At 37.7% G+C, this 288,358-nt stretch overlaps 12 protein-coding genes and 2 long non-coding RNA genes across 22 annotated transcripts; 8 read left to right on the forward strand and 6 right to left on the reverse strand.

The window, feature by feature from the left end:
• Positions 1 to 5,494: 5,494 nt before the first annotated feature.
• On the forward strand, positions 5,495 to 15,908 carry LOC136267714 (glycerophosphocholine phosphodiesterase GPCPD1-like). The gene is made up of 16 exons (XM_066062865.1): positions 5,495 to 5,507; positions 5,563 to 5,648; positions 6,479 to 6,508; positions 6,627 to 6,737; positions 6,790 to 6,934; positions 6,979 to 7,123; positions 11,019 to 11,073; positions 11,206 to 11,298; positions 11,450 to 11,509; positions 11,567 to 11,609; positions 11,872 to 11,924; positions 12,611 to 12,676; positions 14,588 to 14,721; positions 14,770 to 14,905; positions 15,154 to 15,314; positions 15,734 to 15,908. The coding sequence occupies exons 4-16, from the start codon at positions 6,684 to 6,686 to the stop codon at positions 15,756 to 15,758; spliced, it is 1,170 nt and encodes a 389-aa protein (XP_065918937.1). The 5' UTR covers positions 5,495 to 5,507; positions 5,563 to 5,648; positions 6,479 to 6,508; positions 6,627 to 6,683; the 3' UTR covers positions 15,759 to 15,908.
• Positions 15,909 to 23,386: 7,478 nt separating this feature from the next.
• Positions 23,387 to 31,583, reverse strand: LOC136267429 (uncharacterized). The gene is made up of 6 exons (XM_066062580.1): positions 31,505 to 31,583; positions 29,891 to 30,016; positions 28,959 to 29,015; positions 24,986 to 25,047; positions 24,856 to 24,934; positions 23,387 to 23,661 (listed from the first exon to the last, which is right to left on the reverse strand). Exons 1-6 carry the CDS (start codon positions 31,574 to 31,576, stop codon positions 23,569 to 23,571), a joined length of 489 nt encoding a protein of 162 aa, XP_065918652.1. The 5' UTR covers positions 31,577 to 31,583; the 3' UTR covers positions 23,387 to 23,568.
• Positions 31,584 to 42,646: 11,063 nt separating this feature from the next.
• Positions 42,647 to 53,078, reverse strand: LOC136265614 (glycerophosphocholine phosphodiesterase GPCPD1-like). The gene is made up of 16 exons (XM_066060502.1): positions 53,066 to 53,078; positions 52,925 to 53,010; positions 52,065 to 52,094; positions 51,836 to 51,946; positions 51,639 to 51,783; positions 51,450 to 51,594; positions 47,482 to 47,536; positions 47,257 to 47,349; positions 47,046 to 47,105; positions 46,946 to 46,988; positions 46,631 to 46,683; positions 45,885 to 45,950; positions 43,830 to 43,963; positions 43,646 to 43,781; positions 43,237 to 43,397; positions 42,647 to 42,821 (listed from the first exon to the last, which is right to left on the reverse strand). Exons 4-16 carry the CDS (start codon positions 51,887 to 51,889, stop codon positions 42,797 to 42,799), a joined length of 1,170 nt encoding a protein of 389 aa, XP_065916574.1. The 5' UTR covers positions 51,890 to 51,946; positions 52,065 to 52,094; positions 52,925 to 53,010; positions 53,066 to 53,078; the 3' UTR covers positions 42,647 to 42,796.
• A 2,985-nt stretch (positions 53,079 to 56,063) lies between these two features.
• On the forward strand, positions 56,064 to 57,998 carry LOC136265616 (uncharacterized). Its single transcript, XR_010705625.1, has 3 exons — positions 56,064 to 56,573; positions 56,632 to 56,760; positions 57,927 to 57,998. It is a non-coding gene; the product is annotated as an uncharacterized lncRNA (long non-coding RNA).
• Positions 57,999 to 58,295: 297 nt separating this feature from the next.
• On the forward strand, positions 58,296 to 81,131 carry LOC136265613 (glycerophosphocholine phosphodiesterase GPCPD1-like). Of its 3 annotated transcripts, none has more exons than XM_066060500.1 (15): positions 58,296 to 58,320; positions 71,701 to 71,730; positions 71,849 to 71,959; positions 72,012 to 72,156; positions 72,201 to 72,345; positions 76,233 to 76,287; positions 76,420 to 76,512; positions 76,664 to 76,723; positions 76,781 to 76,823; positions 77,084 to 77,136; positions 77,823 to 77,888; positions 79,815 to 79,948; positions 79,997 to 80,132; positions 80,381 to 80,541; positions 80,957 to 81,131. In XM_066060500.1, the coding sequence occupies exons 3-15, from the start codon at positions 71,906 to 71,908 to the stop codon at positions 80,979 to 80,981; spliced, it is 1,170 nt and encodes a 389-aa protein (XP_065916572.1). In that variant the 5' UTR covers positions 58,296 to 58,320; positions 71,701 to 71,730; positions 71,849 to 71,905; the 3' UTR covers positions 80,982 to 81,131. The 3 variants fall into 3 exon arrangements, with proteins under 3 accessions (XP_065916572.1, XP_065916573.1, XP_065916571.1); XM_066060501.1 differs by lacking the exon at positions 58,296 to 58,320 and adding an exon at positions 65,855 to 66,010; XM_066060499.1 differs by lacking the exon at positions 58,296 to 58,320 and adding an exon at positions 68,182 to 68,467.
• On the reverse strand, positions 65,094 to 67,336 carry LOC136265615 (uncharacterized). The gene is made up of 4 exons (XR_010705624.1): positions 67,240 to 67,336; positions 67,053 to 67,181; positions 65,822 to 65,886; positions 65,094 to 65,771 (listed from the first exon to the last, which is right to left on the reverse strand). It is a non-coding gene; the product is annotated as an uncharacterized lncRNA (long non-coding RNA).
• A 15,387-nt stretch (positions 81,132 to 96,518) lies between the features above and the next one.
• On the forward strand, positions 96,519 to 101,363 carry LOC136266446 (uncharacterized). Its single transcript, XM_066061464.1, has 10 exons — positions 96,519 to 96,703; positions 97,204 to 97,435; positions 97,487 to 97,672; positions 97,733 to 97,852; positions 97,970 to 99,165; positions 99,222 to 99,395; positions 99,450 to 99,638; positions 99,759 to 99,891; positions 99,945 to 100,792; positions 100,851 to 101,363. Exons 2-10 carry the CDS (start codon positions 97,204 to 97,206, stop codon positions 101,346 to 101,348), a joined length of 3,576 nt encoding a protein of 1,191 aa, XP_065917536.1. The 5' UTR covers positions 96,519 to 96,703; the 3' UTR covers positions 101,349 to 101,363.
• Positions 101,364 to 110,419: 9,056 nt separating this feature from the next.
• On the reverse strand, positions 110,420 to 149,234 carry LOC136267653 (uncharacterized). Its single transcript, XM_066062803.1, has 13 exons — positions 148,950 to 149,234; positions 143,707 to 143,826; positions 141,009 to 141,074; positions 140,889 to 140,956; positions 140,614 to 140,701; positions 136,532 to 136,732; positions 135,796 to 135,918; positions 135,643 to 135,702; positions 133,924 to 133,991; positions 115,084 to 115,186; positions 112,467 to 112,691; positions 110,535 to 110,660; positions 110,420 to 110,461 (listed from the first exon to the last, which is right to left on the reverse strand). Exons 2-13 carry the CDS (start codon positions 143,776 to 143,778, stop codon positions 110,420 to 110,422), a joined length of 1,242 nt encoding a protein of 413 aa, XP_065918875.1. The 5' UTR covers positions 143,779 to 143,826; positions 148,950 to 149,234.
• A 9,663-nt stretch (positions 149,235 to 158,897) lies between these two features.
• On the reverse strand, positions 158,898 to 189,280 carry LOC136266357 (uncharacterized). The gene is made up of 16 exons (XM_066061376.1): positions 188,952 to 189,280; positions 187,498 to 187,617; positions 184,213 to 184,278; positions 184,093 to 184,160; positions 183,827 to 183,914; positions 181,405 to 181,605; positions 180,613 to 180,735; positions 180,448 to 180,507; positions 179,298 to 179,365; positions 174,445 to 174,586; positions 171,455 to 171,679; positions 163,677 to 163,802; positions 162,778 to 162,834; positions 160,478 to 160,539; positions 160,348 to 160,426; positions 158,898 to 159,186 (listed from the first exon to the last, which is right to left on the reverse strand). Exons 1-16 carry the CDS (start codon positions 189,204 to 189,206, stop codon positions 159,094 to 159,096), a joined length of 1,833 nt encoding a protein of 610 aa, XP_065917448.1. The 5' UTR covers positions 189,207 to 189,280; the 3' UTR covers positions 158,898 to 159,093.
• Positions 189,281 to 206,308: 17,028 nt separating this feature from the next.
• LOC136267406 (ABC transporter G family member 20-like) lies at positions 206,309 to 231,716 on the forward strand. Its single transcript, XM_066062552.1, has 23 exons — positions 206,309 to 206,503; positions 208,392 to 208,551; positions 208,606 to 208,760; positions 208,824 to 208,931; positions 209,808 to 209,901; positions 210,439 to 210,513; positions 210,934 to 211,041; positions 211,095 to 211,143; positions 212,736 to 212,817; positions 212,868 to 212,977; positions 214,712 to 214,779; positions 214,841 to 214,944; positions 214,995 to 215,092; positions 215,138 to 215,187; positions 215,444 to 215,518; positions 215,574 to 215,644; positions 221,492 to 221,580; positions 221,952 to 222,055; positions 222,107 to 222,167; positions 225,728 to 225,739; positions 228,504 to 228,590; positions 230,483 to 230,587; positions 231,568 to 231,716. The coding sequence occupies exons 1-23, from the start codon at positions 206,397 to 206,399 to the stop codon at positions 231,666 to 231,668; spliced, it is 2,073 nt and encodes a 690-aa protein (XP_065918624.1). The 5' UTR covers positions 206,309 to 206,396; the 3' UTR covers positions 231,669 to 231,716.
• Positions 231,717 to 236,598: 4,882 nt separating this feature from the next.
• On the forward strand, positions 236,599 to 238,155 carry LOC136267410 (uncharacterized). Its single transcript, XM_066062562.1, has 2 exons — positions 236,599 to 237,368; positions 237,474 to 238,155. Exons 1-2 carry the CDS (start codon positions 237,360 to 237,362, stop codon positions 238,020 to 238,022), a joined length of 558 nt encoding a protein of 185 aa, XP_065918634.1. The 5' UTR covers positions 236,599 to 237,359; the 3' UTR covers positions 238,023 to 238,155.
• On the reverse strand, positions 236,952 to 245,036 carry LOC136267408 (conserved oligomeric Golgi complex subunit 2-like). Its single transcript, XM_066062558.1, has 11 exons — positions 244,674 to 245,036; positions 244,523 to 244,605; positions 240,926 to 241,069; positions 240,742 to 240,842; positions 240,051 to 240,165; positions 239,818 to 239,994; positions 239,355 to 239,603; positions 239,164 to 239,303; positions 239,062 to 239,113; positions 238,420 to 238,475; positions 236,952 to 238,364 (listed from the first exon to the last, which is right to left on the reverse strand). The coding sequence occupies exons 5-10, from the start codon at positions 240,093 to 240,095 to the stop codon at positions 238,455 to 238,457; spliced, it is 684 nt and encodes a 227-aa protein (XP_065918630.1). The 5' UTR covers positions 240,096 to 240,165; positions 240,742 to 240,842; positions 240,926 to 241,069; positions 244,523 to 244,605; positions 244,674 to 245,036; the 3' UTR covers positions 236,952 to 238,364; positions 238,420 to 238,454.
• Positions 245,037 to 250,856: 5,820 nt separating this feature from the next.
• On the forward strand, positions 250,857 to 263,870 carry LOC136267407 (ABC transporter G family member 23-like). 5 transcript variants are annotated; one of them, XM_066062554.1, is made up of 12 exons: positions 250,857 to 251,031; positions 257,138 to 257,297; positions 257,353 to 257,507; positions 257,566 to 257,673; positions 259,807 to 259,906; positions 260,634 to 260,708; positions 262,253 to 262,355; positions 262,411 to 262,459; positions 262,934 to 263,015; positions 263,067 to 263,268; positions 263,660 to 263,727; positions 263,789 to 263,854. In XM_066062554.1, exons 1-7 carry the CDS (start codon positions 250,916 to 250,918, stop codon positions 262,352 to 262,354), a joined length of 816 nt encoding a protein of 271 aa, XP_065918626.1. In that variant the 5' UTR covers positions 250,857 to 250,915; the 3' UTR covers position 262,355; positions 262,411 to 262,459; positions 262,934 to 263,015; positions 263,067 to 263,268; positions 263,660 to 263,727; positions 263,789 to 263,854. The 5 variants fall into 5 exon arrangements, with proteins under 5 accessions (XP_065918626.1, XP_065918625.1, XP_065918627.1 ...); XM_066062557.1 differs by adding an exon at positions 254,790 to 254,907 and having other exon boundaries at positions 250,901 to 251,031; positions 263,067 to 263,727; positions 263,789 to 263,870; XM_066062553.1 differs by having other exon boundaries at positions 263,067 to 263,727; positions 263,789 to 263,870.
• A 124-nt stretch (positions 263,871 to 263,994) lies between these two features.
• LOC136267409 (ABC transporter G family member 20-like) lies at positions 263,995 to 277,043 on the forward strand. 3 transcript variants are annotated; one of them, XM_066062561.1, is made up of 11 exons: positions 263,995 to 264,040; positions 264,086 to 264,135; positions 264,274 to 264,377; positions 264,424 to 264,527; positions 267,416 to 267,504; positions 267,869 to 267,972; positions 268,024 to 268,084; positions 268,756 to 268,767; positions 269,576 to 269,662; positions 271,468 to 271,572; positions 276,839 to 277,043. In XM_066062561.1, the coding sequence occupies exons 5-11, from the start codon at positions 267,435 to 267,437 to the stop codon at positions 276,937 to 276,939; spliced, it is 540 nt and encodes a 179-aa protein (XP_065918633.1). In that variant the 5' UTR covers positions 263,995 to 264,040; positions 264,086 to 264,135; positions 264,274 to 264,377; positions 264,424 to 264,527; positions 267,416 to 267,434; the 3' UTR covers positions 276,940 to 277,043. The 3 variants fall into 3 exon arrangements, with proteins under 3 accessions (XP_065918633.1, XP_065918632.1, XP_065918631.1); XM_066062560.1 differs by having other exon boundaries at positions 263,997 to 264,040; positions 264,424 to 264,494; XM_066062559.1 differs by lacking the exons at positions 263,995 to 264,040; positions 264,086 to 264,135; positions 264,274 to 264,377; positions 264,424 to 264,527 and having other exon boundaries at positions 264,534 to 267,504.
• Positions 277,044 to 288,358: the final 11,315 nt, after the last annotated feature.

Genomic DNA, 288,358 nt, shown 5'->3' on the forward strand with positions numbered 1-288,358 from the left:
TGGGGGCATGCCCCCAGACCCCCCTAGTTCCAAAACACCTCTATCCAAGAGATTAGTACCTTGACTTAGTCTCCCCCTTTTATAAATCCTAGATTTGCCCCTGACACGTGTTGGCTAATAAAGGAGAACGAGTCGTTATAATCTCAGTAAAATCAGCACTGCAAACTCGGATTTTTTCCGCGGAATAGAAACATATAAATCGACATAACACACGTACATACTGAAAACTACACCATACTACTACTTATTACCTAACTATATACTTATTACTACCTACGTACTTAACTTAACTAATGTCAAAGTCAGATTTAGGATGATCTCAGTTAACTACAGCAAGCAGCTATACTACGTGCGTTAGTTAATCAGCCGTTATGTCGATATTTAATCGATAAGCTAAGTTGCATAATAGAACATTGTATATCGATATCAGCAGTTATGTCAATATTTGGTCAATAAGCTAATTTGCATATTGGACATTGGATATCCGCACTGAGAAATCGGATACCGGACTTGAGATTTGGGATTTCGAAATTGTTACTTGGCACGACCTCCAGGGCCACCGTAGTCATAATGCTACGGTGGCTCTGGAGATCGCGCCAAGCATAATGATATTGTTAGGCGCAATCTGTGAATTTTCGCTGCGCATTTTATGAATTCATAAAATGCGCAGCAATTTATAAATTGTTGCGCAGTTTGTGAACTACCGTAAGAGCTGCGCATTTTATGAACATCAACTGGATTCTGGTCCATTCAGCGTACCGCCGTTATGATTCAAGTGCATATCATAGCTGCTTTCAGGGAGGAATAACAGGCTTCTTTACCCCCCTGCTATGTGATGTTACTGTATAAATTTTATAAGGCCTTCTGGTATACAGGCTCTGCCTTTACCAAGTACTTTAATCATCATAATAATAATATAAATACTAGCTGAAGGGACATGCATGGATAAATACGCATTCTAGCTACATTGTAGATCTCTCCCTTAAGGTTCCTTTGCGTGCTTGCAGCGTGCTCAAGTTGCAGCTGGCCTGGATAAGGTCTTTTTCAGTTTTGCCCTCTGCATACTACAGCATTTGTAGTAAGTAGCTAGCAGGTTCATCTCGTTTCGTTCAGCTGATATTTATGGGCACATGTACAGTCCAGCCTGCATGTATGTTTTTCTATGGCATTTGTCCAGCACAAACACTGTACATGCATGTTCCACCAGTTATGAAATGTATATCAGCACATAAGGTTTGGTGCATTGTAACTCGTGTCCCAACATCATATCTTTAATGTCCAGTTTACATGGTACATATACTTATAGTTTCACTCTCACATTATCCCATGCATGCAGATGTAACAACACACAGTTACATAATGTCACCTCATACAGCTATTAGTACAAACATATAGTGTTTGGAATCAGGTATGCTGTGTTACACGTGTAGCTAAGTATACTCCAATACATAAGTTACAAAGGCACAGCTCTATTTGATCAATTTTGATGAACAGCAAGACCTAGAAAAGTTATATCCACTTTCATCTTGCCTGGTGTAACCACATGTCTTCGTAGATACCATTCATGGTACCATACCCCTGATGAGCAACTATTGCACCTGACCTATGGAATCCACACACAAATACAAATTTGTTTGCATAACTAGACCTCACCATGTCAGTCATATCATCATCCAAACTAATCATTCCACAAGAATGACAATAGTAATCAAGTGATTCTAAATAAACAAACGTTATCTGATAATAAATTAATGCATGTGCATGACACATCTTAACTCATCAGAATATACAACAGACTATGAAAAAATTCACTGATTTACCAAGAAATCCAACTATTCACCAAGAAGGTTAGAACAATATAGATATATACAAACGTGTATATGTTTACTTAATGGTACAATTGAGTACACAGAATGTGATGATGTATATTGAACTGTTTGCTGAAGCAATTTAATAGGTGTATAATTATAATAATTTTTGTGGCATAGTCTAACTTATTTCAATGCATTTCATTTTAAACAAAGGATAGTTGAGTTTCACTCAGTGGGTAGTCTGCACAAACAGAGTAAGTCAAATAGTCACAGTTAACTGAAAACAGGTGCCATACTTCATGTATTCATCTGGACGTACCCCCAACAATAATTAGGCCACTACACTTTGTTTTCAGCCATGTTCAGCCAGTTACACAGCATTGCATGGGAATTAAGCTCCTCTGGAACCATTCCAGTCACTACAGTAACAGAAAGTACAGATAACTTCTGTTACACGTGTAGAGAAGCCATTACGTGAAGCTATAGCTACCACAAATCAACATCTTCCACTGTCAGCAAAGATACATAAAAGAAGACTCAAGTAGGACCATGATGTTTGCATTATAAGTACTGCGGTATGCCAAATTAAGATACCAAGCAATGTTGAACAGTGAAGAAATCAGGGGGTCTGTTCCAGGTAGTTGTAAAGCGAAGTACCGTGTGAAAATACACACATAGCTATGGGGTCTGGAGGCATGCCCCTACAGATTTCTTCTAAGATCACTTACTGACTGCTCTATTAGAACAAATGACTGTTCTATAAATCTTTTTCCAAACTAATATATCAGAAAATTGATAGGCGGGCTCCATAAATTGATAGCTGGTTGCTATGCCTATGGGGATCACAAAGGTTTGGTCTCTTGCAAAAATATCAGCTAAAATCCAGCCTGACTTGTCCTTCACTACAGCTTGGCATTATTACAAACTTGGGAACTTGATTACCTGTTCAGTATTATAAAATATTGCTATATAATTAACCACCCATCTCCACAATGCCCAGGTCTTATGGCTAATGGCTATAAATTTTTGTGATGCTTGAGAATATGATAGCATACATAATTCACTATACTTCCATACCTCTGTAAGCATTTTCTTGTAGTCTACATGTCCATTTTCAGCTGAATGCACATGCTCTATTACATCATAAAAATTCTCAACTGTTGCAACTAAACGATGGTGGCCTAAGACAGTTTTGTCATTCTCACTCTGTAATTACAGAATTTTGTGAAGGGCAGGCACAAACAAAGCAGGTTTAGTTTCTTACCCTTTGCTTGGCAAGGCAAATGTAGAACACCTTCCTGAACTTCACTGCATGAGCTCTGGGTTAACAAAACAAACCGGCTTCCAGTTTGTTTCAGCAATGAATATCACTTCTTTCCACTCCATTCAAAATGTCTGTTATCTTCTGCACCTTCTCCTCCGTTAAGTTACTGTTTTGCTTTTGGAGGTGTGATTGGGATCAAGATATTTTCCTCCACAGAAGGTCTCTGTGCGTGACCCTTGGCCTTTCCGACGTATCTCCGAGAGCAAGACTCATAGTGATTCGAAACTCACACCTCGCATACACTGCCACGAGGAAATCTCGTGATCCAACACTTGGAACGACAGTAATTCGGCAACCGATACAACTGTAATGTGTCGCATCTCGCGTTGCCCCTTGCCATATGTCAATACGGCAAGTACGACACCTGCGCAATTTATAAATTGTTGCGCGTTTTATGAATTCACAAAATGCGCAACGCATTTGATAGCAATTCATTAAGCGTCCAAGTATTTATGTTGTGACTTTCTTTGCTATAGATGCCGAATCTCCACATTGCAACTGGGGCCAATGGTGGAGATTTGACATGATAGGTTTGCCCCACTATGGGGGCATTTGACATTCAGCTGTGTCAAATCCCCGCTATAGCCCCATATATTTCCTGGCAAGGGGGAGTGGGGCAATACATCGCTAGGTACATAAAACCTCACTGAGCACATGCAGGACATGCTTGTCACTGTAGTCCCATTTTAGCTATTGCAATCATTTTCAACTACAAGCTAAACAATCACAACTTGGGTACATCAAACCAACACTCCTACCTTGGTGTTATATTGGACAACAAACTATCATGGTCTCCACATATTAGTAATATAGCTGCTAAGGCCAATAGAACATTAAACTTCTTGAAACGCAACCTGAGTTGCTGCTCGTCTAACATCAAAGCAACAGCCTACCTTATGATAGTACGACCGTCAATGGAATACGCTTCAGTCATCTGGGACCCATACCACCATAACAATATTCAACAGCTAGAGAAAGTACAGCGTAGGGCAGCTAGATGGGTCCTAAATGATTTCAATCGATTCAGCTCAGTCACAGCTATGTTACAGCATCTTTCTTGGCCAAGCCTTCAGCTGAGACGTAAAATATCCAGATTACAAGCACTTTTTAAAATTATACATCAAGATTATTCACTGTCAATTCCTCCTCATTTTATTTCAATGACAAGATCCACCAGACTATATCACCCACATCGTTTTATTCTACCAAATTCATCTACCTATGCATACCAACAGAGCTTTTTCTCCAGATCAATTAAGGATTGGAACAACTTACCATCTTCCATCATTGAGAGCAACAATATTGACTCTTTTTCAGCGGAACTGCAAACATTGTATGGAACTCAATAATTGTAATCTTTGTAACTACGTAGCTAAATTCATTTTATGATTGCTTTTTTCCTGAGCATATCTGCTGTGCTGCCTGCTCAGTAACAATAATAAAAATTAAAAAAAATCGTCAAACTTGCATTTTACAAAGTATTTGATGAATGCATGTACATTTGACTCTGATGAAATGGGTCATGTAGTGTTGCCTATTAGGTCAGTTTAGTTTTTTATCCCGGGCTAGATGTAATGCCCTTTCCTACCACCCCAGCACAAGAGGCAAACGTGCTGGACAAGAACTGAAAAGCGAGACATCTAAAGGTCCCTAGGGCCCTTTCTTAGGCCCATTTCCGGGGAAGCATCTAGTGATCTAAACAAGAGGGAGCGGCTTCCACGGATGCACATCGTCGCTGACCTCAACAGGGAGAAAGAAAGGGTACAGCGAATCCACGCTAAAGTACTACTGTACGATAAAGCACCACGTTTGGAAAGGAGCTCAGCAAGCCGGCGATAAAATGTGATGGCTTCCCTCCCCATGCCCCCAGTTGTGGCAAATACCAATGGAGTAAAGGATGCAAACTCCACCTCACGGACACAGTCACCATTTAGAACTGGACTACAGTCATTATTGTAATTGTGTTACATGTATTCGGGCAAATCTGAGCACACCAGCAGGGCTGACTGCTCAGTAATAATAATAATCATAATCACCATACTCCCTCTTCTACATCTCATGATGCCTATACACAGATGGTATCGAAACATTGCGGTAGCTTTGTGCGTTTGGGTGAAAAACCCTTACATCGAAAAAGGCACTTTTCCGCCGTCCCCAAAATCCGCGTGCATGAATGTCAGCCCTGGCATCATCTTGGCAGTTAGCTGATCGAGGGGTAAGTTCTTCGCCACTCAGGGATTGAAGTGGTGGCTGAATTGCAACATTAGTACAAACATTTGAAAGTAATTCAGCAGTTGGATCACGCAGGTCATTGTGGCGAACAAAGGTCAAACCACCATGTCGACAGATCATTGCATGATCAGCAGTGAAAGGTGAGCCACTCACACAGTGGCTAGGAGTATTTAATAAAGTCCATCCTTATCGCAGGTGAAGAGCATCCCAGAACTCCTGCTTTGTCAGATGGTAACCCTGGTCTTGCAGTGGTAAAGCCAGAAGCCAAGAAGAGGCTCCAGGTTTACTATTCAGATCAATAGCTCTTTGAAGCTGTGAAGAGAGACCATTTCTGATCTCAAGAGCCCGTTTCTTAGAAGCCTCACGCCGGTGATGGTTATTATTATTATTATTTATCTAATTTGTCAAAATGACAGGGTGGCACCAAAAGTAGTCTGGCACCGCCCGCCCCTTCGCAAAAAGTAAGGGTCTGGTGAAATACAAATACCTAATCATTTCAAAAGGAATTCAATTAGACAGCACACGTAATGCTTGTTACGTCAGATGATTGCACTTCAATTCGAACAAAAGCATTGTGTTGCCAAGGCGATTTCAGTGTGAACGTCATTGGCATGCACTAATTGGCTAGCGCCGAATCTGGGCGCTAGAAATGATTTAGTATCTGTATTTCATCAGACCCTTACTTTATGCGAAGGGGCGGGCGGCGCCAGACTACACCAAAAGGTGAACCTGAGTCTTGATGGATCGAGTATCTGGGGGATGAGCATGTGCTACCTGACTAATAATCAAGTCTTTTAGTGGTGCAGTAATTCGCAGGGAAGCATCAAACTGAGATTCACAGAAAGCTGTAGGGTCATCCATACCGAGCCCACCGAAACGACATGGCAGAGAGAACAACTCACGTTCACCGGTAACGCATGCAACATGTCCACCGGTGAACGTCAGTTTAGTTATTATATGCTGTGTTTAATGAACAGTAACCAAGTAGTGCATAATGTTTTGCAAAATCAAGTATATAAGCATGATGTATAAGCTAAGAATATAATATGAGAGTTAATTATGCTATAATAACATCCTACCTGTATTAATGTGTTTGTTGTTTGTGCTATAGCCTTCTCCACCGAGCAATTTCAAAGCTTGTGTGAGTTGATGTGCTTGTGCGGTATATGTGTATATATAAAGTTGTCAAAGTGTCGTCACATAGAGTAGCCAGTTGTGTTGTTAATATCCTTTCTAATAATCAATATTGTTACTATTAGTTTCTAGACTCAGTAACTGGTCGCTGCCAAGAACTGGACACTAATGTTGGTCACCGGATGTTACTATTACCACAACTATGGATGTTAAGGGTACCAGACTACGAGTGTTATGTGAGTAGTTACTAGTAATAGTGTTAACTTGTTGTGATATGTATTATTACAGAGTTATGAGTTTGAAGTCTGTAGTGACTCCAACAAGGAAGTCGTGGGTAGAGCAAGTGTCCTACCTCAACAATTGAGGAATTTGGAGGGAACTCTTACACTAACTTTACATGATGCTGACCTACGTCCTGTTGGGACTATATCAGGTCAGTAAATTAGGAAAGAAATGATGTGTTACTATATTAAGCAGTGGATTACATCGTGGTGCTGCCCTGTGATTCATTGGCTGACTGGAAAATCAATGACCAATGGAGGGTGTCTAAACTACATCAGTGGGTGGGTCATTCTATGATTATAGGACATCGTGGTAATGGGATGACATTCTGTCTTAATCAGTAAGTGTTTACTATGCTAGACACCATGCACATAGCTTGACCTTCTCACTAGTGGTGTGCGATGTCAGGATTTTCATTTCGATATCGATACGATAATAGGGTAAACATCGAAATTTCGATTCGATTTTCGATAATTTTTAATTGTGTGGGTGGAGTATAATTATTGTAAAGTCACATCGGGAGTACCACAAGGCTCAGTTTTGGGTCCTACCTTGTTCTTACTGTACATAAATGATATAACTGAGGGTATTAGTAGCCAAATGAAACTCTTTGCAGATGATTGCTTAATATACAAAGTTATTCACAGTTCAACAGACCATCAAACACTCCAACAAGACTTGACAATACTGTCAAAGTGGGCAGATAAATGGCAAATGGCTTTTAACATCAGCAAATGTAAGATAATGCAAATTTCTAATCACCATAACAAAAGTTTATTTTCGTATGTAATGAATGGCACCTCACTGGCAGTTACAGAACAACATTTGTATCTTGGAGTAAAGTTACATCACAGACTTTCATGGAAGCCACATATAGATTACATCTGCAATAAGGCAAACAGAGCTGTTGGTTTTTTGCGACGAAATCTTCAGCATTGTCCTAGCCATCTACGTGAGCTAGCATATAAACAATTTGTCTTGCCTATTTTAGAGTATTGTTCCCCAATATGGGATCCATATCACCAAACCAACATAAATCAAGTAGAGATGGTCCAACATAGAGCTGCTCGTTTTGTCACAGGTCAACCATGGAGACGAAATAATAGAGACAGCATCACTAACATCCTTGAAAACTTGCAATGGCCTACACTACAAGAATGTCGCAAATCAGCTAGACTACTATATAAAGTACTACATGATTTATTAATTATACCGAACTGTTATCTCCCATTTAAATCTACTGTATTACGGACCCGACACTCACACAACTTTAAACTAGTACCTTACCAACCAAGAATTGATGTATATAAATATTCCTTCCTCCCAAGAACTGTACCAGAATGGAATAGATTAGATGCTGAGATTATTGAGACTGACTGTGTTGAAGAATTTAAGCAAAAATTAGCCCCTTTTATGTATATAGTTAAGTAACTTATCGTAATTGTATATATTTTTATAGTTTATTATTGTAATTGCACATATGTATATAATTAAGTAACTTGTCGTAATTGTACATACTTATATAGTTAAGTAACTAATTGAAATTGTACACATGTAATTGCACATCAGCATTATACTCCTGGAGGGTCCTGCTGATTAACAATAAATAATAATAGTAATTGCGTGGGCGGCCGATATTTATAAATATGTTTCAAATACAATTTACACTCCAAAACCATTGCATAGAAGCCTAGAAAACTGGTAGACAAGCTTTTTAAGTGGCTAGATTGTACAGAACCAACCTTCATTTCTAGCCTGATCGCACAATCACATACTAAATGCTGTTGATTTATCAAAATATTCTTTAATATTTCGATAATTATCGAAAATTTTCGATTCGAAATCTGCTAAAGTGGTATAGAAATCGATACGATAACGATATTGACAAATTATCGCGATATCGATATTTTTCGATATATCGCACACCACTACTCACGTCCTATACAGGGACAGTATCTGTCAATGAGGTATACCATAGGGGGTTGGACATGCCTTAAGCACCACCTAAATTATTTACCTTAATTGCATAGTTTATTTGCTATTTCACATGACCCTCAATGACAGATACTGTCATTGAGGGACATGTTTATGTATGGCATTGCACCTAACTAAATTGATGCTTGGTGCCATTTTCATGGAGTTCGTGGTGAGTAATGTAGTGGCTGTGGGATCTTCCTAAAGTATTCCAACCTCCTCTACAACTATACCAGCTAATGCAGTGAGTCAAAATCTACTACTGGTGAAAAATAACTGTTATTAGGGTTGATCAATTAATCCTTCTAAAGATCAACTGAGGTGTTATCTTAACCATTGCTGACTAGCTTCCCTACAAATATTATAAGCACAATATTTTCTCATCCAAACGGCTGAAAGCTTTTACTTCATTCCTGTAAACAAATAGGACCTTTATTTGAGACTGGTTTATTTTGGAATAGTCCAGTGGCGCCTGGCATTGTATCATCTGTAAATGCAACTCCATAGCGACTTCAGTGCACTTCAAGATGTAGCATTCTTCGTCACTGTATCCAGATTTGTTTCGACAAAATCATGCTCAATTGTGAACATTGGTTCACAATTTTATCAAGAAGCCATAACATACATTGGTCATTGAAGCCAATAAAATGTACCACAAATTAGATCCAATTATTGGTTTGCTGAATAAGGTAATGTTGGTTACAAATAACTAAATTATGGGCTCCTGATGATACTGTACATATCTGCATGAACATAAACTTGCATGGACTACTTGGTCATGTGATTACTCATAGCTCGCACTTTCATTCCTCAGATGGCTGTAAACTCAGCCTGAAGCAGCAAGGGAAAGAATTAAAACAATCAATAGCCTGGGCCTCAGACCAGTTGTCTATTTTCCAATTGTGCTGGAAGCCTCCAGCTTGTAATCATGGCTTATATTGGTACCTGTAACTATATTATCATACACAACATAATCACTAGGTGTTTCTGGTTTATTTTCTTGAGCATGCACATCACATGTGCTGCACACAATCTACCATTTGTATGGCTTTTAGTTACAATTATTAGGGAGTATTCATTTCATTAACTTTTTGGAGCTTCTGTATATCCTGATTACATTTACTAGTGGTTTATGTCCTCTTACACAAGCAATGGGTTTGGTTATTAATAGGGTTGAAACGATCTTTTTTTTTCTAGAGTTAACCCTCTCACCATCGCAACTACCATATGTAGGGACCCGCCGATTATGCTCATAATTTTACCTATTATGCTATGCTGCACTGCTCAAAAATTCACATAATTATTATGCTTAAATTAATGCTCAATATTTACCTATTATGCTCGATTATGCTTAATGTCCATGTCTTAGTTCATATGCTTTGCTACTAGTTTAACACTGTATAGAAAGAAAAAAATGAGTGGCTGGAACACAAATAATAAATTCTTGCTGCACGCCTGCATGTAAGAGAAAAGATCGATATACTCTAATAGAACAGTCAGTTTGATGATTGTTCTATTAGAGTTACTGACTGCTCTATTAGAGTACATCGATCTTATTTTGCAATTGTCATTTTTCCAGCAAGAATTTACACTATCGTACAAATATTTAACCTATTATGCTGGCATTATGCTCAACGCTTTTAGGTACCTATTATGCTCAAAATTATGCCAGCATTATCGGCGGGTCCCTAGCCATATGCGATTATATAATATTATGGTGGTTTCGATATATAAATGCCTGTAGCATCACATTCTAAACGCTCTGTAACTTCAGTCGTATTGATGTGTACAACATGGCATGTTAAACAAATAATATAATAAACTTAAAATTTGAGGAAGCATGTCATTATGTTGTGCATTATATGATGTGTAAGGTCATTATTTCTGAGGTCATGTACAGCTCAAGGGAAGGATCAGTTCAATACATATACACTATCGGTTAAAGTACAATTCAGTCCATCTATAAAAACACCAATAGTACCCAGTCCAATGGTCACTCCTTATGCCAATGGTGATATGATGAGGTGATGAAATGTTGTAAAATTAACTGATGGAGGAGTAAAACATGGTTGTGGGCCTGGTGGTTGGTACATACCACCATAATCAATTAACTTAGCACTTACTAATGTTGTGAGATTAGATGTTGTATCATTAGTCTCATTTTCCTTCTCCCATTCATATGAGAGCAGTCACAACTAAATGAAGTATAACATAGTTTGTAACACTGCGAGAGGTATCTATTATTTGTTGTGTGTTTTTAGGCCAACGGACACAATAGAGAACACGATAGCTTCTTTTGAGAAAGCCACTGAACTGGTAAGTGTATAAACACTTTATACTGCTGAACTCATCTCAGTATTGTGTTGCATTGTAATTTCATGGCTGACACAGGCATGAAAAGTCTGTCATACTTTCACATGTGTTGCATCACTATCTCTGCTGCTGTAGGGAGCTATTGGTGTAGAGTTTGATGTTCAACTGACTAAGGACCTGGAACCAGTGATTTATCATGACTTAATGATCAGTCTAAATGTTGCTCCAGTGAGTTGTGAGGTGGATGTTCATAAATAATACATGTGATGGACACTTAATCTCATTGTGGAAACTGTCCACAGCTTTGTTATTTGTTGTATGTGACTATTACAGTGTATGAAATAACTTTTTGCTGCAGTTACTGTATAATCCATTACAGGATCACTATTTTGATGTTCTGTTGAAAGATTTGACTTATGACCAGATTAAATCTTTTAAGGTAGAAAAAATGAGAACGCAAAGCTAGATGTTTGTCATTATGTATCATGTTTTTCAGCTTTCCAGCAAAGATAAATCTCGGAGCCCATTATCATCTTCAGGTAAGTGTTAGTTAGTTATGTTATTGTACCACGTCACAAGTGTGATGACGAAATTGTCATCATGCGTTTGAACGTGAAATGTGTGTACTATGTGGAGCAGGTTTTGATGGTTTAGCACCAACCAGTAGCACTCTACCCCCCACCACAGTGCTGTATGGTAGTTATTCCATGGTAAAAGCCTTAATCCACTCCAGCCACCACCAGCCAATACAATAGCTCAGGGTGTGTGTACAATGCTTGTACTGTGTCATACAAACCACAGGAGTTGAGCTGGGTGGACACAGCAAGAATAAAGTGTTTCCACATCTCAGAGAGGTGATGTTGACATGCACTCATCATTGTACCGTAGATCAGAAAACCTCCATTACTAAGGGGCCATTAGAATTTTGGTCGTAGCTAAGTAGGTGAGGACACAGAGAAGCTATTGCTATCCAAAGACATGTGGGTTTTCTGATCAGTGGTAGTTACCTACTTGCTGTATGCCATTTAGCTGGGAATTTTTAAGGGGTTAAAGTCCGATGTTCAACTACAGCTAGCTGACAATATCCAAACCTTTTCTATACATTTAACATGTCCAATTTTCCCCTTTGAAGATTTCTAGCTAAGTGGCAGTTGCGTAAGTTACTCCTATTCTAATTTGGTCGCCTGTGCCATACCAAACTATATATATATATATATATGCTTCTATTGTTAGGTCACATGTATGCATTGTCAGTTTATACAGGTGACCTTATTAGGCAGGTTTATGTACATTCATCGTACAATCTCCAAGGGCTGTTATGAGGTGTGCCTGCATGTGTATACCGGAAGTTATTTCAATAGAAAAATAAATATTTCATTTCTTGAAGGACTATTCTAAACATTGTACCATAAGTTCTATTAAATGACTAAAATATGAGCTACCAGAGTGAAGCATGTTATACAATGCCACTTTATAACATGCGTGATGTGTACCTGTAGATCAGATGGTAAATGACACATCACTGTGTGCTCATGTGTAGGTACTGAAGGAACTTCCAGAGTCCGTTTTCTTCAACGTTGAAGTGAAATATCCCCTCCCTAAGACGGTAAAGTATTTTGTGTATGTACTGCATGTGTGATCATATTTGTGACCCGCTGAGCGAAAACCCGACTTGTTTGCATTTTTCTTGAACTTCATTTAAAGGGAGGGAGACATGGAATTTTAAAATTCTTTTTTTATTTCATTACTGTATTGATTTAATACCCTTGTGTATAGTTGTACATTTTTAAATTTAATTTACTGTATGATTTGTTAATGAAATACACGATCAAAAATGTTTCCGGAGTAATCATACGTCATAACGCGTCATAAGTTGCTGACATCAGAGGGGGAACGCTGCGTGAATGAAGTATACATTCCATGGAAGAATCAGATCTTATTAGTAATTCAGTCACGTATTAGAGTGAAGCAATAGGTATAGAAAGACTTTGTTATGGATACTTCCAAGTCGTCAACGGACTCCTGCTGTACTACTGGCTTGAAATCTCAGTTTGATTGATCATAGATTGATTCCCAAGATATTTCCGATGAATATAGTGACGTTTCCAGTTTGGTCTCTAGCAACGAAATGAGCATTTTCAGCGAAGATACAGACTATCACGAAGATACTGAGGAGATAGCTGGAACCTCTCTTGAACCTTACCAATTGGAGCCAATAGATGCTAACCTCAATGCTAACGCTAGTGATACAGACCAACTGACTGAGGATGAATCATCGTCTGATGAAGAGCTACTTGGGAAATTGCCCAATGATATGAGTTGGTATGACTGTTCTACCACTACTTGTCACCTAATAATACAATTCCTACAGGTATCACTGTGGCAATTGTAAGATGATGCCCACTAAAAGAGAATGTATATGTATATGCAGTAGAGCATGATGTACTATAGAAACAAGAGCATCATGGCATTGGATACGTAGTGGGCCATGAGAGCAACCAAGAAGATGGTCACCAAACTGATCTATGACAGACAAACATGTACAAAGTGGTAACAATGGGAAAAGAGGAACACCCAACCATAAACGGACAGCGATAACAAACTCATGTGGAGAAAAGGCCAAACCCAATGTTGGTTGAGGGATGGCCTTCAGCCAGCCACTGCTGACACCAGAGGAGTGAGCAACAGCACGTAAACGAGCCTGGTCACGGATTGTGGAGGTGTTGAAAATGCTTGCAAATAATTGATCATCAAGGGAAGCCTGTAAGTCATTTTGGGAAGATAAGTTAGAAGGCAAGATGGATAGACTTTGGAAATAGGAGATAGCACAATTTTCACCTGGAAAAAAAAGTCTTCTAACTTTGATGAAGTCGATAGAGCACGATTGCAACTGGCACTGCAGCAATTTGCTAAGGAAAACAACAGTTCTCCTGGTGATATATAGCGCATTGTAGCATTCATCAACAAAAATTATAACAGTTTGGTATCACATGTTCTTCTGAGCATGCGCAGAGTAAATAATGGCTTACCATGCGGTAGCTTAAGAAGGATGCAGGCGGTGGATGAGAAACTAATAATCACCAAATAGGGGCCTTATAGTAACATTTCTAAAGATGTTTTATAGTATTAGTTGTACATAAGAAAATCTTTTAGTTTTAGTTATAGTTTTAGTAATCTTTTCCGATTCTTTTTAGTTTTAGATTTAGTTTTAGTAAAATATTCTGTTGTATTTTATTATAGTTATAGATTTAGTTATAATATGGATTTGCTTTTAGTTATAGTTTTAGTTTTAGTTAACTAATACATATTTGCCTTACTAAAAGTACTTTTATTTTTAGTTATAGTTAACTAAAACAACACTAATTAAAACATGAGTAAAATTATTTATGTAGGACACATTTTTTATCTAATGTATTTCAGTGGCATTTATATAAGAAAAAACAGAAATATGCAAACAAGTTGAGTTTTTGTTCAGTGGGCCACATTTTTGTGTATAGTGACTTATGTATTGTGTTAGGATGGTGAGGAGTGTGACTATTTCCCATACGTCAACCGTAACACAATTGCTGATGTAATCATCTCTACATTATACCAATATGGTTCAAAAAGGAATATGGTGATGTCAACATTTGATCCATCACTTTGTACAATGTGAGAGGTTGATAACATCACTGATTACTAAATGATTAACTCTTTCAGGTTACAATTGAAACAGCCGCAAATTCCAGTCTTCTTCTTAACAGAGAGCAAATCATTGAAGTATCCCTTAGCTGTTGACATAAGGAATCATTCTGCTTGTGATGCAGTTGCTTTTTCAAAGTCACAAAACTTTGCTGTAAGTGTTACTGTGATTGTACAGAACTTCTAAGACCACTTTCATTACTTTGCTAGTATAATACTTTAATCTGTCAAGTCAAGTCAAGTATGTAAAAAATAACCAATAAGGAGACCAATAGCTATGTGTGTGCTTTTAAGAAATGTTCCACTGTGTGTAATTTTACACACTACTGATGTTACTATATGCTATTCCTATACATATGTGCCTGGAGATTATACATTCAGCATTGGTCTATTATGTTACAGGGTATTAGTGTGTGTGTTGATCTGGTGAACAACCTGTCAGAAGTTATCGATTTAATACACAATCATGGACTGTTTGTAATGACATGGGGTGAAAATAACAGTGTGGAGGAATCTGAGTCATGGCAGAACAGCCAAAAAGTGACTGCCATAATGTGTGACAGGTAATGACTAGCTGTGTTGTTGTGTGGTGTGTAGAGAAGTGGTAATGCAGCTAGCTAGGCATGATGTCTTTTCTGTCAGACACATTTCCTATAGAATCTGTGATTCAATTGTTGATAAGATGGCCATGTGGCCATGTTTTTCCTTCTGAAAATACAGAACAAGTAGTTCATTGAAATTCTTGCAACTGTGCCTCAAGGGTTGCACCCTATAGTTACATAGTTAGTTAGTAAGTAATCTACAGAGAGTAAAAGACATCATTATGCTTAACACCTGTAAAACACATTAGTTATCACACACATTGGATAATTAGCAGCCACCTCATTAATAGCATATTCTGTAGGTGGACCTATTAATGCCATTTCACTGTAATTAAAATTATCACTTGTGGTATGTATTACTAACATCATCCCCACTGTAGGATTCCTACACAAATCACAAAATAGTCAGAAGTTGATGAAGACAGCTCAAGCTATGTGAACACATAAACCAGGACATATATAACGTAATTTTTAACCTGTTGCATATATGGCTTTATTCACTTATTTATTTTAATGTATGGTTTAAATGGCTATAAATTTATTTGTACATTTCAAGTCAGTGATCACTATATGTGACTGGATTTTGGAAAAACCATCCAAATTACACATTGGAAGTTTCGAGATAAACTTTAAAGAATTCAAGCCAGCATAACTTTCCAAGCAAGCACATGTATGAAATTCACACAAAAGATGCATCAATCTGTTACCTTTCAGACCACTTCCAGTACTTGCAGCTGCTCACAGAGTTTCCCGCCAAATAAGATAGAAAACCTCAGTAGTTGGACAAGGAGGGTGGGGGTGGGCAAGTGTTAGACCTCAAAATGGCGGCAGACCATGATTGGAGTCCAGAGACGAGATTACATACAGGGATGTACTGGCTCCTTAGTGCCTGATATGTAGCAAAATCCACAGAAAAACATCTGGCCAACAATATCAGGCTGTCCACCAGTAAACCACTGATTATTCTTGCCAAGCCAGGTCCTTCACAAGGCCTAAAACTGCCATTTGAGCTCTGCACACCACCCAGAAAAGACATCTGTTGAAACCAGCCTCGAGTAGTTGAGTGATACTGAGTGTCAAAGCTATTAGTACAATAGTGTAGCTATCCACTGGAGGTGTTAGTTTGGTTTTGCCTGATGTGCAATTTGGATTAGTTTTGTAAAATATGGTCACATATGGTTTGAGTCTAGTATGTTTTAAAATTTGTGCATCATGCTTTTTGGCATCATCAGGAAGAAAAGAACATGCAGACAGTCGAAACAGCAAACTTACTGAGGAAAATAAAGGCTAATATTTTGTGTTGAGGGTGTAGTGGGAACCACATGACATGGATGCACCATATCATACAGTACAATAGTACTGTATAGTAGGGACGATGAAGGTGTGGGCGTGGTCCACGAAGAAAAATCTACACAAAATCATCTTTAGTAATCCTTCACGGCCATTTCACAGTATTGGTCAGGTATAAACAAGCCCAAATGTGTCTTCAGAACTACCCGAAACGTTTCCAACAAGGTGCTACGAAATTTTTTTAAAACATTATTTTAGCAAATTTTCTACTGCCTCACTGCCTGCCTCACTGATGCTTTCAGTCAAGCGTAGCGGAAAACTGGCTACAGCTACAGCCTTGCTTCTTTGGCAGAAACACTTCAAATTTTGTGGAGAAAAAAACTTTCACAATATTAAATACCTACGATGTGTACACTGCTGTCTTACTGTTTTATCTTCTTTATCGTGGCCATTTCTCATGGGTACGGCCTCCATCAAAGCACACACACCACAGCGCCCTAACATATTGGAATAAACGTGTAGCATAATTGTAGCAAGCACGTGATTTTAATGTTGGAATACACCTCGGGATATGCTGCTGCCTGTTCAACATCGCCACTACACACGCAAGGATTAGAAACATCGCCACTACACGCACAAGGATTAGAGTGTTTGCTTTGGCTCGAAGGTGGTTTCTTTTCCGACCAGTTGTATATGGCGCCTAGCTCTCTACAGACTCTATGGGTAGCTTTCCCAGAGCACTTTTCAGGTGTACTACAACTGAAAAACACCGTAGTAGGCCTCATAGGTTCGCGTATCTCATCGTCTAGAAAGTAGGCGTGACCCGTACTTACGCGAACTAAAAGTAAAAGCAGCCCTGAGGCTCTGTTGAGAGAATTAGTGTAGGGTTTCCAAGTCAAAAATAAGGTGCTTCCTTTTGTTGTCTCTGGTGATTATCACACAGACTGACCTTTATGATAAAGCAAACAAGTGCTAATTTATTATTGGATTGCCTGTAGCATTGGGTATCAGCATAAGTTTAACACACAAAACATACAAAAAGTGGTCACGTGGCCAAAAATATCATAATAGTTGAATTGGGCAGCTTATTAGAAAATCATTGTATTTTAGGGTGACCGAAGTCACAATTAGTATGTTTTCTTGCCTTATAATGAAGACTTCTACATCTTGTAGTGCTTTAGCATCCTGTATAGCTGTGATGGGATTGTTGGCCATGTGACCACTTTTTAGGTATTTACAGTTAAAACTGCATTGATATTGAAAACAATAGACAATTTACTAATATATTAGCACTTGTTTGTTTTATCTTAAGGTCAGCCCGCATGAAAATAATTTAAAAGGCTGAGGTATCATCTTATTTTGCAGTGGAAATCCTATATGAAGGGATTTTTGGTCACGTGACCACTTTTTGGATATTTAGCTACATATGCTAAAATTGTGCTGATAGCAACTGCTGCAAACACTCCAATAACAAATTAGCACTTGTTTTCTTTATCTTAAAGGTAAACCTGTGTGAAAATCTCCAGAAACAAGAAAATGAAGCACCTTCCAATTTTGAGTGGAGACCCTAATTAGTGGAAAATAATACTGTAGACACACTATAAAACAGTTGAAAAGATACTTCTGTGGGTAATGTGTTGTTTAAAGTGGTTTGTTAAAAATCCGCATTCTTAGGAACGTTTACTGAGCTGTGTATTTCAAGAATTGCAGAGGGGGATTACTATACGGTTACTCAATAAAAATTTACAAAAAACAGTACACAAACAAGTGTAAGAAAAATTAGGAATTTTCCATATGAGTAGGGACTGCAGCAATACAAAGCACTGAAACAAGCCACTGAGACAAAACGCAACTGAATGATTGCATTTTAATCCCTACTTTATAGCCTGCTATGGTTAAAGTAGGGATTAAAATGCAATCATTCAGTTATGTTTTGTTTCAGCGGCTTGTTTCAATGCTTTTTATTGCTCCAGTCCCTACTCATATGGAAAATTCCTAATTCTTTCTTGCACTTGTTATCAATAGGATTGAGCCAATTATGCTTTGAAACTAGCCTATTATTCTTTTGAGCAGTACTCAAAAATCCAGCCTATTATGCTCTCAAAATCAAGATTATGCTCTAGAGTTGGCTGTTTTATTAGAGTATATCAGCCTTTCCTGACTGCTCTATTAGAGTATCTCGATCTTGTTTCCGCGAAGGGTGGATAATCAGCCAAGAAACAATAAAAATAATAGCATAGCACAATTTCTTGATATGAAATGCAGTACCAAAATGTAGTGTGCTCACGTTTTGCTGCATTTTTGGCGAGCGCATTGCGTATTTGATTTAAAATTTTGAAAATCGTCCTATTATGCTGGCATTTTGCTTGATGCTTTTGCCAGCCTATCCATTGTTTGGCCTTCTTCATTGTAAATGATTAACGATTTAATGTATGTGCAATGCTGGAAGATATTTTTGTTTGTATTAGGCCCCTATTTGGTGATTATTAGTTTCTCATCCACCGCCTGCATCCTTCTTAAGCTACCGCATGGTAAGCCATTATTTACTCTGCGCATGCTCAGAAGAACATGTGATACCAAACTGTTATAATTTTTGTTGATGAATGCTACAATGCGCTATATATCACCAGGAGAACTGTTGTTTTCCTTAGCAAATTGCTGCAGTGCCAGTTGCAATCGTGCTCTATCGACTTCATCAAAGTTAGAAGACTTTTTTTTCCAGGTGAAAATTGTGCTATCTCCTATTTCCAAAGTCTATCCATCTTGCCTTCTAACTTATCTTCCCAAAATGACTTACAGGCTTCCCTTGATGATCAATTATTTGCAAGCATTTTCAACACCTCCACAATCCGTGACCAGGCTCGTTTACGTGCTGTTGCTCACTCCTCTGGTGTCAGCAGTGGCTGGCTGAAGGCCATCCCTTAACCAACATTGGGTTTGGCCTTTTCTCCACATGAGTTTGCTATCGCTGTCCATTTATGGTTGGGTGTTCCTCTTTTCCCATTGTTACCACTTTGTACATGTTTGTCTGTCATAGATCAGTTTGGTGACCATCTTCTTGGTTGCTCTCATGGCCCACTACGTATCCAACGCCATGATGCTCTTGTTTCTATAGTACACCATGCTCTACTGCAAGATCACCCTGGTGTTCTCCGTGAGCAAAGCATTGCCTCTGATCTGGGGACATTTACCATCCTGATTTTACTCTAGGCCGTCCTGCTTACTTTGACCTCTCTGTCAGGTGCACAACTCAACCTTCCTTTATTTCCGCTGCTGCATCTAAGGCTGGGGTAGCTGCTGCTGCCAGTGAGGAGGCTAAGGATGACCATCATTTGGAAACTGTTAATAACCATGGTGGTGAATTTTTTCCCCTGGTTTGCGAGTCGTTTGGTGTTTGGACACCCTTTGCTTTATCAACCTTATCCACGATTTCCGACCGTACCACTGCTAAAAGTGGTATTCCCAGACAGTTTGCAAGGAAGCAATTGCTTCAGCGCTTGTCAGTTACTCTCTGGCGATATAATGCCAAAATGATCCTGAGGCATTATGGCTTATGCCCAGAAGATGGCATAGACTTGTTGAACTAAGTTATTAATTAAGGTTGTTTTGTAGTTAAGGCAGCTAGTTTTGTAGGTAAAGTACTTAGTTTGGTAGTTAAGCTAGTTAGAATTTTGTATTTAATATATTTAATTTTACTTAATCAAAAAAAAAGAAAGAAAAGAACTTCATCAAAGCAGGCTTTCAGTTGACTGTCGAAAAACAGTTGGCGATCACGAAAAGTAGAATCAGCTGGTGAAGGAAATGTTTGTAGTAAGAAAAAAAGACAATTTGGACAAGGTCTGTACATCAGTGTGTTAATATTATAAAACAATGGTATAATGGTAATACCCTCCCGCCCGCATCATAATAATTAGAAAGGCTGGATGAGAAACTAATAATCACCGAATTGGGGCCTAATTGCTAGCCTGTATACTCTTATTGACTTACAAACTTGATGTGTGACCGAATTGTGTTAATTTTATTAACTAAACCAGGTGTACATAAACACCAAAGGGTGTTAAAAAACACCAAGAAGTGTTTCGGCAAAATTGAATTAGTGCAGTGCAAACACCCAAGGGTGTTCCTACTACACCATAACAGTTGTGGGTGTTAGGGATGCGGCGATCATGCCGGCATAATTTCGAGCATAATGGGTATGTGTGGGAATCAGGAATTATGCTAGCACTTTGAGGTGATTATAAAGCTTTAAAAGTAGGAAAATCTGCAGACTGCACATTCCGTTAAAAAAAATCGAGATACTCTAATCTAATCAAAAACAGCCAAGCTGTAAAAAGAGGTGCGGCCCCAAAATAGCCACGGTGAAAGAAGATGTGAAATCCAAGGTGGCGGCCAAGAAATGGCTGTGATGGTAGGTTAATGGTTAAATTTTAATAACGACAATTCAGGTGAATTTGGTGCCAAGACCAAGCGGCACAAAATTCACCTGAATTGTCGTTATTAAAATTTAACCATTAACCTACCATCACAGCCATTTCTTTGCCGCCACCTTGGATTTCACATCTTTTTCACCATGGCCTATTTGGGGGCCCCACCTCTTTTTACAGCTTGGCTGTTTTTGATTAGATATCACTTCTTTTTGTATTTGTATACTGCAAAGCCGGCATATGGCTGGCTTTGGGGCTTTTTTAACCCATGTGTTTTTTTTTACCACAGGAAGAAGAAAAGAACTTAAAGAAGATTTTAATACTTCAATTACTTTTGATTTTATTAGTAATTATACAAATTATATACATATATTTATTACATGCCCATTATTCCCCACAGGATATTTTTTGCAGCTGATCTCTCTACTGGGCGGCTTGAAATGTAGCTGAACTATATACAGGATGGTTTCTTTGTAGCTGAACTCTCTACAAGGTGACCTCTTCTAGCTGGTCTCTCTACAGGGTGATTTGTTTCTAGCCAAACTCTCTACAGGTGATTTGTTTGCAGCTAAACTCTCTACATGATGGTTTCTTTGTAGCTGAACTCTCTATAAGGTGACTTCGCCTAGTTGAACTCTCTACAGGGTGATTTTTTGTAGCTGAACTCTCTACATGGTAGTATTCTCTATAGTACAAACTGGGGCGTAACGAACCAAAGCCGGATATAATAGCTAACCGGTTAGTAAGCATGCATGTGACTGGCACCCCGATGTGGATTATTGGTTACCATATCCAAACATCCTGCATTCCAATATTAATTAGCTTTGTCATTGTTTTTGTTATCGGTACTCGTTACGCATAACTGAGAAGGTTGTGGCTAGATACATACTACGTAATTATAAACCACAACTATGAATACTTTATGACAGGTAGATGTGTAGCCAAGGCATGTACCTCTACAGCAGTACAGCTAAACATGATAGTATTATTGATAAAAGTTGCCTATATATAGAGTCTAGCTACAGATATTCTAATGACTATATACAATGGCGGATCCAGGATGGGGCATTTTGGGCAAATGCCCCCCCCCTTCACCTTGTGGAGGAGCCAGCCACACCTCTGATTAACATAGCTACCAAACTTTATGTCAGGCCAAGAAACTCATGAAAATATGCTTTTACTAGCAATTTATTACAAATTGACCTGAAACCAAAGTCGAAGTAGCTGTAAAATTGTCACCCAGCACCTTCGTGTGTATTAAGCGTCTCTAAAATAATTATCGTGTTGTTTGAGACATTCAGAGCCTTTAAAGACTTCACAACCACCTGAAAAAAAGGCCAAAATGGTAAAAATCAATAGTGAGATACTACTAAGAGGTGTATTATTTGCGAGATTATTTGCTGCTTCAAAATTGCACAACTAGCTAACAAGAGGATCTGCAGCTGGCTCTCCCCAACCACCTACAACTTGGCCTGTTTGTGCCCCTCCCCTTGCCAGATCCTGGATCCGCCCCTGCTATATCTATATGTGTATAATTACAATTACATTCAGGGTTTACAAGCTACAGTTCAAGCCATGTTTCCATCAACTGTGTTAAATAAATACTGGTATTTGCTGCATTGCTATTTAACCTCTAGGAACTTTTGATCGTTTTGCAGATTCTCATCCACTATGAAACAATCACGTGCATGCCTACCTTGTTGCATTTACAATACCAGAAAAACCTGTCTATTCCAGTCACCATGCATTGCACCAAAATTTCCTGATCTTATTAAGCAGGTGGCTGCTTTAAGTAGATCACTTTGTACACAAATGGCACAATGACAGGTGGCCTCATTATGCAGTTAGACAGGTTTCAGTTTCACTCTATTTACTATATACAGCATCCTTTAACTACCAACCAAGTCATCCATCAGACACGTCCTAGAGGTTGCATATGTACATGCACATGTTCACAAAATTTAATGACTTGAAACTGTGGTGAGTGGAGAAATGGAAATTACTTTATTCTTTAATGCAATTACGTACACACTTTGCTGTCTTCACTCAGATCTTCCCTATTGTGGTTGCAAGAAATCAGGACTTACTTCTTCATTCATTGTATGCACTTTTTCATTTAAAATGACAGTTTCTCTTTCTGCAAACAAGTTTCAACAAAAACTACCAAAACCCTCATACACTGCTCATGGTACATGAATGTAGCTGTAACTACTTGTGGAGTTGTAGTGAATTGAATAGTTGTAAACAATGCAGAACCAGTCACAAAAACAAGTACAGGCAACAGAAAAACCAATAATATTTGTATAAATAGCAGTCCAGCTTACTTTTGAATTGAACAAATGACATCTATACAGTTCTTAATAGCATCAAACAACAGTCTTAGCAACTATACACACTACAAAAAGTAATGATTGATATTTAATGTCCCAAAAGAATGAATTCTAAACTACATGCACACACAATAATAGCAAAATTATTATTATTACAACTGAACAGTCTTCTCAGATAATCAGGCTTATCAATAACAAAAGGATGGACACCAACAGAACATTAGCTGTATCTGTGATTGCAGCACAAGTGGCAGCAGCAGCTTGCTATATGGAATATAACAATCGACACAATAAGCAACATGAAAAACCGCTGTATAAATACCCCCATGGAACCACAGACTCCACAGTTATACAGATTCACCCCTGTTAAAGCTATTAATTTTGTTTTGTAATAAGTCCTTTGCTTATTGGTGAACTATTAATTTAGCAAATGAGTTGCTCTTTACTGACATTAAACATGAAAAGGGATTACTGAGACGAGGTTATTTTAGTAAATACAGCAGAGATTTACCATTTCACCAATGAAAATTGATGCAGCCTGCTTAAATGCCTTGCAAGGAGTGGTGACACTCAAGTAATAAGGTTAGCTGGACATAATTGTACCACAAAGCTTGGTCAGTACAGAGTGATTTTTATACACTCTGTGACTACAGTAACTTAGGACCCTATGACGTTTAATTCTTCAATTTCTTAAAAAGGCTGGACAAACACTTATATTATTATTAAATAAAGGCTGAGAAATCAACCCCAGCTGACTATATCTACAGGGATCCAGTCAAGCACTACACGTATAGTTACTCTACTATTTGCCTCACTTAGTTAATTAATATTTTTATGACTATTTGCCTTTGCAGCCCATATTAAGTCAAAATATTTTTATTACAGGTGTGACAATTCATTGTTTTTTGCTTAAATTTGTCATGACCTTATTAATGGAATTCCACTTATTTCTATATGCAATAGTTTTTGGATCCCTTATGTGACTATCAGATTTTATGACGATCAATTTCCAAGGGAAATTTTTCATTAAATTATATTTTGGTATGTCAATTCTTAGTAAGACTTCACTGTATGTCTAGTACCAGCATCTGATGTCACATGCACAAGTGCTGTTGTGTGTCCTAATATGAAATGAAATGAAAAAAGTTTGCCCCTAAGTTTGCCAGGTGGCAACTACTGCAACAGCTTTTGGTGACTTTGTGGCAGTTTAACGCTAAGACGATACTCCGCCAATATCCTCTTTTTCCTCTGAGGACAACTTGGACTTTGGTTAAGTTATACATGCATAGGTAGCTAGTGTTATTGTAGCATAAGTAATTTGCTTTCAGTTGTAGTCTATCAGCTAGTTGCTTCTGTATTGTCTGTTTATCTAGTACTGTAGCACTTCCAAGTTATTCCGTCGAAAATTAGCTTGTGATGCTAATACTATACAGTGATAATTCATAATACATTACTCACCAGTACACATCTTCCAGGATTAGTAACAGAGCAAAATGCATATGCTTGTTCAAGAGTGATAATAATATCTGAACTAGATCTGTAAGAAATTTGTTAATTTTATATACCACCATCAAATGTAACTACTCACAATCCCACATAAGTGAATTCCAAAGAACAACATCCCGTTGCATCTACAATAGCTTGAACAACCTGAAGAGTGAAATGGATTCACTACTAATTACATAGTGACCACCCTTCATGCTAAATAATCTGACAACCATAGCAACTGTTACTAAGCACTAAGCAACAGAAATGCAAAAAAATAACCACTGCAAAAGGCTAAGCAGACTTAGCAACCATTACCTAACAACTATTGCTATGAGAGGTTTACCTTAGCAATGGTTACGTAGCAAATCGTTGCTAAAGCAACCACATTTTGCTATAAAATAGGGTATTTGTCACTATGGCAACATCAGTTGTCAACAGAATTACTCCATACTGTCAGAGTAACATTGCAATTACAAAAGCAACCAAGTAATTGAGACTAATTGCATTCCCTACTATTGGAACTGATGTATGGTGAACTAAATTACTATGTGATTAAAAGAGCAATCACACTACACTTGACTCTAATAGAGCAATCAATAATTATATTCCTCCTAAATTGTTTTGGTTACATACACCTTTGAGAGTTACATATTGTACAGTTTAACAATACTTAACTTGTATTTATACTAGCAAAAATGATGCTTTATTTAAAGGTAATTGATTCATATATTGTGATACAAGCACACAGTGATAGCAATTTTGGAGCTTCACACACTTTACTGATGTATATTGACCAACTATTGACACTGACCAAAAAAATACAAAAAGGTGATAGTGCAAACTGCAAAGTTGAACCATGATCTCTGTATTAGTACACTCTCATTTCTTCCAAACAAAATGATTGTTTCTATGGGTCAGGTTTAGGGTAAGTGTATATATAGTCAGATTCAGTTTTGTTTCGTAGCCATTCTAGTTCTATATCTATATGTATATATTATCATGAGCTCATCAAATCCTATGGACACGGGAGCATGTAACACTGTACACAACCAATACTATGGGAAAAATTCAAACACGGCATCCAGTGTTACTATGTATATAATTGGTTACATCATTCTTACGCACAACAGGGATACACTGAATGGGCTGCTACTCCATCGTCTTATGTGAAGGTAGCAAAGCTGCTTCGATAGGAAGTTTGTCGAGTTGAAGGCAGAGCTTGGAATAGTCAAGCAGAGTAATTTTGCATGATCATTGACTGTAGAAAGACTGTCATGCTAAGCCTGTGCTACTATTCCTCCGTCGTGCTATTGAATTTTGTTTCCATAGCTTCGCTTCATCGCAGTGGAACATGACATACTCGAGCATGTGCCCCCCGCATTATATCCTAATTAGGAATTTTTAAAAGTTACTTATAGTACATGGCAGCCATGTTTGAATTTTTCTGTTTATGGAGTTACATGCTCCCTTGTCCGTATGATTTGATGTGCTCCTGATATTATATAGGTTTATTCTTGGCTAGTTTTGATAAGATATACGCATAATAAGCATAATAATGCCTGTATGTGTCAAGCTATTGGTTAGAGTTGGTCCACCATCACCACCCTCTAACCATAATTCACCTCATATGTACTCACCAAAAATGTATATATTTTTGTATTCATTGATTGCATACAAAATAAATTTCCGCTTAAGCCATGTAAACTTAGCTGTCAGTTTCTCATACACCAATATTCAAAAACAACATTGCAGACATTGCAGATGGACAAAATAATTTTATTCTATAAGACTGAATTAGATAGCTCACATGACTCAGAATACAATTTTCTATTAAGTGAATAGTAAATTTCACATAACTTACATATATAAAACAGTTGTGATATAGTGATAATATAATTTATCAGCTACGATAAATATTTCCGTACACCATCATACACTTTCCTTGATTGAAGCACTATAAGTTGGGGAAGAGGCACAATTTTTTTGTTGTTAAAGTGCATCAGTAACTATAGCTAGGGGGCATGCAATACAACTTCAAAGCAATATCAAAACTTATACGGGTACAAGGAAAATTTGAAATTTTCAGTTGGATTCAGGATCAAGGAATAAAAACGTAGTGAAACAAGAGAGGTTGTTTTCACAATGAACATTAATCCCTAATATAGACTGAAGTATAGGATTAAATGTCCATTAGTATAACTGCAGATATAGGCAACCTCTTTTGTTTCACACTGTTTTGCTCTCGATTTTGCTACTCCCTTGTTTTTATTCTTTGATCCCTAATCTTTCTAATTTTTTCCTTCTATTTGTTTACCTTTTTAATAACATAGCTATGAGTAATGAACCCATGCACATTGCATCAAAAGAAAGAATAACACCAGGCATGCCATAAATTAATTTTGCACCTGGATATGTGCCCAAAAAATCAATTACTGAAGGTACGGCGGTGATTATGTTTCGTCTTCAGCTATGTTCACCCATTACACAGTGATACAGTACAAGAAGTGTCTCTGCAATCACAATGGATTATATGGGCGATGCTACCACTGCAGCCACAGGGAAGCCATGTCATGCTGCCGTGAATTGACACCTTGCATTGTCAGCGAAAAGACCTGAGACACAAAGGAGGACAAAGGCAGGGGCGGATCTAGGATTTGTAAAAGGGGGGGTTAACTCAAGGTACTATTCTCTTGGGTAGAGGTGTGCAAAGCACAATTTCCAGCATGTGAACTAGGGGGTCTGGGGGCATGCCCCCAGGAAAAATTTGAAAAATAGATGCTAAAATACTGCAATTTGGAGATATTTACACATAAAATTCATAATATTTTCTGCCTGTAGATATTTTATATACTGCCTTTAGGTTATAGGTATGGCTCTCTGAAGCATTTTGCTAATGGAAAAGTTTGGGTAGGTACAGACAACCAAGTACATGCTGCACACCTCTCACAATTGCACAACACTGAATAGGTGCATGTTAGAATAATAATGTTGAAAGTGGAAAATTTTGAAATTTGAACAATGCAAGATTGAATCTGAGAGTATTTTTAATGGAAATTGTGTACCTGAATTAAGTATTGCCATACATATTAACTACACAAGTACATGAATGAAGCCCTTTAAACAGACCAATGCACTTCACTGTATTTATAGGTGCAGTGGAAAAATTCCATAACAGAACCAACTACATGTTTCCATTGAATGTTCTATTAGAGTAGTTAGCTGACTGCTCTATTAGAGTATCTTGATCTTGTACACCTCCAATGCTGATCCGGGTCCTTGTTGCATAAACTTTAGCATAAATCCACTGATAATACCTTGGAAAGATGTTTATAAGGTGGTTTTATGAGTATTTGTATTATTAGTGATCATATAATTATGCTAAGACAATATTTCATTATAATACTCAGTATATTGATCAAGTAAGGCCTAAATATGAAGGGGGGGCTTCAGCCCCCAAAGCCCCCCCCCCCTCCGGATCCGCTCCTGAAAGGTAAGTCCATGGTGCATGTGTCATACGTGTACTGCAGTTATGTCTTGGGATGAAGCAATGTTGAAGAGTGAAAAAATCAAGTCCGTAGCATTATGCATTATGTTTGGCTGAAGGAATCAGCTAGTCAGTTAGTAGAAAATTCTGTTAAATAAGAATTTTTAAAATTCCACACAAACTTGTTGGAGTTATTCTGAAGACATATTTGGGTTTGGTTAATACCACCAAGCTGTTTTGAAGAGAAAGAGATGCTATTTTTGAGGTGATATTATAGGACAAGAAAGTTCAAAACTCCGTTATCCCTAATATACAACACTACCACACTGTATATGATACATGATACCAGGCTGTGTTTAGAACTTCAAAAGTTGGGGGGTTCAAGCCCCCTGAGCCCCAGCTTTTCACTGCTGCTTTGGTATTATCAGAAATATTTAAAAACTGTTATTATAGAAAACTAAAGTAGAGTGGTCAGATATCAGAAACTCTATATCAGCTATATACAACATTCAATCAAATAGCTATGTGGCCAGTAGTAAAGCTACATACATTAATATGTTTACACTTATTATAGTCATTAATACCATACCTGTGTGCAGTTACTGCTGCAACTTGGGTTAACAGGATCTATCACAGACTCACAGGCCTAGATGGAAAATAATAATTTCTAAACTCGGAGCTCTACACAAATTACTGCGTACATGACTAACTCTTACTGGCACTGACATTATGCACAGTGCAGTATCAGATCATTAGGGTATAATGCACCACAGGTTGGTTGTTATGCAATGGCTGGTAATCAACCCCATGGGTATTGCTGTCTTTTGAAATGTGGTACAAGCCAGTTATATCGTGCTTACTACTATAGTGTCACTGTTACTACACAATATGTGACCGGGCCTGCGAAAACAGGGCATGTGGGCACATACTACACCCCATCACTCTACAGGTGATATCTTTGTACTGGAAAAGTATATTTCCATTCTGTAACTTGCATCATGATGCCAATTAAAAGCTCACTATGAACTGAAAATTGCAATGCCATAGCATAATGGTACAAAACGTTATGAGTGATGAAAGTGTGAAAAAGTAGGCAAAAATCATGTGCCCACATGCCCTATTATCGCAGGCCCGGTCACATATTATCATATGAATAGTATTCTTGTATAGCTACTCATAATGATGATACAACTAGAACTAACTTGCATCACCAGTAACATGACAAAAGAGGCTAAAGTTTGTCAAACTAGCAATTTGGTGGATACAGGCTTTGTAAATTTATCGCGCATCCAATATTCACAAAAGATAATCGTTTGGTAAATTCCATCCAAATTGTCAAATTCACTAGTCTTTAGCCCAGCCAAACTTTTGTTGCTGATGGTGCTTTATACCAACAAAGCACAAATTTAACTCCAAAACTCATACAGCAATCCATCTGACCAAGCAACCTGTATAATTATGTAAACTTAAATACCGTTGTGACTGGGGTAAACAAAATCCAACCACAACTCAGCCACTCACGTCACCATCTTGGAGAGCTCTGAGGGGAGTATTTGTTGCCAACAAAGCAATACAGCTTCCCATGTCATTTCTGCGACAACCAAAATCTGTGTAGTATCTTATAGCCCGCTGAGGATCATAATCATCCTGTAAGAAATCATTTACTAGCATAATAAAATGCTCCTATGCAGTCTAACAATTGACACATCACACAATTTAATGGCTGCACTTGTTAATTACTATTCCACTAGGGACTTGCAAGCTTGTGAAGGACAGACTCAGCAACTTACACAGACAAAAAACTTAGACTAGGTTGTGACTTGATCCACAGATAGCTTGCAGTCTTGGCAAGTGCCTGAGGAGCCGCACAGCCTGGGATACAGCATTCAACCAGTGCATGCATATACAGATAAATGTGTTTCTTTCTCTTTATTAAGGACTGCATGCGTAAGCATATTACTCCATCATTGTATTCAGAAGTAGAGAAAAGAGTATAGGACAATCTACATGTGCATATGACTATATCCAAGTAGTGAAACAAGATAATATGGTGGTAATACAACATAGCTATGTCGTAAATCCCTACTTTGGCGTGTTGATTTAATTTGTTCAATGCCAAAGTAGGGTTTTGTTTCACAACTTTATTTTTTAAAATAATTACAGTTTGTTTCTTTTGTTATAGTTTAGCTATGATATTCATGTGTGACTGTTCTATTAGAAACATCTGTTGTACCAAGGTGACTGCTTTATTAGAGTATTTTGCTGGTCTTGACTGAACTTCTAGGGAGTAGTAAAATTACATGATCAATCAGTAAGGGGCATGATCATCGTGCCATGTCTTCGCCAGTGACACCAATAATTGTTATAAGTCAGCTAGATCATTAAGGAGTAAGAATTCTCCACAAATAAAGGGCAACCGCCAAATGTGCTGCCAAAAAACATCATAGAAATATGTTACATGACAAAAAGCACCCTTACAGATAAATCTAATATCAAATCTAGTGTTAAATCTAAGAAACCTTGTATATAAGTATCAATATTGATTTTTAAACAAATCGCCATAGCCCAATTTTTGATCTGCCTAGCTTTCTGCATGCCTGACCACAGTCAAAAGTTAGAGGCTAATTGACACATAGTATATACAACCACCATGTTACTGTTCTCACAGTAACAAATTCACAAGCAGCAGGTGCCTTTCGCAGTTCTCCCCTGCGTGCTTTGCCTTCACTATTTACACTAGTTGTCATCTTATGCAATTACAAGGAAACCATATCAAGGTGTTAGTTTTAACACTTTCTTTGCAGGCACATACATAGATACCACAAAATCAGTTGAAGCATTTTAATATGCTACCGTTAGAGGGAGGACATAGTTGCACTTGTAATGATCGGTTGGCTAGATGATCTAGAGCTTCACTGATAATTATTACTAAAACACATGACTACACCACTGTACAGTACTATATGATACTACTAAATCATAAGTAGTATCAGATGAATATTTTAACTAGTTCAACAGAATGAAATGAACTGCTAAGGAAATGCGTCACTATATCAAAGTCACTTCTGACTACTTGTGATATAATTATACAAAATTCCTTCACGTTTTATATATGTAGGGAGGTGTATTACTTACCTTTGTACAAGCTGTAAAATAATTAATCAGACGTTGCCTACATCCTGGGGTTGAGCAAAGTGTACCATACATCTTGTCAACTTCAAACATTCCCTCCTTCCTCTTCTAAACCTTCAAGCTCAAAAATAGACTGCACAGCAGTACCACAACTATCCCCTTGACTAAACAGTGATAAACTAGCAGATTCACAAGGAGAGAGAGGTGGAGCAGTAGGTCCCTACAATAATGAAGTATCTGTTTAACACTTCAAGAGTACCACAATACTCAACTAGAAGACACAACTCTAACATGTTAATATGACAAGCATATTTTACTATTGCACTGTAATGCTTTACATATACTGTCTAAGTATATGAACTTTTATATTACAAGTACCATAAGGAAAAAATAGGAATTTTAAGTTTGATTAGGGATCATAAAAAAGTTGGGAAACAAAGGAGGTCTCCTACAGATTAAATGTTCACTAGTATATCTGCAGGTGTAGTTGTTTCCCTTTTATTTTCTATGATTCCTAATCTCCTAATTTTTCCTTATACTTGATTGTTTACTTTTTTTGTAACAACATTATGACCAGTGAACCGTGCATACTGCATCAAAAGAAAGGATGGTGCCAGAGTTAATGTTTTTGTATGAACACACACCCCAGCTATCAATTACTGACTCAAAAGTGAAGTGGCCATTATGCTTTGCTTTCAGTTATGTTCAGCCCATTACACAGCATTACAAACAAAGAACAGTATCACCTCTGCAATCAATCCAGTCACCACAAAAAATACAGAAGATTCCCATTTACAAATGCAGGAAAGCCATGCATTGCACTACCACAAATCGACACCTTGGGCTGTCAGCAAAAAGAATGGAATGCAAAGGAGGACAAAGGTAAGTCCATGACACATGCATTGCACATGTTGCAGTATGCCATAGGCACATCTCGGGACAAAGTAATGTCGAACAGTGAAAAAATCAAGCGTGTAGCCTTAGCTGCTATTGAGTTATGCTTACTGAAGGCATCAAACAGGCAGGCAGGCAGGCAGGCAGGCAGGCAGGCAGGCAGGCAGGCAGGCAGGCAGGCAGGCAGGCAGGCAGGCAGGCAGGCAGGCAGGCAGGCAGGCAGGCAGGCAGGCAGGCAGGCAGGCAGGCAGGCAGGCAGGCAGGCAGGCAGGCAGGCAGGCAGGCAGGCAGGCAGGCAGGCAGGCAGGCAGGCAGGCAGGCAGGCAGGCAGGCAGGCAGGCAGGCAGGCAGGCAGGCAGGCAGGCAGGCAGGCAGGCAGGCAGGCAGGCAGGCAGGCAGGCAGGCAGGCAGGCAGGCAGGCAGGCAGGCAGGCAGGCAGGCAGGCAGGCAGGCAGGCAGGCAGGCAGGCAGGCAGGCAGGCAGGCAGGCAGGCAGGCAGGCAGGCAGGCAGGCAGGCAGGCAGGCAGGCAGGCAGGCAGGCAGGCAGGCAGGCAGGCAGGCAGGCAGGCAGGCAGGCAGGCAGGCAGGCAGGCAGGCAGGCAGGCAGGCAGGCAGGCAGGCAGGCAGGCAGGCAGGCAGGCAGGCAGGCAGGCAGGCAGGCAGGCAGGCAGGCAGGCAGGCAGGCAGGCAGGCAGGCAGGCAGGCAGGCAGGCAGGCAGGCAGGCAGGCAGGCAGGCAGGCAGGCAGGCAGGCAGGCAGGCAGGCAGGCAGGCAGGCAGGCAGGCAGGCAGGCAGGCAGGCAGGCAGGCAGGCAGGCAGGCAGGCAGGCAGGCAGGCAGGCAGGCAGGCAGGCAGGCAGGCAGGCAGGCAGGCAGGCAGGCAGGCAGGCAGGCAGGCAGGCAGGCAGGCAGGCAGGCAGGCAGGCAGGCAGGCAGGCAGGCAGGCAGGCAGGCAGGCAGGCAGGCAGGCAGGCAGGCAGGCAGGCAGGCAGGCAGGCAGGCAGGCAGGCAGGCAGGCAGGCAGGCAGTTGATTTTGGAAAATCACCCATATGGGTACACATGAAATAATTAGAATTTTTGTGTTTAGTGGGTCGCTAATAAGAGCAGGGCACAGTTTTGAAAATATTTCAAAAACTTTCTTGTAATTTAAGGTATTGAGAATGGCGTAACACCATCAACAAGTAGATTTGCATATAAAGTTTGTGATTTGATTATTAAATATTTTAGGTGTCAAATGTGGGTAATTTTCCAAAATTCTACCATAATTATGTTTCCTTATCACCACCCGCATCAATTTTTAGGTAGCTAGCCACTTCAATTTTTTGATTATTTGATTACAGATCACGTGAATGCACTATTTCATGATAGAGAGATAGCCAAACGTAAAGATAAATGCATTAGCTGTGCATAACACACAGGAGAAGGGCAACTCTGTAATGGGGTGAAATCCCTCCAATTATGTTCAATAGGCTACCTAGGCTTTGCACCTGCAAGATCGAGACTAATAATCAGCTATCACCTTCCGCCCACATCAATTTTTGCTGCGCTAGGTGACGGGAAACAAGCAATAAAATAATGAAGCTAGCTAGGCCTAATAGCTATATATGACTAATGAAAACTCATTTTGCTTTTTTTGTTATCAAATCTGCATTAATGGTCTGTGGGCACTGAACATGTACCCACAGCCAGAGAAAGCATAGCTACATATACATACAAATTACAATATTTAGAAATAATTGTTATATGCACAATAAGTATGAAATAGCTCATAAACAAGTAGCCGTACAGCGGTTTCAACACTTAATTGTTGCAATTTGTGCGAGTGGCTGTGTACGGATGTGTGAATTTGCTGTAGCTATCTGATACAACGGGGGTAGTAGGTACCCGAATCAGGCCCCAGGCTGTTGTAGCTACACACGACGATTTTCATTGGCAGGGGTGGTAGAAGAGTCTAAGAACAGCCAGCACTCACGCATGCGCACAACACAAAATTGCAAGCAGTGCTGAAAGCTGTCGTTCGATTTTGTGAAATCCTTGATGAAATTCGTGAAATCTTGAGAAATTTGTTCAAGATTTTGAAATCCATACCCCTTTTTCATGAGTTAGTGACCCCTCGGCAATACTCCACTACTCTGTCAATGAATCATTGATGTTCACACAATATAGCCTCCTTGAGGTATCTGAATGTTTGCTCCTCACACACTGCACAAAATTCCTTTAGATTCTGCTTAGACTGAGTTGATTCAGCTTGTCACCATACTTGTTTCCTTTGTAGTGTAGCTATACACATACTGATTTATGCCGATTAGGAAGGCTGGGCCTCAGACTGTACACTCTAAAGTCAAAGCAGGTAAAAATAACTCACATACTAGTAAAAACAAGTCATGCATTAAGTTCCCTACTTGATATATCCGAAGACGAACACACTGAGTCAGCTATTCCCACAATTAGTACTTCGTTACTAATGACAACCAACAAGAACCACAATCGATCCTTAAATTCGTTTTATCTTTCTTGGGGTACGTTTGATTACCTGCTGGAAGTGCCACTGATAACTTGTACAGCAATGGTAAGCTGCAAGCTTCAATCTGAGAAAGCATTCCGTTCCGCAGTTTAGTCCATCATTCCGTTCCGTTCCGTTCCGTTCCGTAGAATAGACCCCACCGTCATTGATTCCTTGGTCACGGGGCTTACCCTTGCTCTGGGACTTTACCTGTTCAGACACCCTGGCCCCATCTAATTTATCTACTTCTGTAAGTGGTGCCAGCCGGCTGGCAAACTCTGCAGAGTCAGCTAAGTGCAGAAAGTATTCTTCTCTGATTCCATCATTTCACTTCTCCCCTTTATGTGTTGACACCTTGGGTGCTTGGGGATCATGTGCACGCTCATCAATGAGCTGAAAATCAGTGTATAGCTGGAATAATCTTCATAGAAAGTCCTTGCAGTAGTACAGAAGAATCGGATTACAAACCACTGAGTTATGGTTCGAAAGCCAACTCCGTGTAGTAAATGCGAGATCGAGATACTCTAATAGAACAGTCACCCTAATAGAGCATTCAGCTAATTTATTTACTCCATTATAGAATTCTATTGCATTGCAAGTTATTCTGTAGGGAGTTCAGCTGCAAAAAGTTAATCTTATAGACAGTTCAGCAAGAAGCAAGTCACCTTGTGGATAGTTAAGCAAATATATCACAGTAGAGATTCAGAACATTACAAGTCACACTGAAGAGAGTTCAGCTATAAACAAGTCATGCACTCTGTAGAGAATTCAGCTACAATTAAGTCATTCTCTAGAGAATTCAGCTACACACAAGTCACTGTGGAGAGAGTTCAGCTACAAACAAATTACCCTGTAGAGAGATAGTTACGAACAAAACACTTTGCAGAGAGTTCAGCTACAAACAAATCAACCTTTAGAGCGATCAGCAACAAACAAATAAACTTGTAGAGAGATCAGCTAGAAACAAATCAACCTGCAGAGAGATCAGCTACAAACAAATCAGTTTGTAGAGAGATCAGTTACACACAAATCAACCTGTAGAGAGATAAGCTAGAAACAAATCACCATGTGGAGAGTTAAGCTACAAATATATCACTGTAGAGATTCAGAACATTACAAGTCACACTGAAGAGAGTTCAGCTATAAACAAGTCATGCACCCTGTAGAGAATTCAGCTACAATTAAGTCAGTCTCTAGAGAATTCAGCTACACACAAGTCACTGTGGAGAGAGTTCAGCTACAAACAAATTACCCTGTAGAGAGATCAGCTACAAACAAAACACTTTGCAGAGAGTTCAGCAACAAACAAATCAACTTGTAGAGAGATCAGCTAGAAACAATTCAACCTGCAGAGAGATCAGCTACAAACAAATCAGCTTGTAGAGAGATCAGTTACACACAAATCAACCTGTAGAGAGATAAGCTAGAAACAAATCACCCCGTAGAGAGATCAGCTGGAAGAAGTCACCTTGTAGAGAGTTCAGCTATAAAGAAACCATCATGTAGAGAGTTCAGTTGCAAACAAATCACCCTGTAGAGAGTTCAGCTACAAAAAAATCACCCTGTAGAGAGTTCAATTAGACGAAGTCACCTTATAGAGAGTTCAACTACAAAGAAACCATATGTAGATAGTTCAGCTACAAAGAAACTACCATGTAGAGAGTTCAGCTACAAAAAATCACCCTGTAGAGAGTTCAACTAGGCGAAGTCACCTTATAGAGAGTTCGGCTACAAAGAAACCATCATGTAGAGAGTTTAGCTGCAAACAAATCACCTGTAGAGAGTTTGGCTAGAAACAAATCACCCTGTAGAGAGACCAGCTAGAAGAGGTCACCTTGTAGAGAGTTCAGCTACAAAGAAACCATCCTGTATGTAGTTCAGCTACATTTCAAGCCGCCCAGTAGAGAGATCAGCTGCAAAAAATATCCTGTGGGGAATAATGGGCATGTAATAAATATATGTGACTGGGCCTGCGAAAATAGGGCATGTGGGCACATGATTTTTGCCTACTTTTTCAAACTTTCATCACTCATAACGTTTTGTACCATACTGCTATCACAATGCAATTTTCAGCTCTTAGTAAGCATTTAATTGGCTTAAGGATGCAGGTTACAGAATGCAAATATTCTGTTCCAGTACTGAGATATGACCTGTAAAGTGATGGGATGTAGTTTGTGCCCACATGCCCTGTTTTCGCAGGCCCAGTCACATATGTATATAATTTGTATAATTACTAATAAAATAAAAAATAATTGAAGTATTAAAATCTTCTTTAAGTTCTTTTCTTCTTCCTGTGGTTAAAAAAAAAACAACACATGGGTTAAAAAAGCCCCAAAGCCATCCATATTCCGGCTTTGCAGTATACAAATACAAAAAGAAGTGATATCTAATCAAAAACAGCCAAGCTGTAAAAAGAGGTGGGGCCCCCAAATAGGCCATGGTGAAAAAGATGTGAAATCCAAGGTGGCGGCGAAGAAATGGCTGTGATGGTAGGTTAATGGTTAAATTTTAATAACGACAATTCAGGTGAATTTTGTGCCGCTTGGTCTTGGCACCAGATTCACCTGAATTGTCGTTATTAAAATTTAACCATTAACCTACCATCACAGCCATTTCTTGGCCGCCACCTCACATCTTCTTTCACCGTGGCCTATTTCGGGGCCGCACCTCTTTTTACAGCTTGGCTGTTTTTGATTAGATTAGAGTATCTCGATTTTTTTTAACGGAATGTGCAGTCTGCAGATTTTCCTACTGTTAAAGCTTTATAATCACCTCAAAGTGCTAGCATAATTCCTGATTCCCACACATACCCATTATGCTCGAAATTATGCCGGAATGATCGCCGCATCCCTAACACCCACAACTGTTATGGTGTAGTAGGAACACCCTTGGGTGTTTGCACTGCACTAATTCAATTTTGCCGAAACACTTCTTGGTGTTTTTAACACCATTTGGTGTTTATGTACACCTGGTTTAGTTAATAAAATTAACACAATTCGGTCACACATTAAGTTTGTAAGTCAATAAGAGTATACAGGCTAGCAATTAGGCCCCTATTCGGTGATTATTAGTTTCTCATCCAGCCTTTCTAATTATTATGATGCGGGCGGGAGGGTATTTCCATTATACCATTGTTTTATAATATTAACACACTGATGTACAGACCTTGTCCAAATTGTCTTTTTTTCTTACTACAAACATTTCCTTCACCAGCTGATTCTACTTTTCGTGATCGCCAACTGTTTTTCGACAGTCAACTGAAAGCCTGCTTTGATGAAGATTTTTATTTTTTTTTGATTAAGTAAAATTAAATATATTAAATACAAAATTCTAACTAGCTTAACTACCAAACTAAGTACTTTAACTACAAAACTAGCTACCTTAACTACAAAACAACCTTAATTAATAACTTAGTTCAACAAGTCTATGCCATCTTCTGGGCATAAGCCATAATGCCTCAGGATCATTTTGGCATTATATCGCCAGAGAGTAACTGACAAGCGCTGAAGCAATTGCTTCCTTGCAAACTGTCTGGGAATACCACTTTTAACAGTGGTACGGTCGGCAATCGTGGATAAGGTTGATAAAGCAAAGGGTGTCCAAACACCAAACGACTCGCAAACCAGGGGAAAAATTCACCACCATGGTTATTAACAGTTTCCAAATAATGGTCATCCTTAGCCTCCTCACTGGCAGCAGCAGCTACCCCAGCCTTAGATGCAGCAGCGGAAATAAAGGAAGGTTGAGTTGTGCACCTGACAGAGAGGTCAAAGTAAGCAGGACGGCCTAGAGTAAAATCAGGATGGTAAATGTCCCCAGGACAAGATTGATCAGAGGCAATGCTTTGCTCACGGAGAACACCAGGGTGATCTTGCAGTAGAGCATGGTGTACTATAGAAACAAGAGCATCATGGCGTTGGATACGTAGTGGGCCATGAGAGCAACCAAGAAGATGGTCACCAAACTGATCTATGACAGACAAACATGTACAAAGTGGTAACAATGGGAAAAGAGGAACACCCAACCATAAACGGACAGCGATAGCAAACTCATGTGGAGAAAAGGCCAAACCCAATGTTGGTTAAGGGATGGCCTTCAGCCAGCCACTGCTGACACCAGAGGAGTGAGCAACAGCACGTAAACGAGCCTGGTCACGGATTGTGGAGGTGTTGAAAATGCTTGCAAATAATTGATCATCAAGGGAAGCCTGTAAGTCATTTTGGGAAGATAAGTTGGAAGGCAAGATGGATAGACTTTGGAAATAGGAGATAGCACAATTTTCACCTGGAAAAAAAGTCTTCTAACTTTGATGAAGTCGATAGAGCACGATTGCAACTGGCACTGCAGCAATTTGCTAAGGAAAAAAACAGTTCTCCTGGTGATATATAGCGCATTGTAGCATTCATCAACAAAAATTATAACAGTTTGGTATCACGTGTTCTTCTGAGCATGCGCAGAGTAAATAATGGCTTACCATGCGGTAGCTTAAGAAGGATGCAGGCGGTGGATGAGAAACTAATAATCACCAAATAGGGGCCTAATACAAACAAAAATATCTTCCAGCATTGCACATACATTAAATCGTTAATCATTTACAATGAAGAAGGCCAAACATTGGATAGGCTGGCAAAAGCATCAAGCAAAATGCCAGCATAATAGGATGGTTTTCAAGATTTTAAATCAAATTCGCAATGCGCTCGCCAAAAATGCAGCAAAACGTGAGCACACTACATTTTGGTACTGCATTTCATATCAAGAAATTGTGCTATGCTATTATTTTTATTGTTTCTTGGCTGATTATTCACCCTTCGCGGAAACAAGATCGAGATACTCTAATAGAGCAGTCAGGAAAGGCTGATATACTCTAATAAAACAGCCAACTCTAGAGCATAATCTTGATTTTGAGAGCATAATAGGCTGGATTTTTGAGTACTGCTCAAAAGAATAATAGGCTAGTTTCAAAGCATAATTGGCTCAATCCTATTGATAACAAGTGCAAGAAAGAATTAGGAATTTTCCATATGAGTAGGGACTGGAGCAATAAAAAGCATTGAAACAAGCCGCTGAAACAAAACACAACTGAATGATTGCATTTTAATCCCTGCTTTAACCATAGCAGGCTATAAAGTAGGAATTAAAATGCAATCATTCAGTTGCGTTTTGTCTCAGTGGCTTGTTTCAGTGCTTTGTATTGCTGCAGTCCCTACTCATATGGAAAATTCCTAGTTTTTCTTGCACTTGTTTGTGTACTGTTTTTTGTAAATTTTTATTGAATAACCGTATAGTAATCCCCCTCTGCAATTCTTGAAATACACAGCTCAGTAAACGTTCCTAAGAATGCGGATTTTTAACAAACCACTTTAAACAACACATTACCCACAGAAGTATCTTTTCAACTGTTTTATAGTGTGTCTACAGTATTATTTTCCACTAATTAGGGTCTCCACTCAAAATTGGAAGGTGCTTCATTTTCTTGTTTCTGGAGATTTTCACACAGGTTTACCTTTAAGATAAAGAAAACAAGTGCTAATTTGTTATTGGAGTGTTTGCAGCAGTTGCTATCAGCACAATTTTAGCATATGTAGCTAAATATCCAAAAAGTGGTCACGTGACCAAAAATCCCTTCATATAGGATTTCCACTGCAAAATAAGATGATGCCTCAGCCTTTTAAATTATTTTCATGCGGGCTGACCTTAAGATAAAACAAACAAGTGCTAATATATTAGTAAATTGTCTATTGTTTTCAATATCAATGCAGTTTTAACTGTAAATACCTAAAAAGTGGTCACATGGCCAACAATCCCATCACAGCTATACAGGATGCTAAAGCACTACAAGATGTAGAAGTCTTCATTATAAGGCAAGAAAACATACTAATTGTGACTTCGGTCACCCTAAAATACAATGATTTTCTAATAAGCTGCCCAATTCAACTATTATGATATTTTTGGCCACGTGACCAGTTTTTGTATGTTTTGTGTGTTAAACTTATGCTGATACCCAATGATACAGGCAATCCAATAATAAATTAGCACTTGTTTGCTTTATCATAAAGGTCAGTCTGTGTGATAATCACCAGAGACAACAAAAGGAAGCACCTTATTTTTGACTCGGAAACCCTACACTAATTCTCTCAACAGAGCCTCAGGGCTGCTTTTACTTTTAGTTCGCGTAAGTACGGGTCACGCCTACTTTCTAGACGATGAGATACGCGAGCCTATGAGGCCTACTACGGTGTTTTTCAGTTGTAGTACACCTGAAAAGTGCTCTGGGAAAGCTACCCATAGAGTCTGTAGAGAGGCGCCATATACAACTGGTCGGAAAAGAAACCACCTTCGAGCCAAAGCAAACACTCTAATCCTTGCGCGTGTAGTGGCGATGTTTCTAATCCTTGCGCGTGTAGTGGCGATGTTGAACAGGCAGCAGCATATCCCGAGGTGTATTCCAACATTAAAATCACGTGCTTGCTACAATTATGCTACACGTTTATTCCAATATGTTAGGGCGCTGTGGTGTGTGTGCTTTGATGGAGGCCGTACCCATGAGAAATGGCCACGATAAAGAAGATAAAACAGTAAGACAGCAGTGTACACATCGTAGGTATTTAATATTGTGAAAGTTTTTTTCTCCACAAAATTTGAAGTGTTTCTGCCAAAGAAGCAAGGCTGTAGCTGTAGCCAGTTTTCCGCTACGCTTGACTGAAAGCATCAGTGAGGCAGGCAGTGAGGCAGGCAGTGAGGCAGTAGGAAATTTGCTAAAATAATGTTTTAAAAAAATTTCGTAGCACCTTGTCGGAAGCGTTTCGGGTAGTTCTGAAGACACATTTGGGCTTGTTTATACCTGACCAATACTGTGAAATGGCCGTGAAGGATTACTAAAGATGACTTTGTGTAGATTTTTCTTCGTGGACCACGCCCACACCTTCATCGTCCCTACTATACAGTACTATTGTACTGTATGATATGGTGCATCCATGTCATGTGGTTCCCACTACACCCTCAACACAAAATATTAGCCTTTATTTTCCTCAGTAAGTTTGCTGTTTCGACTGTCTGCATGTTCTTTTCTTCCTGATGATGCCAAAAAGCATGATGCACAAATTTTAAAACATACTAGACTCAAACCATATGTGACCATATTTTACAAAACTAATCCAAATTGCACATCAGGCAAAACCAAACTAACACCTCCAGTGGATAGCTACACTATTGTACTAATAGCTTTGACACTCAGTATCACTCAACTACTCGAGGCTGGTTTCAACAGATGTCTTTTCTGGGTGGTGTGCAGAGCTCAAATGGCAGTTTTAGGCCTTGTGAAGGACCTGGCTTGGCAAGAATAATCAGTGGTTTACTGGTGGACAGCCTGATATTGTTGGCCAGATGTTTTTCTGTGGATTTTGCTACATATCAGGCACTAAGGAGCCAGTACAGCCCTGCATGTAATCTTGTCTCTGGACTCCAATCATGGTCTGCCGCCATTTTGAGGTCTAACACTTGCCCACCCCCACCCTCCTTGTCCAACTACTCAGGTTTTCTATCTTATTTGGCGGGAAACTCTGTGAGCAGCTGCAAGTACTGGAAGTGGTCTGAAAGGTAACAGATTGATGCATCTTTTGTGTGAATTTCATACATGTGCTTGCTTGGAGAGTTATGCTGGCTTGAATTCTTTAAAGTTTATCTCGAAACTTCCAATGTGTAATTTGGATGGTTTTTCCAAAATCCAGTCACATATAGTGATCACTGACTTGAAATGTACAAATAAATTTATAGCCATTTAAACCATACATTAAAATAAATAAGTGAATAAAGCCATATATGCAACAGGTTAAAAATTACGTTATACATGTCCTGGTATATGTGTTCACATAGCTTGAGCTGTCTTCATCAACTTCTGACTATTTTGTGATTTGTGTAGGAATCCTACAGTGGGGATGACGTTAGTAATACATACCACAAGTGATAATTTTAATTACAGTGAAATGGCATTAATAGGTCCACCTACAGAATATGCTATTAATGAGGTGGCTGCTAATTATCCAATGTGTGTGATAACTAATGTGTTTTACAGGTGTTAAGCATAATGATGTCTTTTACTCTCTGTAGATTACTTACTAACTAACTATGTAACTATAGGGTGCAACCCTTGAGGCACAGTTGCAAGAATTTCAATGAACTACTTGTTCTGTATTTTCAGAAGGAAAAACATGGCCACATGGCCATCTTATCAACAATTGAATCACAGATTCTATAGGAAATGTGTCTGACAGAAAAGACATCATGCCTAGCTGCATTACCACTTCTCTACACACCACACAACAACACAGCTAGTCATTACCTGTCACACATTATGGCAGTCACTTTTTGGCTGTTCTGCCATGACTCAGATTCCTCCACACTGTTATTTTCACCCCATGTCATTACAAACAGTCCATGATTGTGTATTAAATCGATAACTTCTGACAGGTTGTTCACCAGATCAACACATACACTAATACCCTGTAACATAATAGACCAATGCTGAATGTATAATCTCCAGGCACATATGTATAAGAATAGCATATAGTAACATCAGTAGTGTGTAAAATTACACACAGTGGAACATTTCTTAAAAGCACACACATAGCTATTGGTCTCCTTATTGGTTGTTTTTTACATACTTGACTTGACTTGACAGATTAAAGTATTATACTAGCAAAGTAATGAAAGTGGTCTTAGAAGCTCTGTACAATCACAGTAACACTTACAGCAAAGTTTTGTGACTTTGAAAAAGCAACTGCATCACAAGCAGAGTGATTCCTTATGTCAACAGCTAAGGGATACTTCAATGATTTGCTCTCCGTTAAGAAGAAGACTGGAATTTGCGGCTGTTTCAATTGTAACCTGAAAGAGTTAATCATTTAGTAATCAGTGATGTTATCAACCTCTCACATTGTACAAAGTGATGGATCAAATGTTGACATCACCATATTCCTTTTTGAACCATATTGGTATAATGTAGAGATGATTACATCAGCAATTGTGTTACGGTTGACGTATGGGAAATAGTCACACTCCTCACCATCCTAACACAATACATAAGTCACTATACACAAAAATGTGGCCCGCTGAACAAAAACTCAACTTGTTCACATATTTCTGTTTTTTCTTATATAAATGCCACTGAAATACATTAGATAAAAAATGTGTCCTACATAAATAATTTTACTCATGTTTTAATTAGTGTTGTTTTAGTTAACTATAACTAAAAATAAAAGTACTTTTAGTAAGGCAAATATGTATTAGTTAACTAAAACTAAATCTATAACTAAAAGCAAATCCATATTATAACTAAATCTATAACTATAATAAAATACAACAGAATATTTTACTAAAACTAAATCTAAAACTAAAAAGAATCGGAAAAGATTACTAAAACTATAACTAAAACTAAAAGATTTTCTTATGTACAACTAATACTATAAAACATCTTTAGAAATGTTACTATAAGGCCCCTATTTGGTGATTATTAGTTTCTCATCCACCGCCTGCATCCTTCTTAAGCTACCGCATGGTAAGCCATTATTTACTCTGCGCATGCTCAGAAGAACACGTGATACCAAACTGTTATAATTTTTGTTGATGAATGCTACAATGCGCTATATGTCACCAGGAGAACTGTTGTTTTCCTTAGCAAATTGCTGCAGTGCCAGTTGCAATCGTGCTCTATCGACTTCATCAAAGTTAGAAGACTTTTTTTTCCAGGTGAAAATTGTGCTATCTCCTATTTCCAAAGTCTATCCATCTTGCCTTCTAACTTATCTTCCCAAAATGACTTACAGGCTTCCCTTGATGATCAATTATTTGCAAGCATTTTCAACACCTCCACAATCCATGACCAGGCTCGTTTACATGCTGTTGCTCACTCCTCTGGTGTCAGCAGTGGCTGGCTGAAGGCCATCCCTCAACCAACATTGGGTTTGGCCTTTTCTCCACATGAGTTTGTTATCGCTGTCCGTTTATGGTTGGGTGTTCCTCTTTTCCCATTGTTACCACTTTGTACATGTTTGTCTGTCATAGATCAGTTTGGTGACCATCTTCTTGGTTGCTCTCATGGCCCACTACGTATCCAACGCCATGATGCTCTTGTTTCTATAGTACATCATGCTCTACTGCATATACATATACATTCTCTTTTAGTGGGCATCATCTTACAATTGCCACAGTGATACCTGTAGGAATTGTATTATTAGGTGACAAGTAGTGGTAGAATAGTCATACCAACTCATATCATTGGGCAATTTCCCAAGTAGCTCTTCATCAGACGATGATTCATCCTCAGTCAGTTGGTCTGTATCACTAGCGTTAGCATTGAGGTTAGCATCTATTGGCTCCAATTGGTAAGGTTCAAGAGAGGTTCCAGCTATCTCCTCAGTATCTTCGTGATAGTCTGTGTCTTCGCTGAAAATGCTCATTTCGTTGCTAGAGACCAAACTGGAAACGTCACTATATTCATCGGAAATATCTTGAGAATCAATCTATGATCAATCAAACTGAGATTTCAAGCCAGTAGTACAGCAGGAGTCCGTTGACGACTTGGAAGTATCCATAACAAAGTCTTTCTATACCTATTACTTCACTCTAATACGTGACTGAATTACTAATAAGATCTGATTCTTCCATGGAATGTATACTTCATTCACGCAGCGTTCCCCCTCTGATTTCAGCAACTTATGACGCGTTATGACGCGTTATAACGTATGATTACTCCGGAAACATTTTTGATCGTGTATTTCATTAACAAATCATACAGTAAATTAAATTTAAAAATGTACAACTATACACAAGGGTATTAAATCAATACAGTAATGAAATAAAAAAAGAATTTTAAAATTCCATGTCTCCCTCCCTTTAAATGAAGTTCAAGAAAAATGCAAACATGTCGGGTTTTCGCTCAGCGGGTCACAAATATGATCACACATACAGTACATACACAAAATACTTTACCGTCTTAGGGAGGGGATATTTCACTTCAACGTTGAAGAAAACGGACTCTGGAAGTTCCTTCAGTACCTACACATGAGCACACAGTGATGTGTCATTAACCATCTGATCTACAGGTACACATCACGCATGTTATAAAGTGGCATTGTATAACATGCTTCACTCTGGTAGCTCATATTTTAGTTATCTAATAGAACTTATGGTACAATGTTTAGAATAGTCCTTCAAGAAATGAAATATTTATTTTTCTATTGAAATAACTTCCGGTATACACATGCAGGCACACCTCATAACAGCCCTTGGAGATTGTACGATGAATGTACATAAACCTGCCTAATAAGGTCACCTGTATAAACTGACAATGCATACATGTGACCTAACAATAGAAGCATATATATATATAGTTTGGTATGGCACAGGCGACCAAATTAGAATAGGAGTAACTTACGCAACTGCCACTTAGCTAGAAATCTTCAAAGGGGAAAATTGGACATGTTAAATGTATAGAAAAGGTTTGGATATTGTCAGCTAGCTGTAGTTGAACATCGGACTTTAACCCCTTAAAAATTCCCAGCTAAATGGCATACAGCAAGTAGGTAACTACCACTGATCAGAAAACCCACATGTCTTTGGATAGCAATAGCTTCTCTGTGTCCTCACCTACTTAGCTACGACCAAAATTCTAATGGCCCCTTAGTAATGGAGGTTTTCTGATCTACGGTACAATGATGAGTGCATGTCAACATCACCTCTCTGAGATGTGGAAACACTTTATTCTTGCTGTGTCCACCCAGCTCAACTCCTGTGGTTTGTATGACACAGTACAAGCATTGTACACACACCCTGAGCTATTGTATTGGCTGGTGGTGGCTGGAGTGGATTAAGGCTTTTACCATGGAATAACTACCATACAGCACTGTGGTGGGGGGTAGAGTGCTACTGGTTGGTGCTAAACCATCAAAACCTGCTCCACATAGTACACACATTTCACGTTCAAACGCATGATGACAATTTCGTCATCACACTTGTGACGTGGTACAATAACATAACTAACTAACACTTACCTGAAGATGATAATGGGCTCCGAGATTTATCTTTGCTGGAAAGCTGAAAAACATGATACATAATGACAAACATCTAGCTTTGCGTTCTCATTTTTTCTACCTTAAAAGATTTAATCTGGTCATAAGTCAAATCTTTCAACAGAACATCAAAATAGTGATCCTGTAATGGATTATACAGTAACTGCAGCAAAAAGTTATTTCATACACTGTAATAGTCACATACAACAAATAACAAAGCTGTGGACAGTTTCCACAATGAGATTAAGTGTCCATCACATGTATTATTTATGAACATCCACCTCACAACTCACTGGAGAAACATTTAGACTGATCATTAAGTCATGATAAATCACTGGTTCCAGGTCCTTAGTCAGTTGAACATCAAACTCTACACCAATAGCTCCCTACAGCAGCAGAGATAGTGATGCAACACATGTGAAAGTATGACAGACTTTTCATGCCTGTGTCAGCCATGAAATTACAATGCAACACAATACTGAGATGAGTTCAGCAGTATAAAGTGTTTATACACTTACCAGTTCAGTGGCTTTCTCAAAAGAAGCTATCGTGTTCTCTATTGTGTCTGTTGGCCTAAAAACACACAACAAATAATAGATACCTCTCGCAGTGTTACAAACTATGTTATACTTCATTTAGTTGTGACTGCTCTCATATGAATGGGAGAAGGAAAATGAGACTAATGATACAACATCTAATCTCACAACATTAGTAAGTGCTAAGTTAATTGATTATGGTGGTATGTACCAACCACCAGGCCCACAACCATGTTTTACTCCTCCATCAGTTAATTTTACAACATTTCATCACCTCATCATATCACCATTGGCATAAGGAGTGACCATTGGACTGGGTACTATTGGTGTTTTTATAGATGGACTGAATTGTACTTTAACCGATAGTGTATATGTATTGAACTGATCCTTCCCTTGAGCTGTACATGACCTCAGAAATAATGACCTTACACATCATATAATGCACAACATAATGACATGCTTCCTCAAATTTTAAGTTTATTATATTATTTGTTTAACATGCCATGTTGTACACATCAATACGACTGAAGTTACAGAGCGTTTAGAATGTGATGCTACAGGCATTTATATATCGAAACCACCATAATATTATATAATCGCATATGGCTAGGGACCCGCCGATAATGCTGGCATAATTTTGAGCATAATAGGTACCTAAAAGCGTTGAGCATAATGCCAGCATAATAGGTTAAATATTTGTACGATAGTGTAAATTCTTGCTGGAAAAATGACAATTGCAAAATAAGATCGATGTACTCTAATAGAGCAGTCAGTAACTCTAATAGAACAATCATCAAACTGACTGTTCTATTAGAGTATATCGATCTTTTCTCTTACATGCAGGCGTGCAGCAAGAATTTATTATTTGTGTTCCAGCCACTCATTTTTTTCTTTCTATACAGTGTTAAACTAGTAGCAAAGCATATGAACTAAGACATGGACATTAAGCATAATCGAGCATAATAGGTAAATATTGAGCATTAATTTAAGCATAATAATTATGTGAATTTTTGAGCAGTGCAGCATAGCATAATAGGTAAAATTATGAGCATAATCGGCGGGTCCCTACATATGGTAGTTGCGATGGTGAGAGGGTTAACTCTAGAAAAAAAAAAGATCGTTTCAACCCTATTAATAACCAAACCCATTGCTTGTGTAAGAGGACATAAACCACTAGTAAATGTAATCAGGATATACAGAAGCTCCAAAAAGTTAATGAAATGAATACTCCCTAATAATTGTAACTAAAAGCCATACAAATGGTAGATTGTGTGCAGCACATGTGATGTGCATGCTCAAGAAAATAAACCAGAAACACCTAGTGATTATGTTGTGTATGATAATATAGTTACAGGTACCAATATAAGCCATGATTACAAGCTGGAGGCTTCCAGCACAATTGGAAAATAGACAACTGGTCTGAGGCCCAGGCTATTGATTGTTTTAATTCTTTCCCTTGCTGCTTCAGGCTGAGTTTACAGCCATCTGAGGAATGAAAGTGCGAGCTATGAGTAATCACATGACCAAGTAGTCCATGCAAGTTTGTGTTCATGCAGATATGTACAGTATCATCAGGAGCCCATAATTTAGTTATTTGTAACCAACATTACCTTATTCAGCAAACCAATAATTGGATCTAATTTGTGGTACATTTTATTGGCTTCAATGACCAATGTATGTTATGGCTTCTTGATAAAATTGTGAACCAATCTTCACAATTGAGCATGATTTTGTCGAAACAAATCTGGATACAGTGACGAAGAATGCTACATCTTGAAGTGCACTGAAGTCGCTATGGAGTTGCATTTACAGATGATACAATGCCAGGCGCCACTGGACTATCCAAAATAAACCAGTCTCAAATAAAGGTCCTATTTGTTTACAGGAATGAAGTAAAAGCTTTCAGCCGTTTGGATGAGAAAATATTGTGCTTATAATATTTGTAGGGAAGCTAGTCAGCAATGGTTAAGATAACACCTCAGTTGATCTTTAGAAGGATTAATTGATCAACCCTAATAACAGTTATTTTTCACCAGTAGTAGATTTTGACTCACTGCATTAGCTGGTATAGTTGTAGAGGAGGTTGGAATACTTTAGGAAGATCCCACAGCCACTACATTACTCACCACGAACTCCATGAAAATGGCACCAAGCATCAATTTAGTTAGGTGCAATGCCATACATAAACATGTCCCTCAATGACAGTATCTGTCATTGAGGGTCATGTGAAATAGCAAATAAACTATGCAATTAAGGTAAATAATTTAGGTGGTGCTTAAGGCATGTCCAACCCCCTATGGTATACCTCATTGACAAATACTGTCCCTGTATAGGACGTGAGTAGTGGTGTGCGATATATCGAAAAATATCGATATCGCGATAATTTGTCAATATCGTTATCGTATCGATTTCTATACCACTTTAGCAGATTTCGAATCGAAAATTTTCGATAATTATCGAAATATTAAAGAATATTTTGATAAATCAACAGCATTTAGTATGTGATTGTGCGATCAGGCTAGAAATGAAGGTTGGTTCTGTACAATCTAGCCACTTAAAAAGCTTGTCTACCAGTTTTCTAGGCTTCTATGCAATGGTTTTGGAGTGTAAATTGTATTTGAAACATATTTATAAATATCGGCCGCCCACGCAATTACTATTATTATTATTTATTATTATTAATTTTATTGTTAATCAGCAGGACCCTCCAGGAGTATAATGCTGATGTGCAATTACATGTGTACAATTTCAATTAGTTACTTAACTATATAAGTATGTACAATTACGACAAGTTACTTAATTATATACATATGTGCAATTACAATAATAAACTATAAAAATATATACAATTACGATAAGTTACTTAACTATATACATAAAAGGGGCTAATTTTTGCTTAAATTCTTCAACACAGTCAGTCTCAATAATCTCAGCATCTAATCTATTCCATTCTGGTACAGTTCTTGGGAGGAAGGAATATTTATACACATCAATTCTTGGTTGGTAAGGTACTAGTTTAAAGTTGTGTGAGTGTCGGGTCCGTAATACAGTAGATTTAAATGGGAGATAACAGTTCGGTATAATTAATAAATCATGTAGTACTTTATATAGTAGTCTAGCTGATTTGCGACATTCTTGTAGTGTAGGCCATTGCAAGTTTTCAAGGATGTTAGTGATGCTGTCTCTATTATTTCGTCTCCATGGTTGACCTGTGACAAAACGAGCAGCTCTATGTTGGACCATCTCTACTTGATTTATGTTGGTTTGGTGATATGGATCCCATATTGGGGAACAATACTCTAAAATAGGCAAGACAAATTGTTTATATGCTAGCTCACGTAGATGGCTAGGACAATGCTGAAGATTTCGTCGCAAAAAACCAACAGCTCTGTTTGCCTTATTGCAGATGTAATCTATATGTGGCTTCCATGAAAGTCTGTGATGTAACTTTACTCCAAGATACAAATGTTGTTCTGTAACTGCCAGTGAGGTGCCATTCATTACATACGAAAATAAACTTTTGTTATGGTGATTAGAAATTTGCATTATCTTACATTTGCTGATGTTAAAAGCCATTTGCCATTTATCTGCCCACTTTGACAGTATTGTCAAGTCTTGTTGGAGTGTTTGATGGTCTGTTGAACTGTGAATAACTTTGTATATTAAGCAATCATCTGCAAAGAGTTTCATTTGGCTACTAATACCCTCAGTTATATCATTTATGTACAGTAAGAACAAGGTAGGACCCAAAACTGAGCCTTGTGGTACTCCCGATGTGACTTTACAATAATTATACTCCACCCACACAATTAAAAATTATCGAAAATCGAATCGAAATTTCGATGTTTACCCTATTATCGTATCGATATCGAAATGAAAATCCTGACATCGCACACCACTAGTGAGAAGGTCAAGCTATGTGCATGGTGTCTAGCATAGTAAACACTTACTGATTAAGACAGAATGTCATCCCATTACCACGATGTCCTATAATCATAGAATGACCCACCCACTGATGTAGTTTAGACACCCTCCATTGGTCATTGATTTTCCAGTCAGCCAATGAATCACAGGGCAGCACCACGATGTAATCCACTGCTTAATATAGTAACACATCATTTCTTTCCTAATTTACTGACCTGATATAGTCCCAACAGGACGTAGGTCAGCATCATGTAAAGTTAGTGTAAGAGTTCCCTCCAAATTCCTCAATTGTTGAGGTAGGACACTTGCTCTACCCACGACTTCCTTGTTGGAGTCACTACAGACTTCAAACTCATAACTCTGTAATAATACATATCACAACAAGTTAACACTATTACTAGTAACTACTCACATAACACTCGTAGTCTGGTACCCTTAACATCCATAGTTGTGGTAATAGTAACATCCGGTGACCAACATTAGTGTCCAGTTCTTGGCAGCGACCAGTTACTGAGTCTAGAAACTAATAGTAACAATATTGATTATTAGAAAGGATATTAACAACACAACTGGCTACTCTATGTGACGACACTTTGACAACTTTATATATACACATATACCGCACAAGCACATCAACTCACACAAGCTTTGAAATTGCTCGGTGGAGAAGGCTATAGCACAAACAACAAACACATTAATACAGGTAGGATGTTATTATAGCATAATTAACTCTCATATTATATTCTTAGCTTATACATCATGCTTATATACTTGATTTTGCAAAACATTATGCACTACTTGGTTACTGTTCATTAAACACAGCATATAATAACTAAACTGACGTTCACCGGTGGACATGTTGCATGCGTTACCGGTGAACGTGAGTTGTTCTCTCTGCCATGTCGTTTCGGTGGGCTCGGTATGGATGACCCTACAGCTTTCTGTGAATCTCAGTTTGATGCTTCCCTGCGAATTACTGCACCACTAAAAGACTTGATTATTAGTCAGGTAGCACATGCTCATCCCCCAGATACTCGATCCATCAAGACTCAGGTTCACCTTTTGGTGTAGTCTGGCGCCGCCCGCCCCTTCGCATAAAGTAAGGGTCTGATGAAATACAGATACTAAATCATTTCTAGCGCCCAGATTCGGCGCTAGCCAATTAATGCATGCCAATGACGTTCACACTGAAATCGCCTTGGCAACACAATGCTTTTGTTCGAATTGAAGTGCAATCATCTGACGTAACAAGCATTACGTGTGCTGTCTAATTGAATTCCTTTTGAAATGATTAGGTATTTGTATTTCACCAGACCCTTACTTTTTGCGAAGGGGCGGGCGGTGCCAGACTACTTTTGGTGCCACCCTGTCATTTTGACAAATTAGATAAGTAATAATAATAATAACCATCACCGGCGTGAGGCTTCTAAGAAACGGGCTCTTGAGATCAGAAATGGTCTCTCTTCACAGCTTCAAAGAGCTATTGATCTGAATAGTAAACCTGGAGCCTCTTCTTGGCTTCTGGCTTTACCACTGCAAGACCAGGGTTACCATCTGACAAAGCAGGAGTTCTGGGATGCTCTTCACCTGCGATAAGGATGGACTTTATTAAATACTCCTAGCCACTGTGTGAGTGGCTCACCTTTCACTGCTGATCATGCAATGATCTGTCGACATGGTGGTTTGACCTTTGTTCGCCACAATGACCTGCGTGATACAACTGCTGAATTACTTTCAAATGTTTGTACTAATGTTGCAATTCAGCCACCACTTCAATCCCTGAGTGGCGAAGAACTTACCCCTCGATCAGCTAACTGCCAAGATGATGCCAGGGCTGACATTCATGCACGCGGATTTTGGGGACGGCGGAAAAGTGCCTTTTTCGATGTAAGGGTTTTTCACCCAAACGCACAAAGCTACCGCAATGTTTCGATACCATCTGTGTATAGGCATCATGAGATGTAGAAGAGGGAGTATGGTGATTATGATTATTATTATTACTGAGCAGTCAGCCCTGCTGGTGTGCTCAGATTTGCCCGAATACATGTAACACAATTACAATAATGAGTGTAGTCCAGTTCTAAATGGTGACTGTGTCCGTGAGGTGGAGTTTGCATCCTTTACTCCATTGGTATTTGCCACAACTGGGGGCATGGGGAGGGAAGCCATCACATTTTATCGCCGGCTTGCTGAGCTCCTTTCCAAACGTGGTGCTTTATCGTACAGTAGTACTTTAGCGTGGATTCGCTGTACCCTTTCTTTCTCCCTGTTGAGGTCAGCGACGATGTGCATCCGTGGAAGCCGCTCCCTCTCGTTTAGATCACTAGATGCTTCCCCGGAAATGGGCCTAAGAAAGGGCGCTAGGGACCTTTAGATGTCTCGCTTTTCAGTTCTTGTCCAGCACGTTTGCCTCTTGTGCTGGGGTGGTAGGAAAGGGCATTACATCTAGCCCGGGATAAAAACTAAACTGACCTAATAGGCAGCACTACATGACCCATTTCATCAGAGTCAAATGTACATGCATTCATCAAATACTTTGTAAAATGCAAGTTTGACGATTTTTATAATTATTATTATTTTACTGAGCAGGCAGCACAGCTGATATGCTCAGGAAAAAAGCAATCATAAAATGAATTTAGCTACGTAGTTACAAAGATTACAGTTATTGAGTTCCATACAATGTTTGCAGTTCCGCTGAAAAAGAGTCAATATTGTTGCTCTCAATGATGAAAGATGGTAAGTTGTTCCAATCCTTAATTGATCTGGAGAAAAAGCTCTGTTGGTATGCATAGGTAGATGAATTTGGTAGAATAAAACGATGTGGGTGATATAGTCTGGTGGATCTTGTCATTGAAATAAAATGAGGAGGAATTGACAGTGAATAATCTTGATGTATAATTTTAAAAAGTGCTTGTAATCTGGATATTTTACGTCTCAGCTGAAGGCTTGGCCAAGAAAGATGCTGTAACATAGCTGTGACTGAGCTGAATCGATTGAAATCATTTAGGACCCATCTAGCTGCCCTACGCTGTACTTTCTCTAGCTGTTGAATATTGTTATGGTGGTATGGGTCCCAGATGACTGAAGCGTATTCCATTGACGGTCGTACTATCGTAAGGTAGGCTGTTGCTTTGATGTTAGACGAGCAGCAACTCAGGTTGCGTTTCAAGAAGTTTAATGTTCTATTGGCCTTAGCAGCTATATTACTAATATGTGGAGACCATGATAGTTTGTTGTCCAATATAACACCAAGGTAGGAGTGTTGGTTTGATGTACCCAAGTTGTGATTGTTTAGCTTGTAGTTGAAAATGATTGCAATAGCTAAAATGGGACTACAGTGACAAGCATGTCCTGCATGTGCTCAGTGAGGTTTTATGTACCTAGCGATGTATTGCCCCACTCCCCCTTGCCAGGAAATATATGGGGCTATAGTGGGGATTTGACACAGCTGAATGTCAAATGCCCCCATAGTGGGGCAAACCTATCATGTCAAATCTCCACCATTGGCCCCAGTTGCAATGTGGAGATTCGGAATCTATAGCAAAGAAAGTCACAACAAAAATACTTGGACGCTTAATGAATTGCTATCAAATGCCCCATAGTGGCGCATGTCAATTCCCCCCGTAAAGCCCCACCTTCGCCGAGGGAGCGGGGCAATACATGATAGGTACATTAAATGTGTGACTCTGTGAGAGCTATTGGCTCGTAAAATGCAGCAACATTTGGACACAGTGTGTTGCATGACTTAACAGAGTTACAACAGCACGTGCAAGTCACGTAGCTACAGTGGTATCTATAAAAGCTGTATTCTCACCAGTGGAAAGTTTTTTCTTCAACACGTATCTTAGCAAAAAAAAAAAAAAAAAGCAAGAACAAATTCGTTTAGCAAGACGCTTCATTTACAGTCATATGCATAACTGACCTTTATGTCGCGTAGAGGCTTAACGCGCACTTGAATAGTGCACTGCGAGGTGTTCTTCACACCAATGATACTGAGTGGTTCCGCTGAGGAGGAGTGAATGAAAAACTGAACTTCATTTTGTGTTCCTAGCCAATCTCTAGTAGTCGTCCTATCAGTATTCATCGTGTATGAGTACCTGTCAACCTGAATAACTGTGAATGCACTACCGGCGCAACGGAGCAAGTCGGTTTTACACTTCAGGTATCGTAAACGATTTAGATGAATTTAAAGATAAACTAGCACACTATTTGTTATAGCACTCATTTGTATGATTATCTGTGTTGTATGCTCTGCATGAGGTTTACACAGTAATAATAATAATATAATAATAATAAGCGGGCGGCTTGGCATGCAAAAACAAGTCTTACAGTTGTCCAGCACGTGCGTTACTCTGTTTTTCTATTGTCTTTTACAGTTATCCAGCACGTGCCTTTATTTGTGCTGGGGGTGTTAGGCAAAGGCAGTCCATCAAGCCCAGGTTTTAAAAAAAGGAAAAATGCTAAAACAAGTAGGCGTTCCCGTGCATGGCTATCGCGTGTTATATTGCAGGTGTTATCATGTGGAGTCTACTAGTAGTCTCGCCGTAGCACATACCCATCCAAACAGCTTATAGCTGTAAAAAAATGCGCGTCCAAGTAAAGCAGAGTTAACTGCGACAAAAAGTAATGATATTGTTAGGCGCAATCTGTGAATTTGCGCGGTTTATAAATTGCGTTGCGCATTTTGTGAATTCATAAAACGCGCAACAATTTATAAATTGCGCAGGTGTCGTACTTGCCGTATTGACATATGGCAAGGGGCAACGCGAGATGCGACACATTACAGTTGTATCGGTTGCCGACCTACTGTCGTTCCAAGTGTTGGATCACGAGATTTCCTCGTGGCAGTGTATGCGAGGTGTGAGTTTCGAATCACTATGAGTCTTGCTCTCGGAGATACGTCGGAAAGGCCAGGGGTCACGCACAGAGACCTTCTGTGGAGGAAAATATCTTGATCCCAATCACACCTCCAAAAGCAAAACAGTAACTTAACGGAGGAGAAGGTGCAGAAGATAACAGACATTTTGAATGGAGTGGAAAGAAGTGATATTCATTGCTGAAACAAACTGGAAGCCGGTTTGTTTTGTTAACCCAGAGCTCATGCAGTGAAGTTCAGGAAGATGTTCTACATTTGCCTTGCCAAGCAAAGGGTAAGAAACTAAACCTGCTTTGTTTGTGCCTGCCCTTCACAAAATTCTGTAATTACAGAATGAGAATGACAAAACTGTCTTAGGCCACCATCGTTTAGTTGCAACAGTTGAGAATTTTTATGATGTAATAGAGCATGTGCATTCAACTGAAAATGGACATGTAGACTACAAGAAAATACTTACAGAGGTATGGAAGTATAGTGAATTATGTATGCTATCATATTCTCAAGCATCGCAAAAATTTATAGCCATTAGCCATAAGACCTGGACATTGTGGAGATGGGTGGTTAATTATATAGCAATATTTTATAATACTGAACAGGTAATCAAGTTCCCAAGTTTGTAATAATGCCAAGCTGTAGTGAAGGACAAGTCAGGCTGGATTTTAGCTGATATTTTTGCAAGAGACCAAACCTTTGTGATCCCCATAGGCATAGCAACCAGCTATCAATTTATGGAGCCCGCCTATCAATTTTCTGATATATTAGTTTGGAAAAAGATTTATAGAACAGTCATTTGTTCTAATAGAGCAGTCAGTAAGTGATCTTAGAAGAAATCTGTAGGGGCATGCCTCCAGACCCCCTAGCTATGTGTGTATTTTCACACGGTACTTCGCTTTACAACTACCTGGAACAGACCCCCTGATTTCTTCACTGTTCAACATTGCTTGGTATCTTAATTTGGCATACCGCAGTACTTATAATGCAAACATCATGGTCCTACTTGAGTCTTCTTTTATGTATCTTTGCTGACAGTGGAAGATGTTGATTTGTGGTAGCTATAGCTTCACGTAATGGCTTCTCTACACGTGTAACAGAAGTTATCTGTATTTTCTGTTACTGTAGTGAACTGGAATGGTTCCAGAGGAGCTTAATTCCCATGCAATGCTGTGTAACTGGCTGAACATGGCTGAAAACAAAGTTTAGTGGCCTAATTATTGTTGGGGGTACGTCCAGATGAATACATGAAGTATGGCACCTGTTTTCAGTTAACTGTGACTATTTGACTTACTCTGTTTGTGCAGACTACCCACTGAGTGAAACTCAACTATCCTTTGTTTAAAATGAAATGCATTGAAATAAGTTAGACTATGCCACAAAAATTATTATAATTATACACCTATTAAATTGCTTCAGCAAACAGTTCAATATACATCATCACATTCTGTGTACTCAATTGTACCATTAAGTAAACATATACACGTTTGTATATATCTATATTGTTCTAACCTTCTTGGTGAATAGTTGGATTTCTTGGTAAATCCGTGAATTTTTTCATAGTCTGTTGTATATTCTGATGAGTTAAGATGTGTCATGCACATGCATTATTAACAGATAACGTTTGTTTATTTAGAATCACTTGATTACTATTGTCATTCTTGTGGAATGATTAGTTTGGATGATGATATGACTGACATGGTGAGGTCTAGTTATGCAAACAAATTTGTATTTGTGTGTGGATTCCATAGGTCAGGTGCAATAGTTGCTCATCAGGGGTATGGTACCATGAATGGTGTCTACGAAGACATGTGGTTACACCAGGCAAGATGAAAGTGGATATAACTTTTCTAGGTCTTGCTGTTCATCAAAATTGATCAAATAGATCTGTGCCTTTGTAACTTATGTATTGGAGTATACTTAGCTACATGTGTAACACAGCATGCCTGATTCCAAACCCACAATCGATGTTAGAAACCTGGCCTTTATAAGTGTTACAGCTGTCTTGTGAGACTCTCCCCACCTATTAGGTGAGTGGTACATAACAGTTATACAACGTGCACTCGTGCTCTGCCTGTATAAACGCACTTGCCTTCGGGCCAAACGGCCCTCAGGCTCGTGCATTTATATCAGGCAGAGCACTCGTGGCCGTTGTATAACTATATAATATACTAAACTGGATCACATCTTTTCTGACTGGGCGTACACAAAGTGTTGTGTGTGGTGGATGCACCTCCACCCCTTGTAATGTTTTAAGTGGTGTCCCACAAGGCTCTGTGCTAGGTCCTCTTCTATTTCTTATATATATTTAATGATATTGTACAGAAATTAAGCTCTATTTGTCGCTTATACGCTGATGACTGCATACTATATAGGAGAATTGACAGTTTTACAGATGTTAGAGCCTTGCAAGATGATCTGCAACTTTTGGAACTATTATTATTATTATTATTATTATTATTATTAGTGATTAGTGTACAGAACTCAAAGTTGAGTGTAATAAAAGTACAAACTAATTATAAAGATTAGTTAAACTGTTCTTGAATTGAAACAAGGATTCTGACATTACCACGACATTTGGTAACTTGTTCCACATACAAATAGTTGATGGAAAAATGAATGTTTATATGAGTCAACCCTGGTAGCTGGCTGAATGAATCTATGAAGATGTCCTCGGGAGATGTTGTTTAAGTTGGAGTAGGTTAGTGGTAAACTATGGGAGAAAGAGTGGAAATGTCTTTCAACATCGATAAATGTATGGTTATATCAATAACTCTTAAACAAACCCCAATACATGTTAATTACACCCTTCATGGAAAACAACTTACTATGGTCGAGTGTGCCAAATACCTGGGGTATCAATTGACTCCAAGCTATCTTTTAACAAGCACGTGGACAATTTGTGCAAAAAGGCAAACTCTGTATTAAGTTTTGTAAGGAGAAATTTTGCGAACTGCTCACGTAAAATCAAAGATCTGTATCTTACATACGTCAAATCCACTTTGGAATATGCAGCTACAGCTTGGGCACCATATAGCAGACAGTCAATTAACAAACTGAAGTCTGTACAAAGACGAGCAGCTCGTTTTGTGATGCATGATTATAACCAAACTAGCAGTGTATCAAACATGCTATTACGTCTTAATTGGAATACCATGGAAACACACTTCAAACATCTAAGACTTCAAATGTTGCACAAAATTATTCATAGCAGCGTGGGTGTCTCACTACCTAGCTATATAACACATAGAACAAGGCATACCATGCCAGGGGAAGTGACCTTAAATTTATACAGTCAGACACAGCTATTGACGCATACAAGTACAGCTTCTTTCCTACATCAATCCGATTATGGAACAATCTATCTATTGATAGGCATTCCAGCCCGATTTTTAAATTTTGGAAAAATGGGCTTTTTATATGCTCAATAAATAGAGTATTGATTGCCGATCTCAGAAATATATAGTTTGTTGGGTTGGAATTAGCTACTTTGGCATGCACAGTGCTTAAAAACTGAAAAAAGGTACATTTTTTCTCCGGGGCTCCCCATACATTTTAAAGGGAAAAATGGCACAATTGAATCAGGAAGCCATCTAGCAATCTGGACTATCTTGAAACTGCAGTTGCTTCTATCTGCAAGTTTGTACATGTAATGAGAGTAACTTCAGATTGTATCAGATCTCAGCTATCTTTGTATACTTTGTGGTGAGCAAATATGTTTCACCTATTGCACACTTCTCAATACAATGGTGTATACCTATAGGCAAGAGGCTATGTCAAGTAAGTAAAAACATAAAATTAACGACTTATAAAGGTAAACAACTAAAGTGGAGGTGCCGCAATGATGCAACAATACCTTAAGGTGGAGTTGTGGTTTCAATTATGGTATTGTTATGCCGACTTTGAAGTGGTTTATACTTTTGAGCTGATGACACAGCCATCAGAAGATTGCTATGGAGCTGAAAATCGCTAACCCGAGCGAAGTAACTACGCACTTTAAAGTAAGCACCAGTGACTACCTTCCACCTGACAGTACGTTTTTTAAAGTTTTAAAGTATTCTACATACATTGCATGGCTTGAAAAGATTACAAAACAACACAAAACTTACTTATATGTAACGCGCACGATAAAACTAAGGTTTTCATGATGATCAACGTGTGGACAAATCCCACAGCGATTCTCATCCTCATTGGAGCTTGGACGACGGAGCAATCCCAAGTTAAATACGAGTTGTTATTTTGTGCCAGGGTTCTATTGGGGAATATACGGAGAATTTTTAAATTAAAATATCTCGGATACTGGATTGCGTACTATTGATACTTTAAATTGTAACAATTTAGATACTTTTAAGGAACATTTAAATAGCACTAGATTGTAACTTAGCCTAAATTATTACTTATTGTAACATACTAACTCACGTGAGTTCTACAATTATTACCTATAATAATAATAATGATAATAATAATTGCTGTTGAGTATGTGAGTGTTTTACTTGAAAGGGTCTGTAATGAAGGTTCCACACACACACCAGAACACTAGCTACAGGTGTCCAGGTTAATCACATGTCGCATGCATGAAATATGCGCTTAGACTTCCTTGATATGTTGTCAAATCCCCTACTAGGGCAGAGTACAATATAAGGGAAAATTATTGCTGGGACAGAATGGCCAATCAAAAGTAAATTTGATTGGCCATTTCTGAAATTGCATGGCCATAAGATAGAGGTATACTATCCTGGTGTGTGAAGCACACCCCGTAGTGCGAAGCACAAGCCTTCAAGGGGAGTTAGAGGGCATGCCACCCCAGGAAATTGTTGGAAAGTGGTCACTTTAAGATTGAATCTGAGACCACTTTCAGCTACTTATCACTGAACTTTAGGCCCCTATTTGGTGATTATTAGTTTCTCATCCACCGCCCGCATCCTTCTTAAGCTAACGCATGGTAAGCCATTATTTGCTCTGTGCATGCTCAGAAGAACACGTGATACCAAACCGTTATAATTTTTTGCTGATGAATGCTACACTGCGCTATATATCGCCAGGAGAACTGTTGTTTTCCTTAACAAATCGCTGCATTGCCAGTTGCAATCGTGTTTTATCAACTTCATCAAAGCAGGCCTTCAGTTGACTGTCGAAAAACAGTTGGCGATCACGAAAAGTAGAATCAGCTGGTGAAGGAAACGTTTGTAGTAAGAAAGAAAGACAATTTGGACAAGGTCTATACATCAGTGTGTTAATATTATAAAATAATGGCATAATGGTAATACCCTCCCGCCCGCATCATAATAATTAGAAAGGCTGGATGAGAAACTAATAATCACCGAATAGGGCCTTATGCACATACATTTTACAGAGAATTAATTGTGTTTATTAGTAATACATGTACAAAATTTGTATTGTTACATACATATTTTACAAAAAAAGAAACTATGAATCAATGTATTGTACAGCCAGTTTGTAAATTTAGTTAAGCTAAATGTTTTGCTACAAGTGGTGTTGAGTCAACACAGATTGAATTATAGCTATCCAACTAGCTATTTCTCTTGTAAATTGCAATAGATCAAAACTTACTCTCGAACCTGCTGTGTGCAGAACACTTATTATTATTACTGTGTAAACCTCACAGAGAGTATATCACACAGATAATGGTACAAATGAGTTCTATAATTACAGAGTGGTGGATGTTGAAACACAACATCAAGCTTGATTTCGTTAATATTGTTCATCACATGGTTTTACAGGTACATGTTGTTTGGAGTTGGCTGACTTCACTTGTTGCTTTGGAAAGTAGCTGCTTCCCTCAGAATTATCTTACCATGCTTGATTCTATAACGTTTTCCTTCCTTGTTAAGATTAGCTAGTTCTGCACGAAGTTGTTTGCTCTTTTGTTGTTCTAGTGGAGTCAAGTCAGGTGTGATGAAAATTTTGGTGACGTGTGATGGGTGCTCTTTGCTTCTCAGGTTCCATCGATTGCGAAGGATGGTGAGTGTTTCTTCTCTAGAAGAGAGTGATACCTTGATTAGCCTGGGTTTATTACCTTGTTTTCCAATACGTATAGCATTAGTGATAGAAGCTGATACACCAATATACTGGTTGAATAAAGTGGTTAGATTCTGGATGTCTTCTTTTTTTCTGGCATGTGCTTCTGTTAAGTTTGACTCGGGAACATTATGTACAATCAGGTTTTGTCTCCTCTTTTCCTTTTCTTTTTCTTCCAATATGATGTCAGCAGTCATCGAAGCAATAGATTTGACAGATAAGGGATGTTTGCTGGAGAGTTGAGTAGAGAGCTCTTGTTTGGGTGGCTGACTACTTACTGTAGAGACATTATCCAAATCTTCTACATCATGGCAGTTTAATTGGTAGGACAGGTCATTTATTGTCTCAGCTAAACTATCAAACCTGTTGGACAAAGTATCCTGTACTGATTTTAATTTGTTTTCAATAGTAGTACAAGCTTCTTTAGTTTTGTCATAGGTGATAAGAGCAGTAGGAAGTTTATTGATACACTCACAACAAAAAAAATACAATGTTTTTGGGAAGGTCGCAAAGGTCAACACTTATCCTTGCACAACTTCGGTGCTGATGTCTTTCACACCACACACACACTAGATAGTCATTGACAATTGGTCTATCACAAGTAATACAAGTATCACAATCGTTGATTGGTGTGGTTTCAGGTGAAGTCAAGTAGTGCTCGCGGTCGCGCCTGATTCCTCTAATTACTGGCATGGCAACAGCAAAAAAAAACTTATCACTTCCTCGTCTCTGGAGTTGAATCGAGTTAAACCATACGTTAAACCAACAAACCAGTCACTTTTTTGGTCAAAGAAGAGAGCGAGTCAGTTGCCAACCACTCCCGTGATCACGTGGCTTTCTCGCTTTTATCACCTGCCTTTATTTTCACTCTACAGCCAGTGCTGCATCTCTGCACATTTTCTAACCACGAAATGGCCATCTTGTACTTAATATCGTACCTCCACTTTGCAAATATTAATTACTTTCTTTTCTTCTCCTGGAAAGCACCACTCGTGTAGTCAGTGTAGTGATCGCTTCTTCACAACATCGACTGTAACCCACAATCGATAATTGGGATAAACACAAGGTGCAGTGCTCTAGCTTACGCATCCACATCGAGTCGCATGCTTCGAAGGGATCAAGACTTCAGGCAGCGATTAAGTAGCTTCGGTAAGGAAACGATACGATAATAATAATAACTATAATAATAGCATGTTATTAAGACTAACGATAAAGAATTATAGTTGTGAAAAATTTGGTCGGCACACATGGCCGACCAACGGCTACATTGATCGGTCAACAGCATCACTTGGTCGGAAAATGGCCGATGGCCGACCGTTATATTGTACTCTGTACTAGGGGGTGGGGATTTGACAACGGATTTTGCTCAAGTAGCGGGGAATTTGACACCATGATTTTTCTAATCTGTATTCCCTTCCCGGAGGTGGGGCATGACATTGACAAGTGTACAGTATAATAGCAAAATTATTATTATCCCCTATAGTGACTAGACTATATAGACATAATAGCTTACAATAATATATGTATGCGGCACCGACTGGCTTACACGAGGGCTTAATTAGCTACACATTCGAGTCACACGGAGACACGAGTTGGCTAATAAAGGAGAACGAGTCGTTATAATCTCAGTAAATCAGCACTGCAAACTCGGATTTTTTCCGCGAAATAGAAACATATAAATGGACATGACACACGTACATACTGAAAACTGCACCATACTACTACTTATTACCTAACTATATACTTATTACTACCTACGTACTTAACTTAACTAATGTCAAAGTCAGATTTAGGATGATCTCAGTTAGCTACAGCAAGCAGCTATACTACGTGCGTTAGTTAATCAGCCGTTATGTCGATATTTAATCGATAAGCTAATTTGCATAATAGAGCATTGTATATCGATATCAGCAGTTATGTCAATATTTGATCAGTAAGCTAATTTGCATATTGGACATTGGATATCCGCACCGAGAAATCGGATATAGGACTTGAGATTTGGGATTTCGAAATTGTCACTTGGCTCGACCTCCAGGGCCACCGTAGCATTATGACATAATGCTACGGTGGCTCTGGAGATCGCGCCAAGCATAATGATATTGTTAGGCGCAATCTGAATTTGCGCAGTTTATAAATTTCGCTGCGCATTTTGTGAATTCATAAAATGCACAACAATTTATAAATTGTTGCGCAGTTTGTGAACTACCGTAAGAGCTGCGCATTTTATGAACATCAACTGGATTCTGGTCCATTCAGCGTACCGCCGTTATGATTCAAGTGCATATCATAGCTGCTTTCAGGGAGGAATAACAGGCTTCTTTACCCCTTTGCTATGTGATGTTACTGTATAAATTTTATAAGGCCTTCTGGTATAATGGCTCTGCCTTTACCAAGTACTTTAATCATCATAATAATAATATATTTACTAGCTGAAGGGACATGCATGGATAAAGACGCATTCTAGCTACATTGCAGATCTCTCCCTTAAGGTTCCTTTGCGTGCTTGCAGCGTGCTCAAGTTGCAGCTGGCCTGGATAAGGTCTTTCTCAGTTTTGCCCTCTGCATACTACAACAGCATTTGTAGTAGCTAGCAGGTTCATCTAGTTTCGTTCAGCTGATATTGATGGGCACATGTACAGTCCAGCCTGCATGTATGTTTTTCTATAGCATTTGTCCTGCACAAACACTGTACATGCATGTTCCACCAGCTATGAAATGTATATCAGCACATAAGGTTTGGTGCATTGTAACTCGTGTCCCAACATCATATTTTTAATGTCCAGTTTACATGGTACATATACTTATAGTTTCACTCTCACATTATCCCATGCATGTAGATGTAACAACACACAGCTACATAATGTCACCTCATACAGCTATTAGTACAAACATATAGTGTTTGGAATCAGGTATGCTGTGTTACACACATAGGCGGCGGAAAGGGGGGGGCTAGGGGGCTAAAGCCCACCCTCAGAATGATATCACACCAAAATTATCTTTCTTGGAGTGGGGCTGAAAACCGTGATAAAGATCGAGATACTCTAATAGAGCAGTCACTATAATAAAGTAGTCAGTGTGTAGCGAGCTATGTAAGGATTTTTATGTAGTTTATCAGCTAGAAATGGTAGCTGGTGAGGTGGAAAGCTCTTGTCAGTTGGTTGTGACCTTTTTTTTTTTGGTCTCACCTTACCAAACTATAGAAATAAGTCTGGGTCAGCCCAGCCCCCCCTCATATCAACTACTTCCTCCACCGCTGGTTACACAGGTAGCTAAGTATACTCCAATACATAAGTTACAAAGGCACAGCTCTATTTGATCAATTTTGATGAACAGCAAGACCTAGAAAAGTTATATCCACTTTCATCTTGCCTGGTGTAACCACATGTCTTCGTAGACACCATTCATGGTACCATACCCCTGATGAGCAACTATTGCACCTGACCTATGGAATCCACACACAAATACAAATTTGTTTGCATAACTAGACCTCACCATGTCAGTCATATCATCATCCAAACTAATCATTCCACAAGAATGACAATAGTAATCAAGTGATTCTAAATAAACAAACGTTATCTGTTAATAATGCATGTGCATGACACATCTTAACTCATCAGAATATACAACAGACTATGAAAAAATTCACGGATTTACCAAGAAATCCAACTATTCACCAAGAAGGTTAGAACAATATAGATATATACAAACGTGTATATGTTTACTTAATGGTACAATTGAGTACACAGAATGTGATGATGTATATTGAACTGTTTGCTGAAGCAATTTAATAGGTGTATAATTATAATAATTTTTGTGGCATAGTCTAACTTATTTCAATGCATTTCATTTTAAACAAAGGATAGTTGAGTTTCACTCAGTGGGTAGTCTGCACAAACAGAGTAAGTCAAATAGTCACAGTTAACTGAAAACAGGTGCCATACTTCATGTATTCATCTGGACGTACCCCCAACAATAATTAGGCCACTAAACTTTGTTTTCAGCCATGTTCAGCCAGTTACACAGCATTGCATGGGAATTAAGCTCCTCTGGAACCATTCCAGTTCACTACAGTAACAGAAAATACAGATAACTTCTGTTACACGTGTAGAGAAGCCATTACGTGAAGCTATAGCTACCACAAATCAACATCTTCCACTGTCAGCAAAGATACATAAAAGAAGACTCAAGTAGGACCATGATGTTTGCATTATAAGTACTGCGGTATGCCAAATTAAGATACCAAGCAATGTTGAACAGTGAAGAAATCAGGGGGTCTGTTCCAGGTAGTTGTAAAGCGAAGTACCGTGTGAAAATACACACATAGCTAGGGGGTCTGGAGGCATGCTCCTACAGATTTCTTCTGAGATCACTTACTGACTGCTCTATTAGAACAAATGATTGTTATATAAATCTTTTTCCAAACTAATATATCAGAAAATTGATAGGCGGGCTCCATAAATTGATAGCTGGTTGCTATGCCTATGGGGATCACAAAGGTTTGGTCTCTTGCAAAAATATCAGCTAAAATCCAGCCTGACTTGTCCTTCACTACAGCTTGGCATTATTACAAACTTGGGAACTTGATTACCTGTTCAGTGTTATAAAATATTGCTATATAATTAACCACCCATCTCCACAATGTCCAGGTCTTATGGCTAATGGCTATAAATTTTTGCGATGCTTGAGAATATGATAGCATACATAATTCACTATACTTCCATACCTCTGTAAGTATTTTCTTGTAGTCTACATGTCCATTTTCAGTTGAATGCACATGCTCTATTACATCATAAAAATTCTCAACTGTTGCAACTAAACGATGGTGGCCTAAGACAGTTTTGTCATTCTCATTCTGTAATTACAGAATTTTGTGAAGGGCAGGCACAAACAAAGCAGGTTTAGTTTCTTACCCTTTGCTTGGCAAGGCAAATGTAGAACATCTTCCTGAACTTCACTGCATGAGCTCTGGGTTAACAAAACAAACCGGCTTCCAGTTTGTTTCAGCAATGAATATCATTTCTTTCCACTCCATTCAAAATGTCTGTTATCTTCTGCACCTTCTCCTCCGTTAAGTTACTGTTTTGCTTTTGGAGGTGTGATTGGGATCAAGATATTTTCCTCCACAGAAGGTCTCTGTGCGTGACCCCTGGCCTTTCCGACGTATCTCCGAGAGCAAGACTCATAGTGATTCGAAACTCACACCTCGCATACACTGCCACGAGGAAATCTCGTGATCCAACACTTGGAACGACAGTAGGTCGGCAACCGATACAACAGTAATGTGTCGCATCTCGCGTTGCCCCTTGCCATATGTCAATACGGCAAGTACGACACCTGCGCAATTTATAAATTGTTGCGCGTTTTATGAATTCACAAAATGCGCAACGCAATTTATAAACCGCGCAAATTCACAGATTGCGCCTAACAATATCATTACTTTTTGTCGCAGTTAACTCTGCTTTACTTGGACGCGCATTTTTTTACAGCTATAAGCTGTTTGGATGGGTATGTGCTACGGCGAGACTACTAGTAGACTCCACATGATAACACCTGCAATATAACACGCGATAGCCATGCGCGGGAACGCCTACTTGTTTTAGCATTTTTCCTTTTTTTAAAACCTGGGCTTGATGGACTGCCCTTGCCTACCACCCCCAGCACAAATAAAGGCACGTGCTGGATAACTGTAAAAGACAATAGAAAAACAGAGTAACGCACGTGCTGGACAACTGTAAGACTTGTTTTTGCATGCCAATCCGCCCGCTTATTATTATTATATTATTATTATTACTGTGTAAACCTCATGCAGAGCATACAACACAGATAATCATACAAATGAGTGCTATAACAAATAGTGTGCTAGTTTATCTTTAAATTCATCTAAATCGTTTACGATACCTGAAGTGTAAAACCGACTTGCTCCGTTGCGCCGGTAGTGCATTCACAGTTATTCAGGTTGACAGGTACTCATACACGATGAATACTGATAGGACGACTACTAGAGATTGGCTAGGAACACAAAATGAAGTTCAGTTTTTCATTCACTCCTCCTCAGCGGAACCACTCAGTATCATTGGTGTGAAGAACACCTCGCAGTGCACTATTCAAGTGCGCGCTAAGCCTCTACGCGACATAAAGGTCAGTTATGCATATGACTGTAAATGAAGCGTCTTGCTAAACGAATTTGTTCTTGCTAAGATACGTGTTGAAGAAAAAACTTTCCACTGGTGAGAATACAGCTTTTATAGATACCACTGTAGTTACGTGACTTGCACGTGCTGTTGTAACTCTGTTAAGTCATGCAACACACTGTGTCCAAGTGTTGCTGCATTTTACGAGCCAATAGCTCTCACAGAGTCACACATTTAATGTACCTATCATGTATTGCCCCGCTCCCTCGGCGAAGGTGGGGCTTTACGGGGGGAATTGACATGCGCCACTATGGGGCATTTGATAGCAATTCATTAAGCGTCCAAGTATGTTTGTTGTGACTTTCTTTGCTATAGATGCCGAATCCCCACATTGCAACTGGGGCCAATGGTGGAGATTTGACATGATAGGTTTGCCCCACTATGGGGGCATTTGACATTCAGCTGTGTCAAATCCCCACTATAGCCCCATATATTTCCTGGCAAGGGGGAGTGGGGCAATACATCGCTAGGTACATAAAACCTCACTGAGCACATGCAGGACATGCTTGTCACTGTAGTCCCATTTTAGCTATTGCAATCATTTTCAACTACAAGCTAAACAATCACAACTTGGGTACATCAAACCAACACTCCTACCTTGGTGTTATATTGGACAACAAACTATCATGGTCTCCACATATTAGTAATATAGCTGCTAAGGCCAATAGAACATTAAACTTCTTGAAACGCAACCTGAGTTGCTGCTCGTCTAACATCAAAGCAACAGCCTACCTTACGATAGTACGACCGTCAATGGAATACGCTTCAGTCATCTGGGACCCATACCACCATAACAATATTCAACAGCTAGAGAAAGTACAGCGTAGGGCAGCTAGATGGGTCCTAAATGATTTCAATCGATTCAGCTCAGTCACAGCTATGTTACAGCATCTTTCTTGGCCAAGCCTTCAGCTGAGACGTAAAATATCCAGATTACAAGCACTTTTTAAAATTATACATCAAGATTATTCACTGTCAATTCCTCCTCATTTTATTTCAATGACAAGATCCACCAGACTATATCACCCACATCGTTTTATTCTACCAAATTCATCTACCTATGCATACCAACAGAGCTTTTTCTCCAGATCAATTAAGGATTGGAACAACTTACCATCTTCCATCATTGAGAGCAACAATATTGACTCTTTTTCAGCGGAACTGCAAACATTGTATGGAACTCAATAACTGTAATCTTTGTAACTACGTAGCTAAATTCATTTTATGATTGCTTTTTTCCTGAGCATATCAGCTGTGCTGCCTGCTCAGTAACAATAATAAAAATTAAAAAAATCGTCAAACTTGCATTTTACAAAGTATTTGATGAATGCATGTACATTTGACTGTGATGAAATGGGTCATGTAGTGCTGCCTATTAGGTCAGTTTAGTTTTTATCCCGGGCTAGATGTAATGCCCTTTCCTACCACCCCAGCACAAGAGGCAAACGTGCTGGACAAGAACTGAAAAGCGAGACATCTAAAGGTCCCTAGGGCCCTTTCTTAGGCCCATTTCCGGGGAAGCATCTAGTGATCTAAACGAGAGGAAGCGGCTTCCACGGATGCACATCGTCGCTGACCTCAACAGGGAGAAAGAAAGGGTACAGCGAATCCACGCTAAAGTACTACTGTACGATAAAGCACCACGTTTGGAAAGGAGCTCAGCAAGCCGGCGATAAAATGTGATGGCTTCCCTCCCCATGCCCCCAGTTGTGGCAAATACCAATGGAGTAAAGGATGCAAACTCCACCTCACGGACACAGTCACCATTTAGAACTGGACTACAGTCATTATTGTAATTGTGTTACATGTATTCGGGCAAATCTGAGCACACCAGCAGGGCTGACTGCTCAGTAATAATAATAATCATAATCACCATACTCCCTCTTCTACATCTCATGATGCCTATACACAGATGGTATCGAAACATTGCGGTAGCTTTGTGCGTTTGGGTGAAAAACCCTTACATCGAAAAAGGCACTTTTCCGCCGTCCCCAAAATCCGCGTGCATGAATGTCAGCCCTGGCATCATCTTGGCAGTTAGCTGATCGAGGGGTAAGTTCTTCGCCACTCAGGGATTGAAGTGGTGGCTGAATTGCAACATTAGTACAAACATTTGAAAGTAATTCAGCAGTTGTATCACGCAGGTCATTGTGGCGAACAAAGGTCAAACCACCATGTCGACAGATCATTGTATGATCAGCAGTGAAAGGTGAGCCACTCACACAGTGGCTAGGAGTATTTAATAAAGTCCATCCTTATCGCAGGTGAAGAGCATCCCAGAACTCCTGCTTTGTCAGATGGTAACCCTGGTCTTGCAGTGGTAAAGCCAGAAGCCAAGAAGAGGCTCCAGGTTTACTATTCAGATCAATAGCTCTTTGAAGCTGTGAAGAGAGACCATTTCTGATCTCAAGAGCCCGTTTCTTAGAAGCCTCACGCCGGTGATGGTTATTATTATTATTATTTATCTAATTTGTCAAAATGACAGGGTGGCACCAAAAGTAGTCTGGCACCGCCCGCCCCTTCGCAAAAAGTAAGGGTCTGGTGAAATACAAATACCTAATCATTTCAAAAGGAATTCAATTAGACAGCACACGTAATGCTTGTTACGTCAGATGATTGCCCTTCAATTCGAACAAAAGCATTGTGTTGCCAAGGCGATTTCAGTGTGAACGTCATTGGCATGCACTAATTGGCTAGCGCCGAATCTGGGCGCTAGAAATGATTTAGTATCTGTATTTCATCAGACCCTTACTTTATGCGAAGGGGCGGGCGGCGCCAGACTACACCAAAAGGTGAACCTGAGTCTTGATGGATCGAGTATCTGGGGGATGAGCATGTGCTACCTGACTAATAATCAAGTCTTTTAGTGGTGCAGTAATTCGCAGGGAAGCATCAAACTGAGATTCACAGAAAGCTGTAGGGTCATCCATACCGAGCCCACCGAAACGACATGGCAGAGAGAACAACTCACGTTCACCGGTAACGCATGCAACATGTCCACCGGTGAACGTCAGTTTAGTTATTATATGCTGTGTTTAATGAACAGTAACCAAGTAGTGCATAATGTTTTGCAAAATCAAGTATATAAGCATGATGTATAAGCTAAGAATATAATATGAGAGTTAATTATGCTATAATAACATCCTACCTGTATTAATGTGTTTGTTGTTTGTGCTATAGCCTTCTCCACCGAGCAATTTCAAAGCTTGTGTGAGTTGATGTGCTTGTGCGGTATATGTGTATATATAAAGTTGTCAAAGTGTCGTCACATAGAGTAGCCAGTTGTGTTGTTAATATCCTTTCTAATAATCAATATTGTTACTATTAGTTTCTAGACTCAGTAACTGGTCGCTGCCAAGAACTGGACACTAATGTTGGTCACCGGATGTTACTATTACCACAACTATGGATGTTAAGGGTACCAGACTACGAGTGTTATGTGAGTAGTTACTAGTAATAGTGTTAACTTGTTGTGATATGTATTATTACAGAGTTATGAGTTTGAAGTCTGTAGTGACTCCAACAAGGAAGTCGTGGGTAGAGCAAGTGTCCTACCTCAACAATTGAGGAATTTGGAGGGAACTCTTACACTAACTTTACATGATGCTGACCTACGTCCTGTTGGGACTATATCAGGTCAGTAAATTAGGAAAGAAATGATGTGTTACTATATTAAGCAGTGGATTACATCGTGGTGCTGCCCTGTGATTCATTGGCTGACTGGAAAATCAATGACCAATGGAGGGTGTCTAAACTACATCAGTGGGTGGGTCATTCTATGATTATAGGACATCGTGGTAATGGGATGACATTCTGTCTTAATCAGTAAGTGTTTACTATGCTAGACACCATGCACATAGCTTGACCTTCTCACTAGTGGTGTGCGATGTCAGGATTTTCATTTCGATATCGATACGATAATAGGGTAAACATCGAAATTTCGATTCGATTTTCGATAATTTTTAATTGTGTGGGTGGAGTATAATTATTGTAAAGTCACATCGGGAGTACCACAAGGCTCAGTTTTGGGTCCTACCTTGTTCTTACTGTACATAAATGATATAACTGAGGGTATTAGTAGCCAAATGAAACTCTTTGCAGATGATTGCTTAATATACAAAGTTATTCACAGTTCAACAGACCATCAAACACTCCAACAAGACTTGACAATACTGTCAAAGTGGGCAGATAAATGGCAAATGGCTTTTAACATCAGCAAATGTAAGATAATGCAAATTTCTAATCACCATAACAAAAGTTTATTTTCGTATGTAATGAATGGCACCTCACTGGCAGTTACAGAACAACATTTGTATCTTGGAGTAAAGTTACATCACAGACTTTCATGGAAGCCACATATAGATTACATCTGCAATAAGGCAAACAGAGCTGTTGGTTTTTTGCGACGAAATCTTCAGCATTGTCCTAGCCATCTACGTGAGCTAGCATATAAACAATTTGTCTTGCCTATTTTAGAGTATTGTTCCCCAATATGGGATCCATATCACCAAACCAACATAAATCAAGTAGAGATGGTCCAACATAGAGCTGCTCGTTTTGTCACAGGTCAACCATGGAGACGAAATAATAGAGACAGCATCACTAACATCCTTGAAAACTTGCAATGGCCTACACTACAAGAATGTCGCAAATCAGCTAGACTACTATATAAAGTACTACATGATTTATTAATTATACCGAACTGTTATCTCCCATTTAAATCTACTGTATTACGGACCCGACACTCACACAACTTTAAACTAGTACCTTACCAACCAAGAATTGATGTATATAAATATTCCTTCCTCCCAAGAACTGTACCAGAATGGAATAGATTAGATGCTGAGATTATTGAGACTGACTGTGTTGAAGAATTTAAGCAAAAATTAGCCCCTTTTATGTATATAGTTAAGTAACTTATCGTAATTGTATATATTTTTATAGTTTATTATTGTAATTGCACATATGTATATAATTAAGTAACTTGTCGTAATTGTACATACTTATATAGTTAAGTAACTAATTGAAATTGTACACATGTAATTGCACATCAGCATTATACTCCTGGAGGGTCCTGCTGATTAACAATAAATAATAATAATAGTAATTGCGTGGGCGGCCGATATTTATAAATATGTTTCAAATACAATTTACACTCCAAAACCATTGCATAGAAGCCTAGAAAACTGGTAGACAAGCTTTTTAAGTGGCTAGATTGTACAGAACCAACCTTCATTTCTAGCCTGATCGCGCAATCACATACTAAATGCTGTTGATTTATCAAAATATTCTTTAATATTTCGATAATTATCGAAAATTTTCGATTCGAAATCTGCTAAAGTGGTATAGAAATCGATACGATAACGATATTGACAAATTATCGCGATATCGATATTTTTCGATATATCGCACACCACTACTCACGTCCTATACAGGGACAGTATCTGTCAATGAGGTATACCATAGGGGGTTGGACATGCCTTAAGCACCACCTAAATTATTTACCTTAATTGCATAGTTTATTTGCTATTTCACATGACCCTCAATGACAGATACTGTCATTGAGGGACATGTTTATGTATGGCATTGCACCTAACTAAATTGATGCTTGGTGCCATTTTCATGGAGTTCGTGGTGAGTAATGTAGTGGCTGTGGGATCTTCCTAAAGTATTCCAACCTCCTCTACAACTATACCAGCTAATGCAGTGAGTCAAAATCTACTACTGGTGAAAAATAACTGTTATTAGGGTTGATCAATTAATCCTTCTAAAGATCAACTGAGGTGTTATCTTAACCATTGCTGACTAGCTTCCCTACAAATATTATAAGCACAATATTTTCTCATCCAAACGGCTGAAAGCTTTTACTTCATTCCTGTAAACAAATAGGACCTTTATTTGAGACTGGTTTATTTTGGATAGTCCAGTGGCGCCTGGCATTGTATCATCTGTAAATGCAACTCCATAGCGACTTCAGTGCACTTCAAGATGTAGCATTCTTCGTCACTGTATCCAGATTTGTTTCGACAAAATCATGCTCAATTGTGAAGATTGGTTCACAATTTTATCAAGAAGCCATAACATACATTGGTCATTGAAGCCAATAAAATGTACCACAAATTAGATCCAATTATTGGTTTGCTGAATAAGGTAATGTTGGTTACAAATAACTAAATTATGGGCTCCTGATGATACTGTACATATCTGCATGAACACAAACTTGCATGGACTACTTGGTCATGTGATTACTCATAGCTCGCACTTTCATTCCTCAGATGGCTGTAAACTCAGCCTGAAGCAGCAAGGGAAAGAATTAAAACAATCAATAGCCTGGGCCTCAGACCAGTTGTCTATTTTCCAATTGTGCTGGAAGCCTCCAGCTTGTAATCATGGCTTATATTGGTACCTGTAACTATATTATCATACACAACATAATCACTAGGTGTTTCTGGTTTATTTTCTTGAGCATGCACATCACATGTGCTGCACACAATCTACCATTTGTATGGCTTTTAGTTACAATTATTAGGGAGTATTCATTTCATTAACTTTTTGGAGCTTCTGTATATCCTGATTACATTTACTAGTGGTTTATGTCCTCTTACACAAGCAATGGGTTTGGTTATTAATAGGGTTGAAACGATCTTTTTTTTTCTAGAGTTAACCCTCTCACCATCGCAACTACCATATGTAGGGACCCGCCGATTATGCTCATAATTTTACCTATTATGCTATGCTGCACTGCTCAAAAATTCACATATTATGCTTAAATTAATGCTCAATATTTACTTATTATGCTCGATTATGCTTAATGTCCATGTCTTAGTTCATATGCTTTGCTACTAGTTTAACACTGTATAGAAAGAAAAAAATGAGTGGCTGGAACACAAATAATAAATTCTTGCTGCACGCCTGCATGTAAGAGAAAAGATCAATATACTCTAATAGAACAGTCAGTTTGATGATTGTTCTATTAGAGTTACTGACTGCTCTATTAGAGTACATTGATCTTATTTTGCAATTGTCATTTTTCCAGCAAGAATTTACACTATCGTACAAATATTTAACCTATTATGCTGGCATTATGCTCAACGCTTTTAGGTACCTATTATGCTCAAAATTATGCCAGCATTATCGGCGGGTCCCTAGCCATATGCGATTATATATGGTGGTTTCGATATATAAATGCCTGTAGCATCACATTCTAAATGCTCTGTAACTTCAGTCGTATTGATGTGTACAACATGGAATGTTAAACAAATAATATAATAAACTTAAAATTTGAGGAAGCATGTCATTATGTTGTGCATTATATGATGTGTAAGGTCAATATTTCTGAGGTCATGTACAGCTCAAGGGAAGGGTCAGTTCAATACATATGCACTAACGGTTAAAGTACAATTCAGTCCATCTATAAAAACACCAATAGTACCCAGTCCAATGGTCACTCCTTATGCCAATGGTGATATGATGAGGTGATGAAATGTTGTAAAATTAACTGATGGAGGAGTAAAACATGGTTGTGGGCCTGGTGGTTGGTACATACCACCATAATCAATTAACTTAGCACTTACTAATGTTGTGAGATTAGATGTTGTATCATTAGTTTCATTTTCTTTCTCCCATTCATATGAGAGCAGTCACAACTAAATGAAGTATAACATAGTTTGTAACACTGCAAGAGGTATCTATTATTTGTTGTGTGTTTTTAGGCCAACGGACACAATAGAGAACACGATAGCTTCTTTTGAGAAAGCCACTGAACTGGTAAGTGTATAAACACTTTATACTGCTGAACTCATCTCAGTATTGTGTTGCATTGTAATTTCATGGCTGACACAGGCATGAAAAGTCTGTCATACTTTCACATGTGTTGCATCACTATCTCTGCTGCTGTAGGGAGCTATTGGTGTAGAGTTTGATGTTCAACTGACTAAGGACCTGGAACCAGTGATTTATCATGACTTAATGATCAGTCTAAATGTTGCTCCAGTGAGTTGTGAGGTGGATGTTCATAAATAATACATGTGATGGACACTTAATCTCATTGTGGAAACTGTCCACAGCTTTGTTATTTGTTGTATGTGACTATTACAGTGTATGAAATAACTTTTTGCTGCAGTTACTGTATAATCCATTACAGGATCACTATTTTGATGTTCTGTTGAAAGATTTGACTTATGACCAGATTAAATCTTTTAAGGTAGAAAAAATGAGAACGCAAAGCTAGATGTTTGTCATTATGTATCATGTTTTTCAGCTTTCCAGCAAAGATAAATCTCGGAGCCCATTATCATCTTCAGGTAAGTGTTAGTTAGTTATGTTATTGTACCACGTCACAAGTGTGATGACGAAATTGTCATCATGCGTTTGAACGTGAAATGTGTGTACTATGTGGAGCAGGTTTTGATGGTTTAGCACCAACCAGTAGCACTCTACCCCCCACCAGTGCTGTATGGTAGCTATTCCATGGTAAAAGCCTTAATCCACTCCAGCCACCACCAGCCAATACAATAGCTCAGGGTGTGTGTACAATGCTTGTACTGTGTCATACAAACCACAGGAGTTGAGCTGGGTGGACACAGCAAGAATAAAGTGTTTCCACATCTCAGAGAGGTGATGTTGACATGCACTCATTATTGTACCGTAGATCAGAAAACCTCCATTACTAAGGGGCCATTAGAATTTTGGTCGTAGCTAAGTAGGTGAGGACACAGAGAAGCTATTGCTATCCAAAGACATGTGGGTTTTCTGATCAGTGGTAGTTACCTACTTGCTGTATGCCATTTAGCTGGGAATTTTTAAGGGGTTAAAGTCCGATGTTCAACTACAGCTAGCTGACAATATCCAAACCTTTTCTATACATTTAACATGTCCAATTTTCCCCTTTGAAGATTTCTAGCTAAGTGGCAGTTGCGTAAGTTACTCCTATTCTAATTTGGTCGCCTGTGCCATACCAAACTATATATATATATATATATGCTTCTATTGTTAGGTCACATGTATGCATTGTCAGTTTATACAGGTGACCTTATTAGGCAGGTTTATGTACATTCATCGTACAATCTCCAAGGGCTGTTATGAGGTGTGCCTGCATGTGTATACCGGAAGTTATTTCAATAGAAAAATAAATATTTCATTTCTTGAAGGACTATTCTAAACATTGTACCATAAGCTCTATTAAATGACTAAAATATGAGCTACCAGAGTGAAGCATGTTATACAATGCCACTTTATAACATGCGTGATGTGTACCTGTAGATCAGATGGTAAATGACACATCACTGTGTGCTCATGTGTAGGTACTGAAGGAACTTCCAGAGTCCGTTTTCTTCAACGTTGAAGTGAAATATCCCCTCCCTAAGACGGTAAAGTATTTTGTGTATGTACTGCATGTGTGATCATATTTGTGACCCGCTGAGCGAAAACCCGACTTGTTTGCATTTTTCTTGAACTTCATTTAAAGGGAGGGAGACATGGAATTTTAAAATTCTTTTTTTTTATTTCATTACTGTATTGATTTAATACCCTTGTGTATAGTTGTACATTTTTAAATTTAATTTACTGTATGATTTGTTAATGAAATACACGATCAAAAATGTTTCCGGAGTAATCATACGTTATAACGCGTCATAACGCGTCATAAGTTGCTGACATCAGAGGGGGAACGCTGCGTGAATGAAGTATACATTCCATGGAAGAATCAGATCTTATTAGTAATTCAGTCACGTATTAGAGTGAAGTAATAGGTATAGAAAGACTTTGTTATGGATACTTCCAAGTCGTCAACGGACTCCTGCTGTACTACTGGCTTGAAATCTCAGTTTGATTGATCATAGATTGATTCCCAAGATATTTCCGATGAATATAGTGACGTTTCCAGTTTGGTCTCTAGCAACGAAATGAGCATTTTCAGCGAAGATACAGACTATCACGAAGATACTGAGGAGATAGCTGGAACCTCTCTTGAACCTTACCAATTGGAGCCAATAGATGCTAACCTCAATGCTAACGCTAGTGATACAGATCAACTGACTGAGGATGAATCATCGTCTGATGAAGAGCTACTTGAGAAATTGCCCAATGATATGAGTTGGTATGACTGTTCTACCACTACTTGTCACCTAATAATACAATTCCTACAGGTATCACTGTGGCAATTGTAAGATGATGCCCACTAAAAGAGAATGTATATGTATATGCAGTAGAGCATGATGTACTATAGAAACAAGAGCATCATGGCGTTGGATACGTAGTGGGCCATGAGAGCAACCAAGAAGATGGTCACCAAACTGATCTATGACAGACAAACATGTACAAAGTGGTAACAATGGGAAAAGAGGAACACCCAACCATAAACGGACAGCGATAACAAACTCATGTGGAGAAAAGGCCAAACCCAATGTTGGTTGAGGGATGGCCTTCAGCCAGCCACTGCTGACACCAGAGGAGTGAGCAACAGCACGTAAACGAGCCTGGTCACGGATTGTGGAGGTGTTGAAAATGCTTGCAAATAATTGATCATCAAGGGAAGCCTGTAAGTCATTTTGGGAAGATAAGTTAGAAGGCAAGATGGATAGACTTTGGAAATAGGAGATAGCACAATTTTCACCTGGAAAAAAAAGTCTTCTAACTTTGATGAAGTCGATAGAGCACGATTGCAACTGGCACTGCAGCAATTTGCTAAGGAAAACAACAGTTCTCCTGGTGATATATAGCGCATTGTAGCGTTCATCAACAAAAATTATAACAGTTTGGTATCACATGTTCTTCTGAGCATGCGCAGAGTAAATAATGGCTTACCATGCGGTAGCTTAAGAAGGATGCAGGCGGTGGATGAGAAACTAATAATCACCAAATAGGGGCCTTATAGTAACATTTCTAAAAATGTTATATATAGTATTAGTTGTACATAAGAAAATCTTTTAGTTTTAGTTATAGTTTTAGTAATCTTTTCCAATTCTTTTTAGTTTTAGATTTAGTTTTAGTAAAATATTCTGTTGTATTTTATTATAGTTATAGATTTAGTTATAATATGGATTTGCTTTTAGTTATAGTTTTAGTTTTAGTTAACTAATACATATTTGCCTTACTAAAAGTACTTTTAGTTTTAGTTATAGTTAACTAAAACAACACTAATTAAAACATGAGTAAAATTATTTATGTAGGACACATTTTTTATCTAATGTATTTCAGTGGCATTTATATAATAAAAAAATAGAAATATGCAAACAAGTTGAGTTTTCGTTCAGCGGGCCACATTTTTGTGTATAGTGACTTATGTATTGTGTTAGGATGGTGAGGAGTGTGACTATTTCCCATACGTCAACCGTAACACAATTGCTGATGTAATCATCTCTACATTATACCAATATGGTTCAAAAAGGAATATGGTGATGTCAACATTTGATCCATCACTTTGTACAATGTGAGAGGTTGATAACATCACTGATTACTAAATGATTAACTCTTTCAGGTTACAATTGAAACAGCCGCAAATTCCAGTCTTCTTCTTAACGGAGAACAAATCATTGAAGTATCCCTTAGCTGTTGACATAAGGAATCATTCTGCTTGTGATGCAGTTGCTTTTTCAAAGTCACAAAACTTTGCTGTAAGTGTTACTGTGATTGTACAGAACTTCTAAGACCACTTTCATTACTTTGCTAGTATAATACTTTAATCTGTCAAGTCAAGTCAAGTATGTAAAAAATAACCAATAAGGAGACCAATAGCTATGTGTGTGCTTTTAAGAAATGTTCAACTGTGTGTAATTTTACACACTACTGATGTTACTATATGCTATTCCTATACATATGTGCCTGGAGATTATACATTCAACATTGGTCTATTATGTTACAGGGTATTAGTGTATGTGTTGATCGGGTGAACAACCTGTCAGAAGTTATCAATTTAATACACAATCATGGACTGTTTGTAATGACATGGGGTGAAAATAACAGTGTGGAGGAATCTGAGTCATGGCAGAACAGCCAAAAAGTGACTGCCATAATGTGTGACAGGTAATGACTAGCTGTGTTGTTGTGTGGTGTGTAGAGAAGTGGTAATGCAGCTAGGCATGATGTCTTTTCTGTCAGACACATTTCCTATAGAATCTGTGATTCAATTGTTGATAAGATGGCCATGTGGCCATGTTTTTCCTTCTGATAATACAGAACAAGTAGTTCATTGAAATTCTTGCAACTGTGCCTCAAGGGTTGCACCCTATAGTTACATAGTTGGTTAGTAAGTAAACTACAGAGAGTAAAAGACATCATTATGCTTAACACCTGTAAAACACATTAGTTATCACACACATTGGATAATTAGCAGCCACCTCATTAATAGCATATTCTGTAGGTGGACCTATTAATGCCATTTCACTGTAATTAAAATTATCACTTGTGGTATGTATTACTAACGTCATCCCCACTGTAGGATTCCTACACAAATCACAAAATAGTGAGAAGTTGATGAAGACAGCTCAAGCTATGTGAACACATAAACCAGGACATGTATAACGTAATTTTTAACCTGTTGCATATATGGCTTTATTCACTTATTTATTTTAATGTATGGTTTAAATGGCTATAAATTTATTTGTACATTTCAAGTCAGTGATCACTATATGTGACTGGATTTTGGAAAAACCATCCAAATTACACATTGAAAGTTTCGAGATAAACTTTAAAGAATTCAAGCCAGCATAACTCTCCAAGGATAGCAAGCACATGTATGAAATTCACACAAAAGATGCATCAATCTGTTACCTTTCAGACCACTTCCAGTACTTGCAGCTGCTCACAGAGTTTCCCGCCAAATAAGATAGAAAACCTGAGCAGTTGGACAAGGAGGGTGGGGGTGGGCAAGCGTTAGACCTCAAAATGGCGGCAGACCATGATTGGAGTCCAGAGACGAGATTACATGCAGGGCTGTACTGGCTCCTTAGTGCCTGATATGTAGCAAAATCCACAGAAAAACGTCTGGCCAACAATATCAGGCTGTCCACCAGTAAACCACTGATTATTCTTGCCAAGCCAGGTCCTTCACAAGGCCTAAAACTGCCATTTGAGGACATCTGTTGAAACCAGCCTCGAGTAGTTGAGTGATACTGAGTGTCAAAGCTATTAGTACAATAGTGTAGCTATCCACTGGAGGTGTTAGTTTGGTTTTGCCTGATGTGCAATTTGGATTAGTTTTGTAAAATCTGGTCACATATGGTTTGAGTCTAGTATGTTTTAAAATTTGTGCATCATGCTTTTTGGCATCATCAGGAAGAAAAGAACATGCAGACAGTCGAAACAGCAAACTTACTGAGGAAAATAAAGGCAAATATTTTGTGTTGAGGGTGTAGTGGGAACCACATGACATGGATGCACCATATCATACAGTACAATAGTACTTTATAGTAGGGACGATGAAGGTGTGGGCGTGGTCCACAAAGAAAAATCACAAAATCATATTTAGTAATCCTTCACGGCCATTTCACAGTATTGGTCAAGTATAAACAAGCCCAAATGTGTCTTCAGAACTACCCGAAACGTTTCCGACAAGGTGCTACGAAATTTTTTTAAAACATTATTTTAGCAAATTTTCTACTGCCTCACTGCCTGCCTCACTGATGCTTTCAGTCAAGCGTAGCGGAAAACTGGCTACAGCTACAGCCTTGCTTCTTTGGCAGAAACACTTCAAATTTTGTGGAGAAAAAAACTTTCACAATATTAAATACCTACGATGTGTACACTGCTGTCTTACTGTTTTATCTTCTTTATCGTGGCCATTTCTCATGGGTACGGCCTCCATCAAAGCACGCACACCACAGCGCCCTAACATATTGGAATAAACGTGTAGCATAATTGTAGCAAGCACGTGATTTTAATGTTGGAATACACCTCGGGATATGCTGCTGCCTGTTCAACATCGCCACTACACGCGCAAGGATTAGAAGCATCGCCACTACACGCGCAAGGATTAGAGTGTTTGCTTTGGCTCGAAGGTGGTTTCTTTTCCAACCGGTTGTATATGGCGCCTCTCTACAGACTCTATGGCTAGCTTTCCCAGAGCACTTTTCAGGTGTACTACAACTGAAAAACACCGTAGTAGGCCTCGTTGGCTCGCGTACCTCATCGTCTAGAAAGTAGGCAAGACCCGTACTTACGCGAACTAAAAGTAAAAGCAGCCCTGAGGCTCTGTTGAGAGAATTAGTGTAGGGTTTCCAAGTCAAAAATAAGAAGGTGCTTCCTTTTGTTGTCTCTGGTGATTTTCACACAGACTGACCTTTATGATAAAGTAAACAAGTGCTAATTTATTATTGGATTGCCTGTAGCATTGGGTATCAGCATAAGTTTACCACACAAAACATACAAAAAGTGGTCACGTGGCCAAAAATATCATAATAGTTGAATTGGGCAGCTTATTAGAAAATCATTGTATTTTAGGGTGACCGAAATCACAATTAGTATGTTTTCTTGCCTTATAATGAAGACTTCTACATCTTGTAGTGCTTTAGCATCCTGTATAGCTGTGATGGGATTGTTGGCCATGTGACCACTTTTTAGGTATTTACAGTTAAAACTGCATTGATATTGAAAACAATAGACAATTTACTAATATATTAGCACTTGTTTGTTTTATCTTAAGGTCAGCCCGCATGAAAATAATTTAAAAGGCTGAGGCATCATCTTATTTTGCAGTGGAAATCCTATATGAAGGGATTTTTGGTCACGTGACCACTTTTTGGATATTTAGCTACATATGCTAAAATTGTGCTGATAGCAACTGCTGCAAACACTCCAATAACAAATTAGCACTTGTTTTCTTTATCTTAAAGGTAAATCTGTGCGAAAATCTCCAGAAACAAGAAAATGGAGCACTTTCCAATTTTGAGTGGAGACCCTAATTAGTGGAAAATAATACTGTAGACACACTATAAAACAGTTGAAAAGATACTTCTGTGGGTAATGTGTTGTTTAAAGTGGTTTGTTAAAAATCCGCATTCTTAGGAACGTTTACTGAGCTGTGTATTTCAAGAATTGTAGAGGGGGATTACTATACGGTTATTCAATAAAAATTTACACAAAAACAGTACACAAACAAGTGCAAGAAAAATTAGGAATTTTCCATATGAGTAGGGACTGCAGCAATACAAAGCACTGAAACAAGCCACTGAGACAAAACGCAACTGAATGATTGCATTTTAATCCCTACTTTATAGCCTGCTATGGTTAAAGTAGGGATTAAAATGCAATCATTCAGTTGTGTTTTGTTTCAGCGGCTTGTTTCAATGCCTTTTATTGCTCCAGTCCCTACTCATATGAAAAATTCCTAATTCTTTCTTGCACTTGTTATCAATAGGATTGAGCCAATTATGCTTTGAAACTAGCCTATTATTCTTTTTAGCAGTACTCAAAAATCCAGCCTATTATGCTCTCAAAATCAAGATTATGCTCTAGAGTTGGCTGTTTTATTAGAGTATATCAGCCTTTCCTGAATGCTCTATTAGAGTATCTCGATCTTGTTTCCGCGAAGGGTGAATAATCAGCCAAGAAACAATAAAAATAATAGCATCGCACAATTTCTTGATATGAAATGCAGTACCAAAGTGTAGTGTGCTCACGTTTTGCTGCATTTTTGGCGAGCGCATTGCGAATTTGATTTAAAATCTTGAAAATCGTCCTATTATGCTGGCATTTTGCTTGATGCTTTTGCCAGCCTATCCATTGTTTGGCCTTCTTCATTGTAAATGATTAACGATTTAATGTATGTGCAATGCTGGAAGATATTTTTGTTTGTATTAGGCCCCTATTTGGTGATTATTAGTTTCTCATCCACCGCCTGCATCCTTCTTAAGCTACCGCATGGTCAGCCATTATTTACTCTGCGCATGCTCAGAAGAACACGTGATACCAAACTGTTATAATTTTTGTTGATGAACGCTACAATGCGCTATATATCACCAGGAGAACTGTTGTTTTCATTAGCAAATTGCTGCAGTGCCAGTTGCAATCCTGCTCTATCGACTTCATCAAAGTTAGAAGACTTTTTTTCCAGGTGAAAATTGTGCTATCTCCTGTTTCCAAAGTCTATCCATCTTGCCTTCTAACTTATCTTCCCAAAATGACTTACAGGCTTCCTTTGATGATCAATTATTTGCAAGCATTTTCAACACCTCCACAATCCGTGACCAGGCTCGTTTACGTGCTGTTGCTCACTCCTCTGGTGTCAGCAGTGGCTGGCTGAAGGCCATCCCTCAACCAACATTGGGTTTGGCCTTTTCTCCACATGAGTTTGTTATCGCTGCCTGTTTATGGTTGGGTGTTCCTCTTTTCCCATTGTTACCACTTTGTACATGTTTGTCTGTCATTAGAGATTTCCAACTAAATTAAATAATTAACATTCCATGCATTCATTGGTATGACAAATATTGTGCTATTTTTCAGGGTCATTTTAGTACAAACCCCACCCCAATTGGTGGTTTCTGTCGAAAGATATAAGCAAAAGAAGTTGACAGTGTGATGATTTTTGTGTACAGAATTTTCAATGCTTTTTATGTATATTGCATGGCACCAAACACAATATTCAAAGTGTCATAAATCTAGATAGGAAACTAATTACGACATGAAATTTTCACCACATATCTATTTTATGAAAAACAGCATATGAACTAGGTAAAACCTCTCAAAAGTGACCACTTCTTTGTAGACTGACCACTCAGAATATTACATGAATAAAGCTAGTGATTCACAAATAAAACTGTGTGTAATGTGTAACACTAAGTATACCCAGGTACCTAATGCATTTTCAGGGATAACTAACTAGAAAAATCAGTATTATTATATAACATGATAAGTAATGGCATCACAAGTCACAATTAACAAATGCTTCGGTAACATGACAATCAGATAACAAAATATTAGACCAATATTATTATTAAAATAGATTTGTTTGGACACTGTTCGACTTTATTCGTCACACTGTAAGCACTAAGGATAATAATTATTATATAACACAATGACATCGCTATACAACAAAGAGAAATTATAAATAGTTTCTGACCAAAATTACAATCACTGAAGCTGCTATAAAATGGATCAAAACAGCAGTAAATACACCAGAATATAACAACAGGTAAGTGTGAAACCATGTAAGGTTGGTATCACATGCCAGTCTCCACTTTTGAAAAGATTATTATTATTATTATTATTGTTACTGAGCAGACAGCACAGCTGATATGCTCAGGAAAAGAAAAGCAATCATAAAATGAATTTAGCTACGTAGTTACAAAGATTACAGTTATTGAGTTCTATACAATGTTTGCAGTTCCGCTGAAAAAGAGTCAATATTGTTGCTCTCAATGATGGAAGATGGTAAGTTGTTCCAATCCTTAATTGATCTGGAGAAAAAGCTCTGTTGGTATGAATAGGTGGATGAGTTTGGTAGAATAAAACGATGTGGGTGATATAGTCTGGTGGATCTTGTCATTGAAATAAAATGAGGAGGAATTGACAGTAAATAATCTTGATGTATAATTTTAAAAAGTGCTTGTAATCTGGATATTTTACGTCTCAGCTGAAGGCTTGGCCAAGAAAGATGCTGTAACATAGCTGTGACTGAGCTGATTCGGTTGAAATCATTTAGGACCCATCTAGCTGCCCTACGCTGTACTTTCTCTAGCTGTTGAATATTGTTATGGTGGTATGGGTCCCAGATGACTGCAGCGTATTCCATTGACGGTCGTACTATCGTAAGGTAGGCTGTTGCTTTGATGTTAGACGAGCAGCAACTCAGATTGCGTTTCAAAAAGTTTAATGTTCTATTGGCCTTAGCAGCTATATTACTAATATGTGGAGACCATGATAGTTTGTTGTCCAATATAACACCAAGGTAGGAGTGTTGGTTTGATGTACCCAAGTTGTGATTGTTTAGTTTGTAGTTGAAAATGATTGGTGATAATGATCTGGTAAACCGCATAATAGTACATTTGGTTACATTGAATCTTAATTGCCACTTAGTTGCCCATTCGTGTAGTTGATCAAGATCATGCTGAAGTTGAATGGCATCCTCCTTGGTGGTGATAATTCTGTAAAGTAAACAGTCATCAGCAAATAACCGTAGTGGCGAATTTACATGTTCTGTTATATCATTAATGTATAGAAGAAACATCAAAGGGCCGAGGACCGTCCCTTGAGGGACTCTTGAGTGAACAGCTATCGAGTCAGAAAAAGTACCGTCCAAAGCTACTTGCTGTGACCTTCTGGTCAGCCAAGTATTGACCCACTGACAGATGTGATCGTTGATACCATAGTGTCTTAATTTAACTAATAGTCTTTGATGTGGGACACTATCAAACGCTTTAGCAAAGTCAAGGAGAATGACATCGGTTTGTTTCTGTTGGTCTAGAGCATGTGACAAGTCTTCTATCAGTGAAATAAGTTGGGTAACACAAGAGTGCTGGGATCTGAAGCCGTGCTGGGTATCAATGAGAATGCTATTAGAGTTTAAATGATTCATTATGGAATGATATATAATATGTTCCATAGTTTTGGAGCATACAGAAGTCAATGATATTGGTCGGTAGTTTGCGGTACTAGTACGGTTTCCTTTCTTGAAAACAGGACATACATTGGCCATGAGCCAATCGGAAGGTAGTATACCTGTGTCTAGTGATTGAGTGAATATAACTTGCAGTATAGGAGATATTTCGTTTGCACAATTCTTCAAGATATATGGATGAATGTTGTCTGGCCCACTGGCTTTGTTGGTATCTAATAGGGATAATTGATGGTGGATACCAGCCACTGAAAATGTAATACTTGGCATAGTAGGCAGAGCATTCACAGGGTTGTTGCAACCATTCATGGAAGGGATATTAGATAAGTTTTCTTTAGTGAAGACTGACTCAAAATAGTTGTTTAATGCATTGGCTTTACTCTTTGTATCTGAGATAGATTCACCATCTACAATTAGGGTGGAGATATTATGGTAGTCCTTACGTTTTGCTCTAATATACTTCCAAAATTGTCTACGATTTCCATTAAATGAGTTGTCAAACATTCTATTAAAATAATTATTGTGTGCTACTTTAATCTTGCTATTTATAAAATAGTTGTTTAATGCATTGGCTTTACTCTTTGTATCTGAGATAGATTCACTATCTACAATTAGGGTGGAGATATTATGGTAGTCCTTACGTTTTGCTCTAATATACTTCCAAAATTGTCTACGATTTCCATTAAATGAGTTGTCAAACATTCTATTAAAATAATTATTGTGTGCTACTTTAATCTTGCTATTTATATTATGCTCAACTTTGAACCTTATTTTGCAATTCCGCGCAAGACAACAAACTGCTCACCTTCAAACTATACTTGCATCGATGCAGAGGGATGCCTTGAAGTCCAGGGTGATTGTAATGCTGAATTCTGAGCAGTGTTAGATGGCGATTTACCTTTAAAAGGGCCATATTTTCGTCGTAATCCAACATCAATCGTCCTCCAATCAAAAAACACACGGAAAAATCGAAATCAGCATATGTGACCAGATTTGCGAAAAGGTACCTTTTACACACACAAAATTTGGCCCATTTTTTGAACTTTGAAGCGTCATAACTTTTTTATCATGACATATAAATTGCCTGATATTTTTCATGAGTGTAGCTACAGTATCTGGCTGTAGTTTGAAACCAACAGCAAGTTAATCAGTGCAAGGACTCAAGTGTTACAACATTTTGTTTGCTGGTATGTAAAATGTGTGGAAAAGGTACCTTTTTGCAAATCCGGTCACATATACAGTTTGCCCAGGAACGCTTTCTTCGTCCTCATCTGCCACAGATTCACGCGGAAACACTCGGAAACTTTCTCTATCACCGGTGCCGTATTCTTCCAATTAGAATTACGTACGGAATTATTTGTATGGGATTCCTATGGGGATTTTTATTTCTCAAACTTTGATTTGACATATTTCAATAAATACCGCATGGATTTTAATCCAGTAAGGTGCATTACGAAGTACGAAGCACTGACTACCATTAACTCGAACGGCAGCTTGTGAAACATTTATTGAAGGTGTGTAATTTAAGTAGCAACAATATGTGTGAAAAATTGGTTGGTTGGAAATCGCTACTGTCATATAGATCAGTTTGGTGACCATCTTCTTGGTTGCTCTCATGGCCCACTACGTATCCAACGCCATGATGCTCTTGTTTCTATAGTACATCATGCTCTACTGCAAGATCACCCTGGTGTTCTCCGTGAGCAAAGCATTGCCTCTGATCAATCTCGTCCTGGGGACATTTACCATCCTGATTTTACTCTAGGCCATCCTGCTTACTTTGACCTCTCTGTCAGATGCACAACTCAGCCTTCCTTCATTTCCGCTGCTGCATCTAAGGCTGCATGGGGTAGCTGCTGCTGCCGGTGAGGAGGCTAAGGATGACCATTATTTGGAAACTGTTATTAACCATGGTGGTGAATTTTTTCCCCTGGTTTGCGAGTCGTTTGGTGTTTGGACACCCTTTGCTTTATCAACCTTATCCACGATTGCCGACCGTACCACTGTTAAAAGTGGTATTCCCAGACAGTTTGCAAGGAAGCAATTGCTTCAGCGCTTGTCAGTTACTCTGTGGCGATATAATGCCAAAATGATCCTGAGGCATTATGGCTTATGCCCAGAAGATGGCATAGACTTGTTGAACTAAGTTATTAATTAAGGTTGTTTTGTAGTTAAGGTAGCTAGTTTTGTAGTTAAAGTACTTAGTTTGGTAGTTAAGCTAGTTAGAATTTTGTATTTAATATATTTAATTTTACTTAATCAAAAAAAAAAACTTAATCAAAGCAGGCTTTCAGTTGACTGTCAAAAAACAGTTGGCGATCACGAAAAGTAGAATCAGCTGGTGAAGGAAATGTTTGTAGTAAGAAAAAAAGACAATTTGGACAAGGTCTGTACATCAGTGTGTTAATATTATAAAATAATGGTATAATGGTAATACCCTCCCGCTCGCATCATAATAATTATAAAGGCTGGATGAGAAACTAATAATCACCGAATAGGGGCCTAATTGCTAGCCTGTATACTCTTATTGACTTACAAACTTAATGTGTGACCGAATTGTGTTAATTTTATTAACTAAACCAGGTGTACATAAACACCAAAGGGTGTTAAAAAACACCAAGAAGTGTTCAAAATTGAATTAGTGCAGTGCAAACACCCAAGGGTGTTCCTACTACACCATAACAGTTGTGGGTGTTAGGGATGCGGCGATCATGCCGGCATAATTTCGAGCATAATGGGTATGTGTGGGAATCAGGAATTATGCTAGCACTTTGAGGTGATTATAAAGCTTTAACAGTAGGAAAATCTGCAGACTGCACATTCCGTTAAAAAAATCGAGATGCTCTAATCTAATCAAAAAACAGCCAAGCTGTAAAAAGAGGTGCGGCCCCGAAATAGGCCACGGTGAAAAAAGATGTGAAATCCAAGGTGGCGGCGAAGAAATGGCTGTGATGGTAGGTTAATGGTTAAATTCTAATAACGACAATTCAGGTGAATTTTGTGCCGCTTGGTCTTGGCACCAAATTCACCTGAATTGTCGTCATTAAAATTTAACCATTAACCTACTATCACAGCCATTTCTTGGCTGCTACCTTGGATTTCACATCTTTTTTCACCGTGGCATATTTCGGGGCCGCACCTCTTTTTACAGCTTGGCTGTTTTTGATTAGATTAGAGTATCTCGATTTTTTTTAACGGAATGTGCAGTCTGCAGATTTTCCTACTGTTACAGCTTGGCTGTTTTGGATTAGATATCACTTCTTTTTGTATTTGTATACTGCAAAGCCGGCATATGGCTGGCTTTGGGGCTTTTTTAACCCATGTGTTTTTTTTTTACCACAGGAAGAAGAAAAGAACTTAAAGAAGATTTTAATACTTCAATTATTTTTGATTTTATTAGTAATTATACAAATTATATACATATATTTATTACATGCCCATTATTCCCCACAGGATATTTTTTGCAGCTGATCTCTCTACTGGGCGGCTTGAAATGTAGCTGAACTATATACAGGATGGTTTCTTTGTAGCTGAACTCTCTACAAGGTGACCTCTTCTAGCTGGTCTCTCTACAGGGTGATTTGTTTCTAGCCAAACTCTCTACAGGTGATTTGTTTGCAGCTAAACTCTCTACATGATGGTTTCTTTGTAGCTGAACTCTCTACATATGGTTTCTTTGTAGTTGAACTCTCTATTAGGTGACTTCGTCTAATTGAACTCTCTACAGGGTGATTTTTTTGTAACTGAACTCTCTACATGGTGGTTTCTTTGTAGCTGAACTCTCTACATATGGTTTCTTTGTAGTTGAACTCTCTACAAGGTAACTTCTTCTAGCTGATCTTACTACTGGGTGATTTGTTTGTAACTGAATTTTCTACAGGGTGATTTGTTTGCAGCTGAACTCTCTACATGGTGGTTTCTGTGTTGCTGAACTCTCTACAAGGTGAATTCTTCTACCTGATCTCTCTACAGGGTAATTTGTTTGTAACTGAACTCTGTACAAGGTGCGTTTTGTAGGTCATCTCACTGCAGGTTGATTTGTTTGTAGCTGATCTCTCTACAGGGTAATTTGTTTGTAGCTGAACTATCTATAAGGTAATTTGTTTGTAGCTGATCTCTCTGCAGGTTGATTTGTTTAAGCTGAACTCTCTACAGGGTGATTTGCTTGTAGCTGAACTCTCTACAGGGTGATTTGCTTGTAGCTGAACTCCTTATAGTTTCTAGCTGATCTCTCTACAGGGTAATTTGTTTGTAGCTGATCTCTCTACAAGTTGATTTGTGTGTAGCTGATCTCTGCAGGTTGATTTGTTTGTAGTCGATCTCTCTACAGGGTAATTTGTTTGTAGCTGAACTCTCTCCACAGTGACTTGTGTGTAGCTGAATTCTCTAGAGAGTGACTTAATTGTAGCTGAATTCTCTACAGGGTGCATGACTTGTTTATAGCTGAACTCTCTTCAGTGTGACTTGTAATGTTCTGAATCTCTACTGTGATATATTTGCTTAACTATCCACAAGGTGACTTGCTTCTTGCTGAACTGTCTATAAGATTAACTTTTTGCAGCTGAACTCCCTACAGAATAACTTGCAATGTAATAGAATTCTATAATGGAATAAATAAATTAGCTTAATGCTCTATTAGGGTGACTGTTCTATTAGAGTATCTCGCATTTGCTACACGGAGTTGGCTTTCGAACCATAACTCAGTGGTTTGTAATCCGATTCTTCTGTACTACTGCAAGGACTTTCTATGAAGATTATTCCAGCTATACACTGATTTTCAGCTCATTGCTCTAAGCGGTTTGCCTAGTAGGCGTGAAAACTAATACTTTTTTTTTTTTTAAAGATACTAAGACAATGATAATATAAATAAACACTTAAACAGTGGGCAGAGAGGCAAACTCTGCCCAGTCCTGGGATGATGGTATTGTTGCCATTACAGAAGCAGCATTGCCACGTTGAACATCAATGGCAACCAGCGGCGGAGGAAGTAGTTGATATGAGGGGGGGCTGGGCTAACCCAGACTTATTTCTATAGTTTGGTAAGGTGAGACCAAAAAAAAAAAAAAAAAAAAGGTCACAACCAACTGACAAGAGCTTTCCACCTCACCAGCTACCATTTCTAGCTGATAAACTACATAAAAATCCTTACATAGCTCGCTACACACTGACTACTTTATTAGAGTGACTGCTCTATTAGAGTGACTGCTCTATTAGAGTATCTCGATCTTTATCACGGTTTTCAGCCCCACTCCAAGAAAGATAATTTCGTTGTGATATCATTCTGTGGGGGGCTTAGCCCCCCTTAGCAGACCGAGGGGGGCTTTAGCCCCCTAGCTCCCCCCTTTCCGCCGCCTATGATGGCAACCTTCTGAATCAAAAATTGGGTGGCCCTATTATCACCAGACTGTTCCATCACCCGGGAACCTATTCGCCTCACTAATGAGCGTGCACATGATCCCCAAGCACCCAAGGTGTCAACACAAAGGGGAGAAGTGAAATGATGGAATCAGAGAAGAATACTTTCTGCACTTAGCTGACTCTGCAGAGTTTGCCAGCCGGCTGGCACCACTTGCAGAAGTAGATAAATTAGATGGGGCCAGGGTGTCTGAACAGGTAAAGTCCCAGAGCAAGGGTAAGCCCCGTGACCAAGGAATCAATGACGGTGGGGTCTATTCTACGGAACGGAACGGAACGGAACGGAATGATGGACTAAACTGCGGAACGGAATGCTTTCTCAGATTGAAGCTTGCAGCTTACCATTGCTGTACAAGTTATCAGTGGCACTTCCAGCAGGTAATCAAACGCACCCCAAGAAAGATAAAACGAATTTAAGGATCGATTGTGGTTCTTGTTGGTTGTCATTAGTAACGAAGTACTAATTGTGGGAATAGCTGACTCAGTGTGTTCATCTTCGGATATATCAAGTAGGGAACTTAATGCATGACTTGTTTTTACTAGTATGTGAGTTATTTTTACCTGCTTTGACTTTAGAGTGTACAGTCTGAGGCCCAGCCTTCCTAATCGGCATAAATCAGTATGTGTATAGCTACACTACAAAGGAAACAAGTATGGTGACAAGCTGAATCAACTCAGTCTAAGCAGAATCTAAAGGAATTTTGTGCAGTGTGTGAGGAGCAAACATTCAGATACTTCAAGGAGGCTATATTGTGTGAACATCAATGATTCTTTGACAGAGTAGTGGACTATTGCCGAGGGGTCACTAACTCACGAAAAAGGGGTACGGATTTCAAAATCTTGAACAAATTTCTCAAGATTTCACAAATTTCATCAAGGATTTCACAAAATCGAATGACAGCTGCAAAATCTGATTTTAAGTTACAGGTTGGTGTAGAGTAACAAGTTCTGAAACACTAAAAAATAATGGGAGAAAGAAATAGAAGTTCATGCAGGAGCAAAGCCTCACGAAATTGAGAATAATTGCGAAGCTATATAAACCAGGAGCAAAGCGAAGACATAACCATCAAAGGAAACCATACAAACCTAGGAGCAACTTGCAGCTGAAGCCTGACCGGGAAACAAGGCCAATCATTTAGGGGAGAAATCCCTCAAAACCTGGAGCAACTGTCGAAGCCCTATATGGTGTGAAACCCCACAAAACCAGGAGCATTTGTATGCTTTAGTTGCTTTTGTAGTTTGTGTGTTGCTAAGTTTATAAAGTGTTGCTAAGTTTTTGTAGTTTGCTCAGTAAATCCGAAGCGGAGCGGAACATCAGATTTCATTCTTACTTTTGTGCAGGAGCAGTTTACACGATTTTGTGCGGCTTCTCACAGCTCCTTGTTTTGTGTGGCTTCTTTCCTACAGCTCCTGGTTTTGTTTTGACTTCCACAACTCGTTTAATACAAATCCGAAGTGGAGCAGAACATAGAATTTCATTCTTACCTTTGAGCAGTTTGGATTCTCTCCTGGTTTTGTGCGGCTTCTTTCCTACAGCTCCTGGTTTTGTTTGGCTTTCACAACTCGCTTAATACAAATCCGAAGCGGAGTGGAACATCGGATTTCATTCTTACCTTTGAGCAGTTTGCATGGATTCTCTCCTGGTTTTGTGCGGCGTATTTCCTACAGCTCCTGGTTTTGTTTGACTTCCACAACTCGCTTAATACAAATCCGAAGCGGAGCGGAACATCGGATTTTGTTCTTACTTTTGTGCAGGAGCAGTTGAGATACGGTACCAGAACGAGTATGTAAGCAGAATCACGATAAGAACATAAGATTTCATATTTCAGGCAGGATTTCATTGAAGGTGTACGAGATTTCGAATCAGTTGGTGACCCCTCGTGTATTCCTCTACTGGGAGCTGCATGACGGCACTCTTATCTCTTCTAATCCTGCACAGCTGTTTTGAAAGTCTAGTATTTCTGACCTACAAGTGCCCTCCATGTATACTTGATCAAAGATACTTTGATCGATGCTAAAACCCAGACCAACGCCTCCCAGAAACGTCTGATATGCGACATAGCAGTTGGTGTCGGCCATTAGCGTAGAATTCGCAGAAATACATTGTACGGACGGCTCCTGTGTCATCTGTCCTCTGGCCACACAAATACAGGTGAGCAAGACAAGAAATACAACAGTTATCATCTTCTTCGACCTCGTAATTTTAGTATTCTCTATAGTACAAACTGGGGCGTAACGAACCAAAGCCGGATATAATAGCTAACCGGTTAGTAAGCATGCATGTGACTGGCACACCGATCTGGATTATTGGTTACCATATCCAAACATCCTGCATTCCAATATTAATTAGCTTTGTCATTGTTTTTGTTATCGGTACTCGTTACGCATAACTGAGAAGGTTGTGGCTAGATACGTACTATGTAATTATAAACCACAACTATGAATACTTTATGACAGGTAGATGTGTAGCCAAGGCATGTACCTCTACAGCAGTACAGCTAAACATGATAGTATTATTGATAAAAGTTGCCTATATATAGAGTCTAGCTACAGATATTCTAATGACTATACAATGGCGGATCCAGGATGGGGCATTTGGGGCAAATGCCCCCCCCCCCCCCCCCTTCACCTTGTGGAGGAGCCAGCCACACCTCTGAACATAGCTACCAAACTTTATGTCAGGCCAAGAAACTCATGAAAATATGCTTTTACTAGCAATTTATTACAAATTCACCTGAAACCAAAGTCGAAGTAGCTGTAAAATTGTCACCCAGCACCTTCGTGTGTATTAAGCGCCTCTAAAATAATTATCTTGTTGTTTGAGACATTCAGAGCCTTTAAAGACTTCACAACCACCTGAAAAAAAAGGCCAAAATGGTAAAAATCAATAGTGAGATACTACTAAGAGGTGTATTATTTGCGAGATTATTTGCTGCTTCAAAATTGCACAACTAGCTAACAAGAGGATCTGCAGCTGGCTCTCCCCAACCACCTACAACTTGGCCTGCTTGTGCCCCTCCCCTTGCCAGATCCTGGATCCACCCCTGCTATATCTATATGTGTATAATTACAATTACATTCAGGGTTTACAAGCTACAGTTCAAGCCATGTTTCCATCAACTGTGTTAAATAAATACTACATGGTATTTGCTGCATTACTATTTAACCTCTAGGAACTTTTGATCATTTTGCAGATTCTCATCCACTATGAAACAATTATGTGCATGCCTACCTTGTTGCATTTACAATACCAGAAAAACCTGTCTATTCCAGTCACCACGCATTGCACCAAAATTTCCTGATCTTATTAAGCAGGTGGCTGCTTTAAGTAGATCACTTTGTACACAAATGGCACAATGACAGGTGTCCTCATTATACAGTTAGACAGGTTTCTCTATTTACTATATACAACATCCTTTAACTACCAACCAAGTAGAGGTGTACCGATAATCGGATCGGCTACAATATCGGCCACCGATATGGCATTTTTTACCAATATCCGTATCGGTACAGAACAGCAGGAGGACCGATATCGCTACCGATATTTATACAGTAGCAATGGTTTGTGCATAAATGGATTGTGCATTGGTTTTCTACGTTATTCATGTGGTTCATTAGTGCCAGTGGCTTATTGTTCACTCTGCAACAAGCGCTACGCTACGAGAAGCCATATAAATGCACACGATTGTAGTGTTCAGTCTTTACAAATGAAGCAGTTATAGAGTACCTTTGTAATAAAAGAAGGGTCACAGGATAACCAAGGAAACTTGCTGTATCAGCTTCCTCACAAGCCATTAGAATGCGGAGTAATGCAGAAATATCCGTTTTAGGCTTCATGGGAGTATACATAAAAATATTTGTGGGTGCCTAATTGTCTGGATTGCACAATAGAAACTCAAGCTGTATACCACCACAGGTACAGTATAGCAATGAATACATGCACATGTTGTACATAGGGTAGGTAATTGTACATTTTCGTGTACTTAAAAAATATCGGATCGACTATCGGTTATCGGCTTCTTTGGTTGCATCATAGATAATATATACCTTACCCGGGATTGGAAACCGGACACACTTCAATACAAAAATCGCGAGCCGTCAGCATTGTAATAATTGACACTTTCGCTTTGATATGTAAGGTTTCACCTCGCCGACGGAAGAAAGGAAAAGAACGGGTAGATAAGCTACTAGTTGTGAACATGAAGAGGATTTACCGTGGTGGTAAGAACAATACTGTTGTATTACTTGCATACAATCGTCAAAATTTTGAACAAATAGCGTTTGACGCGGTTTATGCAAAAAAATGGCTTTTTAGTCGTACCCTCAACTTTTGGGGTTCGTAGAGCAGTGTGGGAGCGATATTTTTCGATGTAAACTACACTGTTTGAAAGCTGAGACATTAGCGGACAAAATCATGCAACTTAAAACCCTTAGTTTTACCGTCTATGCCATCAAATTGCAACGCAACTGCGAAACAAGCGATTTTGAGGTATTAAGTTTTGAGGCCTACAGGTCATTTTCTAAAGGCTACTAACTTTCTTTCTTAAGTATTTCCTGTAATTCATATGTATACAAACAAAATAGGATAGTTTTAAGGCTGCTGACTTGTACTGATGTAGGCGAAATCCTTGAATCTTCAAGTGAATGCAAGTATTTCCTTTTCAGAACTGTTGCTTTATTATTATGCATATAGCTATAGTTTGCACTGGATTTTTTTGCAGATGAATGATAGGAGAGGTCACAGAAAGCTTAGACTTCATAGTAACAAACACTGGCAGCCTAAACCTAAGAGGCTACCAGTTTCAATTCCTTTGAGAGATGTGTCAGTGCTGAAGGTGTCTCTGCCACTGTCATTTCAAGTGTCTCTGCCTTTGTGCTCATTTGTTGATGCACCAGTCAGGTCTTTGGATATTTTGCACAGTAGACTGAAACAGTGTAATGGCATTCCTTCAGGTATAGTGACACAGTGTGTGCAGATGCTTAGCTAAATCGTTCCTTTTACAGGGTGGATTGATACAATCCAAAATGCAGAATTGAGAATATTCCAACTGGGTTATTTTGAGTCTGGCACTGAGGTTTTAAGATCGTTAGCCATTAAGGAAGACTTCTCATGGATTGTGAATTATAAAAGAGAAACTCTGAAGCCCTCATCTGCTCTTTTGAAAGACATTCCGACATCTCTTAATTCAGGTATTGGTTGGATTGCTGTACGATATTAAACATGCAACGGAAATTTTATGTTTCCTGTAGTTTCACATGTATCAAACTTTATCAACATTCTACATACAAGCAAGGTTTGCGAAGGCAACTGTGATGATGCATTCTTGAAGCTCCCAAACATTCAGAATGGCGAACTCAAAGATAATTCAAGTAAGCTGTCCTTTCTGCATACATTTAACTGTATGTAAAGTCAATAGAGCATGACAAGTTTTATGTGTGCATACCTTTGTTGTGTTCACCATACTTTGATGTGAATAACTTTTGTAGGAACCAGCACTGTGGCAGCACTGGACACCGCAAGGACTGGTAGCTTATCCATCTATCATGTTGAGTGTGATATATTGATGAACAGTACAGAAGAGTCCAGGCTGTGCATATGTTGTAAGAAATACAAGAAAACACTATCAGCTATGCTGTCACGTCGCCGAAAAGATCAGAAGACTCATCCCAGCAGTCATACAACTTATGCGAATTTGAGTGCGTCTGAAAAAGATGAGCGCTTGAGAAATCTACACCAGGAGAGCAAAAAAGCAAAGCTTCGTGTTTGTCGATTACAAGAGAAGATTTCAACTGCAGCTACCCAAGACGGTGTAACCTTAAACGTTGATCTGCATGATGATATGAAGGCTATGATGGATGCAACCACAAAGCAAGTACATTCTATGTATCCAGAAGGATCTTTTCAACGCCTTTTTTGGGACCAACAGCAAACAGCATGCTCTATAAAGGACTCTCGGTCAATGAAGTGGCACCCACTAGTCATTAAGTGGAGCTTGTATCTCAGACATTTATCTGGAAAATCATATGAACTACTGCGGAAAACAGGATGCATCAAACTGCCTTCACAAAGAACACTGTGTGATTACACCCACTATACATCAACTACCATCGGCTTCTCTGCAGAAACAGATCGAGAGCTTTACGACATTGCTTTTTTGAGTAACGAGCTTAACAGATATGTCTTCTTAGTCATGGATGAAGTTCATATCAAGACTGACCTTGTATATGATAAACACCAGGGTTCTTTAATTGGCTTTGTCAATCTAGGCAACACTAACAATAAACTGCTTGAATTTGAGAATGCTTTGGGTGAGACACAACATGAACAACAACTCGCAAGTTCAATGTTGGTGCTAATGGTGAGAGGCATTTTTCAGAAGTTGAACTACCCATATGCGCAGTTTGCTTGTAACAACCTCAGTGGAGAGTTGATGTTTGACCCTGTGTGGGAGGCAATATCAAGGCTTGAGAGAATGGGCTTCCGTGTTTTAGGAATTACGTGTGATGGTGCATCACCAAATCGTCGATTGTGGAAACTCCACAATGCCAAAGATGAAATGGTCTACAAAGTACCCAACCCTTTTGCACGAGAGGGACCACGTGACTTGCATTTCATATCTGATCCTCCTCATTTGCTAAAAACGATTAGAAATAGCTGGAACAGTAACAAACGAAAATTATGGGTAAGTTGATAGCTATAGCTGCAATGAGAGTACGTTATTTTTCCTTTTACATTTAGTGCAATGGTAAAGAAATATCATGGGGGCACTTAGAACAACTTTACCTTGATGATACAGGAGGACCACAAGCAGTACCCCAACAAGGAGGAGTTATTAGACAAGTGAAAAAGCTGAAGTACGAGCATGTTTATTTAACGACGTTTTCGAAGATGAGAGTGGATTTAGCTGCACAAGTAAGTTCACAAGAATGTGATTAGCATGCTGTATAATGCATTATACATGTGTAGGCTCTTAGTGAGACAGTGGCTAAGTCGCTTGAAGAGAATTATGGTGAAGAAGTACAGGAAACAGTCAAGTTTGTTAAAATGATCGATAAGTTTTTTGATTGCTTCAACGTATCCAATGCTGTTACTGGATACCACAGCAGGAAATCATTCAAAGATCCCTACACTTCTAAAAAGGATTTTCGTTTGCAAGTATGTTATTGGTATTATTATAATGTATGCATTGGGGTGTGACATTGTTTGTAGACAGTAGACCATTTTAGAGAACTACTTAGTAGATGTTGTACTTTATTGTTTGCTTATGCACTGCAGTGGCTTGAAGAAGAATTTATGCCTTACTTGGAGAACTGGGAGAAAAGTGTCTATGAAAGGGAAGGATTTTCTCCAAAACAAAAGGAAATGATGTTACTACCTAGGGAAACTCGTCTTGGCATCACTGTCACAGGTATTGCATGCAGTAATAATATATCATTTTAATTATCAATTAATCTTTTTTAGTTAAATCATTTGTGGAACTGGTTAAATACATATTCACCATACCAGGAGTTAAAATCTTCTTGAGTGAGAGGCTTTGTCAAGATCCTCTTGAAAATTACTTTGGCTGCCAAAGGCAACGTGGAGGGAGACATGAAAACCCAAATGTCAATGATTTTTGTAAGAATAGTCAGGCACTGAAAGTAATCAATTCTGTTTGTGGAAGCATTTCAAAAGGAAATTGCCGTGGCAAGAAGCAGTCTATAGATATAGAGCAGGAGAGCAGGCCACTTAAGAAACGGTGCAAGGCTAAATGTAGGGACAAATCTTATTCTAAGCTTATAAAGCCACCAAGAGTATTCAAAAGCAAATTGAAGTTACTGGCAGCCAAAAAGGTTAAAAAAAAGTCATTTGCTCCAAGAAAAGAATTGTTTACAGCTTCAAAATATTTGGATATTCCTGTACAGAAAGTTGTTACTGTTGACATGCCTGCCAGTTCAAGCAATAACCCTAACAGTAATGATGTGCCAGCACCAGTACTTAATGAAAAAGCAACATCAGATGTGACAGAAGCCTCCCATGAATCTTGCTCGAATGATCAGGTGAAAAGTCATAAGCATCAGCAAACTTCTGCAGAAGTAGACATTGTTGAAATGGATGAAAAGGATACACTTGCTGGCAGTCACGATAGAAATGATGTGACAGAAATGGACATATCATTTGAGCAGAAGGCCCATTCTACTGATGATGATATGATTAGTGAGGCACTAGGACCAGGACCTGCAGAGGAAGAATTATCAAGGTGTTGTACCATTACTTTAACACGTCATGACTTCTGGACTTTAAAAGATACCGGATGGTTAAATGACCAAGTAAGGCTATTCGTGATGTAGTACTTATTTTTTATGTGTTGCCATTTTCTTTTGCTAGGTGATAAACTGCTACATGAAATTAGTAGCTGAGGCCAACACAGATGTCTACGTATACAGCACATTTTTCTATCCAAAGCTTGTACGTTTTGGTTCCCAGGCAGTGTGCCGGTGGACAAAGGAAACTGATTTATTTAGCAAGAGGTTGTTGTTGGTTCCAGTGCACCTTGGAGCACACTGGTGTTTAGCAAGCATAAGCACAGCTGACCTACAGATTGTTTATTATGACTCGCTGCATGAACCAAATCCAGCATGTTTGGAAGCATTAAAATTATATATTTTAGAGAAATCATCCAACTGTGCCTCTACCACGGAATGGAATTGCTCTACTTTGCAAGGTGTTCCACAACAGACAAATAATTCAGACTGTGGTGTGTTTGTATGCAGAATTGCTCAGTGCCTGGCTAACAAAACTTCTTTCAACTTTAGTCAATGTGATATGGCTAGCATTAGGCGAGAAATGGTATTAGAATTACTTCTGCAAAAGCTGTTGCCTTAAATTCCATTTTTATTAATCAATTAATTAATATTTCGCTTGTATCATTTACTGTGTTGTTGTAATCACAAAATAAAGTTGTGTTATGCATAGCATTGCAAATGTTAATAATATAATATACTATAAGCTGCTATCATACAAGTCTCTACGTAAGCTTTTTGACCGCTGTGTACTCTTTTTTGCTGACTGCTTAAATTTCTCCATCCAAAAGCTCGCATATGAAAATCCACGGATAGTCACATAAAGCTGCACTATTTTCTTAAGAAGTGCACTATGTACCTCCTTCTCACCAATCTCGAAATCTGCAGTGGAAATCAGCCAATAAAATTCAACATCATCACTGGAGATAACTTTTTCAACAATCTCCTCTTTTTTTCCAGCTGCTGGGTTGCTACCAAGTAACATTTTTAGGCATTCTCTCACTTCTTCTTCTATTGCAATAAACAATATAAATGTTGTTTCTTTAACATACCATAGCCCACCTCTATCTAGTGCTAATGTCCATTCTTCAGAACTGCCACATTCACTATGTTCTTCGGGTGTGTCCTTTGTTAAAGCCATCAGGCACAATACCATCTCTTCCTTAAGCTCATGTTTACTGCGTTCGATTTTCTTACGTAAATGTCTACAAACATAGCCGGCAGCATAACGAAGAGCATTGCCTTCGCGTTTTGTTACAGCTGGTGCTGGATCAACCTTGGTTTCAGCTGTACACCCTGTCACATGATCACCAATGTATCCCCTGAACAAAATATCAGTTAAATGCTGATACAGGATAGGTGTAGCAGCCACATTAGCAGAGTCCAAAAAATTTACCCAGTCCTCTCGAAATTTCTCTGAAGAGCGCAACAGAAAAAAATTTCTCCAAAGTTTCTCACGATTGCATGATTTCTTCTTACAAGAGCTCATTGCCTGTTTCAGGTCTTCTGAACAAATGTTGTAAAACAGCTATTGTTGGCAGCATCAAGACACCAGTCTAACAGAATCTGTGCCGCTTTTCTTGCTTCAATTGCTTCTGAGGACATTATTTTAAATGAATCATCATTCAATACGCTTCTGAGTGCTTCCACAAAAGTATCTTTTGCTTTGGGACCTGCATTGAAAGAAAAAGACAGGTATGGTATAGCATAGTAAGGTATATATTATCTATGGGTATAGCTAATGAATGGCTACATCAACATAACTTGCACACAAACAAGGCCAGGCCAGGCACATCAGTGATTGAATGTTTAAGCTGTAAAAATGCCCAAATTCTGCTACCAGCGCTGGTTGTTTATTGTTAGCTATAATGACAACGAACCAGCATCGTCATTTCCATCGGATTCTCCGCTCTTCCGCTTCGAGCTCTTCTTTCTAGCACGAGTTCTTTTACGAGTTCCAGCATTCGCCATTTTATAAAACACGGACTGAATTACGGAATTACGTTACACTAAACTCGCGATACTACAACGCTGAGTGAACTTGTTGATAGGTGTTGATTGCCTCCGTTTCCAATCCCGGGTAAGGTATATATTATCTATGGGTTGCATCATAGATAATATATACCTTACCCGGGATTGGAAACCGGACACACTTCAATACAAAAATCGCGAGCCGTCAGCATTGTAATAATTGACACTTTCGCTTTGATATGTAAGGTTTCACCTCGCCGACGGAAGAAAGGAAAAGAACGGGTAGATAAGCTACTAGTTGTGAACATGAAGAGGATTTACCGTGGTGGTAAGAACAATACTGTTGTATTACTTGCATACAATCGTCAAAATTTTGAACAAATAGCGTTTGACGCGGTTTATGCAAAAAAATGGCTTTTTAGTCGTACCCTCGACTTTTGGGGTTCGTAGAGCAGTGTGGGAGCGATATTTTTCGTATATATTATCTATGGTTGCATCAATATCGGATATCGGTACATGCCAAAAACCCATATCAGTACACCTCTACAACCAAGTCATCCATCAGACACATCCTAGAGGTTGCATACGTACATGCACATGTTCACAGAATTTAATGACTTGAAACTGTGGTGAGTGGAGAAATGGAAATTACTTTATTCTTTAATGCAATTACGTACACACTTTGCTGTCTTCACCCAGATCTTCCCTATTGTGGTTGCAAGAAATCAGGACTTACTTCTTCATTCATTGTATGCACTTTTTCATTTAAAATGACAGTTTCTCTTTCTGCAAACAAGTTTCAACAAAAACTACCAAAACCCTCATACACTGCTCATGGTACATGAATGTAGCTGTAACTACTTGTGGAGTTTTAGTGAATTGAATAGTTGTAAACAATGCAGAACCAGTCACAAAAACAAGTACAGGTAACAGAAAAACCAATAATATTTGTATAAATAGCAGTCCAGCTTATTTTTGAATTGAACAAATGACATCTATACAGTTCTTAATAGCATCAAACAACAGTCTTAGCAACTATACACACTACAAAAAGTAATGATTGATATTTAATGTCCCAAAAGAATGAATTCTAAACTACATGCACACACAATAATAGCAAAATTATTATTACTACAACTGAACAGTCTTCTCAGATAATCAGGCTTATCAATAACAAAAGGATGGACACCAACAGAACATTAGCTGTTTCTGTGATTGCAGCACAAGTGGCAGCAGCAGTTTGCTATATGGAGTATAACAATCAACACAATAAGCAACATGAAAAACCGCTGTATAAATACCCCCATGGAACCACAGTTATACAGATTCACCCCTGTTAAAGCTATTATTTTTGTTTTGTAATAAGTCCTTTGCTTATTGGTGAACTATTAATTTAACAAATGAGTTGCTCTTTACTGACATTAAACATGAAAAGGGGTTGCTGAGACGAGGTTATTTTAGTAAATACAGCAGAGATTTACCATTTCACCAATGAAAATTGATGCAGCCTGCTTAAATACCTTGCAAGGAGCGGTGACACTCAAGTAATAAGGTTAGCTGGACATAATTGTACCACAAACCTTGGTCAATACAGAGTGATTTTTATACACTCTGACTACAGTAACTTAGGACCCTATGACGTTTAATTCTTCAATTTCTTAAAAAGGCTGGACAAACACTTATATTATTATTAAATAAAGGCTGAGAAATCAACCCCAGCATGACTATATCTACAGGGATCCAATCAAGTACTACACGTATAGTTACTCTACTATTTGCCTCACTTAGTCAATTAATATTTTTATGACTATTTGCCTTTGCAGCCCATAAGTCAAAATATTTTTTATTACAGGTGTGACAATCTTTTGCTTAAATTTGTCATGACCTTATTAATGGAATTCCACTTATTTCTATATGCAATAGTTTTTGGATCCCTTATGTGACTATCAGATTTTATGACGATCAATTTCTAAGGGAAATTTTTCATTAAATTATATTTTGGTATGTCGATTCTTAGTAAGACTTCACTGTATGTCTAGTACCAACATCTGATGTCACAGCACAAGTGCTGTTATGTGTCCTAATATGAAATGAAATGAAAAAAGTTTGCCCCTAAGTTTGCCAGGTGGCAACTACTGCAACAGCTTTTGGTGACTTTGTGGCAGTTTAACGCCAAGACGATACTCCGCCAATATCCTCTTTTTCCTCTGAGGACAACTTGGACTTTGGTTAAGTTATACATGCACAGGTAGCTAGTGTTACTGTAGCATAAGTAATTTGCTTTCAGTTGTAGTCTATCAGCTAGTTGCTTCTGTATTGTCTGTTTATCTAGTACTGTAGCACTTCCATATTATTTCATTGAAAATTAGCTTGTGATGCTAATACTATACAGTGATAAATCATAATACATTACTCACCAGTACACATCTTCCAGGATTAGTAACAGAGCAAAATGCATATGCTTGTTCAAGAGTGATAATAATATCTGAACTAGATCTGTAAGAAATTTGTTAATTTTATATACCACCATCAAATGTAACCACTCACAATCCCACATAAGTGAATTCCAAAGAACAACATCCCGTTGCATCTACAACAGCTTGAACAACCTGAAGAGTGAAATGGATTCACTTGTATTTTACTCTAAGAAATTGCTGATTACACAACTATGGATATACTACTGGAAGTAAAATTCCTGTATTTGGTTTCATTTCAGTAAGACAAATAATACTGATCTATTAAGCTCATTTGTTTGTTCATTATTGGCAAACACACTAGGAAACATGCAATTAACTGATAGAACAGTCATTAGCATAGTTAGCAATAAGGCAACTGCTATAGTAAATACTGAAATTGAGATGCCCTATAACAGACCAGTCATCAAAATATAAAACAGCAATCACACTATACTTGATTTGCCAAGTGCAATTTTAACTGTTACGAGTACAATTATTCCCTAATTGCACAAAAAATATGTGTGATTGCCTACTAATTACATAGTGACCACCCTTCATGCTAAATAATCTGACAACCATAGCAACTGTTACTAAGCACTAAGCAACAGAAATGCAAAAAATAACCACTGCAAAAGGCTAAGCAGACTTAGCAACCATTACCTAGCAACTATTGCTATGAGAGGTTTACCTTAGCAATGGTTACCTAGCAAATCGTTGCTAAAGCAACCACATTTTGCTATAAAATAGGGTATCTGTCACTATGGTAACATCAGTTGTCAACAGAATTACTCTATACTGTCAGAGTAACATTGCAATTACAAAAACAAACCAAGCAATTGAGACTAATTGCATTCCCTACTATTGGAACTGATGTATGGTAAACTAGATAACTAGAGCAATCACACTACACTTGACTCTAATAGAGCAATCAATAATTATATTCCTCCTAAATTGTTTTGGTTACATACACCTTTGAGAGTTACATATTGTACAGTTTAACAATACTTAACTTGTATTTATACTAGCAAAAATGATGCTTTATTTAAAGGTATTTGATTCATATATTGTGATACAAGCACGCAGTGATAGCAATTTTGGAGCTTCACACACTTTACTGATGTATATTGACCAACTATTGACACTGACCAAAAAAATACAAAAAGGTGATAGTGCAAACTGCAAAGTTGAACCATGATCTCTGGATTAGTACACTCTCATTTCTTCCAAACAAAATTATTGTTTCTATGGGTCAGGTTTAGGGTAAGTGTATATATAGTCAGATTCAGTTTTGTTTCGTAGCCATTCTAGTTCTATATCTATATGTATATATTATCATGAGCTCATCAAATCCTATGGACACGGGAGCATGTAACACTGTACACAACCAATACTATGGGAAAAATTCAAACACGGCATCCAGTGTTACTATGTATATAATTGGTTACATCATTCTTACGCACAACAGGGATACACTGAATGGGCTGCTACTCCATCGTCTTATGTGAAGGTAGCAAAGCTGCTTCAATAGGAAGATTGTCGAGTTGAAGGTAGAGCTTGGAATAGTCAAGCAGAGTAATTTTGCATGATCATCGACTGTAGAAAGACTGTCATGCTAAGCCTGTGCTACTATTCCTCTGTCGTGCTATTGAACTTTGTTTCCATAGCTTTGCTTCATTGCAGTGGAACATGACATACTCAAGCATGTGCCCCCTGCATTATATCCTAATTAGAAATTTTTTAAAAGTTACTTATAGTACATGGCAGCCATGTTTGAATTTTGCTGTTTATGGAGTTACATGCTCCCTTGTCCGTATGATTTGATGTGCTCCTGATATTATATAGGTTTATTCTTGGCTAGTTTTGATAAGATATAAGCATAATAAGCATAATAATGCCTGTATGTGTCAAGCTATTGGTTAGAGTTGGTCCACCATCACCACCCTCTAACCATAATTCACCTCATATGTACTCACCAAAAATGTATAATATTTTTGTAATCATTGATTGCATACAAAATAAATTTCCGCTTAAGCCATGTAAACTTAGCTGTCAGTTTCTCATACACCAATATTCAAAAACAACATTGCAGACATTGCAGATGGACGAAATAATTTTATTCTATAAGACTGAATTAGATAGCTCACATGACTCAGAATACAATTTTCTTAGTCTGTTTTATTAAGTGAATAGTAAATTTCACATGACTTACATACATAAAACAATTGTGATATGTGACCGGATTTGCAAAAAGGTACCTTTTTCACACACAAAATTTGACCCATTTTTTGAACTTTGATCCTTCATAAATTTTTGATCATGGCATATAATTGCCTAGAATTTTCCATGAGTGTTGCTACAGTATCTGGCTACATTTTGATAGTAAGAGCAAGTTAATCAGCATAAGGAGTGAAGTGTTATATCATTTTGTTTGCTGGTATGTAAAATGTGTGGAAAAGGTACCTTTCGCAAATCCGGTCACATATAGTGATAATATAATTTATCAGCTACGATAAATATTTCCGTACACTATCATACACTTTCCTTGATTGAAACACTATAAGTTGGGGAAGAGGCACAATTTTTTTGTTGTTAAAGTGCATCAGTAACTATAGCTAGGGGGCATGCAATACAACTTCAAAGCAATATCAAAACTTATACGGGTACAAGGAAAATTTGAAATTTTCAGTTGGATTCAGGATCAAAGAATAAAAACGTAGTGAAACAAGAGAGGTTGTTTTCACAATGAACATTAATCCCTAATATAGACTGAAGTATAGGATTAAATGTCCATTAGTATAACTGCAGATATAGGCAACCTCTTTTGTTTCATACTGTTTTGCTCTCGTTTTTGCTACTCCCTTGTTTTTATTCTTTGATCCCTAATCTTTCTAATTTTTCCTTCTATTTGTTTACCTGTTTAATAACATAGTTATGAGTAATGAACCCATGCACATTGCATCAAAAGAAAGAATAACACCAGGCATGCTATAAATTAATTTTGCACCTGGATACGTGCCCCAAAAATCAATTACTGAAAGGTACAGAGGTGATTATGTTTCGTCTTCAGCTATGTTCACCCATTACACAGTGATACAGTACAAGAAGTGTCTCTGCAATCACAACGGATTATATGGGTGATGCTACCACTGCAGCCACAGGGAAGCCATGTCATGCTACCGCGAATTGACACCTTGCATTGTCAGCAAAAAGACCTGAGACACAAAGGAGGACAAAAGCAGGGACGGATCTAGGATTTGTAAAAGGGGGGGGTTAACTCAAGGTACTATTCTCTTGGGTAGAGGTGTGCAAAGCACACTTTCCAGCATGCGAACTAAGGGGGTCTGGGGGCATGCCCCCAGGAAAAATTTGAAAAATAGATGCTAAAATACTGTAATTTGGAGATATTTCCACATAAAATTCATAATATTTTCTGCCTGTAGATATTTTATATACTACCTTTAGGTTATAGGTATGGCTCTCTGAAGCATTTTGCTAATGGAAACGTTTGGGTAGGTACAGACAACCAAGTACATGCTGCACCCCTCTCACAATTGCACAACACTGAATAGGCGCATGTTAGAATAATAATGTTGAAAGTGGAAAATTTTGAAATTTGAATAATGCAAGATTGAATCTGAGAGTATTTTCAATGGAAATTGTGTACCTGAATTAAGTATTGCCATACATATTAACTACACAAGTACATGAATGAAGCCCTTTAAACAGACCAATGCACTTCATTGTATTTATAGGTGCAGTGGAAAAATTCCATAACAGAACCAACTACATGTTTCCATTGAATGTTCTATTAGAGTAGTTAGCTGACTGCTCTATTAGAGTATCTTGATCTTGTACACCTCCAATGCTGATCCGGGTCCTTGTTGTATAAACTTTAGCATAAATCCACTGATAATACCTTGGAAAGATGTTTATAAGGTGGTTTTATGAGTATTTGTATTGTTAGTGATTATATAATTATGCTAAGACAATATTTCATTATAATACTCAGCATATTGATCAAGTAAAGCCTAAATATGAAGGGGGGGGCTTCAGCCCGCAAAGCCCCCCCCCCCCTGGATCCGCGCCCCTGAAAGGTAAGTCCATGGTGCATGTGTCATATGTGTACTGCAGTTATGTCTTGGGATGAAGCAATGGAGTGAAAAAATCAAGCCCGTAGCATTATGCATTATGTTTGGCTGAAGGAATCAGCTTGTCAGTTAGTAGAAAATTCTGTTAAATAAGAATTTTTTTAAATTCCACACAAACTTGTTGGAGTCATTCTGAAGACATATTTGGGTTTGGTTATTACCACCAAGCTGTTTTGAAGAGAAAGAGATTCTATTTTTGAGGTGATATTGTAGGACAAGAAAGTTCAAAACTCCGTTATCCCTAATATACAACACTACCACACTGTATATAATACATGATACCAGGCTGTGTTTAGAACTTCAAAAGTTGGGGGGTTCAAGCCCCCTGAGCCCCAGCTTTTCACTACTGCTTTGGTATTATCAGAAATATTTAAAAACTGTCATTATAGAAAACTAAAGTAGAGTGGTCAGATATCAGAAACTCTATATCAGCTATATACAACATTCAATCAAATAGCTATGTGGCCAGTAGTAAAGCTACATCAATATGGTTACACTTATTATACTCATTAATGTCATACCTGTGTGCAGGTGCTGCTGCAACTTGGGTTAACAGGATCTACCACAGACTCACAGGCCTGGATGGAAATAATAATTTCTAAACTCTGAGCTATACACAAACTGCTGTGTGAAATGATTAACTCTTACTGGCACTGACATTATGCACAGTGCAGTATCAGATCATTAGGGTATAATGCACCACAGGTTGGTTGTTATGCAATGGCTGGTAATCAACCCCATGGGTATTGCTGTCTTTTGAATTGTGGTACAAGCCAGTTATATCGTGCTTACTACTATAGTGTTACTACACAATATTATCATATGAATAGTATTCTTGTATAGCTACTCATAATGATGATACAACTAGAACTAACTTGCATCACCAGTAACATGACAAAAGAGGCTAAAGTTTGTCAAACTAGCAATTTGGTGGATACAGGCTTGGTAAATTTATCGTGCATCCAATATTCACAAAAGATAATCGTTTGGTAAATTTCATCCAAATTGTCAAATTCAATAGTCTTTAGCCCAGCCAAACTTTTGTTGCTGATGGTACTTTATACCAACAAAGCAAAAATTTAACTCCAAAACTCATACAGCAATCCATCTGACCAAGCAACCTGTATAATTATGTAAACTTAAATACCGTTGTGACTGGGGTAAACAAAATCCAACCACAACTCAGCCACTCACGTCACCATCTTGGAGAGCTCTGAGGGGAGTATTTGTTGTCAACAAGGCAATACAGCTTCCCATGTCATTTCTGCGACAACCAAAATCTGTGTAGTATCTTATAGCCTGCTGAGGATCATAATCATCCTGTAAGAAATCATTTACTAGCATAATAAAATGCTCCTATGCAGTCTAACAATTGACACATCACACAATTTAATGGCTGCACTTGTTAATTACTATTCCACTAGGGACCTGCAAGCTTGTGAAGGACAGACTCAGCAACTTACACAGACAAAAAACTTAGACTAGGTTGTGACTTGATCCACAGATAGCTTGCAGTCTTGGCAAGTGCCTGAGGAGCCGCACAGTCTGGGATACAGCATTCAACCAGTGCATGCATATACAGATAAATGTGTTTCTTTCTCTTTATTAAGGACTGCATGTGTAAGCATATTACTCCATCATTGTATTTCAGAAGTAGAGAAAAGAGTAAATAGGACAATCTAAATGTGCATATGACTATATCCAAGTAGTGAAACAAGATAATATGGTGGTAATACAACATAGCTATGTCGGAAATCCCTACTTTGGCGTGTTGATTTAATTTGTTCAATGCCAAAGTAGGGTTTTGTTTCACAACTTTATTTTTTTAAATAATTACAGTTTGTTTCTTTTGTTATAGTTTAGCTATGATATTCATGTGTGACTGTTCTATTAGAAATATCTGTTGTACCAAGGTGACTGCTTTATTAGAGTATTTTGCTGGCTTGACTGAACTTCTAGGGAGTAGTAAAATTACATGATCAATCAGTAAGGGGCATGATCATCGTGCCATGTCTTCACCAGTGACACCAATAATTGTTATAAGTCAGCTAGATCATTAAGGAGTAAGGATTCTCCAGAAATAAAGGGCAACCGCCAAATGTGCTGCCAAAAAGCATCATAGAAATATGTTACATGACAAAAAGCACCCTTACAGATAAGTCTAATATCAAATCTAGTGTTAAATATAAGAAACCTTGTATATAAGTATCAATATTGATTTTTAAACAAATTACCATAGCCCAATTTGTGATCTGCCTAGCTTTCTGCATGCCTGACCACAGTCAAAAGTTAGAGGCTAATTGACACATAGTATATACAACCACCATGTTACTGTTCTATAAATGAGAGACACAACTCTAGCAGTGTGTCACAAGAAGGGAGATGATTGGGCCAGCAGATGCAGTACATGCAACAATATTGCATGTTCATGATCTTCATGCAGCAGATGCAGTCTATCATAGAGTGTGCAGTGTCAATGATATTAGATAAATCTAATATCAAATCTAGGGTTAAATCTAAGAAACCTTGTATATAAGTATCAATATTGATTTTTAAACAAATCGCCATAGCCCAATTTTTGATCTGCCTAGCTTTCTACATGCCTGACCACAGTCAAAAGTTAGAGTATATACAACCACCATGTTACTGTTCTCATAGTAACAAATTCACAAGCAGCAGGTGCCTTTCGCAGTTCTCCCCTGCGTGCTTTGCCTTCACTATTTACACTAGTTGTCATCTTATGCAATTACAAGGAAACCATATCAAGGTGTTAGTTTTAACACTTTCTTTGCAGGCACATACATAGATACCACAAAATCAGTTGAAGCATTTTAATATGCTACCGTTAGAGGGAGGACATAGTTACACTTATAATGATCGGTTGGCTAGATGATCTAGAGCTTCACTGATAATCATCACTAAAGCACATGACTACACCACTGTACAGTACTATATGATACTACTATATCATAAGTAGTATCAGATGAATATTTTAACTAGTTCAACAGAATGAAATGAACTGCTAAGGAAATGCGTCACTATATCAAAGTCACTTTTGACTTACTTGTGATATAATTATACAAAAATCCTTCACGTTTTATATATGTAGGGAGGTGCATTACTTACCTTTGCACAAGCTGTGAAATAATTAATCAGACGTTGCCTACATCCTGGGGTTGAGCAAAGTGTACCATACATCTTGTCAACTTCAGTGAATGAAACATTCCCTCCTTCCTCTTCTAAACCTTCAAGCTCAAAAATAGCCTGCACAGCAGTACCACAACTATCCCCTTGACTAAACAGTGAGAAACTAGCAGATTCACAAGGAGAGAGAGGTGGAGCAGTAGGTCCCTACAATAATGAAGTATCTGTTTAACACTTCAAGAGTACCACAATACTCAACTAGAAGACACAACTCTAGCATGGTAATATGACAAGCATATTTGACTATTGCACTGTAATGCTTTACATATATATACTGTCTAAGTTGACGATCTTTTATATTACAAGTACGCATAAGGAAAAATTAGGAATTTTAAGTTTGATTAGGGATCATAAAAAAGTTGGGAAACAAAGGAGGTCTCCTACAGATTAAATGTTCACTAGTATATCTGCAGGTGCAGTTGTTTCCCTTTTATTTTCTATAATTCCTAATCTCCTAGTTTTTCCTTATACTTGTTTGTTTACTTTTTTTTGTAACAACATTATGACCAGTGAACCGTGCATACTGCATCAAAAGAAAGGATGGTGCCAGAGTTAATGTTTTTGTATGAACACGCACCCCAGCTATCAATTACTGACTCAAATGTGAAGTGGCCATTATGCTTTGCTTTCTGTTATGTTCAGCCCATTACACAGCATTACAAACAAAGAACAGTATCACCTCTGCAATCAATCCAGTCACCACAAAAAATACAGAAGATTCCCATTTACAAATGCAGGAAAGCCATGCATTGCACTACCACAAATCGACACCTTGGGCTGACAGCAAAAAGAATGGAACGCAAAGGAGGACAAAGGTAAGTCCATGACAAATGCATTGTACATATTGTAGTATGCCATAGGCACATCTCGGGACAAAGTAATGTCGAACAGTGAAAAAATCAAGCGTATAGCCTTAGCTGTTATTGAGTTATGCTTACTGAAGGCATCAAACAGGCAGGCAGGCAGGCGGGTGGGTGGGGGGCGGGAGGGTGGGGGGCGGATGGGCGGGCAGGCAGGCAGGCAGGCTTTTCATTTGTAAACGAGAATTGTCTGTATTTTCCATGGTGACTGGATTGATTGCAGAGGCACCTTTGTTTGTAAGACTGTGAAATGGGCTGAAAATAGGTGAAAGCATAATGTAATTGCCACTTCGCTTTCAAGTTGGTAATAGTCCAGTTGCATGTAAGGGAAAGTATTTTAATTGAGCTTTTAATTGCGCTTGTGCAACCACTGGATGCTGTGGTTAGGCATAAAAATGTACAGAAACCATTGGGAAACGGACGACCACGGACACAAAACAAAATCTATTGTCACCTTAAATCTAAAGAAGGTATCCGAGTTTTTTAACCAGCACTGGAAACTACATTGATTTCTACTCCCTGTGATGTTTGTCTGTTGTAAACATGCTAAGCCAATAGCGAGTTATGAGCCAGTAAAGCATAGAATTAGTGATGAAAATGTTTTTCAGAGACAAAATACACAGGCAGCTGCTTGCTTTCGTTGTTTACCACATGCAGGTACAGTACAAGAACAAGTGTTACAATCACCTGGACGATGTGTCTTGGCCTGCTGAGCACGCCGGCTATTAACTTAGTTGGCTGCTATGTTGATTCAGCGCTTTCCTGCGAAGCGATTCACTACAAAGCTTATTGCTAAGATCTGTTGCCATTCTTGAACGATTTTCTAACTCTGAACTTACGAATAGCAGTTGTAAAAAGCCTTGTCTGGTAACTTTTCTAACTTCATGGCCCTATAACTCAGGCATTTTTCATCCTATTTACAACGGATAACCGTGAAACGACAGAGAAATCAATGTAGATTATTCCCATATACAAAAAATAGGAACATACCGTATACTTTGAAAGTAACGGAAGTTTTACTGTAGGTTATCATCGGTTTTCCTAATGGATTCAATACATTTTTATGGGCATCCACGGCATCCAGCGATTGTGCAATGGGCAATTAACACTGATTGCATTCCTAAGGTCTTACATGCAACTGGACTATTGATAGTTGGGCACACCAATTGTCTGTATTTTTCGTGGTAGCTACCTGATTGATTACAGAGGCACTTCCCCTGTTCTTTGTTTGTAGCACACTGTAACGGGCTGACATAGCTGAAAGCGAAGTGTAAGGCCAATGCACTTTCGAGTCAATAATTGATAGCTAGTGTGTGCATTCAGATGAAAACATTAACTCTGGTGCCACTTTTTTCTTTTGATGTGGTATGTGTGGGCTCACCAGTCATAATATTGTTACAAAAAAGTAAACAAACAAGTATAAGAAAAATTTGGAATTTTAAGTTTGATTAGGGATCATAGAAAAAACAGTAGGGAAACAAGGAAGGTTGCCTGCAGATACACTAGTGAACATTTAATCCCTACCTCAGTCTTGGTATAGACTGAATTAGTGATTAAATGTTTATTAGTATATCTGCAGGTGTAGGTGACCTCCCTTGTTTCCCAACTACTTTTTCTATGAACTCTAATTGAACTTAAAATTCCTAATTTTCCTAATATGTTATATATAGTAGTCTAACCTGTGTACAAAACCCTGGTGACTGGACTCCACATAGAGCATACAATGTTACAGTAATTGCTTCAAATACTCCACTGAGATCATCATCATCACCTGGATAATCCCTGCAGAACATGAAATAAGCTTTATTACCACCTTAGTGCTGGAGTAATGTAATTTTAACTGGATCAGACACTTTGCCATTCATCAATATTAAAATGCAAGTATATCTACACTATAGTCAGCTCGCGTTTGCCTGAGCCCTTGTTTTTCATGAATAATTCTTGCTACATGGGCCAGCTTCCCAAACATTTAGTAGTACTGTGAAGCCCTTTAAACACCAGAACTGTTTATCAAAAAAGCGTTTTGATACAAACAAGAACAAGTGAATTATGAGGCTTTAAAAAAAAATCGCATACAATTTAGTAAAGGCAATGCAGGACAAGAAAACATACTTGTTCCAGTACGAAACCATTGGGAGTGAACATGTTCACCTCTTTGATATTACTATATTTGGTGGGGGCTCAGGTGAACGTGAACTGAGGGATTTTCCCATTTACCAGTCAGTTTGATGACCTAACTATATAATTTATCAAGAGTTTACCCTTCTCCATTATTATACTCTTCATAATCAGTGATTTCATGTAACTTATAACTAGCTACACTAGCCATATTTTCAAGCATTATTGTATGACTTATATTACCACCTTCGCACAAACCTTATTGGATTTTCTTCCAATTTGAGGTATGTTCCTGAGCCATTGTTGGCAGATTTTGATAAACCTACTTTTTGCCATTTTTGGCAACTTCAGAAGCTGCCAAAATTGCCAACTTCAGAAGCTGCCAAAATTGGCAACTTCAGAAGCTGCCAAAATTAGCAACTTCAGAAGCTGCCAAAATTGGCACCTTTCAAAGCTGCCAAAACTGGCAACTTCAGAAGCTGCCAAAATTGGCAACTTCAGAAGCTGCCAAAATTGGCACCTTTCAAAGCTGCCAAAACTGGCAACTTCAGAAGCTGCCAAAACTGGCAACTTCAGAAGCTGCCAAAACTGGCAACTTCAGAAGCTGCCAAAACTGGCAACTTCATAAGCTGCCAAAACTGGCAACTTAATAAGCTGCCAAAACTGGCAACTTTTAGAGCTGCTTCAAAAATGTATCACTAGCAGCTCTATGATATTTCCAAAAGTGGCATAAATTCCATGTCCTTTTATAGTTACAAAGGTATTTTTTAATTGTGGGATTGAATTTCAGTTTGGGGTTTCAAAACTGAAAGCTTTTATAGCTACCAAAGTTGGCAAGATTATAAATGTAAGTTTATAAAATATCCAAAATGGGCAAGTTCTGTAATTACCAAAATTTGCAAGTTTCATAATATCCAATGTTAGTAAGTTTATAATTACCAAAATTGGCAAGTTTGAATTTCCAAAATTGGCAAGTTTGAACTTCCAAAATTGGCAAGTTTGAATTTCCAAAATTTGCAAGTTTTAATTTCCAAAATTGGCAAGTTTGAATTTCCAAAATTGGCAAGTTTGAATATCCAAAATTGGCAAGTTTGAATTTCCAAAATTGGCAAGTTTGAATTTCCAAAATTAGCAAGTTTGAACTTCCAAAATTGGCAAGTTTGAATTTCCAAAATTTGCAAGTTTTAATTTCCAAAATTGGCAAGTTTGAATTTCCAAAATTGGCAAGTTTGAATATCCAAAATTGGCAAGTTTGAATTTCCAAAATTGGCAAGTTTGAATTTCCAAAATTGGCAAGTTAGAATTTCCAAGATTCCATTATTGGCATGAAGTAGGTATGTCAAACTTGGCAATAAAAAATATCTTATTCTTGCCAAAAATGGAAACTCAAACCCACAATCAATGGTTACACACAGCACTATATAAGTAAAATCTGATACCTTCCAATTTTGGAATAACTGTTAAGATGCTTGTGAGAGAAATTGCAGCACTTACTGGTTCCATGACAAAGCGGTGTATACTCTCCTTAGCTTGCCAAGGAAAATACGTTGCTCTTTGTTTTGCAATAATTCAGATCCCACATAATGCCAATGTTGGCAATAATGGGGGTCACAAATTATTGCCAAATTTGACAAAAAAATGTCCTGCCAAATTTGGGCTTAAAAGAGCCAGTTTTGGAAGCTCGGTAACTTTTACATTACAGGTTTTTGCAATTGAATTCGTCGCCTTTGCGATTGAATTCGTCCCGTTTGCAATTGAATTCGTCGGTATTGCAATTGAATTAGTCGGTTTTGCAGTTGAATTAGTCGGTTTTGCAATAGAATTCGTCGCGTTTGCATTACAATTAGTCATAAACAAAACGGCTCCAAGAAACCAACCCGTTCATTAAGAGATGAACTATTTATGCCTTGGAGAGTTACACTTGCGACACTAGAAAGTAATTGGAGCTGGTAGTACGCGAAGTTGATAGCTGTCTGACAAGTTAATTAACTTGCTCGCTAGTGACCACACCCATCGAGAATGGCGTAGTAGAGTTTGGAATGTTGCTGGATAGGCTGTAGAGGAAGAATTATTGCCTTATAAAGAGTTGTTTACTACTGTTGTACTTGAACAAGTTCTTGTAGCAGCTGTTACATCATGTTTTCGTGTTTCCTCCAGCTGCCATTCTTGTTACGGATTAATTTAACTGCAAAAGCGACGAATTCAATTGCAAAACCGACGAATTCAATTGCAAACAGGACGAATTCAATTGCAAAGCGACGAACTCAATTGCAAACGGGACGAATTCAATTGCAAAACCGACGAATTCAATTGCAAACAGGACGAATTCAATTGCAAAGCGACGAACTCAATTGCAAATGGGACGAATTCAATTGCAAAACCGACAAATTCAATTGCAAACGGGACGAATTAAATTGCAAAAGCGACGAACTCAATTGCAAACGGGACGAATTCAATCGCAAAGTCGCCGCAAAAACCTGTAATTGTGTTGTTGTCACTACTTTGAAGTTGCATTTCGTAAATTGCCAACAATGGCAAAATAAAATTCTTTACATTGCCAGACTTTGCTTTTAAGGCTGTTCCAACTTTGGCAATAACCCAATAGCTGCAAAATATGGAACCCAATAGATTGACAAAAATGGCAACATGTTGGATCTACATTTGGCAAAATATGGACAATGCTGAATTTGCCAACATCTGGGATAAACCTAATTTTGCCACAATTGGCAAAAGTATGATACTGAATGTTGCCAAAACTGGCAAAAAGCAGGTTTATCAAAACCTGCCAAAATTGGCTGTTGAACATACCTCCCAATTTGGATGATATAAAGAGCATAATACACTACATTTAAATTTATAAAATAAATTTTTTTTTTAAATTAAAAAAATAATATTACAGATTAGTAGTAGCAAGAGTACATAATAATAGAAGAGGGAGGAGAGTGTCTAACTGCTATAGATTCGCTAAACGCACAGCGCTCAGACATTACGCAATCATCTATAGCCACCAAAGGTGACAAACGGCGCTGCCATCTCGATTATAGGCGCTGCCCTCTGAAGTAGGCTTCAGCATTATACTGCTTCAATCAACAGATATTAACAGTCTTCTGTTCACAAAAAGGTATTGATATATGGCTAGCTGTTCTATGGATTGAAGTAGGAGGGTTTGAGCGCTGTGTGTTTGTACAGCCTATATTGAGAGTTAGACACTCTCCTCCCTCTTCTATTATTATGTACTCTTGGTAGTAGTGCAAAGTTACAAGCAATTACAAGTGTGATTTTCTGTCATGTGTGCAGGGCAAACAACTTACAGAATTAAGACTTAGTGTAAAATTGGTCTGCTGATAGGCTAGCCATTGTAGTGCAAACCTTTTGTGATTTGAAATTACTGATAGTATTAGCTAAGGAGATATAGAAATAACCAAACATGTGCTCAATCGAGATACTCTAATAAAACAGTCATAAAGAAATTAAAACCCAAAGCCAGCCTTTGGGGCCATACATATACAGAGTACAAAAAGAAATGAAATCAGCCAAGTTGTGATAAAAGAGTGCAGTCTTCTAAAGCCTGGGTTTAAAAAGTTGTGAAATAAAAGGTGGCAGCTAAGAAATGGCTCCAGTGATATTAATGCTAGTAAGTTTTAATGGATGTGCGCATTATCATACAGCATGATAGTACTGTATCATGAATCACGATAGTGGTTCATAATAGGGATCGGGACAAAAATTTTCAAAACTCTCTAATAGAACGCACGCCAAAAGCAGACTTCCGGGCTTTGGATGTGTTTCAGAAACCTTCCAGACCTTCCTCTGGTGTTGTAATGACTGATCTGGAAGCATAAAACACAAGGGAAGTGGTTTTAGGAGTTTTTAAAAATTTCCAAAATCACCCCAATTTTCCATCTTCTTCATATTTCGCGCGTCTACAACCCACAGGAAGTAGATATCAGCACTAAAAACATATGGCATATTTAAAATCATTCCTACCCAGGTCTGTGTGGTATTAAAATCTTTGCTTTCTAAGGCGATTGCGAGATATAGAGGAAGAGTCATGGCTTTGAGACGCCATTCATCCGTGAAGCCATACAAGCAAAAGTACAGCAGTACTAGTTTTAAAATATGCCATTTGAAGTAACGCACGGGACTAAAACTCATCAAGATGTATTAAACTAAACATTAAACATAAACGCTACTCACTGAAATTTGTTTCTGAACGTTTTAGAGTTCCTCAACTCGCGTCAGTGAAGGGGGTGTGGCCCATAGCCCGTCACTGAAACCGCATTCTGGGCACTTTCCTAAGGGCTGCTACAGCCATTGTCAGTAAAGAATCGACGTAACAAGCCTCGTAAGCTATCAGAAATAGCGTAACCCTTCAAATCGAAAAGGGTGTGTGTCCCCTTTGTACGTGATCGAAAATTAAGGACAGCTCCGAAGCTTTGGGGGAAAGAATTTGCGAAAGAAAATAGTATAGCCTTCCAGTATATGTACCACTATCAGGCCTTATAAGCTAACGGAAATTTAACTCAGAAGGTTGATATTGATGTTCAACGTGGCAATGCTGCTTCTGTAATGGCATCAATTCCATCATCACAGGATTGGGCAGAGTTTGCCTCTCTACCCACTGTTTGAGTGTGAAGACCTTTCCATCTTTAAAAAGAGGGCGTGTCTCCTTCGTACATGATCGAAAGATTGAGAACAGTTGCCTTAAGGATCTGCACGAGAAAAGACTAAATAATAGCTACAGATAGCTACTTTTTACAGATTAGTAGGATTTTCCAGCTATACAATTTCAATGCCTTTGTTGTTGTGGATCAAAGCATCTAACACGTTGGGTGAATGCAGCCTGTGCATGATCATGCCTTTTCAGAGTCTAGCTATAGCTATTCCATAAGACTGTTCATGAGTACGCACTCTAGTTGTAGCTAGTAGACAGATCCTTGAGTATCATGAAGCAAGCCTTCGCATACTATATTACTGCAGTACTATATGTTACTTCAGTACTATATTACTACATGCAGTGCACCAGTGGCGTAGCCAGGAAAAAAAATTTTACCGAGGCAAAGTTTATACATTGAAATAATTGAGAGGGTCAGCTTCTGACTCAACTCAGTGATTCATGCACACTTTCAAGCATGGGTGGTACAGCATTTGCAGATTGACTCTCTGGCTGGTTGGAAGAAATTGTTTCAGAAAACTCTGAGCATTTTCTACATGTCATAAGTAATGCTCCAGCTTACAGTATACCATGCTTCAATTAGTAGACTAGTGTAATTGCACTCAACACAAAAACTGAATTACTCCAGAGATATTTGAGTGATCAAGCCATCATGGACTGTAAGTCATAGTCATGCACACTACTTTTTTCAGTAGTGATCTGATGCAATGTTTAACTCAGAGATTATCTCTTTAATGTGATGCTCAACTGCATCATGTCAAGCTAGAGATGCTCCCTTAAGGAAAATTTTGAAAATAGATGCTTTGAAATGGCATGTGGAGGCTATTTTTATTGTAACTGCTAATGCATGATATGCATGATTAATTGATTAACATAAATGTAAATGATTCAGTGTAATGAGAACAGTGGCTACAATCTGTACTGAATGCTGAATTAGAGTATATTTACGATGACTGCTCTATTAGAGTATTTCGATCTTTTTACAAATTTAAGTAACTGAAAAGTGAATGCCAGACTGTGTCACCATGGGTTCTGGCTCTGCTTAGCACTACAGTTATAGATACTATTGTGTGTGGTACAGTAATGCTGTCTAGTAACGTTTGAGTAGTACCAAAACTCCAGGACTGCTCAGCCTGTTCACTGAGTTGAGCATTTTTTACCGAGGCAGCTGCCTTGGTTGCCTCAATGGTAGCTACGCCACTGGTGCACACACCAGCCATAAAATTGTGTTGTCCATGTGTATGGACATGAAAAAATTTCAGAAACTAGGGGGGTGAATCACTATCCCTATTACTTCTTGTTTACTCAGTTTTTTTTTCAGAATCACAACTTCGATCCCTATTCTACTTGTTTAAATTTACAATTGTTTTGCCACAATACTGCTTAATACATCAATACAAGCCAAGCAGCTTGATTTGTGTACATTGAATTTAAGATTCCTATTTTGGCTTTTTATTTGAACAGTTGAAATAGGAATCTTAAATTCAATGTACACAAATCAAGCTGCTTGGCTTGTATTGATGTATTAAGCAGTATTGTGAATCACCAGCTCTATTACTTCTTGTTTACACAGTTTTTCTGAATCACAACTTCAATCCCTATTCTACTTGTTTATATTTACAATTTTTTACCCCCCTAGTATTAGGGATGATGAAGGTTTGGGCTTTTCTGGCCAAAATATCACCTAAAACCAGCCTCACAATACCCTCATGGCATCTTGGCAGTATTGGTTAGGTATAGTCAAGCCCAAAAGTGCCTTCAGCATGATCTGAAATAATTCCAAAAGTTGCTACGGAAATTTTTAATACTTTTAATTACTGAAATTTTCTGCTGTTTCATACTGTAACTTAACTTAATAATGGATAAGGCTACAGGCTTGATTTTTTCACTGTTCAACATTGCTTCAACAGGATCAGTCATACTGCAGTGCGTATAATGCATGTTTCATGGACTTACCTGTGTCCTCCTTTGTGTCCCATTTTTCTTTGCTGACAGCGAAAGGTGTTGATTCACAGTAGTGTTCATGTGATGGCTTTCCTACGTTAGGTGGGAATAGTTTGAATTTTCCATTGTGACTGATTGATTGCAGATGTCCTTTCCCTAGTGTTTCTTCATTTGTAATGTTGCGTAATGGGCTGAACATAGCTGAAAACGAAGCATAATGGCTACTTTACTATTTCAGTAATTGATATTTGGGGTGTGCATTCAGGCGAAAATGATAAGCCTGGTGCCATTCTTTCCATTCTAATGTGGTATGTGTGAGTTCACCAGTCATAATTATATGTTACAAAACAGTAAACAAACAAGTATAAGGAAAAATTAAGAATCTTAAGTTCGATTAGAATAATAAGTAGTGAAACAAGGGAGGTCACCTACACCTGAAGAATAGCTACTAGTGGACATTTAATCCTAGTTCAATTGTAGGTAGAGACTAAAGTAGGGATTTAATGTTCACTAGTATATCTTCAAGTGTAGGCGACCTCCATTGTTTCACTAATTTTTATTTCTATGGTCCCTAATTGAACTTAAAATTCTTAATTTTTCCTTATAAAAAATTTATTAGCATTAACATCATTGCAGCCATTTGTGGCTGTAACTTTAATGTTTTTCACCCAGGCTTTTGAAGACTGCATCGCTTTTTTTACAGCTTATAGCTGTTCTTTGGTAAAAAAGGATGTGGGCAGGGATGAGAAACAATTAATCAAGTTTGCCTGGTCTAACCCTGCTATCACAGCTGATCACCTCACTTAATTTCTACTTTATAAATGAAAATTCTAACTAAAATCTACTCAATTTAAAAGTTCATAATTTCATAGATCTACCAATGGAAAATCTAGATTGTTCTAGAACATTCTATGTGCGTTCTATTTGAAATCGGAAAAAAATGTGTGCTTTATTAGAGCATACAAAAGTAATCAAATAAACTCTGTAATATATACAATACTATTACAACTTCTCTAGTATTTAATTAACTGTAAATTTTAATGATCTTTTTTTTCTCAGCAGAGCTGTCTACCCAGTTTGATAATAAATAAATAAATAAATAAACAGTATTCCATCAAATCAAAGCCGATGTTATAAACTATTTTGGTACAGATTGGTGGGGTAGTACACCTATTCACAGGGATGAAAATAGCAGTTAGCCATCGGCCAAAATCCGGCCATTTCGCTAGGTTGGCCATCCATTTTATCCATAATACCATACCTGTTTCACTGCCCATACAAAAGTCTCAATAGTAGCAGTGAAATTTATCCCGTATTTCACTGACAGCAGTGAAAAAGTTGTAATTGCAATTTCATTGGCTAGAATTTATGTTAACAATGTAGCGCCAATTAGTGTCGACGCGTGCTTAATACATAGTGACAAATTGCGTACATGGCAACGCTAATGCACAGCATGCGCATATGCAGCGAGTATGGTATTAACTGGGAATAGCATGGGTAGCAGTGAAATTTGGGATAAATACCACTCTTGTTGTATTGGCAATGGTAAATTTCACTCGGCTTCGCCTCGTGAAATTTATCCCCATTTCCAATACAACACTCGTGATATTTATCCCAAATTTCACTGCTACCCATGCTATTACTAGTACCAACCGGCCCAATAGCCGAACAATAAATAACCGGAAGTTAATGCATTATATGAACCATTATTAATGTACACTCGTGTGGTTACGTAAAGTGCTGGGTTGTTATTAATTTAAAACGGCCACCAACATTTTGAGCGATGTTTCAAGTGGTGTTCGCACATCCAGTACTGGCAAGAGGCCTCAAAGCCATTCATAGGCCAGCTTTAGAGTTTGCTTATACCCAAATTTCTACTCATCTACAGAAATAGTGAGGACAGTAGTTACAAGTGTACTGTGTACAATTTATTCAATTGAATTGTAATAATCAAGAACGTGTCTTTATAGCAAATTTCCTTCAGCAGTTTTCAGTGATAAAGCATTCCAAATGGATATGTAATGGCATGAATTAAACAAAATTATTATTTCAACAAATACTTAATGATTCATCACCTTAATAATGCATGTATTATCTGGCCATTTGATTATCCAAACATTCTGTTATCTGAACTGTGGAAATGACTGTTTTATTAGAGTATTTAGATGAAGGTGTACATTCTATTAGAGTATTTGAATGGAGTTCTGTATATAAATGAATAGACGTCTATTATTTGATTATCTGAAGTCACCCAGGGCCCAAAGAGTTTGGGTAATGGAGTGTACTTCTGGTTTGAACCATTCAATAGAATAGTCTTTGGTTACTAAGTTGTATTCATTCGTATTTAGGTACGAGGAAACTGTCATGCCTACAACAATGATGGTTTTATTCTAACCTGAAAATCTGGTAAAAGGTGTAATCACCCTCTGTAACTATTTGCAACAGGTTGTTATTTGGTATTTTGATATCCCTCAAAGTGATGGGCAGATTCCCAAGTAAACAGTTCGTTACAATGTGCAAAGTGTTGATACTGGGTCATTGAGTGAAGTACTGCTGTTGGACAAAGTGTTCAATAAGTAACAAACCATAGGTTCAGCAGTTTTGATTAAAACTCACAGTATACTGGTGTGATTTACATACAACTTAGTGCCCAAGGAGAATGAAGGCTGCTCTATTGAATGGTCGAAATTGGAAACCTGTGCACCGTTGTGATAAGGGAATATATAAGTACTTGCTCCTGATAACTGATGACCCACCGTCAACAATGCCATCACTATAGTAAATAAAATCTCACCACCTTGACTGAGCCTGTGCAAGGTACACTAGCCAGTTATTTCAAAACAGCTACAACAATGCATATTTCACACTTTTCACAAGTGTAACAGGACAATAAACAATATTTTAAGTCAGATAGAGACACTCTGATCAGTTTGCGGTCAATCACCCAAATTGAACACTAATACAAACAATTTCACAACTATAATTCGTTTTATTTTTGTGCAAAAATATCATGATAAATTTTTGTGTAAATTATGATTGTATGATTTAGCTACACAGATATTGTTATACGTGACTGTTCTATTAGAGTACCTTGATCTTTTGCATCACTGGTAGCCATAGATGGCAGAAAGAGGGGGGCTAGGGGGCTGAAGCCCCCCTCGGTCTGCTGAGGTATCATACTGAAATTATCCTTCTTGGGATGGGGCTGAAAACCTTGATAAAGATCGATATACTCTAATAGAATGCTCAAATACCCTAATAGAGCAGTCAAGACTTTCATAAAAATGTGATCCTAAAAGTGGTAAAAAAAGAAAAGAAAGCGTCGCCTGTAGTGGAACTCAAACCAGATACCTCTTACTTTGACAGTTGTTGGCTTACCACTGTACCAATGTTTCCGGGTGACTAAGACTGTTTTGTACTACTTATAAATCCTATTATTATGTTCCTGATTAACTCTGTAGTCAACAAAAACTTTTCCCAAAGAAGTTTTTATTAACTTCAGATAGCCTGTTTAAAATACTTTTGACTAAAAGTTGGTGTTTTAGTTAAAACGCTTCAAATTGTACTTATAAAATTGCTATAAATCAATTTTGGTGAACTTTGTGACATTGTGAAAACTATAATAGCTACAGCTTCTTGGGGGCCAGCCCCCCATACCCACTGTTCTAAAGGCATTAAGTCACACAATTAACGCTCAGAAACTTTCTATAGCTAGTTGCTGATACAAAAAAATTTTTTGTGTGTAAGTTTTTTGAATGTTTAGCATATGAAAATTGAATTACAGCATATAATCAAAGCTATTGTTTGTAAAAACTGAGTATACTGTTGCAACTTGATTTTAAGTCACCAAAAAGAAATGGAGATATTTTTAGGTAATTATAAATCTTAATAATTACTGATGTAGTTAGGTAATGCAGGGTAATTACACAGGAAACAAGGAATCTGTAAATGTTGGCCTTAAGCTTTACATTACACATTTTACTCCTAATGTCATGTACATCGTAACACATATATATACATATATCTAATCCAAAACAGCCAAGCTGTAAAAAAAAGAGTGCGGCCCTGAGAAAGGCTATGGTGAAAAAAGATGCGAAATCCAAGGTGGCGGCCAAGAAATGGCTGTGATGGTAGGTTAATGGTAAAAATTTTAATAACAAAAATTCAGGTAAATTTGGTGCCACTTGGTCTTGGCATAAGATTCACCTGAATTGTCGTTATTAAAATTTTTACCATTAACCTACCATCACAGCCATTTCTTGGCCGCCACCTTGGATTTCACATCTTTTTTCACCATAGCCTTTCTTAGGGCCGCACTCTTTTTTTACAGCTTGGCTGTTTTGGATTAGATTTCACTTCTTTTTGTATTTGTATACCCCAAAGCTGACCTATGGCTGGCTTTAGGGCTTTTTAACCTATCATTTTGTTTCTTTACTACAGGAAGAAGAAAAGATGAAGCAGGGTGATTTCTTTGTAGCCGACCTCTATGCAAGGTGACTCTTCTAGCTGATCTCTCTACCGGATGACTTGGTTGTAGCTGAACTCTCTACAGGGTGATTTGTTTGTAGCTGAACTCTCTACAAGGTAACTTCTTCTAGCTGATCTTTGTACAGGGTGATTTGTTTGTAGCTGAATTCTCTACAGGGCGATTTGTTTGCAGCTAATCTGCTGAACTCTCTACAATGTAACTTCTTCTAGCTGAACTCTCTACGGGTGGCTTGTTTCTAGCTGATCTCTCTACAGGGTAACTTGTTTCTAGCTGAACTCTCTACAGGGTGATTTGTTTGTAGCTGAACTCTCTACAAGGTAACTTTTTCTATAGTAGCTGATCTTTCTACAGGGTGATTCTCTACAGGGCAATTTGTTTGCAGCTGAACTCTCTACATGGTAGTTTCTTTGTAGCTGAACTCTCTACAATGTAACTTCTTCTAGCTGAACTCTCTACAGGGTGATTTGTTTGTAGCTGAACTCTCTACAGGGTGATTTGTTTGTAGCTGAACTCTCTACAAGGTAACTTCTTCTAGCTGATTTTTCTACAGGGTAATTTGCTTGTAGTTGAGTTCTCTACAGGGTGATTTGTTTGCAGCTGAACTCTCTACATGGTAGTTTCTTTGTAGCTGAACTCTCTATAATGTAACTTCTTCTATCTGAACTCTCTACAGGATGACTTGTTTCTAGCTGATCTCTGTACAGGGTGAATTGTTCCTGGCTGAACTCTCTACAGGTGATTTGTTCGCAGCTGAACTCTCTTACATGGTGGTTTCTTTGTAGCTGAACTCTCTACAAAGTAACTTCTTCTAGCTGATCTATCTACAGGATGACTTGTTTCTAACTGAACTCTCTACAGTGTGATCTGTTCATAGCGGAACTTTCTACTGGGTGATTTGTTTGCAGCTAAACTCTTTGCATGATTGTTTCTTTGTAACTGAACTCTCTACAAGGTGACTTCTTCTAGCTGATCTCTCTACAGGATAACTTGTTTCTAACTGAACTCTCTACAGTGTGATCTGTTCATAGCGGAACTTTCTACTGGGTGATTTGTTTGCAGCTAAACTCTTTGCATGATTGTTTCTTTGTAACTGAACTCTCTACAAGGTAACTTCTTCCAGCTGATCTATCTACAGGGCAATTTGTTTGTAGCTGAATTCTCTACAGGGTGATTTATTTGAGCTGAACTCTCTACATGATGGCTTCTTTGTAACTGAACTCTCTATTAGGTACCTTCTTCTAGCTGATCTGACTACAGGGTGACTTGTTGTACCTGAATTCCCTACAGAATAACTTGCAATGTAATATAACTGAGTAAATTATAAATGCAGCTGAATGCTTTATTAGGGTGACTGTTCTGAGAGTATCTCGATCTCGCATTTGCTGCACGTAGTTGCCTTTCGAATCATAACTCAGTGAGTTGTAATCCGATTCTTCTGTATACTACTGCAAGGACTTTCTATGATGATTGTTCCAGCTACATACTGATTTTCAGCTCGTTGCTCTAAGCGGTTTACCTGGTAGACACGAAAACTAATAGTTCTTTTTATTCATAAAAATCGATCGCGTAATTTTGACACAGGTTGGGTTTTGTGTCATATCTCCATGGTCTTTATCCCGATTCCTTTCAAACCACAAAAAGGCACTCCTACGATGGTTGCTCCATCTACATATCAATTGTCAACTGATTCCTCCAAGGGGTTTATCCTGTAGGCATGACAGACCTTCGACCTTATTTTACACAAATAATCGGTCATAACTCCGTGAATGTTCATCGGATTCCTACCAAAGTTGGTACGGAAATCCGCCTTAATGAGCCCTTTAAGCGTGCCAAATGTCAGCCCAATCCGAGGTCGCATCCGTGTTTTATGGCGAATTTTGCGAAGTGTGCGAAATGAAGATGAAGAAGAAAAAAACGAAGAAATTAAAACGAAATTTGGTTCGCTCGTATCTCGGAAATGGCTGGAGCGATTTTCTTCAAATTTGGTATGTAGACTCCCCTAACTGGGCGGCACGTCTCTAGCAATTTTGGTTCCAATCGCATAAGGGATCACAGAGCTACATAGGTGTGAAAATTGCTTTTTCTTTCTTCCTGTTAATATACTCACGGTGTGGCGCGCCGACTTCTTGGGGCTTGATATATATGTAATAGTTATACCACGGGCACTCGTGCTTTGCCTGATATATACACACTTGCACTCGAGCCACAGTAGACCCACCTAATTGGCAAAATCTTTAATTGCTATGCCCTTCTCTTATATAGGGAACCAAGTAAGCTGTGATTGTGGGATTGAATTTTGTCAAACAAACTGTGATTGTGGGATTCAATCTTAATACATCAAACAGTAGTTTGATTTTATTTTTGCTAATTTTAAGAGACTAGTGTTAATTATGTTACTTTAATTGCTACATTTACAAAAGTAAAAAATAAACTACTGTTGATGTATTAAAATTGAATCCCACAATCACATGTTGTTTGGCAGAATTCAATCCCACAATCACAGCTTGCTTGATTTCCTATATAAGAGAAGAGGACAACAGTATAACATCAAAGAAATCTGATTTCTGGATATAGTGTGCACTCCTATTAGGTGTACAATGTCTCAAGTTAACAAGATATCTAATCAAAAACAGCCAAGCTGTAAAAAAAGGAGTGCGGCCCTTGAAAAGGCTATGGTGAAAAAAGATGTGAAATCCAAGGTGGCGGCCAAGAAATGGCTGTGATGGTAGGTTAATGGTAAAAATTTTAATAACGACAATTCAGGTGAATTTGGTGCCGCTTGGTCAATTGGCACAAAATTCACCTGAATTGTCATTATTAAAATTTTTACCATTAACCTACCATCACAGCCATTTCTTGGCCGCCACCTTGGATTTCACATCTTTTTTCACCATAGCCTTTTCAAGGGCCGCACTCCTTTTTTTACAGCTTGGCTGTTTTTGATTAGATTTCACTTCTTTTTGTATTTGTATACCCCAAAGCCAGCCTATGGCCAGCTTTGGGGCTTTTTAACCTATATATTTTTCTTTACCACAAGAAAAAGAAAAAGATGAAGCAGATTTAATAAACACTTTAACTCATTCTGATTTTATCAGTAAATGTACAAATTATATATATAATACATATATCAAGAGTTCATAATATAAAAAGAGAGCATATATTTATTACATGTCAATTAATCTCCACAGGATAATTTGCAGCTGATCTCTCTACTGGGTGATACAGCTCTCTTTGATGTGCTGTATGAGGGTAGCTTGTGTTGGAGGAAAGGGCATCTATTGCTCTACCTTTTGCAAGTGAAGAGCTCCATTCTGGCTTCAATGACATACTCCTTACCACTAGTGTGGTCATACAACAACACAACAACTCATACTAATAAATGCAACCAATTTTCTATAGTTTTTACACTTGGGCAGGCAGTTAAAGTGCTAAATACTGGAGTGACGTCTTCATATGCTTTCCAGGTTTTCCATGCAGTCTTCTTTCCTCTTCCTCCAAAGCTTAACACTGTGTCACAACCAGTAAAGACATGGAACATTGGTAAAACAAGACAATGTTGTGGTCCAAGTACCTTAGCCAACTCATGAATTGCACAATACTGGAAATTCTTACCAGTATCAAATGCAATCCACAATTCTGAAATGTCTAGATGATCAACTGCTGCAATAGCTAGAACTACAACATCAGTGTCAACTGTACGTATCAATACTGTTTTGTATTCTTTTCTTGCTGCATCCTCTAGATGAAGAATGATTCTAGTATCGGCCTCTTCATGTGTGCATGGAGCTAAATCTGAAACATCTGGATGATTTATGCACAGCACTTCAGAATCTTGAGTTGTGATAATTCTTTGTTGGTTTTAATGCAAGCTACACTTAACATGGCAAGAAATAAAAATACTTAATTTTTTGTTGTCATTGATTCGAAGAAATTCCTGCCAATTACCTGGGATTGTGCTAGAATGCTCAACACGCCTCCTTATACCTTTCCCTCTCCTGTTTCAAGCATCTGTTTTCAAGCTGTCTGGCTGGTAAACATCCCAGATGATGTCCAATCTGAGCAAATTCTGAAGTTGCGTTGTGACTTAGGGTATAAGAACACATTTGGTAAAATCATCAAATGTCCTTGCGGTACCAGGTTGCAGCATGGTAACTATAGCTACACCATCAAGAATGCTCACTTGTACTGTGGGTGATAAAAAACAATTATTTACAGAAATGGCTTCTTCTAAACAGTGCAATAAATCTGACTTCTTTCCAGTTCTCAATTTACCCATTTGTGATAGTGGTGGTATATAAGACTGATTTTCATGCTTTAAAAATTCATCCAAATCACCGTTGCATGTTTGAGAGGCTACATACAGTCTAGAAAAAAGAGAACAATCAATTCTAAGAGACTTTAGTTGCAGCTGTGATTTCCCTTTGACTGGAAGTTGGCTGAAGAGTCAGAGGTTGTACCTTTAATAGGATCCACTATTAGTACTTAACTAACCTTTCAGTGACGTACAATTCATACTAGTCATGTCCCGGTATCTCAATACAGCGCGCTGTCTGCCATTGCAGAGTCTACAATGTTTCTGCTATCCAAAACAAGAAGATCATCACTACATTCAGCGAAAGGATTCCCCATTTGCTGTACAAAACACTGTAGACTATGCAGTGGCAGACATAGTGTGCTGTATTGAGACAATGGGAGGTGACTAATATGAATTGTACATAACTGAAAGGTTAGTTAATCAAAATGTACCAATAACAGATCCTATTAAAGGTAACAACAATTATCTTCTTCAATGATTTCACATCTTGTGCAACTACCTGCAGATGTTTCTTCTGTTCATGGTGACAAAAATCTGAACTCTGCGACTTTTGAATAGAACATTCAAATTCGTCAATTAAATGAGCCATTCTGAACCAGATACCATCCATTGATGTAAAGCAGCTGGATTCTCTGTTAAGCCCACTGCACCGCTATCACCTTTTACTGATGCATTATTTTTTTCTCATGAACCTGATCAATAGTGATAGCTGAGAATACCCTCCTGGATTTCCTCACAGCGAAATTGCCTTTCACAAACCCTGCATAGACATCTGGATGGTGCTCTAATAGTGAAACTAAATCACGTAAATGAATTGGTATCCATCTGGCATGGTCTAAAGCGAAAAACCAAAGGAACAATTTTGGTCAAGGCTTCAATGTATAGCTGGAAATCTCCTTCTCGTATTGCTCTTACTTATATAAGTACAAACAATTCCAATTGTAATACAATGTGCCAGAATTGAAAGTGTGGACACATACCAGCTCTACCTATGCACCATTTCTCCAGTGATGACACTATGTCACTGTCCTCTCAAATTCCCTTGCAATAATCACTGAATGAATCCTCCAGAAGAAGGTATAGACTGCTAGCAGTCGCTTGATGTGCTCATGTGGTGCATGTGAGATGGGAAACCCGCAGAAATGATCCGCTGTCCCAGATGTGGAAACTCCAGCCTGAACAAGTGCCTCTGTCCATTCACTGCATTCCAACAGATCACCAAGAATCTTAAAAGCTTAAGATAATTTTCTTTCAGGTAAACCCTCTACAGGGTGACATGTTTCTAGCTGAATTTTCTACAGGGTGACTTGGTTCTATCTGATCATTCTAAAAGGTAATTTGTTTCTAATTGATCCTTCTGTGGGGTGGTAAGTTTTGTAACCTGTCCCATCAGAAATGCACTTAGACTCAACTGGACAATGGAGCACTTCAGATGTATTTTCCTGACACCATATGCATAGGCTCCAATCTGTTTGATTAGAATCTGATGATATGCTAGGTTGTCGAGGATCCACAATCTTATAAATTTTAGCCATTTTATTGTAACTGCAACATTAAAAATACAAAAATTCACTACATGTTAATTATAGTTAATGCACTTTTGTTTGACAGTGATGGATCAAGAAATACAGATAGATATCTTCATAAAAGTCCACATTCTGCTAATTATGTATTATTAGATACAGTATATGCTGTTGTATGATGCACTCACCTTAATGAGTAAAGGAAATATTACATTTTTCAAATATCCCAATGGCAATTAAAATTGATTACTAAGCACATGGTAAACAGCTGCTTGTAATACAAGGAAGCAGCTGCTTATTATTATGCAACAATAATATATTATTAGTGTTTATAAATTTTTTGTATTGATATTAATGATTAAAACTTTTCATATCCACAAAATTTCTGTACCAAAAAAAGGGAAAACCCCTTTTGTCCCCTGTGGTGTTCACCTATCTCCATTAAAGCTAAGAACACACATATTCCACTAAAATTAGCCACTGAATATACTGAAGTTTAGGCTGCTATGTCCGATTAAAAATCCAGATAGCACAAAAAGTAGCCATTTTAAAGCAAGTGCCACACCCACAATAGGACAAATCTTGGATGCCCCTATAGCTAAAAATCTTTCTAAGGACATGTCCTAACACTGTGCCAAATTTCATGTTTTTATCACAAAAGGCACAATTCATGCAAAAATTGTCACAAATCCACTGTACTACATAGCAATTTTCAACTGATTCCTCAAAGTAGTTTACCCTGTAGGCGTGACAGACCTTCGACCTTATTTTACGCAAATAATCGGTCATAACTCCGTGAATGTTCATCGGATTCCTACCAAAGTTGGTACAAAGATCCGCCTTAATGAGCCCTTTAAGTGTGCCAAATTTCACCCCAATCCGAGCACGCATTCGTGTTTTATGGCGGATTTTGCGAAGTGTGCGAAATGAAGAAGTAGAAGAAGAAAAAAACGAAGAAATTAAAACGAAATTTTGTTCGCTCGTATCTCGGAAATGGCTGGAGCGATTTTCTTCAAATTTGGTGTGTAGACTCCCCTTGCTAGCCGGCACCTCTCTAGCAAATTTGGTTCCAATCGGATAAGAGATCACAGAGCTACATAAGTGTGAAAATTGCATTTTCTTTCTTCCTGTTAATATACTCACGGGTGGCACGCCGGCTTCTTGGGCCGCACGACACACTACCGTGTGTCTTGATACGTACTGGTGGCAGTGCGTATATCTCGTTAAGGCAGTGTGTAATGAGATATACGCACTGCCTTAATGAGATATACCCACTGGTAGCAGTGCGTATATCTCATTAACATTTTTGAGTCAGTGCGATACGTGATATATATGCACTGGCTTTCCTTTGATCTGAGGTGTGAAAGTGGTACATATATATATAATAAAATTATGCAAGAAGTTGGAGTCAAACAAGTCTTGTGTTTTGGTTTGTGTTAAATGTTATCAACTTACGCTGTAAAATAGATTCTTGCTCCCTCATTAAAACAGCAACCATAAGATCTCACCAATTCAATAAGGAACTGCATGGGGACATGATTGCATATACAAGTGCAACTAGTCACTGACTTTGGGGAATACCCAGTTTGGCATGATTATGGTCAGAGGTTACATATTTTGTCCTACTGAGTAATACAGGTCATAATTGCAGACAAATAATACCGAAGAGCATAATAGGTAGATTTAGTAGCATAGAAGTTTACGACATAGTGTAAGCAATCATTTATCGGATTGACTCAATTACCAGAAACACATGTTTCAATTATCGGATGGGTGTTTTACTAATAAAAGCTGGTGGAACTCCATGGTACAAAGAAGTGGCATGGTTGACAAAGAGTGTGTGTGTTTATTAGTGGTTATAATTTTACTGATAAAGGAATGGACAAAAGTTAGCAGTTTGTGTAACTTCTGTGCTGTAGATATGGGGCTGTTTCTGGAAGTGACTTTAGCACGGCACTTGCTCTTCATCAGTTTGAGAGCCCATGACAGTCTACTGTTAATTTCTACTTCAGTATTAGTCACCAAACAATAAAGGAAACAAGCCAAGACATGATCAAGGTCAGCACTCACTGAAACTTCCACGGAAAAACACGTACAGCTACTGTCGAACTAGGGAGTTAAACTGGCTTAACTGAAGATGACATGGTGGTTATATTGATGAAAATGTAGTCCAGAATAGTGTACTACCATCTAACCAACTGTTGAGAAACATAGGAACCTAATACTCATCTCCGTGACTGAAGTTCAAGTATGCCACCATGCTTTCTCTACAAATTAGCATCTAGAAACCACCAAGAGATCAAGAACAGAACATAGAGAAGGACTTACAATTGGTTGGGAGCTGGTTGTTCCACTATTAAATACTGTAGAGTCTTTAAATGACCATTGTGTGTTTAATTATCAATGCCAATTTGTGTGCATTTTTGCAAAAAAAAAATTATTATTATTATAATAGCTCATACATTATGCAATCTGACGTGCTGAAATTTTACATGGATGTTGGTTCGACATTTGTAATTTCATAGGATTTTTATCAAAGTTTTTATGCCTGTAGTAGTAGCATTCTAGTTGGTGGTTAGATAGTGTTCTGGTAACTGAAACATGCAAGTGGATGTACATTCCAGTAATTGAGATACGGTTCTGGTAACCAGTCAGTTGTCACTTGTTAGGGGAGGCAGCTATTGACATCAAAATTGGGGCACAGGAAGATGATATCCAGGAGAATACCGGCCATAAATTGTGTTTGAAGAATGTTTGTAGGCGAAGGTATGTTCTGCTGAAATAAAGGTGCAGTAATTGATTGCTTACACTACAAAGAAATGGTTAGATAGATGCACCAACCTAATAAACCAAGACACTGGTGCACTAAATAGTGATTATGAGTTTTATAGGAAAATCCACAAGGCCACAGTACTCTGAAGAATGGCATGTACTACAAAAATGGATCAAGGCGTTGAAAAGGGAGGAGCACATCCATATATATATAATACAGTCTGATGGGGGCCTATAGGAAGGAAACTTCTGAAAAACTTGATGAATCACCTACTAAGTAGAACAGTTTGGAGCAATGAGAGTAAAGTTGTTCAGTGACACAACAACAACAATAACAACAACTAAGCAATGCACATTGTTGGGTATGCACATACTTATAAACAACTGAATTTGTAAACTTACCTGCTTACAAGCATTAGAGCACATTCCAATACCAAGATCAGTAAAACACTGCTGAATAAGCTGTGTATAAATAGAGTAATATTAAATAGTGGCTACATCTACAATATATTGGCATGTATAACTACTGATAAAGCTTTTACACTTAGTACTTACAGGAATGGTTAGAGATAAAGCATCAAAAACACCAGGAAAACCTGCAGAACAATGTCGTCCATTCCGGCGATTGATCACATTTCCAAATTGAACAGTTAATTGTAAGAGTAAACTAATTGTATTCTAAAACATAAACAAATAACGTATCAATTTTACTGCAACTCAATATACATACTGTATGAGCAGAAATTTTGGTATGGAATTAAAATTGGTGATTTGGCAGACACTTACAAAATCGCCAAATTAAAATAGTGTTTCTAATAATCATTTTAACTGATTGAACAGGCGTGATTGACATCAAGCAAGAAGCAATTAAGGTGCTGCGTCTAGATGTACTGAACCTCAGCCTGTGGTTAATCAAACAATTTTATGATTGTCTGCAATATCACAGGTTAAGGTCCTGCTTTTTTGCCGGAAGGAAGCAAATATACATGCTGCAGAGGTTATTATACTTGCATGGAGAATTTTCCCACTCACTTCATTTCCTTTTGCTACACTTGGCTATGGATTGAATAAATCTTCCTCCATGCATTTCACATGAAAGAGTCTCTCCAGTACACAGGCCGAGGTAAGTGTCTATAAAGCAAATGCCAAATATTCTGTTTGCCAAAATTTCTGCTGTATATATTACTGTCTATGTATGGTGATTACTGGCTACTTATTAATTAATCATAATTATTGACTGTTTATTTTAATGCTAAAGTGTTGTATGCATCTTTTCTCTACAAATTCTTACTTCAGAGTCAAAAAATTCACACAATGTTACATAATTTTGAATTCTTTCTGCACAACCAGGAGTTCGTAGTAAAGTAAAAATACTATTGTTGGATAAGCCACCGGCTATCACTAGTCTCCAGGTGGTTGTACAGAGATCATCTGATGAGAACGTTTGTCTAGTAGCCATAGCACATTGGTTAGGTGGTGGAGTAGGACCATCCTGTTAAATATACACTGAGTTGACATGTTTTTCAATTTCTCATACTCTATTTAACTTAGTTGACCACCATCAGCCATGCACAACCCAACACAATTAACAATATAGACAAGACTGTATGCTCATGGTCAAGGTTGCTTGGGCTCAAAACATGCCCTTTCATGTATTGTGGGAAATGAACTTCAAATTTTTTTTGTTTCCTTAATCCTTACCCTTCTAGTGCAAAAGCGATAGAACATAATCCACTGAGTGAAAACCCAACTAGTTTGTATTTTTCATAAATTTCATTTCATGCCTTTTTTATAGTGATGTGCAATATATTGATTATATTGATTATCGTGATATATTAATTTTTATATCGTAATCATGATTAAAAAAATCAATATCGTTATATCGTGATATATGATGGTGTAGCAACTTCATCAGAAAATGATGTTCAAGACAGTATTATTGTCTTTATAACAGACTTACTTGCAGAGGAAAGTGCATGTTAGGGACTATTTTACATGGTTTATACTCAAATACTAGCAATTTATTACCATGACTTCATGCAATTTGTATACCGTGATAATTTATTGTATCGTGATAAAAGAAGGGAGCAATAATCGTGATAGGTGATATACAAAATTTGTCATATTGCACAACACTACTTTTTTGTTGTTTAGAAGGAAAATCAAATGAATTTTCAGCCTCATCTGTTGAGTAAATAGCAATAAACAGCAAGAACAGTAAAATAAATGATTTTGGACAGCATCTGCTGTATACCAATAAACAAAGACTATGGAGTCAGGACTTGTCTCATTGTATAAAATGGTGAATTCACCAAGATAAAATGTATTGCCTTTGGCCTGCATGCTTACAAGTAAAAAAGCCAGCAATACAAGTTATGTAACCAAACACATGTACATGACAAACATTTACTTAATTAGGGTGGCACAGAAATGAGACAATACACTGTACATTGACGGTATGACTCCTGCGGTCACTTAGTATGATGATCATACTTCAAAGTGTGATGTTCGTACTTCTGAAGTATACTGATCATACTAAGTGACCGCAGGAGTCATACCGTCACTATGAACTTCACACTTCTGAATTTACAGTGTATAATTACTCTCCAGTGATATGTGAAAATAAGTTATATCAATTTCAGTCTTGTTTGCTGTTTACTATAGTGGTTAAAACTATTTTTGTAGTACGCAAGTTACATTTTATTACAAAACTAAAAATAAGCAAACCAGTTGGATTTTTCCAGTCAGTGGGTCACATATTGTTGTACAAACGAAATGGGAGCTATCATTATTTTGTACTGTGCCTGACCTCCCCATGCATGCAGTTGAAGTCAGTGGTAGATGAGCTTCACATACTGTTCTCAGTACATAATATTGTTTAACATGCAAAACCCCACTGGAAATGAGACAGTAATGGGGCCATTTACTCTCACAATTTATAGCTTATAGTACGTATGTCTAGTGCTTTGATGTGGTATGTATGGATTTAGTAGCAATAAATCAAGTTACAAAACAGTTGGACATGACTAAAACGTGAAATGGATTAGGAAAACGGACTTGTAAACGGACTGGGAAAACTTATCCCAAAAGTCTATTTATCACAGTTACCCACTCCAAAACAGTATCAGGTGCTGCAGTGACAGTAAATAAACCTCTGAACATTGTCTTGAAACTTGTATAAGCTGATATTAAGCACTGTGCTTAAAACTGCTCATGAACTTCATTCCTTTTGTGTTGAATTAAAAGTGCATTCTTCGTGGCGTGACTGTACAATGCTGTAAAGAAGCCAAGATAACTTGCTGAAGAGATGCTGTTACTAATAGATTTGTGTTCAGGTTAGTTGCTGCAATTAGTTTCGCGGCTGCTTCTCAGTGTAACAGGTGATGGTAGGTGATGAGTAGGCTTCGAAGTCACACCATGGCTGTACTTCAATAAATTTGCACTATGTTAATTACAATTCTAACATGTTTACAGCACTGATATATTGTGACAATTTTGCCTGTGACTACTATCACCCAAGTTTATTAAACCTAGTTTTAAGTGCAGGGCTTGTTGTTGGCTCGAACGTGCTTTAAAATCACAGTTAAAAGCTTTTATAAGACCTTTGTTGTGCATAGTATTGTTTATGGGATGCTATGCTATGAGCTATACTGGTAAATCCATGTTTTAGGCTTATTTGAGCCAGTCCGTTAACAAGTCCATTTTTCCAGTCTGTTCGGTGTTTTAGTCATGTGCAAACAGTTAACTAACAAGTGTAAGTTGTGAACCATACAGCCATGTAGGGACCATTACAATATAAAAAAGCTGAAACAAGGTACGGTGGTCCCTTGATTATCCGGCCATTGATTAACCGAACTTTCGGTTATCCAAACTGTAGCGATGACTGCTCTATTAGAGTATTTTATATAAGGTGTGCGTTCTGTTAGAGTAATTGAACCAGGCTCTGTATATAAATGAATGGGCTTTAATTATCCAAACTTTTTGATTATCTGAACACACCCAGGGCCCAACGAGTTCGGATAATCGAGGGACCATTGTAAGTGGTTTGACATGCAAAATTTAATCCGTGCTTCAGAAAATTGAGTATTTCTTGGACAGGCTAAGCTATAGAACAGATTAGGATGTATGAATAGAATTATGTATCAAAATTCTGATATAAAGCAAGTTTACACCATCCAGTATGTGCTATACGCTAACCATTGGTATAATAAGATAGTATCTGTCACAAGGACTCTGGCCTGGATAGATGTTTACTAGAATTATTGTACAGTTTTAGAAGTAGGGATGCGGGAATTATGCCTGAATAATTTTGGGAATAATGATGGGGTAATAGAATTGAGCATTATTCCAGCATTTTGATGCAGTTTTGGAGCATAATCGGCATAAAAATAAATTAAGATCGAGATACTCTAATAGAACAGTCACTTACTCTAATAGAACGATCAATTACTCTAATAGAACGATCGGTGCGGAATAATTCATTACTAATACTACTGGTAAGTAAGCATCTTGCTAACAAAAAAGCTTTTCTGATGAATTGACACAGCTGGATTTAGTAATTTTTACTGTTTCAAAGTCTTGCTGTACAATTTAATTACTAAAATGAAGAAAAAGTTACAAAAATTAGGAATAATTTTGGGAATAATGAGTATTTTTGGGAATAATAAAAAGCATAATGATAAGGTTTTAAAAGAATTTCGGAATAGAATAATGATGAAAATTTTGAGCATAATTCCCACAAGCCTATTTAGAAGTACATTCAGCATGCAAAGATGCCTTTGTCTATGAGGTCTGGGGTATTCCTTCTTATAAAATTAAAGCTTCCTGTGACCAATTCTGAGCCCATATTAAACAACTAACTGTTCTATTAGAGCATTTAACAAATGACAAATATTTTAAGTAACTCAAGATGTGCCGCAGTAACTCCTATTTTTATAGACTTCTCAGATTATGAAATACTCTGCCAATAATTGATCTTATACCCTCTCCTTCAACACAATTAAACCAAAGTTAAAGAACTATTTATGGGATCATTTTAAAACTAATTTTAATTATTTTTACTTTTCATTTTGTATTCCCCTTGTTGTAATTGTGCTACCTTTGTAATTAATTATTAATCAATTTTATTAAAGTAAGTAAGTAGTTTTTTAGGCTTTTGGCGTTGTCTTCCAGATCACATTTCCAATTGTACTGTCTTTTTTGTACCCCACCATCTATTTGTAATTCTGCATGTGTATCTGTAAAGCAGATCATAGAATCGACAAGGGAATGATGGTGCTTTCATTGCCTCACTAGGTTGCTATTCTAGTGTGCTAAATACATCACAATTATTTAAGCATACAAACACATAAATGCATTCACAGTTTCACATACCATACAAAATGTTGGCACAGGCAAATCACATAATGTGAAGTAATCTCTTACACTGACACCATATTGAACTGGTGACAACTCATCAGGCCTACAAGTAGATAAGAGGAATAATAGATAATATACCATATCTATGACTAATGTGTTAGAGATAGTTTGTGGTTTAATACAGCACTCAATCAATTCATAGCCCCCGTATAAAGTAAACTTCACAATCAAATGAACTACAGATGTATATTATGTACTGTAGTTACACTACATTACTATGTACAACTTACTCTTGTGCCAGCAACCTAATGTATTCAGCATAACAACATCCCCACTGATTGACAAATCGTGTGATGTTCTACATAGTATAATCATGTAGATAAAAGCAGATGGTTAGTGCACTTATGTACCTGCTTACATTCTTCAGAACACATTCCAGTATAAAACCCTCTAATACAATTAGCAACATCCCCAAGCTGCAACAAAGTAAAAACACTGGTAACAAAATAACTCAATTAATTTCTCAATTCAACATAATAATTATGTAGGGAGAGTTAGAGGAAGCAATTAATCTCATCTTTTGCCAATCATTATTGTAATGACAAATCCTTGCATAATGTGTAGGGATGCGGCGATTATGTCGGCATAATTTCAAGCATAATAGTTATGTGTGTGAATCAGGAATTATGCTAGCATTTTGAGGTGATTATAAAGCTTTAACAGAAGGAAAATCTGCAGATTGCACAATTCCGTTAAAAAAGATCGAGATACTCTAATAAAGCAGTCACTGAATATTATTTACTCTAATAAAGCAGTCACATTGAAATGAAATACTCTAATACAGCAACCAGCTAAAGAATTCAAGACTATTTGAAACTTAAACATCAATGAAAATGGCCTGATACAGCAATAAACTGGAATTATTAGCCAATTATGGTGGCATAATTTTGGGAATAATGGGCAATTCTCAAAAGCATAATAGGTGATTTTTTGAGCACTGCTCAAAAGCATAATGCTCAATTTTTGGAGCATAATAGTCTCATGCCTAATAATGTGCCACTCTAAAATGTTGCTTCTGTTTTGAAATCTTTGCATGGTTCTGATCATAACATCAAGAGCTATTATAACTAACTACATAATAGTTCCCTTGATATTTTTATTGAGAAACTTTTCCAGCTTGTTATATTATGGCAAATCTTGTACTGGCCATAGTCAGCCAACTTCAGCACACATTGTATGGGGATACCAGTTCATTACCTCAAAAAATAGTTTTAATGCTCCTGTGCTTTATGGTTTTTAAATGTGTATGTGATTGTTATCGAGTGTTTGACTGCTGTGTGGTGATAGAAATTGTGGTATTGTGATTATGTAATTATAGAACATTATTTAATAGGTCATGTGAACCATGCATGCATGTAATTGGAGAATTGTGTGATACCCACTAAAAGACATTAAATGTTGTATTTCTCTGAATTGTGAATCTAAATTTAATTACTCAAGCAAATCTAAATTCTGATTGTTCTATATATCAGGTTCTACTGGCAGATTATTTTTAGAGCTAGCCAATAGCTGTGGTATACCAACTAAAGCAGTAAGCCACAGAGTTAAATTTTCTATAGCTAGTTTTGAATAACAATTTATGTAAAAATTTTGTATACGAAAATTATATCTTACAACAACAACAACAAAAGCAAATTACAGTAATACATTACAATACATGTTTCATCAATATCTTAGTTTTTCATACTTGTTTAAGCTTTATTCTAGGTTCTGCAGGTATTACATATTGCATATACCTCTACTAACCTTTTAACTGTTTTTGAAAGATGTACATAAAAGTCAGAATTTTTAAGTATCATAACTTTGCGAAACAGATACACAGATATGCAAACCTGACATAATGATCATAGTTACCACAAAATAAGAATAATTACATAAGAATATATAAGATTTCAATAAGGAGTAGGGTTTTAGTATTCAAGTACTCATGAGTGTTAGCTAGTTGTAGTAGCCATATCTATGTGACATGTTTTATACCAGACCATAAGCAGTTTACATCTTTTTGAGTACCAGTAATGATACACACACTGTACCCAGACAAGCAAAAAAGCATTAAATTCCACAAATAAAACTCCACAACTTTCATGGTGTCATCTTGATGACAAAAAACATTATGTAAATAATGGATCATGTGATTTTAATGAGTACAGTTTACCAACCATATCAAGAAAGGCTAATGGAAATTGTAAAATTTGGAAAATACTAAATTTTAACCTTAATTCTTATGAAATATGCATTAAAACAGCCTAAAAACTACTTCATGTCCTTTTTGTAGCTTTAGCTTGGTCCCACTGATCAGCTAAAACATTTTTGAACAGCCATTGTTTCTTTCCCAATAGAAAATACATGTATTTGCATTATATACAAATAAGGCAAAAGTACACCCATTAGAATCCATATAATTTGCCCGACAAACCATACATAAAAACAAAGCTCTTGAATTTCTCTATACAATGGCATCCGAACATTTGTTGTAACACTTTCATAGTGGCAGTTGTTAACAGTTGACTCCACCATAATGTGCACTCCATACAATTTTCTATAGGAGAAATTCGTTACTTCAGTACGCAAACCTCAAAAGTACGGTGGATTGCCCTTACCAAATTCGCTAAATTTGGTCTCATTCAATGAGTTGAATCATACGGATTAAGGATCCAACCGAACAAATAGCTTAACTGGCCATTCTACAAAGATACGTCACAAAACATACGAAAAAACAAGGTTTTTACAATTTCATACCTAGATGCGTAAATTCGTCGTACAAGGCTCTCTGCTCTCTTTTCCATTGGTCACTATACAAAATCTTGCATATCACTCAATGCGCAATTTATCAATGATTCTGGTAAATGCAACCGCATCTCCGTAAACGGATGCATTGTTTGAAAGATGGTGTTATTTTCCGTAATTTTAATTTGTAAAAATTAAATGAAAAAAATTCCACTTAGTCAATGATTAAAATATAGAGAATTCTCATTAACTATACGTACATCATACATGGTATGCACAACTATACTGGCATGCACAACTATACTGGCATGCAAGGCTTACTAGGTAAGTCGAGATGAATCCAAGTAAGCCACTTTCATTAGCAGTTGATACATTCAGACAGGATCCAGCCATTTAATGTGGAATGCATCCAAATGCAATAGATACAACACCATTGTCCACCTGATAGCACAGTATGCAGATTCATATATTATACTGAACAACAAAAAATACCGAGCTACTTTTCAACTTTGCAAATAAGTTGAAGTTAACATGCATGCTGTGGGTGTAGGATATGTACCTGCATATAGTTAATATGAATTAAGTGCAATGACATTATAGATTGGTTATCAAGATATGCAGCTTGTAAATAGTTCAACAAGTTTCAGGCTACGTGAGGTGCCATACCATCGAATGGTCTTGTTGTACAATGTCACATATACAGTGCTTAATGTTAGTTAATTAATCACGCACGCACGCACGCACGCACGCACGCACGCACGCACGCACGCACGCACGCACGCACGCACACACACACACACGCGCGCACACACTGCTGCACACACACACACACTGTGACACACACACACACTGTGACACACACACACACACACACACGCACATGCATGTGCACGCACACGTGCACACATGCATGCATAATTAACTAGCTATTTAAAGTAACTGTTGCATTCCAGTTGTATACACAAGTATATGTCAGTCATTAGATGTCAATCAGTACTAGGCTACTTGCCACAAACAATATCTGAATAATTCCATTTAGCACCAACAACATTAAAGAGGGCGCACTCTATTCCTACATACTATTTAGTATAAGAACATACACAGCCAAATGTTTGTTATTCTGGTCACTGTCTAGCATGGTCACAAAATGTATGCAACCTTTTTAACATCTCAACTGTAGCTATCAATTTACAGATACCATACAGCAGCCATTTAAAATAAGGTTACATGATATCTTGTATAGTCCATTTTCATTAAGGAAATATACAGTGCACTGTTTGGCTTCTTGTATGGCTTTACTGGGGTGCCTTAAATTAACCACGAAAGTCTGTTTTCCATAGGCTCCAATGTATTTTGACATCACCTTGATTAGCTGCTGATTTCGTATACTTTAGTGTGGCAATTAGTGGTATGGATTTTCAGAAGCTTCTGGAACCACTCTATTAATTGATCTTTGTTGAATAGTGCTGTGACCTCTAATGAAGTTAATAAACAGTGATATTGATGACCTGTTAATTATGACATCATTTGTGCACAGGCTTGTCTTGAGGAGTTAAAACAACTAAAATTATAGCTCTTTTGTGAGGTAGACACTTTGTGGTGAAGTTTTAAAATTTCTGACCTTGTAGCCATTAGCAAGTGCTGTATTGCTTCACCATCTAAGTAAACCTACTTTTCACCTGTGGTAGCGTTGATAGTGGTGTTTCCATTAATCTAACTACCAAGGCTTAAAGTAGACATTTCCAACGAAATTACAAATTTTACATTCCTCAAATTCTTTGGTATGGCAAATATGTATTGTGCTATCTGTTAGAATCATTTTAGTGTAAACCGCACCTCAATCAGTGGCTTCTACCAATAGATATAAGCAAAAGAAGTCAGCAGAGCAGTGATTTGCCACTTTAAAAGTACAGAAGATAGTAATTATTATGTAATATGATGACACTGCCATAATAAAGCAAAAAAATAAACTGTCTCTTGACTAGAATTACAGTCATGTAGCTACAACAAAATGGACAGTGCATGGGCATATCAGAACATCACAACAGGTAGCTGTGAAGCCTTACAAGGTAGGTATCACTTGCCAAACACTGCTTTTCAAAAGTTATACATCACCCTGCATGCTACAAAGCAATTCCTCACAACACAACAAACCTCTCACTTTCAAACTATACTTGTATTGATGTGGATCAGGGGCGGATCCAGAGTTTGGAAAGAGGGGGGGCACTTTGCTGAAGTTGAAGAGCAAAAAAAAAAAAAAAAGTCACAGCAATATAATAACTAGTTATCCTTTACCAAATATATTAGCTATATCACGTATGTTATGTAAAATAAAATCCTTATTTATAGCTTCATAGGTAAGCTACACTGTCTCATGAACATTGTGACTGCTTTATTAAAGTAATTGACTGCTCTATTAGAGTATCTCGATCTTGTATGCAATTTCTTGAGGGGGGGCAGGCAGCAGGGGCGGATCCAGAGTTTGGAAAGAGGGGGGGGGGCACCTTGCTGAAAAACAGTTGAAGACCAAAAAAAAAAAAAAAAGGTCACAACAATAATAACTAGTTAGCTATCCTTTACCAAATATATATCACGTCTGTTATGTATATAACTGAATAATAAAATCCTATTTATAGCTTCATAGGTAAGCTACACTGCCTCATGAACATTGTGACTGCTTTATTAGAGTAATTGACTGCTCTATTAGAGTATCTCGATCTTGTATGCAATTTCTTGAAGGGGGGGGGGCATTTGCCCCAAATGCCCCATCCTGGATCCGCCATTGTGGATGGATGTCTTGAATGCCAGGATGGTTGTAATGCAGAATTCTGAAGTGTCCTAGCAGGGACGGATCTAGGATTTATAAAGGGGGGGAGGCTAACTCAAGGTACTAATCTCTTGGGTAGAGGTGTGCAAAGCACACTTCCCAGCATGCGAAGCGTGCTAGAACTAGGGGGGTCTGGGGGCATGCCCCCCCACGAAATTTTTGAAATTAAGATGCTAAAATACTGCAATTTGGAGACATTTCCACATAAAATTCATAATATTTTCTGCCTGTAGATATTTTATATACTGCCTTTAGATTATAGGTATGGATCTCTGAAGCATGTTGTTAATAGAAACGTTTGGGTAGGCACAGACAACCAAGTACATGATGCACCCCTCTCACAATTGCACAACACTGAATAGGTGCATGTTAGAATAAGAATGTTGAAAGTGGAAAATTTTGAAATTTGAACAATACAAGATTGAATCTGAGAGCATTTTCAATGGAAATTGTGTACCTGAATTAAATATTGCCATACATATTAACTATATACACAAGTAGATGAATGAAGCCCATTAAACTGACCAATGCACTTCATTGTATGTATAGGTGCAGGCAGATTTGAAAAAATTCCGCAACAGAACCAACTACATGTTTTCAGTGAATGTTCTATTAGAGTAGTTAGCTGACTGCTCTATTAGAATATCTCGATCTTGTACACCTCCAATGCTGATCCGGGTCCTTGTTGCATAAACCTTAGCATACATCCACTGATAATACCTTGGAAAGATGTTTATAAGGTGGTTTTATGAGTATTTGTATTATTAGTGATCATATAATTATGCTAAGACAAAATTTCATTATAATACTCAGCATATTGATCAAGTAAAGCCTAAATATGAAGGGGGGGCTTCAGCCCCCAAAGCCCCCCTCCCGGATCCGCCCCTACCTAGATGGTGCTATACCCTTGTATAAGACCAATTTTTGTCATTGACCACCACTAAACATCTTTTCATAAAAAAAAACCAATGCCAAATTCAGATTCAGCGTATCTACTTTGCCTAGGATCACTTCTTTCAGCCTTACAGGTCACAGAAACTTGTGGAAAACTCAATAACATTTGACCATAAGTGGTGCCGTAAAATCCCGTGTTTTCCTATACATTACATCGTACAGAATTTTTGTATGGGATCCCATTGGGGAATTTTATTTCTTAAACTTTGATTTCACACACTTCAATAAATACTGGATGCAATTTAATTCAGTAAAGTGCATTACAAAGTACAAAACATTGGCTACTACATACTAGAACAGCAGCTCGTGAAACGTTTGTTGAAAGGGCGTAATTTGATTAGCAAATGTATATGTGAAAAATGGGTAGGTTGGAAATCTACTTAAAGTTTAATTGTTGTAATTGATGTTTTCTTTGTACTATTGTTCTGGAAGGGTTCCTTACTGTTCTAGCCTCTGTCTTCTGTGCTTTCTAGATTACGCGCACAGATGATGTCATATGTGAACAATTATTTCTACTGCTGCATATTTTTGTCATGTATCATGGTATGAACTACCAACATGGACTGTTTTAAAGAGCAGTGTCAAAAGTTTAAAAAGCTTCATAGCAGCCTCCTACACAATCCAGTATGTCTGAGTACCAAGCACAGAAAGAGAAGGCTAAAATACATTGTAGCCAATGGAAAACATGGTTTCGCGGTTAAAAGGAGGCACCCCACAGAAGCCATAAACTTAATTGCACACCTTGGTTGCTTATTGAGAATGGACTATGGCCACTCCAAATAAATTCTCTGTTTCCCGTCCACCACCCGAATCTGGTTACTGCTAGCTCTAAATATTCCATTATTCCGTATTCTTCCATTATTTTCCGGTTATTCTTGCATACTGATATGCTCAGTAAAAACTATCTTGAAACAGTGTCAGCTCACGTGTCAGCAGTGCTATCAAGTCACCACAAACTTCACGTTTGTGTTATTTTTGCAATTTACAAAGGAAGGAACAAGCTTAAGCATGCTTTTATGCAGCCTTTTTGGCTGTACCATGCAAATAATGGCTTGAAAAGCTATAGGGCCCCTAGCTATTTGGTGATTATTAGTTTCTCATCCAGCCTTTCTAATTATTATGATGCGGGCGGGAGGGTATTACCATTATGCCATTATTTTCACACTGATGTACAGACCTTGTCCAAATTGTCTTTCTTTCTTACTACAAACATTTCCTTCTCCAGTTGATTCAGTCTATTTTTCGTGATCGCCAACTGTTTTTCGACAGTCAACTGAAAGCGAAGTCGATAGAACACGATTACAACTGGCACTGCAGCAATTTGCTAAGGAAAACAACAGTTCTCCTGGCGATATATAGCGCATCGTAGCGTTCATCAACAAATAATTATAAGAGTTTGGCATCACGTGTTCTTCTGAGCATGCACAAAGTAAATAATGGCTTACCTTGCGGTAGCTTAAGAAGGATGCGGGCGGTGGATGAGAAACTAATAATCACCGAATAGGGGCCTAATGAAATAATGGAAATGGACCGCCCGCCCGCATGCAAATGGACCGCCCGCCCGCATGCAAATATGCCTCAGTCCATGCAGGACGGGAAACAGAGAATTTATTTGGAGTGGCCTATATTGGTGAGACAATAGTCCCCCCCCCCCCCCATGCATCCTCCAGTTCAGGTCTGCATTTTGAATCTGTACTTTGCACACAACTAAACAGCATGCAAAGCCAAATAACAAGTGGAGAGCCGCTACAATAATAATGACAGCTATATACGACGTTCTTACGTCTTCTATTCCAGCGCAGCTGTTTTGAAAGTCCAGTATTTCTGACCTACAAGTACCCTCCTTGCACACTTGATCGAACGGACTTTGATCAGTATCGACACCTAAACCGACTTCTAACAGAAATCCCAGATATGCTCCATAGCAGTCGGCGTCATTCAGTAAAGTAGCATTTGCTGCACTGCATTGTTCGAATGGCTGCTGCCCGTTACACTGACAAATACAAATAGAGGTGAGTAACGCAAGAATACTAGCAAATATCATTCTCAGCATAGCTAGCTACGCAACTTAACTATATGAGAATAAAACCGCAATTCTGAGAACCTAAACATATCTATGGCCTAAATATAGCCATATAGCGATTGCGCCAATTGACATTCTCACAAGTCACAACAAATTACGTGACACTCATCCAATGAATGAAGTCACGGTTGTTTTTTATCTCTGCTCCTATACTCCACATGACACAATGAATACCAATCACGGTTTCCTTTGCTTGAATGTGTAGCTATCATGTCAGGATCATTGATCAAGTGCAGGGGCGGATCCAGGAGCTGGCAAGGGAAGGGGCACAAACAGGCTAAGTTGTACGTGGTTGGGGAGAGCAAATTCTCTTGTTAATTATCGTATTTTCAGCAATGATCATTCCTTAGTAGGTTGATTTTTGTCATTATGTTCTTCGCAGATGGTTGTGAAGTTCTAAAAGCTGGCTATGCAGGGGCGGATCTAGGATTTATAAAGGGGGGGGGGCTAACTCAAGGTACTAATCTCTTGGGTAGAGGCATGCTGGAACTAGGGGGTCTGGGGGCATGCCCCCCCCAGGAAATTTTTGAAAAATAGATGCTAAAATACTGCAATTTGGAGACATTTCCACATAAAATTCATAATATTTTCTGCCTGTAGATATTTTATATACTGCCTTTAGATTATAGGTATGGCTCTCTGAAGCGTTTTGTTGATGAAAAAGTTTGGGTAGGCACAGACAACCAAGTACATGACGCACCCCTCTCACAATTGCACAACACTGAATAGGTGCATGTTATATATATTATAATTAGAATAATAATGTTGAAAGTGGAAAATTTTGAAATTTGAACAATACAAGATTGAATCTGAGAGCATTTTCAATGGAAATTGTGTACTTAAGTATTGCCATACATATTAACTACACAAGTAGATGAATGAAGCCCTTTAAACAGACCAATGCACTTCATTGTATGTATAGGTACAGACAAATTTGGAAAATTCCATAACAGAACCAACTATATGCTTCCAGTGAATGTTCTATTAGAGTAGTTAGGTGACTGCTCTATTAGAGTATCTCGATCTTGTACACTTCCAATACTGATCCGGGTCCTTGTTGCATAAACTTTAGCATGAATCTACTGATAATACCTTGGAAAGATGTTTATAAGGTGGTTTTATAAGTATTTGTATTATTAGTGATCATATAATTATGCTAAGACAAAATTTTATTATAATACTCAGCATATTGATCAAGTAAAGCCTAAAAGTGAAGGGGGGGGGGGGCTTCAGCCCCCAAAGCCCCCCGCCCCTGCTATGTAAGTCTTAAGCACCAGCCACACGATAATTATTTTTAGAGGCGCTTAGTACGTACGAAGGTGTTTGGTTGACTATTTGACAGTTGTTTTAACTTTAGTTTCAGGTGACTTTGCAATAAACGGTAACAATATGCAGTTTTATATAAACTCATTTTGGTCTGACAATAGTCTCGCGTAGCCAGGCCCTTTTCTTTCTTTTGTGTGGGGGCGGGGGAAGAAAAGGGTCTGGTGAACATAGTATAGCATCGTCGTTGGCCTATCCCTAGATTGTGGGGATTCTACTACGCAGCTTCCGGATTGTTTGTGGGTGCGAATGACGTGTTTTGTTAACCATTGCATCATTTGCGTCCTGTTGCCATAGATATAAAACGTGATCTGCATCATTTGCGTTCTATTACGTCATTCTCATGTTTGTGTATAAATATGTTGTACAGTTGTACTTTTATTAGTAGATCACACACCCAAGAACAGTATTACAAATATGCTATACAAAATTCTAACTAGCTTAACTACCAAACTAAGTACTTTAACTACAAAACTAGCTACCTTAACTACAAAACAACCTTAATTAATAACTTAGTTCGTTCTATTACCATAGCTACTGCTTTTATATCTATGGCAACAGGACGCAAATGGTACAATGGTTAGCAAAACACGTCATTCGCACCCACAAACAATCCGGAAGCTGCGCAGTAGAATCCCCACAATCTCGGGATAGGCCAACGATGATGCTATACTATGTTCACCAGACTCTTTTCTTTCACGAGCCCACACAAAAGAAAGAAAAGGGTCTGGCTACGCGAGACTAGTCTGACAACTATGACAAGGTGTACAGTATTTCTATCAAAAGAAGTAGCTATGGCTCTTTCACTGAGAGGGGGGGGGGTTTGCCCCAAATGCCCCATCCTGGATCCGCCATTGAAGTGTACATGCATAGAGCCAATGAACACTGTTAAAGTTGGGTGTTCTCGAACACCCATGTTGCTGTGTTACCTAAACACCCACACCTGCTTTGGTGTGGTAGGAACATCCTTGGGTGTTTGCACTGCACTAATTCAATTTTGAACACTTCTTGGTGTTTGTTATGTACACCTGGTTTAGTTAATAAAATTATCACAATTTGGTCACACATTAAGTTTGTAAGTCAATAAGAGCATACAGGTTAGCATTTACAAACAAAAATATCTTCCAGCTAGCATTGCACGTACATTAAATCATAAACAATGAAGAAGGCAAAAACAATGAAGAAGGCAAAACAATGGAAGAAATATAGCATGTTACACTACTGATGTATCTCATGCACATGCATAAGATGTACATGCAGTAGATTTGTGTAGGTGCTAATTAGTGAGATGACAGTGTGATGGCATTATCATGTACCTGTACATATACACTGTATTATTTCTTGTGACAACCATGCAGTAATTCACTTCAGAGCCTTTTAAAATGAAACCCACAATCGAAAGTCATGCTTATTGGTTACATTATAAATACAAACTGAAAACCATAAGAGGTAGGAAGAGTTGATGATACTGAATGTATGTATTACTATCACATATCCACGTTTCTTGCATGTTCTTTGTGTCAATGATATGATGAAGTTTGAAATTGTTCGGTGAAAATGTGATTGGCTGTATGACAAACAAAACACTCCATTTTCTTTTAAAATATCTTCTACACCCCGTGGGTGTAATTGAAGTACACTATAGGTGTAACAGAACACCCTTAGAGGAGCTTGGTATAAACGGCAGCTGTAGCACCCTAAAAGGTGTTTTATAAACACCTTTTTTTAACAGTGTAGTTAAACGATCTTACTACAGAGGTGGTCCTTTAGAAATGGCCTCACTGCTCATCATCATGACCTATAATTAGTCCCTCAGTTTATATAATGAAGTACACCGTCATGATAGCTTTTTGAGACTGTCTTATTCATAAGGTTAGCTAGCTAAATATTGTACACGGTTACTAGTGTCGAAGGCATACCTTACTATACCACATCTTGCGGCGCTTATGAGCTCCTGGTATTGTATATGACTTTTTTGAAGGGTAAAGGGTCTGTTGGATTCTCAGTATACATAGACACGTCTTGTGAAGTCATTCCATTGCCCAAAGATAAGAAATGTAGTCTGGCCATGCAAGACTATAATAATATCATTAAAGGTAGCTATCTAGCTATAACCTTGTTAATAAAGCCACTTCATTTTATAGGCCCCAAAATGCTCTATTATGGCCAGGATACATCGAGTTATGACCCCACTCATAATAATTATGTTACGTAGTCTTGTAGGTGTCTCAATTAATCAGGTTATACTGTACGTTCCCACTAAAGCAAACCTCAGTAGATGTTGACTTTGTACACAAAGTAATGAAACCACAGCCACAGCTTTTTTGGGACCTTTATCAAATGGTCATTATAACAAATATGTACTAGTCTCTATACTTTTACAACTGTATCTATTGTTTTTGGGGCCTTATCACCTTTCGTTGTCTGCCCTGTAATGCACATAAATAATTAAAATGATAATAATAATGAGCTGAATATAAATGAAGTTATCCTTACCTGATAAGTACTTGAGGTTTATTTGGAACCTAATTGACATGTTCACTATAATGGGGTGGTCTTATCATAGAGGTGGTCCTTGTAAAGAGGTGAGCATACTAGTATTTAGCCATTTTACAAGTTCAGTTTTCAATTTCCACTGTTTCCAGTTGCCCATTAAGACTATCTCTGTTTCACATATCATCTTAGTAAACCTACGTATAAGGTTTCTTGCTCAAAGATATAACAACAACAACAGCAAGTTGGCATGGCATTACCAAGAATTGAACCTGCAATTACTAGGCTACTGACTCAGTTTAGCTACTCTGAAGAAAGTGCAAAATACTACTGCTATAGTTGCCACAAATATTTATATTGCATGACTACGTGCCACAGATATATCCACATTGACCATGCATGCATGCATTGAGTCTCATTTCTCCTTACAAATTAAGGTTGTTGAATTATACCCTAATTCCTTATATGAACAGTGACTCTGCTTGACTGAATAAGTAGCATCTTTGGTTTAGTGCAAACAAAACAATGTTTCATTTCTTTCCAGCTTAAAAGATATAGCTACAGCTAAGCCATTTTCAAACTACAATTTCTGTGTTTGCCTCAAGTGTCTAACTGGTTAAATTGACATCAAAACTGTGCATCATAAATTTTTTTTTTGGGTGAGTGCATCCTGCATTTCTGACACTGTGTGGCAGGGGATCCTCTTAGCTATGTATAGCCACCTGAGCTATAGTCACCTGAGCCTCCACCAAAAACAGTTACATAAAAGAAGTGAGCATACATGTGTTCACTCCAGTATGCAGTTGAGCTTTACATAAGTACCAGATTGAACATAATGTACACTATAACATAGCTAAATCAGATTATTATCTCAAGCTTGTGACCACCTTTTGCAGTTTTATTACACATGGGTACATAGCTACGTAACTCCAGAAGTTTTGCTAGTTGGTTTTCAGCTCTGAGAAAATTGCAATCATGTGATGTAAAATTCTATTTCTTATTTTATTTTACGCTAGCCATAAAAATCATGACAGTAAAGGAAAAAGTTTGGTAGTGAATAATTTCACTAATAATTTCTGCCACAATTAATACTCACTATTATTATAAATTAGTAACTGTCACTACTTTTGTTTAAGAGCATCATACAGATAGATAGTCAGTAGCTGTTGTGGCAAAAATTAGTTAGTAGCTAGCGACCATAAGCTAAAGCCTTCACTACTTTATTTTTACTATGTATTTATTGCAAAAAATGTGTTTATTAACTAACTACACAATACGATTATTGGCTATCTCTGTCCAGTAGCAGCTTGCTGTGTGTAGTAAAAATAAATGCAGTTGAATGTAATGACACGACAAAACTGGTATCTTCATACACAAAAATAATGTAACTCCATGATCAGCACCACAGTACATATATAGATTGTTTTGTGGGAAATGTATTTGGTAATTAAGTCTTATTGGTGAATTACTAGCACATGGGTTGCTTCTTACTGACATTAGTCATGAAGGAATTGCTGAGCTATGGTAATGTTGGCAAGATTTAATTTAGTGTAGGCAAATAAAGCAGAAAATTTGCAATTACCTAAAGTCTTCCAATTAAACCATGCATAGCTACAGTGTAGTATAAAAATTGCTAGAACACTTCTGCAGTGTCTCACACCTCCTGCAATCACTTGGCTGGGAAACCTTAGAATTCTGCCATACCAATGCTAGACTGTCAGTGTTCTATAAAATGATAAATCAACAAAAATAATACCATATAATTCTTATCTCCGATATTCTAATGTCAGAGGAAGTAATTGTTACAAATTTATTCCATTTCATTGCCACAAAAACACATTTCAGTGCTCCTTTTTCCCCCACACTGTACCCAAATTACCAGACCACATTGTAAATTCATCTTCTATTGATCAATTGAAGTTATATTTATTAAATAACATTTTTTGATTACTATGTAATTTATCGATTTTTACTAATTGCTTTTTGATCTGCACATGTCCTTCAAATTGAAATTGTACAGTAATGGAAAATAATGATAATAATAATAATAACCAAGACCTATGGAAGTATGCATTATTTATGTTATATATATACACATGATTCACACATTTCACTATATAAAATTGTTAACTTGTTAGCACCTTCCAGTGCTACATTGCCTTTCTGCAGCCATCTTTGACATTCTAGGCCAATCAGTAAGGCTAATTAGACTGGACATAATCTTACTAAATAGCATGACAGCCAAAATTATGGCTGAAACATATACGTATTGCAATTCTTTGTGACCAGGCCTGTGAAAATAGGGCATGTGGGCACAAACTATATATACCCCATCACAAAACATCTCATATCTCAATACAGTCGAACCTCTCTAATCCGACACCTGCATAATCCAGAATCCTCTGTAATCCGACCAAAATGTCATTTACCAACACTTTTGTGTAGAAAACAACCTCTGTAATCTGACACCTCTGTACTCTGTAATCCGACACAAAATTTGATTCCCTAGACTTGGAAGTACATTGTTTTCGACCTTTGTTATCCGACAGAGAATAAAAACAGCATTAAAAACAATATCACAGAAAATAATTTTTAAGCAACCAAAGCATCTATTTGGTTGACAATAATGGAAAAAAAGCTGCAACACTTGCAAATTCTAAAATTAATTCATGACTAAAACATTGTATGATCCATTTTACCACATGATTTACTGCATAATTTGATGTAATTCTAGATATTGTACAATGTCGGATTACAAAGGTGACTTGATAATCCAACAACCCCCTTAATCCAGCAAAAATTTAATACTTCCATTGAGCGTCGGATTAGAGAGGTTTGACTGTACTGGATAGAATATTTTTGATCGGTAGCTTGTATTTTAAAGCCAACTAAATGTTAATAAGTGCTAAAAATTTCATGGCCAAGCAAAAATGGAATACAAAGTTATAATACATCAAAGTTTGAAAAAGTAGACAATTTGTTTTGCCCACACGCCCTATTTTCACAGGCCGAATCACATGTTATTTTTAGTCTGCTTTTACCCTTTTTACAGTTAGCTAGCTATAGGCTGTTTTGATCTGTGCCTCCCTCTGTATAAATACGGTGCTTGCAAACGTAGAAACTTTAGCATCTCAAACAATGATTTTCATGAATAGTATGTATACAATTGTTTCACTGCACCCACACCCACAACACATGCATGCAAGCATACATGTATGCAAAGCCTCTGGCAGTTAGAGTGCTCTATCAATAATCCTGTGGTATTGTATGTCCAGAAGGTGTTGGGGAACAGTAATTTAAAACTTGTCATGGATGAGCAAACACAATTAGTGCAGCCTAGTGCTGAGGTTTTTAAATAGAGTAAATCTGAGAATATTAATAATAACCAGTTAGGCTTAATTGTTGACTTAGCAAATCTCAAGTGTGGTATATAAACTAAAGCAGTTCTCGTAACTATAATAGCACAAAAAAGATATGCCAGATCATTCAGTCCATTATCCTCACCCAAGCTAGTAATGCATTGTATCTGCTGCTTGATATAAAGACTAAAATGCTGGTTCCATTCACTTAATAATTAACTAGATAAGGCCACAATAACATACATTTAATTACCAGTTTCTCACCACCTACTCTCATCAATTTTTTGCATCATTGGTATATAGCTGATTGCAACAATTAAACAACTTTTTTTAGTTAGTAAGGCCATGCAGGCGAAACATTTACATTTAGAGGATTTTCAAATATGCATGAGGGCAGGCAGTCATTTTCACCTCTCATTATGAAGAACAAATAGGAAATTTGCTATGGATTTCAAAGACATTACTTAGACATTTAGCTGCACCTAGTACATGAGCCTTATATTCAATAGTCCCAAAAATGATATTCCAGTATACTGCTAATTGTGGTACAACTGTATACACTGTAAGAACAACCTAGTGACAGTCACTACATTTTGTGGCAATTCCCAGTGACTGTCACTACTTTGTCAGTGACCTTCCCTGGGATTTGCCACAAAAAAAAGCAGTGATGGTTACTAGGTTGTTTTTACACATGTGTAATGGCAGCTCTTGACAGATGCTGTAAGGTTTGAAATCAGTCTGATCTTAAATGAAGGCAAATGCAAGTGCACTCCGTGAAGTTACTAATAATCCTGGAATATATTTGTTCATGCACATTATTAGAGCTGTTGGTAGGAGTTTAAAGCCGAGGTCAGAGCTCGTTATGGGATACGATTTGGGGAGATTTCAAGGTGATGTGGATGAAGAATTGATTTGTACTATTTGTGGAGGGGTATTCCAAGAACCGCGTCAAGTCTCCCCGGGTGAACATTGCTTCTGCAACGAGTGCATCCAAGAATGAGTGAAGCATCAACAAAAGTGTCCAGTAGATAGGAACCCCATTACACCTTCCAATCTTGGTCCTACTCCGCGAATACTCCGTAGCCTACTAGCCAGACTGAAAATGTTCTTCCACTAATTCAATATGGCTGTCCTGTTTGGTTGCCTCATTACAATAAGGACCTCAAACTGCTAGAATCTATTCAGAATCGAGCTGCTCGCTGGATTTGTGGCAGTCACTGTAACCCTTCTACATTTACATGGTCACCATCATCAGGATCCTGCCTTTCTCAACTTACTTGGCCTTCCATTTACACACAGCTCATCACCATATCATTGTTATTTTTGTATGACTTGATGCATCACCAAACTTCGATTACTTTTGATGATCACTTTAAATTTAATTGTAACAACACAAGATCTCATTCTAGGACACTTATGACTAAATCATCGGTGATTAATGCATATTGTTACTCTTTTTTTTGTACATATAATTTTCTTGTGGAATAAATTACCAGCTTCTGTATGTAATGTAAATTCACGTAAGGTTTTTTGTTCTGCTGTACTTAATCATTTTGCATGTATATAACTAGACCTCTCAACCTGGAAGCAGACCTGGTCGTGAGAAAGCCAGCCACCAGTACTCCATACAGCTGTGAAGCCTGCCATCTTTGTGATGGGGCTCATGCACATACATTTGTTTTACCAAAAAAATGTTTTAAATGCACAACTAGCTAGCTATGTAGGTGCAATACCGCTGTTTACTGCAGCTTATACTAAGTATCTCTATGCTACAGTGTAGCCTACTAGCTATATGGCAAGAACCTATCTTTGTTCCATCGTTGAGTCACGTGATATCAGTCTTTCAACTCAGTTGATGTACTGGTTCACCAGTGATTCATTGTTGAAATCCCCTATGAGTAAAATCAGTATCCAGCAGTGGATTTAGTGTTCAGTACAGATTTTTTGCACAAGTACACCTCACAACAACCGAAATTAAGCAATAAACATTTGTAATAACACAACTGGTAGGATTTCACCATATTCTTCACCTTCCATATGTGGTGAGTCTTTTCTCAAAGGATTTCACCCTAGATAATGCTCAGTTCATCGAGTTTGACAGCGTAGTGACTCGTGATACAGTCAAAAATACGGGAAACCGCCAAAATTTCCATTTCAAAATACAGAGGCGCCCCACTTTTCTAATTGACCGATCATGTGATACCTGCTACAAAGACGTTTTGGCAAGGAGATTTTGCGTGCGTTAGGAAATTTTATTGAAAATCGATGCACTTAAAATAACAGTTTCTCTTTCTGCAAACAAGTTTTAATTAAAACCACCAAAACCCTCATACACTGCTCATGGTACATAAGTGTAGCTGTAACTACTTGTGGAGTTCCAGTGAATTGAATAGTTGTAAACAATGTAGAACCAGTCACAAAAACAAGTACAGGCCACACTACAACCATTAATACTTGTATAAATAGCAGTCCGGCTTACTTTAGCTAATGAATTGAACAAATGACATCTATACAGTTCCTAATAGCATCAAACAACAGTCTTAGCAACTATACACACTGCAAAAAGTAATGATTGATATTTAATGTCCCAAAAGAATGAATTCTAAAATACATGCACACACAATAATTGCAAAATTATTATTATTACAACTGAACTGTCTTCAGTTAGCTCAGATAATCAGGCTTATCAATAACAAAAGGATGGACACCAACAGAACATTAGCTGTATCTGTGATTGCAGCACCAGTGGCAGCAGCAGCTTGCTATATGAAGTATAACAATCGACACAATAAGCAACATGACAAAACTGCTGTATAAATATATATCCCTATGGAACCACAATTATACAGAACCCCTGTTAAAAGCTATTAATTTTGTTTTATAATAAGTCCTTTTCTTATTGGTGAATTATTAATCTAGCAAATGAATTGCTCTTTACTGACATTAAACATGAAAAAGGGTTGCAGAGACGAGGTTATTTTAGTAAATACAGCAGAGATTTACCATTTCACCAAATGAAAATTGATGCAGCCTGCTTAAATGCCTTGCAAGAAGTGGTAACACTCAAGTAATAAGGTTAGCTGGACATGCATGATTTTACCACAAAGCTTGGTCAGTACAGAGTGATTTTTATACACTCTGTGACTACAGTGACTTAAGATCCTATGACATTTAATTCTTCAATTTCTTTAAAAGGCTGGACAAACACTTATATTATTAAATAAAGGCTGAGAAATCAACCCCAGCATGACTAATCTACAGGGATCCAGTCAAGCACTACACTTATAGTTACTATTATTATTATACCTCACTTAGTTAATTAATATTTTTATGACTTGCTTTTGCAGTCCATAAGTCAAAATATTTTTTTATTACAGGTGTGACAATTCATTGTTTTTTGCTTAAATTTGTCATGACCTTATTAATGGAATTCCACTTATTTCTATATGCAATAGTTTTTGGATCTCTTATGTGACTATCAGACTTTATGATGATCAATTTCCAAGGGCAAATTTTGATTAAATTTTATTTTGGTATGTCAATTCTTAGTAAGACTTCACTGTATGTCTAGTACCAACATCTAACGTCACATGCACAAGTGCTGTTGTGTGTCCTGATATGAAATGAAAAACAGTAAGTTTGCCAGGTGGCAATTACTACAACAACTTTTGGTGACTTTGTGGCAGTTTAATGCCAAGACGATACTCCGCCAACATTCTCTTTCCTCTGAGGACAACTTGGACTTTGATTAAGTTAAGCTAGTGTTGCTGTAGTATAAGTAATTTGCTTTCAGTTGTAGTCTATCAGTTAGTTGCTTCTGTATTGTCTGTTTATCTAGTACTGTAGCACTTCAAAGTTATTCCGTCGAAAATTAGCTTGTGATGCTAATACTATACAGTGATAAATCATAATACATTACTCACCAGTACACATCTTCCGGGATTAGTAACAGAGCAAAATGCATATGCTTGTTCAGGAGTGATAATAATATCTGAACTAGATCTGTAAGAAATTTGTTAATTTTATATACCACCATCAAATGTAACCACTCACAATCCCACATAAGTGAATTCCAAAGAACAACATCCCGTTGCATCTACAGCAGCTTGAACAACCTGAAGAGTGAAATGGATTCACTTGTATTTTACTCTAAGAGACCACTGATTACACAACTATGGATATACTACTGCACAAATGGAAGTAAAAATGCTGTATTTGGTTACATTTCAGTAAGACAAATAATACTGATCTGTTAAGCTCATTTGTTTGTTCATTAATGAAACACACTAGGAAACATGCAATTAATTGATAAAACAGTCATTAGTATAGTTAGCAATGAGGCAACTGCTATAGTAAATACTGAAATTGAGATACCCTATAACAGACCAATCAGAAAATCAAACAGCAATCACACTATTATATATACTTGATTTGCCAAGTGCAATTTTAACTGTTATGAGTACAATTATTCCCTAATGGCACAAAAAATGTGTTTGATTGCCTACTAATCCCATAGTGACCACCCTTCATGCTAATTAATCTGACAACCATAGCAACTGTTACTAAGCACTAAGCAACAGAAATGCAAAAAAATAATCACTGCAAAAGGCTAGACATACTTAGCAACTTTTGCCTAGCAACTATTGCTATGAGAGGTTTACCACTGCTGTTAAAGCAACCAAATTTTTGCTATGAAATAGGGCATCTATCACTATGGTAACATCAGTTGTTAACAGAATTACTCCATACTGTTAGAGTAACATTGCAATTACAAAAACAAACCAAGTAATTGAGACTAATTGCATTCCCTACTATTGGTATGGTAAACTAAATTACTATGTGATTAAAAGAGCAATCACACTACACTTGACTCTAATAGAGCAATCAATAATTATATTCCTCCTAAATTGTTTTGGTTACATACACCTTTGAGAGGTAGTTACATATTGTACAGTTTAACAACACTTAACTTGTATTTATACTAGCAAAAATGATGCTTTATTTAAAGTTAATTGATTCATGTGATACAAGCATGACCCTAAACTTGACCATAGAAACAACAATTTTGTTTGGAAGAAATGAGAGTGTACTAATCCAGAGATCATGGTTCAACTTTTCAGTTTGCACTATCACTATTTTGTATTTTCATGGTCAGTATCAATAGTTGATCAATAGATACATCAGTAAAGTGTGCGAAGTCCAATATTGCTATCACTGAAGTGTAGTCAGATTCAGTTTTGTTTCATAGCCATTCTAGTTTTATGTCTACGTATAATAGGCTAGCAAAAGCATTAAGTATTATGCCAGCATAATAGGATGATTTTCAAGAATTTTAATTAAAACGCACAATGTGAGCTCCAAAAATACTGAACAACATGAACACACTACACATTATTACTGCATGTCATATCAAAAATACCTTGCAGTGTTACTATTTTTCCTTTTTTTTGGCTAATTATTCACACTTTATGGAAATAAGATTGAAATACTCTAATAGAACAGTCAGGAAATCAGATATACTCTAATAACTCGAGCATAATCTTGATTTTGAGAGCACAATTTTGAGCATAATAGACTGGATTTTTGAGCACTGCTCAAAAGCCATAATAGACAATTTTCAAAGCATAATTGGCTCAAACCTAACAGTGATATAAGTAAAGAACAGTACAAGAAGTGTCTCTGCAATCACTATATGATTATATGGGTGATACAACCACTGGGAAGCCATATCATACTACTGCGAATTGACGCCTTGCGTTGTCAGCAAAAAGACCTGGGACAAAAAGGAGGACAAAGGTAAGTCCATGATGCATGTGTTGTACGTACTGCAGTTATGTCTTGGGATGAAGCAATGTTGAACAGTGAAAAAATCAAGCCGTTGCATTATGTTTGGCTTAAGGCATCAGCTAGTCAGTTAGTAGAAAATTCCGTTAAATAAGACTTTTTATAATTCCATAGAAACTTGTTGGAGTCACCCTGAAGGCATTTGTGGGCTTGGCTAATGCCACCAAACTGTTTTGAAGAGAAGGAGATGCTGTTTTTCAGGTGATTTTGAAGGACAAGAAAGTTCAAAACTTCATTATCCCTAATATACAACACTACCACACTGATACCAGGCTGCTTTTAGAACTTCAAAAGTTAGGGGTTTCAAGCCCCCTGAGCCCCAACTTTTCACTACTTCTGCTTTGGTATTATCAGAACTATTTAAAAACTGTTATTATAGAATACTAAAGTAGTGGTCAGATATCAGAAACTCTATATCAGCTATATGCAACATTCAATCAAATAGCTATGTGGCCAGTAGTAAAGTTACATCAATATGTTTACACTTATTATACTCATTAATGCCATACCTGCGTGCAGTTACTGCTGCAACTTGGGTTAACAGGATCTACCACAGACTCACAGGCCTAGATGGAAATAATAATTCCTAAACTCTGAGCTATACACAAACTGCTGTGTGAAATGATTAACTCTTACTGGCACTGACATTATGCACAGTGTAGTATCAGATCATTAGGGTATAATGCATCACAACTGTGGTGGTTGGCTGTTATACAATGGCTGGTAATCAACCCCATGGGTATTGCTGTCTTTTGAAATGTGGTACAAGCCAGTTATATCATGCTTACTACTATAGTGTCACTGTTACCACACAATATTATCATAGTACTCATGTATAGCTACTCATAATAATAAGTATGATGATACAACATGCATCACTGGTGCATGACAAAAGAGGCTAAAGTTTGCAATTCAGTGGATACAGGCTTGGTGAATTTACCATGCATCCAGTATTCACAAAAAAATAATCGTTTGGTAAATTTCCTCCAAACTGTCAACTTTAGCCCAGCCAAACTTTTGTTGTTTATGCTGCTTTATACTGTACCAGCAAAGCAAAATTTAAATTCAAAATTCATACAGCAATCCAACTGACCAAGCAACCTGTATAAAATAATAATGTGACCAGATTTGCGAAAAGGAGTCTTTCACACACATCCATTTTACCAACTTTGACCATCTTTAATAATTTCAGATTGACTTGAAATCTGGTCAGTAGTGAGCACCAACATAGCTTAATGTATGAAAAAAAAAGTTCAGGTTTATATTTGATTTGAACACTGCATGGTCTCCCAAGTTCATAGAATTGGATGTGTGTGGAAGATCCCTTTTTACAAATCTGGTCACTTATGTAGACTTAAATACTGCTGTGACTGGAGTAAACAAAATCATCCACAACTCAGCTACGCACATCACCATCTTGGAGAGCTCTGAGGGGAGTATTAGTTGCCAACAAGGCAAAACAGCTTCCCATGTCATTTCTGCGGCAACCAAAATCTGTGTAGTATCTTATAGCCTGCTGAGGATCATCATCATCCTATAAGAAATCATTTACTAGTATAATAAAATGTTCCTGTGCAGTCTAAAAATTGACACATTTCACAATTTAATAGCTGCACTTGTTAATTTAATGGCTGCACTTGTTAATTATTATTCCACTAGGGACCTGTAAACTTGTGGAGCACAGAGTCAGTAACTTACACAGAAAAAAAACTTATACTTGATCCACAGATAGCTTGCAGTCTTGGCAAGTGCCCGAGGAGTAGGCCTGAGCTTATTATGCTTTTGAGCATTGCTCCAAAATTTACCCTATTATGCTCTAATTATGCCCAGTTGTGTTCCATTATGCTCCAAGTATGCTCATATAAAATTATTGTGTCTTGACTGCTCTATTAGAGTACTTAATGCATCTGTGAACGTTCTATTAGAATATTTTATTATGCGGTGACTGTTCTATTAGAGTATATCGATCTTTAACTAATCTTTTTTTCACAACGTAGCTGTAAATTTGATTTTTACCATGTTTGCACACTATCCCATTCTGCATCATGCACAACAGGCAGAATTTCAGCTTCTCTGATAACCAATGCACAAAGATTTTGCCTATTATGCTGGCATTATGCTGATGCTTTTGGCTACCTATAATGTCCCAAATTATGCTAGAATAATCGGCGCAGGCCTACCGAGGAGCCACACAGCCTGGGATACAGCATTCAACCAGTGCATGCATATACAGAAAAATGTATTTCTTTCTCTTTATAAGAACTGCATGCATAAGCATATCTAATCCAAAACAGCCAAGCTGTAAAAAAAGTGTGCGGCCCTCAAAAAGGCTATGGTGAAAAAAGATGTGAAATCCAAGGTGGCGGCCAAGAAATGGCTGTGATGGTAGGTTAATGGTAAAAATTTTAATAATGTCAATTCAGGTGAATTACTGTGCCGCTTGGTCTTGGCACAAAATTCACCTGAATTGTCATTATTAAAATTTTAACCATTAATCTACTGTGCCGCTTGGTCTTGGCACAAAATTCACCTGAATTGTCATTATTAAAATTTTTACCATTAACCTACCATCACAGCCATTTCTTGGCCGCCACCTTGGATTTCACATCTTTTTTCACCATAGCCTTTTTGAGGGCCGCACACTTTTTTTACAGCTTGGCTGTTTTGGATTGGATTTCATTTCTGTTTGTATTTGTATACCCCAAAGCTGGCCTATGGCCGGCTTTGGGACTTTTTAAACCTTTACCACAGGAAGAAGAAAAGATGAAGTAGATGTACTTTAAATATTTTATCAGTAAATGTACAAATTATATATATATATATAATACATATATTGATTACAGAAATCTCCATGGTGGTTTCTTTGTAACTGAACACTCTACAAGGTGACTTCTTCTAATTGCTCTCTCTACAGGGTGAATTGTTTGTAGCTGAACGATCTACAAGGCAACTTCTTCTAGCTGATCTCTCTACAGGGTGATTTGTTTGTAGCTGAATTCTGTACAGGTGATTTGTTTGCAGCTGAGCTCTTTACAGAATAGTTTCTTTGTAGATGAACTCTCTACAAGGTAACTTCTTCTAACTGATCTTTCTACAGGGCAATTTGTTTGTGGCAGAATTTTATACAGGGTGATTTCTTTGCAGTTGAATTCTCTACATGGTGGTTTCTTTGTAGCTGAACTCTCTACAAGGTAACTTCTTCTAGCTGATCTCCCTACAGGGTGATTTGTTTGTAGCTGAACGATCTACAAGGTAACTTCTTCTAGCTGATCTCTCTACAGGGTGATTTGTTTGTAGCTGAATTCTGTACAGGTGATTTGTTTGCAGCTGAGCTCTTTACAAAATGGTTTCTTTGTAGCTGAACTCTCTACAAGGTAACTTTTCTAGCTGATGTCTCTACAAGGTCACTAGTTTGTAGCTGAACTCTCTACATGGTGGTTTCTTTGTAACTGAACTTTCTACAAGGTGACTTCTTCTAGCTGATCTTTCTACAGGGAGATTTGTTTGTAGCTGAACTCTCCACAGGTGATTTGTTTGAAGCTGAACTCTCTAAATGATGGTTTCTTTGTAGCTGAACTCTCTACAAGGTAACTTCTTCTAGCTGATCTCTCTACAGGGTGATTTGTTTGTAGCTGAATTCTGTATAGGTGATTTGTTTGTAGCTGAGCTCTTTACAGAATGGTTTCTTTGTAGCTGAACTCTCTACAAGGTAACTTCTTCTAGCTGATCTCTCTACAGGGTGATTTGTTTGTAGCTGAATTCTGTATAGGTGATTTGTTTGTAGCTGAGCTCTTTACAGAATGGTTTCTTTGTAGCTGAACTCTCTACAAGGTAACTTCTTCTAGCTGATGTCTTTACAGGGTCACTAGTTTGTAGCTGAATTCTCTACATGGTGGTTTCTTTGTAACTGAACTCTCTACAAGGTAACTTCTTCTAGCTGATCTTTCTACAGGGTGATTTGTTTGTAGCTGAATTCTGTATAGGTGATTTGTTTGCAGCTGAGCTCTTTAAAGAATGATTTCTTTGTAGCTGAACTCTCACCAAGGTAACTTCTTCTAGCTGATGTCTCTACAAGGTCACTAGTTTGTAGCTGAGCTCTCTACATGGTCATTTCTTTGTGATTGAACTCTCTACAAGGTGACTTCTTCTAGCTGATCTTTCTACAGGGTGATTTGTTTGAAGCTGAACTCTCTACAAGGTAACTTCTTCTAGCAGATCTCTCTACAGGGAGATTTGTTTGTAGCTGAACTCTCTACATGATGGTTTCTTTGTAGCTGAACTCTCTACAAGGTAACTTCTTCTAGCTAAGCTCTCTACAGGGAGATTTGTTTGTAGCTGAACTCTCTACATGATGGTTTCTTTGTAGCTGAACTCTCTGCAAGGTAACTTCTTCTATTGATCTCTCTACAGGGCGATTTGTTTGTAACTGAAATCTCCACATGGTGGTTTCTTTGTAGCTGAATTCTTCAAGGTGATTTCTTCTAGTTGAACTATCTCTTTCCATAGTTGCATGAACTCCCTACAAGGTAACTTCTTCTAGCTGATCTCTCTACAGGGTGACTTGTGTGTAGCTGATCTCTATACAGGTTTCTTGTTTCTAACTGATCTCTTGAATTCTCTTCAGGGTGACTGCTCTATTAGGATGACTGCTCTAATTTAGAGTATCTCGATCTCGCACTTGCTGCACCAAGTTGGATTTCATGTTATAACTCCGTGGCTTTAAGTCTGATTCTTCTACACCATTGATGAGCCTTTCTAAGATGATTACTCCATCTGTACAACGATTTTCAAAGCATTACCCCAAGCGGTTTATCTGGTACGCGTGGCAAGCAGTCGTTTTTTATTAGCTAATCTCGATTGCATAATTGTTACACAGTGTTGGTTTTTTCGTTGTATCTTCCTGGTTTTTAGCTCAATTTCTTTCACACCACAAAACGTTTGAGGTTCAATAGTTAACCTATTCACCCACCGATTTTCAGCTTCTTCCCATACGCGGTTTAACCTGTAGGCGTGACAACATATTGGTGTTATTTTTCGTGAATAATCGCTCATAACTCTTTGCTTGTTTATCGTATTCCAGCCAAAGTTGGTACCGAGATGCACCTTTATACCCCCCTTCTGTGTGCCAAATTTCAAGGCAAACGGATATGGCGTTCACATTTTATAGCAGTTTTTGTAAGTGTGCGACAAGAGGAAGAAAAATAAGAAGAAACTGAAAAAACTAAGAAACTAAGCCAATTTTTGAAGTCGCATATCTCGGGAACGCGTGATGCGGTTTCACTCAAATTTGGAATGTGCAGTGCTGAAGTTGGAGGGAGTGTCCACAGCAAACATCGTCTTGTTTCATCAAGGCAGCACAGAGCTACGGAGGTGCGAAAATTGCGTTTTCTTTCTTCCTGTCAATATACTCACGGGTGGTATGCGCCGGCTTCTTGGGCCGCACGACACAGTGTGTCTTGATGCGACAAGAGGAAGAAAAATAAGAAGAAAAAAACGAAGAAATTAAGCCAATTTTTGAAGTCGCATATCTCAGGAACGCGCGATGCGATTTCGCTCAAATTTGGAATGTGGAGTGCTGAAGTTGGAGGGAGTGTCCACAGCAAAAATCGTCTTGTTTCATCAAGGCAACACAGAGCTACGGAGGTGCGAAAATTGCGTTTTCTTTCTTCGTGTCAATATACTCACGGGTGTTACGCGCCGGCTTCTTGGGCCGCACGACACACTACCGTGTGTCTTGATTACTCCCTCATTGTATTTCAGAAGTAGACATAATTAAGAAAAGAGTAAATAGGACAATCTACATGTGCATATGACTATATCCAAGTAGTGAAACAAGATAATACGGTGGTAATACAACATAGGTGTGTTGGAAATCTCTACTTTGGCATGTTGTTTTTAATTTGTTCAATGCCAAAGTAGGGTTTTGTTTCACAACTTCATTTTAAAAATAATTACAGTTTGTTTCTTTTGTTATAGTTTAGCTATGATATTCATGTGTGACTGTTCTATTAGAAATATCTGTTGTACCAGGGTGACTGCTTTATTATATAGTTATACAACGGCCACGAGTGCTCTGCCTGATATAAACGCACGAGCCTGAGGGCCATTAGGCCCGAAGGCAAGTGCGTTTATACAGGCAGAGCACGAGTGCACGTTGTATAACCGTTATGTACCACTCACCTAATAGGTGGGGAGAGTCTCACAAGACAGCTGTAACACTTATAAAGGCCAGGTTTCTAACATCAATTGTGGGTAACCAAGCCGGACGTTGCGATGACGTTCCCCCTGCAGCCACCTGAGATATTGAAAGCTAGTACGCTATGCGTTATATCACTAACCTGCATTCGCTGTTTGACTCTCATCATGTAGTGCTCAGCATGCCAGCGTGATCACCCAGTCGCCATATAGACTAAGCGCCAGACTAATCGCCATAGTGATTCTCTCGAGCGAAAAAAAGCAGCTAAATAGACGGTTTAAGTAAACAAAACCTAACTACTAAACGATACTAGTCTAATTCTTACTATTCACACTGGCTAAACTCGAATTTGGTGGCATGACAAAACTGGTAACCACAATCGAATGTAAAGGTTAGTATTATTTAGAATATATTTGTTTTATTGAGTCATTGTCGAAGTGGACTACAGTTTAATCTGGGCTAAGATGGCACCAGACTAGTAAGGTGTATAAGTACGTTTATATATATGTAGACTAGAGTTGTGGCCACCCGTGTTGGCTTTTTCGATCGCCATTGGCTGCTTGTAAACATTATACGTATTGGTGACGTTATGGCCCACAATCGACCTTTACATGTCAGGCTATAAAAGAATTCGAGTGATCTGTGGAGTGTCTTTCCACCTATTAGGTGAGGTGTCGTAGTGGTCATCGCCACCGGCACTTGTGCTATGCTGCACAAAACCGCAGCCAGTGCAATATCTGTATATTGCACTGCGGTCGGTGCATTATAACTTATAATGCACTCGTTGTGGTCTACAAAACCGCAACCAGTGCGTTACAAGTTATAATGCACTCGCTGCGGTCTGCAGCAGTGCAATATACAAATTATGGCACTGGCGGTGCCTTTGAACTGCCCACGCAGAGTGGTACATTAGAGTATTTTTCTGGTCTTGACTGAGCTTCTAGGGAGTAGTAAAATTGCATGATCAATCAGTAAGGGGCATGATCATCGTTCCATTGCTTCCCCAGTGAGACCAATAATTGTCATAAGTCAACCAGATCATTAAGGAGTAAGGATCCTCCACAAATAAAGGGCAACCGCCAAATGTGCTGCCAAAAAACATCATAGAAATATGTTACATGACAAAAAGCACCCTTACAGATAAATCTAATATCAAATCTAGTGTTAAATATAAGAAACCTTGTATAGAAGTATCAATATTGACAAATTGCCATAGCCCAATATTTTATCTGCCTAGCTGCCTGCATGCCTGTATGACCAGTCAAAAGCTAGAGGCTAATTGATACATAGTATATAAAACCACCATTAGGGATGCCATGACATAGAAATTTTTATGTCACGTGTCATAGAGGTTTATGTCACAACATGTAATATGTCACAACATGTAGTATGTCACAATATAAGCAATTCTTAAAGTTTCACAACTGAAGTTGTTACTTATGAAACTGCATAGCTATTTTGATTCAAACATGCAAAAATATCAACTTAAACATCAGCAATATTAACTATGACATCAACGACAAACATTGCTCATACTTATTTGTCAATTTTTCTCATATTCATTGCATCAAATTTGATCAAAATGAATGGATGTTTATGTCACGACATAAAGAAGCCTATGTCATATCATATCATGGGGCTTTATGTCACGACATGTCATATGTCACGACTATCGTGGCATCCCTAACCACCACGTGACTGTTCTATGTCACAGTAACAAACTCACAAGCAGCAGGTGCCTTTTGCGATTCTTCCTTGCATGCTTTGCCTTCAATATTTACAATAGCTGTCATCTTCCTTATGCAATTGCAAGGAAACCATATTAGGGTGTTAGTTTTAACACTTTCCTTGCAGGCACATGCGTAGATACCGCATAATCATTTAAGGCATTTTAATATGGTGTGATACTTGGCTCGTATCTTTTCCCAACTTTCCTAAATGTCATTACAACACCATTGGTCGTTCCTCATCAAGTAGAGAATATTATTTTCCTTCTGAAAATGAAGCAAACATTATTTCTATGATTACTGAAGAAAAAGACCTGGGTGTTGTAATTGATAAGAACTTGAAATTTACATATTATGTTAATCAAATTGTACTAAAAGCCAATAGTCTGTTAGGAACTATCAAATGTACTTTTGTTTCTATATAGGGATGCTAACACTATAAGGTTATTATATACCACCCTTGTCCGCCCAATCTCGGATTATGCATCAACCATTTGGAATCCTTATCTTATGAAAGACATTCGTAAATTAGAAGCAGTTCAAAGAAGAGCCATGAAACTTACACCTTCCTTGCAAGATGTGTCTTACTCCCAAAGACTCCAAGAACTTAATCTACCCAGTTTACTTTACCGCTGCACTAGAGTGGACCTGATTATGACTTATAAAATTTAGTATCAGAGGATAAAGATTCCTTTTTACCTTAAATACCAATCCTACCCGATCAAATGGACCTAAAAAATTTACAAAAAACGTTTCAACATTCTGTTAGAGGACATAGTTTTTCACAGAGAATCATTAACGATTGGAGCACTTTACCCCCTGATACTGTAATTTACTTATTTTTAAGACTAAATTAGATTGTTTTTGTATGACTGCTGATTTTACTATATTTAGGTAAATAGTTAACGTTGTATGTACTTTCTTATTTGAGATTGGTTTTTAAAAGACTTATATACCAATAATATTGTTAACAATAACAATATTAATAATATGCTACTGTAAGAGGGAATGTGCTACTGTAAGAGGGAGGAAATGGTTGCACTTATAATGATCGGTTGGCTAGATGATCTAGAGTTGCACTAATAATCATCACTAAAGCACATGACTATGCCATTGCACTACACCAAATCATTATTTTCGATAAATATTTTAAACTAGTTCCACAAATAACAGAATGAATTGAACTGCTAATGAAATGCAGTTACTATATCAAAGTCACTTCTGATTATACATTTTGTACATATGGGGAGGTGTATTACTTACCTCTACACAGGCTGTGAAGTAATTAATCAGACGTTGTCTACATCTTGGGGTTGAGCAAAGTGTACCAAACATCTTGTCAACTTCAGTGAATGAAACATTCCCTCCTTCCTCTTCTAAACCTTCAAGCTCAAAAATAGCCTGCACAGCAGTACCACAACTATCTCCTTGACCAAACAGTGATAAACCAGCAGATTCACAAGGAGAGAGAGGTGGAGCAGTAGGTCCCTACAATAATGAAATATCTGTCTAACACTACAAGAGTGCCACAATGCTCAGCTAGAAGATACAACTCTAACATGTTAAAATATGACAAGCTACATTTTACTATTGCACTGTAATGTATTTATACTGTTTTCAAGTCTATGATGTTTTATATTATTCATGCCGGTATTTGTAATGTGTGTGATTCTATCATTATAATGCATTCATTTTTCTGTTGTCTCAAAGTCCAATGGAATTGCTTTTATGCATTAGCAAGTCACCATAAGATGCAATGAAAATCAACTTTGTGCCTATAAACCAACCACATTATAGATTAAGTAGGAGCATCATTTATATTGCAACATGATACAGTACATGATTATGTTGATGTTACAATTTTCTTGATACACACTGTACATCACATACAAAGCTACAAAACTGTTCATGTCATATAGTTATAACACGCTTAGGAGGGATTTGACAGAAATATATGCGCGACTTTCTGAGGGTGCCAAGGGAGAGCGTGTATTTATTTTGGTCATATTCTGACTAATCGTGTTATATCTGGCATATTCTACACTCCAGTAGAAGAAACGATATAGATAGTAAAATCATTCACATATTGATGAATCAGACTCTTTAGTGGTGCCATGCCTATCTACTCACAATTACTGAGTTATCCATGAAGGAGACAAGTGTTCATCAACTATACACTCAGTAGCTAGCTCAGGTAAAAATTGTTGGTTGATTTAGGCACTTGTTATTACAGATTTGTTATGTATTTATGAAGACTGACTGAAATAAGACAAATTTTGAAGGCGTGTATATCCCAATATATGATAGCTGGGCAAATTCGACTCAGAGTTAAATTAGGAATGGGAGATGCCCTACCCTGAGGAAGTTTCCACAGCAGAAACGTTCGAGTTATGAATACATGAAATGTGACTGGATTTTGGAAAAACGATCCAAATCGCACATTAGAAGTTTCAAGATAAACGATTTTAAAGAATTCAAGCCAGCATAACTCTCCAAAGATGGCAAGCACACGTATGAAACTTACACTAAAGATGCATCAATCTGTTACCTTTCAGACCACTTCCAGTACTTGTAGCTGCTTGTAGAGTTTCCTGCCAAATAAGATAAAAAATCTGAGCTGTTGGATGAGCGAAGTAGTATCACGAGTGCTCAAAAAGGAATGGCGGGGTGGGGGGCGACGGGGTGGAGGGGGGAGGGGTGGTAGAGTGGAGGGTGGGGGTGGGGGTGGGGGTGGTGGGGTGGTAGGGTAGGGGGTGGCAGTGGGGTGGAGGGTGGCGGGGCGGTGGGGTGGAGGGTGGCGGGGTGGGCAAGGGTTTGACCTCAAAATGGAGGCAGACCACAATTAGAGTCCAGAGACGAGATTACAGGGCTGTGCTGGCTCCTTAGTGGTTGATATGTAGCAAAATCCACAGAAAAAACATCTGGCCTACATTATCAGGCTGTTCACCAGCAAACCACTGATTCTTGCCAAGCCAGGTCCTTCACAAGGCCTAAAACCGCCATTCGAGCTCTACACCCCCCCAGAAAAGACGTCTGTTGAAACCAGCCTCGAGTAGTTTGAGTAGTACAGAGTGTCAAAACTACTAGTACGGTAGTTTAGCTATCCACTGATGGTGTTAGTTTGATTTTGCCTGATGTGCGATTTGGATTGGTTTTGTAAAATCTGGTCACAAATGGTGTTTTCTTGGTTCCGTAAAATGGGTATGTTGTTTGCCTGCACCAAATGTACTTGGCCGCACGACACACTTGATATAGGCTATTTTCATAATTTTTGCAGTACTCTAATAGAGCACACACTTTTTCTGAGCATTTCAATACAAAGCATATAGAATTACCACTGATATATCATTCTAGTGTACCAAACCAGAACTTTCATTTATAAGGTAGAACTTAAGTGAGGTGAGCAACTGACAGCAATGGCAAAATGGTAAAGAGCTTGGGTATATAGGTGTGGAGGTCCCTGGTTTGAAACCTGGAGACATTTTTTCCGTGAAGTGTTTTGTGCACACATTTTTTTACTGCTCAGTGACTGTTCTATTAGAATATCTCGATTGAGTTTTTATTCACATGTTTGGTTTTGGTTTTGCTTTATATCTCCTTAGCTAATATTCTCAGTACTTTCAAACCAAAAAGAGGTTTGCACTATGATAGTAACTTCATGTACAGACTGATTTTCAAGCTATTCTGTCAAGCGGATTACCCTTTAGGCATGACAACAAATCGTTTTAGCAATTGTCAAAATCATGCATAATTCCGTTGTTGTTTGTTTAATCTGTACAAAAATTGGGTTGCATATGTGTTGCATTATGCTCTTACTGCCCTCCAAATTTGAAGTCAACCAACTTAAGCATGCGCGGGTTATAGCAAGTTGAGTGAAAAGAAGAAAAAGAATCCAGAAAATGAAGAAAAATATGAAGAAAATAAGATGCTCTTATCTCAGTGATGGCTGGGAAGATTCAACTCAAAGTTGAAAAGGAGGTGCCCTACCCAGAAGGAATGTCCACAGCAAAAGTGGTTAATGTCCATTCAGGCACTGTTTGAGCTAAGAATGCAAGAAAACAATGTTTTTTTGGTTCCTGTAAAATACACATTTGCCTGTTGTGCATCCACACTAGTTGTACTTGACCACAAGACACACTATCATGTGTCCTGATATACCACAGTTTGCCGTGGTATATGTGCTATATACTACAGTTCGGTGCTTTTGATCTCCACCATAGGTGTAGTATATATATTATATATGGTAGTCTAACCTGTGTACAAAATCCTGGTGACTGGATCCCACATAGGGCATACAACGTTACAGTAATGGCTTGAAATACTCCACTGAGATCATCATCATCATCATCATCATCATCATCATCTTCATCATCATCATCATCATCTGGATACTCCCTGCAGAATATGAAATAAATTTAATTATCACCTTGGTGCTGGAGTAATCAAAATGCAATGTACTTGAGCAAGCGTACATATCTACACTATAGTCAGTTCGCGTTCACCTGAGCCCTCGTTTTTTTGTTAATAACTCTAGTTACATGTACCACCTGCTCAAACATTTAGTAGCACTGTGAAGCCCTTTAAATACCCAAAACTGTTTATCAAAAAAGCACTTTGATACAAGCCCAGTTATGAGGCTTTAAAAATGTTTAACGTATGCTTGTTCCAGTACAAAACCATTCACCTCTTTGATATTACTATATTTGGTGGGCCCATTTATCAGGTAAGTTTGATGACCTAAATATAATTTTATCAAGAGTTTACCATTCTCCATTATACGCTCGTAGTTTTCTGTAACTTACAACTAGCTACTAGCCATATTTTTCAAGCATTGATTGTATGGTTTACCTCCTTCACACAAACTTTATTGGATTCTCTGATGGTATATATAAAAAGCATAATACACTGCATTTAAATTTAGTAGTAGTGTGAAGTTACAAGCAATTACAAGTGTGTTTTTTTGTCGTGTCACGACTTACAGAAATAAGACTTAGTGTAAAATTGGTCTGCTAGGCTAACTATTGTAGTGTAAACCTTTTGTGATTTGAAAATACTGATAGTAATAGCTAAGGAGATTTAAAATAGCCAAAATTGAGACAATTTAATAAAACAGTCACATAGAAGTTTTAAAAAAAATTGCATGAAAATGCCAAAAACTTCGAACTAGGGATTTCAACTCCTACATGCCCTAACTTTACCCTTTGCCACTCAACCACTGCTGTCAGTTGCTCATCTCATTTAATTTCTACCTTATAGATGAAAGTTCTAGTTTACAACACTAGAATATAAAATTTTATAAGATCTATCAACTGGAACATTCTATGTGTATTATATTAGCAGTGCTCAGAAAAAATGTGCGATCTATTAGAGTACTACATACAAAGATTAAGTCAAATAAAATAGACTACATGTCAAACATACATAACAATCACTCAATCGAGATACTCTAATAGAGCAGTTGGCAGTAGTGCAAATCTGTGTGATTTATTGCCATGCCTACCAGCTAAACTGTTCATGCAAACTAGATGAATTTTCTTGCACTTATAAACTGTCAAGGCAATGGAAATCTGTTTAGAAATATCAATAAGTATAACTTATGTCTTCAATAATTATTATTGGTAGATAAGAAGCAATGCGGGTAAAAAAAACCCAAAGCCAGCCTTTGGGGGCCATAGAGAGTACAAAAAAACAAAAAGAAATGAGTTCCACACACAAAAAATAACAGTCAAGTTGTGATAAAAGGGTGCAGTCTTTTCTAAACCCTGGGTGAACAAAGTTGTGAAATCAAAGGTAGCAGCCAAGAAATGACAGCAATGATATTAATGATAATAAATTGTAATGGCTATGTGCTAATTTTGAGCATAATGGCCCTAAAAACCAGCCTCATAATACGTTACTGGCATCTTGACAGTATTGGCTAGGTATAGCCAAGTCCAAAATTATCTCCAAAAAGTTGCTATGAAATTTTTAGTGGAATTTTCTACTGACTGACTGACTGACTGCCTGACTGACTGCTTGACTGACTGCTTGACTGATGCCTTCAGACAAGCACAACTTGAAAATGGCTAAGGCTACAGGTTTGATTTTTTCACTGTTTGACGTCGCTTTGGCCCGACTTGTGCATTTTGGTATACTGCAGTACATGCAATGCATATGCTTCATGGACTTACCTGTGTCCTCATTTGTGTCCCATTTATCTTTGCTGACAACGCAAAGTACAGTGTCGTGTGATGGCTTTCCTACGTTTGACAGGAATTTTCCAACCTTTTGGTTGTGACTGATTGATTGCAGAGTCCTTCTCCTACGTTTGCAACACTGCGTAATGGGCTGAACATAGCTGAAAATGAAGCATAATGGCCACTTTGCTATTTCAATAGTTGATATTTGGGTGCACCATTCTTTCCATTCTAATGCAGTATGTGTGGGTTCACCAGTCATAATAATGTTACAAAAAGCAAACAAACACATATAAGAAAAATTAAGAATTTTAAATTTGATTAGGGATAGTGAGGTCGCCCACACCTGAAGATATAGCTACTAGTGGACATTTAATCTCTACTTAATTATTGTAGGTATAGACTGAAGTAGGGATTTAATGTCCACTAGTATATCTTCAGGTGTAGGTGACCTCCCTTGTTTCACTACTTTTTATTTCTATGATCCCTAATCGAACTAAAAATTCTTACTTTTCCCTTTAAAACTTGTTAACATTAAAATCATTACAGCCATTTGTGGCTGCAACCTTAATTTTTCCCCCAAGCTTTTTTGAAGGCTGCATTGCTTTTTTACAGCTTGGCTGTTTTTTTTACATAGATTTTACTTCTTCTTGAAGTTTATGTGGCCCCAAAGCCATTCATAGGCCAGCTTTAGGGTATGCTTGCACCCAAATTTCTACTCATCTACAGACAAAGTGAGGACAGAAGTTACAATTGTACTGTATTGTACAATTGAACTGTAAGCCAACAATGCGTCTTTATAACAAATTTCCTTCAGCAGGTTTCAGTGATAAGCACTGGATATGATATGGCATGAATTAAAACATAATAATATTATTATTTCAAGAAATACTTATAATTCCTCACCTCAATAATACATGTACAGTAATCCCTCTATTATCCAGCCATCAATTATCCAAACATTCTGTTGTCTGAATTGTGTAAATGACTATTCTATTAGAGTATTTTGATGAAGGTGTATGTTCTATTAGAGTATTTGAATGGAGTTCTGTATATAAATAAATGGGCTTCTATTATCCAAACTCTTCGATTATCTGAAGTCACCCAGGGCCCAATGAGTTCAGATAATGGAGGGAGTACTGTACTTCTAGTTTGAACCATTCAATAGAATAGTCTTTGTTTACCAGTTGTAAATAAATTCATTCATCTTGTGTTATGAGAAAACCGTCATGCCTACAACAATGATGGTTTTATTCTAACCTGAAAAACGGGTAAAAAAGTTTAATCACCCTCTGTAACAGGTTATTAATCAGTATTTGGGTATCATGTGATAGGCTGATTCCCAGTTCGCTACAATGTGCACAGTGTTTGATACGGGGAAGTTTTGATCAAAACTCACAGTATACTGGTTTGATTTACTTACAACTTAGTACTCAAGGAGACTGAAGGCTGCTCTATTGAATGGTCTAAATTAGAAGCCTGTGTGCTGCTGTGGTAAGAGAATATAAGTACTCGCTTCTGATAACTGATGACCAAAAGTCACCCATGCCATCACTATTATAAAATTTCACCACTTCTATACATGGTCCACTAATCAGTTATGTCAAAACAGCTACAACAATGCATATTTCACACTTTTCACAAGTGTAACAGGCCAACAAAGCATTTCTACCACACATTATAATCGGATAGAGACACTCTGATCAGTTTGCAGTCAATCACCCAAATTGAACACTTAAATAGTTATTCTAATACAAACCATTCCACAAATCACAAATATAGCCACTTTATTTTTTGTGCAAAATATTCATGATAATATTTTGTGTAAAAAATGTTATTGTAGACATTATCATACGTGACTGCTCTATTAGAGTATCTTGATCTTTTCATCATGGGTAGCAGCAGCAGTAAAACAGATTTAGCCATGTTCTTGATGCTTATTGTGTCATAGGTGAAAGCTAGCCAATAGCTACACTATTATCTAAAGGCATTAAGTCAAGGCGCCACCCCATTATGCTTTTAATTTCATCTATTATGCTATGCTGCAATGCTAAAAAATTTAACTTATTTTTCTCAAAATTATGCTCACACTTTTGCCTCAACCTCCGTGTTTAACTAATAATTTTATGCTTTTATGCAGCATATGGATTACAATAATGTTCAGCCTGAAAGCAATAATACTGTTTAAAGATCATTGAAAAATAATTCATTCCATAGCTCTAATGTTTATGTACCTGACCACTTTATTAGAATTACTCATCAGGCTACAGACCTATACTTTCCTTTTCAGTGTGTACTGTAGGAAAACAGTGGTATGACTACACAAGACTTTACAGATAGAATAGTTATGTTGATCTTTTTCCATGATGTGTATTTTTTTACTGACAACAGTCTACAGTATGGCAAAATCTACCCATAGTGCTAACATTATGCTTGATGCTTCAAAGCACCTATAATGCTCAAAATTATGCCAGCATAATAGGATGCACCAAAATAAGTCACACAGTTAATGCTCAGAAACTTTCTATAGCTAGTTGCTGATAATAAAAAATTGTGGTGAAGTTTTTCATATAAATGTTGTTAGTATGCGAAAATTGAATTACAGTGTAAGCTATTGCTTGTGAAAACTGAGTGTACTGTTTCAACCTGATTTTTTAAAGTCACCAAAAATAAATGGAGATATTTTAGGTAATTATAAATCTTGATTACAATTTATAATTACTGATGAAGTTAGGCAATATGATACAGTATATGGGTGGATGACAGGAAACAAGGAATCTGTAAATGTTGGCCTTATTGCACATTTTAACTACTCCTAATGTCATGTACATGTAGAGATGCTATATATAAAGATACAAATAAAATCATACAAGAAGTTGGTGTCAGACAAAGTCTTGTGTTTTGGTTTGTGTTAAATGTTATCAACTTACGCTGTATAATAGATTCTTGCTCCCTCATTAAAACAGCAACCATAAGACCTCACTGATTCAGTAAGGAACTGCATGGGGACACGATTACATAATATGAGTACAAGACACTCTTTGTGTATTAGACACTGACTTTAGGGAACACCCAGTTTGGCATGATTCAATATGGTCAGCTATATAGAGGTTACATATTTTCATAATTGCAGAACAATAATACTGAAGAGCATAATAAATTTAGTAGCACAGACATTTACAACATACGAAGAAATGGTTAGATACAGTAGATCGATGCACCAACCCAAGACACTGGTGCACTATAAATAGTGATTACAAGTTTTATAGGAAAGTCCACAGGGCCACAGTGCTCTGAAGGATTGCAGTACTATAGTATGTACGCGTTGAGCTGGGTTATATATCAAAAACATTAAATTTATAACTCATGGATGCAATTACACACAATCTTGAAATTTGGCTCATTTGACACAATTCTTATGGTCTTCAACATACATTTCCTATGGGAAGCCATAAAAGTGTGGTACAGTGGATCCTCCGAACCTCGGTTATTCGAACACCTCAATTATCCGAATGCCAAATGCGACTGTTCTATTAGAATATTTTGTCACCAGTGACAGGCAGTGTGCACTCTATTAGAGTAAATGACTGTTCTATTAAAGTAGTTGAACGAAGCTCTGTATATAAATCAATGGGCTTCAGTTATCCGGACAATTTCACTTATCTGAACACTTTTGGCTAACTATAAGAACAAAGCTGTTCGGATAACTGAGGATCCACTGTACCATTTTCCAAACTTGCAATGGAGCCAAACCACACATGTCTATTGTTGACACTTTTACTGTCACCGCTAATCATCTGGTTGGCTGAAATGTTAATTCTCTTGAGAAAATATCCTCTATTCATTTTTAGCTGTTTTCAGGATCCAGCTAAACTTGTACATACTATACAAGATGGATCAATGAGGTTCATCCATATAATATTATATCAGTCTATAGGAAGGAAACTTCTAAAAAACTTGATGAATCACCTACTAAGCAGAAAAGCTTGGAGCAACAACAATAACAACAACAACTAAACAATACACATAGTTTGAGTATGTACATAACTACCTTATAAACAATTGAATTTGTAAACTTACCTGCTTACAAGCATTAGAGCACATTCCAATACCAAGGTCAGTAAAGCACGGTTGAAGAGTCTGTGTATAAATAGAGTAATGTTATACTAATACATTAGAGGCTACACCTACAATATTGGCATGTATAACTACTGATAAAACTAGCTTTTTACACTTAGTACTTACAGGACTGGTTAGAGATAAAGCATCAAAAACACCAGGAAAACCTGCAGAACAACGTTGTCCATTCCGGTGATTGATCACGTTTCCAAATTGAGCAGTTAATTGCAAGAGTAAACTAATTGTATTCTAAAACATAAACAAACAATGTATCAATTTTACTGCAACTCAATGTACATGCTGAATGAGCAGAAATTTTGGCATGAAACTAAAATTGGAAATTTGCTGGACACTTACAAAATTGCCTAATTAAAATCTCACCATTAATGTTTCTAATATTTTAGCCAATTGAACAGGTATGAGATTAAGCAAGGAGCAAGGTGCTACATCTAGATGTACTGAACCTCAGCCTGTAGTTAATCAAACAATTCTGCGATTGTCTGTAATATCACAAGTAAGGTCCCACTCTTTTGCTGGAAGGAGGCAAAGATATACACGCAGCGGAGGTCATACTTGCACAGAGAATTTTCCCAATCACTTTATTTCCTTTTTCTGCACTTGGCTATATGAATTGAATAAATCTCTGTCCTCTGTTTCACACGAAGAGTCTCTCTACTACACAGGCCAAGAGGTAAACGTCTATATGTCCTATGCAAATGTATTAAGTAAATGCCAAATATTCTGTTCACCAAAATTCTGTTTATATGGTATACACACATTACTATACTCTAGGTAGACACCTTAAAGGTGTAATTTATGGTCATTACTGGCTACTTATATATTAATTAATCGCAATCATTGACTGTTTATTTTAACTCTAAAGTGTTTCTTGTATCTTCTCTCTATACAAATACTTACTTCAGAGTCGAAAAATTCACATGTTGTTACATAATTTTGAAGTCTTTCTGCACAACCAGGTGTTCGCAGTAAAGTAGTAATACTGTCATTAGATGAGTTGCCAGCTATCAGTTGTCTCCAGGTGGTTGTACACAGATCATCTGATGAGAACACTTGTCTGATAGCCATAGCACATTGATTAGGTGGTGGAGTAGGACCATCCTATTAAATTAACACCATGATTATAAACATTCTTACGTCATGTATTACATACAACATCGTGTGTTTTGAAGTGTAAATAATAGTTATAGTAGTACTTTAACAATAGGACAGTAGAAAAGGTTTGTTTTCATTATGTTTCAATCCTTCATGACAATTTTAACAGTATTGGTTAGGTACAACAAACTCTTTTAAAGCAATCCAAAATGTTTTGATATGTTTTTCAATTTATTTAAAATAACTGACTGCTGGCACAATCAACCAAGCACAACCCAACAAGGCTAACAATATGGACAAGACTGCTTACAGTCAAGGTTGCTTGCATGGGCTCAAAACATGCCTTTTCATGTACTACAGAAGATACACTGCCTACTTATTTTTCCTTAATCCTTACCCTAGATAATTCACACATAGAGGATATATCCACTGAGTGAAAACCTGTCTAGTTTGCATTTTCCTAAACTTCATTTAATTACATTTTTGTTGTCTAAAAGGAAATCAAATGAATTTTCTACCTCATCTGTTAAGCAAATAGCGATAAAGAGCCAGAACAGCAAAATGAATGACTTTGTACAGTACTGATAATAAACTAGACACTTACTGAATTGACCAATAAGTCACAAGGTTAATATTGCTAACAAAGTCTATGGAGTCAGGACTTGTCTCATTGTATGAACAAGATAATTTATTGCTTTTGTCTGGTATATATATCCATCCATGCTTACAAGCAAGAAAGCTAGAGATGATTGTCATAAAGTTATATTTTACAGCAATGTAAGTTGTGTAACCAAACACATGTATGTGATTAACGTTTACTTAATGGTGGCACAGAAATGAAATTTAATATTCTTACTCTCCAGTGATATGTGGATATAAGTTGTATTAATTTTAGTCTTGTTTGTTGTTGATTAATACTATTTTTGTAGCACACATTTTATACCAAATACGTTTTATTGCAAAACTAGAAATAAATAAACTAGCCGGGTTTTGCCATTCAGTGAGTCTCATATTGTTGTACAAATAAAATGGGTACTATCAGTAGTTTTTTGCACTCATACGCATTATATGCCTCACCATGCATGCAGTTGAAGTCAGTGGTAAACAAGCTTCATATAGCTACTGTTCTCAGTACACAATATTGGTTAACAGGCAAAGCATCACAGGAAATGAGACAAGCAGAGAAGCAAATTTAGTCTCACAATTTGTAGCCTAGTAAGTATGTCGAGTGTCATTACTACTTTTGATGTGGTATGTATGGATTTAGTAGGAATAAATCAAGTTACAAAAACATTTGGCTAACTAGTGTATGTTGTCAACCAAGTAGGGACCATTAGAATATAAAGATGCTGTAACAAGGTAAGGGGTTTGACATGCAAAACTTAATCCCCATTCTTTAGGAAATAGAGAATTTCTCAGACCAGGATAAGCTTTAGAACAGACTAGGATGCACGAATGGAATTACATATTAATATTTTGATGTAGACCAAGAGTACACCATCCAGTGTGTGCTATACACTAATCCATTGATAAGATTGTATTTGTCACGAGGACTCTGGCCCAGCTAGATGTTTATGAGAATTATTGTACAGTGTGAGAAGTACGCAAGGATGCCTTTGTCTGAGAGGTCTGGGGTATTCCTTCGTAGAAAATTAAAGCTTCCTGCAATCATTTCTGAGCCTATATTAAACAACTGACTGTTCTATTAGAGTGATATAACAATGACATTATATGTAATTACCTCAATATGTTCTAACTCTTGTTTTTAGAGACTTCTCAGATTATGATATGCTCTGCCAATAATTGATCTTATACCCTCTCCTTCAACACAAAAGCTAAAGAACAATTTACGGGATCATTTTTAAACTAATACACTTTCCATTTTTATGTCCCTGTTGTAACTGTGCTAAGCTCGCCTACCCTTGTAATTATTATTCATTGTAATTAAACTATGTATGTAGTTAAGTAGTATTTTTAGGCTTTTGCTGTTAACTGCTATTTGTCTGTCGGATCACTTTTCCAATTATATTGTCTTTATTTTGTACCCCACCATCCTTGTAATTCTGCATAAAGCAATGAAAATGAGAGTAAAGTTGATAAAGGGAATGATGGTGCTTCCATTGCTTCCCCCACTAGATTGCTACACTATTAATAGCTACCATGTTAAATACCTCACGGTTATTAAAGTATTAATATAAACATGCAAACACGTAATACATTCACATACCATACAAAATGTTGGTACTGGCAAATCACAAAATGTGAAGTAATCTCTTACACTGACACCATAATGGACTGGTGAAAACTCATCAGGTCTAGGTAGATAAGGAAAAGTGGAAATAATACCATGTCTATGATTAAAGTGTTAGAGATAGAGAACGATGAGGTTAAATATACAGCACTCAATTCGTAGGCCCCCTATAAAGCATATTCACAATCAAATGAACTATAGATGAATATATACTGTACATTTGAACAGCTATTACAACTTACTCTTGCGCCAGCAACCTAATTAATTCAGCATAACAACATCCCCATTGATTGACAAATCGTGTCACGTTCTACATAGTATAATCATATAGATAAAAGGAGATGGTTAGAGTACTTACATACCTGCTTACATCCTTCAGAACACATTCCAGTATAGAACTGTCTTAGACAGACACCAACATCACCAATCTGCAACAAAGTAATAACATGCACTGATAACACAATAACCCATTTCTCTGTTCACCATGACAACAATGTTTAGGTAGGTATGACCAGTCCATGCTTGTATGTTATGTTACTGTGTTTAATCAATGAGTGCATTTTGAAATAAAATATATACTAGTTAAAGCACCGCTGCGAGTGCAATATATAAAAGATAGCATGAGGACGTGGGCGAGAAACTAATATGGCAACACCACTGGAACAAACAGTTTTGTTTATAATCTTTCTAACATCCAAGAAAGTGCTTTCAATTCTACTCATTAAATGTACATAACATGTATTCGTTATATATTGTTGATATACCTACACAGCTGCACTTCACTTTGTTTTATTGAAAGGTAAATAAACACATAATTTTAAAAGAACATGTCTACAACATGTTTATAGGACTTACTAATAGTCAACCACACATCATTTAAAGTGCAATCTTATATGTGCATACAATAAATTTAGCCATGGAAACAACTGTATATTTCCATTACTCAGCATGCTCACATGTTACACTGTATAGTGTCAGAAGGCTGTAATTGGTAGTCAAGCAAACATCAAATGGTAAGCTAACAGTAGTAACATAATGTTTAATTAGAAGACAAGTCACAAATAGAGGCCAAACTCATGTTTACTGTACATGTGGAGAGTATGCAATATGAAGCCCTTAATGTTTACTTAGCTAAAATATTGCATCTGTTTTCAAATCTTCAGTTCTGATCATATCAATGTATTCTTCAACGTACTGGCAGATTAGTGTTAGGGCTGAATTTAATATCATGGTAAAAAATATCACAATACATGCACTTTATCAAATTGAAAGTTATTGATCATAGGTACGAAACTATGTCCTGTACTATCCAATAACTGACTGTATTATATTTGAGTGTTTGGACTGCTCTATTACAGAGAATATTGATTTTTTCAATTCAAGCATTGGTATGCAACCTCATTTCCTAATAGCATCATGTGATGTGATCGACACTATACTAGTACAATACAATCAGAGGCAGTGGAGCAGGCGGGACAACTTTGAAAAGGAGTTTACACAGTGGAACAACAGTTATGGAGGTTATTCAAAGGGGCCTGGGGGCTCACTCCCAAGGAATTTTCATATGCTGAGAGAGTATTTCAAATGATTTCACCTATGCTTTTCTCCTTAATTAGCTGCTTACAGCTTTTTTTTTAAAAAGTGGCTGCTCTATTAGAGTATCCCAATCTTTTATAGTAAGCATTGTCCAATGAAAGTAGTAAAGTGGTACCATGGCCCCTCCATCCATTTCCACTGCCTTTGTTCTAGGGCAAGCTGTTGGTTTAATTTAGTAATTGGCAAAAGATACAAAATTTCATGATAAATATTTTTCATTTAAAACGTTTTTGTAGATTTGCACAAAAAGTTTTTAAAAAATTATGTGGCAATTGTTTTTACCATGGTACGATGAGATACTCTAAATAGAGCAGTAATACACATAGAATAATTTTTCCTTTGTTGAAAGCTAGCCAATAGCTACAGCATAACAGCTAAGGCAGTAAGCCACACAGTTACACTTTTAGTTGTGCAAAAAAGTTTGTGCAAGAATTTTTTGTATCACTTAGACATACACAAAAATGTTTTATAATTGAAAAAGAGTAGTATATTAAATCATCTTTTCTGGACAACACATGCATTGTTTCATTAATATCTGAGTTTTTCTATAATATACCAGTTACTTCCCACCCCTATTTGTTGTACTTTGAGACATAAAATTAAAGTCAGTCATTTTAAATCAATCATGACTTTGTAAAACAGATACACAGATATAAAAACTTGACATAATGATCACAATTATAAGGTATCCATGAAAAAATAATTGTATTAATGATTGTGCAACATTTACAAAATACATATATGAGATTTCAAGGGCTTTTAGTATTCAAGTGTTAACAATCAAGTATACTCATGAGACATGAGAACTAGTTAGTGGTAGCTGTATCTATGTGACAAGCCACGACTTTTCTGAATAACAGTATCACACACACACACACACACACACACACGTACACACACACACACACACACACACACGCACACACACACACACACACACACACACGCACACACACACACACACACACACACACACACACCAGTGGCGGATCTAGAAATTTTCAGAGGGGGTCCAGGTTTAGGCAACAGAGGCAGATCAAGAATATTCTTACGTGGGCATTAAAGTCACTCAACAAGTGTGTAAAGCACATTCAGCATGTGAAGTATGCTCTAACTGGGAACTGGGGCCATGCCCCCCACAGAAAATTTGTGAAAATTTAACCTTCTAAGATTGAATTTGGTAACACTTTTGATAGAATTAAACACTATAATTCTGAATTACTGCATGGTGTTATTTAATATCCATATCTAGCAGTGGCAATGTGGCAATTCTAAAAGCTGACATGCAGAGGGCAAAGCAAACCAACTGAATGTGTTTCACAGGAAAATTTTAGGCCTTAGCTATTTAGTGCTACTTTGGCTGAAAGTTGTTGAATAAACATTGTAAGAAAGCTCATTATTCAATACCAGTCTCTATAAATGGGAGTTATGAATACATATAATATCTATGCTTTTAAAAAAGGGTGGTTCCTGGAAATTGTAGCTTCAGTCTAGCTTCACTCTCCAGTGATGTTTAATCACTTTTAGAAAATGCAAGTAAAGCCTTTAGAAGTAGTACTAATTAGTCATAATATCTGAAACATTAAAACAATAATTATTATTTTTAAAGGCGCTTACTGGGTATGAAGAGGCCACATGACAGGGGCGGTGCCAGAATGGCATCAAAGGTTAATTAGGTTGTTAACTACAGGTATACATAATTTACACTTGGTGCTAGTCGACAAAATAGGTAGCATCTATGTCCGCTTCGTAAACCGATTTCGGGCATGTACCTTATTGTCAGAGGGGGTTTCAGCTTAAACCAATGCAAACTCCCTGTATCTGCCATTGCACACTGTACCCATAAATGTTCCTGATAAGCAAAAATTCCACAAATCAAACTTCACAGCCTTCATGGTGTCTTTCTTGATGACAAAAACATCATGTGAGCTGGATTATGTTATCTTCATGAGTACTCAAGCAACAGTTTACTAACAACTATCTGAATAGTTGCAAACCCCATAACAAAGTGTTGATTAACTATACATAATTATATGGTATGCAAGGCTTACTAGGTAGGTCAAGATGAATCCAAGTAAACCTCCTTCATTGTCAATTGATACATTCAGACAGGATCCAGCCATTTCATGTGGAATACATCCAAATGCAATAGATGCAACAGCATCATCCACCTGATAATACAATTATGATTTACATATAATATATGTACATGTACTGAACAAAAGTTAGCAACTTCTTTACTTCTCAACATCAGTATTGTGAATACATGTACAAATTGAATACATGTACAAATGAACCTATTATGTGCTAAGTATGCTTCTCAATTTAAAAGCATTTTCATACTCATGCACAAGTATTTTTAATAAACACTTTTTGCTGCTTAATTTTCAACAGTACATGGACAAAGCTTAATGATGTGCTGTCTATTAATTAGTCACACATTAATGCAGCATCAATAAAATGGACACACCTGTCATTGTTTTTGTTGTGAACAGTAATTCAAATTGGTAAATTTATTGCAACTTTTTGTTTGTAGATAATTGAGATTATGCTAGCATTACTATAATTGTTTGATGATTGATTTTATTCACTGAGTGTATTTATATATGCATAAAGTGATGCAAGCATAATATCCTCAGGGCTATATGTTAGGAACGGATGTTCAAAGCTTCAGGATATAGCACAAAAGGAATTAAGTCAGTTATATATGAATAGGATAAAGTCTTTAACAGATCCAAATCAGCTTGCAACTGCAACATGCAATACTAACAGATTGCTAGTTGTATCTGTCCATTATGTTATTCACCACAATACCATGCACACACACACATGCATAACTATTTACAATAACTGTTATTCTAGTTGTGTATATGAGTATGTGTATGTTGAATCCCTGCTATTCAAGGCCTGCATGTCATTACCACTCACAGACAATATCTGAATAAGTTTTTTTCCTTTCAGCACCACAAAGAGGGCACAAACTACATGATTCCTAGAGATGATGTGCATGGGTTTTCTTGTGCATAAAATTAGTGGAGATACACAACCAGACGTTTGTGTTGTTTTGTCACTCTCTAACCGGCATGTAGCTATCAATTTACAGATACCACACTGCAGCCATTGAAAACAAGGTTGCACAATATCCTGTATCACACAGCTAATATCCATCCACTACGTACTCTATGAATACCAACACATTGGTGAGACAATAGTCTCTTCCCTTCCTCCTCCACCATGCATTCTCCAGTTTCAGTAGGTGCTGCGCATCCTGAATCTGTATCACTTGAAACCTTGAACTAAATTAGATGCTTGTTTAGGTTCATTGTAATTTTGAATTTCATATAACTAATTTAATTTGCTTAAACCATCCATCTTTACAGACCAGCGGCGTAAAATCTACACACAACATACATACAACAGCAACAACATCAGTCTAGCTGCAAAACCAAATAACAAGTACGTGGTGAGCCGCCGTATACAACAGTCGCTATACTGCATGGCTTACGTCTTCTATTCCAGCGCAGCTGTTTTGAAACTCCAGTATTTCTGACCTACAAGTACCCTCCTTGCACACTTGATCGAAGAAACTTTGATCGGTATCAGCACCAAGACCGACTCCAAACAGAAATCCCAGATATGCTCTATGGCAGTCGGCGTCATTCATTAAAGTAGTATTTGCTGCCCTGCATTGCACGGATGGCTGCTGCCCGCCACAAATGCAAACAGAGGTGAGCAAAACAAGAATAACAGCGAATATCATTCTCAGTAGCTACGTAGCTAACTCTACTCTAGCTGTAAGAATAAAGTATGAGAGCTAGCCTAAATATAGCTATAGCAACTAGCTAACAGGAAGTATGTTGAAATGATTCAGCAATTGTGAATCGAACTTGACATTCTCACAACAAAAACGTGACACGCATCCAATGAACGAAGCCCGGAATGAAGTCACTCCTACTCCACATGACACAATGAATACCGATCATGCCTAAGTTTTCACATGTCGTATTAAGTATCCTATCATGTTAGGAAGAGTCAACTGACCAACTGTAGCTAGCTACATGTTTTTGCATACAGGATGAGCAACAAGGTGCCCATAACACATGGTCGCTATAGCTAGCTACAATATCATGCATGTGTCTCCTTTTGACACCTTTCCATCACCACTAATCGTATGGTTGGCTGAAATGTTACTTCTTTTTGAGACTGAAAAAAATCCATTTTTCTTTCATCTGTTTTCTCAGGGCTCAATTACATATATTGTAGTTAGCTAGCTACCATCATACATACATTTCCTATGACAAACCACCATAAAAGTATGCTGTTGCATCTCTTTTTGTAGCTCATGTCAGTAATGAAGCCAAATTGCAATTTGGGTCCATTAACTACAAGCTCAAAAAGAGAAGCAACAGTGTACTAGGAAATGTATGGTGAAAATTTTGATTGGCAATAAATAGGATGACACTAATAAAATATTACGTCAGAGATTTGGAAGAATACATTTTGAATTATTCATAGCAGATCAAGCTAAAGCCTCCTGCACATGGTAGATACTAGCCCTTCCCCGAACTAGAAGTGCCAGCACTAAAACATACGTAGCACCTCCTAAATTTATGGTGGTATATAGATGATTCTGGGAGCTATATATGTCAGTGTAATTGTGTATATAATAGTTGAAGGTGACTTATGACACCGAGGCCCATGGCATGCACTTCAGTGATAGCTGCCTAATACCTATTGTGTGTAGCAGAAGATGAAACAGAACCCAGATCATCAATATAGTGGATTCATTCACTCTAGAACTATATAGTATGTACGTGTTGAGTTGAGCCTTCAAAAACATTTGGGTAGAATTACACAAGTCCTTGAAAGTTGACTCATTTGTTAGTACTGACTCACGCAATACTTTCACCTGGATCCCGCCACTTACGTGAGACATGTACAGCTGGAATTGGCTTCCCAGTTACAACTGGGGAATTGGAAACAGTGGAAATTGAAAACTGAAATTGAAATTGAAACTCCATAAAATGCCACTAATAGTAGCTATACCTCTTCCTTGACCTCTTCAATTTACAAAGTCCACTTCTAAAGAACTATAGCAAGATCACTTCATTACAGTGGACATACAGGTGAACTGAGTATGTCCAAAAATAGCTTTAGTCCCTCAATTACATAATGAACTAGTACACCATAATAGCTTTTTGGAACTGTCTTATTCATAAGGTTAACTGCCCAAAGATAAGAAAAGTAATTTGGCCATGCAAGACTATGTAGCTAATATCATTTAAGGTAGCTATCTAGCTAACATTGTTAATAAGGCCACTTCATTATATAGGCCCCAAAATGCTCTAATATGGGTGGGTACATCAACTTATGATCCCATTCATAATAATTTAGTCTTGTAGGTGTCTCAATTAATCAGGTTATACTGTTCCCAATAAAGCAAGTCTCAATAGATGTTGACCTCGTACGCAGTCATGAAATATACCACAGCTTTTTTGGTACCTTTTCCAAATGTCACTATAACAAATATGTACAGTAGTCTCTGTACTTTTACAGTTGTATGTATCATTTTTGGGGCTCTATCAGCCTTTGCTTCATGTCTTAATACATAAATAAAGTGGTTGTAATAATGAGAATATCCTTACCTGAGAAGTATATACTTGAGGTGGTCATGATGTATATTTGGAACCTAATTGATGTGTTCACTATAGAGGTGGTCTTTGCAAAGAGGTTGCCATACTAGTTAGTATATAGCTATTTAAGCCTATTTTACACTACACAAGCTTTGACCAAATTCAGTTTTTTTTGAATTTCCACTGTTTCCAGTTGACTAGGTCTCTGTTTAAACTACATATCATCTTGGTAAACCTATGCTCAAAGATATAACAACAACAACAACAGCAAGTTGGCATAAGGAATAAAGGCTATGCTGACTATTCTGAAGAAAGAGCAAAAAAAACAAAAAAACAATACCACTATCACTACAAAATATTGAATGACTATATATGCCACAGATATATCCACATTAACCATGCATGCACGCATTGAGTCTTATTTTCCCTTACAAATTAATGTTGTTGATTGTATTCTAATTCCTTATAAGAACAGTGACTCTGCTTGACTTTAAAAAGTAACCTTTTTGGTACAGTGCAAATAAAAAATATTTTATTTCTTTCCAGCTTAAAGCCTTTTCAAGCTGCAATTTCTGTGTTTGTCTCCAGTATCTAGCAGGTAAAACTGACATCAAAATTTGCACCACACAGCTTTTGTCTGCATCCTGCACTTCTGAGACAGGGGAGTCCCCTCAGCTATAGTCACCTGAGCCTCCACCAAAACAGTCACATAAAAGGGGTCAAGTTTTACATAAGTACCACCAGATTGACAGACACAATGCACACTATAGATAACATAGTTAGATTACATGCTTGTGACCACCCTTTGCAGTTTTATTGCACATGGGTATACAGGAGTTTTGCTGGTTGGTTTTCAGCTCTGAGAAAATCATAATCATGTGATGTAAAACACTATTTCTTATAGTCAGTTCTTGTTAGTTTACATTAGTCATGCAAGTCATGGCAACACAGCAAAAAAAGATTAGTAGCAAATAATTTCACTATATCAAGACACACGGTAGTGTGTCGTGCGGCCCAAGAAGCCGGCGCGCAACCCCGTGAGTATATTGACAGGAAGAAAGAAAACGCAATTTTCGCACCTCCGTAGCTCTGTGCTGCCTTGATGAAACAAGACAAATTTTGCTGTGTACATTCCCTCCAACTTCAGTACTCCACATTCCAAATTTGAGCAAAATCGCTTCAGGCATTCCTGAGATATGCGACTTCAAAAATTGGCTTAGTTTCTTCGTTTTTTTCTTCTTCTTCTTCTTCATCTTCTTCTTCTTCTTCTTCTTATTTTTCTTCCTCTTTTCGCACACTTACAAAAACTGCTATAAAACGCGAACGCGTTATCCGATTGCCTTGAAATTTGGCACACAGAAGGGGGGTATAAAGGCGCATCTCTGTACCAACTTTGGCTGGAATACCATAAACAGGCAAAGAGTTATGAGCGATTATGCACGAAAAATAACACCAATATGTTGTCACGCCTACAGGGTAAACCGCGTATGGGAAGAAGCTGAAAATCGGTGGGTGAATAGGTTAACTATTGAACCTCAAACCTTTTGTGGTTTGAAAGAAATCGAGCTAAAAACCAGGAAGATACAGCAAAAAAATCAACAGTGAGTAACAATTACGCAATCGAGATTAGCAAATTTATTTTATTATTATTATTATTATTATTATGCTTGCCACGCCTACCAGATAAACCACTTGGGGTAATGCTTTGAAAATCGCTGTACAGATGGAGTTATCATCTTAGAAAGGCTCTTCAATGGTGTAGAAAAATCAGACTTAAAGCCACGGAGTTATAACACGAAATCCAACTTGGTGTAGCAAGTGCGAGATCGAGATACTCTAATAGAGCAGTCATCCTAATAGAGCAGTCACCCTGAACAGAATTCAAGAGATCAGTTAGAAATAAGTAACCTGTGTAGAGATCAGCTACAAACAAATCACCCTGTAGAGAGTTCAGCTACAAACAATTCACCCTGTTCAGACATCAGTTAGAAGAAGTTTTCTTGTAGAGACTTCAGTTACAAACAAATCACCCTGTTGAAAGATCAGCTAGAAGATGTCACCTTATAGATAGTTCAGTTACAAAGAAACCACTATGTAGAGAATTCAGCTACAAACTAGTGACCCTGTAGATACATCAGCTAGAAGAAGTTACCTTGTAGAGAGTTCAGCTACAAAGAAACCATTCTGTAAAGAGCTCAGCTGCAAACAAATCACCTATGCAGAATTCAGCTACAAACAAATCACCCTGTACAGAGCTCAGTTAAAAGAGGTTTCCTTGTAGAGAGTTCAGCTACAGACAAATCACCCTGTAGAGAGATCAGTTAGAAGAAGTTACCTTGTAGATCGTTCAGCTACAAACAATTCACCCTGTAAAGAGATCAGCTAGAAGAAGTTACCTTTTAGAGAGTTCAGCTACAAAGAAACCATCATGTAGAGAATTCAGCAGCAAACAAATCATGTATAGAGAGTTCAGCTACAAACAAATCTCCCTGTAGAGAGATCAGCTAGAAGAAGTTTCCTTGTAGAGAGTTCTGCTACAAACAAATCACCCTGTAGAAAGATCAGCTAGAAGAAATCACCTTGTAGAGAGTTCAGTTACAAAGAAATCATCATGTAGAGAGTTCAGCTACAAACTAGTGACCCTGTAGATACATCAGCTAGAAGAAGTTACCTTGTAGAGAGTTCAGCTACAAAGAAACCATTCTGTAAAGAGCTCAGCTGCAAACAAATCACCTATACAGAATTCAACTACAAACAAATCACCCTGTAGAGAGATCAGCTAGAAGAAGTTACCTTGTAGATAGTTCAGCTACAAACAAATCATCCTGTAGAGAGATCAGCTAGAAGAAGTTACCTTGTAGATAGTTCAGCTACAAACAATTCACCCTGTACAGAGCTCAGTTAAAAGAGGTTTCCTTGTAGAGAGTTCAGCTACAGACAAATCACCCTGTAGAGAGATCAGTTAGAAGAAGTTACCTTGTAGATCGTTCAGCTACAAACAATTCACCCTGTAAAGAGATCAGCTAGAAGAAGTTACCTTGTAGAGAGTTCAGCTACAAAGAAACCATCATGTAGAGAATTCAGCAGCAAACAAATCATGTATAGAGAGTTCAGCTACAAACAAATCTCCTTGTAGAGAGATCAGCTAGAAGAAGTTTCCTTGTAGAGAGTTCTGCTACAAACAAATCACCCTGTAGAAAGATCAGCTAGAAGAAATCACCTTGTAGAAAGTTCAGCTTCAAAGAAGCAATCATGTGAGAGTTCAAGTACAAACAAATTGTCCTGTAGAGAGATCAGCTAGAAGAAGTTACCTTGTAGAGAATTCAGCTACAAAGAAACCATCATGTAGATAGTTCAGGTACAAACAAATCACCCTGTAGAAAGATCAGCTATAGAAGAAATCACCTTGTAGAGAGTTCAGCTACAAAGAAACTATCATGTAGAGAGTTCAACTACAAACAAATCACCCTGTAGAAAGATCAGCTATAGAAGAAATCACCTTGTAGAGAGTTCAGCTACAAAGAAACCATCATGTAGAGAGTTCAGCTACAAACAAATCGGCCTGTAGAGAGATCAGCTAGAAGAAATTACCTTGTAGAGAGTTCAGCTACAAAGAAACCATCATGTAGAGAGTTCAGCTACAAACAAATCACCTGTAGAGAGTTAAGCTACAAACAAATCTCCCTGTAGAGAGATCAGCTAGAAGAAGTCACCTTGCAGGGAGTTCAGTTACAAAGAATTAAACCATGTAGAGAGTTCAGCTGCAAACAAATCACCTGTAGAGAGTTCAGCTAGAAACAAGTCACCCTGTAGAGAGATCAGCTAGAAACAAGTCACCTTGTAGAGAGTTCAGCTAGAAGAAGTCACATTGTAGAGCTACAAAAAAACTACCATGTAAAGTTCAGCTGCAAACAAATCACCCTGTAGAGAACTCAGCTACAAACAAATCGCCCTGTAGAAAGATTAGCTAGAAGAAGTTACCTTATAGGGAGTTCAGCTATGAACAGATCACCCTGTAGAGAGTTCAGCTACAAACAAATCACCCTGTAGAGAATTCAGCTACAAACAAATCACCCTGTAGAGAGTTCAGTTACAAAGAAACCACCATGTAGAGAGTTCAGCTGCAAAAAAATCAATCACTCTGTTGAGAGTTCAGCTAGAAGAAGTCACCTTGTAGAGAGTTAAGCTGCAAATAAATCACCCTGTAGAGAATTCAGCTACAAACAAATCACCCTGTAGAAAGATCAGCTAGAAGAAGTTACCTTGTAGAGAGTTCAGCTACAACGAAACCACCATGTAGAGAGTTCAGCTACAAACAAATCACCTGTAGAGAGTTCAGCTAGAAACAAGTCACCCTGTAGAGAGATCAGCTAGAAACAAGTCACCTTGTAGAGAGTTCAGCTAGAAGAAGTCACGTTGTAGAGAGTTCAGCTACAAAGAAACCACCATTTAGAGAGTTCAGCTGCAAACAAATTACCCAGTAGAAAGTTCAGGTATGAACAGATCACCCTGTTGAGAGTTCAGTTAGAAACAAGGAATCCTGTAGAGAGATCACCTAGAAGTATCGCCTTGTAGAGAGTTCAGCTACAAACAAATCACCTGTAGAGAGTTCAGCTACAAACAAATCACCCTGTAGAGAGATCAGCTAGAAGAAGTCACCTTGTAGAGAGTTCAGCTATAAAGAAACCACCATGTAGAGAATTCAGCTGCAAACAAACACCCTGTAGAGAACTCAGCTACAAACAAATCGCCCTGTAGAAAGATCACGCTAGAAGAAGTTACCTTGTAGGGATTTCAGCTACAAACAAATCACCCTGTAGAGAGTTCAGCTACAAAGAAACCATTCTGTAAAGAGCTCAGCTGCAAACAAATCACTTGTACAGAATTCAGCTACAAACAAATCACCCTGTAGAGAGATCAGCTAGAAGAAATTACCTTGTAGATAGTTCAGCTACAAACAAATCACCCTGTAGAAAGATCAGTTAGAAGAAGTTACCTTGGAGAAAGTTCAGCTACAAAGAAACCATTTTGTAAGGAACTCAGCTGCAAACAAATCACCTGTACAGAATTCAACTACGAACAAATCACCCTGTAGAGAGATCAGCTATAAGAAGTTACCTTGTAGATAGTTCAGCTACAAACAAATCTCCCTGTAGAGAGATCAGCTAGAAGAAATTACGTTGTAGAGAGTTCAGCTACAAAGAAACCACCATGTAGAGAGTTCAGCTGCAAAGAAATCACCCTGTAGAAAATTCTGCCAGAAACAAATTGCCCTGTAGAAAGATCAGTTAGAAGAAGTTACCTTTTAGAGAGTTCAGCTACAAAGAAACCATTCTGTAAAGAGCTCAGCTGCAAGCAAATCACCTATACAGAATCCAGCTACAAACACATCACCCTGTAGAGAGATCAGCTAGAAGAAGTTACCTTGTAGATCATTCAGCTACAAACAATTCACCCTGTAGAGAGAGCAATTAGAAGAAGTCACCTTGTAGAGTGTTCAGTTACAAAGAAACCACCATGGAGATTTCTGTAATCAGTATAATATTATGTGACCGGATTTGCGAAAAGGGGTCTTCCACACACATCCAATTCCGTAACCGTTGGAGACCATAACTCAGTGTTCAAGTACCATATTAACTTGACAATTTCACCACGTATTCAGCTATAGTGGTGCTCACCACTGTCCAAAATTCAAGGCAATAGCTCTTTCCAATCTGAAGTTATCAATTGTCAAAGTTGGCAAATTGGATGTGTGTGGAAGGCCCCTTTTCGCAAATCCGGTCACATATGTATTATACAGTATATATAATTTGTACATTTACTGATAAAATATTTAAAGTACATCTACTTCATCTTTTCTTCTTCCTGCAGTAAAGAAAAAAACATAGGTTGAAAAAGTCCCAAAGCTGGCCATAGGCCGGCTTAGGGGTATACAAATGCAAAAAGAAATGAAATCTAATCCAAAACAGCTAAGCTGTAAAAAAAGTGTGCGGCCCTCAGAAAGGCTATGGTGAAAAAAGATGTGAAATCCAAGGTGGCGGCCAAGAAATGGCTGTGATGGTAGGTTAATGGTAAAAATTTTAATAATGACAATTCAGGTAAATTTTGTGAAGCGGCACAAAAATTCACCTGAATTGTCGTTATTAAAATTTTTACCATTAACCTACCATCACAACCATTTCTTGGCCGCCACCTTGGATTTCACATCTTTTTTCACCATAGCCTTTCTGAGGGCCGCACACTTTTTTTACAGCTTGGCTGTTTTGGATTAGATACTAATTTCTGCCACAATTAATACTCACTATTATTATTATATAAGTTAGTGACTGTCACTAATTTTGTGTAGGAACATCATACAGATAGTCAGTAGCTGTTGTGGCAAAAATTAGTTAGCTATAGTATGTTCACGTTGAGCTGAACCCTGAAAAACAGCTAAAAATTAAAAGTGGATTTTTTCTCAACCGAGTTAACATTTCTGCCAACCAGATGATTATTGGTAACAGTAAAGGTGTCAACAACAGACATGTACGGTTTGGCTCCATTACAAGTTCGGGAAAGGGCTCTAATGGACACTGTACTTATATGGCTTCTCCATAGGAAATGTATTGTGAAAATTTTGATTGGCCATAAATATTATGTTAAACATTTGAACAACAAGATTTTGAAATATTTTTAGCGGATCAAGCAGTACTACAAATGAGCCAAATTTCAAGATTGTGTGTAATTGAATCCATGAGTTATTAAATGTTTTTGAGGATTCAGCTCAACGTGAACATACTATAGTGACTATAAGCTAAGGCCTTCAATACGTTGTTTTTACTATGTATTTATTGCAAAAAAATATTTCAATAAATAAACTAACTATTAAAATTAGTCTCCCGTAGTTTATAAATGACATTGTAATAATGATTATTTTGATAATATATTTGCAATAATAAATGATCATGGTCACCTGCATGAGCACGGTTGTATTGACAGAGTGAGTACAAATGCTATCTACAAGGTGTTAAGACATTGAAACATTTTAGATGCTATACCATAAAATTGGCGTAATATATAATGTGCTTGAAGATCTTCAAAACTAAATACACATGCAGCACAAAGATTGAACACAAGATCTACATGTATTTGCATTAATAGTGCAGTCTGTGCAGAAATCTAACATGCACACATAATACAGCATTATTTCAGCTGGACAGCTTTGAACATACAAATAACAAAAGTATGCGTGCATGGACAACAACAGAATATTAGCTGTCTCTGTCACTGCAGCACCAGTAGCAGCTTGTTGTGTGGAGTAAAAATAAATGCAGTCGAGTTTGAAGGCAGTAGCATGACAAAACTGGTATCACTGTACACTCCATGAAATGTAACCTCATGATCAGCTTTCAGAACTCCTAGGAATCCTAGATACATGCATTTTCAAAATTGTGGGTATAGAATTCAGTACATATGTGACCGAATTTTGGAAATCACCCATATGGGCGTGCATGAAATAATTAGAATTTCCATGTTTAGTGGGTTGCTAATAAGAGCAGGGAAAAATTTTGAAAATATTTCAAGAAGTTTCTTGTAATTTAAGGTATTGAGAATGGCTTAAATGCATCAACAAGTAGATTTGCACTATAAAGTTTGTGATTTGATCATTAAATGTTTTGTAGGAATCATATTTGGTAACTAAGCCTTATCGGTGAATTACTGGCAAATGGGTTGCTTTTTAATGACATTATAATTAGTCATGAAGGATGAAGGAATTACTGAGCTACGTATGGTAATATTGGCAAGATTTTATTTAGGCAGATAAAAGCAGAAATTTGCAATTACGTACCTAAAATCTTCCAATTAAACCATGCATAGCTATGTACAATGTAGTATAAAAATTGCCATGTATGTAAAACAATCAATTCAACCATTTCATTGTTTAGTAACAGTGTCTCACACCTCCTGTAATCACTTGGCTGGGAAACCTCAGAATCCATCCGTACCAATGCTAGATTGTCAGCATTCTATAAAATGGTAAATCAACAAAAAATAATGCCTTATCTCCAATATTCTGCATGATGTCAGTTTTACCAGAGGAACTAACCGTTACAAATTTATTCCATTTCATTGCTACAAAAACACATTTCAGTGCTCCTTTTTTCCCCACACTGTACCCAAATGGAACAAATTACCAGACCACATTGTAATTCATCTTCTATTGATCAATTCAAATTTATTAAATAATATTAATTTTTTGATTGCTATGTAATTTATCATTTCTTTGTAATTGCTTTTTGATCTGTATGTATCCTTCAAATTGAAGGAGTACACTGTACAGTAATGGATCAATAATAATAACCAAGCCAACCTATGCACATACATGATTCACACCAGCGTTGAAGCCGGGTCGGGTCATCCGGGTCAATCGGGTCACATTTTCTCCGGGTCATCCGGGTCCGACCCGGTTTACAAATTATCCGGGTTTGACCGAGAATGGATCACGTGAGAAACGAAATTGTTCGTTTGACGACATGGAAACTTATAAACGCTATCGCGTAGCTCTTTCGTGAGCCACGCCCATTTATTAGCAAATGCAGTATGTAGCACGAAACTGAGGGTAGCTATCTATGGTGAGGGGTAGCTATTGTCAGTAGGTGATGACTTTTTTTTTTTTTGGTCTTCAACCTACAGCTAAGCTGAAGTTGCAATTCCAAAGTGAAACCCCCTTTTTAAAAGTCTGGATCCGCCCCTGTTTACTCAAAACGTAGTCGAAGCATAGCTCTTATCCCACCCCTCGGCTTTAATTAAACCGGGTCACATCCGGTACAAATCCGGGTCAGTGCATCCGGATCAGCAGTAGTGACCCGGTTTTTTATTGTATTGTATTGTATTAATGCTTTACAGTGACCAGCACTGAAGGTCTGCAGCAACATGTGCTGCAGCCTTAGGATTACCTAACCTAATTTCAAGGACTTAGACTTAGTAACTTATAGCTGGAAAGGTGTAACAGAAAAGGGGCCAAAGTAAGGAAAAAAATCCCTCCAACCCCAGGAATCGAACTGCAGGTCACCCAATGTCTAGTCGGGGCCACACTCAGTCTCCTCCAGGAGGGATGGATTTTCTTCCTTAATCCTAAAGTATTTATTGTATTAATGCTTTACAGTGACCAGCACTGAAGGTCTGCAGCAACATGTGCTGCAGCCTTAGGATTACCTAACCTAATTTCAAGGACGTAGACTTAGTGACTTATAGCTGGAAAGGTGTAACAGAAAAGGGGCCAAAGTAAGGAAAAAAATCCCTCCAACCCCAGGAATCAAACTGCATTCAACGCTGATTCACACTATTTCACTATATAAAATTATTAACTTGGTAGCACCTTCCAGTGCTACATTACCTTTCTGCTGCTTTGGCCTGCCTATATAGTCTAGTCTCTTGACTCTCTTTGCTGCGGGCGAGGCTGCGGGTATAGCCAAACATTTATCTGCACTGTTAAAAATAAAGAGTAACCACCACTCTGAGAGTTCCCAGTGTAGGAAAAAATAAAGAGTAACCACCACTCTGAGAGTTCCCAGTGTAGGGAGGATTTAACACCCCATGGAGAGTAACCAACACTCTGAAGAGAATAACCATTACTCTGAAGAGTAAGCGACACCACTTTCAGAGCATGTGTTACTCCCCAGTTACTCCTTTGGAGTAATGGTTACTCTCCAGGGGTGTTAAATCCTCCCTACACTGGGAACTCCTTGAGAGTTGTAGTTACTCTTCATTTTAACAGTGTGGGTAGGTTTTTTAGAAGAAAAGGTGGATCTGTTGTGTGGTGTGATGAGGGTGTGTGAAGCATGCTGAAGCTGGGTGGGGTGGGGAGTCTGGGGATATGCTCCCCAGTGTTGGGAGTAACGCGTTACTTATGTAACGCGTTACGTAATATTATTACTTTTGTGGTAACTAAGTAATATAACGAAATACGCTATAAAAACAGGTAATATAACTCAAGTTACTTTACTTATAAATGTAACGCGTTACCTAAGTAATATAGTTACTGTAACGAGTCTAATATTACGACTACAAGTAACGAAGTTACTAATCTAGTTAGTTATCCTCTGAGTAACGCTTAGCCACAACGAAGTAACGGAGCCTATTGAATGAAGCTTATTCACTAGCTTCTTACTTATAACCAAGATTTGTACATGGTCCAACAACGCAATCATGTCACGTGATAAGGTGGTAGTTTCACACGTGACAGCTTAAGGCTGCAGACACAAAGTAATATAATATGTAATATTACAAGTGTAACAAAAAATTTGGAATTTTCAATATGAGTAGGGATCAAAGTAATAAAAAGTACTGAAACAAGTGAGATTTACCACCTGATGCCTTACTACTACACACATATCCTTACTAGAACTGCAGAGGGTCTTGAAATGCTGAAACAAGTGACATTATCTACCATCTGAAGTCTTGCTAGTACACACAATTCCTACTTCAGTGCATGCCATTGTCTCTAACTTCTCAGGAACTGAAGTAGGGATTGTGTGTGTACTAGCAAGACTTCAGGTGGTAGATAATGTCACTTGTTTCAGCATTTCAAGACCCTCTGCAGTTCTAGTAAGGATATGTGTGTAGTAGTAAGGCATCAGGTGGTAAATCTCACTTGTTTCAGTACTTTTTATTACTTTGATCCCTACTCATATTGAAAATTCCAAATTTTTTGTTACACTTGTTTGTGGACTTTTTATTCACTTGCAGCATATTAGCAGAATCTCCAGGATTACATGCAAGTTCTCAATGTAAATGCTAGTAACATAGTACAATGGACTTTTATACAGACCATACAGCGAGGCGTGATGTAGAATGAAATCTTTCTCAGCAGAAATAGTTGTCTTATATTTTCATTACCAGAAATTGTTGACTGTTTTATTGAAATGTAATTTATTTATTTTTTTCTTGTAATTTGAGAAATCTTAATATGTGATTCTCATCTACCATCTGTGCACTGCTCATTTCTACAACAAAATCTATTACAAATGCTAAGTTCATAAGGATGCAATTGCAAATTAATTTTATCATGGTACTAATTTTGCTGAAGTAAATTATGCATAGAAGTACCATGCATTGTTATAATAGCTACCAGTTATAGCTTAAGATTCATCAAAGCATTAACACATCACCACACATCTACCCTGATTTGTTGATAGGCGATGATCGGTGTTGATGATGAGGTTAGGCTAAATATTTAGGGAAGCCAGAGGTGATACTTAGAGCTGTGCCTGTAGTGCAGATAGACACTGTCCCTCATCCAAATTACTCTTGATACACAACTATTTATAATTATAAGCAAAAATACTGCAACCTTGTGTTGCTATGTTCTGTCCTGTGTCATGCTCCTGAGTCACTGGTGGTGTAACTTTAACTTCTGTCCCAGATTGGCTGCCTCCATCATCGCTTTCTTTGTTTCCACGCCCCCTTCCTCTACGCCCTCCTCTTCTGCCTTCATGCCCCCTCCTCTACCTCCATGTCCCCCTCCTCTGTCTCCATGTCCCCTTCCTCTGCCTCCACGTCTCCCTCCTCTGCCTCCACGTCCCCAACCTCTATCCTGATGTGCTATTCTTCTGCTGGTGAATCCAATATTACCTCGGACAAAACACACAAAACGATAATAACAGCAATACTCTTAGTTAACGCTATCTTGTTACAATAACTGAATTGAAAATAACACTAAATAGGTAGTGCTGTTCAAAGCAAAGAAATGCGTTTAGAAAAGCAACCCGCAATTAAAACGTGGCCAACTATCTTTACTTGAAAACAACACTTAGATATCGCTAATATATATTCACTTACACGTGTATATAGTTCGACGTTGAACAACTCGCTCTTTCTCAAAGTCTACTTCTAAACAACACTGTGACGTGTATTCGAATAATTTAGTGCGACAACTTTTCTGGCTAGTGTTTGGGCCCCGCGCTAGCCTAAGCCGGCTGTGTATGCGGTGGTGAAGCCCTACCATGCTGGTGATTGCGTATGATTATCACTACAGTGGAGAACCAAGGCTGATGGCCGCAGTAAAGAAGGATAAAAGGTAAGACGATAGCGCACACACTGTATCTTTAGCGCTATGTCAAAGGTTTCTTCTTGCAGAAATTTTGAGCGTTTCTGTGAAAGAATTAGGGTTGTAGCAGTACCCAGTTTTCCGATACGCTTGACTGAACGCGTCAGTCAGTCAGTCAGTCAGGCAGTCAGTCAGTCAGTAGAAAATTCGGTTGGATAATTTTTTTTTTAAATTCGTAGAAATCCATTGGATGCGTTTCGAGCTGTTTTGAAAGCATAGGCGTGCTTTGTTTTCATAGTACAATGATGACAAATCGCCGTTATAGCTTAGAAAGTCTGCTTTTCGTGCGATATTTTTTGGCGGGAAATGGTGAACCTTGATGATCCCTACCATTAAGTACTACCGTACTTAATGATTATGCGCATATCAATGTTTTGCCCCACTACTATGAACACGGGCAGAGGTGGGGGATAGGTGGGGATTTGGACATTTAAAAATTCTTATCCCCACTACCTGGGGCTACTTTTGATGTCGAATCCCCCACTTATCCCCCAGTAAAAGACCCCGAAACACCCGCTACGTGCCCTCGTAGCATCAAATACCCCACCACCTGGGGCACAGTTTGAGGTCGATTCCCCGACTAATCCCCGCCTAGCCCCCACTTCTGCCCGTGTTCATAGTAGTGGGGCAAAACATTGATAGGTGCATTATAGTTACTTTATTATATGGGTAATATGTAACTGTAACTAAATAGTTCAGTTGCAAGTAATATGTAATATGCTATGTAACTAGTTACTTTTACAAAGTAACTTGCCCAACACTGATGCTCCCTAGGAAAAGTTTTGACAATAGACAGTAAAAAGCTTATAATTAAATTTGGTGATGTTTTAGTCACTGAAACTTTTAGGCCTGACTATTGCTATACGTACTAAGATATTGGACTTAAATTTCAAGTTGAAATTGTGGACCTTTCCACTGAAATTGTGAACGTTTTATTTATGAGGGGGGTTATTTAGAACCCCCAGAACACCCCCCCCCCCCCCCCCCCCCCCCATGTGAGCCTGCTTTGTTATGCCTATGCATAACTGAACTACATATACCATGCAGCAGCTATTGTGAAACTCATGTGATGAAATAATAATGAATACTAGTACTGAATATTTGGTAAATATCTTGTGGGCGATGATGACAAACAGTGAGGTAAGTTTGGCTGGCCTAATTAGTTAGAGCAGACTAAGAAAGTTGCATACTGAGTCATGTGAGCTATATCTAATAAAATTAAATCTTCCCACCTGCACTGTTATGAGCATTGATGGCTCGTTGATGGATGAGTAGAGGAATTTCATAATAACACACACATGAGTAACCCAGATTTTACACTATTTGTAGCATCGAAAATGTCTCAGTAAAGTAGCTAACTTCTCCAAGAGCTTTAAAAGGATAGCATATATTAGTTTCCCTGGGTAACCACATGCATAATTTAAGGGAAGACCACAAACTTAAAAGATGTCATATTTCATGACCTAGCTAGCTATATATGGTAGCTATATATCCTTTTAAAATTTGGAGAGGTAACTTTAGACATTTGACAAAAATTACTAATGTAAAATTCAGGTTGTTAGTGGCAGTAAATAGTACGGGAAAAATAGTACGGCTATTATTTATGAGAAATTCATCTATTGCTAAACATAAGTGCTGAAGGACTGTAGGCAGTGTTGGGCAAGTTACTTTTTAAGTAACTAGTTACATATTACATATTACTTGCAGCTGAACTATTTAGTTACAGTTACGTATTACCCATAAAATATAATAATATTACATATTATATTACTTTGTGTCCACAGCCTTAAGCTGTCACGTGTGAAACTACCACCTTATCACATGACATGATTGCGTTGTTGGACAATGTGCAAATCTTGGTTATAAGTAAGAAGCTGGTGAATAAGCTTCATTCAGTAGGCTTCATTATTTCGTTGTGACTAGGCGTTACTCAGTGGATTACTAACGAGATTAGTAACTTCGTTACTTATAGTTACTGTAATAATATTACGTAATATTAGATTCGTTACAGTAACTATATTACTTAGGTAACCCGTTACATTTGTAAGTAAAGTAACTTGATTGTTTTTATAGCGTATTTTGTTATATTACTTAGTTACCGCAAAAGTAATTATATTACGTAACGCGTTACATAACGCGTTACATAAGTAACGCGTTACTCCCAAAACTGGCTGTAGGATGCACAGCCTTGTTAAATTAAAGATGTTATGATTATATTTATGTTGCAGAAAGGAGAGCAATCCATGACTGGCCATGGAACTGGGCAGCCTCGATCCTTCAGCCATCTGATTAATTTTACACTTGAATGCTTACAGGGAGTCAGCTAGGTGATCAGGATACCCGGTATATATTTTCTCCTATCCATATATAGAATCCCTACCTTCCCTGGAGAGTGACTTATTATCTCAAAGTACCCCATGTGGACAGTTTTATTTATTAAGGCTTTGCAGCACAAGTGCTGAAGAACAAATGTCAGTATTATATAGGTAAGTTGAAACTGTAGACAGTCCACAATGATAAATCTCTCACCTCACTAATAATTTCATTGCAAATAAAGTGGAACACTTTTAAAAAGAACACGCTGAAACATGGATGCTTTGATAAACAGAACATTCATCATTCAGTCATATCATTTTATATTTAAATGTCAGTGTCCTCCTCTGATCAGTATCCATAAGCTCTAATATATATGGCTTCATTATCCTTCCCTAGCATACACCAAGACAATAGTGGGAGATCTGATCCGATTTAATTCAAAAGTAGGGCTTTCAAAAATTTCAGTACGTAATCATAGCTACAGGTTAGCTATGCACACAACCTGTCAGCGACATGATTGGGCAGAGCTGTTCTTCTGTATTGGTGGAAAAAGACATGTACAACACACATACAGTTTAATGACAAATAATTAAGTAGCGAGGACCATAGAGTTATAATCCTCAGGTACCTGGGGTTTATAAATCTATGCTATGACAAAGCAAAGCAATCAGCTAACAAAAGGGACACTGAAGGGTTGACACGAAAAAAAATTGAATTTTAAATTGCTAAAAACAGTGTCTAAATCCTCCCTGGAGACTCGGTTATGTTCTCTTCCCTCTTGATCACGCGACAAAATCTTTAGCAAATCGTGAATGTTCAGCGCGTGCGCTTATGTTCAATCAATTTATTTCCTCCCATTACATACCAGAAACGATTGCAAGGATTGGCTATCTATGGAGTAGCTAAAACTAAAATGGATTTGGCGGTCAGTGTACAGGGAGTCTACAAGAGTTATGGTAGAGGGAAGAAAGCGACACACGTGTTGAAGGGCCTCACCATGGAAGTGCCGTACAATAAGATGTGAGTGTTGTACAGTCCTCATGCTATTAAAACGGTGCTGTACAATCTGACATAACTAGTCTTTTCAAATTCTCAGCCTCGTTACCAACTCTGTTGTTCTTAATTAATGCCTTTAAGAGAAACAGTACTGCCGTAGGGATGTCAAACGGATATTTAAAAGTTTGACAAATGCATGTTTTAGCCACAGCTTCTTGTAGAGCTCGGAAAATGCTGCAGATTGATATATAGGTTTGCCATATTTGCTTTTGTGGTAGCCGGTAATTGTTAAATAAACAAATAGGCGGTTCTCCAGACTTCTCTATTGAGTACCATTGATAGCCATGGCACAAAACAAAAACAAGTGACATATGGGTGATTACGTCACTTTGTATTATCAATTGCGTAGAATTGCCAGTACAGACGTTCCAAGTTGCATCTTGCATGACTGAAAACCAACCTGTCGATTAACTGGAACGCTGTTTGTGCATGGCGATTGATAAAACTAGCCTGCTGTCATCTTCCATACATTTCTAGTGCTGAAAGATGCACGATTCATTGTGCCACTTTTTAATGAAATTTATGGGAGAAGAAATTACGTGATATTGCGGGGTTTTGACATCCCTAGTACTGGCTACTTTACTAGTACTCTCGACTTCGAGCTTGACTTTGAGTGCCTGATTCATTTTTGACGTTTGTGTAGCAGTGGCGTAGTCAGACTTTTTCCATGCTCGGGCACTGGGCAGGCAAGCCATTCAACCATGCAAGCCATTCAACCATGCAACACACATACACACCTGTCCATCACTACATGTATACTTTACCTACACTACTGGTGGCAACCTTGGACCATTTTTTAAATATTTGCATATTTTGAATATTTTACATTCCAGGTTTGTAATAGAACGATTAAGAATATCAGATCTGACAACAGAGCTTAAATATCTTATTCCTTCATAGCACAAAACGTCTTTTGGTGTAAGAGATGTATTGTACGGAGTTTCCCAATAGGAAAAATGGCACCGCAACTTTAATGTGCTGTAACTTTTGTAAATGTGAAGATTTAAGCTTGAAATTTTTACTACAGAATGGTGAAGACATGCAAATCTCAAAATGTCATTATAAGCCATACCCACTGAAATAGTACCTCATCAATTGTGTCCTACATGCGTATGGATAGACAATCTATTATTTTGTTTTATGCATTTTACATGTTATAAGTAACTCAAAATCTAAAGCTGATCACAGAAAGTATGTGAATATACAGTTTAAACAATTCGCTAGCTAGTTAAATGTTGCACCATTCCATAATAACTAACACCATCCGCTAAGAACTATCAGCTGTTTAACTTATGTGCATGCACACTAACTATACTAGCGGGATGGCACAGCACTCGTGTACTTTGATTGTGACATCGCTGTGCTGGTGATGCTGCATACATGAATGGTGCTGATGTGTCATATACGTAGCTTGCCATTACATTAGACATTAGATTACAATTTTGTTATTGCAAAAATGTGGAGATGGTCCGATGGTCCTGCACGTACGGCAGGTACCAATGCTAGTACCCTATAAAATACTCCCATTATCTTAGTCAGTTAGAGACCACACCATTAGTTCTTCATATTTTAATACCTCTGCTTTGTTTCGGTTTTAAATTTCACAAAGATCCTTGTCCTATGTCTGTGGCCTACACAAATGTGTAGTTACAGATTCTTAAAAGTTACAAATGAGGGTGATTTGGTAATTTGCTGGGGCAATTTGTTTCATAGTTCACAATGGATAGTTTGACTGCAAGCCAACAAATTTTGGTTTGTCAGCTAGCACAATATCAGGCATATTAGCCACAAATATAATTCACCCTGTTTTCATAATTACTGCCTATTATCATTATCTTTTGTGTGTTTGTAGTTTTGGATTGTTAGGAGCTAGTGGTTGTGGTAAGACTACACTGTTGAGATGTATCCTCAGTAGTCTGGATCCTGACTATGGAGAAATTAGAGTGCTTGGATCAGAGCCAGGTATTACACAAAGCTGCATTCCTGGCAGAGATGTAGGCTACATGCCACAGGTAAGGTATTGTGCCAGTATTGGACCTCAGTATCATTGATGGGATTTTTAAAAGGATATCGGACTAATTCATCAATTAACTAGTTATCAGCTGCTTATGTTTTTTGGTGTACTACATCGTATGCCTTTCAAGAAGATCCGAGAACGAATACATTATCTGGTTGAGCTATTAGAGTTACCATCCCTTCATAGAAGAGTTAGTGGGTTGAGGTAAGGTTGTGATTATACAGTACGTACAGTGTTAGTATGTTATGTTTAATTGTGGTATTCTAGTGGTGGTCAACAGAGACGTGTATCATTTGCCGTAGCACTACTCCAGCAACCATCACTGTTAATACTTGATGAACCTACTGTGGGGCTTGATCCACTACTGAGAGTGAAGTATGTATACAAGCATTTGTACAGATAATGAATACTCTAATGCAACCTGCTTGTACTTATCTGTTGTTGTGTACACAAACACAATTTAACACAATATGTACACTTACAGAACTTTGTGAGGGTGACACCAAATGGAAATTTTTTGTCCAAGTACTTTCGGTTGAAGTGTGAACTATACTTTATAGACTACCAATTGTACTTTATAGCCAAGTACTTTCGGTTGAAGTGTGAACTATACTTTATAGACTACCAATTGTACTTTATAGCCCACCACCTGTACTTTGTAGCCCACCACCTGTACTTTATGAAACTTTAAATCTTTATATAAAGTACAGTTGTGACAGTAATAAAATGCAAGGCATTGCCAGTTTGTTGTCAACAGCCCTCGGGAGAGCTGGCAGAGGTGGATCCAGACTTTTAAAAGGGGGAGTTCCACTCTGGGACATGGTAAATGCAGCTTCAGTTAATCTACATACAGTGTATATACGTATAGTATTAATATTTCTATATCAAATAATCATTCTGCAGCAATGTTTCACACCTTACCATTTAGGCCTTTGAAATACAACTTAAGCGTTTAGAAGTACATAGCTGTAATGTTGTAAAATGATAACGTGGTAGCAGTTTCATGTGATTTTTCAGTAGAATGAGTGTTTATAAGTGATTGCAATAAATATTTCTTTGACCAATAAACTGATTTTGGTTTGCTGAATTAAGGAAAAACTCAGCAGCAGCTCATCAGGTAATCTAAGGCTCTTCCAGAAAAGGATTCTCATAAATTTATTTTAAAAGCTGTATCTTTTTTTCACAGTGGGTATACATAAAAGAAACACTTTCCATTGATATGTGTGTACGTTCCTTTATTATTCCCCTCAGGATATGGAGACATCTTGTGGAGTTGACTACTACTAGACAGTCAACAGTTATTATCACAACTCACTATATTGAGGAAGCCAAGATGGCTCACATTGTAAGGACATGTGATCCCAGCCTCTGATCTTCCATTCTGATGTACTATTTCAAATTCCAAGAGTGCTTTTTTGCTGTTATAATCCACAAAAAAATTTATGCTCAAAACCAGCAGACGGACTTTGTACACTAAATCCTGTTTTTTAACAAAATGTTTTGTGACAAAATGTTGATTGCCAGACATTTGTAGGATCTGAGGGTGAAGGTTTAAACCATTCACATCATTTTACAGTCTTATATAGTGGAAAATGTTTGCTAGGGTAACTTCTAAAATCATGTAGTCTCCAAGTCTTTTCCAAAATGATCATACACAGTACGCAGTGTACACACTCACACACAAACACGCATGCACATACTGCACACACACACACACACACACACACACACACACACACACACACGCACGCGCACACACACACACACACACACACACACACACATGTATAACCAACCAAGGGTTATGCATATTCAGCATACTTCCTATTGCTTGTCTATAGTTTGCACTATGTGTAACGATTTAACACCTTCCAATTGTCAGGTTGGATTTATGAGGGAAGGAAAGTTATTGGCTCAATCATCACCTGAAAATTTGATGAGAAACTACAACACTACAGTGAGTGATTGTGTAGTTAGTGTATGAATGAGTCATGTAATGTGTGTACATCGAATTTATATTGCGACAAATTGGGCTGTGGAATACCAGAAATCGTATACTTGGCAATCATTAAGATCATACCAGTACCTTAATCTAGTATGCTTTAATCATGCAAGCCACTAAATGTTCCATGGTTGCACGTAAGATTTTGCTGCCATGCAGTAAAGCAGCCAGGAGTTCACAGTACGGCAGTACTGTTCAGTAAGGCCATGGTAGTACTATTCAGTTGGGTTTCCCCCTGAGAATTTCAATGTGTTGTGTCTGTGGGATAGAAACACAGTGTCTAATTTTATTACATAATGCTATGGAGCTGAACAGTAGTGATATAGATGTCTTGTAGTTATGGAAGGGCACAACTGAAACTATGTCAATATACAGTCCCTAGAAGCTGTGTTCTTGAAGCTGGCGTATGAGTCATCTAAGACAGGAGGCAAAGATGCAAAGGATGTTGCGGATGAGAAAAAGGATTCTCATACTGAGTCTGAGGTATTTGCTAAAGGAATGTATGACTTGTATGGTTATGTGCATTGTGTATGTAGCAAGCTAGCTCACCTGATAAAACCCATAGGAAGTTCAGAATGTTGCACTGTGAGTAATTAAGTGTGTTGTGTTTTATGGTTGCAATGGATATGATGATATAATGATAATATATTTTTGGTGCACCTTGAGTTATATGTAGATCTTAAAGCTGTTCATAACTTTCCTTAAATATACAGATGGAAAGAAAAACTAAAAATATTATAGGGGTCATAGTAGGGAAACAAGGGAAGTACAGGTATACTAGTGAACATTTAATTTCTACTTCAGATGAGGTTGGAAGCATGTATGTGAGCCCAGTGGTTTTGTATTGAATAGCATACTGGACGTCCTTGGGTGTTGAAACGCTTCCTGATTGATGAAATAAGATGAGTACATGGTAATGGCACAATACGTCACATTAAGTCCCTCTGAATAGATTAGTTTTTTAAACTTGGGCTATACATACAGTGTGAATCACTCGAGTCTCGTGCCATGCCACAGATGCAGTAAAGGTCTTTGTTAACAAGCTGGAAAGACAAAGAGAGGAGTCCCACTTGGAAAAAAGTTGTATGAACAAACACCCAACAAGTCATCCTCCACACAGCGTACCTCACAAATACTGCCTTAGTTAGGGATCACACGAGACTTGAAAGGTGAAGAAAGCCTCCAGACAAACAATAGCAGCAATTGGCCGTCACAAAGAAGGTTAGAAACAAATATCAAGGCTACCATTCAATGTTGCCCTCCTTCAATGTTATGTTGTATAGCCGGATATTTTCAAGGGATGAAACCTCCACGAATTTTGCAAACTATGTTAGCTTCATAAAAATGTAGTTGTTAAATTTTTTGGTTTATACACAGAGCTATTACGTGTACCTTATCAAAGCCATTTTCTAGACTTTTGTGAAATAAAAAATGCAAAAATCGTAATTTCACCCCTCGAAAATTTTGCACTATACAGTACCCCACTTTACAATCTCAAAATTGCAATTAAAATTGGTATAGCACTTATCATGCTTCCAACCCCTTCTGAGTCTAGTTGTAGCCATGACTGAAATATAAATTAAATGTTAGTTGTAATGGGATAGGCGAGTCATTTCATCACTTCTTAGATCCCTTTGTAGCAAATACAATAATCAAAGAACTATAGGGAAATTTGTGAATTGCACATTTTATGGATTCTTCATGCATTACGAAAATTTACAACACTGGATGTATAAAATCGTCTGGTCACTGGACAAAAACATGAAAAAAGCAGCTTTGTCAGGTATTTTACTGTGTGTACTAACGAAGGTGTAGAATACAGTACATTTCTAATGTGATTGAAAGCATTCTAGTGGGATATTTAGTGAGAAAACTTGCTAAGATAGTGGTTTTGCTTGTGCCCAAACCAGATACAGGCATTTAACATAATATCCTTACTGTTGAAGCTTCAGAGCTCAACTCCCAACACAACTTTGCTATGAATTAGTTAACAACATCTTGTATTTAATTAATAAATTGAGCTGCTCGTTCAGTAGAAACTTTGACTTCTATATCACCATAGCAATTGTATGGTGATATTGAAGTCAAGGATTCTACTGAAGGAGCAGCCAAAGTTTATGTACATGACTGCCCAGCACATTATTTTAATGATGATTAGTTCTTTCTTCTGTTTATAGTCCATAAATTTCGTGTTCCAACGGTGACTAATATTTTAGCCATGTCCTTGAAGTCATTTTGGAGGATGTGGAACAGTAGATTGTAAGGGAGAGTGGTTCCTTGTACCACTGTATCATAGTGTCTTGGTGTAGGCACATTATATTGCTGATCCTGCTGCCAGCTATTCAGATGACATTTTATTGTGCTACAGTTGGGAATGATGTCAAAGATGTGAAGTTGTTGTATGACAATAATGACACTAGTAAGTTTTTGTAAACAGTAACGTGTGTGTTCTATTCTGTGTGTACATACGTACCTACTGGGTGTATATGCTTAAATTTATTGTTGTTCAAAAAAAACTTAGTTAATTTTTTTCATATTTTAACTAGTTAAAATTTTTCACATTTTCCCAGCCTACCCACCCAGAAACACATAACAGATGAATTCCATTGACCTTTAGGTGCTCACAACTTTATTGTTATAACCTCATGTGAGTTACTATCCCTGTCCCCTGTAGTACATGCCTATCCTTGACTCCTTTATATGGCATCCCCACAGTGGCTCTGAGTAGTGTTTACATGTCAGCCAAAGGCTTTCTTTGTTTTTTTGTGCATGTCCTGTGTACATATATGTATGTGTGTGTTACATGTGCATATACTAGTAAGCCTGGGTCATTTGTGTGTGCATATCAGCCAAATCATAGGGGCACATGATACAGCTAATATGTACCATACACATTGCATACTAACACCACACATCAGGTGACCAATCACCTAATAATGCAATCACTTTCCTATCATAGTAGTACTCTCTTTAAGGCTACAATTAAAGCAAGCTTTTCAAACTAGATCCACCTAAGATAGTAATGTCATAGTCACATATGGCAAAGAAGTGGAATGGGTTTGTATTTTTGATATTGTGTTAAAGTTGTCAGACAGAGAGACCCTTTCAGTGCAACAGGCATTAACAGATACACACATCATTGCTGCACAGAAGCTGATACTGCATCAGTTTCCTACATATCAAGGCCTAAAAAATACTTTTCTGAATGATTCCGTTAGCTTCTGCACATACAATTACATTCAGATCATGCATTTCCGAGGTTGTCACTGGATAACAGTGGGCACCATTGGTTGCCATTAATGTGTATGATTCTTTGTATACAGATGTGGATGACAACACCAAATGCAAGATTGAAAAGGTTTTGGGGTCACGTATCAACTTAAACACTCTGGCTACTGTACCAAAACAAGTGGGTGTGACAGGCTGCGGAGTATATGCTGTTGCTTTTGCTACAAATTTAGCATATTTCCTGATGGTTGCCTTTCTGTAAGTGATAGTTTCACATAATTACCTCTGCTCTTCCCACATTCTTTGACCAAACAAACCAGGTGGCGAGCTTCATTCACAACTTTGCTTGAGGGAACTTCACTATCCTTGTTAGAAATATCATCATTGTACTCACTAGGTGCTATTTCTCCTCTTTCTGACGATTGAAATACGACTGTAAAAACTTCATTGTGAATTTGTGATCACACGGTTTTACCTCAAGCGTCACTGAACTGTACAAATGGCACCAGGTTTGATTATGCATTGATAACAGCTTATGTAATCATTCTAGGGTGGATTAATTTTTGTGGATAAGACGTACCACAAAAACCATGAATATTTTTTACACCACGAATAGTAGACACTATACTCATAGTAGCACAGTAGGATTGACTATGCTCCTTTACGATCTAGCAGCACCAATAATTATCAAGCACTGTGACATTTCCCTTAATGATCTAGCTGCACTTATTGTGATCAATCTTATCGATCACGCTTCTTGCTGGTAGTACTATGATGGAAAGATTATGCCCCTTAAAAATATCGTGTTAGCCTGTAGGCATGTGACGGTGTGATACAGTACGTATCTTGGTACTATAACTTAATGTGTAATTTATGTCTTTTAACAATGCATCTACTTATTCCAAATTCATTGTCTTATCTATAGGTCTTTATGAAGGTGTATCATTCAGCAAGTTCTACATGAGGTCCTTGAGTAAAGATATATTTGACTTGGTATAACACATACAATTATTAAAGATTATAGCAGAATTCTGAAAACTATTTTCCTTCACAGGAAAATGTTTCATCTTATCGAAATGGTTTGGAAGAGATAAGAGATGGAGACGCTTGGGGCACTATGGGGCTTCAAACAAATTACACAACAGCAGTAGTGGATCGGTAAGTAATCACATGACAGTGTAGTTTGTGATGTTACCAGTTGTGGACAGGTATCAACAAACTTGTACTGACATATTGGACAAACAAAACCACACAAGTGTTGATCTTATTAATCGTGCCACCATTGGGTTAGGGGTAGACACTACCAGTTGAGTACTAGTAGTATAGAAATGTTCTTATAAGATGTTTTCAGATCGATTCCTTACTCAACAATCTTATCAAGAACTGTTTGATGTTGCTAATGTTAGTTTTTGTTTTGTAAATCTATGTGTGTGTGTGTGTGTGTGCATGCGTGCGTGCGTGCGTGCGTGTGTGTGTGTGGAGTGCATCTTTATGACAAAGTGTGCACTGTAAATGCACCCTATTACATTGTTACGATACATTGTTCTCTAACTTGTTGTCTATTTCAGTTTTACGATAACTATTGATGAAGACACAGTTTTATTTGCCTACTTGTTATTTCTGTACAATGTAGTAATATCTCTTTATATGTACACAGGAGAAATTGATCAATAATGTCAGTCGGATACTTACAAACAGCACTGCTCTGTTCTCTTTGAATGTTGACCTAAATGTGAGCCAATCTGTGACCAGATTTGTTACTATAATGTGATCCATGTGATACTCAGGTTACTGAGATTGTCTATGGGAATTCTGACTTCACATTCCAAGATGTTTTTGCACCTGGAGCAGCTGTTGCGTAATACTAATAGTTGTTTGTGATGCTGTGCTAAATAGTATGGCAGTTTAAATCCTTACTTAAATATGAAATGGGATGTGCCAGTCTGTTGATGGTCTCAGCATTTTATTGTAGTTCTCACCACTAGCTTATTTTCTTTACATAACAAGTGTAAAGAATTTCAGAAATTATAGGGATCATAGAAATAAATATCTGCACTTGCAGCTATACCAGTAGAGATTAATGTTTGATTGAAGTAGGACCGAAGTAGAGATGAATGTTTTTCCGCTAGTGTAGCTGCAGTGTTTCATTGCCTTTTATATACATATCTATGCCTACTAAATTTCTAATTTTTCCTTACATTTGCTTGTGAACTTTTTGTACCATATTTAACTCTCTGTTAATTCAGAAGCTGCACGTACTACATCAAAGGAAAGAATGGCGAGACAAGTTAGTTGTTCAACTGAATGCATGTGTCCCAACTATCAATAACTAAAAGCAAAGTGACCATTCTGCTTTGTTTTCAGCTAGGTTCTCCCTGTTGTACAGTGTTACATGTGAAGAAAGCATCTCTACAATCAATCCAGTCACTATGGAAATTACAGGATGATTCTTGTAATAGCTAGCATTGAAGCCGTGGGCCACGTTAATATCATAAATAACTAACACCTACGTATGTAGTGGTGGAAGAAAACAAAAGCAAGTCCATGATGCAAACATTACAACTGCTGCCATTGGAAAAAAGGCACGTCTCAGGCTGAAGCAATGTTGAACAGTGAAGAAATCAAGCCTGTAGCATTAGCCATGGTCGGATTATGCTTGGCCAAAAACATCACTAAGTTAGGCCGTCTGTCAGTTAGCAGAAAATTCAAGTAAAGAAAGAAATACTTTTAAACCTTATACCGTATAGCTCCAAATTTTCATGGTCTCAAATTTTCGTGATTTTCGTGATTTTCGTGAATTTGTGTGAGGTTACAAAAATTAGTATTCACAAAATTTAATTTTTACAATAGCTATTAGAAGAGTCTCAGTGTTCAAACAGAAGTGATGTCTCATTACAAGTATTTTAAGCCAAAGTCTTCAACTTCATTTGCCACCTCATCTTCCAGTGTAGTGGCTGCAGTCCTGTTCTGTCCGGATGGACCACTGTTGAAGCTGGTGCCATCATCTACAATTCAGGCAGCAATTCTCATGGCCATCCATCAGGCAGTGGAAAGCGAGGGATTATGCCTTTATACTGACAAATGCCATTGGTAATTATGCCGTCCAACACGGCACAGTGACAGCTATCTCAAGCATTTAGCCTTTTTTTATTTTTGACGCGAAGCATCCAGCGTTGAAGTGGAGTACAGTGAATGACTGGAAAGGGAGAGCATCACAATTGCTGAATCATACAGAAAAGAAACTAACAAGACAATTTCCGTTGACAAACTTGAAAAAAGATGAGGGGTAGGCCAGCAATGTTAAGTGACAAGCTAAGCAAGGATTTACGTTTATATATCCAAACCATAAGAGAAGCTGGAGGGGTTGTCGACACTTCCATTGTAATAGCTGCAGGGACTGGAATAGTGTAGCATCAAGAGCCGATGTCGTTAGGATGTAATGGTGGTCACAATGCCTTGAAAAAAGTTGTAGAAATGGCAGAGATACCTTATGATCTAATAATAAACTGAGGATGAAATGCATCAGTGTCAGAGTGGAAGATGAAGAAGAAAAAGGGATCAAAAAGGGTAGAGATTGCTGGCATTAATGACAAGAGGCGGATAACTGCAGTTTTTGCTGAGAGTTTAACAGGACATTTGTTTCCTGTTCAACTTGTTTACAAAGGAACAACAACAGAATGCCTTCCTTCTGTCTCATTTCCACTGAAATGGCACATCACAGCAACACACAACTACTGGTGCAATGAGGATACAATGGTGGAATATGTCAGTAAGATCATTTACAGGAAAAAAAAGGCAACTTTGAAACTCCCGCCAACCTACCCTTCATTGGTTATCTTCGATGAATTCAGTGGTCAAGTTACCAATAGGGTGCTGTCATTCAATAACATCTTTTATGTAATTGTGCCACCCAACTGTATGGATATGTTGCAGCCGCTAGATGTCAGTATTAATAAACCAGCTAAGGACTTCCTTCGTGTAAAGTTTAATGAATGGTATGCTGCCAAAATAACTGAGCAGCTCGGAAGTGGCCCTTCGAGCAGATTACTACAACCTGTGAATCTCAGGTTAAGTAATATGAAACCTGTAGGGGAAAGATGGATGATTGAGCTGTATGATAACCTCAAGTCTAGACGTGAGATTATTGTTAATGGCTTTAGGCATGTTGGAATTTTAGACATACTTAACAAGTAGCTTTGTATTTATTAAAACAGCACATAAGTGTATGGTTACAACAGTGATAGTTACAATAGTTAATATTATTTGTAGTACATGTAGTAGTACATGTAGCTATATTTAACTTTAAGGAGATGGTATTAAATTAAGATTTCAAAACACTGGTGATCATATTAGTGATTGTGTGTATTCGCTAGGATTTGTTCTATATAAAAGTGAGGTAGCAGTAGCAATAGCAAAGATACCACAATCTGTTTTCCCAGCTTGCTTTGATATTTTATCATGGATGCTGGTATTGATTTCTGAACTACAAATATTTTCAACCAGCTGCCTTACTTGAGAATCAACTGTGTTGAATCATTAATCAAAATCTTCCCAGCCTCACACTGTAGATTAGAAATTGCTATCCAGTGATCACCGTGGACATGCAGAATTTGAACCAATGGCATACGAATGTTGAGTTTGAATTTAGTTTGTAGCAATGTTAACTGTAAGCCTGTGATGTTAGGAAATTTCTCCTTCAAAATAACCTGAGCAAAATTTATGTGCTTGTTGTTTAACTATCGTCCATTAGACACAATATTTCTATCTTCTAAAGACAGTTGGATCATCTTGATGTACTTTCCTCCTCTTCAACTTCAATTTTTTTTGGTTGGATTTCCTGGGACATCTTTCCCATCTTTTAAAGCTTCCTTTAGTGTATCTTGTGCAGTATTAGCTTTATTTGGTTTTTGCTCACATAGTTGCAACATTTTCTTTGTTTTAGAGACAAGACAGTCGCTATCCTGAAACACCAATACACACGGTATCTCCAACCTGCCTTGATCCAAATCTCGAGAATAGCATCTGCTTCTACAAGAGATTGCTCCCTCCATCTGCAAAAAACACTGAGCATGAAGAGCTTATTGTTATTGGCAGATGTCCAACAGTTCCAACATCTCTTGGTCACATTCACACAGAATGGGTCATGTGGGTTTCCATCTTCTGGCGAGCATGGCAGAGTTTCACCAAGAAAAGGTGTCCATACTTCTTGATATTCATGGTAACCTTGAATTTTCGAGTTATACTTGTGTGTTACCACTGCAAAGCTAGCATCATCTATCCTTGTATAGCTATAGCACTGATTGATATGTTCAGTATCTCACACACTTATTGAAAATGGCACTGAAGTGGATTATGGTGTCACGATTGTCCCGTAGTGGTTCATGACCTATACGTATGTAGCTATGGCATATATAGCAGCCAGCTGTCTGTATAATGGTTACTTAAATCATATTCATAGCACAATTGCTGATAACTCCCTCACAGAATCTTATCAGCAACCTTTGTGTAGCACCTGTAAAATTATTGATTCACGAAATTTTGCTGCATTCACGAAAATTGTATCACGAAATTTTATTTTTGCCAAATTATTCCATCGCTCACAAAAATTTAATACCACGAAAATTTGGAGCTATATGGTAGAAATTTGTTGAAAGGTTTTACGGTTGCTCTGAAGGCATTTGACTGCCAATCTGAGAAGGGAAGGTGGTTGTTTCTCCATGATTCCTACTGTGCTTATGTTTATAATCAAATTCATACTAATGGCATCAAAAGAAAGGCTAACTCAGAACTTTATAGCTACAAATGAACATGAGTACCGAATAGCAAGTGAAGTGCATCATATTGCTTCAATTCCATCCATTACATAGCTGGAGGATATTTAGTGAAACATTCAAATGCTGTTGTAATAATTCCCATCTCATTCTTACACGATATCCAACACCCCGTATATACATTGGAACCTGTGTTAACGGTCACCTGAATTAAGTAGTCACCTTGTATAACGGCCATGATCACGGAATCCCAATTATTTTCCAATACAATTGTATGCATTGTGGTCTGTATTCCTGTCTAACGCGTATGGTGGCCAGCCAAGAATTCACCTGTGAATCACTTATACATACGTAACCTCACTAGCAGTTGCCATCTCAACGAACAGTTATTGGCTTGTTCAGCTAATAATCTGGCACCACGATCACAACTTATCACACTTAAAGCTTCCTGCTTTGCATTGTACACTAGATAATCTCTTCACTGCTTAAAAGTATTAATGGCCATTAGCAACATTCATAACAAGCTCACCTTGCCATTTCTGTCAGATAATTTACAAAATACAATATTACGGTTCGCATTAGCCTCTTTATGGTAATCACCTATTTATAATGGTCATAGCCACTAAAGTGCTGCTAACTGCATTATGCAGATTTTCTCTATAACAGCCACTTGAATATAAAGGCCAAAACTTTCTGGTCTCCAGGTGACAGCAACTGTTCACAGGTTCCACTGTATTGTAGAAGAGAAAAGAAATGGATCACAAATGATGACAATGATAAGTCAGTGATGTGTGCATTGTACCTCCGGTAGTATGCAAAAAGGCACAAAATGTGTATTTGTGTTTTAAAGCTTAGCTTGTAATGGCAAAGCATTGGCTAGACTTGTAGCATTAGTCTTATCCTATCTATTCAAGTGACTGTAACACGCTAATTTCAGAAACCCTGTAACTAACCACAGTTAATGCCATAGTGGCAATGTTGTTGCACACTACTGCCTGCTTAACCAGAGCTGTATGTGTGCTATAACCATGCACTGACCATAACATGCTGCTTGACCAGAACATGCTGCCTGCTTGACCAGAGCTGTATGTGTCTTGGAGTTATGTACAGAGTTCAGGTAGTTCTATTGCAAAGAGGGTGGTGTTTGGTAACTTTGGTTTGATTGAATAATGCGTGCACATGAGTAGCTGCCAGCTGCGTGATTACCGAATAGCTACATGCTACTTGATGATTGGCTTGATATATCTACAATGTTATGTAATATCAAGTACCATTTCTTTTGTGATCATGATCGTGTCGTAAATGCACAAATGTAAAAAGCATGGTAAAAATTATTGTGAAATATGGAAAAAAGAGATCGCTGGAGTCAAACAAGTCAGCGTGCCCTAGATTTGAAACATTGAAACATGTCTATATATGTACCTGAATTTTGGGAAAACATTCCAAATCGCACATTGGAAGTTTTGAGATGAACGGTTTTAAAGATCTCAAATTAGCATAACTTGCCAAGGATAACAAGCATGCGTACAAAATTTACACTAAAGATACATCAATCTATTACCTTTCACACCACTTCCAGTACTCATAGAGTTTCCTGCCAAATAAGATAGAAAATCTGAGCAGTTGGACAAGCGAAGTAATATCATGATTGCTATCTCTGATCATTTCATCTACTGGGGTGTAATTATAGCACGGTTACTTGGGATGTGACCTAAATATACACACTCCATGCTTTTGAAATTAAGTAGAAAATTCAGCTAAATGGTAAAAAAATATTGGAAGGATTTGAGGTTGCTCTGAAGGAAATTTGGGCTGGTTTTATGGTGATTTTGTGGGCAATTAAAGCCCAAACCTTCACGATCTCTACTATACTACTGTACTGTATGATATTGATTGCTTATAGTAAGTGTTTATGTGATGATATTTTTTTGTAGTGTTCTTTATAGTACAACCATGCCATTGTCAGCTGTTTCACTGATATGGGAGAGAAAAGGAGGCATGCTAGATCGTTCATATGTGGCAGGTGTGGATAACACACTTACCAAACATACTTGTGTTGTAGTATGTAAGGCTTTGTACATTGTACACAGGGCTGGAAGGAAGCAATTTTGGATTGATTTCTACATTGCCTTTTATAACTAAGATTGCATTAGAACAACTGACTGTTAGCTAGCTATAGAGTGTCGTGATCTTTTGTCATAATTATATGCTTGATCTGTGGGACCTGTCCTTCCATACATTAATTTTAGGTAGCTTTTGTGCTCTCACTTTGCAAATAGTGAGCATATACAGTAGCTACAGGTTATATGTATAAGGCCATGTTCGTGAGATTACATCAAACATAATTGCCAGTATACTATATGCATTAGTTGTCTCATATTGTTCTTATCATAGGTGTAACCATTACTGAAGTGATCTTATCAGAGTTATTGTTGTATGGTTTCATATCCTTGTTAAAAGTCGTGGTTGTTGTTGCTATAACATATGGGATATTTGATGTGAGTTAATTAGTGTAGCCTGCTTGTAACTATAGGAAGTATGTGTTACAGGTTGAGCAGCATGGAAATATTGCACTGGCTTCTTTTATTTACTGGTTGATATGTCTGTCAGGTGTGTGTGTGTGTGTGTGTGTGTGTGTGTGTGTGTGTGTGTGTGTGTGTGTGTGTGTGTATTGCTTATTTATAAATACTGGACATACCTCCATAGTGGAGTTATTTAGGTACAGTTACAAAACAGAATTATGCATCATAAACAATAAACATACATAGCTGGGTTATCTATGAAAGTAGTTCATTATCCTTTTCTTAACTCTTCCACATTTCTTGCATCAATGACTAAAGCTGAAACTGTTCCACATTTTAAAAGTTGAGGGGAAAAGGAGTGCAAATAAACATTTAGATGATTCTTTATACACAAAAAATTGGAATTTTCAACTAGAGTAGGGACCATAGCACCTCAATAAAAAGTACGCATGATTGATAAGTTCCAGTTGACATTGCATTTCTTTTTAAGTAAAGGAGATCTATTTATAGACGTGTTTAATGAAGAGGTGTGTTCACTAAAATGTGCCGCTTGCGCACATTACCAGTCATTTTGTAGGGTAGTGAATATTATCCCATTGATGACCACAAAGCAGTTTATATCAAATGTTTCAACTATTGCTCAGGTAGATCCTTCAGTTAAATTTTAGGGCTGTATTAATATCGGTTTCGGTACTGATATTATGAGTGTCGGTATTGGCCAATTGTCAGTCTACAATACAGATATTTCACTTGAGTTATGTGTACTTTAAAAGTAGTACAAGTACCTTGAAAAGCACTTTACTTGCCAAAGTGACTTAGTTGTCAAATGGTGGAAGTAGTTCTTACCAAAAGCACTTAACTTGCCAAAGTGACTTAGTTGTCAAATGGTGGAAGTAGTTCTTACCTAGCATGAGGTGGCTTGGGTTCAAATCCCAGGTTGGGTAAGTATTTTTTTTTTCTTTTTCTGAGGGTCTATGCACCACTTATTTTGTTTTTTTGGCAATTGATTTATTATTATTATTTTTGTTCTACGATTTGCACTGACCAAAACAAATGAATTTGGATTAAAACTTTTTGTGAACAGTCCTAAGTACCAACAAATAAAGGATTAGATTGTTAAAAAGCATTTGAATTGTAGTAGTTTAACACAGCCATAGTGATCATGCTACACACTAGAGCTATTATGCTGTAATGCACATCGGTTCGACTTTTAAAGTATTGGTTGTGTATATGATATCGGTTCATTAGAAAACCTGTACCGGAAATAGACAATAAATATTGGATATTGGTATGGGATGTAAAATGTAGTATCAGTACAGCCCTATTAAATTTACCAGTGGTCTAAAGTTGAGGTGGACCTGACACAACTCGGCTGAAAATTTATGTTAATTGTGACCCGCTGAGCGAAAACGGGCTGTTTTTTGCAAAATTCCATTTTTCCATAAAACCGTATTGAAATACACTGGGTAAAAATATGCGTGCTACATGAAAATTTATGCACACTTTAATCGCATTCATACGCACTGATATTAAGCTCAAATCAATCAAATCTATATACCATTGGATTTGCCTATTTATGGAGAGTAAGAAAATCTTTGTTTTTCGTGCTCGCACAGCAAAGGATATATATGTGAGTTTTGGGAGTTTATTTGCGATGCAGCAAAAACAATGTTCACCATCATCATTTCTTAGTTGGAATGGCCTTCTTCTTTGTCAACACAGAGGAATACAGGTAAAGCACTATACCTTGATTGATTTGCCAATTCATGGTGCACAGATTGAGCCAAGTCCCATCTTTGTAGCTTGTTTCAATCGTGAGTTATGATCGATAATCTAAGTACCTGTAATTTAACTCCCACATTGTTGCTGTACAAATCGAGTTTATCACTGTTCCAACTGTTAAGCGCTATAACTCCAAGACCATTCATCATAAAAGGCTGAAACGTTGGCTGTCTACTCTTGTTACTATACGTAGATTACAGAGATGCAATAAAATAGAATCCGAGGAATGTGCAGAAATGGCTGGTTTTTGCTCAGCAGGTCACAATTATTCATCCAACTAAACAAGTAATACTTGAGCACCATGGAATAATAATCTTTGTCTCGTCATAAACACAGATTATACAAATGTGATATCAAAATCTGTCAGATTGGTCAAACTATTACATAACTAAAAAAAGAGTCTAAGCAACAATGCCAAAGGGTGTAAAACAATTAGATCTGTAATCTTGTCTGATACCAAGGAGGACAAGTTTCAGACAAGTTGTGGTTACTTATCAAGGCGCAACAAAATGATCACTGTGGCATGTCTACACTGGGGGATAATGTTGTCTATAGTGATCTACAAGGTAAGGTAGACCCCATCAATAAAGCTATCACTACTGTCTTCACAAGTAGAGACACATCGATTGTACCATGCAGTACGGACTGATACACCTTAGCAAGAAACTACATGTAGTACACTGTATGTTCAGAATTTTGCAGCAAATACAAGTAAGAGAGGCTGGACGATAATTCAGTGGACACCTTTCTTATAAATGGGGACAATGTTAACATGTTTCCATTCTTGGTGCTGCCACAGTAATCACAGATAAGATAGGTGCTATCTCAAAGACGAGTTCCTTCAAAAGATGAGTTGGTATTCTGTCAGGCCCAGGAGCTTTAGATTTGTGAAAGCTGAGCAATACCAATTCCATGCATCTTTGTCAATATGAATAGGAGGCCTCAACATCAATGGACTCAATTTCACACTCAGAATTAGTTTGAATTTCTCCGCTAGGAAATTTATTACTACATGAAAAAACACCCCAAAATTCATAACCTGAGCTTTCTCTGGCGGCAGTAGATTATAATGTACCTTGTGCTGCATATGGAGTCTTCTTGGTAGCATGTTAAATTCTAAATAGTGCTCACCTCACAGAAAGAAACCTTTACTCAGTGAGATCGTCTCACAAGCTCACAAGGTGATAAGAAAAGGATATAAAAGAAACCCCATAGAGTCGGGTTGTTAAGTGCATGTGTCTATTAAGTGTATTATTTGTTAAGCGCATACATATTTCTTGTAAGTAACCGTGGCTGATAAACACGCATGGCCCAATGTGAGGCTTACACTCAACAAAGCTATGCACGAGAAGAAAAACTGGAAATACTGAAAATTAATGCCTCCTCGAGTGCTTACGTCTCCCTTCACTATGTATACAGCAAATCAGCCTTCTAGATTGCAATGTTCTTGTTCATCACAAAGGATTTCACCCAGAAATGGAGTCAAATATCCTCATAAACTGGTGTGGTGACTACAAACTACTCTATTACAATGTAGTGATTCAGTGTTAAACGTACCATAATTATTAATTAGGCGTATGCGCTTAGCAGATAGTATTATTTTTACAGAACTTTTCTCCAAAAATTATAAGCTCATGCGTTTAACAACCCGACTCTATGGTATGAACAAATAAGATACCTTTTAAAATCACAAGCCAATCATTATCTGTGGTCTTACATGCTCATAAGACCCTAGCCTAGGTTTTTTATTGTGTGTAGTGTAACATGTGTTTTTCTGTGTTGTGTGTGGTGTGGTGTGTTGTGATTTTCATTAATTTTATAGATGCTTGTATATATATATATTTTTTTTTTTTCTTTTTTCTGTAGCACTCACCATTGGTAAGCTCACACATGTAATTTTACCATCAAGATTACTGTCCAGTAATGTGGTGCTAAAAGAAATTAATTCTATTTTATCACAAATATTTTATGAAAATAGTCCTAATGTCATAATGCTAAAATTGCATAAAGTTGGTGGAGCTGTATCTAAAAGACTTGTATTATTATGTGGCATTACCGTAAAGCCACTCCAATTTGTATGTTGCAAGGAGTAAAGCTGGTACCATGTAATTTGTGTGTGTGTGTTTCAATGTACGTACACCTGTATGTATGTATGTATGTATGTATGTATGTATGTATGTATGTATGTATGTATGTATGTATGTATGTATGTATGTATGTATGTATGTATGTATGTATGTATGTATGTAGTACATACCTATGTACGTACATACGTATGCATGTATGCATAGCATGTATGTATCATACAGTACGATAGTACTGTATAGTAGGGACCACAAAGGAGTAAGCGTGGCCCACAAAATAACATCACCCAAAAAGCAGCCTCAATTTCCCCTGATAACGATGAGGTAGTATTGGTTAAGTAAAACTAAGCTTTCAGATCGACCCAAGACGCTTCAGCAAGTTGCTACTGAATTTAAAAATATATATATATTTAATGGAATTTTCTACTGACTGACTGATACCTTCAGACAAGTATAACTCAATAACGACTAAGGCTACGGGGTTGATTTTTCACTGTTCAATGTCGCTTCAGCCTGAGAGGTGCCTTTTGGCATACTGCAGTATGTACGATGTATTCTTCATGCACTTACCAGTGTCCTCCTTTATGTCCCATTCGTCTTTGCTGACAGCAAAAAGTGTCGATTTGGCGGTAGCACGTGATGGCTTCCCTTCGTAATGGAAATCGTCTGTATTTTTCATAGTGGCTGTTTTGATTGCAGAGGTGCTTTTTAAACAGTTCTTGATTTGTACTGCTGTGTAACAGGTTGAACTTAGCCGACAACGAAATGTAATGGATGCTTCACTTTTCAGACGATAATTGATATAACTGGGGCACGGCACTATTTCTTTCTTTCGGTATGCGTGGATTTCAGAGGTGCTTTTCGAACAGTTCTTGATTCGAAATGCTGCGTAATGGGTTGAACATAGCTGACAACGAAACCTTCACTTTTCAGACAATAATTGATATAGCTGGGGTGCACGGCACCATTTCAGATGCGGTATGCGTGGGTTCACCAGTCATAATAATGATTTACAAAAAAAAAGTTGACAAACAAGTACACAAAAATTTGGAATTTTCAATTAGAATAGGGACTATAGCACATCGATAAAAAGTACTTAAACAAGTTGGAGTAGTGCACGATATTAAATCACAGTAAAACAATAAGAAGTGTTATATCCCTACTGTGCATTTCCTTTATGGTATCTTGAACACAGAAGGGATATAACACTTCTTATTGTTTTACTGTGTTTTAATATCAGCTTGTTTCAGTACATTTTATCGATGTGCTATGGTCCTTACTCTAGTTAAAAATTCCAAAAAAATTTGTGTATGTGTGTATGATTGTATGTATGCATAGGCGGATTTAGGAGACACTGTTAGGGGGCTGAGGGAGGGCAAAAACGTTTAGGATAAAATCCACTAAGAGAAAAAGAATGGAACTCTAGTACACAAGTTATTTATCTGCGTAACTTTGTTTTGTAAAGCTGGAGAGGAGGGCATACACTTTCTAGACTTTAGTTGAATATCTTCTGAGAAGATTTTTAAAATTAGACCTTCTAGGTTTGAATTTGGGAGCATTTTTTGACAGCCATTTAGCTAACAAAGTGTATGCTTTGCAAAGCATATAATGATTAGTTAGCCTATCTGAGATAAAACCTGTGTGATGAACTGATGGTAAAGTGTACTAAATCAAAATAAGCAAACTTATCAACTGATGACATTAGAATTTCACTGTTCTATTAGAGTATCTCGATCTTAGCACAAAAAACCAAACTTATTTTCCTCACTTTCTTCATGGTGTACATACAGCTTATAACTGTAAAGTGCATTTGTAACTGTTGTCTTCTATTTGTCCTTTGGCTTTCTGCACTTCAATACAGCGTGAATGCATAATTCCTGTTTCTGGTGTCAATATAGTCTTATAAATCCAAGGGGGCAAGGGAAAGGCCAGGGAGGGCAAAGCCCCCCTGGCCCCTCCTCAGATCCACCTACGTATGTATGTATGTATGTATGTATGTATGTATGTATGTATGTATGTATGTATGTATGTATGTATGTAAGTATGTATATATGTATGTATGTATGTATGTATGTGTGTATGTATGTATGTATGTATATACAAGTACGGTCTTTCTACTAACCAAACATTCTGTTATCCAAACAGTAGAAATGACTGTTCTATTAGAGTATTTTGTCTAAGGTGTAGAGCAGTTCATTAGGGCTCTGTATACAAATGAATGGGATTCATTTTTGGTTATCTGAATACACTCAGGGCCCAATGAGTTAAGGAGTTCTGTCTGTCTGTCTGTCTGTTTTTGTTAAGTGCTAATAGGACATCCAATTTAGTTATTAAGTTGAGTACAAAAGAATATATAAATTAGCTTGAACAGTTGCATGTGAAAGATTTTTATCTACACCATCTGAAAATCTTTTGGTATTATGTACTAAATATGTAAAGCTTATCACTGATAATCCTTACAGTATCTAGATGATCTGATAATCGCATAGCTCTGATAAGCACATATGTATAGATGGATGTATTTTGAATTATGTATAACTTGTTCTTTGTCTTTATAGGATTGCTGATATCAACAATTGCTCAATCAATGGTTGATGTTGTATTTTTAGCTGCGTTGTTTGGAAATATTCCTTCATATTTATCAGGTATGTTTTGGTAGATGAATAGCAACTCGGTATATTTATGTGTTAGTTTTTGTATCTTTTGTGTATGTAGATAATCATACAGTATGGTAGTACTGTGTAGTAGGGATCATGGAAGTTTTGTTCCCTTCAATATCACACACAAAAAAACAGCCTCAGTTTTCCTTCAAAACAGCTTGACTGGTTAAGTATAACCAAGCCCTAAATTGCTGTCAAAGTGACCCCAAATTCTTCCAACAAGTTTCTATGGAATTTTAAAATTTTGCTATATAACTGAATTTTCTACTGACTGACTAACTGATGTCTTCAGCCAAACATAACTCAACAATAGATAAGGCTACAGCCTTGACTTTTTCACTGTTCTTGGTCCAAGACATGCCTTTTCACCAATGCAGTGCATGCATCATGGTTTTCTTTCTCCATTGCCTCAAACGTGCGGTTTTGTGTTAATGTGTGGTGGCTTCTGTGCAAGCTAGCTGTTACAAGAATCATCTGTAATTTCCATGTTGAGAGTATTGATTGCATAGGCCCTTCTCATACTGTTATTTCATTATAACACTGTATAACAGGTACAACACGCCTGAAAACGAAGCAGAATAGCCGTTTGTTTCATTGATAGTCCGGGCACACATTTAATCGCAATTTCCTTAGTGACTGGATTGATTGTAGAGGTGCTTCTAGCAGTGTTCTTCTTTTGTAATGCTATATAATGGTATTGCAGTGGCGGATCTAGAAATTTTCAGAGGGGGGTTTCAGATTCCACTCAACTTCAGTTTAGCTGTAAGTCGAAGACCAAAAAAAAAAAAAAAAAAAAAATCACAACCTGCTGTTGAACGCCATAATTGTGATTTCAGTAGCAAAAGTATGAAATTTTGCTAGTTGAAAGTCCTACTATAACACACTATGTATAACTCGTGGTGATTTTATCACCCACATGACGAGTCGTCAATAAATTTGGAGCACGCACTATTTTCAGAGGGGGTTTCAGCCAGCGTTGAAACCGGGTCGGGTCATCCGGGTCAACTGGGTCACATTTTCTCTGGGTCATCCGGGTCCGACCCGGTTTACAAATTATCCGGGTCTGACCCGGATTGGATCACGTGAGAAACGAAATTGTTCGTTTGACGACGTGGAAACTTATAAACGTTATCGCGTAGGCTGAAGTTGCAATATTTACTCAATATGAATCGAACGCTCAAAATGTAGTCTCGCTCGCTCAAGACTAGCCGAAACATAGCTCTTATCGCACACCTCGGCTTTAATTAATCCGGGTCAGTGGGTCATCCGGGTCAGCAGTAGTGACCCGGTTTCAATGCTGGTTTCAGCTGAAACCATTGCAACCCCCCTGTATCTGCTACTGTATTGGGTGGAACAAAGCTGAAAATGAAGCAAAATGGCAGCAATGCTTTCCAGTAATTGATAGTCTTCATGATCCCTACTATACAGCACTACTGTACTGTATGATGTCAGCAAAAAGAAACTGGTACCACCGTGTATTGTGTTTGCTAACTTGCATGTTGCTGGAGGATTAGGGTTTGGGCATTCATTGAGACTTTTGCTATCAAATTTTGACCTACTGTGTATATTTATTAACAGGCTTCAGGTATGTATAGGGTATAAGCTAACTTACTCCCTAATTATGTTTCAACAGTTGTCTCTTGTACTATATTTGTTATGTAGGAAAATAACACTTCAATGAGATAGGGTGTGCTTTTTAGTCTAACTTAAATGCTAGATTTTAAAGTGATTGAAATAGCTTCCAGGAATTGTATGCAGTTACTGAAGCATGTATGATAATTGTCAACTTATGTTAATAGAATTTTATGTTTCTGAAAATTTGAATGGTTGCTGGCACGTTATACTCTAGATATGACATTTGTGTATTCTGTATTTAGGTATTATATGGCCGTTGGAGGGTATACCAAGTGGAATTCGATGGGTAACCAACTTCCTACCAATTACTTATGCTGTAGCTGCTGTGAAGGGTATTGTAACCAAAGGTATGTAAGTCATTATCTACTGTGTAATATACACAAATATTGATAAACCATGGCTATGAGGGCTGCGTCAAACATGCTAGCACAATAAAGAGCATAATAGGCTAGAGTGTTATGTCAGCATAATGCTAGCATATAATGTAGGTGAACAATCACTTTGTGAAATACTCTAATAGAGAATTCACTGATTAAAATGTTCCAAGATTATTGCAAGAAACTTTGTTAGCCTAGGAGCATAATGCAGCATAATGGAGATACTGAAGAGCACATTAGGCAGCCAAAAGTATTTTGGGCAAAAGTATATTTGACTCAGGCCTAAAATATACCACATGCACACAAACTAACATAGCACGCATGTAATTCACCGTAGTTTAGCATAGTAGACTTGCTCATAGGCGATTGAGTTTGCTCACATACCCCTAGTATTTGTCCATTCATATCAACAAACATAGGAACGATGTTACATGCTGCCACCCATCACTGAGGTAATGAAGTATGTCTATAAAATGAATCCAGTGGGTGGACTCTTACTGGCTAGGGCGATTGGTCACTTGGAGCAGCATGGGCTATCAGCCTGCACTGGCTTGAGTGATCAGTTGTACTGGAGTCTACCGTGGGCTACATATTAGCCTGCTAGTAGGCATGACATGCATTAGTGTCATGTAACTTTGATGATGGGTGGCAGCAGGTAACATTGCTCCTACATTTATTGATATGAATGGACAAGTCCTAGGGATATACTGAATATGTTTACTAAGTCCCACAATCGATCTTTCATTGTCAGTCGCAGATTGCCTATAAACAACTCTACTATGGTTTCTTCTTAAAGTTTCATGTTCTTGGATTTATGATATGAATCACATTCTTCTCTGTGATGTTCGTTCTTGTCTGCATGATTATTAATTTACATAACTGCTACACTACACAGTACCTAAGCAGAAAGAAACATGACACAGTTTCATGTTATGTGTTTTTGTTTACAGGTTTTGGTATAGGAGACAAAGAAGTCTACCAGGGAATTCTCATCACATTGGCTTGGTGGTTATTATACCTGACACTGGTCATTGTATTTTTCCGCCGATAGTTCCTGTTCTTCATATAATCATGGATTCATAGCTCTATATTATAATTATACCACAGCAGTGTAGGAGTATTTAGTTATTGACACGAGTCAGAGGCAAATCAGAGGACGAGTGTCAACAACTACGACATTCTGCGAGCTGGTTTCTGTCCCACAAAAGGTTTCTATACATGCACCTTAGGTTAAAAAAAAACAGTTTTTTGTCCAGATCAGCTGAACTATAAGCAATTGCAACTTGTTGATAAGGCCAAACAATCAGCTATCAATATGATAGTTACTAAATATATAGTGGAACTTGTGTGTAACAGTCACTTAGGCCAGAAAGGTTTGGCCTTTATATACAGGTGGCTGTTATAAAGAAAATCCTATGTAGGGTGGTCAGCAGCATTTTAGCGGCTATGACCATTATGACATTATTGTTAACAGACTTGTGCACCAACCATAATAATTATTCCATTCTGTTAACAATTATGTGGCAAGGTGGGCTTGTTATGAATAGTGCTAATGGCCACATTGAATGCTTTAAGCAATGAAGCCAGATAGATTATATAGTATTCATTGAAAGGAAGGAAGTGTGATACTGTAATTGTGAACTTTTAAAAATGTTGTCAATTGTGGTGCCAGATTACAAGCCACTAACTCTTCATGACTGCTATATTACAAGTAGTGACTACTATACAAGGGTTGATGGTATGCACATAATTATACAGTGGTCCATAAGTGCAACTCTTGGCTGTCCACTATATGTGATAGAAAGGTGACCCTTAACAACAAACCACATAATTTGTATGGGAAAATATTTGGGACCTTTTGACCATGGCCATTATACAAAAGTGGCTGTTTAATTCAGGTGACCATAAATACAGGTTCCGCTGTAATATAAAAGGCAATGCATGGAGTTAAACAATCATATACTCCTAGATTTTTACTTTTTTACATAGAGCTTCAGTGGGATATAACTAAATATTCATATAACTAAAATTGTAGCATTGATGCTTAATGATGAAGATATAACCTTACAGTACATGATGTTGTATTGCTTTTACATATAATGGCAACACTGCTTATGAGTTGTAATAGTAACCATTAAACATGCTGTCTGCAATAATGACAACAGAGGTAAAAGCAGGACATGTGCAAATATGTACCATGCCAAAAACAAGCTGTAGTGTGGCCTTCAAAAATAACATGGGTGAGCATTTTGGGAAATTAAAAGTAGCAGTCATGCAATGTTGTCAACGACATCCTTACTATGTCATATAATACCCACTTGTTCTCATACAGAGACATGTGACAATGAGCTACTAGAACAGTACACACAGAGATCACTATATAATTATGCCATACATGTACATACTTGGGCTGAAAGAATGTAGACTAGAGGAATATCATTGATGATGAGTACCAGTATAACATTATTTATGGAGTTTCAGTAAAGTGAATGTAGTTAGATAGCAATCTTTCATCTATAAACAGATATCATGCACATGTATTGTACAAACACACAAGCACGAGTTTATACAAATGGCAACTCGGTTTTAGTTACATCTCATACAAACTGAAAGTATGTAGCTATGGCCTATAATCACCAACAAGCTTGGTGGTAACTGTAAGAAATCTGTATATTGGTGTCCTCTAGTTGTAGCTAGTACTACTTGGTTTTAGCTGTGCTTGCTAATTGCATGTCTACCATGTCATCAATAAGTAGGTTATTTTTTTCATTTCTCCAAGAGTTGCAAACTGTTCAGTGTTCCGTAACACTAGCTGTTCTATTGTAGTTAGATTAATCATGAATCTTATTGCCCTTCTCTAGATTTGTACCATCTCTAGTTTGTAGATGTCGTGGTATGGAGACCAGACTTCAAGAATGGGACAAACAAATGTATAACTAATATTTGGGACATTTTGCTATAATTATGTGATCATGACCATTATGATATGACACAATTTTGGAAAATCATCCTCTGGCATATTACCTAATTGGTTAATAGTTTCTCTTTTATAGCTTAAACGAGACACTATCTAAGTAGCTATCTATCTTGTGTTAAACTTTCAGTTTGATATCCCAGAGATATGCATATGGTCAATTTAACTTGTGATACTTAGTAATAGCTAACATCTAAAAAGGCCTCCTTTGCAATGAACATAACCCCAATATAATAGCTATCTCTGAAACATGGCTTAGCCAAGATATTTTATTCTTACCTGCTAATTGCACTGCCTTCAGAACGGATAGAAGTGATGGTTGTGGAGATGTTCTCTTGGCCTGCTGCAGCTCACTTAACTGTCAGATGCTAACCACAGACTTAAACTCAGAAGCCATCATGCCTGTCACCTCACCTTTGAGAATCACAACTCACTTATTGTATGTGTTTTTTATTGACCCCAAAGCAGATCCAAAGAAAATTTAAACCCTTTGCAACTTTTCAAGACCATTGTAGACAACCATCCTAATTTTGCCAATTTGGATTGCTGGTGACTCAGTTGAACTTGCCAAATATTGACTGGGGGACTCGACAACACTATACGGACAAAATAGTGCGATGCGGAAATGTGATTAAATTTGTGACCCGGTCTGCGAAAAGGGCTCTTATAGCCTTTCCAATTATCCATGTTTGGCTAATCATAACTCCTAATCTACTAAAGCTATCACCATGTAATTACACCCACAGCTACTGCCAGGTTAGGGTTGTTGAGTGACCAAATTGTTGGCTTGTACCATATTCACCAGTCAAGTTATGGGTTACCATATATATGCAATTGGAAAGGCTATAAGAGCCCTTTTCGCAGACCGGGTCAGATTTTGTGTTGATCATTACCAGAGACCTCAACCTGGAAAGTGCACTTGGAGTGAGACCTGAGGTTAAAATGAGTGAGATTTTCTTACTTATGCGTGAGGTCTCGTCTTGGTAGAACTGAATTCCTGTAAAAATGCAAAATTTGCAACCTTCTTTGGCTATTTTCGGTTATACAGTGTACCTCTCCATTTTTAGCCATTAGAGCACTGCTTGGCGTTTTGCCAAGAAATTTGAAGTGAAATTAACTTACACGAGAGCTTAATTTTCCAGGAATTACAATGCGTGAGATGAAAAACCATGCCGCGGCGTGAGACAACAATCCGATACGTGTGTCTCACGCGTAAGAGTTGCGGTGTCTGTCATTACTGGTTAGTAAATAACAGCTATACCCTTCTGTTTCTGGTGCCAGTATGGCGGCTACTGCATGAGGTACTTCAACGGATCGACCTGTCGCTATAAGAGGGGAGCGAGGAGGGGAGCCTTATGGCGTAGTCAATTTCAACTTGTCCGGCGACTGGTGCAGCTGCAGCTTGAGAAGCGACAGAGGTCGGAAAAGATTAGTCACTTAATGGTCCCGTACTTACCGAAAAGATATCGAATGTTAAACGAAAATTGTAGCTACAGTCTGCGAGGTGTGTAAAAAGGCCGCATTGCAAGTCACGTGATGGTTTATCCGAGATGGGCACAGGGACTACTGAGTCCAACCTGTTTTATCTTCTAACAGTTGTCCAGCACATGCCAACTGGTGCTGGGGGTGGTGGCAATGGCAGACCATCTAGCCCGGGAAAAGAAAAAAAAAATCATTACTCAGTATCATTCTTTACATTGTACTTGGAACATGCATTCTATACTGCAGTTACTACAAGGGCTGAAATATTGTGTGAATTGTGAAGAGGTTGAAAATGTCAAGGCCTACCCATCTAATAGTCCAGTACAGCAATACAGCAAACCAACCGAGGTGCCAGTCCACAGCTGAACCGGTATTACTGGCCAACCACAAACAGCAGTAACCTCACTACATGAAAGTATATAGTTCAGTAGAGAACTCTATTCTACAGTATCAACTAATCAAGGCTGCAGCTGATGCACTACTAGCTATTAGGAGACTGAATGCACTAGCTAACAACATGCTCAGCTCCATCATGTAGCTTATAGCTGCAGTGATTTTTGTATTGTAATATTTTTATAAATTTGTTACACATTCACATCGACATAACTAGTATTATTCTCACTATATATAGTCTACACTACATCACAGAGTTCCCTCTATTGTTCACCACCTACATCATACATGCTAGACATGTTAAAGGGACAAAGTAGTTGTTTCATGATTATTACTAAATGCATTATTTCATGAAATAACACACACACTCTCAAGTGTAGCTATGTATCCCACAGCCTGTATTTGTGTTTAAATAAACCTTACAAATTCTATCATTTCTTACAGCAGATGGGCAGGAAGATGTAACCCACTACACTGGAAATGTAGTAATCCAGCTATGATGAGTTCACTTGAATTCCTGCATATCTTGTGTAACACTGCCACCTGCAGCTGTTATAATGTGGACATAATCCATATATAGTTGAAAGTCCTATTAGTACATATGTAAACTGACCAGGAAATCAGGATACTATAGCTATTAGAATATGTTCATGTTGAGCTCATTACTCGAACAAAATTACAAACAATATAATATATATATATATTGCAGCCCTTTCCCACATTTCAAATGGAGCCAAAATTCTCTTCACACCATTACTGCCAGTGAAATGTTAATTCTCATAAGAAATAAAGTTTTCTCGGGAATCAACACAAACATTGGTCTGATAGTACACAGGCCACATTACCAATAGTACACAGGGTGTGTGTGTGTATTTATTTCCCACAAGTCACCTATTATAGATTGGTATTCATGATAATGGTGTTGTTACAAATATGATACAATTACTACTGCTAACTCCTTGTACTAGTGTTTGTGGAGGAGAGTGCTAGTTCTTTAGCAATAGCAGCTAACTGTAATAGCTGTTGTAGAGCAGTTGACTGGGTGACTGATTTATCCACCATGCATGGGAAGTTGCTCTACCTGTGCAACAATACAATAGTCGCTATACCCCATCTGTTGTCAATCCCCCCCAACTACACACACACACAGGGGAATTTCCTTTCTACCTAGGGTTCCCAACAACCATGGGGGATTACCTCATTAACAAAAGCCTTAGCATCTAATGACAGTGGTAGTCTGACTTTATCATTGTCACTCATATCACTGCCACTGATCCCAGGAGTATCCTGGGACTTGTGACCACAGCTTCTTTAAACTATCCTCAGTACGTTTAACTGACATTAGCACATCAGAGATGATTGCCAAGTATCTACAACATACACTATCCATTAATATAGAACACATAATACAAAATATGAAATTCAAACACAAAGAAAATTTAGTGCATATGTACTACTATCCCCCCCTCCCCACCCTGTCTCAGGTTTGGGCTAGTTGTAAAAAATAGTGTTTTTAGACAACAATTTCTGAGTTGCCTCCATCAGTCCATCTACAATAGAACAAATATGTCATAATGATAATGTTCTCATGACACCCAACGATTACACATATAGCAATCATGTCCCCTTACAATTCATACCAAAGTGACATGTGTGTCATTTACACTTATTGAAGAATTGATCCTTTCCTGTCACACTGTGTGGAATCTTGTCCTCTATACTACTACTATACAAATCATTCATCTAGTACAATAGAACAAGGAAATCAATTGATTACAATGCCCTCAGCATGCAACATGCCAGCTTGTTGGAATATAAAAGGAATCAGCTTGCTCCTGAAATGCACATCTTCCAAACGTACAACAAAGAAATAAAGAGACAACAAATACAGAGATGTTTAAGGTATGAGTTACCCTAAACTAACTAGTTAGTTATATAAATATATTCAGCTAATGTACATGTATGTGTGCATAACATTTGATATTATATGACTGATATTCCCTATAGGCAATCCTACTGGTTGTACCACTATTGTACATTGTGCAGTGTAACGCTGCACCACTGTGTGATTCTGCACAATCCAGTGATGTTAGTTGTTCTAACATCACTTCATTAATGTCAAAATTTCTTGAACGATGTGATAACTGTAATGACAAACAAGAGTGCCAACTGGAAGGTGAAGAATTGCTATCTTACAGGAAAACAACTGTAAACATGAGGGCTGATTTTAATTTGAGATGGGATACAGAAAATACTGTCTTTGAGAACCAAAATGGCACCAGCCGCGCCAAAATAACTGGAGAGAGCAGTAACTCTCTTTGTCAATGGAGCTATGAAGTAGAACATGACGCCAACCGCTATCCACAGTATATTTATCAGGCAAAGTGTAACAGCAGCACATGTACTGGTTACAATGGGAAAACGTGTACTTGTAAGGCAATATCTTATTTGATTCCAGTGTTGAAAAGGCAGTCTTGTAACCCAGCAACAGGTGTACAGTACTGGAATGTGGTTAATGTTGCAGTGACCACAGCCTGTGTACCAATACTAGAGTAAATTAGAAATCAGGACCAGTCTCGGACGTTCGATTAGACATAGAGAATTTATTATCAAATTGTGCACACGTATATTATTAACATTGTTATATTTGTTTATTCATCATCCTATTAAGTATCAATCAGTAATGATTACCAAGTAGTTGACAAACACGTGGGTGGTTGGGGATGAGACTAACTAATACTACTAAACATATTTCATAATATTTCCGAGGATAAACCATTAGTATGAGCACCCACGATTTCAATTGTTCACTAATAATGACAAGCTACCATTTACTAATTCACTAATCTGATAACAATCACTGATTGCTCCGACTGCTTGATTGACACTCAACACCACCTTTGTATCATGTAACCATAGTAACAGTTAATATATAGTCATAGAGCACACTTACATCACTGTCTATGTCCAGCCAGACTACAAGATGCGTCAACAGCTGTAGTGAAGAAGCTATACAGGTGTAATATTCAGGTGCTACAACAATATCTGTACTGTAAGCTTTCAAAACCCGTGTACCAATGGTGTGATGCACACACCATCCTCCCAACAACGACAAACAGTAAAAGTAAAGTAGTGAACGTCACTACTAATGTCTGCCATAATACTATTTTTGTGTAGTGATGCTTACTACTAATTTTGTAGTGACCTTCACTACCATGTAGTGACGTTCACTACTGTGTAGTGAGGGTCACTGCAAAAGAGTAGTGAGGGTCACTACAAAAGAGTAGTGAGGGTCACTACAAAATAGTAGTGAGGGTCACTACAAAAGAGTAGTGAGGGTCACTACAAAAGAGTAGTGAGGGTCACTACAAAAGAGTAGTGATGGTTACTACAAAAGAGTAGTGAAGGTCACTACATGAAAATAGTGAGTATTGTGGTAGAAATTAGTAGTGACCTTCACTAGTTTGTTTTTACTGTGCATACACTACGCCATGTTACGCCATGTTGCTGCAAAGGGCTCCAAGAGGTGGGCCTTGGATTGCTATGGTCCGGTGATGATGTAACCAGTAAGTGTGGAAGGTCACATGATACTCACCTGGCTCGAGCCAGACAGGATGCCTTCTACATGTCCAGCAATCTCTTGAAATCTAAAAAAATAGCAAAAATTCATAAGTAGTAATGTGGGTGGGTACCTAACCTTATTTGATAGTAGATAGGGAAGCTCCACTTGTTAAGAAAGCTGCTATAACTAGTATGGCTTCTTGGCCTCTGTATACTGTTCTTAGTAGCACAGAGAGATTCAAACTGACCAATGAAATCATTCGTTTTCTTATAGTTCTACAAGAAGGTGAAAAGTACCATAAATAGTACATAACAGCACAGGGTTACCTTATAAAACACATCTGGATTGCCTGAGGCAAATATGATGGTTAACCGCATTTCAATTACATGAACAATCTTAGGAAAAACTGCATTGACTAGAAAATCAAATCCTTGCTGATTTGAGTGGGTGTGGCTGGAGGTGTGGCTAACATCCTGAAGTAATGACTGACAATATGCAGGAAAGAAGTTTAACACTTCAGCATAAAGCAGGGATAAGTCATGAGATTTAGAATTGAAATTCCTACTGGTGAGAACCTGAAATACAAGTTACACAACAATATACATAGAAATACAATTCAGTTTCATAGTGATGACACACAGTGGCACACATGTACAGTGACACAGAGTGACATACTATATATGGCACAATGAATGACACACATGCTATACAATACCACATATGATACACAATGACATAGTGACACATGATGGCACACAGAATGACACATGGTAATTTGGAGGGACTTACCCCATCCATATAAGGAGTCACCACTTGACTCCAGAATGATTCTTCTGTTGTTTGTTGTTTACCAATTGCAGGGTATGTCTTCAGACACTGAGCTAGTTTGTCAGGACTAGCAGAAATGTATGATATGAACATCTTCTCCAGTTTGGACTCCAACACTTGATCAATGGAGCGAATACGCTACATCACACACTGGTAAACATGATGATTATAACTCAACAAACAAATATTTTTACCGACTCCAACATCTTGATCATGGGATGCTGGTTGCTAAGTGACATTAGTTACTACAAACGGCTGAACTCACTAGCCACTCAATCCTGCATAATCCCAGTGAACTATCCTGATATGCTGTAAGAGATAGCACTCAATATGTTAATGAAGGTAACTATATACTGAGCCCCCTGTAACATGGGCCACTTGTTATAACCAGTACCGTAAGCTACTTCCTAATCATTTTATGTTGAGGGGATTCGCTGGCTTTTAATGGAGTTCAGATGAACACTATTATGAGTGTGTGAATGCATGCGTGTACATGTTTACAAAACATTATAACATATATACTTGAAATAATTATACTAAAACAGTATACTGTATACCCTAAATATTTTGAGGGGGAAAATTTTTGCTGATTTTGAGGTTTTGGGGGTTAACAGTGGAAATTTTATCCTTGAAATATTATACATTTTGAAAATCCACGAAAATTTCAAATTAGGTAACCTCAACCTCAAAAATTTTGCCCCTCAAATTAATTAGGCTATATATATACGGTATGCTAGTATACAAATAATCAAATACTCTAATAGAATAGTCATTGTATAGTTATGAAGGTGCACCACAAGGTTACACTGCAGCACTTATAATGACCTCTGTGACTACCATAATATAATCAAATTATAAGTTCACAGCACAAAGTAGTTCTCACACCTTTCAGAGGCATCCAGTGATGATGGAGTCTGGTGTAGCTGTAGCAGTGTTTCCAACATGGCGACTGATTCAGTAACTGATAGGAGGTTATTAAGCAATGCCTAACAACATATCAACAAATTACATTGCTATGGAAGTACCTCCTCAACTGCATGTATGAAAACAAAAGTATTAGGGGAGATACCTTCTTATCCCTCAGCTCAGCACGATATGTCAGTCTGGTTTCCAGTGAACCAATGGCAGTATCAAGTGACAGTTTTAAAGACATCACTTCTTTCAGCTGCCCCAGTGGAATGATCAACTCCTCTATTGCTTTATCTACTCCAATCTGTACAAAATCAAACCCCAGTATAGACATAGCTATGACTTAATAATGGCAACAGCTGCCATAGTTATATGTAAGATAAAGTCTTGTTCTTGCCAATGATTCAAATAGCTTGATAAGCCGAGGCTTTAGATCATCAAAATCAATCCAAATAACAATAGCCACTTAATGTACAGTCCAAACTATTCCATAAACATTGAGCCTTACTAGGAGGACTTTCAAAAAGGAGGTACATGCGTACATATTATGCACATACATACGTATATACCAGCTAGAATATCTAGATACTCTAATAAAACAGTCATACAGCAGTGCTATTCACTTTCACTGGATAACCGATTGAGATTTCCAAAACTTCAATAACTGGTGATAAATATTAAATAACCGATAATCAGTTCCCAATTATTTCACTTAAATACACACTAACATTTGAGTAGTTTTTGAGTGCTGAACATAGCTACCAATCACTGTAATTTGGTGACTGCATGGGTTTGGTACGTATAATGCATTTTGTTATATATTTATATAAGAGCTATTTAATGTTATATAGAATATATATATATGTCTGAAAAACTTCACTACCTTAACATATGGATATTTACATGCATGTTCTCCTATTAGAGTATACATGACTGCTCTATTAGAGTATATCGATGTTTTGAAGAGGGCTCATGTTACCTCTATAAATCCTTCCCTGAGAGATGAATGCAAGGTTTATTGTGCTGTGCCATACTCTATATATTACTCATCTTGTCCTGCCACACTGGTGTGTTAGGGTCCTGCTGTAAGCTCAGAAGCCTAAATTTTAAAGGGGATTCCTGAATCCCTCCTCCCTATGCCCCTGCCTGACATAACTGACCTATCCATTGATGTAAATGGAGTGCCCAAATTAATGCAAGAAATAGATGTCTCAAAGGCAACTGGTCCAGATGGAGTACTAGCTTGACTTTTAAGACTCTGTATTGCACCATTTCTTACACTTATTTTTCAAGCTTCAATCCATCAAACTTCCATCCAACTGGAAATAAGCCAATATTGTACCAATCAGGTGACTGTACTCAGTGTAACAACTATAGACTAGTTTCTCTAACCTGTATATGTTCAAATTTCTTTATTCCCACATATGCTCACATTTGTCATTATACAACATCACAATTATTATGTGACAAGCAGCATGGCTTTCGTCATGCCCACTCCTGTGAATCATTAGTTAAACCTATTTTAGAGTATGCTTGCATTGTTTGGGCACCACGTATACAAATAAAGACATATCTCTTATTGAATCAGTTCAATGACATGCTGCAAGGTTTAATTTGTTTTTAATAACTATTCTACCTCTTCAAGTGTTACTGAAATGTTACAATTTAGACTAAACTGGAAGTCACTGATACATTGTCGGAACCAACTAAAATCCATCACCATGCTGAGATCATTCACAATATACCTGCCAATATCCATCTAATGCCACTTTCATTTGACTATTATACTCGGGGTCACCAAATGAGGTTTCAGCAACCAATGACAAGAATCAACTCCTCATTCTTCCCCTCCTCAATAAAATTTGGAACTCATTAAGTGATGATATCGTATCATGCACAACACTGGAACAGTTTAAACAGAAACTATGTAGCTGGGCTGGGCTGGACTTGAGTGTGAAAGCTATTATGAACAAACCATATTCACACTGCAAAAGAGTACTTGATAAAGCAGCAACCATGGCCATTAGCTCATCTCAGAGAATATTTTTTACCCGTAATAATGTAAATTGGACAAAATAATTATTTTATTGTATTCCTTTTTGTATTTTCCTTGCCATAGCTTAGGCCTTATGCAGTCACATGTGACCGAGGTGTTGTAATTGTTTTGTTTTTATCACTACATGAATATTGATGGTTTCAAAAAAATCATTTATTGTAATTTACGTGGGGTAACCAACGTCTTGGGACTCTCATACACTATCTGAGAAATCCAATTATAAATCCATGAAATATAATACAGAAACACGTTTTGAAATACTTAAATGTTCAACGTTTGTCATCTCAAAGCTTGGAAGAAAACTGGACCTTTTTTATGCAGAATCTTCAGCAAATTATTGAAGACCACACTCCTACCAAAACATCAAGTACTAGAACTCACTTACCATGGATGTCTAACACTTTGAAATGGCTAATCGGAAAGAAGCAAAGACTTTACAATTGAGCCAGGCGCTATCACCATGACACTGATTGATCCGAGTACAAATTGCTACACACTGAAGAGGTAAGCCTTAAACTTAAACACCAGCACAAATCATATGTGACAAATCTTGTATCATCGTCACACAACAGAAAATCTCTTTGGCACTACCTGAAAACTCGTAAGCAAGATGGCATTGGTACGTTAGAAAGTGGCAATGCTTTAACAGACCCAATTGAAAAGGTAACTGTTTTAAATGATAATTTCCAGTCAAATCTGTATTTACAACTGATGACAACAGTACCATTCCTGACAAAGGTCCTTCATTACACCCATCTCTACCAGCATTTGAAATCATTGAACAATTGGGAGTTTACAACATTCTAATCAACTGTGATCCATCAAAATCTCCTGGTCCAGACTCTATACATCCACTTGTACTAAAGACAACAGCAGCTGAAATTTCTCCTATGCTTACTCACATATTTCAACAATCACTAGAAACTGGAACTGTACCATCCCAATGGAAACATGCCTATGTCAGTCCGATATTCAAGAAAAGCCAGAAATCTGACCCAAAAAACTACTGCCCCATCTCGTTAACATCAGTAATATGCAAATCAATGGAACACATTATAGTAAGTCAAATAATGAAACATCTGGAAGATCAAAATATTCTTTCTGACAGACGGTTTGGATTTAGGTCTAAGCACTCTTGTGAGTCACAATTATTTATCACCATCAACGACATTGCCAAGAAAATAGACACAAATTTACAAGTTGATGCTGCAATACTAGATTTTTCTAAAGCTTTTGATAAAGTATCTCACTCAAGACTCCTCTACAAACTAAGGCACTATGGAATAAGAGGGAATGTATTACACTGGCTTGAATCCTTTCTTCATGGTCGCACTCAACAAGTTATAGTAGAAGGTTCTAAATCATCCATTTGTGATGTAACATCTGGTGTTCCCCAAGGGTCTGTTCTTGGACCAGTTCTTTTCTTGATTTATAATTATCAATGACATCATTGCCAACATTCAAAGTGAGATCCGTCTATTTGCAGATGATATTCTTATTTACAAAACCATTAAAACACCACAAGACCATAAAATACTTCAAGATGATTTAAACTCACTGACAAGATGGGCAACTGACTGGATGATGGAATTCAACATCTCCAAATGTAAAATTTTACAGATAACAACACACCATAACAAGAGTACTTTCACATACAAAATGTCTGACATTCCACTGGCTACAGTATTAGAACATAACTACCTTGGAATCCGTCTCCATCACAAACTATCATGGGATCCTCACATCAATTGCATCTGTAACAGAGCAAATCGACTCCTCGGATTCTTAAAAAGAAATCTCCATAATGCGCCATCAGAAATTAAAGAATACGTCTACAAACAATTGCTCTTACCATCAATAGAATACTGCTCAGCCATCTGGGACCCCTGTCATCACACTAGTATTAGTAAACTAGAAATGATTCAACACCGCACCGCTTGCTTTGTTTTGAATAAACCCTGGCACAAATCTAACCAAAACCATGATAGCATCACAGACATGTTGACCAGTCTTAAATGGCCTACACTTCAAAACAGAAGAACAATTGCTAGACTCACCTTGCTTTTCAAGATTGTCAAGAACTTACTAGTAATACCTCATCATTGCTTACCGTCACCAACCCTAGTGTCCTACACCTGTGCTCAACATCCTCTCAAGCTAACTCAATTGCAAACAAGAGTTAATGTGTACAAATACTCCTTCCTCCCTCGAATAATTATTCAATGGAACTCCCTTCAAATTCCTGACATTAACACAATAGATCTAGAAACATTTAAGAATACTATGTGATTGTAATGCTCATTAGCGTGTTGCCCCTAGTGGGCTTTGCTAATTAACAATAATAATAATAAATATTGGGACTCTTGTACACAATTTAGACATTTGCGTGGGCGGTTGGCGACCCCTCGGTAATTCACCAAATTGTTTATCCACTCTAGAGGTTTTGCACTGCAAATTAAAATAATATATTTACTGTACGTTTCATAGTAGTTTTTATAAATGCATTGAGTTCTGTGAGTGATTATGCGACAAATCACTTTGTTTACAAATAATTAATTCCTTTTCTACCATCTACATAAAGAGACTTCTGATAGTTAATTAATTGATTGATTGATTGATTTGTGACTGGGATAGGCAGCTTGTTGCTGACAGTATCCCAGGGAGTTGAAACATCACAGCTCCAGTACAACAATGTACAATAACTAAATAGCTAGGTACAGTAGTAGGTACATAAATACAACAATCATAATTAATATACATATAAAATGATAAGTAGGTCCAGCCTTGATTGTCAGTGAAAATAATCAGAAAATTCATTGATAGTGGGGCGGTTAAGTCATATGATCGTTCACTTTGTGATAAAAGTACCAAATTTAGTGTGGTGGTACTTTACTTCATTTTAGGATAGGTACCATTAAAACTTACAATGCTAAAACCACCATTATTAACATTTTTGAAAAGCTTTGAACAAGGAAACCTTACAAACGTACACTTCTTAGCTCTACATGCATACAACATGTAAATGAACATGAAAACACATGTTTGTGTGTAGCAAGAGCGTGTTTATAGTAAATTGCTTGTATTTTTCAGTATAATCATGACCACACACTATATGTACCACTATAAAAAGAGCTGTACTTTACCTGAAATGCATTGCAGGAAACATTTGTGACTGAATTTGACGAAACAAGGCTTCCACACACACACATCCAATTTTCTGACTTTAAAAAACTGTAACTTGACTACTAAGTAAGCTATTCACCTAAGACTTTTACACAATTCTTCCCCAGTCCTGTGAAAAATAACAGGTCAAAATTTTAAACAGATTGTATGCTCCTACACTGAGTTACTGTCCTTCAAAGTCATAAAACTGGATGTGTGTGGAAGCCTTGTTTCGTCAAATTCGGTCACATTTTAGCAATTGCATTGATACTCTGAATAGATTAACACCATGTTTTTTGTTGTTGTGTATCACTGTATAGTAGGGTCCACAAAGGTTTGGGCATGGCCCATGAAAAACATCAACCCTCACTTTTTCCTGACGAGGAGGAGGCAGTATTGGCTAGGTAAACTATATAAACCTAAAATGGCCTTAAGATCAACCCAAAATGCTTTCAACAAGTTGCTATGGAATTAAATATATATATATATATATATATATATTAAACAGAATTTTCTAGTGACTGACCAACCAACCGACCGACCGACCGACCGATCAACCAACTGACTGACTAACTGATGCCTTCAGACAAGCATAACTCGATTATGGCTAAGGATACTGGCTTGGTTTTTCACTATTCAAGGTTGTACGTACAATGCATTCTTCATGGACTTACCAGTATCCTCCTTTGTGTCCCATTCATCTTGCTGACAGTGCAAGGTGTTGATTCGGAGGTAGTGCTAGATGGCTTCCCTTTGTAATGGAAATCATCCATATTTTCCATAGTAGCTATTAATTTTAATGCAGAGGCACTTTTTGAACAGATCTAGTTTTATAATGCTGTGTAACAGGCTGAACATAGCTGACTTTAAATTTGAGAAGGGACCACAGTAGTAGAAAGAAAAGGTAATGAAACAAGGGGGGGCTGCTTATACATGTAACTATACTAGTATAAATTTATCCCTACTCTAGTTGTTTCAGGATAGCTTTAGCAATAACCATGACTAAAGTAGGGATAAATTTGCACTAGTATGGTTACATGTGTAAGCAACCTCCCTTGTTTCATTGCTTTTTCTTTCTACTGGGTCCCTACTCAAATTTAAAATTGCTAATTTTTCCATCTCCTTGTGTTAATTATTAATACTGGCTACCAGCACACATTCAAGATATAGGAGTACTAGTGTTTAGCAGTCAACACATATTCAGAATGGCACAGAGTTATATAGTGCAACTTATGAGATAGATTGCTTGAATAAAATTAATTTGTGGATGATGGAAAATCTGTTCTAGGCACCATGAACAAGCTCTGCACTACCAACCACCTTTTGAAAAATAGGTTAATACTACTTCTATTAAGCTGGGTAATGCAAAGGAGATGCTAGACCCTAAGGATTGATTTGAATAAAGATGCAGTCAAATTATTTTTATGCTAAACAATTAGGCACAGAGACAAGCTCGCTATTACAGCAGAACTTGTTTAGCTCAATAATTGGAGCCAAAACACTGTTTAAAACAGCAGCGCTCAAAAAAGATAGTCAACTCTCTGCTAGGTTGTTTACTGTATGGCAGTGAAGGGAATCAGCTTTTAAATTAGAAATGCTTTAAAGCCTCACAAAAGTTGCCCTGTACTTTCTCCATCGATCATTTGGCTTAAGCTTACCAAATCCTTGCATTAGGTAATGAGTCAAGTCTGATCTGCTGTTGGTAATACCAAGATATTTAGAAATAATATTATGCGGACAACATTCTGATGCCATTTTTAGTTCCCAATTTGTTTGCAGATGTTGAGAAGCTAGACATTGTATTGGGTCTTTATTTTTCAAACAATAGGTTCATAAGGCTGGGGGAGGTTCCAGAAAGTGTGTGTTAAATAACACAATTACCTAGAACTGGTCTACCTTTTGATTAACAATAATACTAAAGAAGAGAAATATTTGCTACGTATAATTCTCCAAACACAAAATGTAGACGTTCATCACAAAGTAATTTATAGCTAGCTACCACTCATCTTAACAGAGATCTTTCAACGAGCACTGAATTGATAGCAGAAATTGAACCTTCGAACCATGAAGTGACTGATACTACACTGTTAATTCCTGCTGCTCATGCTACAAGACTTGGTCCACTAAATATGGACACTGATGTAGTCTAGTAATTGCGCCAGCAAACGATTTGGGTTTGACAGAGGAATGGGAGTTTAAAGATTTACCTTTATATATTTCTACATAAATAATTATAATTGCATCAAAACTAGGAGATGAAAAGGCAAATGCTTTGCCTTTCTTCCATCCATTTGACACTACATCAGCATTTGCTAGTGGGAGAAAATCTGCATGGGATATTCGACTTCAACATTTGGCTTACCTTTATAGTGCCCCTAATAGTGATTGTGCTCTGAATGATGGATGCTTGCAAAGATGTAATATATTGTTTTGCTTTACTTAAAACATCTGAAGCCAAACAATTAATCCACTAAATTAAATTATATTTGGGTTGTACCCATCTTGCTATGATTCAGAATGCCTTACTCTACATCTCCACCAAATTCCATGCTTTTATCACAGAGTGAATGTTCCTCTTTATTTTTTAGGCTTAACTGCTGCACTATGAGTGATTCAGATTCAATAATTCGGTGGGGTATCTCGGATGGTCTTAGGGAAGAAACTCATCTGATAATATGTTGTGGATGACCATGGCACTGTAAAGTGGAGAGGATGTCGGCAGGTGTTGTAAGCAGAGGTAAGTGGACTGTAGTGAGGTGGTACGTTGATAGATGAATTTGTAATTACGAGGTTATAAAAGATGGTAAGCCTACTGTTATAATGATGCTGTTCTAGAGTAGGCCAATATCATATCCGAAACACTGCTTGTCAATCTATAGTCTTCCATTACCCATCTTGCTCAGTGCCCTTTGTTGGATCTTCTCTACATTATCAATTAGATATTTCTGGTGGGGTCCCATATAGTTACAGCATATTCAATCACTGGTCTTACTGAAGTAAAATAAGCTGATTGTTGACTTCTTTAGTGGTCCACTGGATAAGATGGTTGAGGTCTTGTTTATTTATTTATTCATTTATTATACTGGACAGCCAGTAATTACTGATGTGTCCAGGGGGACCATCCCCCAAAAAAATCAAATACACATGTACATGATAAGAGAGAGAACCATCATTATTAAATGAGGAAACATGTAAATTCAGTCATTACAATATGATGAGACCTCGGTCTCATGTGACCACAGCCAGACTCTTTACAGAGATCTGTGTGGGCATGGTTAAACAAACAAACAAAAAAAAATCCCTAAACCTATACATACAAAAATAGAAAAAATTGTTACATTATTTCACATAAACTACGCTGTCACTCACTGCGATTCTTGGCCAAGAAAATTTTCTGTGAGCAAGATATGCATGCCTTAGCAGCATCGTCAAAAGTCTGTCGAATAGAAGACTTGGTAGTGTAGCTAACTACTCCCATACATGCAATTACATTAACTACAAATAAATCAATTGATTCCAACTCAAGTAAATGTTGGGGTAAGTGATTTCATTCATCAATTGTTCTTGGGAAATAACTAAATTTCTATGAATTAGTGTTTATAAATGGTATTGAGAAGTGTTGTAAGAGAATACGGTCTTGAGGTGTTTTAATTACTCTATAATATAAGACACAATCATCAGTATAAAGACACCGGATGGAGGAAGTAATGTTAGTATATCAGGGGCGGATCTAGGATTTATAAAAGGGGGGGGCTAACTCAAGGTACTAATCTCTTGGGTAGATGTGTGCGAAGCATGCTGGAACTAGGGGGGTCTGGGGGCATGCCCCCCAGGAAATTTTGAAAAATTGATGCTAAAATACTGCAATTTGGAGACATTTCCACATAAAATTCATAATATTTTCTGCCTGTAGATATTTTATATACTGCCTTTAGATTATAGGTATGGCTCTCTGAAGCATTTTGCTAATGGAAAAGTTTGGGTAGGTACAGACAACCAAGAATAGGTGCATGTTAGAATAATAATGTTGAAAGTGGAAAATTTTGAAATTTGAACAATACAAGATTGAATTTGAGAGCATTTTCAATGGTAATTGTGTACCTGAATTAAGTATTGCCATACATATTAACTACACAAGTAGATGAATGAAGCCCTTTAAACAGACCAATGCACTTCATTGTATGTATAGGTGCAGGCAGATTTGGCCATAACAGAACCAACTACATGTTTCCAGTGAATGTTCTATTAGAGTAGTTAGCTGATTGCTCTATTAGAGTATCTCGATCTTGTACACCTCCAATGCTGATCCGGGTCCTTGTTGCATAAACTTTAGCATAAATCCACTGATAATACCTTGGAAAGATGTTTATAAGGTGGTTTTATGAGTATTTGTATTATTAGTGATCATATAATTATGCTAAGACAAAATTTCATTATAATACTCAGCATATTGATCAAGTAAAGCTTAAATATGAAGGGGGGGGGCTTCAGCCCACAAAGCCCCCCCCCCCCCTGGATCCGCCCTTGTATATATCCGGCTATCATTCTATGTCATTAATGTACAGTAAGAACATTAGGGGTCCAAGGACAGTGGCCTGGGGGACACCAGACAATATTTTCTTTGTGCTAGATGCGAGGCTGGCTACTAGATCAGTCTGATGTGCAACCTTCGACTAAGACTCTTTGTGTTCTGGAGATGAGCCAGGTAGAAATCTACTTATGAATGTTTTTTTTTCAATGTTAGACTGAATACTATGCTTTAGAAAAGTCAAACAGTTAAAGCCAGGTAGTCAAAGTTACACTGCAAGCCCAGCTTCTTGAGCCACGTCCACTTCAAATATCCTTGGCGGCGACATAACACGCACGCCTCGGGTCATATCCGGATCAGGCGGTCATTCGACCCTGTGCCCGTGACCCGGTTTCAATGCTGAAATGGACTCATCAGAACTGGCGGTCAGTGTACAGGGAGTCTACAAGAGTTATGGTAGAAGAAATAAAGCGACACACGTGTTGAAGGGCCTCACCATGGAAGTACCGTACAATACGATGTGAGTGTTGTACAGTCCCTCATATTAAAATTTATGTAATCTGATATATCTAGACAGACAGCTAGACTTACCATCTGGCTTGCCACGGTGTGACTTTACTTTATAAAGTAAAACGGACCGTGCTTGTTACGCGTTTAAACTGATTATCAACCTTGTTACCAACTCAACACCTAGTCTCGCGCGCCCGACCCATAAAGGTTGTGGTAGCAACGCCAAGTCCATTACAAACCTTTTTGTACAGGCGATTACTTGTGGCTACGTAGGTAATGAAACCATGACAAGCCGCAAAAAAATGATTATGGTTATGATTATATACGGGTAAAGGCATAGCCTGTATACCTGATCAATGCAAAGTATTATACAAAAATAAATCTTGAATTTAATCTAGTAAATAACTGTCTAACAACGATTTAAAAGAATTAATTGAAGTACTATTTACAACGTAAGAAGGTAAGCTATTCCAATCATTGGTGATCCTATTAATAAAGTAATTTGATCTACACAACAATCTTGACCGTTCCTTAAACAACTTGAACTGATGCCCCCTGGTGTGGGTGGTATTTGAGAAAGCATATAAAATGTTACCCGTCTACAGAAAACATCTTCGATTATCCATCCTTTACTTCGCTTTTTAAACCTGCAATTGAAGATCTCGAATCTCATTGGTAACTTACAATTTTGGAAGTCTCGATCTTAAATGGCTTCCACTCGACTCAGAGTTCTGTTGAGTGCTACGAGACCCTTTATGGGTCGGGCGAGCGAGACTGCTCAACACCTAGTTTAAGATGGCTACGGAGTCATCACCAGCTACATGACAAAGCCATGCTGCGACATGCTAGTAGACTATTGATTGCACATACCTTTTCATGCCGCAACAAATTCATGGTCTTGGTTTGTCTTTGCTTCTGTATTGACCACTTGTACTGGAAGTAATTAAATGGGCGTGTACTAAGTAACTTGGTAACACTCAGTCACACCTTGTAATTATATTGTACATGTAATTGTCAAATTATTATGACGTTTATCTCCCTGATGCTACACCACCGGTGACCAGGGGCATCAGAGTAAAAGTTCAAGTGGTAAGGCTCAGCCTGGGGCATGCCCCCCTCCCCCGCTACATTGTACATTTTGAGATGTTATTTGGAGGCAATTTTGGGTAACACTGTAGCTGTGTGCAAGGTGCTAGTTAGCTACCTGACATGTGTTCATGACTAGCTAACTGGACTAGTGTCAAGGCAATGCCAAAAAGTACCTCCATAATACTATTTTACTGTTTAATACTTATCATTTGAGTTAACTACTTAAGAGATAAACTGTAAATGGTTCCAAAATAGAAACAAAGCCAAAAGTAATTATAATAGTAATTATTTTTAGAGGTACTTAACACTGACTAAGTCAACATGAAGCTGTGCTGAGTGAACGACAGGTTAGATAAGTGTTGTTTCTGTCAGTTGTTGTATTAAATAAACTCTAGAAGTATTGCGTGATCACTACTTGTGGTTTTGGTTTCATCAAGTTGTTTAATTTCCAGCTAAAAAGTGGTGAGGCTTTGGCCTCACTGGTCGCACCTACTCTGACACCCTTGATGGTGACCATTGTTGGCATTGGCCATATACATTGTAGCATCGAATTCTTTGGAGTCAGAAAGGCTGGAGGATATATAAATGCCACACTAGAGAAAAGAGTCTGGAGGACGAGACTGGTCTAAAAACGTTGTACAGCTTTATACACCTATCAACGTTTACCCCACCTACCCCCATGCGAGCAAACAAGGGGTGTAACGAAGGGACTAGACAAAAATTTAGGCCCCAGGTGTGGGTTTTTTTGGCAATGCTAGAAACAAAAGTTGAGATATTCTAATGGAGAAAGGTAGGGTGCAACTTTGTCCCGGTGTAGGGGAATTAGACTGAGAATCCACTATTGGCATCAAGTTTTGAAAAGATTCTTGCTCCTGCAAGTTGTGCTAGGGTGTCATCTACATGTGGCATTGGGTGGATCTCACGGAGGACATTTTTGGCTTAATATCTGTACGTTGCCCGATTTCTTCTGGACAACCACCATCCCAGCACACCAGTCAGTTGGTTGGCTCACTTTACTGATCACACCTGTAGCTTCCATCTGTTTGAGTTCATGTTCCACTATATCATGTAAAGGAATGGGAATTCGGCGTGCAGTGCTAAGGGCAAAGGGCTTGGCCTCATGTTGGAGTTTGATCTCATATTCTGTCTTCATTGTCCCCAACCCTTGAAACAGGTCTGGAAATTGTGATGGAATGGTAGAGGTGGTGCTCAGATTGTCCAATCTTGAGAGGATGTTCAGAGTTAAAATTGCCGGTAGTCCGAGTATATTCTGGTTGAGTGACTGAACAATGTAAACGTGGTGTCTGATACTGAGTTGCTTGTATGTTAGCTGGACTGTGATACGCCCCAGTACATCTAAGGGTTGTTTTTTACCCCACAGAGTATCTTACCAGGGCGTTGGAGGTTAGGTTGGCCGATTGTCATGTACACTTCTTTAGATATGGCTACGACTTCTGCCCCTGTATCAATTTTGAAAACCAATTCTTTTGTGACACGAATGTGCCAAGTGGTGGTTGTTGTGGACTGGTGGGAAACTGCATCCAGAAATTGAGGTGTGGAATCAGATGTCTCAGTTGTGTCATCCAAAGGTGTCTCCTCTGAGACTGCTGCCATTGTCTTAGAGAAACAGAACTTGCCAAAATGGCCACGGTGGTGGCATTTATAACAGACAGTGTTCTTGGCTGGGCACTGATTCTTGGGGTGACTCTTACCACATCGTGAACATTAAGGTAACAAACCTCTGTTGACTGGCCGACCTGAAGGCCGTTTCCCCATGTAATCACCTGAAGGCCATTTCCCGTGTATTCTAATGAAGAGTCCTCTCCCTTTCTCAGGATTTGTTGCTGTTCTCTGACTGCATCTCTTTGTCGAATCAGTTTTTTGGCTTTGTCTAATGTCAATGTTTCATCAGTTTGCAGTCTCTTTGACAAGGTCAGGTCATGGATTCCTACCACCTGATCATTAATTTTCATTCCTTATCTCACCATACTGACAGTCCTCTGAAAGCTGATATAGGCTAGCAATAAAGTGTTCCACTGTTTCGCCTTCTTCTGGTTCATGTCTGTTGAAGCGTGCCCGCTCAAAAATTACATTCTTGCGAACTTTAAAATGGCCATCGAATTTTGCTAGTACCTCGGAATACTTCTTTCTGTTATCTTTTGTTATGTTGGTCGAAGTTAAAATGTCGTCAGCTTCTTCCCCCAAACAATAGAGAAGTGTACTAACTTGCCTAACGTCATCCTCCTTGTCTAGACCCCGACGTTACATGGAACTGTTCGAAACGGCGTTGCCACTTGGGCCATTCATCTGGTTCGTCAAAACAGAATGTCGGGCTAGGTTGAAGTGATACATTATAGCTATTAGCCATATCCCACTCCTGTCACCATGTAACAATGCACGAGGTACAGATCAATTGTGCGCATGCGTAAGGTGCGATACAATTAGAACATACAGTTACAGTGATTATGTGTGCACGATACAGAATCAGTGTGGTGTGTGCATGTGCAAGTTCTCAGTCTATATATACCACAAAATCCCCTCCTATTCCCCCCTCCTTTCCCACATGGGGGTAGGTGGGGCAAAACTTTGATAGGTGCATTAATGGCAAAACAATTGAAGTATCAGCTGTTAAAACATCGTATGGTCTGACATTCATTGCATGCTTGTATTATTTTGTAGCCTCACTGAACTGAAGGAATGAAAATCGAGTTCAGTTGTCTCAGGGATGAATCTTTACAGGGAAAAGCTAAAGTTCCCACACATTCTATGAAAACATGTACTGTATCAGGATTTTCAAGTATGTTATTTTGTTACAACTACACATGTGCTAGTGGCTGAATGCCATTTACGGTTGCCAATAGTTAGTTTTATCACATTTTAGGACACACATTTATTTTCCTTGTAATGCAACTCACATGCGTAATTTACACAGGACAACTGACTTGATAATCCTGAGATGTATCAGTGTGAGAATATGTGTAGCACATGGCCCTGTCTTACCTCTGGCATGTTTCTTACAATCTGAAGTGTAATCCAGTGCCCAAGGTGGTGAATCTCACACCTACAAGCAGTGAAGCTCAAATTTCCGACAACACTCAGTAAATGTTAGGATTTTATGCATAGTTTTTGTCATGTAATTCTTCTCACATGATGCGTACCAGGTGTTAAATGGTGCTGAATCAGAGTGCTGGATTAAGACATGGCTGGAATTGCAAAAAGTAGACCACAATGAGATGTCGGATAAAAGATGCAGTGTATTTTGGCCGTCTGTCACAATCATACAGTATAGTTGTACTGTATATTAGGACAGTTTGGGTTTTTCTGGCCAAAAAAATCACACTAAAACCAGCTACCTCACAATACCGTTATGGTGCCTTGGCAGTATTGGGTAGGTATAACCAAGCCCAAAAGTGCCTTCAGTACAACCTGAAACTCATCCAAAATGCTGCTACAAATTTAAAAAAAATTATTTAGTGGAATTTTGTATTGTGACTGATTTTGTACCGTGACTGACTGACTAATACCTTCAGACAAGCATAACTCGATAGCAGCTAAGGATACAAACTTGATTTTTTCGCTGTTCGACATTGTTTCAGCCTGACAGATGCCTTTGGCATACGCCTCATACCACAGTACATACAATGCATGACTTACATCTGTCCTCCTTTGTATCTCATTTGTCTTTGCTGACAGTGCGAACCGAGGTGTCGATTTCGAGTTTAATTCGTTGTAGCACCGCATGATGGCTTTCCTACATTTGATGGGAATCATCCAAGTTTTCCATTGTGACTGCAGAGGTCAAGCAACAGAAATTCAAAAAATAACCACTGCAAAATACCGATCACACTTTGCAACCATTACTATGATCCCAAAGTGAAATTTACCTTAATAACAGTTACCTACCAACCATTGCTAAGCAACCATATTATTGCTAAACTATGGTAACACTATAACAGATGTGACATAACACTGTGGTAACACTAGTTGTCAAATCGGACTTGTAGTTCCAATAGAAACACACCACACTATTTTAGCTGACCACATTAGTATTATAGATTTTTGTCAAGGGACTTGGACAAACAAGTGTAATACTAATTCCATTGGCTAATTGCTTGCTGTATTTCAAAATATTACATCAAGGTGCTATTGAGAGTATTATATTGTAACACATTCACTTGTCAGATTAGCCTATGGAATACTAATTAACATTACAATTCTTTACCCGGTGTGTGCAAATTGACCAAAAGTTGTAATAATCAGTGACAGTCGTGAGTACTCATGTTGCTCAGTTATGAGCTTAAAGTAATAATTACACACGTACATTTTATTTGTAAAGACTCCTAGCAGTCTAGTACCCATGGATAGTGCTACAGATACAAATTTTCATGTTAAGTATACCTGTAGAGGAATTTTAATAGTGTCACATACTGTGACTATTCTATTAGAGTATTTCACTGACTGCTCCATTAGAGTATCTCGATCTTGTAGGGGGAAGGGAGGCACAGCCCCACAGATCCACCACTGTAATAATGTTGATTAATGTACTCACGCTGATTTTGTGTTTGCCAGTAAATCAACAACAACACACTGGCTTGAGCTTTGCTTGCTACTGACAATTTCAGTAGGGGTTTCCCCCTCAGTATGCCTCTGATATGCATTCACAACATACAGAAGATATTTAGCTCTATATGCTTAGGAGGAGCATCTTGGTCAACTAAACCATTCTCCTTGTCACAGCTTATACCTCTAAATACTGCTCTAGCTGTTGTGATATTTAAATAGGCTAGTATAAAAAAGATGTGATGTCAAAGGTGGTGGTCAAGAAATGTCTGCAATGATATTATGTCAATTAATTTGTATTGTCACAAATTAAGTATCAGTGTAATATCATTCCACCTTTGATATCACATCTTTATACTAGTCAGTTTTTGGAAGGCCACACTCTTTTTTACCGATTAGTTGTTTTGGAGTAGACACTGTTATTATTATTATAGTCATCTTACACTGTTTGTTTTTTGTTGTTGTAGTTTTGGATTGTTAGGAGCTAGTGGTTGTGGCAAGACTACACTATTGAGATGTATCCTCAGTAGTTTGGACCCTGACTATGGAGAAATTAGAGTGCTTGGATCAGAGCCAGGTATTACACAAAGCCGCATTCCTGGCAGAGATGTAGGCTACATGCCACAGGTAAGTCATTGTGCCAGTATTGGACCTCAACACTATTGATGGGGTTTTTTAAAAGGATATTGGACTGATTCCTGAATTAACTAGTTTTCAGTTGCTGATGTTTTTTGGTGTACTACATCGTATGCCTATCAAGAAAACTCGAGAACAAATTCATTATCTGTTTGAGCTATTAGAGCTGCCATCCCTTCATAGAAGAGTTAGTAAGTTGAGGTAAGGTTGTGATTATATGTACAGTGTAAGTATGTTATGTTTAATTGTGGTATTCTAGTGGTGGTCAACAAAGACGTGTATCATTTGCCGTAGCACTACTCCAGGAACCATCACTGTTATTACTTGATGAACCTACTGTGGGGCTTGATCCACTACTGAGAGTGAAGTATGTGCATACATGTGTCAGATAATGAGCACTCTAATGCAACCTGCTTGCACATAACACAATTTAACGCAGAAGTTTGCATGAGCAAGATGAAATGGAAACTGTACTTTATTTCCATCAAATGCAGTTAAGTACTTTGTAGCCACCAACTGTACTTTGTGAATCTGCAAGATGTTAGCTATAAATTCTGACTGTAATTAAAATGCAGAGGTTATCAACAACCTCTAGGACAGCTGGGCACTGCCACCATAATATCAGTAATCAGTAGCTTTATTGACAAAAAAGTGTACTATTTAGTAGGCTCATTGTATGTATGCTGCAAGGATACTGGAACACTAGCAATAGCTTGCACCTGGTTAACATGTGTATGTGTATAACTGCATTATGCACCAGCCAATTATACTCAAATTTATTAATATACTGATGCACTAGAAAAGTCCAAAAGCGGGCTACAAAGATGATCAAGGGCTTTGGACAGTTATCATATGAACAGAGGTTAAAGTCTTTAGGTATTTACACTTTGGTGACCTCATTGAGGTCTTTAAGATTTTGAATGAGTATTACGTATGACATAGACCCTACAAAGTTCTTTACTATAACTAATACTACCAACACCAGAGGCCATCACATGAAGCTTTTCAAACCTCACACCAGACTGAATGCTTAATCCAACTTTTTTACTCAACGTGTCATTAATAGCTGGAATAATTTACCTGAGGAAGTAGTTTCAGCCAATACCATTACTTCCTTCAGGTTGAAGTTAGATAACTACAACTTTATTATAATTATTTGCACTTACCGTATTTGCATATCCATAAATTAATAATAATAACAACAACAACAACAACAACAACACCATTATTATGCTTGGAAAGCTAAACCATTGCATGGTCAGTTTGCCAGGGAGATTGATGGTTGCATTGATGGCTCACAACAATGGAAGTGGTTGCTCAATAGCAATTTGAAGAAGGAAACTGAAGGCCTCATTGTGGCAGCCCAGAACCATCTCTACTAACTGCACAAAGTAATATTTTTCACCAGTCAGGCTATGTCCAATGTCGTCTGTGTGGGTTACATGCTGAGTCAGTGGATCATATCTTGAGCAGCTGTAGTATTATCACCCAGACACAATGCAAATCAAGACAGCGTGAATAACCAATTAATAGTTATATCACGTGTGTTTAAATATGAAATGTAGTAGTAATACATATTGTGGTCATTATTTGCTTTCTTTCAGGTACACACATTGTGCATTTTAATTAAATGTGACCATATTTTACAAAACCAATCTAAATCGCACATCAGGCAAAATCAAAATACCACCAGTGGATAGCTACACTACCATACTACTAGTTTTGACCCTCAGTACTACTCAAACTACTCTAGGCTGGTTTTAACAGTTGTCTTTTTTGGGTTGTGTGGAGAGTTTGAATGGCAGTTTCTGGCCTTGTGGTGGGCCTGGCTTGGTAAGAATCAATGATTTAATGTTGGCCAGACTTTTTTTTTGTTGATTTTGCTACATATTAGCCATTAAGGAGCCAGCACAGCCCTGTCTCCATATATCTTTCCCACCCCACCACTCCCTTTCCCTTTGTAAGCACTCGTGATACTGCTCAGATTTTCTATCTTATTTGGTGGGAAACTCTACAAGCAGCTACAAGTACTGGAAGTGGTCTGAAAGGTAATAGACTGATGCATCTTTTGTGTAAATTTCATATGCGTGCTTGCTATCCTTGGCAAGCTATGCTGACTTGAATTCTTTAAAACCTATTACATATGTCGAAACTTCTAATGTACAATTTGGATTGTTTTTCCAAAATCCAGTCCCACATATTGTGCCAACATAATGCCTACCATATATAAGCTGCAATGTTAGTGCATTGTTTGTACTGCACTGTAGGAAATTCCACAGCTATAAATAATTTAGACATTGTGTTGCTTATGCTATAGGAAAAATAAAGTACTTGTTGCTTAGCCTTAATTCTAAGAGTACTCGGTGAATCTATTGTCATCTCAGCCACACGCCTCATGCTTAATTATTCATATAAAATTAAGAATAATGCTTTAAACATTGTACATATTTTATTGATATATGTTTACACATGCGCATATATAGTCCTTATTCCCCCTCAGGATATGGAGACATCTTGTAAAGTTGACTACTAGTAGTACTAGACAGTCAACAGTTATTATCACAACTCACTATATTGAGGAGGCCAAGATGGCTCACATTGTAAGGACATGTGATCGTCTTCCATTCTGATACACTGATTCAAATATTTCAAGAGTGATTTTTCTGCTGTTTTATGCAGTTGTTATTACTTTATCCAAAAGTTTCTGTACTCAAAAACAGCAAGTAGAATATACTTTATACTTTATGCATCACCCCTACAGGTTTTGCATGCAAATGTTTTTAGACCAACAAATAACAAAGCTATGTAAAATGCTTGACAACTGTTGCTTGCCAAACAGTTATGGAGTCTGAGGGTGAAAACTATGGTTATTCACAGTGTCTTGTAGAATATTTGCTAGACTATATATAGTTGCTTGTATTAATAGCTATAGTCAAAAGCCCACACAACACCCGATTCGTGGCTAATTTGTTCCAAATGAATATTGCACTTGTCTGTCAATATTTGTTAATTTGTTTGTAGCCTCTGACATGCAGAGATGTTCACAAACAAAACTGCTCACTTGTAACTCAAAAAAAGTGGTAATAGCTGATAACTGTTTATGCACTGTTAGTCACACATTAAACTCCTCAAGTCATTCCCACGACACACACACATACACAGACACACACCACGGTCTCACTCAGTGTTGCAGTGTGATAGTGGAATATGTCTAACCAGCTTATAGAACATGCGTGGTAGTCAGTGTATAGAACATAAATTTCATTGCTTGCCTTACTGTCTACCAGACGTACTATGTGTAATGATTTAACACCTGCCAATTGTCAGGTTGGATTTATGAGGGGTGGAGTATTGTTGGCTCAGTCATCACCTGAAAATATGATGAGAGACTACAACACTACAGTGAGTGATTTTGTAGTGTGAGTTGCATAATGTGTATGTGCATCACATTTATATTGTAATAATGCATAATAGTCTAGTTTCATTATACAAGCTACACAGTATATTAATTTATTATGGATTGCACAAGAACTAAGATATATTGAAGTCTATTAGACTTAGATCTTTTATGCTTCACAATTACTCAAGCCGTACCATTTGTTCTTATGAACGTAGTTTAATAGCAACCACTAGTGGTGACCTGAAAATTGGGAGATACTGATCAAGAATCAGCAAGTTTGTGTAAATAGGTATAGATACGTATATATCATACGTTTAAAGCCCTGTGTCTTTCATAAAGCAAGACATTTTCTTGTTATAAGCACAAAGGATCACTAGACAATAAAACATAGCCAACATAATGGGTAAACAATTGCCTAGTATGGATGGAATAACAGAAATGAAAATTCACTTATTTCCATGATGAAATATTGTGTAGTGCTGTTGCTAGCATTAACAGCCTTTTCCTCACTAGGTAGACTTTCTACATGCTGAATGCAAAGATGTTTGAGTCACCAGCATGAAATTGTTTTAGTCTGCTTTGCAGCATAGTAAATCATTACATATCACTGTGTGCTTACGATCTGTCATAATAAGAGTAAAAAAAAATTAATTTAATTGAAGGTAGGGTTCCAGCAATAGAAGTAGTGCAACAAGGTGGCTATGAGGGAAAATCTCTACTGGGAATTGTAGCAGTGTAGGGAGGTGTGGTGACATGTTCTAAGGAGGCATGCCCCATTGCAATCATTTTATAAGCTTGGCTTATCTGCTGTCCAATATTACCATATAGAGGGAAACTTTGGTGGGGGTAAACTTTGATGAATAGCCAGCTAATTTGCATTTGGCAAAATAAACTTTGGTGAATTGAAACTCAATATTTAGCTATAAAGATGCTAATCTCAGGTGCAATGAGTAATTGGCGGGTTAAACTTTGGCAAATCGCCAAATTCGCCGAAGTTTTCCCCTGCCAAAGTTTCCCGCTATACGGTATCAAAGATACTATAAACGCCTCAAATAGTTTCATGGCATCTAAATATGCTTCTTAAAGGAAAGTGTTGATATGGATAATTAATGCCTTGGTATGGTTTCTAACATGAAGAAGAAGTCAACCATTTAATTGAAGATAAAGGAATGGCAAAGCGCAGAAGGCAGATATTTGCATCACAAAAGGCACATCCCACCCATAAGCTTGTTGTGGCGTAAAATGGTGGTTGTGCGCTACTTCATTAGGCCTCTATGTTATTACGTAGTGTTAGGGGCAGTTGTACTAAAGAACTCTTTCATCATTACCACTTTTAATCAGCAACCTTCGATGTTTCTTCGTTGTAGTCTTGCTGCAGCCACGTGAAGTGCATAATATATCTGATGTAATAATTATGTTGCATGGATTTGTACAGTATTTCATTCAAGTGCTTTTATTGCATGTCACCAACCTCTTGTGGTTTGGGGTGAGACAAAGTAATGATATAGATATGGATAGACATTATTCAAACTCTGTGAATATACAGTCCCTTGAAGCTGTGTTCTTGAAGCTGGTATATGAGTTATCTAAGAGGAGAGACAAAGATGTAGAGGACATTCCAGATGAAAAAAAAGCATCATTGCCCTGAGGTATTTTCTCTAACACAGTATATGACTTGTCTGATTATGTGTTTTGTGTATGTAGCAAGCTACCTCCAGTGATAAGACTCACAAGAAGTTTAGAGTATTGAATTGTGAGTAGTTAAATGTGTTGTGTTTTATGGTTGCTCTATTAGAGTAGTGACTGTTCTATTAGGGTAGTTGATATACTGAAAATTTAATAAAAAAATTAATGCTATTTTAAGGTTAATTATACACAGATATGCACTTATCAGACTTATGGACCACCCAGGTCCCAAGGGGTTTGGATAACTGAGGTTCCACCGTATAGGATATGTCACATAGTAAGGGAGATATCCTACATTATACATGTTATGCGTGTTTCTATCTGGACAATAAATTGTTATACAAACTAGTGTTAAAATGATTGCATTCACAACTGCAGAGTTACAGTTTTGTCAGTCTGGGTACTACTTGGGGATCAATTTTGATATTTTGATTTTCATCCATACATATACTGTATTTTTCTGCCTTAGTTTTGTATTTACGTAACTGCCATGCACATTATTGATATCATGTCATTGGTATATTATCATTCTTCTCTTTAGTCCATAAATTCCGTGTCCCAACCGTGAACGATATTTTAGCCATGTCCATGAAAACATTTTGGAAGATGTGCAATAGTAGATTGTAAGGTAGATTGGTTCCTTGTACCACTATATCATTTGTGCCTCCATGTAGCCATATTATAATGTTGATCTTACTACCAGCAATTCAGATGGTGTTTAATTGTGCTGCAGTTGGAAATGATGTCAAAGATGTGAAGTTGTTGTATAAAAATAATGACACTTTTTTGTGAATGATGTTGATACTAGTGCTGCTTGTTCTAAGACTTCTGTCATTCACTCTCTGTCAGTGCATCACTCTGTATATACGTGTGCATGTATGTATATACGTACATATGTGTGTATGTATGTATGTATGTGTGTATGTATGTGTGTATGTGTGTATGTATGTATGCATGCATGCATGTGTGTATGTATGTATGTATGTATGTATGTATGTATGTATGTATGTATGTATGTATGTATGTATGTATGTATGTATGTATGTATGTATGTATGTATGTATGTATGTATGTATGTATGTATGGATGCATGCATGCATGCATGCATGCATGCATGCATGCATGCATGCATGTATGTATGTATGTATGTGTGTATGTATGTATGTATGTACAAATGTTGATTCAGATAGTTGGTTACACACTGTATTGTGCTTTAGCTAAAAGCAAACTCTGTCTACTTGCATTGAGTACATTGTCACATCTACAGGTCTATATGAAAGTATTTCATTCAGCAAATATTACTTGGGATCTCTGAGTACAGATATATTTGACTTGGTACATATATGAGAAGTATTCAAACAGAATTACATGCTATTTTGAAACTTTTCCTTCACAGGAAAATGTTTCTTCTTATCAAAATGGTTTGGAGGAAATAAGAGATGGAGATGCTTGGGGCACTATGGGACTTCAAACAAATTACACAACAGCAGTAGTGGATCGGTAAGTGATCACATGACAGTGTAGTTTGTGATGTTACCAGTTGTGGACAGGTATCAACAAACTTGTACTGACATATTGGACAAACAAAACCATACAAGTGTTGATCTTATTAATCGTGCCACCATTGGGTTAGGGATAGACACTACCAGTTGAGTACTAGTAGTATAGAAATGTACTTATAAGATGTTTTCAGATCGATTCCTTACTCAACAATCTTATCAAGAACTCTTTGATGTTGCTAATGTTAGTGTTTGTGTGTGAGTATGTGTCTGTGTGCTTGTGTGTGTCTGTGTATATGCATTTTGTATACCTGTATGACAAATAAACAAAACCTATATCATTCTCTAATTTGTTGCCAACTATTTCCTATTTGTATTGTAGATATTCAATATCTCTCTACATTTATACAGGAGAAATTGATCAACAATGTCAGTCGGATACTTACAAACAGCACTACTCTGTACTCTCTGAATGTTGACCTAAATGTGAGCCAATGTGTGACCAGATTTGTTACTATAATGTGATCCATAGGTCACTGAGATTGTCTATGGGAATTCTGACTTCACATTCTGAGATGCTTTTGCACCTGGTTCAGCTGTAGCGTAATACTGCTAGTTGTTGTGATGTTGTGTTAAGTATATCCCATGTACCATAATTCACTGTAGTAAAGTGTGTAGCCATGGCAGTACAATGCACAGCTATTGCATGCAATGATCATTACAGTAAAACAGGCTGAATCAAGGGAGATAGTCACTTGATGTGCACCTTAACTCCCTACTTAAATTTAATTTCCATGTTAGCAAGGGTTCATAATATAAATAGTAAGGGAGAGTGTCTAACTAGGACACTTTAAGACAAAATCACTGCGTAACTTAGAGGGTATCCATACCTGGTTGAACAAAGGCTTTACTTAATACTTTTACTGATGATAGAGAACTGTTAATAGGTGCTCCATAAGGTAAAGCCTTTGCTCTGCCAGGTATGGATACCCTCTAAGTTACGCAGTGATTTTGTACAGGCCGCACTGGCAGTTTGACACTCTCCCTCACTATTTTTATTATGAACTTTTGATGTTAGGTTTATCAATAACCTCCCTTGTTTTAGCATATTTATTTAATAAAGGTTTCTACTCATATCAATAGCATTAAAAGAAAGGCTTGCTGAAGTAGACCTTGTAGGAATTGATCGATAGCAAGTGAAGTGGCTTTTGCTACAATGTATGTTCTGCCCATTACAAGGCTATAATGTATATGGAGAATATTAATGGAAGTATTTCTGCAACAAAGAATATATAGTTATGTAAAGTATACTATAGGAAGATGTGACCATAATACTAAAAGTAATTATCAATTGTGACAGGTTGATATCAAACTGCGGCCAATAGTGTTACAGTACTGTGGCACTATATAATTAGGCCAGGGAAACTTAATTAATTGTTTCTCATCCCCGCCCGCATCCCTTTTTACTCCACCACTTCTAATTTCATTATTGCTGTTATGCAATCACGTGCACACATATTTTGACACTAAGAAGGCTGGCTATCATTTCACAGCATAGCAAATGTGACCGGGCCTGCGAAAATAGGGTATGTGGGCACAAACCACACCCAACGGGTAATATCTTCAATACTGAAATAGAATATTTGCATTTTGAAACTTGCATTATGTAGCCAATTTAATTATTAAAGGCTGACAATTGCATGGCAATAGCATGCATGTTGTCAAAAAAAGTTACAAGTCATGAAAGTTTGAAAAAGTAGGCAAATTTTATGTGCCCACATGCCCTATTTTCACAGGCCCAGTCACAAATGTCACTTTCACCTCAGAAACAATGGTATAATGTAAGCATTAGTCCTTAAAAAGCTTTAGCTAACCTTTATAGTAACAGACAGCTTGATTTGGAGTTATGTTCTTTAACAATGAATAATGAAAATGACCCCCTGCCCACATAGAAATCCAAAAAAAATTTTCGTGGGTGAGAAACAAGCAATCAAGTTTGCCTGGCCTTAAGGATCATGGAAGTTTACAAAAAGTGTTGGTCAGAAACCAGCTTCACAATATCTTCATGGTACCTTGGCAGTATTGGTTAGGTATAGTCAAGCCCAAAACTGTGTTTAAAGATGCTTCCAATAAATTGCTAATATATAAATATATTTTTTGTTAAGTGGAGTTTTCTACTGACTGACTAACTGCCTGATACCTTCAGACCAGTGTAACTCACTAACAGCTAAGGCTATGGGCTTGATTTTTTCACTGTTAGATGTTACTTCATCCCTACAGGTGCTTTTTGGCATACCACAGTATGTACAATCCACACATATCATGGACTTAACTTTGTCCTCCTTTGTGTCCTATTCCATTTTGCTGACAGTACCAAGGTATCAATTTATGGTAGTGCATTATGGCTTCTCTGTGCTGACCATCTCGTTTATAGTGGAAATCATCTGTATTTCTGTAGATCGAGACTGGGGGTGCTTCTTGTAACTGTTCTTCATTTGCAATGCTGTGTAATGGGCTGAACGTAGCTGAAAATGAAGCGTAAAGGCCATGGTCTTCAAGCGTAATGAAAATGGTAATGGCCATCATGTGTCTGAATGCATAATGGTCGTGTATTCAGACACAAAATGTGACCGGATTTGTGAAAAGGGGTCTTCCACACACATCCAAAATACCAACTTTGACAACTCATAACGTCAGATTGGAAAATGCCATCAACTTGAAATTTGGTCAGTAGTGAATGGGATAAAGTTCAGGTTTATATGTTTATTGAACACTAAGCTATGACCTTTGACATTCATAGAATTGGATGTGCGTGGAAGACCCCTTTTCACAAATCCGGTCACAAATTTGTTTTATGGCATGTCTGGCACCATTCTGTCTTTTGATGTGGTATGCGCGGGTTCATCAATCATAAGTATATGTTACAAAAAGGAAATGAACAAGTACAAGGAAAATTAGGAATTTTAAGGGATCATAGAAATAAATAGTATAAAATAAGGGTACACCTGCAGAGAACATTTAATCTCTACTTCAGTCCACTGTATATATGTAGGTGACCTCCCTTGTTTCATTACATTCTATTTCCATGATCCCTAATCGAACTTAAAATTCCTAGTACTTGTAAATACAAACATCAATTCATGCTGGCTGTTTTGTTAGTAACTACAAAACAAGATGACACTATACACACTCTGTATTAGTTAAACATCATCTTCACAGTTGATATGTGCTGCACAGATACTCCAATAGAAGACTGTATCACAAACTGGATGTGATCTCTGTTCACAATGTAAAAAATATTATACTTAAGAGTGTCAGCCAATTTCAATCCTCACACCATTGACAAACCTCTAGTATTTCTGTTCTTGTATAGCAACACCTTGTGCTGGAGCTTAATTCATGTTCAGCCACACATGCACTTTATCAACCATGCAAATATTAAGTAATACAAGAAACAAATATGCACTTAATATAATTATATTATGTGCACTTAACGAGTCTGCTGTATATGTAATGTTTTGTAGTGTCCTTTTTGCAACAACCATGTCAGTGTCAGCTATTTCACTGGTACAGGAGAAGAAAGAAGGCATGCTGGATCGTACATATGTAGCAGGTCAGGATGACATACGTACTAAACTTCCTTCAACTTACTTGTGTCATAGTGTGTAAGATACTTCACTACATTGTAAGGCAGCAATTTTCCACTTCGTTTCCTTCAAAATTAGTTGTAATTTAGTTATTTTAAAATGCTGCAACTGACTATTTGCTAGAGTGTCTTGATCTGTCATAATTAAATGCTTGACTTGGAGGCCTATGTTACATTATACCACTTGTTATTGGTCACTTAGCTTTATTGTTGCAAAGTGGCCACAGGTTATAAGCATAGGGCCATGTTTGTGTGATTATGCCAAACACAAATGCAATGAATAATGTAGTATGCTATGTTCATTAGCTGTTTCATATTGTTCTTATCATAGGTGTAACCATCACTGAACTGATCTTATCAGAACTATTGTTGTACAGTGTAATATCCTTGATAAAAGTGATGGTTGTTGTTGCTATAACATATGGGATATTTGATGTAAGTTATTTACTATAGCCTGCTTGTAACTATAGGAAGTGTATATTACAGGTTGAACAACATGGAAATATTGCACTGGCTTCTTTTATTTACTGGTTGATATGCCTGTCAGGTGTGCGCAGTGGTAGTGTTGTGGTTTGTGTATGTATATATGTGACTGGCTGAGTGAAAACCTGTCATGTATTATTATGCTTTATTTTCACAATGCATAAAAATTTACACGCGTTTTAATCACTTTGGTATGCACTGAACAAAGCTCAAATCAATAACATCTATGTACACCATTGGATTCACCTGTCCGTGGAGAGTAAGAAAATCTTTGTTTCGTATTTGTACAGCAAAAGGGACATGAGTTATGGGCACTAATTTACAATGTGGTAGAAATATAGTTTACCATTGTTGTTTAATTTCTTTGTTGGAATGGCCTTCTTTGTCCACATGGAGGAGTACAGAGAAAGCGCTATACCTTGATGGATTTGCCAGTCCATGGTGAACAAGTCCCATCTTCATAGCTTGTTGCACTGAGTTGTAAGTTATTATTGATAAATTAAGCACCTTACTTTATTTGCTGTATAATTGCCGGACAAATCAAATTTATACTGTCTAGCACTATTATTCCAAGACTATTCACCATAATAGGCTGCAACTTTGGCCATCCGCTTCTTTGTCACTATAGAGAAACAATAAAATGGAATTCAAGGAATGTGTGAAAATGGCTCAGCTGGTCACATAATTTGTTGTGGTTTATTATTTATTGATGCTTGTATGTATTTTTGTCTATAGCACTCACTATTGGTAAGCACACATATGCTATCAAGATGTGCTGTTCTGTGATGTGGTGCTGAAAAAAATTGATCATATGTATCAGAAGTCTCAGTAAAATTATCATAATCCATTGCATTAATTAGCTGATGAAGCTGTGTACAATTCTATCACCATGGTTGTATGCATGTTTGTGTGTATAGTGTATGTATGTATGTATGTTAGTGATGCACCGATACCAATACTAGTATCGGTATCGACCCTATTTTGGTGGTATCGGACTTGTGTCGGTAAAGCTATAAAAGCCCGATACCAACCGATACTGTAAATGACGTCATCTAATTACTTTTCAAGATGGCAGCATATATAGCACATCAACAGGGTTGAGCAAAAGCTGATATAAGCTATGAATTCCTTAATGGAAGCCAGCCACTAGCATTATTAGTACAGTGGAAACTGAAGTAAGCCACGAAATAAGATTCATTGAAGCCATAAACTATTATATTCGAGTAAATAATAGCCACAAAACCAGTAAACTGCAGTTGATGAGATTAGCAAATGACTGATTTATTAACTGTTATTCAAATCACTAGCTGTTTCTTGTGAGAAAATGCCTGTGAGGCAAAGTATCGGTATCAGACCGGTATCAGCCATTTCCGGCTTCAAATGTATCAGTATTGGATTGGTAGTGAAAAGGTATATGCATGCATGTATGTATGTATGTATGTATGTATGTGTATGTATGCGTGTGTATGTATGTATGAATGTATGTATGTATTGTGTGTATGCAAGTGTATATAGATGCATTTAGTTGTATGTGGCTTGTTCTTTATCTCTTTAGGATTACTGGTATCAGCATTTTCTCAGTCAATCATTGATGTCATATTTTTGACTTCGTTGTTTTCAAATATTCCTTCATATTTAGCAGGTATAGTCTATCAAGTGTATATTATGGAAGGCATAGGGGTCAGTGTATTAATGTAGAGTAGAAAATAAGGAAACCCTGTCTGTTTATGTGTTAGTTTTATAATGTACTATACATGCATGTAGGGTTGTCCAGTTAGTAAAATATTTCTCTAAAGCTGAGAAGTTTACAGTTCTGAAAAATTACAGAGGAAAACATTTATGCATTAGATAAAGCACTGCCGCGAGTGCTATACGGGAAATATAGCACGAAAAGAGTGGGCGAGAGACAAATATAGCACAAGGCGAAGCCAAGTGCTATATTTCATCTCGAGACCACTCTTTGAGTGCTATATTTCGCGTATAGCATGAGCGAAGGCAGTGCTTTATTTGGTATAGAGAACTGTCAACTTGAGGTACACACAAGACACACGAAACAATTAGAAACTTACGGAGTAGTGTTATCATCGGTAGAATAGGCATTGCACCTGTGTTTCGCCTACGTTGCACTTTGCTGCGCCTTCATTAGTCGTTTTGTGAGTCTAGTCTGTCTTCTCAATACTAAAAATTTTCAATTGTGGTACTTTAATAAACACATTTCTGTGATATTCCTAGGACTCATCCATTTATTTAAACAAAACGTAGTCCGTTCACTGCTGCTGACCACAAGCAACCATCATCGAAATCTTCAAGTGTGTCTATAAATTAAATCCAGTGGTTTTGCTCTTACTGGTTGGGTTGACTGGTCAGCCAGCGTAGTCAGGCTATCAGCCTACACTGGCTTGGTTGATTGGTTGTACTGGCCAGAATGAGTGATTACTCACTCAAAGTAGGCTATAAGCCTGCAAGATAGACCTGGCAGTTCTATAACTACCTGATATAGAACTCTGGTCTATTAAGGTGTTCTATAACTGCCCAATATAGAAAACTTGTGCTTGTATGACAAATATAGAGCACTTTTTTTTCTTTGATCCTCCCACGCAAAGTTCTTTATATACAAGTACAGTATAAGGAAAACTTGAAACTTTTTAATGTGAGTAGGGACCATAAAAATTAAAGCAGTGGAACAAGGGAGGTTGCCTACACCTGCAGTCTCGCCTGCAACTTCTATACACTGGCTATTCATCTTCCTACCGTACTAGACTCCTAGTGATGTATGTTTATGATTTAAGTGATCTGATGTTTTTTGTCAAATCTTTAAAGCAGCCATCCTCTTCTTTTGACATTATTAAGTGGGTAAAGTTCAATAACAGTACAACACGATATACCAATTTTAAACTAGTGCATACCAGAACCAAGTACAACTGATCTCATCACTTTTATTTCAACTGACTTCCACGTTTGTGGAATGCTCTTCCACCTCTGGATTTGTCATTATCTATTGATGTTTTGAGAGCAAAATTTTTCAACATTTTCTGGTCAAACTTTCTTAGACACTTTAATGAACAATACCCATGCAGTGTTCATGTTGTATGTCTTTGTTCTAAATGTAATTTACCCCCTACACCTCCCTTATATAGCTGTAATTAATTAGGGTGCTGGTAGGCAATACCAGCTACAGTACATAATCAATTTCTTTTTGTAATTGTATAATGTATGCACATACTGTAACTACAGCAAAATCTATAATAAATATATAAAACTACAGCATGTTATTGCACATTTAATACCTATACTTTGGTTATAGCTTGTCAATAGTGTAGTCATGACTATGTAGTGATTGAAAATCCACTGGTATAATTGCAGGTGCTCCTTTTTTTCATTACTTGCATTTCTATGGTACGAAACTACAGATATTTAAAATTCTTAATTTGTCTACTTTTTGTATAGGTGCAGTATGGCCATTGGAGGGTATACCAAGTGGAATTCGTTGGGTGTCCAACTTCCTGCCAATCACTTATGCTGTGGCTGCTGTGAAAGCAGTTGTAAGCAAAGGTATATACACTTTGTATATTAAGACACATGGTAGTGTGTCATGTGGCCAAGAAAGCTGGTGCACCATACTATGATATCAAGGCATATACAGTATGCTATCACAGCTGTTTACCTCACTTAGTATCTACTTTATGTAACAAAATTCTGGTTAAAATCTGCACAATTATAAGTTCATAGATCTACCAATGGAAATCTAGATTGTTCTAGAACATTCTATGTGTGAAATCCTTGAAAAGGATGTAGTGTTACAAAAGTAACCAAATAAACTCTGGATACAATACACTGTACTATTGTAACTTCTCTACCATTTCATCGAATCAGAGCCAATATTATAGCCATTTTGGTATCAATCAGTATTGGTACTGTAGTAAACTATGATTAAGACCCACTCACGCCAATCAAGAAGTGCCATGCTAGCAAAGCTTGTGACAACAGGCTGGAAATCGTATTCTAGCATAAAAGGTGCAGGATTTGCTTTGTTAGAAACTGTAACTTATATAATCATGAAAAAAATTGAGATACTGTAGTAGAACAGTATAATATACAAATAGTACAATCATGCATACCTAACTTGGAAGCAATTTACTAGTGTTCTGCGATGCAGTGCATTTTGTGTATCACGTATCACCATCAATAAACTGCTCAATACGATGCTGTATCACAATACTGTAATGAAGTGGTCATTGCTAGTTATGACTGGCATATTAGCTAATAGTTGTAACAATATCCAATTTATATGTATCTTAATAGCCGACACCAATTCTACATTTACTGTGCATACAAATATCTTTATTCAGTGAATGTAAATAGTCTATTATACTGATGTGATAAAAAGCTAGTGTGTTATGATGACTTTTAGCATGGAAAGCAGAGCTGCTATTAAAAAGCACATCTCTACCTGGATACCTGCCTGTATTACACCACCCAGACAATTAGCTACCACAAACATTTTAATGCATGCTCCCACAAAGGCTTGTCCAGATTACTCCGCATTTTGATGAGTTGTCAAGATGGCTAGTAAATATAGCAAATTGTGTACTGCTTATAGTGCCTCACTTAAAGTGTAACAACTACTGTTTTTAGAAGACGAAATTTCAGCCATAACAGCAGCACTTATACACGCATATCTGTATGGCTTCTCGTGACGTTGCATTTTATAGCACAGGGAAATAGAGAGGCTTTCTATTTGAGTATCTAGATCACTGTTACAGTAATACAGCAATCACTGCTAGAAAACTTCGATATATCGATATTTTCAAAGTACAGTATCGTATCGTGATACTTATTTGTTGTGTCGATATATTGCTGTATTGATATGTATTGCAGGTCCCTATACAATTCACATTGTTATAAAACACCATATTGCAAATAAATACAGGCACTGTAATGCAACTTTATATATAGCCATAGCCATGGACAAGCAAGCACAAAATAATAGAGCAATTATCAGTATTGCATAGATCCTGTGAGTTTGATATTGGTACCATATTGGTAGAACACTACAGTACTATGATCATCTTTGTATCTGTAGATAAGAGTGTAAAAGCAAGCCTCAAGCCAGTTTATGGTTGGCTTTCACATACAAAAAGAAGTGAAATCCATTCAAAAACAGCCAAGCTGTATAAAAAAGATCTATAGCCTTCAAAAGCCTGGGGTTAAAAACAAAGTGCATTATTAAAATGTATTATCATTAACATCATTGTAGCCACTTCATGGCTGCCAACTTTAATTGCGTAACTTTTTCATCCAGGCTTTTGAAGGCTGCATCCTTTTTATGCAGTGTGGCTTTTTTTGCATGGATGTTATTTATTGTGTAATATATATTATATTTTAATGTATTTTTGTTATCCTTGCTTAATACTCATGTTGTCTTATGCTGCATACACAAACTTTACTTAATAAGTGTTGATCACTCACTGAAACTAGAACAAAAATCCCTTACCTCTTTATCTTCACATTTATACTGCTTATGTCTTCTTACATTGTCAGCTAAATTGTCCTCATAGCAGTGGTACTGAAATCTTGCCTCTAAAGCTACTACCTCGCTGGGTCAAACAAACCGAGTTACTTTACTTCCTAAACATGATGTGGCCCATTGTTAGCGTACTTAGCTATGATCTCATTTTGTTCAGATCCTCCACAAAATTGGCTAAGAAAATTTCCACTCATGGAAGGGGGGGGGAGGGGGTCATATTGGGGGTATTTTATTCTGGAACTTACTGCATTGTAAAGCACTTTATCCATGCCTTGCTGTAGTCCACTTCTGTGCTCTGGTGTTCTCGCAGGCTCACAGGTTGAATACATACCATGGCTTCTGTTGCACATGGATTGTCTCATTAAATACAGAAATTCTTTTGTTTCCTCAAATTAAATGGCAAATCAAGTTTGCCAGGTTAATTGAAAACCCAGGAACCTCCAAATATTGGTTGAGTGTTGGGAGGAAACTAATGGGGCTCCAGCAACTCTTTCCCGCATATGTGAGCTGTTCTCCTGGCTTGGTATTCTACCCAACAGTTCACAGTCCTTCCCTTGTTGTGTTTCTTCAACTTAACTCTGTAACTATGTAGGAGACCCATCTTGGGTGGGTGGAGTGCTGATCACCCTTACTGTTTTCGTGCTTTGAAGCCAAGAAGTCACATGCATTAATAGTATCCTTACATGTACCTTAGCCTCCTGGAATGACTTGTCCTGGTGAATCCATGATGGCCAACCACCTATGTATACTGCCATATTCCTTTAGTCTTTCAAGACTGATACCAAACATGTAACCATCCTTGGTGACCCCTAGCAATTCCCAGTCTGTCCCAATTGATGGGACAAGCCACTTTAACTTGCTTCCTATGTCAGCCACTGCATATGTCAAAGGTAGTTTACCCAGCATTCTGACACCTTTATGATTTTCAATTATCTTTGTTAAAAATGTGTGATACATTCAACCAAGAGTTCATAATATAGTAGTGGGGGAGAATGTCCTACTGTCAATATAGCCTGTACAAACACACTGGGTTAAGTTTCTCTTTGATTAAATCAATACCTCCACTGGTGATAGAGAACTGTTGATTAGTATTAATTGGTGCTGATAAGGTCAAGTCTTTATTCTTTGAACAGACTCAGGTGTAACTTCACACAGTGTGTTCCATGGAAGTATTTCAGTTAGACACTCTCCCCCACTACTATATTATGAACTATATTATGAACTCTTGATTCAACCCTTTATCACACATGCTTCCTTATCATCATGCTGGACTGGCAATGATGGATTTGGGCTGAAAATGAATGTAGTGAATCATTGTTGACCTCCCTCAATGTATATAGCAGTGGCTAGGGCCTTTACTATGTTCAAAGTATTGCACATGTACCATGTGTGATTACATACTAACTACATGGTCTCCTAACCATGCATATTCAGCTGTGCCTATGGATAGCAGTTTTAGCAAGATTATTACAGTGTGCATTGTAGTTGATCACATTATGTAGTTGTGTGGAGACTAAAGTTGCACTGATTCCCACTTTTAGGCTAGCCATACATTCGATATTTTTTTTGCCTTCTTTTTACTGATAGTTAACTGATACCTGATTGTAGGACAATATACAAGTAATTGTAATGCTTGTGTACACATACCACAAGTCAAAGCTGCTAATCAGACTGGTGGGCACTAGTGCTTCCATCATCACTGTTTGTTTAGGGTTTGCCTCGTGTTCACCACAAACCATAATTACTTAAATACATGCCAGAGCCTTTGACACCAGGTAAATGGAATTCTAGGAAAGCAGAAATGGGAAGAGGAACAGAAAGTGGGAAAAGAAATGACCAGTGGAAAATGACTGCCAAGATCATCACCTCAATGCAGGTTGAATTTATACCTAAATGCTTTTTTACAACATTGCTGTTTCTTTCCTCTAAAATGATGGAGATAGAGCAGTCAAAAATATTGAAATACAATCTATGAGAGACTGTAGGATAACTGACTATTGTGATTCACACCAGGGGCATAGCCAGACTTTTCGTGATTCCAAGGCCTAGCTGTATAGTAAGACCAAAAAAGGTTACTACCTGCTGACAATAGCTGCCCTCCACTAACTGTATTTCTTTATTTATAACTACATAGTTTGCTACACTGCTTCTCTACTGTGATTGACTGCTCTATTAGAGTATCTCAATCTTGACTGCTCTGTTAGAGTAACTCGATCTTACTAATTAGATGTCCAAGGTGGCCCAGGTTCTGGCTATGCCTCTGATTCACACAGGCAGATGTTGGATAGTAGAGTCAATTAACATTGAAAAGTGATCCAACGTCTTCATCAGATATTCAGTTAATTGGCTGATTCTATTTTCTCTAACACATTTTGATAACAACCTACACATCGTTTTTACTGCATACACTCTTTAGTAGAAGTGATGTTATTTATTAGCTAGCTATGTTCCATGATATGCAATTACATCAGTATCTTCTCAAGCTCCTTCGCAATTAATCAATCATCATTCATGGAGACACTATCCTTCAAGGCTTGCAAGTCTCTTATTGGTCTGTTGAGCAGGGTCTTCTAACACTCTCACTGTAATGTCCCTTAAGATCAAAACTGTATACACTAGAGTAGATTCTCTATTGTTCCTCAAGCTAACTCCAACAATCAGATATTACTTGGTTATAGTTAGATCATACAAGTAGAAGGATGTCAAGTTATAAAACTAAGAAACAAGTGATATGATAATGTGTATTCCTGAATGGTGTCAGTGAAAACAGAATCAGCAAGTTAAATGTATATTTTTCTGTTTGACTCAAAGTTATGCTTGACTCAAAGAAGATGCTGGATCGCTTTCAATGTTTGCTAATTGACTGTGTTATCCAACATCTACATGTATCCTGCAGTCTCTCACAAATGACATTGATTGTTCTATTAGAGTGTTTCAGTGCTTGTGACTGCTCTATTAGAGTATTTCAATCCCTGTAGTGGAAGGATACAGCAATCATGTTATATATTAAGAAGCATTTAGGTCACATTGAGGTGATGGCCTCTTTCCTAGAATTCCACTTACCCTTTTGACACCAGCCCTCCAGCAGTATTGCAGCTGCTGAAGCTGTTAGACACAGTTACGCTCTTTCAGACGTATTGCACATCACTAAAGTTTTTGGATTTTGTGCAAAAATTATATGTCTACTAAAGTATAGTAGTAGTGTGCTTACTGTACATAAATTAATAATCATGTAGACAATACCACTGTGTGATTTATAGCATAGTTTCGTGTGTGTATTGATTCATATAGGTATGGGTATAGGAGACAAAGAAGTCTACCAGGGAATTCTCATCACGTTGGCTTGGTGGTTATTATACCTGACACTAATCATTATATTTTTTCGCCGATAGTTCCAGTTGTTCATATCATCCTAGATTTCTAGCTGTTTGTATATTTATATAGTTACTGTAACTGTATTTTAATGTACGCAATAAATATTTGTGTAATTTTTGTATTATTTATACAGAGCAATAAATATACAGCAGCACTTATGAGCTCCTGATAATAGTAGCATGCCTATCTTCGATTATTCCTGTAGTGAAGAAAACAGGCAGCTGGTAGCAAACCTCAAAACTGGCTATAGACTGGCTTTGGAGCATGCATGAAAATACCCAATAAGCAATAAACAGACAAGCTACATAAGAAAAGGATGTGGCCTTCAAAAAAGCAAGGATTTAAAGATTAATTTGCAATGGAGTTTATCATTGTTCAACTATCCCTCTAGGGACCTGCAGGGAGGCAATAAGTTAGCTTGTGGCACAGAACCTAAAAACTATGATGAATGCAGAAATAGGAGCCAAGGACAATTGTGGCAAAGAATGTAACAGTAATTCAAAATGTGCCACATAAAAAAATTTACTCCATACTTATAATAGTGGAGCAGATAAAAAATTAATTGCTTCAATGTAGTAGGCGTACATACTGAAGCACAACTTGGGGCAACAATATACTCAATACAGGTTTATGCGTAAGTCTGTTGTATAAACATACATTAATGTTGCAACAGCCACTTTTCATTTTTGAAAAGGACCAGTAGACCAGAATTGTTAGTAGGTGTTGCCATTTGAAAGCTTGTAATTATTGTGGTTATAGCAAACTTTATTAGAGAATCATGGGAGTGAACACCACCAGAATGTTTTAAGAAATGATGAATATAATTAGCTATTTCTTTCTGGTACATACCAAAAATCCTAGTATTCTATATATTTCAGTGATTTATAACCACCGTAGGGTTCTTAGCACACAAAATTAATTATAATGTCACATCATAATTATATGAAAGATGATCAACTTTTATAACACTTCATGGACTTCCAAAATTTCCAAAAACATTTTAGCTAGAAAATGCTCAAAAATTATTTCAATACTTAGTGCTGAACATGGAAAAATTGTTTTCCAAAACTGACAAAAATTGTATTTGATTCACTTTGTCATGTATAATTATACTCAGGCATCTAGACGTGCATTCCCTTACAAAACCTTATAGAGAATATTATGGGGTAATATAAATGTGCTATTCTGTAAAGTATTGTATGCCAAATGAGCACTATCATGATTACTTAATTTGTACTGATGATGCAAAATTTTTGGGAAAACTTAATGAAAATTTAAAAATTAAAAAAAAATTAATTTTCTTGCACATTTGAATAAAGTAACTATTAAACCTTCTTGCTGTGAAATTTCACATCCAAAGCTTTTTTTTTTCTATATAGGAGATATGGATGATTATATCAGACCATGTAGTAATTTCACATGTGTGGGACACCAATACTGACTTACAAATTGGGTGATTTGTTCGGGTGTTGGAATGGTCTTAGACAATGAAACATGCCATTTATTTGCAGAAAGTTCCATGAATACTTCATTAAACTATAAAAAAATCTCTTTTAAAGTATTTTAGATGGTAAGAATGGAATTATTCATTAACAAATTGATTTGTCACCCTTAATCACTCAAAGAACTCAATACATTACGATAGTGTATATTACAAGACAGTAAATCAAAATTAACACAAGATAGATGAACACCCAGTACCTCATTTAAGCTATAAAATCGACCAATGTGCCAAAAGGTATAGGTTTTCCAAGATCAGGTCATGCACATTTTTCCCAACACTATACAGATGGAATAAATACAGTCAGTATTTGTGTATAAATTATGCTGTAAATGTTATCTCAGTTTTGGCTAAAGTTATGAACTCTTGGTCCATATAGCTATACTGTAGGCACTAGCTCCAGCATTATGCAAGAAGACATTACAAGCATTAAAGAAATAAATTCAATGATTGTATATTTTCTAAGACAGAGAGTCTGTCAGCCTCTCTGTCTTCAGCTTCTGGTAAGTCATACATTACAATTTTATTTTTCCTTCTCTCCCTGTCAGCTAATTTGGATTCATCTATATATATATATATATATACACAATACTTTGAAACTTGGTCAACTTCCATCTGTAAACCAGATTGACAGAGAATCTGCTTTCAAGTCAATCATTGACTTGAAAGCAGATTCTCTATTTTTGCACTGAGATCTTCACTACACTTTCCAATTTGAGCTGTAAGGGTAGATGCAAGAGACTTCTCAAACCTTTGAAGCAAGTTTTCAACTACATTGGAAATTTTAGCTCATTCATTTATTGATGATCTCCCAAATTCAGCAACTATGCATTTGATTTGTGCATAACACTTGTTGTAGTTGCAGTAGTATGCAATATTTGGCATTGACTGCAAGGGAGGAAAATGATTTGTAACATTTACTACCAATGTTGTCACACAAAGCATGAAACCAACCCTCACACAAATCACATTGAAATGCTTCACCCTTTACACCATCAATATCACATGTTTCATTGCAATGACCACATAATTATATCTACTGATGTATCGGCTTGTTCACTGCAGTTAGCTTATCTGATATAGTGAAGAGAGTCTCTAAGTGACAGAATTCTCAGAAGATCCGGATCCTTCATATCCAAGAAATTCCATTCAAATGTGGTCGTCTCTAATATAGCAGTCAACCCCATTTTATTTTATTCATAATGTTGGCCTGTACCACCAATGTCTCAGCAGTTCACCAATGTTCCAACTTCTCTGTTTTCACCTTCCTGGTAGTCTTGCAAGATTACATTATACTTTTAGCGGTCTGTGGTTAATTAAACCAATTAGACTTGGTCTGTTTTATTGGCTTCTTGTCTGTGGAATGTGTTGGTTAAAAGTGTGTGTGTGTGTGTCTGTGTCTGCATGCATGTGTGTGTCTGTCTATGTGTTGTGTGCTTTTGTATCGACAGTAGCTAGTAAGAATGTGATTTATTATTTTTGCCTATAGGTTTTTTTGGAGAACGTGGTATTCTAAAGAAGTTTCTGATAAAGAGACAGATTTATTAACATTGATTTTGTTCAATAATATCAGTTAATGTTTTTGTGTTATATTTGAACCGATTGTCGGCAGAGACCCCTTCTTGGACATGTGATCTGTACGTTGTGATCACAAGTGGTAAAAATAATATCATGCCAAGCTTTGAACTGACACAAAGTATCCCTGTGTAAACAACGACATTAGACCATACATACTGTGTTAGTGGGATGGTGCCGCTCACACATGCATAAAATTTAATTGAATTGCGTGATCTAGAGGGCTGTCACAGTTTCAAGCCCTTTTTCCAGCAGCTTTGACAGCTACGCACGGCTGCACCGGTAATATACGTGGGCTGATTGATATATATATATATAGTGTGTGTGTAGATCTTTTTTTCCTAATCAAAAACCGCAGTCAAATCAGCTAGCTGTGTTCTGAAAAGTTAATGAATCAAACATTCACAGATACCTGGATTGAGCTCGGGAAGCTTGATTCACTATAGAGCACGATGCGCACGTAATTTGAGTTGTAATCCCACAATAATATATTCTACATCTTGGTGGTGTTGTGTAGTGAAGCCAGAGCCTTCTCTCCTGCCTTTTTAGCACTCCATAACGGTTGTGTCGTCATTTCAGTGAGTTTGTTTTCGTGTAAGCATTGTAAACAATGTAATGCGTTGTTGTATCACCTGGTTCACTAAATGCCAATAGCTTGATATCCATGGAGAAAGTACCGTGTATGATGAAAACAAGGTCACTGATATTTTAATTACCATCGTTTTACACCAATAAGCAATGACGAAATGTAATGCCTTGCCGTTCAATGCACGTATACAGAAATAATCCTATGGTACTAACCTTACAAAAGAAGTGGTAAAATATCCACGGACAAAGTGTCACTGTGTATGCATAAAAGGGCATATATGAATAAAGTACAACTTCTATTATGTGTCAGGATATGACAAACTCTGCTGCTCCACTGATTACCAATAGTTCCCATTGGATGCTGTACATATAACTTTGAAAAATTATCAACCATGTTGACCGCTAATTCCTGGCTATGTGGTGCTTGTGTATTTTCTGGCGTTTGAATGAAATGAATTAGGCAGAAAATAAGCTCCCACGTTAATACGTCATGGTTGTGTCGTGCGTAGCACGTGATGCTTGGTATAAAAGTGTGTTGTGAAATATTATAATTCATTCTAGGCCACAAAAGTGTTACAGGTTGGGCCCACCCACCCTCCCTTCTGGTTTTCCTTGACTCAGATGTTAGATAACTGATCGTAGGAGAAGGAGACTCATAATTTTGACTTTATACTGGCACACACACTGTGGAGTGGAGCATTTTGGGTTTTTTCCTACATGGCCAAAAAAAAAAAAAAAAAAAAAAGAAAGTGAGCCTGTAGGTTTTTTCCCTGAGTTGTTCTGGGCTGGTCAGCTCAAAATTTTTTTGTTCAGTTTATTATAATTTTGCTAGCCCCCACTCCACAAAACATACAGATTTTGCAATGTAGCTATATAATTCAAGTTTGATCAGTTTTGTAGTGTCTCTTATTGTATGCTGTTCAAGAGTCAATAATAATTATAGCCAACCTTCTGTGGTGGCACAATCCCCATTCTAGAGTCAATAATTATTATAGCCAACCTTCTGTGGTGGCACAATCCAAAGAGTTGTATAGTGGGTGTATGGTGTATGGTATGGTATGTTGTGGGAGTTTCGATTGACTGGCATCCGGAGACAAGAATGCTTCATCCATTGTCTTCTGATAGCTCCACCTGACATCGTTATATCGCTTTTAATCACTATCACAAAACGGAGCGGACACAAACAAATCAAATGAAGAGTTAATCAAACCTTTTCTGGTACCGTTTCCAGATTGTATCAATTCGTCACAGTACGACAGCTATTAAATTTAAGACGCAGAATGAGCATGAGAACACCACACAACCCACAAATGATGTCTGTTTGCTGAATCTAATGTGCCATTGTCAAAGTCACTGAATTGTACCAGATCATGAAGATCAGTGCATAGAGTCAATGAATTGCAGAATAACAAGTGAAAATTACAAAGGGTCACCCTGTTGCACTCGATCCTGATGAAGCTAGTGGTTGCTTATTACCAAAATGTAACTTGGTTGGCTGACATTACAAGAAATTTGTTCTATTAGGATTTTTTATTTTTAAAAAGCCCGCCATTTTTGATAGTTTTATTTTGGTTGCCACCACTATAGTATAGGCAGTGCATCATATTAGAGGGAGGGGTGTGGAGGTGGTCAAAACTTCCACATGTGCAATTGGGAACAATAAAATAGCACTGTTTAAACGTTCTATAAGAATTCAAATGTTACATGAAAATGCACTAAATGACATTAGAAACAGGCAACAATGGAATAATTTGCCCAATTATGTAGTGTCGTCTAGTGTAAGTGATCTAATTTCAACCTGTATATAAATTCGACTTTTGAAATCACAAAGTCAACCTGTAGAAAATATGGAGATGCTCAAGAGTTTACGTTCTTAAGCATGCCAGCTGCTAAAAGGTGCCGAGGCAAGAATCTCAAGGCCAGGTTAAAGGACATTCCCATCCGAAAACGGCCCAAAAGATATCGCCAATGGAATAACAAGTCAATGGTAAAAGCGCTGGATGTGGTACGAAACAGAAAGATGGGTGTTATGTAAACCGGGCTGCTCTACGTGACAATTTGGCATCTCCCATACAACTCTTAAGGATTACGTCGCTGGCAGAGTCATCCGTGGAACAAACATGGGGCCTAAACTGTATTTAGATAAAGAAATGAAACTAGTGAATCATTTGGCGGAGTGCCGGTTCCAAAATGGGATATGGAAAGACAAAGTGAGATGTGTTGACGACAGTAGAGGAGGCTATAGAAAAGAAAGGAATGAAGTTACCTTCTAGAAAGCTATCCAATGGATGTCGGTGGGTGAGATTTTCACAGCAGTAGCCGGAGTTAAGTAACAGCGATGCGTTTGCTGTCGTACGAAATGATGCAACAAGTTACAGCATTTTCAAGGAGTACTTCGATTTGCTAGGGCTGATCTTAACCGAAAATGGTCTAAGGGATAGTCCCTCACAAATATATAATTGTGATGAATCAGGCATGCCACTGCAGCATAAGATTCCCAAGGTCATTGCAGCCAGAGGAGCTAAGAAAGTTCATCAGATCAGCTCTGGGAATAGGAGTCAAATTACTATTCTTGGCTGTGCCAATGCCTGTGGCCAGGCAATTCCACTAATGGTGGTATTTTCAGGAAAATGTTTTAATGCAGAGCTTTCCAAGGGTGAAGTCCCTGGCACAATTTATGGCACATCACCTAATGGATGATGGACCAGGAGCTGTTCACGGACTGGTTTCTGAAGCACTTTCTCACGCATGCAGTTCCAGAAAGGCCACTGCTTCTTCTGTTGGATGGACACTCATCACACTACACCCTAGAAATTATTAAAGCTGCAGCTGAAAAAGATGTAATCATGTTCTGTTTACCATCACACACAACAGCTGACAGCCAACCTCTTGATACCAGCTGTTTTGGCCCACTCAAGAAATATTGGTTCGAATTATGCCACCAGTATAATATATGTCAAAAAACCCTGGGCAAGTGATCACCAAGTTTCTGTTTTCGAGGTTGTTTGCAGAAGCATGGTCTAAAGGGATGTCAATTAGCAACATTGTATCAGGCTTTCGTGTTACAGAAATATACCCCTTCCAGCCTAAAGTTGTTTTGGACAAGTACCCAAAGTCGAGTGAAAGTGCTTCATTAGATTCTACATCTGCTAAGTAGCCTAGTGACCAATCTGCTAATGTTCAGTCTTCCAGAAGTCTTGATGCCCTGACTGTGTGAGAGTTGATGATGATGATGAGAGGTGGCGATAATGGTGTCTTGAGTGTGAGAGGTTATGACAATAATGTCCTGAGTGCGAAAGGTGACGACAATGATGTCCTTCCTGTGAGAGATGATGGCAATGATGTCCTGACTGTGAGAAGTGACAACAATGATGTCCTTCCTGTGAGAGATGATGGCAATGATGTCCTGACTGTAAGAGGTGATGACAATGATGTCCTGACTGTGAGAGGTGATGACAATGATGTCCTGACTGTGAGAGGTGGCGACAATGATGTCCTGACTGTGAGAGGTGACGATAATAATGTCCTGAGTGCGAGAGGTGACGACTATGATGTCCTTCCTGTGAGAGATGATGGCAATGATGTCCTGACTGAGAGGTGACAACAATGATGTCCTTCCTGTGAGAGATGATGGCAATGATGTCCTGACTGTAAGAGGTGATGACAATGATGTCCTCACTGTGAGAGGTGGCGACAATGATGTCCTGACTGTGCGAGGTGATGACAATAATGTCCTGACTGTGAGAGGTGGCGACAATGATGTCCTGACTGTGAGAGGTGACAACAATAATGTCCTTCCTGTGAGAGATGATGGCAATGATGTCCTGACTGTGAGAGGTGACGACAATATGTGGGAAGCAGTAATGTCCAGTATGATTCCCAATCCGAGTTGCTCCAGTTGTATGAAAAGAGATTGCAAAATGGATATAATATTTACACAGATGCTGGTTATGTACAATGGCTAAAGGAATATCATCCTGAACAATTGCCATCTAATTGTAAGTTGCTCAGAATCATTGTCGTGCTTTTCATGCATTTGTGTGTTCATGCATTTGTGTGTGCGTGTGCATGTCCGTGTGTGTGAAATATGAGACATAATGGGATTTTTCCTGAAAATAATCTTCCTGTATCTCAGGTTTTTACGATGAGAATGATACTCAACTTCAACGAAAAGCGAGAACCACAGAGTTATCTACACCTAAAGAAGTGACAGTTCCTCCATGGCAAGTTGGAACAGTAAAGCGGTCTCCACTCTCAGAGATTCTGGCTGCAAATAAGTCCAAGTGTCTAGAAGGAAAGCCAAATGGAGAACGATTTGTGGCTCGGATTTTGACAAGTGCTGAGTCAATAGCATTGCTGGAGGAAAAAAAAACAGAATGTGCTAGAGGAAAAGAAACAAAAAAGACTTGAAAGAGAAATGCCAAGGAGGACAAAAAAAAACCCAGAAAGCTCTTGAGAGGGAAGCCAAAAAAGCTCAGACTTTGAAGACTAAGAAGGCTAAGAAACACAAATCATCCAGTGACTCAAAACGTCGAAAGATTGCTGATGATGTTTCCAATGATGATGATGAGGAAGGATTGCAATGTTGTGAAATTTCCAACAATGAGTGTGCAACTTGCTTTGGACAGTGGGACGATGACGACGATGCTGATGAATGGCTCCAGTGTACCAATGAGGAGTATGTAGTGTGGAGCCATGCTGATTGTTTAGAAAAGTGTGATGATGCTTATATCTGTGTGCTGTACCAAGCTTGTTTCATGTGAGCTGTTACAGTACATGTGTATGCTGTTTTAGTTATCTGTATCTATACTATATTTATGACTTGTGTATGGGTAACCTGTTTATTATGTATCTTGTTTTTTTATAGCTTGTTTAATGTACACAGTCATTCAATAGTTTATGTAAAAGTTGTACATATTTTAATTTATTTGTATATTTCTTCTGGCAGTTTGTGAAGTTAGCTATGTATCTTGTGTGGTTGTACTCACTGGTGTATGTATCATGTTCTTCTTTATTCATTGGTTACTATATCGTTCACCAAGTGCCAATCATAATTGGGTTGTTGCAAAGATTATACACTTTATGATTGGTGACTGGTGTGCATGAATTTATCAGTAAAGTCAGCAACGGCTTGTGCCACAGTGTGCAGTATTGTTTAAAATAAATTGGCTAAGAAGATAACTGCTTAGAGCTTAGTTACACCTTGTAAAGCCTAAAGGCTTACGCGCTATTATGAGCAACGAGCACCTTTGGAAGTATCAGTTTTAGGTGCTTTATCTTGGTGCTACCATCACAAACCGGGGTACTTTGCAGCCTGTAGCCCCATTGTTAGCTATGATCTCTGCTCACTCGAATCTTCCTCAGAAATACAGCAACACGGAGTCATAGCTCTTTGGCTTTCCCTATAATTCCCAGTTTACCATAATGCATGGAAGAAGGCACATGTGCTGCTGGCCATGCACTGCATATGTCTTAGGAACTTTCTCCATCCATCCAACATCACAGTTCAAGTTGTGCATACACCTATAGTCCCTATTCCCCTCCATTACACATTAAAAAATAAGTAGTGAATACTGTGGCAAATAGTGAACATCACTCGACATTTTAGTGACTGTCACTAAGAATTTCCAGTGACGTTCACTATTTGCTACAGTATTCACTACTTATTATTTACTGTGTACATTATGCATGCTTGTTTATCATCATCATCCTGAGATGAAAATCAACGTTCTTCATGGTAGCAGTGGCCAGGGTCTCTGTTTGACTATCCATGATTTCAGCATGACGATTGTCTCTCCATTTCTTATATACTGATGGTATGACACTATAATTGTAATTTATTGGGGTTAGATGTAAACTGTATATATGATCATACTACACTATGTAGTTGCATGCACACACATGCACGCACATATATACACACACACACACTATCTTTGCATTGAGAGACTAGTTCCCTTATCATATAACTTTCCCACTACTACCCAACTTTAACTGGCACTGTATCAAGTATTTATAGCCCTTTAACCTTCTTCACTTATACTCTGCATATTCTTGTCTGTGTGATTCTTCTTTTACACAGATAAGTACACTACACATTGCAACACATTACTTTTGCATTTGTTTTTGTTGCAGGTAAGGATTTAGGAGACAAAGAAGTCTACCAGGGAATTCTCATCACATTGGCTTGGTGGTTTTTATATCTGGTATTGGTCATTGTATTTTTCCGCCAATAGTTCCAGTTTTTGATATTTGCAGTAGCTACAAGAGATGATGCCTATGTACCTCTGTACTTATACGTGATTTTTGTATTATAAATATTATTTTTATTTATTAAGATTTTACAGCACAAGTGCTGAAGGTCTGTAGAACACCTGCAGCCTGTTACAGTATGTTTGAAAAGGTGGAGAAAGGATAAAAAAGGATCCTTGACTGGACCTGCATGCAGCATGTAATCAGACTTGTGAAAGGTACCTTTCCAAACATTTGATATACATACCATGTACCAGCAAATCAAATGAAGTAACATGTGATTCCTTATACTGAAGTTGCTCTTAGTATCAAAATGCAACCAGATACTGTAGCTACACCCATGGAAAATTTCAGCAAATACATGATCAAAAATTTGAAGCTTCAAAGTTAAAAAAATGGGTCAAAATTTGTGTGTGAAAACGGTACCTTTTCACAAATCCATGCAGTCACAAATAAAAAAAACCCATCAAATATTATAAAGAGTGCATAATAAAAGAGGTATCTTTTATATTTACTCTTGAAATTATGGATAACCATGCATTGTCATCTCCATGCATTTATTAAATTGGTTGACATTAACATGGCACACCAGTTATTTCTTGGCCATCACGTTTGATCTTACAGTTTCTCAAAGTTAAGCCTCTTCTAAAAGGTGCACCCATTTTACCACACGTATATATGCTTAAAATATATTCATGTGTATTGCGCACCTAAACAGTATCCACATATAATGCAAACATTAGTTTTTCAACATGGCTTTATTTAGCATGAAAAGGCATAAGGTAGATATAATTATGCATTATTTTTATGGTCAGCTGGACTGTTTTATAACTCGTTGCAATTGCAACTGATTATATACAAATACAGTATAATATTGGGGGTAAGAAAAGGTTGACTTGTTGTATGCAACTAAACCTTTTGTAGGGTGTTAGCAGTAACAATTGAGAAAACAAGTACAGTAACCATGCAGAATAACATGGCGGTGACTTTATCCTCAAAACAACATGTAGCCTACATAAGTAGGTATATGCCACAAGAGCTGGCTGTATCTGAAACCTTCCCTATCAGGGGCGGATCCAGGGGGGTGATTTGACAAAACCAGGCTTCCACACACATCCAGATGTGTGACTTTGAAGGACCATAACTCAATGTAGGAGTAAGCTATCACTTTCACATTTTTACTTGTTATTACATAATGCAATGTAAGAATGTTGTGAAAATGTTAGGTCAATAGCATACTGAATGATCAAGTTACAAGTGATTAAAGTCGAAGAATTGGATGTGTGTGGAAGCCTGGTTTGTCAAATCCGGTCACAGTTAAACTTGTATATAGGTGTACATTCTGAGAGGTCTAGCTATTTGATGTGGGCTGTACATTTAAGTACATTAATTGCAGTTTGATTGTTATAACGAATAATCACATGATAGAAATCAGTGATGCTTGACAATCTAGTAGCCAATTAACCCCCTGAGAAAGAATACAAAGCTTGTTAAACAATTAAGGAGTCACACACTTGATG

The sequence above is a fragment of the Dysidea avara genome, chromosome 9 (assembly GCF_963678975.1).
Source record: "Dysidea avara chromosome 9, odDysAvar1.4, whole genome shotgun sequence".
Lineage (NCBI taxonomy): Eukaryota > Metazoa > Porifera > Demospongiae > Dictyoceratida > Dysideidae > Dysidea > Dysidea avara.

What these genes read in the sequence shown, in the direction of transcription:
- LOC136266357 (XM_066061376.1), bottom strand. Translation starts at nt 189,206, where the DNA reads ATGATATTCGCTGTTATTCTTGTTTTGCTCACCTCTGTTTGCATTTGT. An exon ending in GCTCTAATGCTTGTAAGCAG is followed by an intron (nt 179,366 to 180,447) that starts GTAAGTTTACAA and finishes GTCCCCATGCAG; the next exon opens with TTCCTTACTGAATCAGTGAG. An exon ending in GAGCTCTCCAAGATGGTGAT is followed by an intron (nt 162,835 to 163,676) that starts GTGCGTAGCTGA and finishes ATTTCCATCTAG; the next exon opens with GCCTGTGAGTCTGTGGTAGA.
- LOC136267406 (XM_066062552.1), top strand. Translation starts at nt 206,397, where the DNA reads ATGGATTTGGCGGTCAGTGTACAGGGAGTCTACAAGAGTTATGGTAGA. An exon ending in ATGTAGGCTACATGCCACAG is followed by an intron (nt 208,552 to 208,605) that starts GTAAGGTATTGT and finishes GATTTTTAAAAG; the next exon opens with GATATCGGACTAATTCATCA. An exon ending in AAGCCAAGATGGCTCACATT is followed by an intron (nt 209,902 to 210,438) that starts GTAAGGACATGT and finishes TCCAATTGTCAG; the next exon opens with GTTGGATTTATGAGGGAAGG.
- LOC136267409 (XM_066062559.1), top strand. Translation starts at nt 267,291, where the DNA reads ATGTTCAGCCACACATGCACTTTATCAACCATGCAAATATTAAGTAAT. An exon ending in TATTCCTTCATATTTAGCAG is followed by an intron (nt 269,663 to 271,467) that starts GTATAGTCTATC and finishes CTTTTTGTATAG; the next exon opens with GTGCAGTATGGCCATTGGAG. An exon ending in GAAAGCAGTTGTAAGCAAAG is followed by an intron (nt 271,573 to 276,838) that starts GTATATACACTT and finishes TGATTCATATAG; the next exon opens with GTATGGGTATAGGAGACAAA.
- LOC136267653 (XM_066062803.1), bottom strand. Translation starts at nt 143,778, where the DNA reads ATGGCTGGATCCTGTCTGAATGTATCAACTGCTAATGAAAGTGGCTTA. An exon ending in GCTCTAATGCTTGTAAGCAG is followed by an intron (nt 133,992 to 135,642) that starts GTAAGTTTACAA and finishes GTCCCCATGCAG; the next exon opens with TTCCTTATTGAATTGGTGAG. An exon ending in CACCAGGGTTTTGTACACAG is followed by an intron (nt 112,692 to 115,083) that starts GTTAGACTACTA and finishes TCATTATTGTAG; the next exon opens with GGACCTACTGCTCCACCTCT.
- LOC136265614 (XM_066060502.1), bottom strand. Translation starts at nt 51,889, where the DNA reads ATGTTACTATTACCACAACTATGGATGTTAAGGGTACCAGACTACGAG. An exon ending in AATATCCCCTCCCTAAGACG is followed by an intron (nt 43,964 to 45,884) that starts GTAAAGTATTTT and finishes GTATTGTGTTAG; the next exon opens with GATGGTGAGGAGTGTGACTA. An exon ending in CAAAGTCACAAAACTTTGCT is followed by an intron (nt 43,398 to 43,645) that starts GTAAGTGTTACT and finishes ATTATGTTACAG; the next exon opens with GGTATTAGTGTATGTGTTGA.
- LOC136265613 (XM_066060499.1), top strand. Translation starts at nt 68,306, where the DNA reads ATGAATACTGATAGGACGACTACTAGAGATTGGCTAGGAACACAAAAT. An exon ending in TGTTTCCACATCTCAGAGAG is followed by an intron (nt 77,137 to 77,822) that starts GTGATGTTGACA and finishes GCTCATGTGTAG; the next exon opens with GTACTGAAGGAACTTCCAGA. An exon ending in AATATCCCCTCCCTAAGACG is followed by an intron (nt 77,889 to 79,814) that starts GTAAAGTATTTT and finishes GTATTGTGTTAG; the next exon opens with GATGGTGAGGAGTGTGACTA.
- LOC136267408 (XM_066062558.1), bottom strand. Translation starts at nt 240,095, where the DNA reads ATGTCACTTAGCAACCAGCATCCCATGATCAAGATGTTGGAGTCG. An exon ending in TGATCAAGATGTTGGAGTCG is followed by an intron (nt 239,995 to 240,050) that starts GTAAAAATATTT and finishes TGTGTGATGTAG; the next exon opens with CGTATTCGCTCCATTGATCA. An exon ending in TGACTCCTTATATGGATGGG is followed by an intron (nt 239,604 to 239,817) that starts GTAAGTCCCTCC and finishes CTTGTATTTCAG; the next exon opens with GTTCTCACCAGTAGGAATTT.
- LOC136267429 (XM_066062580.1), bottom strand. Translation starts at nt 31,576, where the DNA reads ATGTATGGTACACTTTGCTCAACCCCAGGATGTAGGCAACGTCTGATT. An exon ending in ATTTTACAGCTTGTACAAAG is followed by an intron (nt 30,017 to 31,504) that starts GTAAGTAATACA and finishes GATTTCTTACAG; the next exon opens with GATGATTATGATCCTCAGCG. An exon ending in ATCCTGGAAGATGTGTACTG is followed by an intron (nt 23,662 to 24,855) that starts GTGAGTAATGTA and finishes TATTCCATATAG; the next exon opens with CAAGCTGCTGCTGCCACTTG.
- LOC136267714 (XM_066062865.1), top strand. Translation starts at nt 6,684, where the DNA reads ATGTTACTATTACCACAACTATGGATGTTAAGGGTACCAGACTACGAG. An exon ending in TGTTTCCACATCTCAGAGAG is followed by an intron (nt 11,925 to 12,610) that starts GTGATGTTGACA and finishes GCTCATGTGTAG; the next exon opens with GTACTGAAGGAACTTCCAGA. An exon ending in CAAAGTCACAAAACTTTGCT is followed by an intron (nt 14,906 to 15,153) that starts GTAAGTGTTACT and finishes ATTATGTTACAG; the next exon opens with GGTATTAGTGTGTGTGTTGA.
- LOC136266446 (XM_066061464.1), top strand. Translation starts at nt 97,204, where the DNA reads ATGAATGATAGGAGAGGTCACAGAAAGCTTAGACTTCATAGTAACAAA. An exon ending in CGAACTCAAAGATAATTCAA is followed by an intron (nt 97,853 to 97,969) that starts GTAAGCTGTCCT and finishes TAACTTTTGTAG; the next exon opens with GAACCAGCACTGTGGCAGCA. An exon ending in GAGTGGATTTAGCTGCACAA is followed by an intron (nt 99,396 to 99,449) that starts GTAAGTTCACAA and finishes ATACATGTGTAG; the next exon opens with GCTCTTAGTGAGACAGTGGC.
- LOC136267407 (XM_066062553.1), top strand. Translation starts at nt 250,916, where the DNA reads ATGGACTCATCAGAACTGGCGGTCAGTGTACAGGGAGTCTACAAGAGT. An exon ending in GAAGTACCGTACAATACGAT is followed by an intron (nt 251,032 to 257,137) that starts GTGAGTGTTGTA and finishes TTGTTGTTGTAG; the next exon opens with TTTTGGATTGTTAGGAGCTA. An exon ending in AGGCCAAGATGGCTCACATT is followed by an intron (nt 259,907 to 260,633) that starts GTAAGGACATGT and finishes GCCAATTGTCAG; the next exon opens with GTTGGATTTATGAGGGGTGG.